Below are 286,879 nucleotides of genomic sequence, written 5' to 3' on the forward strand. Positions count from 1 at the left end.
CCGAAGGTTCCACTGCCCATGTCAGCAACCACCTCTTTGTTATGCATGTAGACCCACATGTACATAAGGCGAAGCATCACATGCGATCACAAATGCCACCTATAGATCTGCTGCTCCAAAAACATAGCTCTGAGAAAAGATTGTGTCTCAAAAGCCTCAAAGCCACATTGTCCCAAGGTACACAGAAGAAAGAAATGCCATTCAACTTCATGCCCTGTTTAAATGTTATTTTATTAAATATTTTCAGTTCAAGGTTTCATTGTAACAAAGCTATGAAGGTTCTACCAACATTCAGACCAAACAAACACTAGCTAACTTTGTTTTAATTATTTCTATATCATGCAAAAATTCTGCATCAAACGCCTTCCATTTCCTGTTTAAAATGTGATATTTATAATATATATTATATAGATGCTTATATTAGCCCCATAAGAGAACATTAAGAATGCTAAAGGTGTACAGCTATGTCTGATAATGGCCATACCAAGCTAAGGTTCTCATTATTTTAAAAGAATAAACAGAGAGCTTGTCTCCAAGACTGTGCAAAACCAAAACAACCCAACCATTTAAGTTTTCTCTGAAAGATGCAGTTACTAAATACAGAGGGCCTTTTTTAATCATTAATAATCAATAGGTAAAGAGACAAGGAAAGATCAGACCCGAAGAAGGCATGCATAACTTTTTGTATTTCTCTTTTTAAAACTGCATAATTGTAATGTCCTGTTTGCTCTCTGCGTGGCTTTTTTTTTTTTTAAATCTGAATAAAATATCAAAGCTTTTCCCCTCCGCCTGACTCACTAGCTTAGTGTCCTCCTAAAAATGTTCTGAAATTATGAGAGACAGTGTTCACCCCCTCCTGTCTCAGTCCCCACACCACACCCACACATGCAGTTGGGATGGTGGAGGAAGGAAGAAAACTATTTGTCCAGACAAACCCTGGGAAGTATGAATGGTCTTTTCCTGCTTCATGGATTAGCTGCTCTTATCATGGTGTGGGATTGACTTAAGTGTCTTCCTTTAAAGGGGAGTAGAGGGATTTCCAGAGCAAGGCAGTAACTCCACTCAGTGCTATAGCTTCCGGGTCCTTCCCATCATTCCACTGAAAAAGGATCGAGATAGAATTTAGCCCTCCTTTTCCCTTAGAATCCATTACAACGTTGCCTTCCTTTTAATATACTGACTAATCTGTCCCTCAGGAGTGTAGGGATAACAAACTGTAAAGCCCCAGGACCAAATGTAGTGATTTGTAGTTGGAGGCACTTCAGCTAAAAGCTCATCCAAATATCCCACAATAATGACCAAGTCCCTGCCCCCCTCTTGATCAGGACACAGAAATCAGGGGGCCTCTCAGTGCTAAGAGAGCCTACTAAAAAGGCCTTTTGCTTCTCTGGGCCAGGATTAATTCATGACAAGTCACAAAATAATTCAACATTCCTCTTCTAGAAAATAAAGGAAATAGACAGCATTCCCCAACAAAGGAAGGAAGATGAATTTGCCCAAAGGACAAGCATCAGAAGGTCTGTAGTAACTACCTTTCCCCTCTGTATCATGAGGCCTGAAGCCCTCTGTCTACAGTTTGCTGAGATTCTGAGCAGATTGTTTTATGAATTACATCATCACCATGAAAAAACAGAAAAGCTAGCCAAAAGAACACCAGGACACATGACACTTACAAAACAGATGGGGGGAGGGGAGGGGAGAAGCACCTGCCCTGGGTTGCTGGTTCCCTCTGCTATTTTACCAGAGAACAAACAAACAAACAAAAAATATATCAAACTGGAACCCAGTGAGCCCCTTAATTCTATGGGTGCATATATTTCAGTATCAAACACAAGCTAATGATGCATCATATAGAGGTGGATGCGTGAGTCTTCATAAAAGAACATAACACTAGTTTTCTCATCTGCTTCCTAAGGAACATGTGTTCTGCAGCACTGCGGATCCCAGCTACGCTACAAGAAAAAAAAAAAAAGCAATAAAAGAAATCCCATACACGTACCCTCTTCCTCTAAAAACCTTTGCTCTTAACGCTTCTTTTGTCAGCTGGCTGCAAACCTTCGTGTTTGGCCAGGGAGTGGCCACTTCTAAAACCAGGATCTCTCAAGAGCAAGCTCCTATTTATATTTTTATTTAAACCATTTTTTAGAGTCCCCTTTTCCAGCCTTGGTTTTACTCGACATCCCGTTTCGTTTTTAGGAAGTCTGTGGGCTCCGGCGACTGAGCAGCCAGCTTTCTGCAGCATCCGTACCATGCTGAAGACTTAAGAAGAAACTTGGGCTGAAGTCAGTCCGCTGGGCAGTGGGAAGTGGAGAAGTGTCATTCCTTCACCTTTCCCTCGCATTCTTCATTCAGGCCCCTCCAGTGTCTCCTCGCCATCTCTCACGGATTAAAGTCACAGCACAGCCTGAATGCAATGTTAGCTTCCACCTTGCCTTTGTGGAGCAGAGTTCAGCAATCCGCTGCTCAAGCTGCCGCCTCCTCCTCGCGCTCTCTCGCCTTCCCTTTTGCTTTCCCCCTCACTCGGTTTCTGAAAGATGCTCCAGTTGATGCCATTTCGTCAGCCCTGGGGGAGGGGGTGTTGGACAGTCTGTCATTTATTTATCATTATTCCGGTTTATTTTATTTTTTAATACAAACAACATGTCTCTCTTAGATTTAAAAAACACCTTCGTACAGCAGAAACAGACACGATGGATCCATGGAAAACAACAGAAAGGCGGCAGCGCCCGGAGCATCAGATGCATGCAGGGTTTCGTGCATTTGGCTGCTGCCGGTTTGTAATTTGTAATTTTTTTTAAACGTCAAAACGGACATGACCGTCGCTGTCACTCAGGCACTCCAGAGCTGCTTGCTAAGAAGATATTGCCCTCCAGCTGAGTATCTCCAAAAGCTGCTGCAACCAGGAGGTGGCAATGTCCACCCAGAAAGGAGAGAAAAGAATGGGGTGGGAGAAGGAAGGGAAATAAAGCCAAAAGTTAGCTGCACAATTTATATAGAAACTCTCCCACAGCATACCAGGCAGGGAGAAAACGCTACAAGTGATCCAAGAGAAAGGAACACCTCACCACACACAGTGCGCACCAGAGCTGGGTTTGGAAGGTGCACCCCTGCCACACACCAGGACGGGACCCTTCCTTCCCACCCACCCCCTGTACTCCAGGCTGGGAGGACGAATCTCCACTGGTACGTTGAGAAGGGACACCGCTATTGCAGTTGCTGCTTTGCTATGGGGTTGTTATAGCAGAGGGAAACTCTCCTCACACGGTGCTTTAGAGGAGGGGAAGATGAATCCCAGCACTCCAGCGACAGGGGACAGCGTGGAAGGAATTGTCTGACTGGACCAGACCAAACCTGGGGTCCAAAGCCCAGCCCCAGACGCTTCAGAGGAGGGTGTGAGACACCTCAACGTGCATGGTTATGGAATGACCTGCCCGTAGGGACAGTTGCTTCCTCACCCTGAGTTACAGGTCAGCTCCTGCCCTGGTGGAGGTTGGTTTATAACCCTGCATACTGTTTTGTTTTCTTTTTAATCTTGTCCCACGTAACTCTGGATGTTCCCCCAATCTGTATAAACCACCCGTCTCTTTCTGGGTCCTGCTAAGCTGCTGGCCTCAATGATGTCTTGTACAATGAATTCCAAAGTCTGTGTGTTGTGCTAAAAAAAGTATTTCCATTCAGCAGTTCTAAATTTGCTGCTTTTTATTCTTGTATCATGGAAAGGTAACTAGGACTATCTGATTTACCTCCTCTCTACTACTCCCCACCTTGGATACCTTTATCACGTCCTCTCTGACTCCTCTCCGCTCTATGGTAACAGTCCAGTTCTTCTCTGCCTCTCTTTACATGGAGGTTCTCATATGTCTAAATTATGCTCATCACTGGACTCTCTGTAATTCTGCTATATCCGGTCGAAAGTGGAGTGACCAGAACTGAACTCAGTATTCCAGGAGAGAGTGAACCACTGATGTATATTATGGTATTATAGTATTTTCAGTATTGTCCTCCATCCCATTCCTTCTCCATCTTAATACCTCAGTGTGTTTTGACCATTGCTCCATATGGAGCATGTTTGCAGACAGCTGTCTACAATTCCGCAGCCTTTATCCTGGGGGGTTACAGTAAATGTAAAGCCCAGCAATGGGCACAAACAGTTTATACTGGTTCATAATTTGTTTCAATATTGTTTCAGCCAGCGTGACCTATTACCAAAGGGAGGGTCCCAGGGCTATCCTTTCCAGGAGCACCTTTTCCAAATATAGCTATACCATTTGCTACCCTCCAGCCCAGCAGCTGATTTTAGTGAGAAATAACCCAGCCTCCACATTTACTCCTAAGGGAATTCTCCAAATATGGAGGCTCCAGCATGGCAGTGGGGAGCACAGGCTACTGGCTGCACAGAGGAGGGCGGTCACCCTGCAGTCCTCCCCCACACTTCTCCTCCGGGACACAGACCTCTGGGGCAGGCCCAACTCTTGCGCTGTGTCAGGGTTGGGTGCAGCCTCGCAACCGAGTCTGTGTTCAGGGAATGGGGGGAGGGCTGCAGGGTGATCTTCCACCTCTGTGTAGCCAGTGGCCTGAGCTCCCACTGCCACGGTGGAGCCTCCACATTTATTGACAAATAAAATTTGCAGAACTTTAAAATATTTGGCACAGAATTTTTAATATTCTGGTTCAGAATTCCCTCAGGAGTAGCAGGTGAAGCATTTCACCAGGGTTAGCAGCATTGCGCCAGGAACACCAGGTGTAGGCAGGCAGGCTGGCTCAGTCCAGCAGGATCCAAGTGTGGAGGGATACAGGTGTGGGGTGAGGGGTCTCTGTGTAGGACAATCTGGGTGCATGTGAGGGGGAGCATCTGGATGCACAGGGGCTTATGGGGGCGGGGGTGCTCTGGAACTGGGTCTGGATGGCTCAGTGGGGGGGTCTGGGTGCTTGGTGGGGTGGGGGTCTGGGTGCAGCTGGGTGGGAGTCCAGGTATGGAGGGTCAATGGGGTAGTCCAGGTGCATAGAGGGTGGGGCTCGTCATGGTGGGGGTTTGAGTGCGGAAGTCTCAGTGGGGGGGGGGGTGTCTCTGGATGCAGGGGGTGAGACTTGGTGGGGTCAGGGTATGGGGAGGGGGTCTAGATTCATGGGGGTTGGGTGGACAGGGGGTGGGTCTGACCTGCCCCAGCCCAAGTGTCCCCAGCCCCACCTTCCCTCCCCTTGCAATGATTTACCTCTCCATCGACTGCTCCAGGCACCTGAAACGACATGCCTGCACTGCTGGGGAGGGGGCGTGTGATCACTCTTGCAGCTTCCCTTTGCTTCTCCGTCAGAAAGTCATTTTTCCGCAGGGAAGCAAATAAATCTGCACGGGACAGGAATTCTGTGTGCGCATAGTGGCGCATAATTCCCCCAGGAGTACTCCGTCAGAATTCTTGGGTGCAACCCTCTGGGAATGGTGACCTGTTGCTCCTTAATTTATCCAGTTTGTTCCAGCACCTTCTCTTTTGACACCTCAGTCTCTGACAGCTCCTCATCTGTGTTACCAGAAAAGAGTAGGTGCAGGACAGGGCTCATGCCCTATGGTGAAAACTGATGCAAAGAAATCATTCTGCTTCTCTGCAATATCCTTATCCTCCTCATTTTCTCCCTGGTAATCCAGTGGATCCACCAATGCTCCTACAGGCTACCCACCTCTGATATACTGAAATTGTTATTACTTTTGTATATTTGCCTACTTGTTCTTCAAATTTAATCTTAGCCCTCCCAGTTCCCATCTGACGTACTGCTTGGCATAATTTATGGTCCCTTACATTGTCTTCATTACGGCTGAATTGTTCTAGAACACACTGGAGGAGAAGCTATTCTTGATTTAGGCCTGGTCTACAATAGGAAATTAGTTTGGTGTAACTGTGTTGCTCAGGGGTGTGAAAAATCCACACCTCTGAGTGATGCAGTTAAACCAACCTAACCCCCAGTGTAGACAGTGCTAAGTCGACAGGAGAATTCTCCCATCAACCTAGCTACTGCTCTCAGGGAAGTGGGGTACCTACACCAAGAGGAGAGCCCCTCCCGTCGGCATAGGTAGCTGAAGCAGTGCAGCTGTGCCACTGTAGCATTTTAAGTGTACACAAGTCCTTAGTCCTAAACAATACACCGGACTACATTCAAGACATCACTGTAGTTGAGCCACTTAGTAACAGTGACGGCAGTATAATGAAGTTCAACATCCTCTGGGAAGAAGTCACAGAGAACCTCACCCAGTGATACTCAATTTAGAAAAAGGCATTTTAAAAAAAGGGAGGAATCTAGGCAAAAAGGTTCTGACGTTAGGAAACTTAAATTCTTGGACTCAGCATGACTGCTACATAGGCACACATAAGAAAGGATGCATAAGGCATGCACACATCTCAACACAAGAGAAAGCAAGAAGATAAGTAAACCAGCAAGGCTAAATAATAAGCTTCAAGAGGTTATCTGAGCCAAACTGGTATTCTTCAGAACCAGCTGTTCCAAGAAGCAATTGTTTGACAGTGTCAACAAATTGATTAGTCAGACTTAGCTCCATTGTGATGTTTGGCCATTTTGTATGTGGCTAGTTCAAGTTGCCCAATACTACCATTTCATTAGCTTTATTTGCCTTTGATCTCTCTCTCAGTACATTCAAAATCCTTTTGCTGTTTAGAAAGCCAGTATTAACACTCTTAATATATTTGTATTCTTATGGCTTGGGATTTGTATCCCAATATATTGTAGTCTATGGTCCTCTCTACTTTGACACTGCCTCATTAAAACCCTAGGGAATTGTTAAGCTCTGGAGCAACTTCCCCAGCTACCTCTCCAACCTCATCTGTCCTTCCCTGTATTGTTTATAGCCAGGTATTAGAGTACCCCACTGACTTAGCATTGCCTCATGCTCCTGGAGCACCTGTCACCTCAAGCTCTCTTGCACTGCCAGGCAGTCTCATTCACACGTTTGCTTTTATGCTCTTCACTGCTATGCAGATGTTCATAGTTTGCATGTGGGGCTGAATACCTATTTGTATTCAACATCTCAGTCTAACTCCCTGTTACTTTCCTGCAATTTTACCTCTGGGATCTCAACCTGTTCAGCTGTAATTTCTGTCTGCTCTTTCCCTGGTTCCTTGCCTTTGTGTGACAGACACTGTTAGAAAAGATCCGTGTTTGACCTACTTGCTCTTCGGGCAACTCTCCCCATGTTCCTACCTTAAATAATCTCCCAAGACCTCATTACATTTTCTGCCTAGCAATGGGACCCTTCTGCACCCCAGAACCAGAGAGGCAGAGCCCAGCACACTACAGCCACGAACCCAACCCCGCCCCAGCCCCAGAGCCAGGCATATGCCTTCCCTCCGCAGTCCAAGGCCAGAGTGCATAACCTGACCCAAGTGCCCCAGGTTAGTGCCTGGCGGCCCTGGGAAGGCTGGCCCAGCACTAGTGTATCCCTTGGAGGCGGCTGTAGCACTCTGAAATCCTTGGTAAGGGGCTATACCTGCAGAGTGAGACTCCCATCTGCCAACAGAGCGAGATCACCACCTCCTTATGGCGCACGCTCAGGGAAAGGAACACCTGAGGTGGAGAGAGGGCTGAGAGAAATGTTTCACTATCTTAGCTCCACTCTGCCCGCAGTCAGTTAGTAAACGAGCATCCCTCAGAGCCTGGTTAATGGCCTCTCAACACTCTGGGCTTCCGATACTTCATTGCCACGTACAGCCGCCATGGCCCCGTCGTAAGTCATCTGCCCTCCCCGCTGGAGCGTACCTGTGTTCGATCCTCACTGGAGCGGAGCGGCAGGGGCCCCAGAGCAGTGATAGTGGACGTTCAGCCACTTGCCATCGCGACGGTGCCAGACGCGGGTCTCTTCAGACTGCGTGGTGCGGGGCCGGCCCTGGCCATCGATGTATTGAGTCAGGCGGATGTAGGCAATGCAGGCTGCGTCTTCGCCGATGACATGGACATGGGGGTTCAGGATGGTGGTATGGATTGGCTTGCTGTTCTTGGACAGTACTGGGGTGACACGCAAAACCATCAGCTTCAAGGCCTTGCACACTGCTATATCTACTGTCCCCGTTTCCTTCTCCTCCCACCTGCATCCTAGGTCGCAGCATCTCCTGCTCCCAACACTCCCCAGGCACAACCCAGCCACCTCTCTTCCTCCCCGAATTCAACCCCCTCATCCCTAAAGTTTCCTGACCCTTCAGCTCCCATTTGCTCTACACAGAACACGTTCCACACTCCAGGCATCAGTGTTGCCAGCGCCTCAATTACAGGGCCATTCTCATTCTCAGATGTTACCTGCAGCACAGCTGTGAACGAGGGCCTTCAAGGCTAGCCAGGACCTCCCTGGGCACCAGCAGGCCTCAGTGACAGGCACTCCAGGGCTGCCATGCAGACAACGAGAAAGAAGCGACCAGGCCCCCTTCACCTCACAAACCAAGGATCAGTGTGTGCTAAGGGGGCCCTTTCCCCATGATCAGCCACATGCAGCAGCTCAGGATAGCAGCTCACTTCCCTCGCCCCACACTGTAGTGACTCCTGGGGATGGAGGTGGGACAGGAAACCACAGGGGTGTTATTTAAAGGAAGGACAAACCCACACAAGGGCATTTGCTGGGTTTGCCTTCCCAGCCACATGGACAAGGTGTCCCCCCTCTTACCCAGTTACCAAAGGGTTCACCAAGGTTTGGGATCTGAACCAGGCGTGTGGGACCTCAACTTGGAGAAATTCTGAGAGAAGTACACTGCAAAGAGCTACGTCCTGGCATGTGTGACAGGGAGAACCCTCTCACACCAATGACTGGGCAGGGTTCTCCAGCTGAGCTGGGTTAGCATCTCTTTCCCCTTTTACACTGACTGGAAACCCAGTGTCTTGGTCCCTTTGAACCACCGGTTCCCACTCGGACAATGTACTTTGTGCCAGACTAGCCCCACTCTCAGGGTGAAGAGAAACTAGGGAAACAGAAACCTCAGTGAGGGAGGACAGAAAGTGCTGGATCTTAATAACCCTTCACAGTTCACCCACATTAAACCCTGGTGTCCATGGACAGTCTAAGAGAACTGCAGCCATTTCCCAAGATAGGGCAGAGAGGTGTGGAGGAGGGGGCTGCTGGCATTGCTGGAATCTACCCACTCACAGTTCTCAAAGTAAAACTTATGGAAGTCCATCCCCTCGACTAGATTCCCCAGTGCTTCGGGTTCAAATGAGGTCAGGCCTGGGTCACAGATCTTCCTGCAAAGAAAAAGGAATATTCTTGCCCTAGGGATTTTACCCCTTTATCAACCTCTCAGGGCTGTCGCCCTTTCTCGGACTAGCCCCAAAGTCCAGGGGCTATTTTGTGCCATATTGCTAGCTCCTTGTACTTATTCAGACACGCCACTCGCCTGGGACTGAGACCCATGTTGACTACCCAGAGCTGGTGTGTTTCCTTCTGTTCTGTGGTCCAGTCAAGCATCCAAGCATGTATCACACACAGTTTGTCTCTTAATCCTACCTCCTTCCATCCCCTAGCAATCATCCCCATCTCCCTCTGCTCCTGCATCACAGGGTTTCCAGATGTGCTCCTCGGACGGTAACCCTTTCTGCTGCCTGGAATCTGCCTTATTCCTGGTACCAAATGTTCATTTAAAGAGCCCCCTTGGCTCTAACCCCCCAGCTGCAGTTGTCAGAGTGTGAAGTATAACCCTCTCCACCCTGTTGCCTGGACGGCTCCCCACTGCGCTGGACAGCCTATGTGACTTGCTCGTGGGCAGGGACCATGCTGCCTCTCGCCCACAGGCTGGCATGTAGAAACTGAATGCCCAGTGACACTGTACTTACGTGTATGCCTCAAAGTCTCCATTGTTGATGGCTTCAATCAGCTGCTCTGTTATCTTAATGATCTCTTGTTTGCGCACTGTGGGCGAGAAGTAAAGGCAATTTAACTATGCATCTGTCTTGACTGGGAGGAAGTGAGACAATCAAGCACCTCCTACTGGACAATTTGCAGCACGCCATTGACCTGGATCTCACAGGAGGTGCTCCTTGCACTCCAGAGATGCGTGGTAATGGCAGCCATCTACGTGGTCAGTGGTATGAAAGGGAAATGGTGACCCCAGGATGCAGGGAGAAGGGGAATAAAGACATTGTCTCATACTCATTTTCTTCTCCAAACCAGGCCTGTCCCAGGAGCCTCATCATCCCGACAGCCCGGGCTGCTTCCAGGGACTGCAAGGAAGGGCCCCTGGTCACTGAACAGGCCAACACAAAGGAAAACGTAAAACCTGGTACCAGCTGTCGGAAGGGAAGCCCCCCACCCACAACATCCTCGTATAGGAGCGGCCACAACAAGATCAAGCCGGCCAAAAAAAATCCCTCAGCAATTTACCTATGACCATCACCAACACTCCCCAGATGGCGAGTGCTGCAAACATGCCATCGGGACACACGCAGGGACAGATTCCACAAGCTAGTGAGGCAGCTAAAGCAGAACAGATTGCTGGCTCTACGGGGCTGGGCATCATCCCCACACAGTAGCCCATGCTTTGCACACAGCTCCCTGTAACTGGCTTCGGGGCACTCAGCACTCAATTAGCACTGCCACTTCAGCTAGTTTTGCTCAGCTGACATTCACGTGGCTGGATCTACTGCCTGTTGCTGTCCCAGTCCTCTCTGGCCAGCACACCTATTTTCTCCGGTCATCTTGCCATCCTTACCACTGATATCAAAGCACCTAGCACTGCAGCAAATCCTGCGCAATTAATGGACTTTATTACAACTCTCAGTAGCAGTCCCTAAGGGCTCACTAGAACTAATCTTTCCCTTGGAGTTCACACACCTGAGTGTACACTGATCCCAGCGCTACATCCGTATACACTGTACACACGCATGCATCTACGCATATACCCAAGGCCTCCTACACCTGCCTCCCCCACGCACGCTCTGTAAATGAAGGTATTGTATGAACTGCTGGCACTATCTAGGATGTGCCAACGAGGTGATATCTGTAAAGCTACAAAATAAATAACCTAAGTATTGCTATTGTCACCAGCTATCTGAAGCTACCCATCCCCCCCACCGCTTCTAACACTAACTGCCCGAGTTAGGATGCAAAAGGGTAATCTCAGCTGGTGTGAGAGGTGACCACACCCACTTCTGAAATCCACCAAGGAAGTTCTACTATGCAGCTCCCCACAGATGCATTTTGGCCAGTAGCATGAGCTCGTCACGCTAACTGAACAGGTCCTGGCAGTGGGGCTAGTGTACTGTAGCGTAGTGTGTTATTTGTGCACTGATGAGCATGGGAAATGGATCAAGGGGGAGCACTGGGTTACACAGGCTATGAAATGATGCTTCATGAGCAAGTCATTTGGCGTCTCTTCCCTATGAGGACAAATGGGGTCTCCGACCCCGTACAGAGAGCACAGATACATTCAGCATCTCGAGAAGGAACCCCAGGGTCCGGGGGGGAAGAGCAGAGAAAGATTTTCTTTGGGATGAGTGAAGAAGCCTAAAGCTACAAGAGCCTTGGGCTAGCTCATCTCAGAGGGTCTCCAGCTCAACATGCACAGCAGCATTCACTCCACACAAAGCCAGTACACAACACTGTGCCTTGTCCCGGTGTTTACTGTACGCTCTGAGCTACCACGGCGACAGAGGTGGTGTGTACCCTTACCTCCGAGGGTGGGCACCCCCTGGCTTTCACACAGCAAGGCACTCCTGCCTCCCAGTCAAGATGGAAGTCAGCATGGCCTCCCCTGCTTTCTCTTCTAGGAAGGGTAATTGAGGACCAAACAACAATTGTCTCCTGAAACCCTCCCCGCCATGTATTGTCTCACACACCTTAGATGATACTGTCTGGGTGCTGCCAGTGGGAGGCTCACATGGCTGTATCTCTCCTAGTGTTGCCAGGTAGTATCTCCACAAGAGAGGAACACAACACAGTAACTAAGGCCCTGCCCACACTACAACTTTTAACCAAGTTTGTAGCCACTTCAAGGTACGGTTGGCTTTAAACATGGCTTGTGTACACACACACAGAGCATGGTTCACACGTGGCTAGTGACCATGTGTTCCACCACATGGCTGTCCTCCTGCAACCGGTTCCCCACACTGGTCTGCGGTGTACCTGAGACCCAATAATCATGCCTATGTAAGTGGTTTGGGCCAACCCTCTTTCCAGAGCACATGGCCCCACGTGCTGCTTGTGCCGCTCTGCGTGCATGTCCTTCAGGCACTGCATCCCCTGCTGAGGAAGTATGGGACATCTACCTGGAGTCTCCCAGAATGCACTCACACAAGTGCAGTTGGCAACATAGCTGCAATGGGAGAAACAATTGTGTGTGGACGTGAACTGAGACATGTTACTCAATGTGACTGTGCCTCTAGCCGGCTACAAGGGTCACCCCTGTAGCTGTAGCATGGAAGGGCAACTGGCCCCCTCAAGCAGGGACCAGGAGTACAGGGGGCATAAGGGTGAAGAAGAGGAGGGTAACTAGACGTCTAGAATTAGTTGCACTACTCCACTACTGCTAGCCAACCGCTAACTTACACGCTGCACTGTTAAGTACAAACGGAACTACAGGAGTTAGCAAAGGCTCCGACTGAGCACGCTCTAACTCCAGTGTCTGCCCTGGGCTGTCCCAGGCAAGAAGCTTCTCCTCACAAGACTGCGTGGCTGCAAAACAAACGTAAGCATTAAAATAATATTAAAAAACCCAACAACAGAATGCAAAATAAAACCAACAAAGAAGCACACCACACAGCCCCAGCCAACCATCTCCACACAGATCCCCCCCCCCCCCCCCCATCTTCCAGGCTGGTTCCTGTCACGCCATGTGGACTGCACAATGCTCAGAAGGGCATTGGCAGGGAAAACCGTTCAGAGCACAGTGGAAATCTCACTGATACCAAAGGGCTTGGCATGCCCTGAAGCAGCCCACCCTCTCAGATCAGTGACTGAGCAGCACAGGGGAGAATGGGGGGAACAAGCAGGAGATCCAAATCACCACAAATCTAAGGCAGGAGGAGCGGGAAGGTAGAATACTTCCTTGCTCAGCGGAGAGGGGGCTAGGCACTTCGCACTGCACCATGGCCAGGGCGGCTGGACACGGGAGGAAGCCATGCTGGAGGGGGCACAGCAGTTTGGAGTTAACAGATCAGCTGGCTACGGAGGACGCTCTCCCCCAGTCACTGCACCTATCAAAGCCACACATTCTTGAAGATGCTTCCAAATGGGAGGTGCAACCACTTCACCAAATGAGCTAACGGGGAGGTCTGAGTGGGGGCAGCAAAGGAGGGACAAGAGGAGAGGGCAGCTGTTCCCTCCCACCCATTACAGACAGCTTGATAGGAGGGCTCCCAATACCCCCAGGCATGACTACACTTGTGGCCTTTTCCACTACGGTCCCCTCTAGGTAGGCCGTGAGGCCACTAGGAGAATGGACCCAGACAGATTGTTCCGGGACATGCCTACAGGGAGGGGCATAGATAGCCAAGCCACCTGCTCTTACAGTGTCTCTGCTGTCAGGACGCTACAGAGCCGACAGATTCGAGGAAGACACGGGAGAACACGCGATAACGGATGGGATTTTTCAGCTCCAAACCCACTGAGGCACTGAGCGAGACACACAACGGAGACACACACGCAAAGGGAAAGCCCCTCCAGAGTCAAGGCTACACAAAGAGCTCCAGACATGGCAGAAGGCACAGGGAAGAGGTCTTCCAGCTGCCACAGCCCTACTCCCGGAGAACCCTGCAAGGTGACTCACCCTACTACTGGTACTCAGCACTACCATGGCACCTTCCATCTGAGGAGCTCAAACCTCGTCACAAACAGGAAACAATTCAGCCTCACACCACCCCGAGTGTCAGGCCAGTCTCATTCCCATTTTACAGTTGGGTAAACTGAGGCACGAAAGGCAACGTGACTTGTGCAATGTCATCCAGCAAGTGTCACTACAGAGAATGCCATGCCTTATCCACAGGGAAGCAGGGGAATGGAATTATCCAGGATGAGGGTCCACTTTACAGAGGGCTCTGGAGAAATTCAGCATGTGGGGGAGTGGAGATGGATTTATTTATATGCTGAAGTACTGAAAATGAAAATCCACCCTCTGGAAGGGAACTGGGGAAAGGAAGGTCATGGGGAGGGTAGAGGACGGGTGGGGAGGATGCTATGGAGCGCTGCACCCCTGGACTTACTGGCTGAGAAACAGAGAGAAAGCTGGGACTGCATGGACTCAGTCTGTGTTTTGCTCTCACTGTGCCTCCGTCCTTCAAGCACTGAGCTGCCATCCCCGGTGGAGAGAGGGGGAGCTAGCATGGCAGGGAATTAAAAACACAAAAAACAAACAAAACACGCAGTTCAGTAAATAAAAAAAGAGAAAGGAAGGAGAACATTAAAGAAACCACATTGCTGGGCACAGAAACCTGCAAAGAGCACCCTCCAGCACAAAGGCAAGCAGCCTGCACTACAGCATGGTCCCTCAGTAGAACGGCATGCTCCTTTCAGCCCTGCTACACTCCAACCAAAGGCTCACTGAGGCATCACTGACCACGTGCTTAGAAGCTGTCTACTGCTCCACTGGCATCAGCCTGTCCTCGTACACCTGCCTAGTCTGTCTCATTCAAACTCAGCAGCAGCAAAGTAGCTCCTCGTTCCCCAGGGGCCTGGCTGTGTAGGGAGCTGAGGACTCCAGGCTTCGCATAGCAATGGAGGAAGGATGAATTTCTTGGCTCGAGTGACAAATACGTTGTAAACAGGGAAAAATACCCGATAGAGAAAAGGGGGCCCTGCTTCTGAGCCTCTCATTGGATTTCAACTTCTGATGAGCTAACTGCTGAGGGGGAAGTGTTAAATAAGGAAGCATTTGGTGAGTGCTGGCACTCTTAGAAGTAAAGGGATAACAGTACTAGCCAGAACTAGGCACAGTGCAGACAGTAACTGTGCAAGCTTCTTCCCTGCCACCACCCCTTCACCACAGCATCTTCTGCTCTTCCAAGTCCTAAGAAGATAACGCCAATTCTGACAAATTGCCAATGCTATTGGGCTTCAATAAAGAGTGACTTCAGAATGTGGACAGTCATCTATTCGAGATTAAAGAGTCCAAATTGGTTTCTGACCCATGTCTCCAGGGATCAGAGGCTACATATTCCACTAGCCATTACTAATCTTCTGAGTCATCCAGTCCCCAACCCTCAAGTTGGCTTCATTCCATCCTCACTTTGGAAAGAAGTGAGGGCTACAGTATTAGCATGTGATGAGGTCAGGTCTCCCCTTGAAATTGGACCTGTATTAGAGAATTTGTCCAGCCAGCAGTGTGTGTCTCTGGTCCCCATGACTCCTCAGAACAGCTGCCAGTAGCTCACTGTACAGCAAGTCAGGAATCACCCCAGCTGACTCATGTGGTATCAGTGAGAACAGCCCCCTGAGCCTGGCAGGGCTAGAACTAGTGCTGTCCTGGGTGTTTGACAGAACAGACTTTGGTTGTAAGGGGGGAGAGAGTACCTGTGCCTCACTGCTTCCTACTGCCTCTCCCCCGCCCGAGAGAGACTTCAGAATTTGCTCCCAGGGAAAGCACTGTCTCCTCCACCACATTCCTCTTCAGCGGGGCAGGAATTTCCCTGACCTGCTTACACCTCCCAGTGTACTGGGCAGCTGCTGAAACACTGCACTCCAGCAGGCCAGGCAGGTCTGACTCATGTAAGCCCATCACAGGAAGGAGAAAGGATTGTACAATGTGGTCCTGGAGAGGTATACAATTTCACCCCCCTCTTTATTAACATCTCTCTCCACTAAAATGCCCCAACGCTGTGGCAGCCAGGGAATTCCATTTCCATCTGCAAAGGGAAAACAGAACAGAGAGAGCAGAGTCCCTTTGCCCTGGACCAGAAACAGTACATCCATCCAAAAGACATGGGTGTGGAAACAGAGAGCTCCTTGGAGAGGGGTGAAACAGGGAGATCTCAATCCCCTGCAAGCTGTGTCGAAACACAGAAAGGAACAGCTAGATTCCAGATCTGGAGAGGGGAAGAAAGAGAGATCCAGTCCTGTAAATGATTGGGAATGGAGAGATTCCAATGCCCGTGAGGACAGAATTCCCACCATGAGACTAACAAGACACACAACTCGGGGCATGGAGGGCACACACACCCTAAAAGCCAGGCTGGCCACTTCCTCAAAGCAGACTGAATGGTGCTGTGATAAATGAAGAGTGAGTGAGTGAGTGAGTGAGTGTGTGTGTCGTGGGTGAAGCTCCCTTTGATGGACACCCAGCCAGCCAATTAGCTATAGAATCCCTCTTGGTAGCTGTTCTCTGCTTGCTTTACCTGTAAAGGGTTAACAAGCCCACCGGTAAAAGAAAAGGAGTGCGCACCTGACCAAAAGAGCCAATTCCCATTCCCATTGGCTCTTTTGGTCAGGTGCGCACTCCTTTTCTTTTACCGGTGGGCTGTTAACCCTTTACAGGTAAAGCAAGCAGAGAACAGCTACCAAGAGGGATTTTACAGCTAACTGGCTTGGCTGGCTGGTGTCCATCAAAGGGTGCATACCCATGACCCCACTGCAATAGGCATGGCAGACAAAGGCATGGCAAACTCAAGAACCAAATCAGATGTACAGCTCTGGGGATGTTAGACCATGATGACTGAACTCTGCACCACCAGTGGCAGGTCAGACCTCCAGAGTCTCCTTCCCACAGCCCCACAATATCACCTACCTTTCAGATCCTCATCTTCAGTGGTGGTGTTACAGCTCTCTGTGGAACCCTGCATGGCACAAGAGAATGTTACTAGATGGCAAAGTCAGTAGATTGAAGACACTTCCGTTTGTCTGTGGAAGAGGATGGGGGAAGTGCAAAACAAAGGAAGGGACGGGAACGGGATTATAGAAGGAGTACTTCTAAGAGGACTGGGATGAAACGGCCAAGTATTAGTCAATATCTAGAAGCAAGATCAATTAGGCTTTGGAGTAGCCTCTCATAAGAAGTGGCACAAGCCCTCAAAGCTGGGGCCATTCAAGAAGGCAGCACCAAGCCCTGGGAGTATATACCATAGGGGACAACTCTCCTATGAGGTGAGAAAAGAGGGAATATGGGTCACCTACAACTTTACCTTAGGGTGCACTGAAAGGAACTGGTCTCCAACTCCAGGGCCCACCAGAGGCACACAGGACTCTCCCATCTTGCCCACCATGAGTATGCACCTGGTGAGGATCTTGTCCACTGGTACAGGAAAGGGACAGTGAAATCTGACTTGGGATCTATTATCCCTTCCTGCCCAACTGTTCTAGAGGCCCACAGTCACCTAACACAACCCTCCTAGTGCCAGAGCGACTGTTCACAATCATCCTGTGATGCATCAACAAAGGGGCAGTAACTAAAGTCACGGATGTTTCTCTAAGGAAAAATAATAGTGACACGCCCCTTACCTTTATGCCATCTGTGGCATTGTGGACAACAGTTGTTTGAGGCTCCTAGGAAAGGAGGAGGGAAAAAAATTAAACTCAGATTCTCAAACCTTTTCCCCTTGTTTTCACTCTCCAACAAGCACAGAACAAGTGACCAACATGGAAACAAACCACAAACAAACTCACTCCAAGCTGCCGACGTGTCTCCAAACACACACTCCCTGCACCAAGGGCTTCTTGAAAAGAGATGCTCAACTAACAGCTACATTCACAAGGAGACAAAGCCCCCAAACACCCACCAGGTCCCAACTCGCCTTTTAAGAACAGTGTTGGCACAAACAGCTTAAACCTGTGACCAGCTAGCAGCTGTGAGTATAAATCTCCACCCTCTAGAAGGCAACTGACTAAGCAATGAGCCCTCAGCAGGTTCTCTCTCAGAGAACAGATTTTTGGGGGAGGGAGGCGAGGGGGATGGTGGTGGGTGGGGCATGGGCCTTTGTCTCCCAGCTTTCCATTGAGTTTGCCAGATTTTTTTACTCTGAAAAGGGACATTGATAATTTCCATAAGAAAAAAGGGGATAAAATAAGCCAGTGTGTCCCAGAGAGGAACTGCTCAGGGAACTGGGCTGCAAAGGAAAATGCAGAATTTGCTAAAACAAACATCTCCCAAATGAGACATCTGTAACACACAAAGGCATCAGAAAGGTGCCTTCAGCACCAAAAGAGTAGCAGGTAAAGCCAATCTGGGGAAGCTTAAAATTATGACATGTCCCAGGAAAAAAACTCTGGAATGTTACAGAAAGCAGCTGCCAGGCCTCCAGGAGCACAAGTTAGCTTCTGCACTCATCCCTTTGCTCTGGAAACAACACGTGGAATCCTGCCCCATTTCACCCACTGTCATCACTCCTCCAGGTAGATTGGCAAGGGCACCATGGCTGCAACAATGCACACACACCCATCCATCTCCACTACCTACTTGACTGCTGCCTGATCTTCCAAAGGTATCCAGGTAGAACGCACTTGGGCTGGGGTGCTAAACATACCAGGCACAGCATGCCCTACAACCCCATTGCATGCTGCAGAACATGAATGGGTGATGACAGCACAGAAGGTGATTAACCTCACAGCCAATAGGGCGAGTGGGCCACAAAGGGGGTTCCTTCAAGATGTATCTGCCCACTCCACCCGCTCACGGTGGCCTGAAGTCCATGCTTCCTTTTCCTGGGTGTTAGAGAGTGGCTCCATCACTACATCGTTATCTTCTTCAAAACCAGCCTCCCCCAAGTCAGAGATGAGAATTACACAGGGATGGTGCAAGGGGTAATCCAGGCCAGCTGCAGTCCCCACATCCAACCACCACTCCACTCGGCTTCCGCAGCCCCCTACGGCTGTGACTAGACCCCACAGCAGCAGAGGAACAGACAGAACTAAGCCAAAACACAAGCTCAGACAGAGCAGAACAAGCAGCACTCAGGGAGGTAAGAGTCAAAAGTAACCCAAACAGGAAAGACAAGGAAGTAGTAGTAGTCAGGGAAGATACCATGGACGTCTGCACTGGGGGAGTTTCTTTTGCTGGGCTTACTAGACTGGTTTTGTTGTTGCTCTGTGGCTGAGACAGAAAAACAGATTGTTTTAGTTCCTCTGCTGGGTAGCAAAGTCAGCAAATCTTTACAGTATTGTCCTTGTAATTCCCCGCCATCTCCTCAGCCCCCCCACCCCACACACTCATCTTGCACCAAGAGATGAGGACAAGGGAACCCATCCCTGGTCGCTAGAGACCATCCTTCCCCCAGAGGTGACCAGGTACAAGCAGATGTACCAATACTCAAATATGCATGGATGGTTAGAGCGATGGGAAAGGAGAGCAAAAGAGGCAGCAGCCCAAAGGGGAAAGGGAGGTAGAGAGAGGTGCAAACAAGAACCTCTGGGGCAGGAGGGCTGGGAGCTGACAGTGACTCCAGGAGATGACGACCCAGGGCTGTGTACAGACAGACTACAAGTGTGATAGGTACAGGAAATGAGTGGGGAAATCTCAGATATGGCTGGTCTGGGGTTGTGCCTTTGGGAACTCAGGCATGGGATGATGCTGGCAGGGCCCCAAAGGTGGTGGTCAGGTGGGACAAGGGTCGATGGGGATGTGTGGAGCGACTTTAGGGCCAGAGCATGAAGGAAGCTTCCAGGGGTGAGCAAGTCCTGCAGGCTGCCTTGCTGGTTTGTGTCTTTCCCCAGCGAGTCTCTCATAGACAGGGCAGGTGAGTAACGCCTCTGTCCTCCTCATTCACACAGCCCAAAGGCGAGGCAGAGCTGCCAACTCCCCTCCTGCTTGCAGCACAAAGACCTTCTGTTTGGTGAGAGTGGCCCTGCTGAATCAGGAACAGGCCCGTCCCCCACACAGGAGACGGGGCTCTCGTGACTGAGACAGTTTCACCCCTTTCCCCTAAGTCTTCCCTTCTACCTGATGCCAGCAACAAGGTAAAATCAGCAGCACCGCAGGCTACAAATCAGACTCGTAGGGACTCAGACTTCAGAGCTGGCTGGCCTCTTTGCACCTCCTCCCTTCCCCCCTTTCAAAAGCAGCACAGAGAGAGGGTGACTCAGAGGACCCCAGTATCTCCACCCCCTCACCACCCAGGAACCAAAACAGAGGCTGGACAATGAAGAATTCAAATGCTAAATCATAAAAGGCCTGGCGAGAGTTTAACCACACCCACTGCAAGCAGATAACATGGGGCTGAGGTTCCTGTGTGGCAGCCCATCACTCTCCTCTCCTCTGGCTTTCCTTCCACAGCCACATGCCCTGCTGGAGCTCCATTCAGGTCCCATGGGGACAGATCATGGGGGGCCCAGCCCCCAAAGCTAGGAAAGGAGCAGCATTTTCATGCCACACACCAGACACTCCCTGCATCTTGGTCTGGCCCCACATTACTCTGCTCTCCGGCCTTCCATGTACATACACAGCTTGGGCAGGGGTGTTTCTACCCTGGTGGTGCCAGATATGGGGAGGAGCTGCCGTGTAGGTGAATACCTGACTCAGCTCTGGAACGGCTTCACCCACAGGGTTCAATGAAAAGAACCTCCGAGGGAGTCACTACAACCCCGAACCTCGCTGCAGAACAGCTAATAATCATCCTGGTCTCAGGGCCAGCTGCCTCACTCAACTCAGCCCCACAAGCGTTTTCGAAACGCATGCAGCAGACTCATTCTCCACCCGGCTGCCCACCCCGACCCCACTGCTGTCCCAACAGAACTGAAGGAAGAGGTAGTTCTGCACGGCGTATCAAGGTCCCCGATGTTCACCAGCTGACCAGATCCACAGCATCGTACTTAATTCCCGAATGGAGCCATTACGAAATCAAGGACACAGAAAACGTGACTGGTGTGCTCCACATCTCCGTACCTTGTAGGGAGTTGCCTGATCTAGTGACTTCTGCTCATTAGGCCTCCGTGGCCATTTAACCAATTGCTCTTCACTTTCACAGGCAGGCACCCAACATGTGGACTCCGTAAGCATACAAGTGAGCCACGTGCATGCACACCCCTGCCCCCTCATTGAAACCACTGGGCACCAAGTATCCTTACAGATTCATGCAGTACAGAAGAAGAGCTTGACTTTTAAAAGAGGACAGTCCACCTAGGAAAGTATCAGGCCATTGAGAAGAGCTACCGGATATGACCAGTTTTGGAAGAACCACTGAAAGTGCTCTCTGAGCTAGACAACGAGGGACAGACAGACAGACAACACAGAGGGTGCAAGAGAGAAAACAGACCAGTGACCATAGCACTAAGGACACACATGTGCCAGCCAGCTAGAAGAAAGGAAAGTCACCTGGGCTTGCCCTGTATTCACTGGTTGTTTTTCCAAGCTTCACTGCCCCAGTGACCCCTGAGACATTGTTTGGTTCTCATTTCCCATCTGCGTTGATGCAACGAGCTGAGGCTAAGGGTAGGCACTGACGTTGAGCAACAGAGAAGAGGACAGACGGACACCAAGAACTCCTACCCCTACGTTTAATACTTTGGGGATTGAGAGAAGGAGGGGCTGCAGCCCCAGGAGTCATATTTTGCCCTGGGATATTCCAAGTGGTACTTTGGGATTTACCACCTGTAAAGTTTTAATGTGACAGAGGGAGGGCAGAATTCCTAGGGAGTAACAGAAAAGCCGACTCCTCTGCTCTGGCATCACTCAACTTTGCTCCCTTTCCTGCCTTAGGAAGCTCCTGTTCTGTCTGAAAGGAGGCAAGAGCTGCAACGCAGCAGATGATGATACAGTAGATTCCTGCATGTTAGTTACCACCACATCTCTGAGACAAACATGGGCAGTAGCTACTGGGCTGCAGATCATTCCCTGAAATATGGCACTGGCTGGTTTTCTTTTTGCTCGCTTGAGATATCAGCGCATCACCATTTATCCAACATGTTCTAGAGACAGCAAACACATTCGAATGCATGAAGGGGGAATGGATACAGTGGGGAGAGTGTCACTGGGTACTTGATTCATGCTGGGAGACATAACTGAGATCTGGATAACAGGGAGTTCTGGATTACAGGGCTGACAAACCTTTTCAGTATAGAATTTTAAAGAAAATAAATTAAGGGCAGCTTTCAGCCACCAGGTGGTGCTGTGCCCGCACCTTTTATTGTGTGCGCCGTGGAGCTCCATGAGAGGCCACTGCCATATCAGGGATGACTCCTATTCCTTCCACACTGCAGGGCTACCACCACTTGCTCCTCTTTTGGCACTTCTATAGCAGAATGACAAGCCCATGTTCAGACAACACGCTTTGCTGAGACCCCCCCGGGGAGCTGATAACTTCTCCAACTGTTTCTCCTTGGATCAGCCACCAATGGCAGAATATATTAAACTGCATTTTAAGTAGCCAGTTTTCTGTACACAATAGAAGCTGGTGACTGGCCAGCTCCTGATCAATCATGTGTCCCTTTCTGTGAGGACAAGGACTTTAAAGTGCAAGATGACTTTCCCCCCACAACCCCCGCACAGACATGCTATGTAGGGTGATGAGCACAAGCTGAGCGTGCATGGCATGAGAATGGTGGACGCACGGATCACAGGCGGCTTACGGGAGGTGCTCACCATCAAATGCACACTGGAGCTCGACTTCCTTTTCTGGACACACCATTGAGAGAGGGGAAAAAGAAGGAAGAGAGGCGATGAGAAGAAAAGCACAGAAACTATTCACGCGTTAGTGCCACCAACACTCCCCTGGGGCAGGAAGGAGAAGCAGAAGAAATGCAGACTCACGGAAAGGGTGCAAAGTATAGGCAGTGTTAACAAAGAACACCCCACCACACACGGGAGGGGAAGGACCAGGGAAAAGACACCCAACATGTGCAGAGATGGGGGCGAGGAAGGAGGCACCCACATGCATAGAGCTGGAGGAGGGGAATGTTCACATGCAGAGGGGTGCCTGCAGAGGCACCCAGACTGGGGATGAGGGAGAAGCACCGCTTCCCACAGAGAAGGGGCAGGCAGAGACCCCCCCATGCATGCAGATGAGAGGGAGGGGAGCCACGCACTCAGAGGGCAGGAAAAGGAATGCACCTGGGAGGGCTCGGGGCACCACCGGGTGCAGAGAACAGGCCAGTCCCCCCTCCCAACACACTGCAGACGCTACCCGCCCCAAGCCACTCCCTTCTCCATCCTCCCCATCCAATACCCAGGACAGAGCCCCACTTCTCTGACTTCAGACCAGCATGACTTTTATGGTGTTGCACTGCTGCCCCCCAACCCTCGTCACTGCGTAAGCCGAGCTACCTCATACATGCTTCCCACCTGCCTGTCTCCTCTGATACCATCCAGTCCCGTCTCTCCTGGCTTCTGCTCTTTCACTATGGGGTGCTGCTCCTCTCCATGTTACGGGCCACCTCTGAGCATGTCCCATAATGCACAGTACCACAGTGCACCCAATTCAAAGGAGAGGAAACGGTGGCAGGGTTCAGTCGTGCAGACTAGGGGCCCTGCACCACAACACCTCCCACCTCCCCTGCTGTCTCCACATTCTAGCTTGTGGGCCCTTCCATGGATCACTAGACCCCTGCTTTGTTAGCTTATGGGCCCCCATCTGGCCTGCGCATGAATCCAACCTTAATCCATTGCTCTGCCAGTGCTCTCACACATGTACGGAGGAAGTCATACCGACACAGTCATTCAGAGAAATAGATGCTCCCCCAACACACACACACACACCCACACCATTTTCAGACACTCAGCATGGTTTGGGACCAGGTAGGCAGAATATGAACAACTGCAAACCAGAAAGCTATTTCCTGCCTCATTCTGAGCCTGTATTTGAGAGTTTGGGGCTCTTGAGTAGTTGCAGACCTGCTCACATGTGGCCCACCATGCGCCCATCTTCACAGAGGCAGCAGGGACTGGCCCTCATCCGGCCTATGTTCCAGGGCTTCTTCTCCCAGGGCATGTTAGCATCTCCACAAGCTTTTCTGAAACTTGCAGGGCCACCCAAAGGGCTGCAATTAATGATCTCATGAAGATATAACCCCCAGGGAAGAGCATTCAAAGGACCATTTTTGAATACCCACACACCACATTATGGGCTTCAGAACAGGGATGGTCCTTCGGCTAAATCAGCCAGCCAAACCCAGTCTCATTTTAGGCCAAGTCAGAGCAAAGCGATGGCCTGAGTTGGAAAGCCAGCAGCAATGACCTAAGCATCATTGTAGAACATGGTAGTGAACCCTGGGGCGACCAGAACCAAGAACACCTGCAACCGGCAGGGACACCTCTTCTTCTTTCCCCAGGGAGCTCTGTGTGTATTCTGTCATAGCTCCACTGGAGCCATGACCATTTACACAAGCCAAGGAACCACTCCTCAAACTTTAGGCTTCACCCTCTTCTACAAATCTATGGAAGTGTATGGCAGACAGAACTCAGTCTGAGCTGTACCCACATGCTACAGGGAAGCTTCTCCACAGGGGGAGTGGGGGGAATCAATCTCATTCTGAATTTTGATACATTTCCAATAAGAAGAAAAAAAAGGGGGGTGGGGAGGAGAGACAGAAGAGACGAGAAATACAGATCTTTCAGGACAGTTTATATTTGATTCCCACCTATACAACATTATCAAGAGCACTGGCACAACAGACTTAAATAACCAGCTCGTGAACATGGTTAGCAAAGAAACAGTTGTCTGTCAGATCACAGTATCAATGCAGGGTACAACCAAGTAATACAAAAAATATAAAAACAGCCACTCTCTACCTCTCTCCCCAGGAAGAGGGAATCGCAATCTCTCTGCAGATCTGAATGTTAACCCACTAATCAAAGTACAGCTTAAATTCAAATACCATTAACCGAACAGGAAGGACTCTGGAAATTTGGACACCTCATAATCCCCACCCCACATAACAGGAAAAAAATACCAGATAAACAATAAGAAGTGGATGAACAGATTTTTAACACACACAAAAAAAGTAAGGAAACTAATTGGAATCTAAGATTGTTCCACAAGACAGACCTAGGCATATCTTATGATTAGATACTACATGATTAATCAGTGCTCAAAAACAAGTATCCATGTCAAAATATACTTGAGATTGTGATGACACTTGATAATACTGTCTGGCACCCATGGAGAGAAATGCAACCCATCACAGCTATACCAAATTTCCCTAGTGCAATAAAGCATTTCAAGCAGGGCCAGAATGATATCCAAATCCAGAGCCACTCATTCTCCATTTACATGCACTTCCAGAGGGCCCCTTGCAGTAGCATGAGCATACACAAACAATAATGGTAGGTAGTGCTCTCCATAGAAGTTAACTTATCAACCATATTGCTCTTAAAACAGCCAAATAACCCCTCCAGAAATTATAAAATACTTGCAGTCTCCAATAGAGGAAAGCTTGCAGCCCATATCAAATTCTATGTTTAAATATCCCGACCCTCTAATTTAAAGGTATTGATTAGAACAACCTCCCAATGGTAATTAGCAAAGTTACTAGAGGAGGAGCACCTGTATATTAACAGATGATAAAAAGCAGGGAGAGATTCCTTGTTCGACAGCTAAAGGTGCTTTCTTCTGTTTAACGACAGGGAAAAAAAAAAAAAAAAAGTGTGTTTCCAGATGCTGGAAATATGCCTCTGAGCCAGTGATGATTGTATTTACCGTTTTCCCTGACCATGTGATTATTCCTATGAGGTAACACTACGTCCTAAGAGACTGCCATAAAGTATCCCCAAATCTCTTTTCCTAACCCCTGAGGCCACAGTCAGGATCAGGGCCCCTTTGTGCTAGGTGCTGTGCACCAGATAGTCCTTGTCCCAAAGACCTTAATATCTAAGACGACAAATAGCCAGCAGCAGGAGGACCAGGATACAACCTACAGCAAACTGGCCATGGGGATGGGAGGCGCTAAGCTTGTTAGGTAACTCCTTTCTACAAAACAGAGGGATTTATCAGCTAAACACAGCAGTGCCTTTACCAAGTCCTGGGTTGGTCAATTCCTTATCCATCTCCCAGGAGACGTGAGTATTGAGAACGATCTGAAGGAGGGGGCTATGGCCTTACTGCCCTGTGGAAAGCCAGGCTGTTCCATGAACAAGGGAATATGCGAAGAAGCAGACAGTGGCCAGCCAAGTCTAGAATCACTGGTGGACTAGAGGATGCCAGGGGCAGGCAATGGGATAAGGAACATGCTTTTTTTCCTGGACTTTCCACAGGATCTTTAGATCTTAAATTTTCCAAAAATGTAAACTGCACGGAAGGGCGGGGCGGATAGCTCAGTGGTTTGAGCATTGGCCTGCTAAACCCAGGGTTGTGAGTTCAATCCTTGAGGGGGCCATTTAGGGAACTGGGGTAAAAATCTGTCTGGGGATTGGTCCTGCTTTGAGCCGGGGGTTAGACTAGATGATCTCCTGAGGTCCCTTCCAACTCTGATATTCTATGATCCTTGTAGATTTCAAGGCTGAGTATATCATAAGAATTCCTTAGGTGGTTCTCGCTTTTTTTTTTTTTTTTTTTTTTTTAATATACACATGGTGTGCCTCCCACGTCAATTGCTGTATTGATCCTTAAACATTAGCAAAAAATTAAAGCAAAAGTCATTGAAAAGACTGAACCAGGGGTGTGCGGAGGGGGAGGGGGAAGAGGAGAGGTTGGATCTGCAGCATAAGCCCCACCATACCAAATGCTGAAACTTTTAATACTTTTTAGCTCAGTTCTCCCTTAAGCTACGTACACACAACTGCCATTGACAACAGTGGAAGATGCGCATGTGAGAGATATGAATGATGGTGTGGCGAGTTTGGGATGGGTGCAGTATGCATGAGTGGCAGAGCCATGAATAAAATTATGTAGTTCATTCTGAGCACCGCTGAAACCTCCAGTGCCCCCACTATCCCATATATGCTGTATGTGACAGAGAAACTGTTTTCAGACTGGTTGAGAGCGTTCATTAAATGTTAGTGGGACCATTTTTTGGTATCTCCCATTCGGAAAGCAAGGTGCTTGTTACCATGAAACCAAATGCAAAGAGCTCAGAGGCAAAAAAATATAAATAATACATTTTAAACTGCTAAAATACCTCAAATAGCATTTCTACGCATAAAAATGTCATGAGCGTGTAATCAGGTCTCCCAGGCCCCTCTAGGGCTAGGAATAAGTGCTGGACCACGACAAATCAACAGGACTGCCCTTGCTAAATGGGAAATGCTACTGTTTGTAACCATGGGCAGTGACATGATCAACTTTAAAACTGTGATGTATTTATGTAGACAAAGACAATCACTGATGCAGGAGAGAATCAGGACTATCCTTGGTCTGAGCCCAGTGGTTTTTTTGGGGTGGGGATTCTGTATGAGGAAGGAGAGAAGGGGAGTAGAAAGATGCATTAGTGTGGCAGGTAGATTTAAAAACAGCAGCTGTTTGGGATGTTCTAACAAGCCCTGGGGAAATGCAATGCAATGGTTGGCAGAGGGCAGGTGAGAGTTGAAGGGACATGATCCATTTATATTACATGGCGCAGTGATTTATCACACTGATATTACCCTGTAACCAGGTGGTCACTCCCTTCAATGGCCTGAGAACAGCCACCCCTGTTCTGGAGAGGTGGCCAGCAGGGAGGCGCTAGGAATCAGCTAACCCAGCTGGGCAGCAGCCAGTGACTGGGTCTGAGTCCCAGCTGGAGAATATAAATGGGGGCCCAGCTCCATGAGGGAGCCTAGGGCAGGAGAGGCCTGAAAGTACACTCTCTGTGGCCTTCTGCAAATCCCCTTCGGCTGGAGGAGGACTTTAGCTACCAGAGGGCTTTACAATCGAAGGCCTTGTCTACACTACAGAGTTTTGTCGATAAAAGTTATGCAGATTTAAAGCGCTTTAATTAAACCGCTGTTGCATGTCCACAGTAGCTCCTTGTATCGGCAGAGTGCATCCACACTAGCAGCTCTTGCATCGACACAGAGCAGTGCTCTGTGGGTAGTTATCCCATTGTGCAACTGGCTGCAGGGTGCTTTGGGAAGGGTTTGCTGTGTCTCATGGGGCAGGTACAGTGTCACTTGATGCAAGTTTCTCAGTCCCATCCTATTAGATTCCATGGGCATCCTACTAGATTGCCAGCTACTTTTCAATAGAAGTGTGGGGAAGGAAGCAGGGAGTGTGTGTGACAGGGAGACTGTGTGTGTGTGGTGCATGGGCTGGGGAGGGGAGTGTATAGGTGAGAGAGACAGTATGTGTTGGGTAGTGTGTTGGGGGAGAGTGTCTCGACATGCTGTCTATTTAAGTTGTCAGCCGCCTGAGCAACCAATCCTGAGATGGGGGAGAGGGGGACATCCACATCAGCCCCCCAGTTCTGCACAGCAGTCTCCCCCCCCCCCCCCCCCCCAGCAGCAGCAGCAGCCCACTCTGCCTACCTGCTGCTGTGTGCCCAGGAGAGAAGGATTCCACATTAATGGTTCTCTGCTTCCCTCAGAGTTCTCCCACAGCCTCGTCATTTCACATAATGTTCGATCAGTGCAAGTTCCGCTTGCTGTGCAACCTCTAATGCCATTCAAGTCCTGAATTCAGCCCCCAAACACAACCACAGCACACAAAAAGAGGCAAAGAGTGCATCGATATAGCTGAAATGTAAAAAGTTCTTTCCTCTTGTCCTCAGTTTTGCTAAAGCAGCAAAACATGGGGCACATTGCATCTTATGGCCACTGGCACTCCTATACTTGAAGCTGTGGGTAGGAGCTCTGTAACCCACCTGAAACTTTACAACCTTTATTTCAGTATGGTGAGCACCATTTGCCATATGTTTCTACTGCCCTTGTGGAATCCCGAAGGAGCCTGGTGATGGCCAATGTCACAGCTCTAAATTCTGCTGGCTGACCAATGCCCCAGGGATAAAGTGCCTGCCTTGACAGGAGTTCAAATCCTGTTCAAGTGTTTAATAATGGAGGTTGGACTGAAACATCACATTGCTTCGCTCAGCCAGATCTTGCTTTTGCTCAGTGACCTAAAACAGAGTACATTAGTTCTGTGCTAATGGCCTCACCATACATTTCACAAAGATGCATGTGGAGGTTTGTTGCTAATCCGGAGGAGTCTGGTCACTGCAAACTGAAAGCCAGGGGAGAAACAGAGATTTTCTCTCTCACTTAATAAAAGAGAGAGAAAATTATACGTCCCCAAGGAATCCAGTGGCAGAGGCTTCCCAATGGGGGGTAATGTGAGGGCAACAACATTCTGAGGAAGTGTCAGAAGCAGCCTAAAAGTGGGACATTCAGGTACCAGACTAGAAATGCCAACTTCACCAAGCAACCACGTGAAACAAAGTACTCTGCCTGTTCACACCTGTTCTAAACCTGTATCTGATGTGCCAGACTCAACAATACTCATCTGAAACTGGTCTCTTTTAGAAGAAGGGGACATGGGAGGGACACCCCAAAGCTGACAGGATATTTAGATAGTAAAGAGGACAGCGCTGAAGTTGAGCTATCACAATAGGGGACTGAACGATAAACAGTCAGTTACCAGGACCCAGGAACAGACCCTCTATGCATTCCCATCTCCAGCTCAGATCAGAAATGGGCAAAGATGGCCAATCCAGTGGCTAAAAGTACAAACCACACTAAGGAAGCTGCAGTAGGAGACAGTTTAAAGGACCACATCTGTTAGGTCACTGCCACCCGCTCCCTGGTATGGAGAGGCAGGCAGAGCAACAATGGAACCCATCTTTAGGCTGGTGGATCTGATAAAGCCAAAGTTCGGGTTGCAACCCAGTAATGGGTAGCAGCATGTCATGCTGGATCGCTCTGGTCAGCACCGCTGACCAGGATGTTAAAAGTCCCGTCAGCGATGCTGCCCAGCTAAGGGAGGCTAGTGGCTACCTTCTCCAACACCGCGCTACGCCCCGGAAGCGGCCAGAAGCAGGTCCGGCTTCTAGGCGGGGGGCCACAGGGCTCCGCATGCCGCCCCCCCCCCGGGGTGTGTGTGTGTGTGCCTGTGGGTGAGGTGTGTGCCTCCACCTAGGAGCTGGACCTGGTGCTGGACCGCTTCCGGGGCGCAGCGCGGTCAACAGTGCCAGGACAGGTGGGAAGCCTGTCTCTGCACCCCAGCTGTGCTGCTGACTGGGAGCCGCTGGAGGCAAGTCTGCACCCCAATGCCATGCCCCAATCCCCTGCCCCAGCCCTGAGCTCCCCCAAACCTGGAACCCCTTCCTGCAGCCCAAACCCCTCATCCCCGGCCCCACCCCAGAGCCTGCACCCCCAGCCTAGACCCCTGACCCTCTCCCACATCCCAACCCCCTGCCCCAGCCCAGAGCCTCCTCCCATACCCTGAACCACTCATTCCTCACCCCACCCCGCAGCCCTCACCCCTGCACCTCAACCCTCTGCCCCAGACCTGAGCCCCTCCAACACTCCAAACCCCTCAGCCCCAGCTCCACTGGGTCACGGGCATCAACAATTTTCTTCAACTGGGTCCCCAGAAAAAAAGTTTGAAAACCACTGATCTAGGAGACAGAGGAGTATGGGACAAGAAGGCACCAGCTGCTGGTCAATCAATATAGCAGCACTGAGGTGATCCAATACAAAGCCTCCACTAAGACCAGGATGAGGATGGTATGCGAAGGGAAGATAGGTTAAATCTTTCACGTCAGAAGCCTCTGAAATGGTGCAACTGCGTGGCAATCAGATGTGCCAACCCAGCTCTGAGGGCAGGACACGGATGGCAATGTAGCCTCACTCAGCCAGCCTGTTAGCCAAAGAGAAGAACCACGGCAGTAATGGACACCGCTGGAAGACAGAGAGAGAAGCCACAAAACCCCTAGTATGGAGAAGAATGTTCACACCCAGATAACGTGGGAGAGGAAGAGGTCTGCCCCTAGCCAGAGTGCCTCCAACCACAGCATCAAGGAAGAAGTGATCTGGGTTGGTCAATGGAAAGGCTTCCATGATATTTAGCATTAGACCCACACAAGTAAAATACATTACCAAGCAAAAATATTTGTTTCTCTCTTTAGCAAGTTTTAGAACTCATGGAAGTAAGGAACAAAGCACCAGCTAGAGCCAGACAACCTTTGGGAAAGGGCTGTGAAGGCTCCAACAGCTCTCTGAATGCCCCTCAATCTTGCTTTAGAGCACCCACTGTCATCTCAGTCCTGCCCCTCCTGTGCACTGCTCTGCTGTTCCCCTCAGTTCTGACCCTTCCCCTCTACTGGACTGCTAAGCTTCCTTCACAGCTAGGAGAATGCACCTTAGCTTTGTTTCTGTTGCAGAGAAAGGAGGTGTTTGGGAGGAGGAGGAGGAGGGAGTTCACATGTGGCCATTTGATTACAGTCCCCAGATATGACACAGTGGCAGAAAGGCGGCTACCCGTTTTCTGTGCATACAGAGCAGTCTGTTTAAGAGAACAGAAATGCCCCTCCTGCACATTCCAGGAGCTTCATTCTCTGCCTTCCCAACAAGCTCATTTGAACTTTAGGGGTTATAATTATTCTGTAGGGCTGATGAACCCTCCATAGTTCTCAAAGGTGAATCCAGTTTTATTCTTTTCAGGGAGAAAGGTACCCAACACCTCAGGGGAACTGCTCAGCATGTACACTCCATGAAGGAGTAAAATCTCTTCCAAATATATGTCTCCTCCCTACCACAATGCTTCCAAGTAAAAGGCTGCATGTCAAAGACTACACAGGTCCCACTTCTGCAAGGGTTTGCCCTAGAGTAATAATATTCACCCACCCTCCCCCCCAGGGAGCCAGGGTGATAGTAAAAGGTCTCTGAGGACAGCATGATTTCACGAGCCTGAAAGATTCCAATAAGACACGCAGTTGCGTGATCTGCTTCTTTTTCAGCTTTTCCTTTGAGCTGCTGGGAGACGCTGAAGCAGAGCCTGCTGTTCCTAAGTCCACAGCTTTACAGGACCAGCCCTGCCTCCTTCCTGTTTTGCCATGATGTTTTACACAGCAACCAGGGAGAGACTCCTCAGGCTAGTAACCAGCCTCCTTGCATCACTGAACAAGAAGAGCTGGTGCAGAGACATGTGTCTGGTAACAGAAGCAAGAGCATGTGTTCAGACAGGGAGATTCCCCCGTGGAGATGTTTCATCAGCATGCGCTCTAGAGCAGTGGTCTCCAAACTTTTTTGATCGCGCACTCCTATCAGTAAAAAATTTTACCGCAGGGCCGGCTTTACTATTTTTGCCACCCCAAGCAAAAAAAAAAAAAAACACCTGAACTGCCGAAGTGGTGCTGCTCCGGCGGTGCTCCTCCTGCCATGCACCCTGAAGGATCCTCTTGTGCACCCCACTTTGGAGACCACTGCTCTAGAGAAAAGACTTACTCATTTCATGGTCTTTTTGGCTGGGGGGGAAAGAAGCCTAGTCTTTCACTCAAATCTCATCAGGGAGGACACCCCCAGCCACAGCAATGTTGCATTACACCAGAGCACCTACTACAGCAACACCAAAAATAAACATATCTCCACTCCTCACCAGCCTGCTCTGGGTAATTGCGCCTTGGCTGTGGAGCCTTCCAGAGGCCAAGCCTCACCACTACCTCAGTAAGGCTCAGTCAGTAGACGAGAACAGGATAATTATTGCCTTAGCATGCATGGCATAAAACCCCCAGCAGGAGGAGAATAAAAAACAGTCACAGGGTAAAACAAGGAGAGAAACTGTTCCAGTTACAGAGCAGCATCAGAACATAACAGCAGCCATACTGGATCAGACCAATGGTCCATCTAGCCCAGTGTCCTGTCTGCTGACAGCAGCTGATGCCTGGTGCCCCAGAGGGAATGAACAGACAGGCAATTATTTAGTGATCCATCCTGTCATCCAAATCCCAGTTTCTGGTAATCAGAGGCTGAGGACACCCAGAGTATGGGGTTTTATCCCTGCCCATCCTGGCTAGCAGCCATTGATGGGTCTTTCCTCCAGGAACTTTATCTAGTTCTTTTTTGAACCGCATTTTAGTTTTGGCCTTCACAACATCCCCTGACAATGAGTTCCACAAGTTGTTTGTGCGTTGTGTGAAGTAGTACTTCCTTTTGTTTGTTTTAAACCTGCTATTTATTTCATTAGGTAGGTTCTTGTGTTATGTGAAGGAGTAAATAACACTTCCTTATTTATGCTCTCCAGATCAGTCAAGATTTTATAGACCTTTGTCATACCCCCCCTTAGTCGTCTCTTCTCCAAGCTGAAAAGTTCCAGTCTTATTAATCTCACCTCATTTGGAAGCTGTTCCATATCCTTAATAATTTTTGATGCCCTTCTCTGCACCTTTTCCAATTCTAAGGTATCTTTTTTGAGATGGGGTGACCAGAACTGCATGCAGTATTCAAGGTGTGGGTGTACCATGGATTTATATAAAACTGTTACCTACCTTCCATAACTGTTGTTCTTCGAAACGTGTTACTTGTGTCGATTCCATTCTAGGTGTGTGCGTGCCCACACACGTGCGGCTCGAGATTTTTGCCTTAGCAGTATCCATAGGGTTGGCAATGGCACCCTTTTGAGTGCTGCGCTCATGCATTGGTGTATCAGGCACCGCCGGCCCTATGCCGCCCCAGTTCCTTCTTGCCAGCAACTCCGACAGAGGGGCAGGAGGATGGGTAATGGAATGGACATGAGCAACACATCTCGAAGAACGACAGTTACACAAGGTAGGTAACCATTTTTCCTTATTCAAGTACTTGCTCATGTCGATTCCATTCTAGGTGACTCACAAGCAGTATCCCTGTGGCAGGCTCAGAGTTCACGGTCATGCGGCTTGCAACACTGCTCCGCCAAAGCCAGCATCGTCTTGGGCTTGCTGGGTGAGCGCACAATGAAACGTAAACATGTGGATAGACAACCAGGTAGCAGTCCTGCATATATCCTGAATTGGCACCTGGGCCAGGAAGGCTGCCGACGAAGCCTGAGCCCTAGTCGAGTGGGCAGTCATGGTCGCCGGTGGAGGTACCTTTGCCAGGTCATAGCAGTAACAGATGTAAGCCATGATCCAGGACAATTGTGTTGACTTACGAAATGGCTTGGCGCTGTCTATGTAGAAGGCAAGCGCCCTCCGGATGTACAGGGCATGCAATTTGCGCTCCTCTTCTGATTTATGAGGCTTCAGAAGACAGGTAAATAATATGTCTTCGCCGGTATGAAACTGTGAAACCAGCTTGGGCAGGAACACTGGATGCAGCTACAGCTGGACCTTGTCCTTGTAGAACACTGTATAGGGTGGCTTTGAAGTAAGCGTCCTGATCTCAGAGACCCTACGGGCAGACATTATTGCGACCAGGAAAGAAACTTTCTGGGAGAGGAGGAGAAGGGAGCAGGAAGCTAGAGGCTCGAAGGGAGGCTCAATGAACCACGACAGCACGAGATTCAGGTCCCAGCGAGGGACGGGATCCCTGACATGTAGGTAGAGATGCTCCAGACCTTTCAAAAACAGGACCGTCATGTCGTGAGTGAAGACCGACCTGCCCTGGAGCAGAGAGTGGAAGGCCAAAATAGCAGCCAAGTGGACTTTGATTGAAGACAGGGACAACCCTTGGAGCTTGAGGTGCAGAAGATAGTCCAGGGTCACCTGCAGTGAGGCCAACTCAGCCCAGATACCCCGGTCCGAGGCCCAGCATGTGAACCTCTTCCACTTGGCCAAGTAGGTTGCTCTAGTGGAAGGCTTTCTGCTACCCAATAAGACCTGCTGGACCCGGGCCAAGCATTCCGTTCTTCTGCATTTAGCCATGCAGTCAAGTGCAGCGCTGCCCGGTTCAGATGCAGAAGACTGCTATGGTTCTGGGACAGCAGGTTCGGCCAGAGAGGCAGCTGCAGCGGGGCGAGCACTGAAGGTCCATCAGCGTGCTGAACCAGTGCTGCAAAGGCTACACAGGAGCTATCAGGATAATCTTTGCCCTGTCCTGTTTATTCTTCATGAGGACTCTGTGGATAAGTGGCACTGGCGGGAAGGCGGACATTAGAATCCCCAACCACGGGAGCAGAAAGGCATTTGACAGGGAGTCCCTGTGCAATCCCCAGAATGAGCAGAACATGTGGCATTTCCTGTTCTGATGGGATGCGAACAGGTCCACCTGAGGAGTCCCCCACCTCTGGAAGATAATACCGACCGCCTCTGGGTGGAGCAAGTAATTGTGACGAGACGAGAAGGTCCTGCTGAGGCGATCTGCTACCACATTCTTGGCCCTAGGCAGATGCGTGGCCTCCAGATGGATGGCATGCTGCACACAGAAGCCCCAAAGGTGGAAAGCTTCTTGGTAAAGGGTCGACAACCTGGCTCCACCGTGCCTGTTGATGTAATACATCACTGCAGCATTGTCTGTCAGAACCTGCACTACCTTGCCTTTCATGTAGGGCAGGAAAGCCTGGCAGGCCAGGCGAACCGCTTTGAGCTCCCCAATTGTCCCACGACCAGCGGCCTTGCGTGCTGAACTCCCAGTGGGCTCCCCAGCCCAGGTCCAAGGCATTGGAAACCAGGGTCAGCAATGGGGATGGGGCTGTGAAGGGAACTCCCTCCAAAACCGATTCAGGGCTCAACCACCAATCCGGGGACTATTGGATGTGAACTGGTACCCTGATCACCTGATTTAGATTGTATCTGTTGGGGATGTAGACTGATGCCAACCATGCTTGCAGTGGCCTGAGATGGAGCTGGGAATGCTGGACTACGTATGTACATGCAGCCTAACAACTGCAGGCAGGTGTAAGCAGTGGTGAGTGGGTAGTTTTTCCACATGGGATATCAGGTCCGACATGGCCTGGAAACGTGCCTCTGGCTCACGTGGAGTCGAGAACCGCTCCAATGAACTCTATTCATTGCTCCGGCCTTAAGGTCCATTTCTTTTAGTTTATCGTCAACAGGCCCAGATCGCGGCAGGTGGAACGAACCAGTTCAAGGCTCCTTTGCACCTGTCTCTGAGATCTGCCTTTGATGAGCCAATCGTCGAGATATGGATAGACCTGAACCCCTCGACGCCTGAGGTAAGCGGCCACTGGTGCCAAACCTTTTGTAAACATCCTCGGGGCAGACAAGAGACCAAAGGGCAGCACTGGGAACTGGAAATGGCGCCCACCCACCACAAAACGGAGGAATCATCTGCGACCTTGGAAGATGGATATATGGAAATAAAGTGTCCTTCAGACTGAGGGCGGCGTACCAGTCTCCCAGATCCAGAGAGGGGATGATGGAGACCAGGGAGATCATGCGGAACTTCAACTTTTTGAGAGACTTGCTGAGGCGCTGCAGGTCCAGAATGGGTCTTAGACCCCTTTTCACTTTCAGGATTAGGAAATAATGGGAGTAGAACCCTTTTCCCCTTCTGTCGCAGGGGACCTCCTCCACTGCCCCCAGCTGCATGAGGTTCTCGACCTCTTGAACGAGGAGTTGCTCGTGAGAAGGGTCCGAGCAGAGGGACAGGGAAGGGGGGTAGGGGAGCAGCCGAGAATTACAGGGTGTAGCCCTGAGATACAATCTCTAGCACACAACAGTCCAAGGTGACCCACAACCAGGCCGAACGGTAGGGATGAAGACTGGGGCGTCACCTTTGAGTGCACCCTCAAAACAAACGCTTCTGGCTCTCGTGAAGCTTCGATAGGCCGGGTTGTGCACGTGAGTGGGAGGAAAGAGGACGGCGATGACTAAAACTCGTGTCTCTATTCCTTCTCCTTGCAGGCCCCTGTCGAGGCTGCCAAGGCCTTGGTGGCAGAGGTGGCTGGAACTGTTTCCTCGCCGACTGCAGCGTATGCAGACCCAGAGACTGAAGGGTGGCCTGAGTGTCCTTCAGTCCATGTAGCCTCATGTCAGTCTGCTCTGCAAAGAGTCCAGTTCCATCAAAGGGAAGTTCCTGCATCGAGGTCTGCATTTCCCGGGACAGGCCAGTGGTCTGAAGCCAGGAGCTGTGCAGCATGACCACAGCCAATATGACCACCCTAGCTGTCGAATCGGCCGTATCCCACGTCATCTGGAGGGAGCACCTTGCAGTGTCGTACCCTCCTCCACCAGGGCCCCGAATTTCTGGGCCGAGTCCTGGGGCAGCGAGTCCTTGAACTTACAGAGGAGTCCCATAAGTTGAACTGGTACCTCCCCAAGAGAGCCTGGTGGTTAGCCACCCAGAACTGAAGGCTGGCCGTTGAATAAATCCTTCTCCCAAAAAGGTCCAGCCTCTTGGCCTCTTTATTCTTGGGGGATGAACTGGTTTGCCCTCATCTGTCCTTCTCATTGGCTGCCAAGATGACCAGCAAGGTCCAGAGGAGGATGGGTATACAAATATTAGAATCCCTTGGCCGGGACAAAATACTTTTTTTCCTGCCCACTTGGAAGTGGGAGGGATGGAAGGAGGAGTTTGCTAAAGGGCTTTTGCTATTTTTAGGACCCCATCCTGTACTGGTAACACAACATGGGTGGGAGTAGAGGTCAAGAGCACATTGAACAGGGTGTTCGCCTTTTCGGCCATCTCCTCCACTTCCAAGCCCAAGTTCACAGCCACCCTACGAAACAGGGCCTGATGTTCTTTAAAATCGTCCGACGGGCTGGCACGGGAGGGGCCCGCCACAGCCTCATCTGGGGACAACGATGACAACTGGGTCACTGGGGGACGGGAAGAGGGTTTTGGGGTGGGTGCTTGCTCCTCTCCCCCAGCCTCCAAGTGCATCTTGAGCACCGAGCTCAGTGCCGCTGGTTGCTGCTCTGAGGCAGTGGCCAAGGAATGGACTGACTGAGGCATCAGCATCACAGGCATACCCCCACATGCCCCAGTAGGGCCATTGCATCAGCCACTGGCCTCGCTGCCCTGACAGCATCATGGAGGTTGACGCAGCCTCAGGTACCCAATCACGCCGATGCTGTCGTGGTGAAGGGTTGAATTCCCTTTCTGAACCAGAGGAATCAGATTCCAGTGACCACGGAGGGGACATCGAAGCTGGTCTCTCACGGCTAACCGTGGCCGCAGGAGACCGGTGCCTCGAGTAGGTGGATCGGGGACAGGGGGATTGTTACTGCAACGCAGACTGCTCCCATGGTCTAGGAGACTGGGATCTGCGCCGAGGAGACAGCCGGCGGGAGGATGATTGGTGCCCACAATACTGTGACCATGCCTTCCTCTAGATGACCCGCATTAAGAAGTTGGAGATGGTGAGTTCGGTGTCTGTGATCTAGGACATCCTGCAGAAGACAGAGACTTTGAGCATGCAGACGGAGAGCGCTGTCTCGTCTCTGGAAACCGGCATCATTCGCCTGTACTCTGGGTGGTCTTTACGGCTGGCTTGCCCTCACCAGAAGCCTTTGCTTGTGACCTGCGACACATGCGGTGCTGGTAGAGGCCCCTGCTCTTTGGGCGCTGGGAGAGCCTGGCATGGGCCGTCCCCATGTGGCTCCGTTGTGGGCTGCTGGCCCAAACTGGGTCCTTTGCCCTTCTTGCTCAGTGCTGGTCTGTCGCCCTTCTTTGACCTCCTCTTAGGCATTGGGGCCGCGGGTGTGCTGTGTACCGAGATGCTCAGGGCAGCGTCTAGCCAGGAAGGCTCAGACGCCGGACAGACAGCAGCCTCCATGAGAAAGACGTCTCACTCTTTCTGAATTCTGGGACGAAAGTTCTTACAGATGCGACACTTCTCCTTCACGTGCGATTCCTCCAAGCATTTGAGGCAGCTGCTATGGGGGTCACTAATAGGCATAGGCCTGTTGCAGTCAGAGCAGGGCTTAAAACCGGGAGACCGGAGCATGCCTACTTAACAGCTACTTACTAACTACCTACTGTAAACAAACTATTTACAAGGCCAAAGGCTCAAGCACTTGTGAGGCAAGGGAGAGGTGCTCCGACTAACCACCAGGGGCGGTAAGAAGAAACTGGGAGGGCTTAGGGTCAGCGGCGCCTAATATACCAACGTATGAGCACAGCACTCAAGAGGGCTGCACAAGTGGCCGCACACACACCTAGAATGGAATTGACATGAGCAACACATCTTGAAGAAGAAAGTGATTATTTTCTATGTTATTATCTATCCTTTTTCTAATGATTCCCAACATTCTGTTCCCCTTTTTGACAACCACTGCACATTGAGTGGATGTTTTCAGAGAACTTATCCACAACTATCTTTGAGTGGCAACAGCTAATTTAGACCCCATCATTTTATATGTACGGTTGGGATTATGTTTTCCAATGTGCATTACTTTGCATTTATCAACACTGAATTTCATCTGCCATTTTGTTGCCCGGTCACCGAGTTTTGTGAGATCCCTTTGTAACTCTTCGCAGTCTGCTTTGCACTTATCTATTTTCAGTAGTTTTGTATGGTCTGCAAACTTTGTCACCACAATGTTTACCCCTTTTTCCAGATCATTTATGAATATGTTGAATAGGACTAGTCCCAATACAGATCCCTGGGGGACACTGCTATTTACCTCTCTCCATTCTGAAAACTGACCATTTATTCCTACCCTTTGTTTCCTGTCATTTAACCAGCAGGGAAAGTCTGGGGCTTCAACTGAAAGCACAAGCCTGGATGAATAAAGTGCTCCCTTCCTGGGAGAGGAGAAGAGTTGCACTTAGTGACAGGTATGGAAGTCCTCATTCCCTGGACTTTTCTACTCATCCTTGCTCTAAACAGCTGGTTACCAGGTATAAGTCGCCATCTGGAGTCATGGCCTATGTCCTGGGGAATGGACCCTTTCTGAACTCCAGAACCAGAGGCTGCACACTATAGCCCATAGAGCTAACATTTATTTTATTCAGCAGTAATGCAAGGAACTTACAGGCCTGTCTCTTGTGTGCCAAAACAGACACACATGAATATAGGCTTGAGGCCTATACACTTTGGCACACATGAATGGCCTGAGTTTGGGGGAACTGGGAACAGAGTGTATGGGGGGTGGGGGTGGGGATTGTCCATAACACCACCAGCCAGCCACAGGAACATGAGCTAACACTGGCTTTTGGATCTGTTAGGACGGGAACATCTGCAGATGTGTGACCACAAGAGTGCCATGGCAACAAACTGACATATATGATAACAAGTTGAGATCATTAACATCCTAACCTATAGGAGAAGGGCCCCCCCAACATGAGTAATATGAGGAATACAAATAAGGAAGAGGGGAGAAACCCTGACTGAATATGCATTAGACAAAGTGGTGTCAGTGTAACATGTTATACAAATTGTATCCCAGCCTGGGGGCAGGAGGAGAGCAAGATGTAGCCCTTGGGAGGTGCCAGGATGATGGCCACTGGTGATGATGATGAGGAAGATGATGGATAACATTTCAGGTTGTTCTACAAGGGATGGTGTGAGTAAATGGATGTTCTGATGCACGTTCTGTATTATCTCTAGCTACCTTGCTGAGTTAAAGTGTTTGTGACTTTGCTAAATGTATTAATAAACTATTTCAAATACAGACAGGTTCCTAAAGTGGGAATGTTGCAGCTGTGCACTTCGGGGTTCCCAACTGACCAGTAATTCTAACAATACTGGGCCTGATCTCGGGACAAGAACCCGTCAAACCTCAGAGCGATCACTGGAAATTCTTAAGTAACCAACATAATGAATATCCGATTCATAGATCAGGCTACAAGACACATAAGGAGAGTGAACTAAGGAAACAGTGATTTCCTTCAACAGGGAGCACAGAGTCCCTGGCCTGTGAGGGTGGAGAAAGCAGAACTGCTTTGCCTTTTCGCCACTCAGATGTAACCGACACAGTGAAATGGTTACATTCTGACCCAACAGATCCCTGATGGGTGGAACTCCCCCTCCCCACAACCACTAGCCCTGTCAATGGAACGAAGGGGTGAGATGGGGAGATTTCCATGGGTGCTGCTGGCCTTCGTCATCCTCTGACAATAGCTCTGCAAAAAAGCAAAATCTTCCCACGCTCAGGAGCTGAACCGCACAGGCCAGGGCTTGGGTCAGGCGGGATCAGATCTTTGGTCCCTCCAGCCCGGTGTCCTGCCTCAGGCAACAGCTATTACCCAAAGCTTCGGGGGAAGGAAATCCTATAACACACCTTGCTAGTTGTATGTTGTGCAGGTAAGAGGTGTAGGGAGCTGCTGCGTCAGATCCCCAACAACCCATTCTTCAGAGAACAGCTCCAGTCCTGGGGCAGCCCCAGGGAGACAGCTGCCTGCTAGTAAATGGACTGAAAAAGGAGCGGGGAGGTAGAAAAGCTTGGACCTACCTTCACTCCATCCGACTTCTTGTTCAATAGGCTTTTGGTAGCTGCAGAGAAAAACATGACAAGCTGGTGAGGGTTTGGTTTTAAATCTCTCTTCCCTTCCCAATTGCAGGAGAATTAAGGGGACACCCCCTGCTAATTTCTCTTGGTAATGATGAAAGCAGCAGAGGTCAAACTGTTGTGTCGCTACCCATCACAATAACATTGAGAGAGGGGAAGGTAGCCTGCCCTTTTTATTCAACAGTCAGTGTTAAGCCAGCAACGCTCCCACCCTCCATCACCTTACTGAGATCCAGTGTCTAACAACAGTGCAGAGCTCCCGAGGTGATTTTACTTCAAGTCCTCTACTCTCCTACAGCCTCCCCTTCCTCCAAAAATGACAGCCATTACAGAGAAAAAGCTGAAGACATCTGCCAGATTCTAATATCCGGACAGAGATTTGCCCTCAAGAACAGCCATTTACATAAGGGAGACTTTATGAAGGTGGGGGAGGTGTTGATAATGCAGAGAAATCCTAATCACTACCAAGATGCAAAATTAGCCAGAGAACGTCTGGGATAACAGCAAGGAATAAAACGGGAGCGAGGACTTTGGTGGGGGAGGAGAGAAAGCAGTGCTTCCAGCGGGTAAAGAGAGAGCGTGAAAAAAAGAAGAGAAGGGAAGGCTGAATTTCTTCATTGACTGTGATGGAAGCTCTGCCATGCTTGATCTGAACAACTAGAGCTAGAACTGAGAAACCAACACAGACAGACAGACACACATATACAGGGAGGAGTGTTTGGCAGTGCACAAGAGACAGTGTCACCCCCCCCCCCCCCCCCCACACACACACCCACAGTGTGCGCATCTGGCCCCATGCACATATGCATGATCAGGGTAGGCGGGGCTTACATATGCAACAGGAAAGTGACACATTAACAATGGTTGTCAGCAATGGGCCTCCCTGCCTCCAGTCTCAGTGGATACGGAACAGTTTGGTTAACTCATGTGGATGATGCCCAGCTGTTTCCGCTCCCTTGGCAAGAAGCACATGAGGCACCTGCTGTGACAAGGAGTTGACATGCCTTTCCTAAGCAGATATTTTAAAATGTCTGGCCTCATCAGCACAAACAGGCACCAGATTGGGATGCCAACCCCAGTGAGAACATGGACAAAGAGAGAGAAAGATAGAGGAAGAGTAAGTGACAGAATGTGCAACACCAAACCTGCCTTGCTTAGAACCTCTGATGAAACACTCCATTGTCCTACCACTCCCAGAAGACATGCTGGTAAACCGGCACTCAGAGTGTTGTGCTTTTCTCAGGATTTGTCTACAATTAGACAAAAAGGCATTGCAACAAACCAGCAGCTGCAAGGCCTTGAGACTGAAATACTTGTGTAACTCCTCAACTCCACACCCATACACCTCAGCTATCCCACATGGCCGACAGACATCAGTTATACTGTTTAGACAACACTTGGGACAAAACTTTTAGCTCAGCTCAGGCTGAAATGGTATTGGAGAGAAGCAGCTGTTGTCTGCACCAAGAAAAAAACACCATAAACTTGGCAGCTGCCATGGCTGAGCTGGTCCTAACTGTACTCCATAATGCAAGCATCTCATGTCTGGAATTTGCCTTAAAGCTCCAGCTCCCAAAGACAGCACAGAGCAGGCCTGCACTACTGCTCCATTTCCTGGGGGCCCAGGAACAAGCTGCGAGTCTGCTGATTCTTCACTCTCCCCCCTTCCAGACACTCCCATTTACCTCTGCAGACAGGTAAAACATTATGAAGTTACCCAAGGGACCATGGCTTCCGCAGACAGCTTCCCCACCTGCCTACACTAGCTGGGCCTCTAGCGGAGACAGTCTTCCCACCTGCCCCAGACATTGTGGATGCCAGCCTAGCCTCTAGCAGAGAACACCTCCCACCCAGCCCAGCACCCTGCAATACCAGCCATGGCCCTGGCAGATACAGCTTCCCCTCCCACCCCTCTGCTGGTACCCACTGTGATCTCAGCATTTCAGTTACATACAATTCTCTCACAATCCAGTTACTGGTCCAGCAGTGCAGAAAGAAATTCAGTTGGTTGCTCATTTAGCTCATGCATCATCATGCTTTTGCGACCAGGGGCTGCTAACAGGGAGTTTCGCAAGGGAGTTCTCCAGGTGAAGGAGGAGCAAATACAGGACCCTTGGGGTAAGTGACTGTCTGTAGTGTGTGTTTGTTTGTGTTTGGGGGTTACTTGCTGTGTGCTGAGCTTGTGTTTGTCAGTCTGTTTGTTTGGTTGGTTGTTTGAAGGACCGTGTGCTGTGACTGGCAGTTGGAAGCTGTGAGCTTCAAAGGAAGGTCTGAAGGCTAGAAGCCTCTGGTAATTGGCTGAGCCTTAATCAGTGGGCGGGGCATTCACCCAGGCCAGGGCTTTATAAAGCAGCACACAAGCGACCAGGGAGCTTTTGCGCAGGGAGCTTTTGCGACCAGGGGCTGCTAACAGGGAGTTTCGCAAGGGAGTTTGGAAGGGGAGCAGGAAGGGAGTGCGGGTCTCTTGCCGGTTCTATCTTATATCCTTTATTCCCCTTAAAACCTATAGCCCAAACTACATTCAAAACTTCTTGCTTTAAACAATCCCTTCATTAACTAGGAGACAATGCAGGCAGAAGCCCAGCTGCAGAGTGGGGGCTATCCAGTTTATTGCACTGAGTGTAGCATGTATGATTACCTGCCCCCTGGGCGGGTGGCGTATGTGTGCATTCGGTGCAAGGAGCTCCTGGCCCTCAGAGACCACGTACGGACTCTGGAGGCAAGGGTGGCGGAACTGGAGGAGCTAAGGGAGGCAGAGAGGTATGTTGATGAGGCTTTCCGGGACACTGTAGAATTGTCCCACCTCCGGTCAGACAGCCCCTGCGCTGTTGAGGAGGATGAAAGGCCCAGGGAAGCGGAGCAGTCAACGGGAGCAGAGGGAAACCTTCCCATAGTTGGGCCCCTCCTTCCAGACGGTTCTGGGGTTGCCTCTCGCACTGAGGTTACCTCTCCAGGGGAGGGAACTCCAGTTGCTAGGAAAAGGCAGGTATTAGTATTGGGAGATTTGATCATTAGAAACGTAGATAGCTGGGTTTGTGATGACCGGGAGAACCGTATGGTGACTTGCCTGCCTGGTGCGAAGGTCGCGGATCTCTTGAGGCATCTAGACAGACTTATGTGTAGTGCTGGGGAGGAGCCAGTGGTCGTGGTACAGGTAGGTACCAATGACATAGGGAAGGGTAGGAGAGATGTCCTGGAGGCCAAATTTAGGCTGCTAGGGAAGAGACTGAAATCCAGGACCTCTATGGTGGCATTCTCAGAAATGCTCCCAGTTCCGCGCGCAGGGCCAGGTAGGCAGGCAGAGCTTCAGAGTCTCAATGCGTGGATGAGATGATGGTGTAGAGAGGAGGGGTTTACATTCATTAGGAACTGGGGAAACTTCTGGAATGGGGGGAGCCTATACAAGAAGGATGGGCTCCACCTAAACCAAAGTGGAACCAGACTGCTGGCACTAAACATTAAAAAGGTTGTAGAGCAGTTTTTAAACTAGGAGATGGGGGAAAGCCGACTGCTGCAGAGGAGCATGTGGATCGGACAGAGACTTCTCTTAGGGGAGAGTCTAATGATAGAGAATCTCCAGGTTATAGTCAGGAGCAGAGGATGGAAGAGGATAAAGTAGGGGCCAGATCAGATGATAAACATTCATATAAAAAAGAATCTGATACATCAGAAAAGGGCAGACAAATAAACAGTGACAAGTTTTTAAAGTGCTTGTACACAAATGCTAGAAGTCTAAATAATAAGATGGGTGAACTAGAGTGCCTTGTGATAAAGGAGGATATTGATATAATAGGCATCACAGAAACCTGGTGGACTGAGAGCAATCAATGGGACACAATCATTCCGGGGTACAAAATATATCGGAAGGACAGAACAGGTCGTGCGGGGGGGGGGGGGGGGGGGGAGTGGCACTATATGTGAAAGAAAATGTACAATCAAATGAAGTAAAAATCTTAAGCAAATCCGCATGTTCCATAGAATCTCTATGGATAGAAATGTCATGCTCTAATAAGAATATAACATTAGGGATTTATTATCGACCACCTGACCAGGACGGTGATAGTGATGATGAAATGCTAAGGGAAATTAGAGAGGCTATCAAAGTTAAGAACTCAATAATAGTGGGGGATTTCAATTATTCCCATTTGACTGGAAACATTTCACTTCAGGACGAAATGCAGAGATAAAATTTCTCGATACTTTAAATGACTGCTTCATGGAGCAGCTGGTACTGGAACCCACAAGGGGAGAGGCAACTCTAGATTTAGTCCTGAGTGGAGCGCAGGAGCTGGTCCAAGAGGTAACTATAGCAGGACCGCTTGGAAATAGTGACCATAAGACAATAGCATTCAACATCCCTGTGGTGGGAAGAACATCTCAACAGCCCAACACTGTGGCATTTAATTTAAAAAGGGGGAACTATGCAAAAATGAGGGGGTTAGTTAAACAGAAGTTAAAAGGTACAGTGACTAAAGTGAAATCCCTGCAAGCTGCATGGGTGCTTTTTAAAGACACCATAATAGAGGCCCAACTTCAATGTATACCCCAAATTAAGAAACACAGTAAAAGAACTAAAAAAGAGCCACCGTGGCTTAACAACCATGTAAAAGAAGCAGTGAGAGATAAAAAGACTTCCTTTAAAGAGTGGAAGTCAAATCCTAGTGAGGCAAATAGAAAGGAGCATAAACGCTGCCAAATTAAGTGCAAGAATGTAATAAGAAAAGCCAAAGAGGAGTTTGAAGAACGGCTAGCCAAAAACTCCAAAGGTAATAACAAAATGTTTTTTAAGTACATCAGAAGCAGGAAGCCTGCTAAACAACCAGTGGGGCCCCTTGATGATCGAGATACAAAAGGAGCGCTTAAAGATGATAAAGTCATTGCGGAGAAACTAAATGGATTCTTTGATTCAGTTTTCACGGCTGAGGATGTTAGGGAGATTCCCAAACCTGAGCTGGCTTTTGTAGGTGACAAATCTGAGGAACTGTCACGGATTGAAGTGTCACGAGAGGAGGTTTTGGAATTAATTGATAAACTTAACATTAACAAGTCACCGGGACCAGATGGCATTCACCCAAGAGTTCTGAAAGAACTCAAATGTGAAGTTGTGGAACTGTTAACTAAGGTTTGTAACCTGTCCTTTAAATCGGCTTCTGTACCCAATGACTGGAAGTTAGCTAATGTAACGCCAATATTTAAAAAGGGCTCTAGAGGTGATCCCGGCAATTACAGACCGGTAAGTCTAACGTCTGTACCGGGCAAATTAGTCGAAACAATAGTTAAGAATAAAATTGTCTGACACATAGAAAAACAAACTGTTGAGCAATAGTCAACATGGTTTCTGTAAAGGGAAATCGTGTCTTACTAATCTATTAGAATTCTTTGAAGGGGTCAACAAACATGTGGACAAGGGGGATCCAGTGGACATAGTGTACTTAGATTTCCAGAAAGCCTTTGACAAGGTCCCTCACCAAAGGCTCTTATGTAAATTAAGCTGCCATGGGATAAAAGGGAAGGTCCTTTCATGGATTGAGAACTGGTTAAAAGACAGGGAACAAAGGGTAGGAATTAATGGTAAATTCTCAGAATGGAGAGGGGTAACTAGTAGTGTTCCCCAAGGGTCAGTCCTCAGACCGATCCTATTCAACTTATTCATAAATGATCTGGAGAAAGGGGTAAACACTGAGGTGGCAAAGTTTGCAGATGATACTAAACTGCTAAAGATAGTTAAGTCCAAAGCAGACTGTGAAGAACTTCAAAAAGATCTCACAAAACTAAGTGATTGGGCAACAAAATGGCAAATGAAATTTAATGTGGATAAATGTAAAGTAATGCACATTGGAAAAAATAACCCCAACTATACATACAATATGATGGGGGCTAATTTAGCTACAACAAGTCAGGAAAAAGATCTTGGAGTCATCGTGGATAGTTCTCTGAAAATGTCCATGCAGTGTGCAGAGGCGGTCAAAAAAGCAAACAGGATGTTAGGAATCATTAAAAAGGGGATAGAGAATAAGACTGAGAATATATTATTGCCCTTATATAAATCGATGGTACGCCCTCATCGCGAATACTGCGTACAGATGTGGCCTCCTCATCTAAAAAAAGATATACTGGCACTAGAAAAGGTTCAGAAAAGGGCAACTAAAATGATTACGGGTTTGGAACGGGTCCCATATGAGGAGAGATTAAAGAGGCTAGGACTCTTCAGCTTGGAAAAGAGAAGACTAAGGGGGGATATGATAGAGGTATATAAAATCATGAGTGATGTGGAGAAAGTGGATAAGGAAAAGTTATTTACTTATTCCCATAATACAAGAACTAGGGGTCAGCAAATGAAATTAATAGGCAGCAGGTTTAAAACAAATAAAAGGAAGTTCTTCTTCACACAGCGCACAGTCAACTTGTGGAACTCCTTACCTGAGGAGGTTGTGAAGGCTAGGACCATAACAGCATTTAAAAGAGAACTGGATAAATTCATGGTGGTTAAGTCCATTAATGACTATTAACCAGGATGGGTAAGGAATGGTGTCCCTAGCCTGTCTGTCTGTCAGAGGGTGGAGATGGATGGCAGGAGAGAGATCACTTGATTATTGCCTGTTAGGTTCACTCCCTCTGGGGCACCTGGCATTGACCACTGTCGGTAGACAGGATACTGGGCTAGATGGACCTTTGGTCTGACCCGGTTCGGCCTTTCTTATGTTCTTATGATTTGTAAGGATACTCCGAGGATACAGGAGATGCACTCTATCACTGTGACAAAGAGGCGGCAGACATCCCAAGCAAAGGAGAGACGACATAATTTACCCACTGGTTAATCTGTACACGTTATCTGACAGAAATCACAGAGGATGTGGGTGGGATTTCTACAGCTAGCGACAGACAGACAGGACTTACTTTAATGAGAGGAGCAGACAAGCAGTTTGACAAAAGGTCTTGTGCACCCATACTTCGCTGGTTTCCAAGCATGGGACACTGACCATCCCTCCCCACCTCCTCTATGTAAGGAGATTCAAAAACCCCTTCCCTCCACAGTGCTGTTAAAAGCCCCTACTGCAAGTCCTATAATTTAACGTGTACTTCTATTCCTGGTTTAACATCTCTCCATTAATCTCTGATGAGAAGCACAGAGCACAACCTCTGTCCCCCACTCCCTCTGCCGGTCAGGCATGTCTTGTATTAGCCTCTGAGGAAAATGAAAGTCAGCCCCTTAGGCTCACAGTCGTGGCATTAAGAGTCACAAACCCCTCATGCTGAACTCATCAGCAATGAACACTGGACACTCTGGATGTGCTGAGGGGCAGCGTTTCACATGGGACCAAAATACCAACTCCAAACAATGCCATAGAATGCTTCTCTGAGCCCCATTCCTTTCACTCTTCTCTCTCAACAACAGTCCTTTGGTCTGTGTGCTCCGCAGTCGCCTCACCTCCGGGTGGCAGGCCTCAGGTCATGCCACACGTCAGTGATTGCCAGTCTCAATTTGGCCACCCAGAATTTCATGGCTTCTACCCCTACACTTAGCTCACTAGCCAGCACTGGCTCCCTCAGCCCTGCAGCAGTGCAGGGCTGAGACACTGTTATGGTCTCAAGGCATTTTTTGGGGGTGGCAGGAAGGAAGAGCACTGAATTCAGCTTTGTGAAATCTGACTGCCCAACAGTAGCCTGACAGAGAGCCTTTCCTTCTTGCTTTAAGCCAATACTGTACTGGGAACAGAGACTCTAGGGCTCTCTACTGTCCTAATTCACCCTATTTTATAGAAGAAATGGAAGCAGAGGGGAACCCAGTCCCATGTCATCCTAGGACATAGTAGCTGGTTATTTCAGAGCAACCTGCCATTGTAGGGTAACAATCAACCCGATCCATCTTAGTACAACAGGGTTCTGAAGAGCGCAGGTAAACAAAGCCCTTTAGTTTGGGCTTCCCAAAGTTTTAAATTCAGATTCTTGAGCTAAATCTGCCCAGCCCCATCTTCTGAAATAGCAGGCACTAGCCACACACACATCAATTCCCCCTCCCAACTCTCATGTGTTGGTCTCGCTGCAGGGCCCTAGACATGTCTGGCCTGCAGATCTGGTTAGTAATTCAGTAAGATCAATGTGGTGATGGTTCCAGATTAGATGAAATTTGTTCTGCATGCCAATTTCTCAGCCAGCAAGCATGGATGACGTCTCACTGGGTGCGCAGGCACTGGCATGCTGTTTTTTATTGGCAGTGAGTGGGTGTGGGCTAGGTTCAGGCACTCAGGAGATAACAGGACTCATGCCACGTACCTTGCTCAGCCAGGCCGGGAGCACTCATAGCGGCTGAAGCAGGGGCGGAGCTCTGCCTGCCAACTGATTGGTCAGAATCATTCAGTGGGAGGAGCCGTAATAAAGCAATAAAGGCCAATCAGCAACAAGAGAGAGCAAGATGCAAGTAAATTAGTGTTAAAGAAAGGTGGGGAGAAAATAATGTAAAGTTCTGAATTAAAATTTATTTATGTCCTTCAAACAAAGACAAAACCAAACTGGACTACAGAGACCAGTCTGGGGGGATTCCAAGGACCTGGGAATGACGTTTGGAAAGCCATGGATTTAGTCATAACAAAGTTTTGAGAACCAATTTGCAAGCTATGGATTTCAATGTCAGCGAAGCCAGAAGGAACAAACAGTGGGGTTCTGGTCTGATTTGTTTATTTTAAAGTCAATGGGCCTGTAGTTAAGTGTTTTGGGAGAGGCTTTGGAGAAGGCTGCAGACATCTAAATCTTGTCATGAAGTTATGTATTAACATACAACAAAACCCAACAGGAGTAAGAATAGATAAACATATCAAATAGAGGGAGAAAGGAACTTCTCAAGCTGGAGGGCATCCATGACAAATCTTTCTGTGGTAGAAGAACTAATTTCCACAAGAATAGCTAACACAACCAACCCTCTGGCCGCCTGGAATTCTCATCCCCAAATGTGTAGAGTTTGGGAATGAAAAGCTCTGGCCTCACCCAGAGTCAGGGGAGCTTAAAGGTGAAGTCAGACCCTTCAGACACAGCATATCCAGAGACAGATCCGGGACTGTAAAAGAAGGTGGTGGTGAAGATAGAGCTACACACTGGTATTTAAACATGGCACCACAGCTTGTCTAAATGAAGGAGCTTCAAAGATTTTTTTTTCAATATAGAGATTGCCTCATATCTCAAATTGCGTATCACTTGGAGCTGGGACAAATTCCTCTGATGTCAAGGGACAGTGACAAAGGAAAGACAGGCTGGAAACAAATACACTTTCATGGAGGAGCGAGACATTTGTTTCCCTCCATCCTGCCACCAGGAATATTCAGAAATTTGTTCATAAGCTCATAGGGAACAGGACCATCTCAAAGAGAGGAGACACAGTGAATGCTGGCTGTAGAAATACTTTTTTCACCTCTCAGTTTTAGCACTGATTTTCTAAAGGAGCCAGGAAGGAATCTTGGTAAGAAACTTCTAGACCCAGAAATTCTACAACAGGAGATCTCTTCTCTTTCAAAAACAAGATGTCAAATGGACAGTTCATTTAGCAGCTTTTTATAAATCAAAACCACCAAAACCCCCACAAAAACTCACCCAAAGACTGTCAGAGATGAAGCAATTCCAAATTTGACAGACTAGCACTAAAACAGGAACCAAAAGCACTATGGGGATTTGAGCACCTCTTTATCAATCCCTTCTGACCTTGCCTTGTAGTGCACTTCTGTAACACCACTGACTCCACTGCAAAGCTCCAAGAGGTTGTGCACCCTCAAGAATATTTATATACTAAGATCCATTTGTGATTGAGAAAACAATTGTCCTGGCTCATGCCTGGGGCTCCCTACATGCTTCCAAGAATACAAATAAATAATAATAATTTCTCCCTCTGGTGAACACTGGTATTTTTTCTTCCTGTATTTCAAACAGAGTAGAAGAGCTCTAGAAATTCTCTGGTTCTGTTCTTTATCTGTGTGCTAGGATCATCAATGTTAGCAGCTGCAGGGAACACAGATGTGGAAACCATATGTGTTAGTTAACTGCTGCTGCAACACTGACAGGGAGGAGACATCTGTTATTTGTCCATACTATAAAAGTTTGATTTTAAAATAAACTCCTTTGTGATGGAGTGGGGCAAAGAGGTCTTTAAAATAGAGATATTTAGAATCTAGAGGCCATTTCTCACTAGATTTTAATATACACAAATATCTGAGGCCTAAATTACTTGACAGCATCCTCCTTAAGAGGAAAATTAGTGAGGGAGAAGTGGTGGGGAGTGTTGTCTATTGTACACCTGTAACTCTTGAAGGAATAGGAGCCTCCGTGACTACAGCTGGTGGAATATGCATTTCAGGAAGTGTGATCACCTTCTGTGATCTCATAGGATGACAGCAACCTTCAAGAGATGCCCACTAACACCGATCTCACCTCAACTGGCAATGCTCAGCATAAACCAGGGGGTGTGCCACCCAAGTCTATCACAGGGCCTCTCAACACTGCTCCTGGATTCACAGGGAGAATATCCCTTCTGCCACTGGATCAGAAACCCAAGGCCTCCATATGTCGGACACAGGAATACAAAGACTGGGGCATCCCATGACTGAACTGAAATAACCTGTGTAACCATCTGCCATGATGGCGACTGAGGCACAATTACTCTAGTAATTGCCATGTAAAGTTGCAGTTATTTCAAATTTCAGAGTAACAGCCGTGTTAGTCTGTATCCGCAAAAAGAAGAACAGGAGTACTTGTGGCACCTTAGAGACTAACGAAAGCTTATGCTCTAATAAATTTGTTAGTCTCTAAGGTGCCACAAGTACTCCAGTTATTTCAAAGAATAAGTATTCTCCACTGCACTCTAATCATTCTATCTGAAAGTCTCTGACCTTTCCTCTGGAAACATCCACTGACTTGCTATTGAAACATGGCTCAGGAGTAACAGCTCCCAGCGATTTACATAGAATCATAGAATATCAGGGTTGGAAGGGACCTCAGGAGGTCATCTAGTCCAACCCCCTGCTCAAAGCAGGACCAATCTCCAGACAGATTTTTGCCCCAGATCCCTAAATGGCCCCCTCAAGGATTGAACTCACAACCCTGGGTTTAGCACGCCAATGCTCAAACCACTGAGTTATCCCTCCCCCCCTTAGCGTTTCATCTTCCTAAGGTACCAACAGGTCGCTGGATGGGGTGAGTTATCTGTGTGGGACTCTTACAGCAAGGCTGGAGTTAGAAAATACCTCTTCATAAGGGGGAACAGTCACATATTCAGGCATTAGACCAGAACATCGGAGTGCTTAGGAAAGCAGCAAGCACGTCAGGAAAAGTCAGCTAGACAGAAAGAGCTGCACTCAACAACTCCCTCCTCCCCGTAAGGGCAGGGATGGAGGGGGGCATTTATTCCTCAGCACTACTACATTCATTCTGTAGAAGAAACTAATGAAGGTGAGAGAGAACATGAAAAGCAGCCAGTCACTTCGAATGGACAGGATAAACAAGCAGAGGATCAGGGAGAGAAAAGGGGAGGGGGGAAAAGGAGGAAAAGCTGCTTATAAAAAGGAGCAAACCTCTCTGTTAATATATAAGTTAACCCTTTTATTTGGATTTCTCCCCCACCTGCACAGGCTACTGCAGTTAGCAGGGGGAAAATGTGCACCTGCATTTTGCCCATATGCTTCATATCGTCAACTTTCCAAACAACTAGTCCCAGGCACGCACAGGTCTGCAATGCAATGTGATCAAATGGCACTTTCAGAGGAATTAATCTGCTTCAGCTCCACAGGAAAGTCTCATGGGCAGGATCTGAGACTGCCTTTCCATCTCCTAGATGTACCTTGCTTCTCCCCACTTCGGGACAAAGGAGGGGAGGCAGAATTCATTGAGGCTCAAGCTTCGAGTACTCAACCCAGGGACATCCTCTTTAGCTTCTATCATCATCAACCAGGGAAAGTCTGGTTCTCTTTCGTGTGGCTGTTACTGGAGAAGGTGTATGGAGCAGACAGATAGCCCTGTGGTTTTTCCATTAGCCTCTGCCGACCCCACACAGAATCAAACATCCTTAAAGTCAGGTTAAGACAAGAAATCAGACACGGAAGACAAAAATTTAGTTTTTAAGAGCCAGGTTTGTAAAGGCATTTAGGTGCTGGTATGTTCAGTATTGCAGTGCCTACCTGATTTAGGAGCCTAAGTGCCATTTTCAAAAGCGAGCCAGGCACGTAGGAGCCTAAATTCCATTGACTAAGTGCCTAAATCCCCTCTGAAAATGATATTTGGGCTTCTAAATCGGTTAGGCATTGCAATGCTGAGCACAGCAACACCAAAACACCTTTAAAAATCTGGACCCAGGTCTGTTTCAGAAGATGTTTTCAAACATCTCACTACTGCTGCAGAAATCCACCTCCTAAAACACCTACCCCTGTGCATTTATGTGGCACGCAACATGAGAGTTGAGACTTATAAGGTTCAGATGGTCTGACTGCCCCTTGGGCTGGAGTTCTTGTCAGACGCATTGAGTGTTCCAGCATGTTCCTCATTCAGTAGATTGAGGATACTGCAAGAATACCCTTTTGTAGCATTTCAGCACCCCCCACTTCCTGTCGTAAGCAGGTTGGGAAGAGGCAGGAATGCAAAGATGCCAAACAAAAAAAGTGTTAACGGACTTTTTGTGAACCTCAGAGAAGTTTGGGGGTTGGTGTGACAGGAGGACAAAGGCCGGTGGTGGTCCTCATTTTCACATAATTTCATTTGCCCTGCCGAAGCATAATTTCACTTTTACACCAGAAAAAAATGCACAGTTGAGAAAATAATTAAATCAACAGGATCCAGAGATGGGAGTAAAAGGGAAGTTTACTCACCAGCAAGTGGAGTTTTCAGAGTATGTTACCATAGCAGATCCACATTCTAGAAGTCCTGCGCCATTCCAGAACCTTTCTAAAGCATTTTAATAGTGATGGACAAACAATTCATAGCACTGTCTAATTTTTCATTAAATTTGACCTCATTTCCTGTTTGGGAAGTATCCGCAAATAGATCACATAGCTCTCAAAATCTGTTTGTTGTTCAAAATTTCTTGTCCAATTTCCCACTTCATAATCCACCTTCAAAATTCACTTGAGCTGGTGAATTACTTCAGACATGTGGTCTCATTTCAGTTCCATGAATGGATGCTTACATAATACAGCGCAGTATGAATTTCAAATATTAATCACGTACACAATTCAAACTTTGCTTTTGCTAAATAACGGAGTTTAAAATTCAGCCTCCAAGTATTCCTATTAGAAAAGCTCAGCCACTCAAACTTTCATGGAAGGCAAACACAACATGCTTGGGGAGTATTTAATCATATTTGGATTTGGAATTTGAATATTTATTTATTACCATTTGCTCAGGTCTACAGCTTAACATTTATAGGCGCACACACTGTCTGCAATCCAGTCTCCCTGTCACAGTTATAAAGGACTCTATCCTTAGAGCTGTCCTCTGCTCACCTCACCCTCACCTAAACTATAGCTATAAAAATTTCAGATGAGAGGATGAAGGCGGGTCAACATGACTGTAGGGGCAACACGTGGAGAACTCCAGTTATTGCCAGGTTAGCTTTCTTTCTCCCTCACAAAGCTGCCTCTGCTCCTCCTCCACACAGATGAGCCAACAATAGCAATTCCCAACAACAGGGCTGAGAAGTGAGTGGTTAAAGATGGAGGATCAAGCACCACTTAAATCCCACTTATGGTCTATTTTGAGAGTTTAAGTGGTGCACAAGACTGGCGATGGCCCACTGCATGGCACTGAATTTCACCCTGAATGACAACTACTCTACAAATGAGCATCTAGTTTAGATCCAGAGCTGGCAAGTGATGTGAATTGAACTACAAGTGGCAGCCTTACAAATCTTGGTGATAGATACATTATGGAGACAAGCTGTGTAGATGGCCACTCATCTGACAAAATGTATTCCAAGTTCTCCAGTCTAGAGCTCATTTGGTTGTAGTCGGCTTGGCTACTGAGTTTCATCCATTTGGATGATTTCTGGACATATCTCACTTCCCTCAAAGGCTATAAACAAATAGAATGACTCTCAAAAGTAGTAACTCAGTTTTTGACATCTAATATATGCAGTCTAGCCACTACCCCAAACCCCCATGAGTGTGTTATGAGGCTGTAGGGGACGAGCCCAGAAGAGAGAGATGGTTTGCTTCAGATGAATGTCTGAAGCCAATTTGGGCAGAAGTTTCAGGTAAGCAACACTGACACTGGACCTTTTTTATGAAGCAGTGCTGAGTTTGGATTTCACTCACCGCCTTGGCAGAGGAGATAGCTACCAGGGAGCTAACAGTAGCTCCCAAGTGGTTCAAGGGACGCAGTCATAGGCCTAGTACCTTGAACTGACTGATAACAATGTATGGCTGAATGAGGACAAGGTCCTTTGAACAGAATAGTGAAATGATGAGATCAAGTTAACTACCTTAACTGTGGAAAGGGATCAGACCAAGATATCTCTAGTAACTGATTGAGGATTAGAGGAGCCAAGCAGTGTGAGGGGTAACACATTATTATTACTACTACACACCTAAGAAAAGAAATGTATCCATTTACAAACACATGCTTTTCTGGGGGCAGGAACATGGGACTGCGACAAGCCTGCTGCTTCACCCTTCTGAATACACCATCCTACCAGACATTAAGGGCTCAAGACCCAGGCCTCCAAGCATCGTGACTGAACTGGAGGAGAGTTTGACCTTTGGGAGTAGTAGGACTAGCCAAGGCTCGAGACATCACAGGCAGGTCAGAGCATGACACCTAGCCCTGTCCCATTTCAATCCCTCCAATGGGAAAGGGGAACAGTTGGAACTCTTCTCCTAGCAAATCCAGGACCCCTGCCTAGTCTCACATGTGAGAGGCACCTGAAGCATTGTTTTGAGAAGTGTACCATCAGGTGACCCTGCCTCCTCTAGACCAAAGACTGGAGGTTCGGAAGAAAAACAAGACCTTGTTGTGTGAAACAGAGTCAGGTCTCCTGGCTGGCAAGGAGGAGGCTGAGCATTGCCAGCCAGATCCCCCTGGCTGGATCTATCAATCCTTTGCTTATAGGAAGGGTGCCTTCTTCATCTCCAGCAGGCCAGCGAGTTTGTGCACCTTCTCCAAGACTGCAGCAATTGGAAAGTCCAAGGCCTAAGCTCAGCATCATCTCTTGTAATGCCTTATTGTTGTCATCACAGCGAGGAGACCAACTTAAACTAAATTTCATCTATTCTTCCTTCTCCTCCAATGCAGAGAGGTCACCTCTCAAATGAGCCTGCCACTGCCAAGAGATGGTCTCATGCCCCAAGAGCCATAAGGCCCAATTAGTCACACAAACCAAGACTTGGGATCCCCACTTTCACTGAAATGTTAGAGGTCTGACCTCTGACCAGGCAAATATAGTAGGGAAGTAGGAGCAAAAGCTAACCAGATACCGGACTGGGTTGTAGATCAGTAAGGCTGCACATGAAGGGGAGACCTCTGTATCAGAAGTATTAAAGTGGCCCAGGCTGGCTCTGAAAGCTCTTTAGAGGAATCTCACATTACAGCAGCCCTTGAAAGTCTGATCTTGTGGAGTCTCCCCCATCAATGAATATGGGAGGATTGGAACCAGGAGACCAGCTCTGTAGCACTTCTTTCAGGCCTCTCTCTTAGAGTATCTCCAAGTCTCTGAATCGAACAGTACAGGGGCTCAGAATAGGCCACCAGACCCAAATATTTCCTCCTCTTTTCATTCAGTGATGAAACCAAAACCTCTGGCTCCAACAACTGGCTCCTGAGATACAGACGAGTGAGCAGACCAAGCCTCCTCCAGCATGCGTCTAGGTCTGGGAATAAAGGATGCACAGCCAAGCACCACTGACTTCTCCCAGGCATTTCAGGTACCCAACATGTTGGTCTACAAGGGATATTTTCTGACCCAAAGAGAAGTGCTCCAAACCCAAACCCTTCCCCAGTCGCACCATAAGTAAATCACACAATTAGTCTTACTAAAAATTAATTCAGTACTATTATTTATTGTAAACACTAATCTAAGAATTAACAACTACGTTAACATTTAAACTAAACAAAGTTGTGTCACTGAGCGAAGGAAACCAGACCCACAACTGCTTGTACCAGTGGGAAGAGGGGAAACTGAGGACGGTTATAGGGGAAAGGGTTTTCACAACCTTAGCTGATGCAATGGCTGCATGAGAGCACACAGGCCCTCCTAACAATTAACCTGCTTTAGAATCACTCTAGGCCCACAAGGTACAGCTTTCAGCTCCTGCAGAGACATTTCTCGGGGTTATGTGTACACCTCAGCTGGGAGGTTCGATTCCCAGCACAAGTAGACAGATTCACGCTAGCACACTAAAAATAGCAGTGTGAATATTACCGCATGGGCGGGGTCGCAGGCTGACCCGAGCGCCGACCCAGGGGATCAAGAAGCCTTGGATTTTGGACAGCTAGTCTGAGCCACTGCCTATGCTGCAACATCCACACTGAGTTTTAGTGCGCGTCTGTCTCCACGCGCTGGGAATCACACCTCCCAGCTGCAGTGAAGATGGACCCTTTGCACAATTACCAAGGAGTGTGCGTAAAACTGCTGCTATAGCCAGCCTGATCTTTCTCCATGTCCTGACATGCCTACACAGGCTGAATTTATAGCGGGGCCAATAATCAATTCTCAAGCTCCTGTGGGCTGCCCCGCTACAGTTCTGGGGTTTGATGCACAGGTCTTCTATTTGAATAACACCACCAGAATGACATGAATCCCAGCTGGAAGGGAGATGCCACCTAGATTTCACGAGTGAGTGTGCATATGTCCTTTGTTGTTGGCGTAATTAGGAGTTTCCTGCATTATACCATAGATAGTATGTACCTGGTGCCCACCATTAAAGCATTTAGCAAAGGGAAGAGGGATGGAGGAGATTCCATTACGGCTGCTTTTCATTAACCATCCCTAAATTACGCTCCAAATGGAGAATTGGTGTATGGACTAATACAGCCAGGCTCAGTAAAATTTCAATTGAATTACTGCCCAGACACTACCTTTTAAAGAGGAAAACATGGCTCAGGGTGAGTGAGTGGTCTAAGCTGTGACAGGCACATGGGCTCAGAAAGGCCACCCACTTGAAGAGGTGTATCAGTTGGGGATAAACACTAATGATAGCACAACCCAGCAGCTTGGCAGTTTTAACGAACTAAATGTACCTTTCAAAACACTCGTTTGACTGAAATGTTTGGATCTGTGTTTTCAGTAAGTGCACAGAATGTTCAGCAGGCAGCCAAGCTAATGGTCACCGAGCCTCACAGCCACTTCAGAGACAGAGATGGAAACACCTAATAGCTTGCATGTTTGAGACTTTCTGGTTGGGCCAGGGATACCCAGCACCCTAATGGCCATTCTCCCCTGAAAATATCATTCTTGTCCAGTGGTGGAGCCAGGTCCCTGGCTAAGGTCTGAGGGAATCATTGTTGCAGTTATAGTCCCTGATAATTAGCGTTTCCAAAGGGAAAACTGATTGATGCCGACTAGAACATCCCAAACATGAGCCTGCAATAAAACATGAGGGGATTTTGGTAGCAGACTGGATTCCCCTCTTGTTCCAGATGCAGGCTCCTCCCCGAACTAGTCTAATGTTTCTCCCTCTTGGTCACTGGCCAGGGCAAAACTAATGGATTTTGGAATGCTAAACAGAACAAGGCCCCTCTCTTCTCTGACTCACCCCTTAAGGGTTAAAATGCATCCAGATCTATGTAGAAATAAGGGGGACGGGATAAGGGTAGGGAGAACTTACCAGAAAAGTTCCGTGAGACCAGCATTGTTGTGAGGATTGCACCCTGCGGGGGAGAAGGAGAGAGCAGGGATAAATAGCGATAAATCTCAGACAGGGGATGCAGAAATCCCAGTGGTTTGGGATTAGACAGGCTACCGAGATCCTCTCCATCTCCCAGCAGCTGCTATTGAACGGTTACGTTACTTTGGGGCTGGGAGCCAGAAGACCGATCAGCATGGTAGGTAACAGGTCTTAAGCATGGAGTGCTCATTTGGTTATTTCAGCTCTCTTTAAGTGGGGGCCAGGTGGGCATTGGGCATGGAGAGAACAGACCCTAAGGGAAATGAATTTCTGTACCTACAGAAATCTCCCAACCCGCAAAGAAACTTCTAGAGCACTTTATATTAGAGGATCTCAAAAAGCACTTGACAAACATTAATGAGCTAATCTTTAAGCACACCTTTGGCAAGGCAGGTATTTGCTCCACAGCACAGAGGGAGAAACTGAGGCACAGAGAGGGGAAGTGATGTGGGGCACACTTCAAGTCAGAGGCAGAGCTTGGAAGAGATCCCAGCTCTCCCAGCCTTGTGCTTCAGCCACTAGACCACCACCCTCCCACATTCCCCCTCCCAAAAAAGGCAAACACCTACTCACCTTCAGCTTTCTTCTGGCATTGAACTTTCTCAAGCACTCCACAGTCTCTTGTCTGTGCATCATGGAGGCCACGGTGGATCGTTGCTGGAAGACCGGAACAAGGAAAGATTGTTAAATAATTGTAAACAAATCAGCAAGTTGAGTTCTCCCTCCAGCTCTCCGCTCACACGCTACAGCCAATATGCACACGAACATGACTGAGCAGCTCAGCTCTGGGTGCCCTGCTCCTAATGGACCCTGCAGAGACCTGGCAGCAGAAACCAACTGCAAGTTGACATTAACCATCCCCCTGTGGCGAGAGGTTCTAAACAAGGTGGGTTGTTATCACAGACCCATGTCTGAGAAAGTGAGTCATTCAAGAGCAAAGTTCTCCATCATTCAGACACTAAAGAACAAAAACAGATCTGAGGCAAAAGTGCATAACCAGCAATTACGCTGGGTGGGAAGAGGGGAGGGGAAGAGGCGGATCTTGTTACTAAATCTCAAAAGGAAAATTCAAGCCAGTGAGTGAAGATCATTGTCTGGCTATCCGGATGCCTCTTGGACAAGGCTGCTCTTCGAACCTGCGAGTACAAAGACAGCCCCCAGCACCCTTGCATCAGATGCGGAATATGATGCTCAGCATACAGCTGTGGAGTCATATGGCTCAGTCAGATAGTTCTACCGCATCAGCTGACAGCCTGAGTGCAGCGTCCAGCCAGCGGGGCGCACTTGTCACCAGCACTCGGCTGGGGTCACATCAGCTGCAAGAGAAGCACTTCCCAGAAGTGTTGTTAGAGAGTCAGGGAACATTCGGAAACCGGAGGCTGATGCCAGACTGGCTCTTGCTCTAACACAGACCTACTAGTCTGCATTCGCTTTACAAGGATAGTGGGCGATGGACTATCATGCTGACCCGTACGCATTACAGCCCTGCCGTGAGCAGCTCTCTTGGTTCAAACAAATTCATTAAGACCTGGGAGAACAGCATGCACTGTGCTCAGATTCTACAAAGTTACGCAGGGAACCTCTACTGTGACCTCAAACCTAGCCACCCCTGCTCTCAAAGCTGGCTACAATCTGCACTGCTGTTGCGGGGGGTGGGAAGTCTGGGCCGTCCCCTTTGAAAGAGCTTCTTGCTGTCAATTATACTTCAGGATCCTCTTACTAGCTCTGCAGAAAATGTGAGAACCACAATGCTCCTGGTCTGGAAAGGAGAAAGCTCTCAAGGGAGAGAGCTCGTCAAAGCTGCTTCATGGCCACTAGCATTACACTTATGGCTAGTGGCAATATGGAGGAATGTTTGTAGGTGTTACGAAAACACTTCCACATTTTCCTGTGAAAAACAAAGAGCCCCTATGACAAACTGGGGCTGGGATGCAGAGCTCAGGATACCCAGGGGCCAGGCTATTCAAGCTGACGTCTCCCTAGATATGGCACATGACAATGATCTGCATTGACAATCAATGGTTATTGGATAAAACAGCCTTGAAATTAAAAGCCATTTGTTCTGCATCTCTTCAATATAGCAGTGGTTACATAATGCTATAAAATAGGTGGGCTTTTCCCATGCCAGCACCTACAAGCTCACAGTTCAAAGCATACAAACATGCTTGATTAGACAGCCCCTGATTTCTGCCCCTAGCTCTGCCCTCATGCTCTAGTAGCCTGTCATCCTAGCACATGGCTTCAGCATGCACAATGGCATGACCTCCTAACAGGTGAGGAAGGAGACACTTACACAGACCCATGGGTGTTTGAGTGCTTGATCGGCTGTGATGCGTTTAGCCGGGTTTATCGTCAACATCTGATTGATCAAGTTCTTTGCTTCAGGAGTCACTGTGTCCCACTCAGGTGACGGGAACTAGGAGGGAGAGAGGAGAAGAGATGAGATGCTGAACACAATCCTCCTTTCCCGCTGGAGGAAATCCATTCCAACACACCAAACCCTGATCAGGCTTTAACCCCTTCGGCACCACCACAGCTAGTTTGTACCTGGGGGACACAAACTTTTGGGTGACACCCACAGTGTGAAAATACTATGGGACTTGACAAATACATGCACCATTTTGATGGCTGTACAATGGATGTCCACGGGGCAGCCAAACAGTTCAAGGAACCTTTCAGGATTCAGTCAGGCCTTGGGCTTTTACTCAAATCTGTAAGTCAATTCAAAGATCTGTAGCTTCCTTCCCTTCTTGAGCATTTGGTGCAGACATGTGGAAACAGATGCACAGTCTCCTTTAACCACCCCACCCGTCCCCACACACTAAAAAGCTGTAATCATGTTTGTAATATCAGAAATTGTTGCCTGGGGAATGGGAGACACGTCAGAGGCTGGCAACATATGGTTATGGAGATGAAGGGCAGAGATCTGAAGTCCTTGAACTACTAACACTCCATGTGCAGTTCAGCACATCAGTATGGATGAGGACAGTGCCCCCAGGTCTTCTGGGGTGTTACAGATGAAAGCACTGTGAAACTACAGGCACGTCTGCACAGCAGCTGGGAGGTGTAACCCCCACATCAGGTACTCTGCTCATGCTAGCACCTAAAAATAGCAGCGTGGCCACGGTGGTATGGGTAGCAGCTCAGGCCAGCTGGCTGTGTATGTATTTAAGGGTCAGGCAGGACTGCACTCAGGTGCTTAGCCCGAGCCGCCACCTGGGTAGCCGCAGCTACAGTGCTAATTTAAAAGTGCTAGCTTGAGCGGAGCCAGCGCGTGCACGTCCGCCTGAGCTGGGATCCAAGACATACCCTAAGTGGACCATGGCTCGGCCACCTGAGCGGAACATACAGCTTCTGAACACAGACGACCCAGAGGGCAGTTAAAGGGTCATGGTCGCTTTAAGTGACCTGTGTTTAAAAACAAGATGTCCTTCCCTGTGCTGTGAACATTTTCTCCAAGTATTAGAGCTGAAAAAAGCTTAAAGAGCTCCTTGACTTTTCCCATTCACAGTTAGCTTATGCTTTGTGCTCCACTCAACACGGACCACAAAAATGCACTAGTCAGGGGCACACTTGCTGTGTGTCAGTTTCACATCCCAGGTCTCAGGCACAGTGCTGCAATGTCTGAGCTGCAAACATTGTGGGGGAGTGCTTAAAAACCCTCAGAAAACCCTGAACTTTCATTGGGAGGTTATTTCCAAACAAAAAAGATTCCTGGTCACATTTCACAAAACCCAGGTACTGAGTCTAAACCCCATGGGCTTCCTCTGAAACACAAACAACTTGTTTTCTGGAGATTGTGAATTTCAATGGCCACTTCCCATTCAGTCAAGAGGTAAAATGGAGTAGTCCAACACACACACCCCTCCCCGGGCAGGGTGGGCTACAGGAGATATTTTCTATTCCTATTAAAGTGGAAGTTGCTCCCTGCCATACATGACACAGAAGGGGGCTGCAGGAACTAGGGTTCATGACAGATAGACACTTGAAAATCTGAAGGGGGTTGAAAGTCAATGGGAGTTAGGGGGGTTGGGCTCCTAACTCCCAGTCACCTGCCAGAGGAGTTAGGTGTCTAACCTCTTAGGCGCTTTGAAAATCCCACTCTGCATTCCTGCTGCAACACATTTTAAACATAGCATTTAGCACAAGAACCAGACACACAGAAGAGAAGGAGACTACGAACAAAACGAGCAGTAAGACAGAGCAGTGTCCTCAGGCCTGGCGGCAGGGGAGGTTACTTGATTCCAGCAGAAACATGCTACCCCCACCGTTCCATCTCTGACTGCTCTGAGCTAAGTATGGGCACTGTGACTGCCCACAGAGCGAACCCCGCAGCTTCCCTGCAATGCGTATGCCAGCCACTCTTGGATCAATAGCTCCAGGTTTATTTCCCACTTCAACAGGCTCCCCTCACTCAGGAAGATTTATTCCAAGTGTCCAAACTGCTGCAGTCAGAGAACAGTCATTAATGCTTAACCTCTCTGGCTCTAACCTCCCCACCAAACCGTTACTCGGTCTGGTCAGACATCACACTGCACCCTGTGATCACCTCTCTGGCCACAGTCCCAAGAGCAGCGCCATGCTGATGCCTTCACCCTCACAACAGCCTCTGATCCCTCATGCAGTCCCAGTTTCCCCAGTCACACACCTCAGAGCCACCCCCTCCAGCAGAACACTCACTGCTGGGCAGATCAGGACAGTTTTTCCACAACTGCAGGCAAATTCCACTGTGAGGTGCAGGAGGCCATGGGCCACAGGTCAAGCTGTCTCTAGAGAGCGTTTCCCCACATTGTTCTATAAGGCATTGGTGGGATGAGATCCTTCCAGTTCATGCTCCTTGCGTTCCCCTTGGAGGGTCAGTATCTGTATCTCCTCCAGCACTTCACTGCATTAAGCCCACGAGTGTAGAGCAGCTGAGTTTGGTACTTCTTTCCTGACCCAATTATCTCCCTGTACCCACAACAATGACCCCGCCCCCGCGGACCCCAATGGTAGCTCCACACAGTATCATGCTAAGCATGCAGCAAAAAGAAAGCCCAACGAACACAAGGCAGACACTCCAAGCACCACCTGGCACAGCAGCCATGTGGCTGCCACTGGTCACCAAGTGAAACCATGCCAGATTTTGGCTGACTAGATAGATGGCACAGGCTTTCTACACCATGCAGGTACTCAGCGAGGATATGTCCTTACATCATAGGCTCCAGCTTTGATCTGCTGATAGAGCTTGTGCTGATCTTCATCCCAAAAGGGAGGATAACCCACTAGCAGTATGTACAGAATCACTCCTGGGGGGGGGGGGGGGAGAGAGAGAGAGAGAGACACACAGATATGCTGGGGTTAGGTTAATTGGCTCCGATTACTCCCATCCTCCATCTGTACATCCATTTCAGAGCTGAGGAGAACCCCCTTCCTGCCCTCTCAACATTCCTTTTCCAGCAGTGTCTGCGCTGGGTCTTTAGTACCTTGGAGGTCTGAACGTGATGATGAACAAGGAGCAGGAGCAGCCCCAGGAGCCTCCATCTCCCCTCAGCTGCTGGATTTGGTCCTGGCACACCAAGATCAGCTCTGATCCCCAGCTCCTAGGACAAAGCAGGCGCATGCTGCCCTTCTACCTCCCCATACATCACGGCTAGTGAGCCACAGCTTCCAGCTGCTTCCAGAAACCAAGCCCAGTGAGGACACTGCACAGCAAGGTTCTACAGGTGTTTTCAAGATTCTTCCATGCTGGCCTCACATGCTTTTTGCAGGGCAGGAAAGCCTAACACCCAGGCCTGCAGGAATAGGTCTCCACCACACATCAGTTCGACATCCTCCATGTCCTAGGGCTTTAAACTGATCAGTCTTCAATTATATGTACACTTATGCTTCCCTTTTAGAAAGGTGCACCCATGGAGCGAACATTATAGAGCTAAATAATGAAGCACTGGCTCGGTGAGGCAAGGATGGGTTCTGACTATTTAGCCCCAGCAGAAGGCTCTGATGGCTTGTCTGAGCACAGGACTAGGAATTAGGAGCAACTGAATTGCAATCAATGCTCCGACATCAGCTCCATCTGCAACCTTGGGCACGTCACTTAACCCCTGTGCCTTCTTTTCCCTGTCTGTGAAAGGGGGATGAGGACCATTCTAACAGGGGACTGCAAAGAATGGCTGCTGTTTGTAAACAATGCAGTGTCAGGGCAAAGTGTTATCACTGTTATGAGATCTTACCGCATGCCCATATGTCCACTGGTTTTCCATAAGGATCTTTTCTCAACACCTCAGGGGAGAGGTAGCCTGGAGTACCAGCAAACCCTGTGAGGAAAGGAACAACATGGGGCATACACAGTACCCAGCTAGAAAGATCTGCTGGCTCCTACCACAAGTTCTGAAAACTGTAACATTTAATTTTCACAAGCCCATGCTTCCCCTCTTGCCTAGACTTCCCTGAGTTACCTCTGTGGAGGCCAATGGACACAGGAAAGGGAAGGCAGAGGGATGGGTTAACAGTCCACTGGCTCAAAATGCTATAAGCAAGCAAAGAGCGAGCAGTGAATGGGATCATGTCACCCTCTAGAGCACAAGCCCTTGTGCCACATCTTAGCCCATGGATACCTGGGTGGTTTGGAGTTCGAAAACAAACCCTGGCACATGGCTTAGCCAAAGGATGTGAACAGACCCACAGCTGTTGCCATCTCTCAGGAATTTCCAAGACACTGATCACTGTGAATCTCAATGCCAATGTTCAGCCAGAAAAGATCTGGTTCCTAACTCTGTTATACCTAGAGAGAGACAAGCCCAGACCCAAACACACCTGAGGAGTCCAGATCAAGGCCTGGACTTTGCAGCTGTCCCCATTTATACAAAAAGGGGAAACAAAATCTGCAGATCCCAACACTCCTGAGCAGTGGGAAAAGTTTGTATCAGGGTCTGGACTTTGCAGCTGGGGCAGCCTCTCAGGGCCGGCTTTAGGAAGTGCGGGGCCCAATTTGAACATTTTTGGCGGGGCCCCTGCAGGGATGACTAACAAAAAAAAAAAAGCCTTTCATTTCTTCCATGTATTATTTACTTTCCATAACTATATAAATAATAAAATTATATATTATGTACATTGCGTCATATATGCTGTTTATCGGTTATTAATGAGCTCCATTTCACACGTGTGGGTCCCCGCCAACTCCCTTGGGGTGTGGTGTGCACATGTGTGGGTCCCAGCCCCCCTCATTGAAGCAGGTGTGCAGGGTTACTGCCCTGGGAACTGCAGGGCACCAGTGGACATGGGGCTGGCTGGAGGCAGGGCAGGGGCTGACTGGAGATAGGGTCTGGCTGCAGACAGGGCAAGGGGTGCGGGGCTGGCTGAAGACAGGGGTGTGTGGGGTGGGCTGGCTGGCTTCAGGAAGGACCGCAGGGGGGTACAGCATGGGTTGGCAGGGCTGGAGACAGAGGAGTGCGGGACTGGCTGGCTTCAGGCAGCGGGGTGCGGCAGGGGCTGGCTGCGGGCAGGGAGTGCAGGGCTGGCTGCAGGGCTGGTGTGGGCAGGGGGTGCAGCAGAGGCAGCTAGAGCCCCGGCCCTATAAATAGCCCCCAGAGCCCCCCACTACTCCAGGGCTCTGGGGGCTATTTAAAGGGCCCAGGGCTCCCCTGCGTCTACTGTCCCGGCCCTTTAAATAGCCGAGGGAGCCCTGGGGAAGACTTTTTAAATAGCTCCCAGAGCCCCGCAGCCCTACCCCAGGGCTCCAGCAGTGGGGCTCTGGTGGCAATTTAAAGGGCCTGGGGCTTCAGCCCCTGCTGGGAGCCCCAGGCCCTTTAAATTGAACCCTGGGGAAGCCAGGCCACACCGGTACACCGTACCGGGGCTTGGGCACAGGGCCCAATCCAGGGGAATTGGTTGAATTGGCCTAAAGCCGGCCCTGCAGCCTCTGTGACTAACTCCTACTGTACATTTGGGAAGGAAAACAAGAGAGGAGATTCATCCTTAAGGCTCATATATGGTCATATTTTCTCTCTTGCTCCCATTTTACCCAGTCCAAAGGCCCCAGAAGCAGGGGTGCTGGGCAAAGAAGGTGTGGCACTGAACTCGTCTAATAGTTAGTTGGAAGAGGTCAAGCCCAAATAAACTAGACCCTTCCTAAGCCCTGGCATGTACAAAGGAGGCTGGAAGGGGCAGCTAGAAAAGGAAAGGCTCAGATCTTCTTCTTACCAAACCAGGCCTGCTGCTCCCCCTGCACTTCTATAGCCAGTCCAAAGTCGGCCAGTTTGACAGCGGCACTCTTACACTTACTCGCCAGTAGCAAGTTCTCAGGCTGGCGAAAGGAGAGAGAAGAGAAAGGAGGGAGGGGTGGGAGAAAGAAATCCACATTAATCTCCTTTCCTCAGTGTTTCGATCTGTTTAAATTCAGGCAAGGCCCTGTGTGAAAGCAGCCATTCAGCCTAAGGCCCAGCTATCGCCAATGGCCTCAATGATGGAAGGGCTCATCTAATCTCCCTTTGCTCTCACGTGCAACGCAAGCGCCTCTCCCAGCCCAACCCACACACCCAGCGCTGACACCAGGTGGCGCTGACAGCACAGTCCCTCCAGGACATGATTCCATCATTGCAGAGAGAAAATGATGCAGCAGATACAACAATCTGCAGTGACGGGGCTCCCCACGAACATCACACAGTTCCCAAGGCAGTGGACAAGCAAATATGATAATAAGGACTGCCAAAGAGAGATCTAATGCGGGAAGGCACAGTCTAGTCAGACAGTAGCTTTATGGAGAGTGCCTCTCAGCATAGCTCACTGCAGTGCTACTGATGCTGCTAATGAAAGCTCCATTTGTTCGAGTGGTGAACCCCCGTCTACAGGAGTTTATTAAATGCTCCCACATCACCCTCTCCACAGATGAGCGACAAAACCTTCCCTGTGCCAGGGATGGGATGCTGCTGTTCTCCCACCTCCCGAAAACACCTTATACCAGAGATGGGACCCCACACCCCCACCTCTGAAGTATTAGGAAAAAGGATGTCACCCAAATAGAACCTCAGGCGTTCGAGGAATTCAGTTGTGTTCTGGAGGCTTCAGCTGGAGAAAGCAGCGAAGGGGTTAAAGTGGCTGCAAAACATTCCTCCAGGCTGAGGCATTGCCTGCCAGGGCAGTTCACAAAGGGGACCCTGCCTCTAACACACATGCCCTGAAGACACTGGGTGCAGCAGCTCAGCAGGAAATGGGAGTTCCCACTGCACTTACAGATAGGGACAGGGGTGTGCTGGAAAGGGCAGGAGCGGGAGGAGCCCAGAACCTCACCCATGTTTGTCAGGATATAAAACTACGCAGACTGGAGTCTTCAGCAGGCACCAATGAGAGGGGGGAAAGGTGGCCTCCAGCAGGACAGAAGGCTGGAAATCCAGGAACTGGATTATCACATTCCTTGGAGGTCATTTGCACAGCAGGGCATCTGTCTCCCATGGTGACTTATAACTGCAGTCCTGCTGGGTGAGGGAGGGGGTGTGGCTCAGTAACCTGCACAGTGGGGATGGGGTAGGTGAGGCATGCACACAAAGCCTATCCCTGCCTGCACTGTGCAGGTGATGGTTTAGGTGCATGGGGGAGGAGGGGCGATCTGAGGGTGGGATAAGGAGACAGAGAGGGAGGTCAGATATGCTTAGCCCTCCACTCTGCCTGTGCTGCAAGGAGGTGGTGGGGAGTTAGAAATACATGTCCCCTCACCCCTGCCTGAGAGTCAGGCCCCACTTCACACTGGAGCCAGCACATTTCCCTGGGCCGGCGGGGACAGTGCCACTGCAGCTATCACAGAGACAAGTCCAGTGGGAAATCTAGGATCTCCCTCCCACCCACAACTCACACTGCATATGTCTCAACTAGGAACGGTGGTCACGCTTAGGCTGGGCTCAGCAATTCATGCTAGCTAAATCCCTCTGAAACTCCACCTGTTCCCTGCAGTAATCTACATAGAGAGAAACCCCTTCAGTGGGACTCCAGCTGTGTGCACATGCATATCCACCTGCATGTTCTGTAGGCTAGAATCCCGCTGGCTGAAGTCAAGCTCAAGCTGTTACCATTCCCTAACCCTAGAAACAGGTTGAGTGTAGGTGGGGCTTAGCTCACGTGAGCCAGACCTAAGCATGACCATTTTTCCTAGGCAAGACATACCTGCTGTGATAGCACCTCCTGAAACCATCCTGCTTCTCCTCTCATTAGTTAATTCATGCCAATGCAAGACCCAGGGTTCTACTTTAAAAAGGGCCATGATCAACTTCACTTATCTCCCCCCTGATCTTCACTACAGCCCTGCAGAATCTGAAACCTATTCCCAAATTTCTCTACCTCCACACGTACAAATGCAGTCCTCTGGAACTAGGGTGACCAGATAGCAACTGTTAAAAAACGGGACAGGGGGTGGGGAGTAATAGGCGCCTATATAAGAAAAAGTCCCAAAAAATGGGACTGTCCCTTTAAAAATGGGACATTTGGTCACCATATCTGCAACACTCTGTAGTTGCAGGGACGCTCACAAGCCATGGGCCAGGTGTGCTGATTTGCTATTGCAGGGTTGCTCCTTAGGACTGGTTTGTAACAGAGGAGGACAAAAAGTAGAATATCAAATAGAAACACACCTGAGCTCTGCAGCTCTAGACTACCTGTGGTCTATTACGGTGGGCAGCTGATGAGGGCTGAGCCCCTAGGGGCCATGTGTTAAGCAAAGACCATGGACTAATTTATTTTTTAAAAGTAGAATGACAGAGATTGAGGAGCAGCTTCAGGGAACTGGGCTGGGCGTGAGGAGGAACACACTAACCATCTCGGGAGCCCACCTGCTGGCCAATTCTACCAGAACTCCCTGGCTTTGGGGAGCCTGTCAGACCTTTCACATCCATCCCGTTGGAGGCCTTTGGAGAAGCGAGCAGGAAAGCACTGTGCTCATACTGCAACAAACCGACTGGAGTGCAGGCCTACAGTGGAAAACGACTCTGCTATCCTGTGGCACAAAGAACCACCTGGGCTTCCATAGTCTCCCTGGCCTTGAACATTAGCATGCCCAGTGGTCACCTTTTCCACCCTTGAGGGTGCAGGCTTCACTGACACTGTATAGCTTCCAGACGTGTTTATATTGTGCCCTCTAGAAGGTATTTTTTTATATCATGCTTCTGCTGAGGCTGCTGTCTTCAGATTCCCAGGCTCATGTAACCTTCTCACCATAAAGCAGAGCAGTGCCAGAAGGGGGCGCCACCTTGTAGTAATCTAGGGTATGTCTAGTGTAATGTAGTGTAGATGCAATAAATCGATCCCCGATCGCTTTCCCGTTGACTGCTGAACTCCAGCAGTGCGAAAGGTGGAAGCAAAGTCGACAGGGGAGCCGTGGCCATCGATCCAGCGCCGCGAGGATGCGAAGTAAGTAATTTTAATTCGATCTAAGATACGTTGACTTCAGTTACGCTATTCTCGTAGCTGAAGTTGCGTATCTTAGATCGATTCCCCTCCAGTGTAGACCAGGCCTAGCAGAGCAGCTTCTGGCCATCACATTCCCATGCAAGACAGAGTATGCTGCTGGACAGACAGGCCTCCTCGTGCAAAACTTTCACTTTTTGGAGTCAGATCAACTCCCAGTACAGCAGCAGGTACTCCATGGGAAGGGAGTTGAAAGCTCTCCTGTGAGGGGGCTCTGGGGGCATAAGTGTGCTGTGGCATTGCAGAAGCCTGATTCAGCCAGTGCTTAGTGGATCAGCTATTTGATTAAACTTGTAAGTAAGGCTACATTTTAGCCATGGGTATTTTTAGTAAAAGTCATGGACAGGTCATGTGCAGTAAACAAAAATTCACTGCCCGTGAACTGACCATGACTTTACTAAATACCCCTAACTAAAACTTGGGCTGGGGCACCGTGGGTGCTCGGGAAGGGCGGGCCGGGGGCGCCTTGGGTGCTGGTCTGGGACTCCCGCTGGTGCTGCAGTGGAAGCGTGGGGAAGCACGTGGCCAGGGATCCCCATTGGTGCTGGGGGGTGTGGGGGGAGGGGGAGCAGCGATGCGCAGCCAGAGATCCTGCTGGTGCTGCATGGGGGGAGGGATGGGGGAAGGGTTAATGAGGCTGGCAGGCTCCCTATCTGGCTCCAACCGGCATGTCCCTGTAGCTCCTAGGGGAAGGAGTGGCCAAGGGGGCTCCGCATGCTGCTCCTACCACAAGCACTGGCTCTGCAGCTCCCACTGGCCACGAACCATAGCCAATGGGAGCTGCGGGTGTGGCGCCTGTGGGTACGGGCAGACATCAGCCACCGAAGCTCCTGCCCATGACACCGACTGCCATCCCCCTCCTGAGTAGTGGAGGCAGCATTACCTTCAAATCCCTGTGCACGATATCATGCTGGTGAATGTGATTCACGCTCTCCAGTATCTGGTGAATACAGTGGCTTCAAGACGAGCAGAAGGAGAAAAGGAGAGAGACAGGGTTACACACACTCTCAGCCTCTAACCTCCACTTCCCCACCCTTCCTAACCGTTGCAGGGGGAGTTCAGGGACTCTGGGTCAGGCCCAGCAGTTACCTGCCCGCAAACAGCTCCTCCAACCCCATCATGCCCACCAGCTGCTGCTGCTCCCAAACTACCACAGCTGGAATTTTGTTGCTTAGCAACAGGGTTTCAAAGACAGTTCAACAATGGGCTTAGATAGCAGGACCTCACTGCCCCCTCCTACCATCCCACTGACCCCTTTCCCTGCCCACCTTCTTCCCCTCTCCCTGGCATTAGGCACCGTGTTTGTTTTATCAGCTGAAGACATGCGCCCGCGCTTGTGTAAGCAGTAGCTCAGGGTTGGGCTAACGAGGCCAAGCCACAGAAACACGCAGCTAGGCCCGGCCCAAGCTTTCATGAAACAGCAGCCTGCTCCATCAAGCTCAGGACGAAGAATCTGGGCGCCTGCCAATTGACACGGCTTTCAGAGCAGCATTTCAAGCACTTTACATACACAATGTGCACACACTCCCCCCACGCACACACGCACCCGCTAGCCGGGCGCCTTTTAAGTACAGATCCCACTTAGGGAGTTAGAAGCTGAAAAACAGACTTGCTCTCTGCTGAGTGCACCGTGCCGCACTCCCCCAGCCCGCAGAAAACCAGTGCCATTCTCAGCACTGACGCCACAGGGAGAGGAGCAAGATGTTATTTACACTTGGCTTGTCAGGGACAATGTTACACCCACAGAGCGCGTGCACCAGACACACACACACACACACACACAGCTGACATTGCTGGAGGAGGCTAGTCAGCCGGATAGCGGTTCCCAAGCTCTCAGGCTGGAGCAGATGCAGCAGCATTTACGTAGGTGTCATACTGAGAGAGGAAGCCTCTTTGATGTGGAAAGGAGCACAGATTTAAACAGCTCCTGAGGCCAGGCAGTCAGAGCCCATCTGTGGGAAGTGGGGGTGGTCGGCCTCCCTTGACAGTTCACTCTGGAGAAGCCAGAGCTGCCGCCCCACTGGGAATAAGCAAATGTTTTTCCAAGTCTCAGGGGCCCAGGGTTTCTTTATGGATCTTACAGATTGGAAATGCGTGAAGTTGCTGCACTGTATATCGTTAACCCACCAGCCCCTCCCACTGGAATTGGCAGCACAAGCCACCAGGTCAGATTCTGTGAATATCTCCCCGCTCCCAAAACAAACAAAAAAAAACGTATAATTAGAACAGAGCCAAGCCTGAGCGAGAGACTTTCTGGCCAAAAATGGCAAAAGTGTGAGGTGTCCCAGGCGAGCCAAGCGAGGCGGATTGGCACGAACCTCGCTCTCCCAGCCTGCTCTGGAATTCAGCTCAGCTTGGCGTGCGGCTAGAAAGGGAGGGCTTTGTACTTGCTCAGCAAATGCTGGGCTCCGTGGGCACGGTTCGATCAGCCCAGCTTGAGTTGGAGGGATCGAGCACCCTCAGAGAGAGGACAAGAGGACATTGTGTAGGCACAGACAAGAAGCAGCCCCCCATTCTCTCCTCTTCCCTTAACCTAACCAGGGTCCCCCTCCTCTGCCACTAGTGGTGTTCCTCACTACTGCTCCTCATTCGCATCCCCCTCCAGGGCACGGGGTGGTTGTGTGTAGGTGGGGACAATCCAATCACCTCCCACCCCCGCTGGACTGAATGGGATGAGCCAGGGAACATCACTTGGTCTGGGACAAACATGCCTGCAACAGCCCCAGAGCTGTTAAATGCATCCCAAGGGCTCCTGGCTCCTAACATCACCCGCTCCCTCAGAGAGCACATGCCCCGCGGACTTCCTTCACCTTCAGCACACAGTGGCCTGTCGCAGCACATCCTGCAGGGGAGAGTGATGTGTAATGCTGCACTTCCAGAGCCAGGCAGCAGGAGGAGGCTCTAACTGAGCCACAGTAGGGGCAAACGAGCACCCAAACATTGCCCTAGAAATGCCTGCAAGGGCCACGCTCTGTTCTTTTATGTATGCCACAGAGCAGCTCCAGGAGTGCATCTCACACCCGAAGTGCCGCACCCTGTCACTCCAACCTAGGCACCCCAATGGTGCTCGCTCCATCGCTGCCGCACACCGGCTATTACCGTCTCTTCCCAGGCTCTCCTCAGCTCCCCCTCCAGCCAAAGGCAGGCAGGGATAGCTCGCTGGGGCAGGGCGGGGTTCCATGAAACTTCACCATAGGCCTCTGCTCCCCCCTTCCCATCTCCCCCAGACCAGAGCTGGAGATCCCATTTCAAATGCCCCCATCTCTGGAAGCAGACTAGGTATCCAGAGCGCACACCTGGACTGATGTGAAATGGGATACTGTCAACCAACAATTAAGGGATGGCCAGAGACGTCAGGAGCGAGCCCAGTCCAGACTCGTTTAGGGAAGCCCAACTCTTCAGGGGTGAAGGTGGGGGACACACAGAGGGGGGACAGGACTTAAGTCTGTTTAAAGTTGAGAATCAAAAGCTTCCCTTCCCATACTGTGCCTTGTGCTTCTAAGCACCTATCAGCAGAGGCTGTGAATGCTTTACACACACTGGGACAAGAAGCACCCCCATTTTACATATGGAGAAATTGAGGCACAAGTCAGTTGCACAGAACTGCCTGAGGCGAGCACGAGTTCCTGGTAGAGCTGAGATAAGAAGTCAGTAGTCCAGGTTTCCAGTTCTCTAATATGACTGAAAACAATTCTCTCTCTTGTGCTTTACCCTTCCAAACACACATCGCTGCTCCCCCTTCAGCAGCCAGGTCAGACAGACACCGGCAGCAGGCCCTCCAGAGACAAGCAATGTATGCAAAGGGGATGGGCCAAACGCCACACAGAGTCAGCTACACTGAATCTGTCACCGCTACAGCTGAAAGGCTGCATTAGTGATGGGATGCGGAGGAGGGGTTTCCCACATGGGGAGCATTTATTTTACAACATGGCCATGTGCAGACATGCCGTACTCTCTGACATGATCGGCATGTAACAGGGAGAGTCTGAGCACAGATTCTTACCTAGCATCAGCTTCACTGTAGTACTCTCTGGCGACAATATCTTCAAAGAGCTCTCCACCAGTGACCCTGGAGGAGACAGACCAAGGGAGGTTAGGAGACTCCCACGCGCAGTGAGGAGGCACAAGGGGTACACACTCGCTCCTGGGGTACCAGGCTGCCCTCTGCCAGCCTGCCTGAATCTTTGCCTGAGATTATCCCGAGGGAGGGCGAGCCAGGGCCAGAAACCTCAGAGCACCAGCTCCCCACTCACGTCAGAAAGGGCATCGAGAGCAGCAAGGGATTGTTACCCAAACAGCGGGGCATCCGTGCACTCACATCCACAGTGCTCTGGGTTCCACTTCCATAGCAAATAAGCATGGTGGGCACCAGCATCTTGAGCCACATAACTGTAGCCAGTACACATGCCATAAACACACCAGGTGCCCGCCCTCCCTCCCCCCCACCTATTGTATCTGTGGCATGGAAAGGAAACCTGTCCCCCTTGGAACAATCTCATCATTCCCTAAAATTAGATAGCAGACACAGGTCAGAAACTGCCATACTACATACCTCTCACCCCTACATTTGCTGCCAGGCAGTTCCTACATCCATCCCCACACACAGGACCCCTCTGTCCTACTTTCTGACCTCTCTCATACAAGCACCCCATCTATTCCCCCCTCCACACCCACATCTTGTACCCCTGTCCACCTCCTTCACATGCAGAGTTCACGCTGCAGAAGAAGCTGGGAAGGCTCAACACTACACACAGAGTCATGCAAGCTAGTACTGTACACCAGCCAATATTTCCAACGGTTTAAGGTCCAATGAGTCTTTGGCTCTAGGACACACTGATCTTCAGCTCCTTAACCCAGCATGAAACCACCTGTGATTTTGTTGCACAGTGACTATTATCCCTGGAAAGAAGACCAAAACCCTATTTTAGGAGGAGGTTCTTTGTCAGCGGATTATAGCCTTGTTGTCAAGAGCTGGGGTACAGGTCCTGGTGGGGAAAGGAGGGGGGAAAATAGAGGTTCAAGGATCTTTTATTCTGCTCTTAAATCAGCACTCCACAGCTTTGTCTCAGCCACGAAGCACCAGAGCCAAAGGGAGGAACTTACAGATCAAAGACGAGGTAGTGGAAACCTTCTTCTGAAATACTGTCATGGAGCCGCACTGCAAAAACACAAACAAGAAACAAGGGACACTTAACATTTTCCAGATCTGATCCACCCCGCTTGGAAATCCACGACCACATTTCCCCAGTCCCATCTGGCAACCCATTGCTCCCTTCAGCCCCTTCACCTTCACTCTGGAATCTAGAGCTCTCCCTCCCACAATACCTTATCCCAAATAATTTATGAGCATCCTTCACCCGCTCCCCCTCTAGCACCAGATCCAAGATACCGGTGCTATTGAGGAGAGAATAAAGCAAAGGGTTCAGGGGACACACCACGGTCCTCAAGATACGGGGTCTCTGTTTTCAAACCTTATGTTTCAGGAATCCAGTTCAGCCGGTTGCTCTTCCTGAAAAATCTGTTCAGACTATCTGCTAAAGCAAGTCTGCTTTTAAAAGTATCTCTCCTACCAACTAGCCTCAAGAGTGCTTTGCGGAGTCAAAAAGAGTTAACAAAAAAATTACTGTGGGGGAGAGCAATTTCCGGGGGGAGATTTCCACCTGCAATTGGACATGAGAAGGCAAGTTGACAAGAACAGGACAGCTGGCTCCAGATGGCAAGAACAGCAGAGGAGAAGGCTCTCAATCCACAAGCAGTGAGATCAATGGGAGCAAGTCAACGGCGGGATCTTACAAACAGCAAAGCTCGGCCAGGATTATGGCATGAGAAGGAAAGCTCCGTTCATGACGCTGTGAGACAAAGGTGGGGCCCCAGAGATGCTGCATGTGTGGGAGGGCAGGCACCGGCAGTCTCCATGCACTGGGGTCAGGAGCGGTCACGGACAGGGTACTGCAGTAGTCCAAGCAAGGAGAGAGGTGGAGGGGTGAAAATTCCAGCAGAGCTGGAGTGAAGCCAGTAGCACACAAAAGGGCAGTGCTGCAGAAGTGGCAACAAACAGGTGTTCAGGCCCAGGAGAGCGGGAAGGAGAAGGAAATTCAGGATCAATGATGATGCGAAGGATGTAGTAAAGAGATCTGGGAAGTGAGTCACAAACACATATAAAGGAGCTAGGTTTGTGGTTCACAGTGCTCTTCCTGGCCAAGGGCAGCACTTCTGCCTTTGATACATTTGGATGAAGGAAGTGGCGCATCATTTGGTCAAGACAGAAAGAACACAGACAGGGATATCTCAAAGATACACACAGTGCGGTGTCCATGCCTATGGTTAAAGGGAAGGCAAAGATGGCAAGTGACAAAGGCAGACAGGAGGATAGAAGGGAGGGCCAAGAATGGAGCTTTGCAAGCACCAGGTAGCACGGGCTGTGGAAGAGCCACCTTCAAAGACAGCCGAAGAGCAGTGTGATCAGTAAGAGCAGAGTCATGACAGGAGGGAACCAGAGATGCCCGCACAGCTAGGAAGATGGAATGGTCCCCAGCATTAAAGGTTGCACAGAGGAAAAGAAGAATGAGCCTTCCCCACCAATCCAGGTTGTTAGCTACACAAAGAAGAGCCATTTCCCTGCTACGGCCCCATGGGATCTCAGGTGGAAATCAGCCTGGAGTCTGGTCATTAGAAGATGACTTAGGAGAGGAGAACCCCTTTTCTAAGAAGCTTGCTGAGGAGACGCACTCTGGGAGACGCTGGCAGCTGGAGCCCTCAGGGCCAAGGAAGGGCTGGAAAGAAGAGACTGGACGCTGGCAGGCTGACCGGGGGTGACTTACAATGGCAGTAACGTAACAAGCAACGGTTGGGAGACAGAAGAGGGAAGGGTCCGGAAAGAGCAGGAAAGGAAAAGGGGGGACAGGAGGAAGACCATGAGGAGAAGTGGGGAATATACTGAAACTCTCCACCCCTTCAATCCCAGCCCAGTACCACTCCCCCGGCCCACGAGTGCCACTGGTGGGTATTGAGTCTGCTTCTTCCCAGCAATGCAACAGCAGAAGCACTCTTTCAAGGTCCATCTTCACTGGAAAAAAGAAAAAGAAAAAGAAAAAAAAAAAGTGTGTTCTTAACTCAGGTTAGCTAACTCCAGTTAGGACAGCAGTGAAGACAAAGAAACTTTACTTTTAGCTCAGGTTTGCAGTTCAAGTGAATACCTGCAGAAGACCCGGGGGTGAACTTGAGCTGCTAACCGGAGTTAAAAGCAAGGCCTTTGCTGCTGCTTTAGCTGGAGTTAGCTAATGCAGTGAGCTAATCCGAATGAAGAGAACCAGCCAGCCAGACACAGCCTGTCTCACTCTGTCCTGTGCATTGCCCACCAAACTGACTCGTACTTTGCAGCCTTGCCATCAGAGCCAGGCTCCTGTTTTGATATTGCCATTAACCTCCACCCTGCCTGATTACTGCTTTGACGTAAAGATTAAATGATTTACTCTCAATGCAATTCCAATTACCAGAGCCTATCAGCTTAACAACATTATCTCCCCCCCTTCCCGCCACCACTCAGCATGTAACCGGCAAATGTTTTCCCTGCCCTCCAGGTAGAGCATGGGGGGGTGTTGGTTACTTAGTTGGTTAAAAGGGTCTCTGAATCCCCTCTGCTTAGTTCACCATGACTTTCCATGCATCTTGCAATCTCCAGATGACCAACAACTCCCCCTCCTTCCAGCCAGCTGTAGCCCTCTCCTCCACATCCATGGCCTGCTAGAGAGCAGATGTTGCATACCAGCAGATGGGGTCCTGGCTCTGACCAGCTCCAAACATGTCCAAGAGAGACCAAAGCAGAGCAGTTTCTCAGCTTCAGACTTCCCTGGGTAAGGGGCAGATACACAGAAGTTGCAGGGAGAGTGGAGGTTTTTCTTGTTCCTAACCAGGTCCACGTGTCCTGTAAAGGCTGCTAGCCCCACCACCCTTGCCTAGTGCTCTCCTCCCCCACACACTGGGGAGGCCTGACATACCATCTTGGGACAACTGCGCAGAAACCCCAGGACCTTTCCCTAACTCCTGACATGGAGTGTGACAGCACTGCAGAGCAGATGGAGGGAGAAATGCATGTTTAGCTGCTGGGGGCAGGCGGAGCCAAGAAAAAATTCCAGACATGATATCATAGACAAGAGAGATGGAAAAGATGGATTAGTGCATCCAGACCAACCCCCTGCAATGCAGGATTGTTCCCTACACAGCATTCAATGGTGCTTTAATTATTCAAGCAATGAAGCTTCCATCACTCCCTTTGAGACTACCGCAAACCTGCAGCTCCCTGGCCTCCTACATCGAGCGCAGCAAGCTATCCAAGTGCCTGCTCTGCAAACGGAGCTTTGAGTTGCATTAACAAGGAACCAGGGCACCCTGGAAATTACTGGAGTCCTGCAGACTGGTCATGTGAATGCCTAGCACTTCCCTGAGGAGTCCATTCTCGCTCCTCATATCACACTAACACAGAGGGACAATTACTTTTATTGGCAGATACAGTAGCCACAAAGAGATAATTCAAACCATGTTCCTTCCCAACAGGGCTGTTTTAGCCAAAGGCTCTTTGCAAAACAAGGGAGGGTAGGTGGATGGGGGAAGCATATGATTGCCTGCATCTTGCAGCTGTAGAGAACCACCACCCTGCCAAGGCTGCGTGCTCATAGGCCGTCCCATGATTGCATCTCAGGGTATGTTTACACTGGAGCTCAGGCAGACATACCGGTGTAGCTTGGATCAAGCCAGCGTGCTAAAAACAAACGCAGACGTGGCAGTGTCAGCAGTGAGGCAGGGCAGCCACCCGCCCAAGTACATACCTAGGGTTTCAGATAGGATAGTACTCAGGGCAGCTGGTCCATCCTGCTGCTTGCACCATCACAGCTATACTTCGATTTTCCACATGCTCACTCAATCAGAGCTAGCGCATGCCTGTCTACTCGAGCTGGAAATCACATCTCCAGCTCCAGGCGAGACATGCCCCCAGCGAGGAGGTCAGAGGTACAGCTGAAGAGACACCTGAGTGGCAGTGACAAGAGGAGGTAAAGCAAGTGAATGAACCTACCACTGAACCAACGGGGGTGGGGTGGAAAAGAAAACAGGAACAAGCCACTGAGGCATTAACCTGGCTACATGACATGGTAAAGGACCTCACTCACTGGTTATAGAATACCGTTAGAAGTCTTAGCTTAAGGTTACCATATTTCAGCAAGCAAAAAAGGATGACGGGAGGAGCCCCACCCTAGCCCTGCCCCCATCCTGCCCTAGCCCCACTTTGCCCCTCCCACCCCCCTCAGAACTCCCAACCCTCCCCCCCGCTCCTTGTCCCCTGACTGCCCCCTCCTGAGACCCTCCCCCCATCCTAACTGGCCCCCTAGGACCCTACCCCCTACCTGTACCCTGATTGCTCCAACCCTTATCCACACCCCCACCTCCAGACAGACCCCTGGGACTCCCATGCCCCATCCAACCACTCCCCACCCCCTGACAGTGCCCCCCAGAACTCCTGACCCATCTAAACCCCTCTACTCCCTGTCCCCTGACTGCTCCGATCCCTCTCCCCACTCCTGCCCCCTGCCAGCCCCGTCCCCAGAACTCCCAACCCCTCCCCCGCTCCTTGTCCCCTGACTGCCCCCTCCTGGGACCTCTGCTCCTAACTGCCCTCCAGAACCCCATCCCCTACCTAAGCCTCCCTGTTCCTTGTCCCCTAACTGCCCCCTCCTAAGACCCCCCCCACCCTAACTGCCCCCCAGGACCCTACCCCCTACCTGTACCCTGACTGCCCAAAACCTTATCCACCTCCCCGAAAGCCCCCCCCCGAACTCCCGACCCCCCCCAGTCTCTTGACTGCCCCCTCCAAAACCTCCCTGCCCCTTCTCTGACCCCCTTGTTGTTCGCCTTCACCTAATGTCTCTGTGAGCTTGCTCAGGAACAGCCTGAGCCGCTCGTCCCAGCACGCTGGGCAGCAGTGGAAGAGGAGCGGGGGAGGAGCTCCAGACTGCCGGAGGCGATCTGCAAATGCAGGGACGGAGGGAGTGATTTCTGCTGCAGGGGAAGTGGAGGAGGAGCTCTCTCTGGCTGTCGGAGCCCCATGTAAGTGGTACCATCCGGCCGGCTCCCCTGTTAGCCGCGCACGCTCTGCATGGGGGGGGGGGGGGGGGGAGTCCGGACATTTACAAATTCCCCCCGGATGCTATTTTTAGCTCAAAAAGCCGGACATGTCTGGGGGAATCCGGATGAATGGTAACCCTATCTTAGCTACAATATAAATTGTACCAGCATTGTAACCAGGTCCCTGGACTGGACTGAGTTTGTAGAGCGCACAAGTCCAAGAGTACCCTCAGCAATCAAAATACCATAGGTTAGTGATGCACAAACAACCCACAACCAAATTGCAAGGATAACTTAAATGCCTGGTTACATTGCTGTCTGCAGCCATATCATCTGGTGCTGTGATCCAGCAACCTAGGCAGGGCCTGGACAGGTCACTACATGGAGGAGAGCCCTCCAAGGGACATCTAGATGCTCAGATAATTACAACCTGCTACCTGAAACCACCTCTGCAGTTTCAACTGTATACACTATTCTTCACTTCTGGTCCTGTCTATATTGTAACCTTGTGCTATGCTGTTAAACTGCTGCCAGGCACTGCTATAGTTAAGGCTGGGACTAGCTTACCGGTTTTTCAATCTGCTCTAAAATCTACATGCTTACTCTGTCTTCAATTGCTCTGTCTCATGGCAATTTGGGTCATTTCAGCAAACGGTTTCTGCAATACAACCTTCCCTAAAAAAGGCCAGGACAACCTGATGTTTCTCCCATTTTTAAACACATTCCTGGAGCTCAAACTATAGCTTTGTTCCCCCCAAACTGATATCATCTGCTCAGAATTGAGCTCAGATAGCATCTGGTGCCCATTGCCCTTTCAGAGAAGCAATATTTTTAAAAAGTTATTCAGGGAAAAGATGGATCTTGGAGAGAGAAGGTGAATGACCAGTATGCAACCTTATTAGGGTAATGTGATCATGCCACAGGCTCCTCACCCCTTTCCTAAACACTGGGAGCAAGTACGATCAAAGAAAAGCAAGTAGCTGCCATCTCAAATGTTTGCAGGATCAGAGGCGTGGTTGAGTATACAGACACAGAACTACTGTTGGGAGCCCTATTTCAAGGACTGGTGTAAGGTCGACACTGACCAAGGTGTGTGTGCGTGCAACTTCACCTACATGAATAACATAGCTGAAGTTGACATAGTTAGATCAATTTACCGTGGTGTCTTCACCACGGTGAGTTGACTGCTGCCGCTTTTGTTGCGGTGGAGTACAGGAGTCGACGGGAGAGCGCTCGGGGATCAATTTATTGCAATAAATCAACCCCGGCTGGATTGATCGCTGAACGCTGATCCGGCGGGTAGTGTAGACATACCCTCTGACAGGGTCAGGACACCGCTCACTCAAGACCACAATTTACATCAATCACAAAACACCAAAACCAAATTTCTCCTTTCTACAATAATTCATCCGATGAGCACAAACCAAAGATTCTCACGCCTAATCATTTCACACATCCCTAGCCTGTAGTTTCTGTGAAACTGGAGGCTGACAACTAGCTATGCAGCCCTTTTAAACACAAACCATCTCAGTGCTGGGACGCAGCACGCAGGTACAGTAGGTGTATCTGCCAGACTGTGTCCTCACTAAGGCACCAGCTGCGTTTAGGGTGGGCTGAGCAGGCACCAGCTGGCTATGCCTGGCCTACACTCAATCACTTCACTCAGCCTGCACAAGCCACCGCCAGATGTGACCCTGTCCCTAAGGATTCCCTCTGGAACCTACTTGCCCCTGCCTTATGGTTCACCGTCATGCACACGACCCAACAGCTACAAAGCCCCACAGCAATACGCCGTTGGGCTCCTGTTAGCACAACCCACATGACTCAGCACTGCGATGAAGGGTCCTGATGCTCTTCTCAGAGCACAGCATGAGCTCTGCCAGCCTGCTGCAACCAATCCGGGCCATGGCCAACCCTAACACAGCAAAGGGCGACTGGAGCGCATGCAGATGAGAGAGAACACAATTCCGTAGGACGCCACACGCTACCGGAAATGTCTGCTTATTATAGGACTACACAGGCTATCCCCCAGGGACTGTTGAAAGCTCCAGGGGGCAGAGTTAAGGTTGTAGGACAAGGTAGGGCTACACCGTAGCTCTCTATTTCCTGGCTTTTAAGTGCATTCAATGGTTACGAGGCTACAGGCACCGCCAGTCATCCCTAACTGCGTTAACCAAGACTGGGTAGTGATTACAACCATTCAGGCTGCTGAACCATAGATGCCTTTACCGCAGTACCCACAGCAGAGCCAAGATACTGTAATGGAGATTCCTGTCCCATGTCATGGTAATTGCAGCACAGCAACTCGTTCAAGCAGTCGTAGCGGTACAATCTCAAAAGTGCTCTGGGATCTTTTGGAATGAAAAGTGCTGTATAAATATCAGCTGCTCATTCGAATTGGCAGCAGCCTCACCTCTGGGCAGATTCCAGCCAAGCATTAGGCAGCATTTGCCTCCCTCAAGGAGTAAGCAATGTCTTGGATTTCTCCCTCCCCCAGGACTAGCGGGGGAGATGTACTGGAGTGGTGACTTTACTGAGCTTGGTGGCAAAAGAAAGACACTGCAGGCAAGCAGCCAGCAAACCGGGAGAAGAGGTGAAATAAAATGAGTTGTGAAAACCTGCCCCACTCCCTCACCCAAAGCAACGCTCTCACATTAGCCAGAAGATGCTGAAGCTACAAATACAAATACACATGGCTTGACAGACGGCAAACTGAGCACTATCATCTGCAACTACGCAACTAACAAGTGAACTGACACAGATGGCTACCACCCACGCCTCATCTCCCCACCTGCTCACCATCCTAACAGCCTGAGAGAGAAACTGTCCCACCACCTCAGTAACTGTTGGTATATCGACACTCCCAGCACAACTCCCAACATGCAACACACCTGTCCATGGTGAACCTGGGGCTGCTGAGGCAGCTTAGCTCCCACTCCAGCTGTTTCCCTAATTATATTAAACACGCAGAATTCAGCTGCAGCTGCTCAGGCTGCTTCCAAAAAGACTTTCCTTTTAATTAAAAATTTGCTATTAAAAATCATTAAAGTGTGTAATACAAATAATCCTCTGGAAGTCATCTGTTCCAGCAGCTAATGACCGGCTTCGTTAGAGCAGTAACTAACAGGAGCAGGATGGTTAGCTCCTGCTGCTGCTAAGCAGTCCCCTAGGATGATGGCATCTCCCCTCCGCCCCTCCTGGCTCTGACAGAGAGGTTAAAGGATGCTGTATACGTGACAGCTGGTTGCACACTCCCCAAGCCCCAAACATTTCACACTGACTGAATTTTTAAAGCCCCAGAGAACAGCAATGCATTCCCATCTCAACCCACAGTTCCCCTCAGACAGGACCAAGCCTCTGTAGATGCAGCCAAAGGATCTCCACTGAAAGAGCAAAATGAGGTGAGCTAGACTAGTATGAAAAACTACAAGGAAGATTCCACCATGTACTACTTGTAATTCTTATGGCCAGAGAAATGTGTAACAACTCCAGCCCTGGAAAGTGAGGGCAAGAGAATGATATCCCTGCCACGAAGGGACTCTGGCAAGAGAACGTTCTACAGAGAATAGAATCCGGTTTTCTAGGACACCCCTCTGCACCGCAATTTCCTCCCTGTTAAGTATCTGTTCCCTTTCACAGACACATTTAAAAGTAACAAGAGAAATGTACTTCATTGAATAGAAGTTATATTCATGACATTTCAGTTTTAGTTAGCCTTTATTTCCTCTTTTAGTCTTTATTTCGCAACTTCTGTCTTGACAGACTAGAGCCCAACATCTCCCACCTAAACCCCGCTTAATCCCAGGAAACCGGCCAAATGAGTCTACATTAGCTGGGACAGTAGCAAATGTTCTGGTTAAACTGCACTCATTATTTTTTATGAGAATTAGCAACAGTTCCCAATTATCCATGTACCAGCTAAGCACAGTACCTTGCAATTTTCAGAGAGCATGTGAGAGCATGAGTGTATGTATTTAGAAAAGCTGGACACACACAAGTCCATGGGGACGGATGCAATGCATCCGAGGGTGCTGAGGGAATTGGCTGATGTGATTGCAGAGTCACTCGTGGTGATCGGGTGAGGTACTGGACAATTGGAAAAAGGCTAATGTAGAGCCCATTTTTAAAAAAGGGAAGAAGAATCCAGAGAACTACAGCCTCACTTCAGTCCCTGGAAAAATCATGGAGCAGGTCCTCAAGGAATCCATTTTGAAGCTCTTGAAGGAGAGGAAGGTGATCAGGAACAGTCAACATGGATTCACCAAGGGCAAGTCATGCCTGACCAACCTGATTGCCTTCTATGATGCGATAACTGGCTCTGTGGATATGGGGAAAGCGGTGGATGTGATATACCTTGACTTTAGCAAAGCTTTTGATATGGTCTCCCACAGTATTCTTGCCAGCAAGTTAAAATAGTATGGATTGGATGAATGGACTATAAGGTGGATAGAAAGCTGGCTAGATCATCAGGCTCAACAGGTAGTGATCAACAGCTCCATGTCTAATTGGCAGCCGGTATCAAGCAGAGTGCCCCAGCGGTCTGTCCTGGGGCCGGTTTTGTTCAACATCTTCATTAATGATCTGGATAATGGGATGGATTGCACCCTCTGCAAGTTCATGGATGACACTAAGCTGGGGGAAGAGGTAGATATGCTGGAGGGTAGGGATAGGGTCCAAAGTGACCTAGACAAATTGGAGGATTGGGCCAAAAAAAAAAAAAAAAAAAAAAAAAATCTGATGAGGTTCAACAAGGACAAGTGCAGAGTCCTGCACTTAGGACGGAAGAATCCCATTAACTGCTACAGGTTGGGGACCAAATGGCTAAGCGGCAGTTCTGCAGAAAAGGACCTGGGGATTACAATGGACGAGAAGCTGGATATGAGTCAACAGCGTGCCCTTGTTGCCAAGAAGGCTAATGGCACACTGGGCTGCATTAGTAGGAGCATCGCCAGCAGATCGAGGGAAGTGATTATTCCCCTCTATTCGACACTGGTGAGGCCACATCTGGAATATTGCATCCAGTTTTGGGCCCCCCACTACAGAAAGGATGTGGACAAATTGGAGAGAGTCCAGCGGAGGACAACGAAAATGATTAGGAGGCTGGGGCAAATGACTTATAAGGAGAGGCTGAGGGAACTGGGCTTGTTTAATCTGCAGAAGAGAAGAGAGGGGGGGATTTGATAGCAGACTTCAACTACCTGAAGGGGGATTCCAAAGAGGATGGAGCTCGGCTGTTCTAAGTGATGGCAGATGACAGAACAAGGAGCAATGGTCTCAAGTTGCAGTGTGGGAGGTCTATGTTGGATATTAGGAAAAACTATTTCACTAGGAGGATGGTGAATCACTGGAATGGGTTACCCAGGGAGGTGGTAGAATCTACATCCTTAGAAGTTTTAAAGGCCCGGCTTAACAAAGCCCTGGCTGGGATGATTTAGTTGGTGTTGGTCCTGCTTTGAGCAGGGGGTTGGACTAGATGACCTCCTGAAGTCTCTTCCAACCCTAATCTTCTATGATTCTATGAACTAGCACAAAGCTGGAGTTGTGCAGCAGACACATCAACCAGCAGGGACTAAGAGAGTCACTGTGCAGCCCCCAAGATGAGGCAGTAATGGGGAAATATCGTTCCCAAGATGAAAGAACAAGACTGGCGGGGAAAGGGATGAAGGGAAGAGGAGAAAAATCAGAGAAAGAAAAAGTGAGGAGGAGAGAATCCAAGTCAGGAACACGAAGGGATGGATTGGCCAATTCTCAGCACACTCCCCGCCCCCACTGCAGTGCACACAGATAAGCATCAGCATCCCTGTGCAACTGGAGAAAGGGAAACCTGCAGCTCAGCTGGCACAAACTTAAGGGAGGGAAAAGCTCTACTGCTGAAGTGGTGTTTGGCATTTTCGGGAGGAGGGGTGGGAGGAGGAGGGAAAAATGAAGAAGGGGAGACATTGCTATTGTCACCCTAGAAGCACTCCCAGGAACCATAGCAACCCACTCAACAGCCTGAGCCTGTTCCAAGGCAGAGCCATTCAAACTGGGAGCTGGGAAAGCAGTGAACTGCGTCTCCTGCTACAAGGACGTAACACAGGCCGTCCCTCCCCCTCCCACCAACAGGTTCTCACAGGAACAAGGAACACGTCCAGCACCCCCACCTCCCCCAGGCAGAAGCAGTCACATGGCAGAGACTCATTTAAACATAGAGGGCCAAATTCTTCCATGGTGTCGCACCAAAGAAGTCAACTGAGCTCTGCTAGGGATGAATTTGGCTGAGCTGCTGGAAAGTACCCACAGCCAGCATTTTAATTATTCTCTACACACATCATCTTCTCTAACCCAATTTCTAAGGCAGCCTAGACCTCTGCAGTCCACAACATCTGAACTTGCTGCTTATGGCAAACACTGTCCAGAGTTTCTTCTTGCTAGAACGGGGGCAGTTGGAGTTATTTTGTTAAAAAAGGTGGTGGGAAAACATTCCAGAGCACATAATCAATGAGGATCTGGTTAACAAGGAATGTGCTTCTCAAGATAAGGCGGCCTGAAGCTCCGAGTCAAACCATTAGGCCTTCAAGTCTGGTCTCCTGCCTCCAGAGGTGGTCAGTGCCTAACCTTTCATAAGCAGGTGAAACTACCCTACAACATTCCCAGCTAACTGTGCAGTGCTGTATAAACAAGAAAAAATTACTTCCTGGTCCCTTCAGCAATCCTCGCATTTGATCACCATAACCTCAGCACGCAGAAACTACAAGTATTATTTACACAGCCACCAACATATGATTCCCTGGGGAATGGACTTCTAAAGTGGTACGCCAGGTGATAAAGGAATATCAAACTGAACAAGATCAGAGAAAATTAAGTTTATCCACAACTGATTTCTCTAGATCTTTCCCCAAATCTTAAAAATAGAAGTGCCCAAGACGGAGAAGAACATAGGGAGACAGCAACAAGTTGCAAAAGTTACACTTGGAAAAATAATCAGGAGCACAGATATTTGAACGGAGGGAGAAACCTAGACAGCACTAGTTCTGAAAGGAACCTAGGACAGCAGTTTGAAGGAGTTTGGAAGAGCAGAGTAAAGTAAGCCTGGGACAGTACTGAAGTGTATAGAAGTAAAGAGCCCATGTCATGCAACAGGGAGCCTATTTGGCGAGGTCACACCAGAATTATTACTTGTATTACCACCAGCTCCTTAGGCAATCAGTTCTGGAGGCCACAATTAGCAAAGAGCACAACAGAACAGAAGAAGGCAGAAAACAACAAAAGTGATCAGGGCTCACTTAGTAGCAAAGATTTTAAAAGCTACATTTGTGTAGTTTGACTAAGCACTGTCAAAGGAGGGGAGGACATGATAGAAGTCTATAAATAGTCAAGGGGTGGATACATCAGATTCTAGGAGCCCTTGATTTCTGGGGTAGCGCTTTCAAAAAATTTCCCACCGTTGTAGCTTTAAGGAGTCCTAGTGCAGGCAAGGCCATATTTAGCATCAGGCAGTTGAAACCTGCCCTGAGCAACACAAAGATTCTGGTGATCACCTGTAGCTTTGTCTGCACTCAGGACCCCAACACTACATCTCATACACTAGGGCAGGGATAGGCAACCTATGGCATGCATGCCAAAGGTGGCACGTGAGCTGATTTTCAGTGGCACCCACACTGCCCGGGTTCTGGCCACCGGTTCGGGGGGCTCTGCATTTTAGTTTAATTTTAAATAAAGCTTCTTAAATGTTTTAAAAACCTTATTTACTTTACATACAATAGTTTAGTTATATATTATAGACTTATAGAAAAAGACCTTCTAAAAACGTTAAAATGTATTACTGGCACGCGAAACCTTAAATTAGAGTGAATAAATGAAGACTCGGCACACCACTTCTGAAAGGTTGCCGACCCCTGCACTAGGACATTCTGACCTCAGAGAGCTGCACTGCAGTTAGCAAGGGTAGAAAATGGCTGAAATCCCTTCTCCCCAGAACAGAGTATAGACAGTGTCTGAATTAGCAGGGTTTGTTAGGCTATGTCTACACTACAGACCGTACTGCAGCTGCACCACTGTAAGGTCTCCTGGATAGCCACTCTATGCCGATAGGAGAGAGCGCTCCCGTCAGCAAAATTAAAGCACTCCAACGAGCGGCGGCAGCTATGTTGGCAGGAGAGGGTCTCCTGCCGACACAGCGCTGTTCGTACTGGCGCTTTTGTCGGTGAAACTTAAGTTGGTCGGGGGGTGGGGGGGGATGAGTTTTTCCACACCTCTGACCGACAAAAGTTTTGCCGATAAAAGTGCTAGTGTAGTTGTAGCCTTAGAATGAACACACCTGGACTAACTTCACATCTGGTTTGACAGCTGACTACATGTTAAAACAAGCAGGCTTTTTGTTTGTTTTTAAAAAGGTACATTTTATCTAGGCAATCTCACAATATTCAGTGATGAGAAGGGAGGAGAGCCTAAATATCCCTCCTGAAGAGACTGGCTAGAACTCCAGCGAGGGAGGCTTGGTTCTGCAACTCACAGCAGGAGACAGTATCTGGTTGTCCCTCCCATTATGTTAAAAAACTTGTCTCTGGTTTTCAAAGAAGTGAAAGGGCTTTGCGAGCCTTTGATGCAGACACAGCTCTGCAAAGCTTTCGAGATCTGTCTGAATGGCAGATCAGACAGCGAAAGAAGAAATCCAACATCCCCTGCGGAGGCAAGGCTCTCACTGATCTCCGTGGGAGTTTTCACTGGACCAGGCCTCTCCTGTGTATTTCCTTGCCCTCATTATGAGTCAGTCAGATTTGCTTTCCCTTTGAAACAAAGGATGAAGGTGGATTGGTCACCAATTAATCCCCATTCCATTTGACTGCACTTAACTGCCACTCCTGGCCAGCACAGAGCAATGGGTTATGAGAGTGAAGTGGGAATCTGAGTTTGCAAAGGAACTCCAGAATACTACAGACAAAGCATTTAGCCCCTCTGATGCATAAAGCAGTGTGGATAGACTTCAGAGAGTCTCCCTGCCCCAGCAAGACCACACCCATTGGAAACTGAAGGGCTGGGGAAGGAAATCCCAGAGGATATCACTCCTTTCTCACTGAAAGCAGCTAGGTATGAAATGGTAACAAAAAGCCAGACACATTTGGATGGCAGCCAGTTGACAGCGCTTGATATACTGCATTAGAGCAATTTGCCTTTGGAAAGCAAGACTTTCTAGAAGTTGCCTCAACATCAGTCTCTTCCCTCTAGAGGCTGACAGTGTCTCTGGACTGCAGAATAACTGGACCAAAAACTCAGCCCCTCAAAGCAGTATACTGCTGAGGTTACCTCGGCCCCAGTGTGTAGCCCCAGACACAGCAAGAAAATTGCCAATTACATAGCAGTAGTCTATAATGAGTGCTGAGATTTGGTGGTGGCATTTCCAGAGAAATGATGGGTGGCCACAGCACAAAGAAAGAGAAATATAGTAGAAATAGACACACCATCTGCATGCCCTACAATTGTTTTATACCCAAAATAACCTTTATTTTAGCCATTTTTGGAAAACAATTGACATATGCTGTGGTCATGGTTTTGCACTCTGGAATTACCATACCAGAGCTGGTCTTTTCAGACCCAACAGATCACTTGCAAAGCCAACAACGATGTGTTGCATGCCCCAAATAACCAGGAGAAGAGGGACAGCAAACATACATCCAACTTTAAAACCTTCACTCTGTAATAGCCTGCTTCAGCTCACAGCAGTATCACAGTACTTGTCAGAAGGGTGTTTCCAAACAAAAAGACTATGACTTAACCCACTTCCTTATATGCAGGCTTCAATCTGCAGAACTGTTTGGTGGTGGTGCAATGTCACCAGGATAGTGCATATTGGGGCAATGCAACAAGCAGAAACCTTTAGGCCCAGGCAGGTCCGAATGTCATGGATTTAAAGCTGGTAGTGTACTGAACGTACCCTGTCCCTAGTTATTTGGAGTCTTCAAATTAATTCTATAACTGCTAGTTGCCTTTAAAAATTAAAGTTCTTTCTAGGACAAGAAATCCTCTGCCGAAAGACTGTTGGTCACTGGCCATAAGCGTCTTCCCACATGCGTGGCAAAGCTCACTATATCAGGTAATTGATTACAAGACTGGTACACACCCAATACCAGCTGAAGTCCCTCACACATGGATCCAACTGCAGAGAGAAACTAACTAGGTTTTTGTGATCCTGGTCAGTTTCCATATGCAGCGAGTTTCCGCTTGTAGAGTGTTTCTGTCCTTGAGTGCAGCCTTACAATCTCCTGAAAGCCTGACAAGAGAAGAGATTAGGGTGACCAGATGTCCCGATTTTATAGGGACAGTCCCGATTTTTGGGTCTTTTTCTTATATAGGCTCTTATTACCCCCCAACCCTTGTCCCAATTTTTCACATTTGCTGTCTGGTCACCCTAGAAGAGATGTAGATTAATTTAAAGAAGGAGAGAGGAAAAGGAAGAAAAATTCACACCAGGAGAAAGATATTGAGACAACCTTGATGGCCATTTCTCCTAGCATGATTCTCAGTGCAAAAATACTGCAGGTCACCAAAAGTTTGGACATTAGTGACTACCAAAATGAGTCACTGCAGCTTATTACATTACTATGCAAGAGAGCCACAGACCAGCTTATTCACAGAGGCTAATCACTTAAAAAAAGTGGGGTGGGAAGACAGGATCAAGGATCAAGTTTTAAAGCCTCCTGGTGAAAGTCCTCCTGAACTCCCCAAGATATTTCCTCAGGCTGGTGGCATTCTAGAGACATGCACGGCTGGGCTCAGGCACATACTGTCCCATGCATGCTGCAAGTATTAACTGTGTGAGTGGGTGCCCTGACTCGGCTGCTTTTGTACTAAGATGGCCCTGCTGAGTTTGGTACCACTAACCTGGCTCTTTGTTGCTGAGCTTCTGCTCCATTTGTTTCCTGATGGGTTTGCCCTGACAGTATGGAAGCTCAGGGTTTACCTGTGATGCAGCTCTAAACAAAGCTTGTTCAAACTTGTCACTAGTGACATGTATCACATTTTGGATGCCTCCGTTTTCTGTCTATTTGAGGCTCTCTCTCTCTCTCTCTCTCTCTCACCTATTGCCCATGCCATACTGCCAGAGCCACAGTCAGCCGAGTTGGAGCAGCCTCTGTCAAACCTGCTGGCAGTGCATTTTGGATGAGGGGCCCTGAATAATGGAATTCACTCACCACCTCCCTCAGTCTGAAACAGCCTATACCTGTGGGCTTTCAGAACATGCTGCAAGGGCCACCTCCTTTCCTTGGCCTTTAGGGAGGGAGTGGGGACATGTGCCGTGAAGGAAAGACGCTGCACCTAGTGATGGGGGCCTTCCCCCTCCTCCTGCCTTTTGGGAAACCTGCTGCCTTTTATTTCTGTATTCTCAGAAAATGCCATGGGCACCCAGAGCTTTGGACAAGCACTTTTTTAGTGATCGTATAAATCTAAATTAAGACATAAATCTTCATGTCCCAGCAAGGGCCATTCTGTCATCTCTGTTAGCAGTCTCAGCGAAGAGGCCACGGACTGGCTGGGTCATGCAGACTGAACTACGGCCAGAGCTGCTCCATCCAGGTCAGGATGGAAGCGCCCTGGTGCAGCAGCCTGGGGGAGACTTGTGCAGCTGCTTCCCAGGCAGACCCTGTTCTGAGGCTATTGGAGTTAGTCGTTGGTGCTGTCAAACCTGGCACCATGGCTCCAATTCACTTTTTATAAATATTTGGGGCGAATGGGGGGAGGGGGGTAACACCACCACCACCGTGGATACTTGTGTGTAAGAAAACCCATGTTGTCCCCTAGGGCAGCTGTGACAAAGGTAAGTCTTCCCTATGGCTCACAGCCAGTGATGAGCTGCCAAAATCTTAACAACCGGTTCCCTATCGCGCTCTGGGTCTTCAGCTGCAGGCCCTTCAGTGCCGCCAAAGACCCAGAGCGAGTGAAGGACCCACCGCCGAAGTGCCACCGAAGACTCGGAGCGCCACCCAGTGAGTACAGGCTCCACGTGTTTTATTACATTTTTTTTTTTAAATAATCCCTGCCGGGGCCCCATCGAAACTGTTCGAATTGGGCCCCGCACTTCCTAAAGCTGGCCCTGCACATCGGGGTTGCAAAATTGTATCAGGAGCTGGGTAGGGAAGGCTGTGCCTCCCAAAACAGCCTGTCCCCCCCCCACTTCCGACCCCCACCCATGTCCTGCCCCCCTCAGAACCCACAAGGGCCGCAAGCAACCCATCAAACCCCCCGCTCCTTGTCCCCTGACCACCCCCTCCCGAGACCCCCCACCCTTACTGCCCCACAGGACCCCTCCCCACCCCCTCCCCAACTTGCCCCGCTCCCTGTCCCCTGACTCCCCCAACCCCATCCACCTCCACCCCGACAGACCCCTGGAACTCATGCCTACCCGAACCCCCGCACCGTTCCCCGTCCCCTGACCACCACCCCCCAGAACCTCTGCCCCCTCCCTGCCCCTTATCCACCACTGCCCCCCCGACCCCCTTACCCCCGCTTCCCCCCTCTTGGAGCCTCAGCGCGCCGCGTCCAGGAGCGGCCCTGGACAGCGCTGCAGGGGCATGGCTCCAGCGGGACCTGAGCTCCTGCCACTCGGAGCCCCGCCCCCTTACCACGTGGCTCTCAGCAGGAGGAGCTCAGACCCCGCTGGAGCCACGCCGCTTTAGCTCTGTCCAGGGCTGCTCCTGGACGTGGCACGCTGAGGCACCGGGGGATGGGGGAAGGCAGAAGCAGGGGGCAGCCTCCGACATTCTAGTGGGGGCCCCTGCGAGGCCTGGGGCAAATTGCCCCACTTGCCCCCCCTCTGGGCGGCCCTGCTGCGGACCGGAGTTGTTTGCCCACCCGCCCAGCCCTTTAACAGCCGGTTCTACACCGGCTTCAAATTTAACAACTGGTTCTTGCGAACCGGTGGGAACTGGTTCCAGCTCACCACTGCTCATGGCACTATGGCTCTACAGGAGCGATATTAGAGTCTGCCACCTGCTCGAAGGTGTTACTCCGCATTCTGCCCCAGAGATGCACAAGCACCTCAGATTAGTTCCGAGGTAGGCTCCAACACCTCTTTAGATCATAATAAAATACATTAATAAAAGCAATGAGTAGGGTTCAAAGTTTTTGCTCAAGGCAGTTTCTAGCAAACAATGGCAAATTTCACTGGAGCGGGACTGACGGGCAAACTTCCATGGAGCTTTAGAAGGCAAAACAATCCCGCTCCTGTATCTGCAGTTTAGTAAATAACGTGGTTTTTTGTTAGAAGTTGAGTTATTTTTTTCCCCTCCTTGTAATTCAAGTCAAAGTTGTCCCCGTGACTCCATCACTTATTTTTAGCCCGTCACTAAAGCCTTCAAAGCGGGCAATTCTCTCTCCGTCTCCTCACTTTGCTGGGAGAAAGAAAATAAACCTGCATGCAGGATAACCATGGAAACCAACCGTGTGAGAGCCACACTCAGCAGAAGACAAAACACTTTCAAGAACGGAAACAAAGCATCAGCTCTTTTGTTTCTAGAGCTAGTGACCGCTGTGGTGAGAGAGCTGACAGCTCAGCCCACTGTACTTCAGACTTGGGGATCTCACTGAATGCAGCCTTTTCAGGGGTGTACAGAGGAAGCACCAAGAGGCGGAAGTGGGGTGAATACAGCCACCCGCTCCAGGTGCAGAATGCCAAACAAAAAGGCTACAGAGCCGAATCTGGGACAGTTCTGTGCACAGCATGGAGCACCATGTGTGCACACTTAAGCCAGGAGGTTCAGGGTTCTATCTTCAGCATCACAGCAGGGACTGGGATGGCTCTGCATGCAGGGACTGCAGAAGGAAGGAATAACTGATGAGGCTTCACTGGCAAATAAGGCCAGAATTGAGCAGGTTAGCAGTGAGCACTCACCATCCATTCCCAGGAATAGTCTAGCAAGCACTAGCCATACCCTCACAGGGGTACTTACCAATATTTGGATGTTTTAAAAGTCGGCAGATTCGGGCCTCACGTTCCAGTTTCTGGTGATCTGGAAAGAGAGCGAGAAAGAGGGTGTAAGCTGGCAAACTGCAAACTAGACTCTTGCTTAGATCCGATGGGATAGAGAGACAGTGAATTGACGGGTCAGTGGAAGGCTGAGTGAGACTAGAAATGGCTGGAATGCAGCAGTCTCCCAGGAACTCACCACTGTCACGGGGCGAGGCTGCATGGGGCAAAGCATCTGCAAATAGCGAAGGCTGTGGACGACATCCCCCCCCACCCCCCGCCACGGTCATTGCTGGGTGGTTTTCCCAACTTGTCTTTAAAGCAAGTAGTGCAGGGGTGGAACGTTTTGGTCTCTTGTCTCTGCCACAGATGTGAAATACCAATTTGAGTTCAATGGCTTCTGAGACTGGCCCGCTTTTCAAGGAGGCGTGAGTGAGTAGATACCTGGAAACTCTTATGTGAAATGAATTTTGCCAGGTCTCAGTGCAAAAGGAACGATCACCTCAGCCACCTTCCAGAAGAGACAATAAGATACATTGAGTCACAGGAATGCACAGCCATCACGTGAGCCGGAGGAGCAGAGGGGGGAGCACTGCCAGTTGCGCTCAGCGCCCGTGCATGGGCTCTGTGGTGGAATGCTGATCAAGCACTCGAGAAGTGCTTGCTAAGTGCTAAGCACATTTATTGCAACAGACAGGCAATGTCAGTCCAAGCAGGGCTGTCATCTGGATTAAAAGAGAAAATATCAAGGCGAGGGGAAAAGGCTTCTCCGCCCCTAAAATTTAACACATGTGGAAGCAGGGAAGGGACCTGTAGGTGCTTTGCCCATGTTAGCCAGGGAACAGAGGGTTTTTCCAGTCACTGAGGAGCCAAGAGGAAGGAGATGTGTCATTAAATTGACTGAGTCTTGGCTCTCCCCAGCCTCATCTTCCTCTTGCCCACCTCTGCCCGGAGGGAGCAACACTCACCTGAGGGTGTGAGGGGAGAGCAAAGGCTTCACAGAGAGGGCATGAAAGAGCCAGATTTGGAAAGGAACTTTAATAGCTGCTAAACCCCAGTTCTCCCAGGGGAGCAGACCCCCAGAAACAGAGAAGTCAGCATTGTCCCTCTTCCCCGACCACCAACACAAGGGGAAGGTGGAGGAAACTGGCACTGACCCCCTCTCCCATTCCTACACTTCTTCCTTTCTGCATCTCCATCAGGCTAAGTTGAAAATGTGTGTCCTCCCTGGCCCACTCTCTGGCAAGCAAATCTTCCCCCTGGGAATAACACTGCAGCATGAGCGGCAGCGGCCTGGCTGGCTGGACTACATGGTGTGGTCAGTGGCAGGAATGAAACATGCTCTAATTGACAGGCTTCTCCCCAGGCTTCACCACCCTGCCTCTTGCCCCTGAAAGCCTCAGGTAACAACACAGGGAGAGCAAGGCAAGGCTCCACGCACAATAGCTCCCTCTTGGGTTGGGAGCAGCAGCCCAGGACCTGCAGGATTTTTGTCTTAGCTTTCCCACTGCTCCAGTGTAGCAAATATCCTGATTTTATGGGTTGAGAGATGCTCACATCCTCATCTGCTGCCGTTGGGAACTACGGGGGGGGGGGGGGGGGGGAGGAATCTTTTTCTTACCCTTCCCTCCTTCCTAGTCCTAGCAGTTATTATGTTTTCACTGCTCTGTTCCAGAATCACCCCAAAATAAGGAGCAGAAAGCAAGAATGCCTGGAGGAGCCCTGTACTGATAAAAGAGTGGCTTGGTTTCTGCCTGTAGCAGTATCCCTCACAGCAAAAGTTGTGCAAAGCAGCCGCAAGGTAACCTGCTGCTTCCAGATTGCACTGAAAACTCTGCCCTTGGAAGGCTGGGGTTAGCTATGTGAAACTGTGATGGGTGGGTGGAGTGTAGACACACTTATACCTCCACTTCAATGGGTGGGACCTCAGGAGAAGACATGAGATAACAATATTGATGCAAGGCCCTCTGAAAAGAGACTCCCAAGTTCTGTGTAACTCTACCCAGAATGCCTTGCACCAGTGCACAGTATCACAGCCTGACTGCAGCTGAAAAAGGAACTGAACGCAGAATATTTCCAGAGGTCAACAGGGCCCAAATGGCCAGAAACTGTACTAGCCTAAAACCATGGCCACAAGCAGCAAAGGGATCTGAGACAGATTGCTGCCTCCCCCGGGCATGAGATGGAGAGGCTGTGACACACCAAAGGCAGAACATTCCAGAGCTGCAGACTCTCTCCAGAGAGGCCACACTCCATTGTGCCTGCTGGGTGCCTAATGCCATTCAAACCGTAAGTGAGTAGAGCACCAGGCACCCTTTCCTATCAGCCTCATCTCAGCAGCCAGAGATTAAGATAAACTCTCTTCCCTCCCACCCAGGGCCTCCCAACTCCACATGGCAGCACCTACAGATCAGGGGGCCCTGCTGCCCACACGGATCATGCTGCCCTCGTGAACAAGCGATGCCTGTAGAGAACCTGTTGCGAAGTGTAAGGACGCAGGGAAGCCAAAGGCCAAACAGCTGAGCAAAGGAGAAGGGAGAGAGGTAGGAGCGCACCACGTGCTACTCAGCTGCTGGGCCCTGACAGCCAGCTTACAGCATCACAGCCTCAACAGATATGACATAACCACTGAAACACCAGAGGGGACATAAATCAAGTGCAATTACTCCCCTGAAACCTTACACTGTCACTGCAGGGGGCAGGAGCAGGGGACCAGGCTGGTGACTGTGACCCCACCCGCACCAGAGCTTGTGACATGGGGCCATGGCCTGACACCCCTATCTCCCAGCACACACAAGGGCTGGCCCCAGACCAGGGAAGGAGGAGAGCACTCCAGTCACAAGGTACAGCAAACTATTTCTGGTCCGAGGAAAGCGTTCCACAATGCTCTGTCTCCAGGGTAACCAAACAGGCCAACTCCAGCACAGCTCTGAGAGGGAAGGCACCTCCTGACCATGTGCAGCTGCTCCAACCCCCAACAGCAAGAGCCTTGTTCAGCCTGCCGGACAGCAAGCAAACACAGAAAGGTTGACTCACATGGGCTCTGGAGGATCACGGATCTGATGCCAGGTGGCAGCAGAGAGCCCTTCAGCTTCAGACTCGAGAAGGGCCCCACCAGACAAGAGGGTCCTTTTAAACCCCTCTTCTTTGCCACACACAGTACACTCAATCTCTGACCAGAGATCAGAGGTGAAAAAAAAAAAAAAAAAAAAATGGAGATATCCCATCTCCTAGAACTGGAAGGGACCTTGAAAGGTCATCAAGTCCAACCCCCTGCCTTCACTAGCAGGACCAAGTACTGATTTTGCCCCAGATTCCCAAGTGGCCCCCTCAAGGATTGAACTCACAACCCTGGGTTTAGCAGGCCAATGCTCAAACCACTGAGCTATCCCTCCCCCCTGCTGAAGAGGCCTGCTTGGTCCCATCTAGTCTAACACCATACCCTGTAATACAGCGTGGCTTCGTATTGCATCTTTTCCTAATGCTCCTAATTTTTATTGGCCTGTTTATTGTGGTCACAAATAAAGCAAGATTACATAAAACCAAGAAAGTAAGAAAAAAGGTAGGCACAGGGATCAGCGTCAGACACAAGGTACTAAACAAATAGTGCATTCATGAAATCTTAAGAAGCCAAGGAGAGAAGTTTGTAAGATTTGCTGATTGCTAAACTAGCTCGTAGCTTCAGCAGGAATGACGAAAGGCAGCCATGTGTTCAAATATCTGTCTTACCAACAGTTCAGAAGGCCAGTCATTTTTCCCATGGATCAAACTTCACAGATTTTCACACACCATCTGTCAAGTGAGGAAATATTCCTTCCCCCATACCCCCCAAATCTCCAGCAATTGTAACTCTGCAGCTAACAACAAATGAAGCAACCCTGACCTGGGTTGGAGAAATTCATATTCTACAGCCAGTAGGGACCATGGCAATCATCTGGTCTGACCTCCATAACTTCTGATCTGAGCTACCGCACATCTTTTAGAAAAGATCCAGTCACAATGTAAAGACTTCAAATGATGGAGAATCCACCACAGCCCTAGCTTAGTTGTTTCAAATATTAATTACCCTCACTGTTAAAAATTTTCCCTTAATATCTAGTCCGAAACTGTCTAACTTTCCAACCAATGGATCTCATGATGTCTTTCTTTGCTAAATTAAAGAGCTATCTACTCCCAAATGATTTCTAATACCTCACAAAGCTAAGGTAGAGTATCCGCTACAATATCTTTCTAAGTCGGCTGCAATGTTTTCCAGCCATAAACCAAAATCTTTTGATTTTTGGACTATTCCACAATCTATGAAGCAGAGAGCACAACTTTATACAATCACTGATGGAAAAGCCCATTCTAGATAGACTGCTTGTGGTGAAGTAGAAATTATACAAAATTTGGTGTTGAGTAATATTATGATTAACACAAAAACTTTCTTGCATGTACCTGAAAACTGAAGGACAAAAACTTACTTATATTTAATGTGCACTTTAGGACAGTGAATACTGAGATCCCTTTGCCAGGCTGCTTTTAAGCAAGTACAGTTATTGGAATTTTGTTCAACAATTAGGAAGCTGTAGATAATACTACCTCTCTTAGCATTACTATTCTGAAAGAGCAACTCCAAGCTAACAAAAAAGCCTTATGACTACTGTTACTCTGCAAAACATTGCTTAATAACCAGATAGTTAACTAACTGGTTGTTTTAAAAAATTGTTTTAAAAAGACAACATTTAAATGTTAAAATTATTAATGCAAATACAAAATCTGTATTTGCCCTTCAGTTTTCAGGTGCTATCTAGAATAGGCTTTTCCATGAGTGATTGTGGAAAGTCGTATCCTCTGCTTCATAGGAATTACACATACACGTAGTCTAGGGTTACCATACGTCCGGATTTTCCCGGACATGTCCGGCTTTTCGGGCCTCAAATCCTCGTCCGGGGGGAAATCCCAAAAAGCCGGACATGTCCGGGAAAATAGGGAGGGAGGGCCCGGCGGTGCAGGGCTGGGGGCCGGCGCGGTGCTGGGACGGGGGTGTGGGTACTTGGCCGGGGCCGGCGCGATACTCGGCCAGGGGCCGGAGCCGGCGCAGTGCTCGGCTGGAGCCGGGGCCAGGGGCACTTGGCCAGGGGCCGAGGCCGGGGCCGGCGTGGTGCTCAGCTGGGGGCGCGATGCTTGGCCGGAGCTGGGGCCGGGGGCGCGGTGCTCGGCCAGGGGCCGGGGCCGGCGCAGTGCTTGGCCGGAGCCGGAGCCGGGGGCACTTGGCCAGGGGCCGAGGCCGGGGCCGGCGTGGTGCTCAGCTGGGGGCGCGATGCTTGGCCGGAGCTGGGGCCGGGGGCACGGTGCTCGGCCGGGGCCGGGGGCACTTGGCCAGGGCTGGCGTGGTGCTCGGCCAGAGCTGGGGGCGCGGCCACTTGGCCAGGGCCGGCGCCCCAGGGCCCGAGCCAGGCGGGAGACGCCAGGGCCAGAGCCTCTTGGCCTGGGCCGGCCGGCCACTGGAGGGAGCCGCTCGGCCAGGGGGGCCGGACTGGGCTGCGCCGCACCCCGCCCCAGCCCCAGCTTACCTGCTGCCTCCCTGTTTCAGGCTTCCCGCGAACATTTGATTCGTGGGAAGCAGGGGAGGGAGAGGAGCAGGGGGCGGAGCGTTCAGGGGAGGGGGCAGAGCTGGGGCCGGGGCCCCATGGAGTGTCCTCCTTTTTAAAAATTAAAATATGGTAACCCTAACGTAGTCTTACTCAACTGAATGGGACTACTCGCAAGTGTCAAGTTAAAACAGACACTTGTTGGAAGACCAGGGTGTAAGGAATTTGGTTGTACACTACAACATATGGACCATCTGCTAGAAACGGCTAACCAGGCTGGGGAAACACACACACACACACACACACACACACACACACACACACACACCACTGTGTATGGAAGACAAAAGGAGAGAGTGAGCTGAGAAAATTCAAGATCTTAGCAATATGTTCCAAATATATTACATTCAGTTAAAAACCAAAGGGAATGAGTTAAACGAAGTTACATTAGATTTGGGAACAGATAGAACAATGTACAGCTGATTTTTTTTGCTATCAATTTTTAATAATCTTCAACCAGTGGTGTTGGGAACATGAATGGCTTTGAACTAAGCTGCTAAATAAATAAAATACAAGGAAATACTAATTTTCTCATATTTGATGGCGTATCAAATTCCTAATTTGTGATTTCTAATAAAGTTCGAAGAGCATCTCTGCAAACTTTGTGGGGAAATTAAGGACCACAATGGGGAAGTCTCATTAGTGAGATCCTGATGCAGACCATCCAGGAGAAACATCCAGTAATTTCAAGTAAATCATTTGAAATTTCCAGGAATGGAGTAAAATTAAGCTAAATAAATCTTTTCATTTAGTAGACATTAACTTCTAGAGGTAAGATCTAGACCTTCGCCTACTTGAAGGAAATAACTCAGAGAAAAGAGGCCTCTGGATTTGTGATATCAAGCCTAGAAAAGCTGGATTTTTAAAGACTTGTTTCTCTCTGTGTAGAAGCACATGAACATCAGCTGTGCATAGGAGCCTAATACCCTGGAAGAGTCATGTTTTGATTGAATGATTATTCAGTGGCAAAAAGAAACAATGTGCAGTTAAGGTTGCATGGTGGCATGTCACACGCTTGCAGAACATGGGAGCTGAGCAAACTCAAACTTCTGTAAAGCAGGAAAAGCAGAGCTGAGGTTGTGCATGTAACCTGACCCCCACCCTCTTTCAGAAATGCCCCATTAACAGACAGCTCGCTCCCCCACACCTTAACATCAGCAGAGTCCCAACAGCCCCACTTGAGCACATGGCCCCAGCCACATCCGTGACACATTCATTACACTCCCCACTCCAACCAGCCCGCTCTCCTGTGCCCAGCCCACACGTCCCAAGGAGGGAAGGTCTCCATGAAGTCTTCACTCCCAAATACACAAACGTTTCTATTGCCATTAGTTCCCCCTTCCTATAACGCAACTAACCTCCAGTGCCTGGAGTGAAGGACAGCTACATAATGCAGTGGCATAGCCTTGGGGCGCAGGGGGTTGGCAGCCACTGGCAGAGTTGCGCAGCACACAGGGACTGGCGTTTACTGGCAGAGCTGGGGGGAGGGCTCATGCCTCCCTCATCTGATCTCCCAACCGCTCCCCTCCCCTACCATCCACCCCCATTTCCCCCCTCCTCAAACCCCCCTCATCTCACTGCAGCCCCACAGCCCTCTCACCCTATTCTCCTAGTGCCCCATTCCTCTGCCCTCTAATGCACCTCATCTCCCAGGAAGCACTATGTCTAATCCTCCCACCCAAAGACTTTGATTACATTCCCTCAAAATACAATTGCCACCCACAACTCACAAATTGTAGCGTCTTCCAGCCACACCATCCAAAACTCCTTTTGGCCTAGGTAGGGGCTTGTGACTGACTTATCCATATATACGTTACTTGAAGAGTGAGTTCACAGCCCTGAAACAGGGCTTTTGGGAGGAAAGGGGGAGTTTGGGGTGGGCCTGTAACTCAGGAACCATTTGGTCATATGACCCCAAATTTGGATCACTAATGCTACCCCAGCAACCCCATGAGGCACACCGAATTTCAAAGTAGCTAGACTAACCACTCAGATTTTAGAGCACTTATAAGAGTCAAGCTTTAAAGCATATAAAGTAGTAGGAATGGAAACCCTCTAGCTGCTTTTCTGTACTGGTGCATGTGCAGTGTAAAAGTGTACATTTTCCTAAATACCGTTCTGAACTTGGATCCCCCAAAGGCTTAGTGAGTGCCATGCAATCCCGGGCGTAAAACTCAACAGATTGAGACCATTTTCACTCATAGCTCTTCAACAGTTTGATCTGGACTTTGCAAAAAGTCCCACCTAGGGACTTATTTTAAAATAGTTATTCTTTTGAGGGTTTATTCTCTGGAACCCCTGGCTCAAATGACTCCAAATTTGGGTCACTACCTACCCTTCACCCTCTTGAAGCACACCAAATTTAAAAGAAATCCAACTAAGCCTACGTAGCATGTCAATATTCGAAAAATTAGAAAGGTCAACCTTTAAACAGGTGTCATGATGCAACCTTAACTACAGTGACACTCCTGTACCACTATAATGTGCATTTCCCCAGTCCCAGTCATTTGAAATGTTCAGAAGACAGAACTATCTAGCTTCACAGTCCCCTTGTATTAGATTCAAGTAATATGTAAATATTCCAGATGAGGAAACTGAGGTACAACAGGTTTGTCCAAGGTCATAGCTAGGAACAGAGACCAGGAGTCCCACCTCCCTGCTCTAGCCACTAGCTCAAAATGCTTCCCATGAGAATTATAATTAGGAAGCTTTTTCTTGCAGGGACGTCAGTGCCTGGAGGAAAATGCTTTCAGACACATTGTGCACAGGACATCTGCAAGCCACAGCAGTCTAGAGCTGTCAACGGGGAATGTTTACGTAACACAAACAAAAAGATATGATGAAAAAGGTCATTGTGCCTAATCAGCCTGTGGGGGTGAGGGGAGGGAGGGGGGAGAGACAGACGAGAAGGAAGGGGAAAACTATCCATGTTGTGTTTCCTTCTGACTCCAAAAGGCAGACCTGAATGATTTGGAAGCCCGCCATAAACCTAAAAAGGAGCTGAGTCCCAACTGAGCTGGGGCGGAGGTTTGAGAACTTGAGAGGAGGGCGTAGGGAACATTGGAAGAGATTATTAGTTGTCAGGTGCATTACGGCAGCATGACATTCCTGCTATGCACATGCTGCACAATATCAACTCCCTCTCCCAACAGCCTCATCCGTAGCTGTGGATGCTCTGAGCGCCTCTCACTCCCAGGAGACGCAAAGAGGGTCTTCATTACAGCTTTAGGCAGCTGTAACCGCAAACACCACTTTCCAGTCAAAGTCTTTCCAACAGCCCACAAGGGGATATACTCTGACCCAGGAGATTTCAAGAGTATGTGCACATTTCTCATCCCATCCCCACCCACCTGTCCAAGAGCTCTCTCGATTGAAAGTCCTAGGAAAAGCACAAAACAAAAACCACACCAGCTTACGAGGATTCCCACCCTTGACAAACACAAGCAGAGGGCGACATTTAAAGCTAAGCCATTAAATGACTCTTTCAGACCATGAGAATAAAAATTAAGAGGACAGAAAGAATAGGAGAGATTTTGCAGAGCAATCATAAAATGCAGCCGTAAGATTGCTTGTGTAGCTGTGTTATGCCAATGGGAGAGAGCTCTCCCGTTGACATAACAAAATCAGCTCAACGAGCAGCAGTAGCTATGTCAGCAGGAGAGCATCTCCCACCATCATAGTGCTGTGCACACGAGCACTTATATCGGCAAAGCGTATGTTGCTCAGGAGTATGAAAAAAACACCCCCTGAACGACACAAGTTTTGCCAACATAAATGCTAGCGTAGACATGGCCTAAGTGTTATAATTAAACACATGTTGTGTGCCTATCCATGGAAGCAGCCAAAGTCAGCCAATCAAGGAAATCTTCCAACTCTGTTCTGTACCAATGTCTCACTCTTCCTAATACCAACTAGAGTACATAGTTGAGCTAACCAGTAATGCCGCCTGCGTATTGCCAGTCTTCCTGCACAAAACATATACATGTAATTGTGGTTGTTGTTGGAGAACAGTATCTTCATTCTAGATTACCCTTCTGAGAAAAAGAATGGGAGTAGTCCAGAAGAGGAAGCAAATTCCAGGCAATAATTTCATTTCAATTGCTGTCATTCTGCCAATCCAAGAGACAGTCAATTTGTGCCAGCTGCTAAGATAACTTCTGAGTTGCTTTAAAATGGGAATCAAATTAGCATCAAATAGATTTTGCAGCAAGGGACTAATCTCCACCTCCAAGTCTTCTATGCTTTTCTTCATCCATTTAAGTTTAGGTTTCAGAGTAACAGCCGTGTTAGTCTGTATCCGCAAAAAGAAGAACAGGAGTACTTGTGGCACCTTAGAGACTAACAAATTTATTAGAGCATAAGCTTTCGTGGACTACAGCCCACTTCATGCATCCGAAGAAGTGGGCTGTAGTCCACGAAAGCTTATGCTCTAATAAATTTGTTAGTCTCTAAGGTGCCACAAGTACTCCTGTTCTTCTTTTTTCATTTAAGTTTAAACTCCCACTCTCAGGAACCCTTAACAAACTAGCTTCATCACACTGGACTTGAAACCAGAGATTTCAACAAGTTCCCTGATTTCTTACATAATGTTGGTGATCAAAAGTATGCTCTTAGATATTATTAATAAATCAGTAGTAGCAAATTATGCTAGCTGCAGATGCCACTTCTACTGACCAAACTGAGCTTCTTGGTCTCTCATGCAGTACTCTGATGGCACTGAGCAGCAAGTTTAAATGGACTCTGGACACCATAGGATTTCCCTCCACCTCTTATCAGACCACTCCCGGTGGCGTATCAATACTGCACACTGTGTGGTTTTTTGAAGGGAAGGGGCTTCTGGCCTGGTCAAGAGCAAGGAGTGGTCATACCCCCCACTCCCACCCCCCCCCCCCCCCAAAGAGGTATTTGAAAGACAGGCAGGTGAGATTTTATTTCGCTCTGCTGCTGGCTACAACATGCACCAACAAAACCAGTATGGCACTAATGAAGTTGCTTTTGCCACTCACAAACAGCAGTTTCATGAGGAAATGCTGCAAAACCTTCCTCTCTGACAAAGCCTTTCTACCATAACACATATGACAATAACAGTCTTCTATCTACCTTCTCCCCTCCCAAAACCAGACAAAGCATACCCCTCCCACACAGTGTTTTATACCTTAAGAAGGGAAAAGGGCCAAAAAGACTCCGTGAAGTCTTTTAGGGACTGCACTTTTGCTTATCAATTATGCATGGAAAGTGCTCAGAAACTACAGGGCTGGGCAGCAGTATAAAGCCTGAGGAAAGACAAAGCCACAGCACAGAAGAGCTAGCAGGCAGTTTCCATAGTTGGGTGTGAGAGCTGTACGAACAGGAATACCACATCGCACCATGCAGACAGAGGAGCAATAGCTACTTGGCCCCCTTTACAAGATGGCCGCTGGGAGCAAAGATAGTCCACTGGCTCAGGCACTAGCTTGGGACAAATCATTTATTCCTTTTGTGCCACGGCTCCCACATGGAAAGTGGCAATCACAGCACTTCCCAAACCCACAGAGGAGTATCAAGGACAGATGATTAAAAATGGTGAGGCATTTTAGGAATGAAGGGGAGGAGGCTATGAAGCACCTAAAGATAGACTGATCAAGCAATTGATCCAAAAAGGTGTTCCCTGAGCCTTGCTATTGACACGGCTACCTCAATGCCACAAGCCGCATCCTTACCCATGTGTATATTTTTGTTTCCTCTCTCAGCAAACTTGCTAGGTGATGCACTGGAGGTTTCTTCCCCTCGGGTGGGGTAGGGAGGTGGACTGGAAACAGGAAAGAGAATTCTGCACATGGCACCCTGCTCCTCCATTTCCAGAAGGAACCTTAACACTGAACATCCTCTGCAGCTGGGAGTAGGGGGAAAGCAATGTGATTGTGTTGGAGGAGGAGGAGGAGGAAACTAACGTCTGGGGCTCTCAGACAGACGCTGAATGCTACAATAGCAACTTGCCAGGAGCCTCCGGGGCGAAGGAGGTCAAATTCCTCAATCAGTGCAGAATCGCAGCACCAAGACCGACAGCACAGTCAGGGTTAATTGTATGACTAAATTAATATTAAAAAACAACACTGGAAGGAGGCTCCAGGGAGGAGACAGATTTGCTACATGTCACCCAGTCATCGCTGATCTTTCCCTACAGGGGCCGTAGGCCAGAGAGGCATAGATGGGAGCTCAGGAGATAGTAGGGGTGACACTCCTCACAGGTACCCAAGGTGGGGAGGCACCTTGCTACCACCTGCTCTTAACATGAGGGAGCCTCATCTGTGCCTGCCCGGGGTCAGCTCCCTGACACCACTAGCAGCTACCGTCCACACAAGCACTCCCTTCCAGGCCTCACTCTCTCTTCAGGCTAGCATCAGGCACACCCCGATCTCTCCAAGTGTCCCCTGCGCTGTCCAGCCCCTACTCCACTGGACGCTCACAGAATTACCAGCCCCGCTGTTCCCCAATGAACAGTACATCGCTGCCTATTAACGCCCCTTCAAACACAGCTTTGCTCAACACACGGCACTAAGACTTGTTTATAGAGAAAGCAAGTACACGTTTATTTAACAGAGACCAGAGAGTCATGATAGCAAACAGAACGATTGGAAACAAAGGGTCACATATAAAACAAAATCATAACAGGCTTTCTGTGGCCTAAGCTCAGCGGACAAGTTATCCCCCTGTCTAAAGAAGTCTCTTGCCCAAAGCTCTTCTCAGCATTTTCAGCCGAGCCTGGCTGAGAGCCCTTTCTCAAGAAGCAACCCCACGGCTTACGTCCTGGTGAAGGATCCCATGGAGTCTTCTTTACCCCCAGACAGGACAGACCAGATGTTTGATCATCACCTGAAAACACTGTTTACTTCTTCCTGTCAATTTTCTTCTGAAGTCCCACAAGGTCTTCATTAGCATTTGACTCAGTATGCTAATAGACTTCTATTGTGAGACACAATACACAGTGGTCCCCCAGGGAGATAAGTCTGCTGGAGAAGTATGCCTCAAGGCATGCTGCCTTTAACTGACCTGCCTTTAACTACAAGGAAATTATGTTCTTAAGGCCAATAGACAGACAGACACACGACACACACACCTTCTTACATGCCATCCCCACATGCCTCTTGACACAGGTTTTCATTAGAGAGACCTCACATGTCGCTTCTGCAGACTAATGTCACTCATGCTGCCCAGAACCCGCCCCCCAAAAACTCCGCCCCCCACCTGCCTAAGGCTCTGGGACAGAGTTTGAGTGGAGGATGAGATCTGGGGTAGGTAGGGTGACCAGATGTCCTGATTTTATAGGGACAGTCACGATTTTTGGGTCTTTTTCTTATATAGGCTCCTATTACCCCCCACCCCCATCCCGATTTTTCACACTTGCTGTCTGGTCACCCTAGGGGTAGGGGATTGGGGCGCAGGCTCTGGGAGGGAGTTTGGGGGTGCGGGGGGTGTGGGGATAGGGCGCAGGCTCTGGGAGGGAGTGCAGGCTCTGGGAAGGAGTTTGGGGGCGGTGGGAAGGTATGTGGGGGAAGGGAGTGCAGGCTCTGGGAAGGAGTTTGGGGGCAGGAGGGGGTAGGTGGGGAGGGGGAGGATGTGCAGGCTCTGGGAGGGAGTTGGAGGTGTGGCGCTTACCTGGGGCTCCAAGGTGGGGCAGGCTGGGGGGGCCTCCATGCGCTTCTTCCCCCAGGCACTGCCCCCACAGCATCCCATTGGCTGCAGGGGCGCTCGGGGCAGGGGCAGCGCACGGAGGCACAGCCCCACCCCGCCCCTGGGCCGCAGGAAGGGGCCGGCAGCCACTGGAGTGAGCAGGCAAACGCCACCCAGCTCCACTGCACTGCCAGCTCCACTGCACTGCCGGGACCCCTGAGGGGGGAGTGCCCAGGGGTTGTAGGTGGGGCCCAAGGGAGAGACGCGGCCCCAAAACTGCTGGAGCCCCACGGGCCACATTGGGGAGGCTCATGGGCCGCAAGTTTAAGATCCTTGCTCTACAGAGTAACTGCTCCACTGATAACGCCCGGCTTAGTAAAAATCCCACTCCTCAACATATCCTGGGGGCACATTGCTGCTGTGCCCATCACCTCCCAGGAGAATGCCAGATTCTCCATGTGCCAGACACCTGGATCCCATTTGCAAGACCCCCCTGACCCATTGCTGTGGCATAGGACACGCTCCCCTCTTGAAGGTAGAAGGGAAGAGCTGGTCTGTAGCAACACATGCAGGCTGGATGATGAGATGCTGGGGCCACAGTGAGGAGACATGGGTAGGAGAAAGCACCCCCAGTGGACACCCCGGCATAGGGTTCCCACAGATCAATAGGTGCATGAAACACCTTCCCAGGCAGACAGGTGGGAGAAACACTGTAGCACACAGAAACAGCCCATGCGAGTGACGCCGAGGCACCAGAGCAGCCACCACCAACAGGGCAGGGCAGCCAAGAGGAGCTGCAACCCACACGTTTCAAGAGGTAAATGCCTGGCATACTGTTTGCTCACAGCTCCCGCAAGGCACTTCCGGGAGCACTAAAGCCGCTCTTCCGATGCTATGGGGAACAGGAAAGGGAAGGAGAGAGATCCCCAGAGACTGGATCATGTGTCTTCATTGTTCAATGCGTTTCCACATTCAGCGGAGGGAGATCATGGCACAAGCTAGTGAGCACCTGACTGTGCGTCAGAAGGTGAGCACGTGCCCAGTGCTCAAAGGGAAGAGGAGGGTCACCTGTGGCTGTGACTCTGGATGACTAGCACAGAGGATGAATCCCAGAGCCCAGGTGAGGAGGTTACTTCTTATCCTAAGTCTGGGGTAAAGATCTCACGTCAGAGGCCAAACATGCCTAGCATTCAGGGGAAAGGAAAAGCCTCTGGAGGCCAAAACACGCATGGGAGGGCATTGAATGACCTCAGGGGGCTGGCCCCCATAGGGCAGATGGCACAGGGAATATGTCACCATTACCTTGGGATCCACACCACATGCCCAGCATGGGGGGTGGGGGGCGCCACGGGGACCAGAGGGCGCTAACAAAACTGGGGGGTGGATCATCTGTAAAAGCCGCAAAGGGGCTTGGTCTCCACCAGCCTCACAGGAGAAAGCCAGCGCCCCTTGTGGGATAGGGGATATTCCTCTGCATTTTCCCCACCCAGCAACACCAGCCCTGCAACCTGCCCATCTCTTCTGAGTGTGTGGCCTTCATGCACGCTCACGGTCCTATTCCGTGCCTTGCTCTTCCCCACGAGCTAATTACTGTAGTTGCCATAACAACATAACAAGTCCCTCTGACTGCCTGTCTGACTTGGATTCCTATTTCGATAGCTGAAGCAACTGCTGCTCGCACAGCTCGGAGCTGCTCAGCTAGGCTGCGAATGCTCGGCTTCCAGAAACACCCAAGAAATGCCAGGCAAGCAATCTCCCCATTCGGGTGGGGCAGTCATGGGACTATGAACACTTCCCCTTCAGGCTGGCATGCTAATTACGGCCCAGATTGGCAGCACCCAAGATCCGTGTCCATCTCTGCTGTTTGGTGGCCTAAAGAAAGAGCCCCAACAACTAACCACCAAAGCCGCCACCATGGCTCACAATGGCTGGCCGCCCCCTTGACAGTCCGGGCAGGGAATTAAGGAACTTCTGCCCTCCAGAAGGAGCCCCTTGGGTGCAGGGGCCAGGCTAGGCAGCGCGGGGCGCTAGCCCCGCTGCGGCACATACTATGCCTCCTCTGGGGCCAGGCAAGGGCAATCCATCGTCCACAAGCATAGACACAAAAGACACGCATTCACCCCTCCCCAAACATGGCCAGACAAAGGGTCAATTAGCACAAAAGCACATGAAGGACAGGGAAGTCCATGTCACCGTGCCGATGCTGCTCAGAGACGGTGCAGCTTCCCCCTTTGGCTGGCAGGCTGAGGGGCTTCCACCATGTCTCTCGGGTTGGAGGGAAGGGTTACTTAGCACCAGCTGGGCACCTCTGGTCAGTAAGTCAGGAGCTGAAGGGGCTTTGCAGTCCAGAGGGTTATGTGATCGGGGGATGACAGACAAAAGGTGTACGCGTTTCTGAGTAGAAGATCCCAACCTCTACTGCTAAAAAACCTCCCCCCCTTCTCCCCCACAAGCACTGGATGGGTCAAGCAGGCCTCTCAGTGCACTGCAGAGCAGAGCCAGTACTCCCTTCAGCCAGACTTCGCATCCTGCATTCATTGATCGAGCCCCCATCCTGCTACTGCACTCTGCAGCGTCGCCCCTCCCCACCACATCCTGCAGCACAGAACCCTCCCCCATCAGCCCTACCTTGTGATGCTCCCCCCATCCATGTTCTGCACTCCTGCAGCACACTGCCCTCCCCTGCGATGCTGGGCTGCTCCTGCATGCTGCAATCCAGCAGTACAGGCCCCCTCCCCAGCCCAGAGACCCCCTTGCGCATTCAGCAGTGTCAGTGCTGAAACCCCCTCCCTGGCCCACTCTGTAATGCCACCCCTTTTCACACTGCATTTTATAAGCAAGACCATGGTGTTCAGCTGCTAGGTTGGGTACAGAGCCAAAAAAACGTTCCAGTGATTAGGGGGAGGGGAGCTGAGGTTCTTTTATTGTTTGTTTTGTGTGACCAGCTTACCAGCCACTTCAAGAACAAGAGCGGGACTTCCCCCTCCTGTCCCAGCTAACCTCTTTTCCCAGGCTCCTCCTGACAACCTTCACATCCCTCCTCTGACCCAGGCCAGACAGGACAAAATCTTCATCCCCTTTCTTTCTCCGCACTGTCCCTTCCAAGCTCCGGGACAGGGAGCAGAGTTATTCAACAAAATGGAGAAGAAGATACTAGAGATACCTGGCCCTGGGGAGACGAGGACTAAAGAGAAACACCATGACACAGAGGCAGGGCAGAGGGGAGGGAGTGATGCTGGGCTCCCATTGTGTTTGGGCATAGTCCCTCCCTCTGTTTAGCGGGAGACTCTGCTCACAAGCGGCTGGCAATAAGAGCGAGCACCTGAGACAGCAGCATGCACAGCCCCCCACAATGCTGCAGCGTAGATGAGCCCCTATCCCAGGACAGCAGACTCTCTAGGTTTAGCAATGGGCTCCCATCCCTTCCTCCGCCCAGTAAAATGGGAGCTGGTTTGGAATGAATATTGCAGAAGGTTTGATCTGGCCTCCCCCCTCTCCAGACCAAGAGGAAGACGGGGGGGGGGGGGGGGAGAGGTTATGGAAATGTGGGGCATGAGGTTTGGACTAAAGATTCCAACTTCCCACACACCACCACCACCCCTGAGCCCAACTGGGTGTCTTGGCCAAAGGCCTAAAGTGTTCCCGAAGCAGAGGACAGAACAGTTGTGGAACAGCCATGTATGCATTTCAACAAACAGCAATCCCAGTCTGTCCCTGAAGATAGAGTGGGAGGAGAAATGATGATTTGGGAAGTAAATTATGCAAAACAAGCCATGCATGCCAACTTCTAGGGCAATGCAGAGGGGTTCTCCACCAGCCAAGGAAGAGCTACCTACAGCCTGACAAAGTGGTGATTTAGGGAAATTCTGGCAACCTTTTACAAATAGCTGAAGGGTGCAAATCCCATGGATGTAGAAGAATGGTTTTGGGGTGCACAAGGAAGCATAATTAGGAGTAATAATAAATTGCACTTGTAAAGCACCTTCCATCAGAGGATCTCAAAGCAAGTTACTAACATTCATTCACTCTGACACTCTCCCGTAAGTTGATTATCCTCTAAGGGAGGAAGAACTAAGAAAATGAGGTGTTTAGGCAGGTTCTCAGGAAAGCCACACCTTCCAACCATGAGATCCATTAGTCTGTGGAACAGTTTCCCAGAGCAAAAGGGGACCTAACAGGTCTGTATCCTAGTGCTCACCATTCAGGAAGTGTGTAAAAAACCTGTACTAAACCGTGGCTGGGTGGGGTGATCTCCCCGGAAAGTCTGTGTCCTTATATCAGAGGGGTAGCCGTGTTAGTCTGAATCTGTAAAAAGCAACAGAGGGTCCTGTGGCACCTTTAAGACTAACAGAAGTATTGGGAGCATAAGCTTTCGTGGGTAAGAACCTCACTTCTTCAGATGCAAGTAATGGAAATCTCCAGAGGCAGGTATAAATCAGTATGGAGATAACGAGGTTAGTTCAATCAGGGAGGGTGAGGTGCTCTGCTAGCAGTTGAGGTGTGAACACCAAGGGAGGAGAAACGGCTTCTGTAGTTGGATAGCCATTCACAGGCTTCGTTCAATCCTGATCTGATGGTGTCAAATTTGCAGATGAACTGGAGCGCAGCAGTTTCTCTTTGGAGTCTGGTCCTGAATGGGTTGTAGATCACTGATGATGCGTTGGAGAGGTTTAAGCTGAGGACTGTTGTGCGTTGGAGCGGTTTAAGCTGAGGTCTGCACCTACAGTCCTCAGCTTAAACCTCTCCAACGCATCATCAGTGATCTACAACCCATCCTGGACAATGATCCCTTACTTTCACGGACCTTGGGAGGCAGGCCAATCATCGCCCACAGACAACCTGCGAACCTTAAGCATATTCTCACCAGCAACCACGCACCGCACCATAACAACTCTAACTCAGGAACCAACCCATGCAACAAACCTCGATGCCAACTCTGCCCACATATCTACACCAGCAACACCATCACAGGACCTAACCAGATCAGCTACAACATCATCGGCTCATTCACCTGCACATCCACCAATGTTATATATGGCAGCAATGCCCCTCTGCTATGTACATTGGCCAAACTGGACAGTCACTACGCAAGAGGATAAATGAACACAAGTCAGATATCAGGATTGGCAATATACAAAAACCTGTAGAACACTTCAACCTCCCTGGCCACACAGTAGCAGATATAAAGGTAGCCATCTTACAGCAAAAAAACTTCAGGACCAGACTCCCAAGAGAAACTGCTGAGCTCCAGTTCATCTGCAAATTTGACACCATCAGATCAGGATTGAACAAAGCCTGTGAATGGCTATCCAACTACAGAAGCAGTTTCTCCTCCCTTGGTGTTCACACCTCAACTGCTAGCAGAGCACCTCACCCTCCCTGATTGAACTAACCTCGTTATCTCCATACTGATTTATACCTGCCTCTGGAGATTTCCATTACTTGCATCTGAAGAAGTGAGGTTCTTACCCACGAAAGCTTATGCTCCCAATACTTCTGTTAGTCTTAAAGGTGCCACAGGACCCTCTGTTGGGTCCTTATAGCAAAGGAGAAGCTGCTGGCAGGTCATTCATCACAAGGCACTCAAGACTCGTCCTCCCTTGGTCAAAACTTGGTAACTAGCTTTTGCAGCAACACTCTTAATAGGCTTTTTGGGGGAAGTTAAGGGTTTCCCTATAGGGAGGAGGGAAAGGGGTTCTTCTGTTGCTTTGATTTACTGGCTAGCTAAATTAATTTGTGACCCGTTTACAATTAGCTGATGCTGCTGGCTGGCTGGCTAAACATCTCACCTGTCTAGGAGTATTTAAGGCTGCCGGGTGGTAATTACTGTATTATTGTAAGTCTAATGACCTGTTAGGGTGCGTAGAGCTTTTGGCATGGGTGTTTTTTATTGTTTAGCTCCAATAAATAGTGCATTTAAGCATTAAATTCCACAGGACTAGATCGGGAAGGAGATAATCATTTGCTGTAATCCAGCCCTCTAACGCAGAGGTTCCTGAGCTGTGGACCAAGGAGTACAGCTGACGATCTGTGAAAGTTGGCTGGCTCTTGTTCCCAGCTGTTTGTAAGGGGTCCCAGGTGTTTACCACAAAGATAATCTTGGAGGCCTATAAAGCAGCTGTATGCAAGGAGGGGCAATCATCCTACTACAGCTGTCTCAGCTATGAGCCAGTGCTACACAGGAGGAGGAAAGCAAAGCCACAACCATTAGGAACTGGAGTCACTGCATGGACAGGAGACATTGGCAACCAGCAGAAGGGAAGTGTCCTGGGAAAAAAGCAACAGGGTAACACATCCAGGGAAGCAGGGACTTATCTGCAAGGGAGCAGCAAGAAGCTGAGAGCTGAATCAGATGGTGAGTTTTTTTGTTTTGTTTTTTTTTTTTGGGGGGGGGGGGGGGGAGAATGAAACACGAACAATATTTCTGGCATCAAATAAAATAAAGTTAAAAAACAAACACTTCTTTCCCATCGTTATCACTGCACGCAAGCTACTGCTGTAGCAGACAGGGGAAGCAAGGAGACTGGGGCAAAGGTGGGTCTGTACAATCGGAATGGGGTGGGAGGTGGAGCTGTCGGACAGGCTTTGAATATGGCACATGAATACATTCATTAAAAACCTGATCAAACTGATGCTTGCTCCTTCCAGGAGGATCCCTAGTGCTCTGACAGCAAGCTGGGGTGAGAGGGGTGGGATTAACTTGCAGCCAGGGGCTCTCTGGTACTTCCAGGAGGTGGCAATATGCTTACAGGACAACAGGGGGTGACAATCCCCAGAGCAGCTAGGCTGTGTTCCTTCGGGGTAGCTTGCCAGCACTGGCGGTAAGCTCGTCAGAAAGATGACAACAGGGCACTTTAAAATCAGCAAACCATTCTCCCCCCCTTACTCCCCAATCAGCCCATCATTGATTCACTTGCAAATCACCCACAAAGAATAAGAAGAGCCCTGGGAACCAGTCTGCAACCTATTTCCCTTCCCTAATACTACTAACTCACAGGCGGGGGAGCCAGGAGGGAGCAAGAGCGCCCAGGGACTGACTACAGCCAGTTTCCCTATCGACACCACCACCATGCAGACAAAGCCACCAGGAAGGAGTGATTTGATCATGGTCCAAACACTTCGTACTACAGCCACGTTGTTAGGTTTCTACTTAATGGTCAATGCACTTCGCAGGAAAGTTGAAATAAGATTTTATCCTCCTGAGAGTACATACATCTGTGGCAAGGATACAGAAATCGATATAGGAAGAAGCAGAGATCAGAACGTGAGACAGGAGATCACGTCGGCAAGCAGGCACTAAATGAAAGTCCGCTTATGCGGGCACAGTTTACAATTCAAACTCAGTATAAAGTCCACCCAAGCAGCCCCTCGTGAAGCACCTGACCACACTGCTGGTGAGGCAGAGGGGAAGACTTCCCATCAATACACACGCTCACACTAACATTTTTTATTTTATTCAGTAACAAAAAACAAACACATTAGTCACCGATAGGGTAAGTTATAAATACAAGAAGTACGGTAGTCAGCACACAGCTAATTTAATTCCAGAGGGACCAGAGGCCTCTGTTTTCCTGGCTTCCAAGGGAGAGGAGACCTCTGTACTCAAAAGCACAATCTCTACCCATGGTACGCTCATTCCTGAGCGTGCTTAGTATCAAAGTAACATCCATACTTCTTTTGCCAGGGACTGCTTCCTGCTCTCAGACACTGACTCAGAAGCTGCAGGTGGAAAACGATCCCCCTACATCACCATCGTCCTACACTGGCTCTGGCAGCTCAGACTATTAAACATCAAAACATACAGCAAGTTCCTTACTGAGGAAAGCAGGGAAACTACTGCAGCTGCAGCCTCTCTAGCAGCTGCTGGAGCTCACATGAAAATCTATCTACAGAGGAAGGCAAGGATGGGGGGCAGGCAGCTCTGAAGCACTCCAAGCCAGGCTGCTCCTAAGACTGTTCCTAATATACTACAGCATGCTGCAGCAATAGACCCAACCACTGCAGTGACCCTACTGTAAGTCAGAACGCTTGGGACGAGGCTCGTACTGTCACATACTTTCTAAAATGGGTGCGCCTACAGATTCTCCCGCCCTCAAAAGACGACTCTCTGGCAGGAGGCAGGAATTCTAGCTCCCTGCTGCACATAATGTGCTTTCCTTTTGCTGCAAATCTCCTTGTGTCACACGGGACGGGCAAGCAGGCCACGCTGTGCAATACATAGAAGGTGCAGAGGTGACAGAGGGGCTTTGGCCTGGTCCACACTAACCCCCCACTTCGGACTAAGGTACACAAATTCAGCTACGTTAATAACATAGCTGAATTTGAAGTACCTTAGTCCGAACTTACCCCGGGTCCAGATGCGGCAGGGAGGCTCCCCCGTCGATGCCGCGTACTCCTCTCGCCGAGCTGGAGTACCGGTGTCGACGGCGAGCACTTCCGGGATCGATCCGGGATTGATTTATCGCGTCTAGACAGACGCGATAAATCGATTTCAGAACATCGATTGCCTGCCGCCGGACCCGGAGGTAAGAAACAAAGGGTAAGTCTACACTATCTGCACTTGCAGAACGGTACACGCACATGCCAGTTGGGAGGGGTGTGGGGGTGGAAGGGGCAGGGTGTGTGGCAGGGGGAGGTTTCAAGCCACCAGAGGCAAGCAAGAGTTGTCACAGGATACATATTTGGCCCCCTGGAATCGTGAACCTCATTATGCACCGTTCAAGAGCTTCGGGACTGCAAAGGTTCCTTACATTCAAATCAACTTCTCTCGAAAACTCCAGAGGGCTCTTGAAATCTCCTGGGGAAAAAAAACCCACTTAACATTCATTTCCAATAATGAATTAAAAGGTATTCCTCCCTCATGCAAACCAAACCTGATAACGTTTATTTCTCTGTCTCCCCGACTCATGGCAGAGCAACTGGCTTCAGGCAAAACAGCAAAGGGATTATGCATATGCTGCCCTGAACTTCTTAACCCTTGTTCCTGCTTCCATTTGTCACCAGCGACACAATGCCCCACAATCATGTCACCTCTATGGCAGAGGCCAGTCTCCCTCACTCGAAGGCAGAGGTAGCAGTTCCTTCTCTTGTTGCACCTGTCAAGTGGGCAGAGACTGCTCTGAGCTCCTGCTGCCCTGCCTGAACAATACGGAGCTCTATGGCTTTAAGCCCTCATCTTTGTTGGATGGAAGCAGGAGGACAGACACAGGGGACCTGGGAACTGTGGCAGACAAAGACAGCAGGAATGTTATGGAAAATGAAGGGCTCAGGTGGTGCCTGCAGTGAGGTCACAATCCTGGGCGGGGGATGCTGCAGTCTGTGGCTCTGGAAGCAAAGGAGATGTCACAAACTGAGCACCGCAGGACCCAGCAAAAGGGGAAGCTAGACTGGGGCAAGAAAGTCATGGAAGGGGGCTACCCAAACAATTTGCGTAGAAGCTGTTCTCTGCTCCTGCATGCAAGTCCCTCTCTAAGCCAGGGAGAGGCTACACAAGTCCAGCAAAACACATCAGCCAGGTTCTTGCACCAAACTCTTAACCACACTGCAGACTTAGGGGAGGTCACATCTTGCCCCATGGCCTGCTTCAGGGAGTCCAAGAGGTCCAGAGAAGCTTGAAGCAGGGAGGGTATCATACTGGGATGCAGTGGATGGGGGAGCCAGGGGCAGGGAGCCATCTGCCAAGGATGCCCTATGTCTGATGGCGTTTTCCAGTTCAGTGTTTAAGCCACAGATGCCAGTGATGGGGAGATGGTTAGCTGTCAATCACAGCTCCTGAGGGGTTGGTTCCACCTTCCTCTTCCCGTCACCGGTGTGTGCTAGAAATTGGCATGTCCACCACTTTTCCATACAGCCTCAGTTTGTTAACCTGGTCCCAAGAAGCAGCAGAAGAAATCCCCACCCGCGCCTGGAATTCCTCTCCTGCCGCACCTCAGTGCATGCCCCAAGCACTGCTCCTGGTGTGAGAAAGCTAGGTACACAGCCCCTAAGCACCTGACCTAAGGAGTTGTGTGGCATGTGAGCGCACACATACAAACTATGGAGAGTGTCTCTCTGGGCCTTCAGCAAAGTGGAGCCTCCCCATACCCACTTCAAGTCAAGAAACAATGTGGCTGCTGGGATTTAGGAGGGCCACCATGTCTAATGGCTCTGAGCCATTTCTACTCTGTAGAAAGGTGGTTTGGCACACACCTGCCACAGCTGCACTCAAATTCCTTTGGTTTAGGCAAGGAGGAGAAGTTATGGCACACTGCCACGCATTCAGGGTCTTCGGTATCTCGCAATCCCACCCTTCCCCGTCACATCAATTTCAACGCAACTCCAGACACTGCTCAGCCAAAAGACCAGGGATCATACTCTCCTGTTCGGGTTGCGTCCTGCTCAGCACCATAGGACACTCCCCACCGTTGCACAGTGAGGAGGACCATGTGGGTGTCAAGTAAGCAGCAGAAGGCCTAATTTCAGAAATTGGGCTCCACGGCAGAGCAGAAAGAGGGGCAAGGCTGGTTCTAGGTCACCTGGCCAACTGTGTGGTGGCTCATGCCAAACCCGTGAGTTAGCTCAGTCAAGTCTGACCTATGGCTATGAGAAGATTGAGGGATTTGCTAATTGAATGCAGTGGTTCTGTAAGGAAGCGGAGAGTGAAATACGACAATTTCTTTCAACGGGAAAGATGCAAAAAACGTAACCAGAATGAGGCAGACCCCCATGTTCTAAGCCCATCCCCACCATCCACGCAGTCTGTGACTCTGGGCAAAGCACACAGCTCTATGCCTCAGTGTCCCCACCCACACAATGGGGAGAATACCACCTCTCAACAAACAGGTGTTAGCAGTTTGGGAGTCTGAAGACGAAGAATTACCCAAGTGCTAAACATGATCACCTCCAAGGACACACCACTGCTCCCTCCACTCCTTCCTTCTGAGCTGACAGCAGTGCTGTCCCTATAGCACCTTTGGACAGCTGCTTTCCCACCTGCATCAACATAGAGAAGTCAAGGAATGCCCTCTGTTCTGCTTGACCAGCAAAATTTCCAGCAGTAGCAAGGATGCTTTGCCCATGATGGCTCAAGCAGTCAGCTGGGGGTTTCCCTGGTAGATTTGGGGGTGGACAACTTCCCAGGAACCAGGCTTCAGTGAACGAGACCCTCTGCAAGAGAGCACCGAAGACTGCTATTCTTCACGAAGCAGAGACCGTCACTTTAAACTGCAGAAGTAAACTGAACACTAGAAAGAGGGGAGGGCCGAACAAGCTGCAAAATAACTTCCTTTGGAGATGGCGCTCTCTCTCGGGCAGGAAATACAGACACCTGATGTCTGACATCATTCCCGCTGGGCACTATCAGTCCTGAACGGGAGGCTTGCAACCTCGCTTCAAGCCTCGCAGGAACCCAGCTCTCAGTTCCATCCCCTGTAGCACCTCCACGGAGTCCAGCTCTTGATTCGACACAAGGATTCGATACAACACAATGCTCAACTTCAAAGTCAAACCCTGTTCCCACCAAGCAGCTGCGAAGGGGAAGTCACCCTAGAAATCTACCCCTTCAACACCGAACGTCCCCTTGTGAAACCAGCTCATGCTAAATCCTCTGTGGGCAAGAGAGCACAGCGCACTCACCTGCAGCCAACTCAAGCGTCAGTGCCACGAGCAAGTGCAGTGCAGTGCAGTACGGTGCTTATAGCAGCACATTTATTGAGTACCCATCACTATGGTATCTGGTCATGAAAACTAATTGCATTCTACGCAAAAGCCTTACTCCCTTTCCCCCTCCACCTCTGGGACCTCAAAACACCATGCACGGGCACACAAATGGGACACAGCTGCAGAAACATTGCACTGTTGAATAGGGCTGATTCTACAGGGAGGTGCCATTAGAATTCAGAAATATGCAACAGGACCTTATCCAGCTTCCTTCCCACACGACTGGTTCCATCCTCAACATGCTCACAACACTGCCCAGTATCTCCTCAGCCTGTGGTTCATACCACAAGGTGAGCATTGTGGCCAGGGGCTCCCTGGAGAACAGGGTCTTACACTGCCACATAGGTCTAAGGGCACCACTGCTGGTTAGCACTATAGCCTGTGTCTTTCAGACCTTCCGTCATCCCCCTCCAATAAAACAAAACCCAACTCCAAACACACACAGCCTTTAAAACTCATCTGCCCCCACAACCAGAGGAAAGCCAGGTGGAATGCACTTCCTCTCCAAAATCCATGTGCAAAGGGCTCCATGAAATCACACCTGTGCAAAGGCTCCATGAAATCACACCTGGGCATGCAATCAGAAAGGTGTGGGGGAGGAAAGAGACAGCCAGAATCCCAGGGCCTGGAAAATGATCCTCCGCTCATGCTCAATGGCCATTTAGAGGGCGGATGCTCTAATCAGTCTTGCCCCCCATCCTCCCAGGAAAGCAGATGGTGAAGTGGGAGGGGAATGAAACACATGCCTTTTAACAGAATGCCCTATAGAATTTCACAGAGACTGATTTCCCTGCTGTAGACTTCCACAGGATGCTTTAAACCCAATAGAAAGGTGTAAGCGTCCTTCATTACATTCCATAGGTTTCTGTTCCAGCCCTGTTAAGTTATACAGGATTTCTCCAAGGGAGGAGGGAAAAGGGAGATAAAGCAAGGGGAGAGCTCAGGCTGCTCCCTGCCAAATGGGGGGGGAGGGGGAGGGAGACAGGCTGGGGAAGGATGGCTGATCTTCCTGCTGCTAACGTGGAGGTCAGAATAAGGGGGCAAATTTCCCCCCCTTGAACACTACAAAAATCACACACTTGAGGGCTCCAGCAATTTTGCTGAGAAAAGACTTGAATGACATTGTGCCAGGGGCCCAGGCCAGCCCCAGGGCCCAGGAGAGCTGCATGTCAAGATGCACAGAGAAGCAGTGGCAGCAGATGAGGGGGAAGGCCTAAAGAGATTAACGTGTTTATCTCTTCAGTTAAGTCTCTTACTGGCTAATGGCCACAGACCGATGGCAGCATCAGGACTAAAAATAAGAGCTCAGGCATTACCAGTGACTTCCTGTGCAGGCGATGACACTGGGAGGGGTCACAGAGAAACCTGCTCCCAGCTCCTGAGGCTCAGCTGTAGGCCGGTAGGAAAACCTCTCTCTGAGGCGGCAAGAGGAGGGAAACATACCAGACAGCTCTCACTGCTCCAACAGGCCAGAGCCTGTGCAGTCTCCTGCTCCACCACTGCCACTCCCTTAGGGAAATAGACCCTTCGCACCGGATCCAAATTCTGCAGCAGGGACCCAACAGCAGAAGTGAAGCTCACACAAATAGGACCTACCATATCACGTCCACAAGGCGGACCAACCAAGGCCCCAACCATGCTCAGCTCAGTCTCCACTTTCTAGAGGTAGTATGTCTGTGTAAGAGACATTCTCCTTTTGACATACCTGTACCATGGTGAATCCAGCCCAGAAGGCCTGACCCATGGAGGTCACAGGAGAATCCCTGGTAATTACAAGACACTTTATTATTCACTATAGTGATTTCCCAAACAGCAGGAACTTGAGAGGTATCTGGGGGAGGGGGAACGGTTCCTCACAGTTCATGCTACTGTTCCCCAAACCTCAAATCCCATGTACCAGAGGGAAAGTGTGGCCCTTAATGTAACAGCTGAGCACCAGCTATCTATCAACCAGCGTTGAGGCTACAGGGCTCCATCAATGGAAATAGAAGCAGCAGAGCCATGGAGTTTGTGTGCACAATAAAACACAGTTGATTTCCTAATTGAACAGAATATGTCCCACGCAGGGGCCTCCAAACCACACTGGGCTGGGTCTGGGAATGTTTTGGATAATTATTCTTCAGATGTGTTTGGGGAAATTTTGACCATTTGGCTCTCTGTACTATATGGTCTAAAACCGCAATGAGCAAATGGCAAAACTAGGATTAAAACTCAGGATCCTCTAGTTCCTGTGCCCAAATTCAGTCCTCTACACCAGGGCTGTGGCGTGAGAGCTGGAATAATGTGAGGGAGATGTGGCATGGATTCACTGCTTTAGACATGGGCTACTTAGCCAGCCACAAGATAAGTGATTCCAATACAAAAGTTACCCAGGTATATGCATAGCCGCTGATAGTACATATGAACAGTCAGACGGGGTTCACACACCCCTTAGGTTGTCTGCTGCCACGACAGGTACAGCCAAGAATACAGTATCCTCACTCCTGAGCCTACACAACGACTCCCCTTTTACATGTCCTACATTGCTAGTCTCTCATCTTATGTATAACTCACACTGATTTTCTAACTATTTCTAGCTGGTTAGGAGAATTATCAAGCCAGGATCTTAAGGAATTTATCACATCAGAATTTGGAAATGAAAAGGACTTGTTAGAGCTCCCAGTCCTTCACCCTACAAGGGCAGGTGGAGTCCCGTACCAATTAGAATGATATTCGACTGGACTCCATGACTAACAAAGATGGAAGTTTTGGGGGGGGGGGGAGGGGGGGGGGAACAATAATTGAAGGAGTGACTGATTTAGAAAATACAATATTGAGTACTGGTGGCAGAGACGAATTAATCAACCCAGCGCACAGCTCTCGTGAGTACGAGTGGGAAATGCAAATGCAGGAAAGCTGGCATTAGTCATGCAGGATTTACTGAAGGAGCAATGAAAGTGGAAACAGGTCCCACAGAAGTCTCTCCCTCCAGCTGGTCTGTTAAAAAGGGATATTTCGCAGTGGGTCTTAGAGCAAGAAATGATCACTGAGGGTTCCACAGGTAAGGACCAGGAGCCAGCACAGAGAACAGAGCCTTGCAGTGACATGCACCATCAGTCTTAAGTAGCAAGCAAGCTGCAGCACGACAGGCTAGCGATAGCTTGTGTGGCCTTCCTGGCCAGTACCAGGTAGGAAATGCTGCAGGAGTTTAGCTGGAGAGGATAAGTGCATGGATCACTGTTGCTAGGGCTGCATTTAGAGGGGGATGCAGTCTCCTAGCCCATCACAGATGCAAGGTAGTATTTTGGATCAGTTTGGATGTCCAGGAGTAGCTACAGAGAACCCTGAGGCTGCACACCACCTTAGAAGTCAGGGAATGGGGACGGATGCCCTTTGCAGATAAGCAAGGCTGGAGCTCCTATGAGTTTTTCTAGTCTTCTCTACTTCCTATCGCCACAATGTCTATTTGCCATGTCTGAGCCAGCTCCTGACCCAGGAGGCTGTTTTTATTTTAGGCCTGCTGGCTATCCTCATGATGCAAATGCACTATATTTGTGCCTTTGCACTGGATAAAACTTGCCTGAACACCACTCCACTCTAGTGATGCAACATGCTCCCAGGATGATTAAGGCACGCTAAGATGGTGGGTACAGTTTGACCCAGACCTGGGCACGAATAAACAGCCCAGCCTAGACAAGCAATTTTAATTTTGTAACTTAAATTTATTGTAGCAGATTAACCCAACTATTTGCCTGCACTCCTCCAATTTCTGAAAAAGAGGAAGTAACGGGCCCTTATTGAGTCTTTTGGTTTTATGCTATAGCATCCCATCTCTCAGAGCGGTAGCCGTGTTAGTCTGTATCAGCAAAAAGAACGAGGAGTACTTGTGGCACCTTAGAGACCAACAAATTTAAAGGTGCCACAAGTACTCCTCATCCCATTTCGGATTCCAATATGCCGACTGCCTTTTCGCCAAACCTCGTCACTTCCAGCCCATAACTGTTACGCAGCATTGCTCCGTGCTCCTTCCCAAAGGCAGCTCCTATCACTGGTGCTACATGCACGGTCTATTTAGTTTGTGAAGTGCTTTGGGATCCTACAGGAAGAAAGGTGCTAGTAAAGGTAAGATGTTAGAGAAATTCCCAATTCTAGCAATTCGCTCCCACCACCCGAATGTCATTCTGCTAGACTACAGCTCTGTGGGCACACTGTGTCGCCCCTGCATAGCTACCGGAACGGAGATTGGAGTTGCCCTGCAATAGCGGCTATCACTATTAGCAAGGATAATACACTAGGGGTATGGCTACAGTGCAATCCTGGGGCACAAGGGCAGATAGACCCAAGCTAACTTTAACTAGCTCAGGGACTGGAGCAGTGAGACCATGGCAGTGTGCGTTATACAAAGCCTGTTCAGAATGCCAGCTAATTACTCGCCTGTGCTACCAGAGCTTCACTTTTCGGTATCCAAGCTAGCTAGGAGTAAAGCTAACTCGGGTATCTCTGGACATGAGTGCAATGTAGTCATACCCTAAGAAGTCACATGGAGAATAGCAGCATCTTTTCTGTAATCTGGACAAATTCATTTCATTTCCCTTAACTTCTGGCCTTTGAGAAGTATTTACAAAAGGGGTGGGGGAGGGGGGAAGAGGAGGAAAGGTAATAGTCAGGTTTGTTGTGACACCTAGTATTCTGAAAAATCCCTGGACTTTCTTCCACCTGGAGAGGGAAGAGCGTGTAAGTGCTTCTTACTCCATATGTAAACATCCAGCCCGTCCTAGGACATCTTCCAGCTGAGGATCTCACCAGTGCTCTATAAATTACTTTAAATTAATCTCAATATTCCAGTGACAAAGAGGCCAGTTTACAGCAGGGGAAAGTGAGGCCCAGAAGCATCCATTTACTTGAGAAGCCCAATCTGATGCTCCTGGGCCCAGATTTCTGTAAGTGCTGAGCGCCCAAACAGTTCCAATGGACTAACTGGAGGTAAAGGGGCTCAACACTTCTAGAAAAAGAATCAGGTGCAAGTAGAGCACCCAAAATTAATGAAACAGTGAGATGCCCAAGGCCACAAAGAAAACCTGTGGCAGAGCCAGAAACAGGCCCACCTCCCCCCACAATTTCCAACAATCTAGTTCCCTGTTTTAAGCCTCAGAGCTTGGGGCATCTGTCTGCTGCAGACACTATGGTGGCAGCTAAGCAAAATGGCTCCAATTTACCACTCTGCAGTTTTCCCTCCCTCCCCACCACATCCCAATAAAAGACTAGACTCAAAACAGGGAATTCTTTGCTGTTTCAACACATTTACCCTTTTCATTTGAATATTAACATGGGAGCCTGCACTGACCTCGACCCCTATATTTAAGTCCTCTGACTCTTTCCAGTATAAAGGATTTGTGAAACTACGTGCTGTAACACAGAAACCTCCATTGCATGAAGCAAAGCTTTGAACTTCACCAGGGGAAGATCCCTGGGGTCAGGAAAGTGCCTTTTGCTGCTGTGGTACAATCCCATTCAGTTTTGACTGAATTAGAAACTCCTGAAACATTACTATTTCTTTTCTGTAGGTTGTGGTGTTACTACTCCACCTTGAAAGACTGTTCAGGGTTTTTGCCTTGCTAGGTTTGCACCCCTGCTGCTGGAGCAGGTGTACCAGGCCAGGCATGCAGAGGACAAATTGGGCCAAACTCATCCAGGACACAGCATCTCTCACTTTTTTGGGGTAAGGGGGAAGATGGGCCACCGGACTACAGCACAGAGCAAAAGGGTTCTCTGCCCAAATGCCCCAGGGATGCGGGATGAGAAGCGCCGGAGGAGAGAGAAAATAATGGCAAGTGGGAACCAAGAAAGCATGAATTCTAGATTCACTTCTAATGACTCGTGTTGATTTTTTACTCTTTATAGCTCTTAAATCAGGCCTCAGATGCCCCAGAGAGAGGTTACATAAACTGGGATTAGAATCCAGCTCTCTACAGCAGTCCCAAATCCCATCAATTTAGCCCCACTGCTTCTCAAAGAGCCTACCATAGCTTTGTCCTTTCCTATGCTATCTGTTACATAGAGCTACTTGTGCACAGGGTAACCCATTCTCTCAGTGTGTTACGCATCCTCCTTTAGTGGCTGGTTCGCTAAAGGGGGTGAAGGCCTGCTGCTGCCAGCCAAGCTAGTTATTCCTGTAGCTCAAGTGATAGATGTCTGGCTGAAGAGGCAGGGTTCAAACTCTACTGACACTTAATGAACAGTTGGAGGGGGGAAAAAAAGGCTTCCCTAGGACCATGTATTTGCACACGGAGTTTGTTTTTAAACCTTTTTTCTGCAATTTTAAATATATACCAAAAACAATGTTAAGTACGTTTAGGTTGGTTAAACACTTGAAATCTAGGCTATGCGAAGTTTAATGCTACCTGTGCACTCTTAATTCTATCCCTTGTTTGTATGCATTATGACAGTCTCATTCCACGGTCACACACTGGATGCCTGGGGCCTGACTGTCAGAAGTGCTGGGCACTCATAACTGCAACTAAATCTGCGAATACTCCGTGCATCTGGTCATAAGACGGTGTAGTCTAGAGAGAGGAGCACAGGGTTGGGTGTTCGGAATTGCCTATGCTAGTGACAGAATTTGGGATTTCCTAACTTCTGGCATTTCCTGATTTTAAAGTGTTTGACTTTGCAAAAGGTTTTTGTTTTGTGTTTAATGTAAATATTAAAATGCTTAAGTCAAATCCCAGGAAGATACTGCAGCATGTTTCTAATTTCAGCATAAACAAATTTTCCGACAAGACAAATTGAGGAAGCAGAATAAAAACATCCTCTTGATTTGGAAGATTCTCATGGGCTCAACTCACTAAAACCTGGTTCTGTGCATTCAGGATAGTGGCATCACTTACTGGTAAGTAAGACCCACCAAACCGTATACACAAAAGCAGTGGAGGAAGTATTAGCCACGCTTACTGTGCCACTCAACTAACAGGCCACAGAATATTTTGCTCCAAGGGCTAGTTTCTTCTCATCTGAACACTAGTGTCCTGGACAACATCACTACAGGGTGTCAAGTATCAGAGGAGTAGCCGTGTTAGTCTGAATCTGTAAAAAGCAATAGAGGGTCCTGTGGCACCTTTGAGACTAACAGAAGTACTGGGAGCATAAGCTTTCGTGGGTAAGAACCTCACTTCTTCAGATGCAAGTTGCATCTGAAGAAGTGAGGTTCTTACCCACGAAAGCTTATGCTCCCAGTACTTCTGTTAGTCTCAAAGGTGCCACAGGACCCTCTATTGCTTATCATTACAGGGGTTCATTTCCTCTTTGACTGACAGCCACTTCCTTCTCCACACAACAGGCCACTTCCGGCTCTACACTCTTGCTGTCCTTCAGCTCTATGGGGGATACATACTGTAATTCACCAGAGAGCTTTGTTCTGGTTTCAGTATAACTGAAACCACCAGCCAATCTGGCTGCACACTTCAGGCGTCCATCAGTTTCTAATTTCCACACATAAAGGAGAGACTTCAAACCACAGACGTGTTTTCTGCTCAGGCAGCTGTGCCTCTCTCAGATGGCTCCACAGTCCCTAGAGTAGGATTGTGGTGTCCTGTGTGCAAATACTTCCCCCTCTTTCCATAAAAGGCAATTGTACACGCACACAACACTGAGAAGTTACACGTTCCAAAGCCCCTGGGCCCCATATGGAAGACGCAATGGGTCCAAGAAGAGGAGAGTCTTGTTTCAAAGACTATCCATATATACAGAAATTTTCCTCGAGCATGGTCTAGAACACAGCACTGCTGTTTATTATTGGTAAATCACCATTCAATGCTAGTCAACGTACTTACAACATTTCAGTTCTTTATTTCACATTTTGGCCAAGTGTGTCAGCGTTAGAAGAGGCAATAGAGAGGTTTTTATTTTCAGCTTTAGCTTTTTAAATGTGAGCCAGGTGGTGAGGAATGACAATCCATTGTGAGGAATCTAAAGTTACACTAGTCCAAGACTTGGCTTTATTTAGTCCCTGAACCAGTGCCAAAACTGATAGATCAAGATCTGAGAAGCAGGTCAGAACTTCAGAAACAGAAGAACTGGAAAGAAACATTTGATAAATAGCAACAGAGGGTCCTGTGGCACCTTTAAGACTAACAGAAGTATTGGGCGCATAAGCTTTCGTGGGTAAGAACCTCACTTGCATCTGAAGAAGTGAGGTTCTTACCCACGAAAGCTTATGCGCCCAATACTTCTCTTAGTCTTAAAGATGCCACAGGACCCTCTGTTGCTTTTTACAGATTCAGACTAACACAGCTACCCCTCTGATATTTGATAAATATACATTTCTGCAGTGCATTCCACCTGAAGATCTGAGAGCGCTTTACAAATATGACAGTACTCCTGCCCAAGGCCATCCAGGGACTCAATCACAGAGTCAGGCATGTAACAGAACTCCTAGACCCAGCCTTTAATCTTCTCAGGAAAGTCTGGAGCAATGACACACAGTATTAGCACCTATGCATATCAAGTCCAAGATATCAGACCTTAAAACTGTGTCGGGTTGATAGCTGTCATATTTCCTCTCACACAATTTTCCATTTAAGTTTAACAATTGCTGTCCCAGGAACAGGACAAGGCAATGCTCCATGCAGCCTGAAACTTGCAGAATTGTTTTTCACAGCTATGAAGTATTTGCTCTTTAATTAGTGATTCATTAACTGCTCAAATCATGTTGGAACTGAAGGGGCAGAAAAAGTAAAATGGCAATCAGAGTGACATTTTAATGTTCCAATACCTTGGAACGTCACAGTGCTGGAAACACTTTGGCAGAGCCAATCAGTCTTTTCCAATCCCCCTGGACCTAGACCAACGACATAGAAAGTCTGCTCTGCCTACCATACAGGTTGGGCCCCGGAAACTTAAAATCCTTCCTTTCATTTCCAGGCTAGCAGAAACACTGCACTGCAGGAGACAGCAGAGAGGTCCAGGGAATGGTGGAAGAACCAGGCAACAACCAGGCTGTTTCCCGAGTAACCCTGCTGAGCTCTGGAGAGATGAATGCTAGGATGAGAGGACTTTGGCTGTGGTGTGGAGGGGAAGGGGAGAGTGCAATTCAGGGGGGATTTTATAAAGCAAACTTCAGGGGGAAAAGCCCCCCCACCACGCAATTATAAAGGCTGTAGCAAGTTAGGCAGCCAGCAGGGCTGGGATAACACTGCAGCAGGCTCTGGAATTGCCTCAGGAACTGGTTTCAAAGCCTCATTAGCCCACAGGCACAGTTTGTCAGGATTCATGTGTCCCAGGTTTCTTCCATCCCCATGCAGGGGTCTGACACTGTCTGTCTTCATTAGGAGCAAACAGCTGCCTGCTCCTCACACCAAATGGGGAGAGAGGCCGGAGCTGCCATAAAGCTTCCCATTGCTCTACCTACTGCAGTATCTTGCCACAGGCAGTGGCTAATAGCTTGTGCTTCAATGGAAAGTGAAGCGCACATAACACAACTAGCCCAACAGATGTGGTTGTGCTTGGGGCAAGAGGAAGGGACATTCCTTCCAAACCCTCACAGCTTATGCCCCCAAATGGGAAAACCAATGCACCTTTTACCTCTGAACACTCACTCTCCACCCTAGAGCCTCCCAGCATCCCCCAGGCTCCCTCTTGAACGCGGGGATTGTTCCCTTGGCCACACTCTTTACCACACTTGTTAGAACAGCTCCAACATACACAGGACCCTACACCCGGCTAGGTGGGGCAAATAGAGATTGACCCCAGATTCTAAGGAGCTTATGATCTAGAGGTACAGTGAGTGGCATACAGCACACTATCAGACAGAGGAGCAAAAGAAAGAACAAGCTCCGTCCATCCTCCTCAAAAGCTTCGTTATTAAAGGAGAAGCTATTTTAGGCCTGCAGTGTGACACAAAAGGCTGCACTGTCTAGAAAGGGCTACGGAAGTTAGGAGAAGGTATCTGGGCACAGTGCAAAGAGAAGAAGGGTGAGAAATGGAAAGGAGTACTCCTACCTCTCCAGACTCTCCCTGTGGTGTATCGTAACCCTCACACGGTACTATTATCTGCATGACTAGACTAACCTGTGCAGCCGTCTCTGCGATACCTCAATATCTATTTTTAAGAAGTATAGTACAGCACAGGTTGCCAATCCTCCTCTCCTCAGGCAGAACTATTCATCCATTGAGGAGTAACACATCCCTCCCAATGAACGTGGCACACCATGTGGGGGTGGCAACACATTAAAGCGCGAGTGTAGTCAGATGAGTAATTATGTAAAAACAGCACCTTCTTACCACTGCTCTGCGTTGCTGAGTCAGATCTGTTCACACTACTGACGAAAGCTTTTACTACGGGGAGTCCTGCAGAACCAACACCGCTACAGGAAAGGGAGCTCGAGCATATTTTGCTTCACACAGCAAGACTGTCACCCGGGTTCCAGTGGCAAAACTTTTCACTGCCGGTGAAGTGGGAACCCAGGAGAGCAGAGCTGGATTTGCAGATCACAAACGGCATTTGCAGCAGAGCAATTCGTATACAAGTCAAAAGGTGGCTTTTTCCCTGACAAGTAAGATCAGTAGGGGTCAGACAATAAATACGGAGCCCTACAATGTCATTCTTAGGGAATCACTTTTCTGACTAGATCTACAGTTTAAGGACTGCCATTTTTCATTACTGTTAATTAACAAGAGGTGCTTAAGCACATGACCATTACTGAATGCAGTTTACACTGCACAAACGCAATGCCCTCACCAAAGCAAGGGCAGGAGAAAGGTGAGACCTGACTTTACGGGAGGACAGAGGCTGATAATTGAAGAACAAGTGTTATTTGCATTTTGTGCGTGTCCACAGCACAGTTATTCAATGTAACTGAAAGGCTTTTAAAAAGGGACAGTTTAAGATCTCTGATCAGCAATTAAATAATACCTGTGTGGGCTTAAATATTACACGTATCAAAACTATTTCAGAATCACCACTTTCTTCTTTATCTGCCTTCTAAGACACATGTTCAAAAACTTCCAAGGGACTCACTTCTGATAGCTGAACACAGACCTTTGAATTCAAGGGTTGGCAGGCAAATAGGAAGAGGAGCCCATTTTCAAACAGACAGAGCCTGGATAACAAACTCTCAGCTGAAGGTCTGAGAGGAGCGCTGCAGTGGTAAGCTGTGCAAGCACTTCAGTCCTGCAGAGCGTCTGGGCCCTGGGAATCTGGCACGCTCTCTATAGTCACAGGAATTACCCCAGCTGATGCTTAAAGTCAGCACTTAAGAATCCAGGAGCTGGGCTGGCTCCCCAAATTATCCGGAGGTTTCAGGTGTCCCACAGAGACTGCAGGGTAACGGGGGCTGTGCTGTACTTTTTTTAAATAGTTGAATTTGTAATTTAAGCTTGCATATTGAACTGGCTAGTGATTCAGGGTCTTACTTTATTTGTAAAAAAGCTGTGCAGTGCACTTTTAATGCTTCAGACTGAAACTAATTAAAACTAACTGGATTCCTACTCCTATGGCTGAAAACAGGGTAGGTTGTTGATTTCAGCGCAGCTCACATTAACAAGAACATTGCTCATATTCACAGTGTAATAATTACTTTGATCCATTTATCATGTCCAGCTACTGTACAAACTTTTATCCTGGGAATATTGCTTTTCACTTCTTCCTTCACCAGGAGAGAGCACCTTCCCATGCTGGGAAGAGACTTATATGACAATAAGAACCACAATTTCTTCACATGTAGTCATACCTGGAAGTGACTATAAAAATGACACAGTGGGTTCCTATGTATGTCCCAAGTCAAACCTGCTCAGTTTCTAGCTAAAGCGATTTTTCCTAACTGTCAGCCTGCAAAATCCCCCTGGGAACGAGCAGACAAACAAGCTGGGTTCTTTTTGGCTCATACATAACCACCAAAAACAGATTCTGAGTTTGGAACTTGGCTAATAATTGATGACTGGCATTCCACTACACATGCCTGCTCATGCTGTCCTATAAGTCTTGTTGTGCAGTAAACCACCACCAAAGCTAAAACAACACAAAAACCTTGTTACTAAAAAAAAACAGGAGTACTTGTAGCACCTTAGAGACTAACAAATTTATTAGAGCATAAGCTTTCGTGGACTACAGCCCACAAAGCTTATGCTCTAATAAATTTGTTAGTCTCTAAGGTGCCACAAGTACTCCTGTTCTTTTTGCGAATACAGACTAACACGGCTGCTACTCTGAAACTTGTTACTAAAGTCAACAGACGACTCTGAAAACACAGAGCACACTGGTAAGTAATTAAGGGATCGTTACTTTGCAGTTACTTTAATTACCATAACAAAATTAATCCTTTTATAATGTGGCAATCTAAAGTTTCGAGCTTCTAGTGCATGAGAGTGCTCTTGGGATTACAAAAAAGGAGTCTCCAGGTGGAAAGATATTCCTTTCAGCCTGGAGCCCAAAAAGCAATGGTCAGTAAGCGTACTGTAACCCCACATGTGTGCATTAGCCCAATAGGGTCACATGCACTTTACAGACTGCTGGAGATGAAATAAATAAAGCTCAAAGCCAAGTGAAGACAAATGCAACTTCTCATCCACAGGTGAAAAAGTTGGCGAAGCTTTGGAAGTAAACATGAGCTCAGTGCCCGACCCAAGGGTCCACTCGGTCTACGATTCTGCCACCGACAGAGGCTAGAGCCTGATGTTTCAAGCAAAGGCAAAACCAGACAAGCCATAGTGTGTAACATACCATGGCATAGGGTAAAAAGGGGATTTCTTCCTGGCCCCGATGCTATGACCCAAAGGGAGAGGATTGAGAGCCCTTTCTACTTGCATCACTGGACATGCTAACTTTAGTTATACAGAAGCGTCTCATCCTTCTTCCTGATCCAAGGAATCTGCCTCAAGAGACTGACAGCAAGTTCTACAGGTTGGCTGTATAGAAGAGTTAATTTTTATGGGTCTCCCCAAAGGTGTCGCTCTTTATGGGACAGGCCAAAATGGAACACTGGCTTTCACAGCACGCTTAATTTCTGTCACATCTTCTCTTACTGTTCTCCCTTCCATTCAATTCCCCCTCCCTCTTATGGAAGCGCCTTCAACACCTCTACATTACTTTTTCTATTGCCTTTCCACTGCCCTCTATGGGGAGTTTTAGAACAGATAATCCCAACTGAATGCAGCATCCAAGGCACATGTAACAAAGTGCACAATGGCTTTAGAATATTTTCGTCATTGTTTTCTATCCCCATCCAAATACCACTTAGCATCTTATTCTTGGGTTTTTGACAGTGCACGCACAATGAGCAGATTCACTGAGCTCCAACAAGGCCTAGATCTTTTCCTTGAGAAATCAGAACCAATTCATAACCCACTGGTAGTTAAATTGTTGATTGTTACCTCATAACTTCTTGTCCTTTTGCTAGGTCCCTCTGCAGTTCCACAAAATTTCCAGCCATCCTAAATAACTGTGGAACCAACAAATTTCACCTACCTTTGCTACTCATCCTATCTTCCAGATCATTAACATGTTGAACAAAGCTCCCAAATACTGATCCCTGGGGCCCTTCACTACTAATCTCTTTCCATCCAAGTACTGGCCATTTCCTCCCATTTTTCATTTTCCACCCGACTAGTTTTTAAACTTACAACAGGACATCTCACGTGTGGTTACTAGATTCTCATAACAGCTACTTGGAAAGAATTTTATTAGAAATCCACATAAAGTACAGCCACAATTCTGTTAACGATCACAAAGTTGGAAAGGAATGACTTACCTTTAAAGCCATGCTAGTTTGTTAGTATCATAAAATCAAGGTGCTTTCTAGTAGTATATAGCTACTTTCCAGGATCTCAAATGCGTTTTCCATAAGGTCAATCTTTTCAACCACCCCGGGAGACAATACTTCCCTTTCTCCATTTTACAGACAGGCAACAGAGGCACACAGAAACCAAGGCATGATCTACCCTCCATTTAGGTTGACACAACTATAGTGCACAGTTAGGTCGATAGAAGCTCAGCGAGGTGAAATTCCTACAGCAACAGAAAAACCCCTTCAGTCACTGTAGGTTGCGTCTACACTATGGGGTTACGCTGGCATAGCTACAGTTCCAAAACTAGGCCACTGTAGTCCTTGTAGTGTAGACGTGGCCTAAGTGATCTGCCCAAAGACACATAGCAAGGAAGAATTAAAACCCAGTTTTCCCAACTATGCCGTCCGAAGTTTCTGTGATTGACTCAGCTACTTTTCCTGGTTCTGAGATAAAGCTATGCTTATAACGCCTCTGAGCTTTTTTTAGTATATGGATGGGGAATATGGCTGTCACACTCAAGTACAGTAGCTTGAATTAGTGACAAATAAGCTTATAGCTAGCAGTTCAGTTCCTTCAGATCTCACAGATGAATGTTTCCCTATCTGCGTGATTTATTACATTTCAGTTCCTTCAGCTAGCTGTCTCACCATTTTTTAAAAATGATTTGCATCAGACAGGGCCTTCCCTTTCGTAAAGTAGCCCCTGGGTAGGTATTTCCTTCTCAGCCTCTATAGTGATGACTGATGCGTCTATGCAGTCTCTTTTACCCTCTTCAGTAACCCTTCATATCCCACGGGTCCAGCACATCCACATGCTTTTTACTCCTCACACGTACAAGAACAGATTGTTTCGCTCAATATCTTCGAGTTATCTCTCGTCATCTGGGAGAGAGGAGTGTGGAAGAGAGTCTAAAGCTAGATGTGTGAGGTGTAAGCCATCCCAGTAATAGGGTAACAAAAGGAATTCCAAATGTTTATGTGATGAGAAGTAGCGCAGCAAGGGAATAGGAAGAGGATGGAGCGATATTCCCCTGCTCTGGCCACTAGATTACAACCCCTCTCCCCCCCGCTTACACACTCACGTATGTTCTTAACCAGATGCCATTTTCCTTACAATCTTCATTTTTCGCATCAGTTTCATATTGAGAAACTAGTCCTGGATTCTCTATCGTTCATGAGTTGCTATGAGAGCTCAGGCACGTCACTGAGAACTGCTACATGTCTCAGTTTTCCCATCTATAAAATAAGGCTGCTAACACTAGCTTACCCAACAGCAGTACTGGGAGGATAAAATGTTCGTTAAGCAGTTCTGAGCTCTTTGGATGAAAGGCACAAGCATTAAGTAGTCAGTGAGAGTGAGCTATTGACAGAACAGACACTGTTAAGAAGTGATATGGACTCATGTCTTGGTGTTCTAAAGGGGAGGGGCCGGTGCCAGAAGCAGATATCTCCTGAGGGGATGTCGGGGGCTGAGGGCCCGTGGAAATGCTGAGGGAAATCATGATTGTGAGAGAACAGATAATCCAGAAACTAAATACTGATAACTGGAACAAGGCAGTTGCCTCCCGAACTTCCCCTAATGGGCAAAGGTTGCTCTGCAATTCCCTGCCTCTGTTTTGTCCCCATCATCAGGATCCTGTAAGAAATTATTACCCCTTCTGGGTGGGGTCCCATTTATTTAATCTTGCACAGAGTCTCCAGTGGTCCTCTAAGCCAGTGGTTCTCAACCAGGGGTACATGTACCCCTTGGGGTACTCAGATCTTCCAGGGGTACTCAACTCGTCTAGATGAGTGTTTATCAACCTGGGGGTTGCAGCCCCCAGGCAGGTCATGGGATGGGTTTAGGGGGTGCCAGTGCAGGGCCGACATTAGGGGGGTAGCAAGCAGGGCAATTGCTAAGTTACATGCTTCAGCCCTGGGCGGTGGGGGTTTGGCTTCAGACAAGGCTCATATGTGAAAGACAGCCTCAAGCATCACACTGAAATGTAAGTACACTACTTATATTCCAGTCAATTTATTTTATAATTATATGGTAAAAATGAGAAAGTCAACAATTTGTCAATACTAGCGTGCTGTGTCACTGGCATGCGTCTGACGAAGTGGGTATTCACCCACGAAAGCTTATGCTCCAATACATCGGTTAGTCTTAAAGGTGCCACAAGACTCTCTGTTGCTTTTTACAGATCCAAACGAACACGGCTACCCCTCTGATACTGTGTCACTTTTGTATTTTTATGTCCGATTTTGTAAGCAAGTAGTTTTTAAGTGAGGTGAAACTTGGGGTACACAAGACAAATCAGCCTCCTGAAAGGGGACAGCAGTCTGGAAAGGTTGAAAACCACTTCTATAGGCCGCAGATCTTGGGCTTGGGTTGATCTCCTCCCTGGTGCCTTTGATTCACCCTTCACCAGTTCCACTCAGGCTTGCAACAAAGTCTGTCATGAACAGAACTCAATGGTCTCTCCCCTGAGAGTACAAAACAATCAAAGCCTTTACACTGGTTTTAAACTAGGTCCAACCCTTCCTTCCTGAGAGACCTATCTTCCCTCCTCTGATTCAATCACCAACCCCAAGGCTTTACTGGATTGGAGCTCAGCCTAGCTGGTAACAGGGTTTTCCTTCCCTGCAGGAGCCTGTCTCACTCTCTGCACTTTCCTGTGCTTTCCCATGAAGGACACCTGTCCTTCATTACATGGCATAGGCGCCGGGCACCCACGGAGAAAAATTAGTGGGTGCTGAGCACCCACCAGCAGCTCCCCATGACCCCGCCCCCCTGTTCCAGCTCACCTCCGCCTCCACTGCGAGCGCGCTGCCATGTCCTGCTTCTCCCCCCTCCCTCCCAGTACTTGCACCACGAAACACCTGTTTCATGGGGCGGGGGGGGGGGGAGGAGGAGAAACGCAGCGCACTGGGGGAAGAGGCGGGGCTGGGGCGGGGATTTGGGGAAGGGATCCAATAGGGGCAGGGAGGGGGTGGAGTTGGGGCGGGGACTTTGAGAAAGGGGTTGGACTGGGGGAGGGGCTGGGGCAGGGAAAGGATGGAGTCAGGGCGACGGGGGGCGAGCCTGCACCGGCGCCGGAGAAAGTTGGTGCCTATGTTACATGGCCTTTATTTCCCCAATATGGGGATGTGAGTGAACTTGTCACAGGTGAACTGTGACCCATCTCCCTTTAAGGAGCCAGCCACCCTGTGACAGCATCTCTCCAGAGCCAGCCTGAATCCATGACAAAACCTTGGGTAGATACTCCAGGCTCCATCAAAGTATCTTTAACAATGCGTAAGTGTTAACCTGGCTGTCTCACAGAGGAGGGGCTATGAGAGTTCTTTTCCAAAAGACACTGGCATTTTTAAATCTCAGAAAAAAGAACAGGAGTACTTGTGGCACCTTAGAGACTAACAAATTTATTTGAGAGTTACTGTTTATCTGGAGGAGATGCAGCTCTGGAGAAGGGATGGGAGTGGGATTCAGATTCAAAGGAAACAAAAGCAGAGAATCCTTGCACGTTCTAAACACATCCAAGATGCAGCAGAACATGCTTTGCTGGGTGGGATGAGCAGAGATGTGGTCAACGAAACAGGGCCAGTTCTCACTGCATCCCCTATAAAATCTCCTACAAGGAGACAGAGCCACCAGAAAAGCTCCCGCTCTTCAATATTTCAAGGGGTGGGAACTAAAAAGAAACTGGAAGGGTAAGTTAGACATGTAACCCCCTTGGGACCAATGCACAGATGAAGCACTTCTATAGCCAACTGTTAAGCATCCATTCTCTGAAAGGGAAGGAAAACCCTGCCAGAGCATGATCTGGAGGAGGAGGAGAAACTCACAGAGAGAAGTCTCAGGGGATCAGAGCAATTAAAGAAAGTCTCAAAAGATGACAATCTGGCCTAATTTCCCTGAGCAAAAATGGGATGGTTTTAAATTAAGCAGACACCCCTGTAAGTACAGATCAAATTCCTTAGGAATTCAAGTGAGTGAGAGAAGGCTCAAGCCTCAAATCACCTGTAATTTAGATGTCACTCATATCAGCCCCTGGCAAAATGCATGTTATATTGAAGGGCAAAGGACACCATAAGGGATTCTTACAGATGTTAAACCCTATGCCACATGCCAACATTTTTCAAAAGCACCTTCTTTCGTAGTCTAGACTCGACCTTAAATTTCGCTTTATTGTCACTAAATTCACCTGGCAGAGGAAGCCAATTGCCAATCTGGGACAACCCTGAATACCACGTACACCACTCTGAAGCATTGACTTTCCAACGCATGGAAACTGGATGCCCTCCACCAACCCTGAAGAATGATGGGAAGAAATGCCAAAAGAACCATGGCAAGCCTTTCATTTCCCTCTACAAGTTCAGATGCAACACAGCACACTGTAATGCATTTCCCTAGAAATGCAGGATGCTACTGGAAGTCTGGGCACAGGGGCATGCATCATGGGGTCCTAGTGGTTGTCTCCCTATTCATGGGAGGGGGGAGGCAGTGGTGGAGTAGTCCCTGCCATTCACCATTACAACAGAGAAGCAGGAATGTTCGCAATGGGCTTGAAGTCCTTTCATCCTGTGCCTCAGTGACATTTTTATCGCCATAGCCAGACGTGGGCAGAATATCCCAGGAAGCAGACCCTAAAAATAACTTCTTGCAGCCAGTTAGCCAGCCAGCAAAGGGGGAGGGGCACAGTTCATACATGGTCATAGCAATTCAGTCAGGACAAGAACAGAAAGAGGATGAAAGCCCATGATGAAGGCAAAGGGAGGAGTAAGAGTTTGCCTAATGGGGGAAAAGGAGGGAGATCGGGTGCCCTTTTACAAAACACACCCTCCTGCATTGCCAGTGCTATCGCTTAATCAATAGAGAAGGAGTGCAGGAGGGAGGTGCAAAAGCAGAGGAAGAAAACTCAGAACAAAACTTCCCAGCAGCACTTCTAACCATAGCACAGAGGGTGGGAAGGGCACAGGCAAGAGAGTGCTGCACGGGTAGAGAAAAATCAACGACTTTTTTTAAGAAACAAAAAACGGATTATTTTTATTTAAATTCAATTCACATTTATTATTAAAAATAAAACGGTTTAAAATCCAATTTGAAATCTATAACCTGTGTTCAGGCCTAAACGTATTAAAGTTATTTAAATTCAATAAAAAAATAATATTAAGTAGTAGATGTTTGCTGCCAAGTTTTAAAGTCAAATACTGAACTGGTGGAAGTCACCAGACAAGCACCTGGAGCCAGAGTTTACTGAAGTGCTGAACCAGCTTTTGATATCAGCAGCCTCTTCTGTAGGTGCCGAGAGAATACTTCCTTCGTGTCAGTTTATTCAGCTAGTTCAGTTCAATGACTAGTTCATTCAAAGTTAAATAACCAATTGGGAGTTGAAAAACAGGAAAGCTTGTTTTTCTCTTCCAATCTCTGAATAAAAACGAGGTGTGAGAATAAGATCTATTAGTTATAAATTCCTGAAGGACATTGTGACCAGGAACAAATCAGTTCAATTCGTTATCTACAGATAATGCTTCCTTTGTTTGATAAATCAGTTACGTTTCAATGCAAAACATGTTTTGATAAACATTTTCTTTTCTTATATATCCAACACTTTTAAGGTAGTTTTATTTAATAAAAAATTAAAATACTGTGCACTGTTAATTTAATTTGAATTTCCATCCAAAGAGTGACACAAATCACAAGTAAAAAAATTAATCTAGTAAATAAGAAATGCAGACACCATTTTCTAAAATAATAATGTAAAAATTAAGAAACTGAATAAATGCAAGTTAAGCTATATAAATACTTAAATAAATGTGTATAGATATAGTGCATCCTCTTGGTCAGCAAAAAGCAGCATCAAGTTTAGCAGAAAGACTATATTTTGTTGTAAATAACATGCTTTAATGTTGACCACGTAACCTTAGGAAAATAACTGAAAATTATAAATGCAAAATTTGATTAAAATCTATAATTTAAATCCAGATTTCCTCCTTACTAATTTCAATGTAATTAAAATCGGTGATGCACGTCAAGTGGACAGAGACAAAGGATGCAGATGCTTGTTCCCCAACTCTCCCCTCCCCAGGCCACAGTTCCAGGCGGGGTCCAGTCTAAAGGTAGCAACAGCCCCAACCCCTCTGTGACAGATACAGCAATATCCTTAGGAGACCTTAATGAATTAAGTCTATTTGAGGTACATTGTATTTAATGCAAAATTTATGTATTGCTGTGGGCTGGGAGGAGAGGTGATGTAAGGCCTGGATGATCACTGGACTATATTGAACAAAGTGCCAGACTAGAATGGACTTTGGGGACGTGTGTGAAGTGAATTTCCAAGGAAATATCTAGGGGAGGTGCATGCACCTCCAGTTACGCAAAAATGCAGCCTTTTGAAGCTACGCCCTGAGGAAGGGCCTTTGTCTGCTGGTTACCTGTTATGGGAGGCCAAGATCTAAGGCCGAAGCTGAATAAGGAAAGACTGAGCTATTCACAGTGGTTCTGGTTCTGAAACTAGATTGTGATGAACTGGTAACCTGGGGAAAAACCCCAACTGTGGGTTTTGAAGGACTGACACCTACCAGAGCCTGAGGCTGGAGTTGGGGTGACCTCTGGTAAGCTTGTTAGCACACGCATAGGTTCTTTTAATATGGTTTCTCTGTGATGCTTTCACCTTAAGAGTAAGCGCTTGCCTAGAAAGAGCTGGGTGGTAACTGTGGCAGTACACTGTTCACAGCCTTTGGAGAAAAAAGCAAAGTGCAGACATTGGCCTGTTTAGGCAGTCTGGCTTACTACGTCATCAGGTAGACAGGGAGCTGTACAGCCTGGAAATATCCTGATCGGGAGAGAGAGACACGCCTGTCTCCGCCCTGGAGAGAACAGCTGGAGTGCCAGAAGCCTGAGGGTGGGTCCCCTTGGTGGACACGGAGGGGGAATACAGGTGCAGTTGCTCTGAACTGACACACCCTTGACTCCAGAAACCATGGAGCACTTTCCTCCTTGAACATGCAAGGCAGCCAGCCTCCAGTTGGAAGACCAGGGAGTTCACTCTAAATGTGATACCAGCCCACGCTGATGCGCTGGGCAAAGTCTTTCACAATGACTCAGTTGCTTGTGTGTGCCAAATGGGGAAAGGAATTAAGCAGGAAACTGAATACTGAGTGCGCCTCCTCGGTACATGCCCCAGACCAGTGCCCTGTCTGTTGGGCTGAGGTCCCAAGAGCTCCCTGCAGCCACTGCATCCTGCCCACTGGATGTGCAGCCCCCACAGCTACCATGCTACAGCTGTGCCCTACCCACCCCATTCCCCAGGAGCCCTCAGCAGCACCCTGCTCGCTGGACACACAATTCCCACCCCAGAGCTCCTGCATAGCAGCAGCACCTCAATCCTGCCTGCCAGGTCCCTAGCACAGTCCCTACTTCAGCAGCACCCCACTCTCCAGCCAGACTGTGCAGCGCATGATGGAGCAGATGGAGAGATTAGAGAATCGCAGCCCAACCTGGATTTCCAAGTTTGGGATCAGAGTTCCACACTGAAGCTCCCAGGCCCTTTGTTGTAACAGGTCATCCTGTCTGAGAAGGGGGTGGGGGCGGGCAGGCAATAAAGACAGCAAGACATATCAGTTCAAAGCAAACACCTGGTTAGACTGGGGGGGGGGGGGGGGGGAGGAGAGAACGTGGCAGGATTTTCTAGTTCCATGGCTGTTGCCCATTGTGCTTTTCATGCAGCCCCTGAGCAGCTGGTGCACATAGAAACATCAAAGGAGGCTTCTATTATCTGCATCATTGTGTTCCTCCTTCCCTCCCTACTCTCTCACACAAAGCCTCTCCGAAGGAGTTTCCCTCTGCCACGACAAGGACCCAACCACAACTGCAGGCACTGGACTCACTCCCTCTTGATTTACAGAACTTCCCTGCTAACAGCTGCATTGCAGATGAACCCTCTTAAAGTGGACACACTGCAACTGAGACAGCAGGGCACAGAGCTATTCAGAAACAGATGCAGATATGTGGGCTGTCTCTCTTGAACACACAGTGACCTGTTTGTTCCAGGATTTCAACCTCTGCCTCAAGCCCACTACCACTTCACGCAGAGGGTCCTGAAGCACTTAACTAGATACAGATGCCTCCAACTAAGTGAGTTCATTTCAGGCCCCAGGAGCGCTCTCCCATCGAATGAACTCGAGCTAGGCTTGGCTGAGGGAATTACGTATCAACCACTAGCTTGAAAGAGGAGATGGTAAAAGCTACTGGCTTAGCAGGAACGCACGATCACTTAGAGGGACCCACACTCTCAGAAAACTCACGCGCCACATTTGTTCAGTCCAGAACGTGCCCCTCTGCCAAGGAAGCCCCTACCCCACTCTGGAGAGAGTCACGCTTTCCTATACATACATTTAGGGAATGAACCTCCTCCCACAAGGCTTTGCACTGGTTTAATGCCACTGAACTCTGTGCAGTCACCCCTGTTTTTCTTAAGCAAGAGAAGGAACCAAGCCCACAGCATCCAGTGTCTCTTGAGTTTCCGCCACACTGCTTCATTTCATCCCTGAGCTGGAAGAAACCCGTCTGGGCCAGATCAAAGGCCACAAGGAGCTCTTCACTAGTACCCAAATCCATTTATTTAGTTGCCAGCAGAGAGACAAATCAGCAGAGAGCTCCAAGTCACTGCAAAGCAGCAAACAGGAAGTCAGAGATGCAGGAAGAAGGCAAACTCCCATGTTCTAATCATTCAATTCTGCTTTCCCCTTAGTCCCTCTCCAAGCCATGGCCCTCCCTCTCTCCAGAGAAGTTAAAGGTGTGGATGACACTTGAATTTAGTGCCAACACAGGGCAAGAGTATTTCTGTACAGACAAGTGAACTTCCAAAGCAGAGGTATTCAGCCACATGCTCAAAGGCGACAGAGGAAGTTATGAAACAAGTCATCTGCAAGCCTAGAAACCTTTCCACGTTTATCTGGTGCTGTAGATAAGCAGCCTATTGCATGGTAAAGGCACCAGCCTAAGTTAAGCGTACCAGACAGATACAAAGTGCTAAGGAGGCAAAATGTGTCCAGAAAGCTGGGTCATCTGCTCTGCAGCAGCTCAAGATGTGACCAGTGACCAGAATCACCTATATCTTTCAGCAGTATTTGACAGTGGGTGTCAAACATGGCTGCCACGCTCCTCCACCTGATATGATGAATTCTGGGCGGATGGAGAAGAGGGTCGGCTGAGTTATCCCAGATTAACAACGCACAGAGGACCCCACACAGAGGGTGAGCCATGTGTTAGAACTAGCACTCGACTCAGCTGACACTGCCCACGGTAGCTGAAAACCTAGTTCAAACATATGTTGGGGGCAAGGAAGGCCAGTGCTCTCCAGCACTGAAAATTGTGCTAGAATTTTCAGTGCTGTAGCAGAAATGCTAAAACATGTTTGGCAAGCACTGGAGACCTATACAAGAGAAGGTTTAAACAAACTGCTTTCCCCAGGAGAACTTCCAGGGGATCCATGCTATTTGCGACATGCATCTAACAGGCATATCCCAGAAAAGCTGGCTCGGAACAACCATCCCTTCTGAAGTATGATGTGTGACTGCAGATCAGGTGCATGACATCAAGTCCCAGGCAGCAAGTGAGCCAGAAGGTTGAACACACACATCATCTCCGTGACGGGGGAGAACTTTACACCCATACCACATTCTGCAGCACAGATAAGGAGATCCCTCAATTAGAAGCTCAGCCGCCCATTGCAAACCCCTCTGGAATGTCAGGCGCATTAAAAACAGAACTGTAGTGACAGGAAATAATCCAGGCTCCTCTGCATGAGACCAGCCAGGGGAAACTCCCCTCCGTGGGCTAGTGTGTGCTCAGTCCCACCTGGGAGGGGAGGGGGAACAAGTGCTTTCTCAGATTATCTTTAAGAACATCTCTCTTCACTCCCCAGTCCATCCAGCACCTCTGACTCTACCCAGGGAACAGCTGCTCCCCTTTTTCTCAGAGAGTCCCTGGGATTGGGAGAACGCTGTCCTCCATAACAGCCACCATCTCTAAGCAATAACTCCTCCCCCTCCACCAGCATCACCTGTCAAGAACCCCCATACTGCCAACCACAGCCAGAAGAGAGTTGGAGTAAGAGGGGCAAACAACACCTCCTGCTCTGCTGGTCCAGGGCAGCCTCCACAGACAGTACATTGCTAAGGACTGCAAGCATCAGCTTCCCTGCATCTTGCAGAAAGAGAAATGGAGGTGAAGGGGTGGGAGCATGTTCCCCTGACCCCTTCCCCCATGTCCCTAGCTCTCACCAGAAGGTCTTTGAACTTTATGATTCTTGTCCTCAAGTCAGGGTACCCTAAAGAGGCTGAAAACCCCCCTCATGAGTGGGGAGACCTGTGCCACAGTTTCTATAGAAACTGTTCATGCTCGCATTTAAAAAGTGAAGTAAGTTTCTAGCTTGTATTGTGAAGAAAGCCTTTTGGGGACAAACCAGGCTTAAGCTGATGCAGCGTCACACCTTCCCCAGTCTGCAGGCAGATAGCTCAAGCTAATGCCTCAGCTGCTGCTCAGAGCTTTGCCAAGCTGGTTAGCTTTGTGTCTGCTATTCTGAACCCTGTGGACACCAGCGAAACTCAAGAATCACACCAATGTCCTAGCATGAGTACAAGGTAGGCAACTGGAGCTATTCTGGTGGGGAGGAGAAAGGACCCCCACACACACACACACCAAAGCAAAGAGGCTGAGAGGAGAAGAGTAGCAGAGACCTCTCTCTCCCCCCCCTTCTCACTGCAAACTTGCCACAGCCAAAAGGCTCTGGGAAAGGAGACACTTCTGCAGCTACAGAGCAAAGAGAACTTGAAGTCTGTCAGACCCCTACTCTCCAGGGCCAGATCTGGCAAATGGAGCTCACACGTGGAGTCCAGAGTCAGCACCTAGCTGAAGCGCGGGGCAGCTGGGGCTTCTCAAAGCAATGCTCTTTCTTGGCTTTGCTGGCAGATCCCCTTCCCTCCATTGAGTAGCTTGAATCCTATGGTTGGCAGGCATCTGGTAAATCTGTCAATCCCTGTCCCCACCTCCATCACGGCAATACCCCCAAAAGCTAATCCAACAGCTCCGCAACTACAGGTTCAATGCCATCCCTAAACCTCTTCTGGCACTTATTGTCTGAATCCCTATGCCCACACTCAACCAATGCTCACCACTGAGCCAGTCTGTCCAGCCACCATTCCCCCACTTTTGTTCAGGCAACTAGGTCCTCATTCCAACCCCCCACCCAACGGACCTGAACTCCCATTTGTACACTACAAAGATAAGTCAACCTAACATAGGCCAACTTACAGCCACCCCATTAATTACTGCACAGACACTGCATCACCTCGTTGACGCGGTTTTATTGTTGGCATAGCAGGGGAGTTGCACTGGCGGGAGGACCATTTCAGTGTGTGCACTTCCACTGTTTTGTCGACAAAAGCTGACTTTTGTCGACAAAACTGCAATGCAGACCAGGCCTTAGGCCCAAAGCATGGAACCATGCTAGCAATAACATTTTAATTGTGGGTGTTGCTCCCAAGGCTTATCAGTGCAGAAAGCGTTGTGTATTTGAAGAGCTGTGTTGCAACTCTGCTTGAAAGCACGTGGGGTGGTGAAGAGGGGCTAGCCTACAGCACAGTTTGTCTAACATGATTCTCAGAAAGAGACCAGTAGCCCTGCTGATCAGGGAAATGGAGCACAACAACCAGATTGGTGCATGGTCCTTGATAGTATGATTCCTGCCCCAGTGCAGACAAGGCCTTAAAGCACAGTGCTTGCCTGGAACAGGACTTACCCCCAGAGCAGGAACCTGGTACTGAGACATCAAAACAACAGGCTCATTACTTAGGACATTGGTAGCTCCAGCTCTCAAGAACTTAAAACACAAATGCTGAGTGAGGCTCCAGTATCGCACCTGGGCACATGAACACACACGTTCCTCAAAAGGTCAGTGTATTTACTCAACTCCCGTCTCAGAGAGAGAGAATTCTCCTCCTGACTCTACCCTGCCAGTATGAGCTAGAACAGAGTTTCAAGCATACACAGCGAGCCACAGGCATCTCTTAACTTCCTGTCCCCTGGTAACAAAACAGGCTAGATCTGGCAGACTATATCCAACATTAATCAGCTCTCCAGACAGCTCTAAATTATGCTTGCAGTTCTCTGGAGCCAGCCATGTGCCCCAACCACCAGCTTCCCCCTACTTCAGAATTACACATAACAGCAGCTCTGCAACATAATCAGATGGGGTGGGGGGAGGCATCAATTTTAAAAAGGCATACGTTAGAATAAATTGTTAAGATCAATTACTTTACTATTAAATTATCTGCCACTGATGGACACACTGAACACTCACCCAACAAGGACCTTGGTGTCCAAGTAGGAGCTAGGACTGAATCCTGAGGTAGCAGGTGCAAAAAGCCACCAGAGCACAAAACCTCAGGATTAGGGACCAGCAATTCCCTCAGGAGCGACTCAAAGCTCATGCCCTACTAGTCTTTTAATAGTCAAGACACTTATCGCTGAAGATTTTCCACTCTACCAACTTCTTTTCCTAGGAAATACTCTACTGCAATGTTCAACGAGCATATAAGCAATGATACTAGAGAGTTTGGGGAGCCATTACTGCAGTATGCGGCGGTATTTCAACATATATTTAATTTAAGAAGGGATGGAAGAGAATCTGAGGTCAACCTGTTTCACAGAACCCCATGGCCTGAAGCATTAAAAGTGTTGTGGTAATGGCTGGCAGGAACAAGAGTTGTATGACTTGCAGAGTTACACTTCCTCTCTTCTTCCATAGGTAGAAACTCCAGTGAGCAAGTGTGTTCACCCATCACAAACCTGTTCATTCTGGCTGCTTCTCTTCCCTCCTACCTTCCACAGCCAGCTGCTTTGCAAGTAGGCAGAACGAGGCAAGGAGCAGCGAATTGCTTCCTACAACATCCCACATTACCTTCCCATGCTAGTACCGTCCCTGCGCCCAAGTATCTCTCTGGCCAGCAGTTCCCCAGCCACAGGCTGCTCTGAAAACCAGCTGTTTTAGCTCACTCCTGTGTCCTCCCTTCCTTGTACAGCTTACAAATAGTCATTAAGATGTTTGGTAAGTTAACTCTCCCTCAGATTTCAAGAGGTGAGGTGTGCACACTGACAACGTTTACACAAGGAAAAACCCACAATGTGCGACAACCATGAGATGCTCAGAAAGGGGGAAGATGTCGAAGCAGACGGTGGGCAGGTGAAGGAGCTGGAGGGGGGAAATGGACAAAATTAACCTAGGTTTTATATTTGTATGTTCCCCTTTTTATAGAGCGTCTTTGACAAGTTATTGCATATGCAATAATACCCACAGCCAGTGCTTTAATCTCGCAATTTGCAGGGGTTGGGGAAATAAAATCCTGTGGGGGGAGGGGAGGAGGCTGGCACAGTCCTTCCTTGAGAACGTCTGCAATAATAACCTGCCATTTGGTAGAAGAGAAAAAAAAATTCCCTCTTCAGAAGTGTCTTTATGATCCAGGGATAAGCGTTCTGTCTGGCAGGGATGGTTTTAGCTATATCCAGAGAGGGAGATTAAATCCATCCGCAGCAGGGAAATTTCCACACTCCCCCAAATTCAACACAAGCACTACGTGCAACTTGATTTTGCACAGCATCTTTCACACAAGCAGCACAGCTAATGCTCCCTGTCCCAAGAATCCACAGTGTGCTCCAAAACCCCCACCCATACCTGCTCAGCCTGAGGAACACCAGGACATGTGTCAGACCAGGCTCGCCAACAGGGTTAGTGCTGCAGAGCCCAGGACCTCTGGGACACCAGCAGGAATTAGTCTCATCACATCTGGGCCATGCACAAACCCAGTCTTAAAAAAGGAAAGGAAAAAAACCCCAGCCCCCCTCCCAGACCTCTGCTGGGGCCACAATTCCACACCAGGAACTCCTGCTCAATCTGTGTGCCTGTCACTCTTCCCTTCCCCCTCCCCATTGTTAATGCTGGTAATTTAACACCCCGTGGGATCAGAGAGGACAGACAGACAGTGAGCTGAAATTCTGCCTGCCCTGCTCCAGCTCCTTTATAAAATATACAGCGTAAACCGAGAGGCAACCTGGGGTAACCCTGGCCATTGCACTGAAACCCACATCAGGCAACAGGCAGCTAGCTTCCGGACATTGCAAACCACAGCACAAGCAGTACCCCCCACTGCTGGCCCTCCTGCCACACTCAGAGCAATTAATGCTGTTGGTGAAAGTGAAATGCGGCCATCAGTCCCTTCCCCCATATCTTCTCCAAGGTCAGGGTCTCCTCTCTCTCACCCACACACACGCACACCCCACTTCTCCAGGTAAGTTTCCTGCAGTGATAATCATGACTCAAAACAGTGTTCTTATAAGTAAAAAGAAGAACAGGAGTACTTGTGGCACCTTAGAGACTAACAAATTTATTAGTGACACTGCAAGATGAAGAGGTGAGCACAGACCTTAGTCTCTAAGGTGCCACAAGTACTCCTGTTCTTCTTTTTACAGACCAGGGGGAAGAGGTAGAGAGAAAGGCAGCTAGCACGAGGTGCAAGGCTGCAGTTTATGACATCAGCAGATTAATACCCCCCAGTCCCTCCCGGCTTCTTATTTTCCTGCTCCACGCATGTGTATTAAAATTCAGAACAGAGGTATCCAGCCAGTGGCAATTGATACATTTAATGGAGAAAATGGGCCCTTGAAATATTTTTCAGACCCCCCCCTTCCCTATTAACCCCACCCCACCATCCCACTCCTTACATTTGAACATTATCCACACCAAACAATAAGTGAGCGGCCCAGAAACCTCTACAGTGTCACTTCCCATGTCACACACACACACACACCCCCGCAGCAAAAATCCCAAGTTCTCACTGCAGTCCATTTCTCACACACTCCCGATGCATGCAGTTCAGACAGCTAACAGAGGAGGAAGGGGCTGGGATGGGAGAAGTTAGCAGCAAGGCCCACCCTGACAGAAGAGCTGTTTTACTCCCTGCCCAGACCACCAGATTCCATCTAATACACGCTGATGTCCCAAGTGCAGCCTGACAGGCAGGGTCTAATGCAGTATCTCTGCAAGGAAACACACACAGGCACTTGTACACACCCCAGAATCTGTGCTTCAGGCTCCTGCGAGTGGTGTTGTGGGCTTTCCTCGCCTTAATGAGGAGCCTACGCACTGGGCTGCAGTGCACCACTGCTGTCTGAACCCAATTCAGCTAGACGTAGTGTAGCTACGGAGGAGCCTGGGCTTCTCTCACGATTGCCAGACTGAGGTTTAAAGTAGTCTACGCTCGACTGCAGGCCAGCACACACACACACTCACTTGGTACCTGAGCCTTTGGAGGCCAGGAAACTGCTACTGTGAAACCCCACCCACAGCCCTCATGGAACTGAGCCCCTTCTGCGACTGAGCTACAGAGGGCATGACTCAATCCATGGGTGATGAGGTTCTCGGAGCCCAGGGCAGACTGGGAGAGCAATCTCCCAGCCCTCCTACCACAAGACCGCCAAAAGGGACAACTGTCAGACTGCCTCCTTGGCACACCCAGGAGCAACAAATGAGGCAGACTACAAGCCTGGGTGCAGCAGAGAATCTCCTCCCCGAGACACAGTGAGCATCATCTCCTGTTTCCAATGGCAGGAGGGCAGGAGAGAGAGAGAGCAGGCGTGACTGCCAGGACTCTCCGGGGAGCCTTATCAGGAGTTGCAGAACTTCTGCTGCTTTGAACTCCTCAAGGGCCACATCCTGGCAATAAGCCACAAGCTAAGTTTCAGCTCCAGCACCCAATTAGGTGCCACCTCACATCTCAAAAAGGACATTTACCCTATTACAGGTCCTGATTCAGAAACAAAGATCAGGCCTAAAAGAAATGTCTTTCTTCATGCAGACGGCAGCAGGCTGCCCTTTTCGTTATGTCCTTGGGGATGTCACCTTCCAAAGATTCAGCAGCAAATACAACAGGGGCAAAGGCCAACAGCAGAAAATCCTGTCCTGCCTCCCATTACTGTGAGGGAACTGCCCCAGATACCTGCCTGCCAATCAAGAGTACAGATGGGGCCGGGGGGATGAAAGAACCACAGCAGAGTCCTGCCCACCCCTTTCCAATGCAGGACTGTTTTGTACCATTTATTCTGGAGGAGAATTGTGCAGCATACTCTGAAAAGAAGCTATTGATGGGGCTTCCATCGTTCCCCTCAGGAGACTGATTCCCTACAGAATAATCTCTAGTCTCCACCTCCCTCCAGTAGTCAGACTAAATTTTCCTTGGTTCTTTCCTCTGAAGCAATTACTGTTAGTCAGACCCATTGGCTCACCTTAAGCAATTCACTCACTCCTACTTCACAGGTATCTTCCAAACCACTCCACACATCTAAAGTCAAAATAAGGCCTAACAATTATCCCGGCAGCCTCAACAAGACACCTCCCCAGGAGTCAAGACATGGCTGTTTATCGTTACCCTTTAGTCCTTCCAGCCAGTTCTCAGGACACGTGATAGACTGTATCCAAGCCAACCTGAATTTCAGGTGGCTGAAGCACTGTATTCCCTCCCAGCATTGGCTACTGTCTAGTACTTAGAACCAGTGGTTCTCAAACTTTTGTACTGGTGATCCCTTTCACACAGCAAGCCTATGAGTGTGACCCCCCCCATACACAAAGTAAAACCACATTTTTTTATATTTAACACTATTATAAATGCTGGAGGCAAAGCAGGTTTTGGAGATGGAGGTGACAGCTCGCAATCCCCCACATCAGTGTTTCCCAAACTTGAGACGCCGCTTGTGTAGGGAAAGCCCCTGGTGGGCCGGGCCGGTTTGTTTACCTGCCACGTGCGCAGGTTCGGCCGATCGCGGCTCCCACTGGCCGTGGTTTGCTGCTCCAGGCCAATGGGAGCTGCCGGGACGTGGCAGGTACACAAACGGGCCCAGCCCGCCAGGGGCTTTCCCTATACAAGTGTCGTCCCAAGTTTGGGAAACACTGCCCCACATAATAACCTCACAACCCCCTGAGGAGTCATGACTCCGTTTGAGAACCCCTGACTTTGACTGCAAGCCATGTGAGGGAGGGACTGTTATTCTGCTATGCGTCTAAACGGTGCTTAGTACAGTGGGCCCTGCCTCCTAGACTCCATTGTAACACAAATACCAAGTAGCTTAATGAAGTCCAACTATGACGTCTAATGTGTTCACTGACTCTGCATTTAGAGCAGATTTGTCTGACAGTGTTTATTCTTTATAATGCCAGGAAGTTGGTTTAGAGTTGTGTTGAGGTCTTTACAGATTTGTCCCTTTATATTTGTCTCATTAATTTATAAAGGGATGAGTTTATTTGACCACGATTGCCAGGACTTTTTTTTTTTTTTTTTTTTAAAAGCCATCAGGACAGTATTTGCTTTCTACACCTTTAGGGTGGGAAACACTGTATGAGTGCCACGTAAGGTTATTTCTAACCCTCCAGTTCCCCTTCAGTTTGTGACTTTCAAGAGAAAGAAACAACAGTTTGAAGTTCGTTAAGCTCATTATCAGAGGCTTTAGTATTCACTTATTTCTCTCATATTACATTTAATTTTCCGTAAGCATTCCCTTTCCTGCTTTTCAGCTACACATCACGATATTCATCACTTCTGAGTCAGTCACACCCCACTGCTTTTCTTTTCTTGAGGAAAGACTCCTTTGGAAGTACCTCTTTCCACAAAGCCAGAGTGGAAGCAGGTCAGAGCTCCTTGCCCTTAGTAAGCCCTGGGATGGAGCTTGGCTGTTCTCAGTGGTGGCAGATGACAGAACAAGGAGCAATGGTCTCTAGTTTCAGTGGGGAAGGTCTAGGTTGGATATTAGGTATCAGGGGGTAGCCATGTTAGTCTGTATCTACAAAAACAATAAGGAATCTGGTGGCACCTTAAAGACTAACAGATTTATTTGGGCATTAGGATATTAGGAAACACTATTTCACTAGGAGGGTGGTGAATCACTGGAATGGGTTACCTAGGGAGGTGGTGGAATCTCCATCCTTAGAGGTTTTTAAGGCCCGACTTGACAAAGCCCTGGCTGGGATGCTTTAGTTGGTGTTGGTCCTGCTTTGAGCAGGGGGTTGGACTAGATGACCTCCTGAGGTCTCTTCCAACCCTAATCTTCTATGATTGTACTCAAGGGACGCATGCGAGCAGGTCAACCCCTGTGAAGGGAGCAGGAGTTATATTCCTAGCCAGTGGTGGGTACCTCTGGTTGAAGCAGTAGTAACTACCCTGGGAAAACAGGTTCAAATCCTCTAGAAGCAGGTTTTAAATGTTCAATTTAGCAATGCTACTCGGGGTCAGGGTGTGTGGTTCCCCTGCATGTGAGAGCTCTGAAATGCAGAAGCCAAAACCAGGGGGACCCTCCTCCAGTGCAAGAGGCAGGTCAGAAGCTTTGGGCTGACCTGTGTGGAAGGCAGGAGCTAAGCAAATGCCTAGATTCCAAGACCAGAAGGGACCATTCCCAGAGCAGATCTTTTAGAAAAACAACCAAGCTGGATTTAAAAATTGTCAGTGATGGAGAATCCACCACACCCCTTGGTAAATTGTGCCAATGGTTAATTACCCTCATTGTAAAAAATGTGTACATTATTTCCAGACTGAATTTGTGTCGCTTCAATTTCCAGCCACTGGATCATGTTATCATAGAATATCAGGATTGGAAGGGACCTCAGGAGGTCATCTAGTCCAACCCCCTGCTCAAAGCAGAACCAATCCCCAGACAGATTTTTGCCGGAGATCCCTAAGTGGCCCCTCAAGGATTGAGCTCACAACCGTGGGTTTAGCAGGCCAATGTTCAAACCACTAAGCTATCTCTGCTAGATAGAAAAGCCCATTGTCAAATATTTGTTCCCTATGTAGGTACTTATAGATTGTTATCAAATCACCTTTTAACTTTCTCTTTGTTAAACTAAATAGCTTGACCTCCTTGGGTCTGTCACTATCTCTATAAGGCAAGTTTTCCAATCCTTTAATCATGCTTGCGGCTCTTTTCTGAATACTCTCCAATTTATCAATGCCCTGGAATTGTGGGCACCAGAACTTGACACTGTATTCCAGCAGCGATCTCCCCAGTGCCAAATACAGAGATACAATAACCTCTCTGCTCCTGCTCAAGATTCCCGTTTCTGCATCGCAGGATCACATTAGCACTCAGTGGTTCTCAAACTTTTTGTATTGGTGACCCTTTTCATATAGCAAGCTTCTGTGTGCAACCCCCCTTATCAATTAAAAACAAAGTGGGGGGTAATTTAATTTAACAGGGACTCAGGCTGTCGGCCCCACTCCTGGCAGGGCTGACACCTTGCAACCCACTTTGAGAACCCCCTTTTTTGGACACAGCATCACACTGGGATTATCCACCATGACCCCCAAATCTTTTTCAGAGTCACCGCTTCCCTGGGTAGAGTGCCCCATTCTATAAGCATGGTCTGCATTCTTTGGTCCTAGATTTATACATTTGCTTTTAACCATATTAAAACGAACATTGTTTGCTTGCACCCGGGTTTCCAAGCAATCCAGATCGCTCTGTATCGGTGACCCGTCCTCTTCATTATTTACCACTCTTCTAATCTTTTGTGTTGTCTGCAAACTTCATCAGTGATGTTAGGTTTTCTTCCGCATGACTGATAAAAAATGTTAAATAGCATATGGCCAAGAACAGATCCCTGCAAGACCCCACTTGAAAAACACACCCACTCAATAAGGATTCCCAATTTACAATTACATTTAGAAACCTATCAGTTATCCAGTTTTTAATCTATTTAACGTGTACCATGTTAATTTCATATCATTAGAGTTTTTTTAATTAAAGCGTTGTGGGGACCAAGTCAAACACCTTACAGAAGTCTGAGGAGGGTGTTTGGAGTGGGGCAATGGGGGGATACCACAATATGTGCAGAAGCCAGATGCGTGTGTGCTCCCAGTGAGGCAAGAGCTAACATGGGAATGAGGAGCAGCAGGCAAGGTAAACCCAGGCTATTGGAGAATTCATCTCACAGTCCTGCTGCCATAACAGACCGCTTTTAAAAAAAAAAAAACTGCTCATCAGCTCCGTCGTTTTACAGTTGTTGATTTCATCTCCCTTATCATTGGCTAACAGCCCTAACATCTCTCTAATAATTCTACTTTGAAGAGCCTTTACAGTGTTTACCCATCTAGGTTCTTACATGGCCCCCAGCCCCACCGTATCTGAGCCCCTATTCCCACCAACCGTTTTGACTATCATTAATTCTTTGTTGCCTTGTCTTTCCCCACTTAATTTCCAACACAAGTTCCTTGTGGCCATCAGATATTTCAATAGGACCTCAAGAAGCCTGATCAGCCACTACTTCTTTCATAATTCCCCCACATTTGCTCTCTCCAAATCAGATACCTTTGGACAGCTGTGTCCTATGAACCTATTCATCAATACCTTGAATTAACAGAGCTCACAATCACTAGCACAGAAGTGTCCTACTCCACTTACGCTTTCAGTCAAGAACTCCCTACTGGTATGAAGCAGATCAAGAAGGATTTCTCCTCTAGCTGGATTCCCTACTTCCTGGCTCAAATATTTGTCCTTTAATTAATCTGGGAAGTGATGATGTTCAACGCTTTTTGTATTTGTAACTCAACAGCTGTCTGAGTACTTAAAATCCTACATGACCACATTATCTAGAGATTTTGGACTCCACGGTAACTGGTTTAGGAATTTTTTGTTCTCATTTTCCTCTAGCCCTACATAGCCATTTCTTCAAACCTTACCAGATTATTTCGCTACCACTCCGTTAATGGGGAAATTGATTCTTGTTGTTTTGTTAATTTAGAGTATTACCCCATCCCTCATACAAAGAGGATTGTACCCGATAATGCAGAGAACCATCCCGTCAGCATTATCAGGTTTCAGTTGTGTCCACTACATCATATTCTCCTTTCATTAAGCAAATACTCCCAATTACCCATTGCATTAAGCAAATGCTCCCAATTACCCAGTTTAAAGCCTGTGTAACTAGCCCTGCCAGTTTTGAACCCACAGAACTGGGACCCCTTGTGCTTCAGTGGAGATTTCACAGAGCATTGGCATCAGTCCTGTACATCAACAGCCTTCCCCTTCTAAACCATCCACAGATCCATCGGTTGGTCTCCAGCATCACTCTTGACTTTACTCACACTAGTTACTAGAAAGACAAAACATCACCTATGTTGACCTCAGTCTGCAGCATTCTTCCCAGGGTTCTAAAGTCATTCTTGATCCACTGATTCTCCCTTTGTGCCTGTCATTAGCTTTCACATGAACTACACTAGGTGAACATTCACTGCTACACTGCAGGCTATGCTTTGCTCTTGTCATCACATTTGACTCCCTGGCACTAGGAAGATAGTATACCATCCTTTTCTCTTTTTTAGGAGTCAGACAGCCTGAGCTATGTTCATCGCTACCAAAGTGCTCATCAAAACCATCTGCCACCAACTTCTGCCTCTCCAGTGTCACCCTTCCGGCTGCTGGTCAATATACTACCTGGTTCTCAGGCTCTGGCTGATCATCTAGCTCATCAGGATCATAGTATTTGTCACTTCTGTCAAAAGTGAATGGCCTAAGTGCAGTAAGTCTTCTCTTAGCCTCCTCTTCCACATTCATTCCCTCAGATCTCAGCCAGTTACATCTCTCTTTATAGTTCCTCCTGCTGCAATCCAATTCAGTTTTTTTCCCCCATCGATTTCAGCTCCTGCCCATGTCCCTCCACAGTGGAAGCCACTTCACACTTCATGCATATAGAGCCTGCCTTGTGAAATAAACCAGGGCAAATCATAAGAAAAGTTCAGCAAATAAATTCGGGACGACAGATTCTCTGTTCCTTCCTGTCCCACTATTCTGAGCTCAGCTGACGTGTACAGGTTTTGAAGAGAGACTTTGGGAGTTAGGCGGCAGCAGAGAACAACAGAAATTTAATTTGCTTCTTTCAGAAGCTATAGAGACCTCTTCCATCCAGTTCAAATATGAGCATATTAGACATAGAATTAGCTACAAGAGGAATACACCACCTATGACGACATCCTGAAACTAGAAAGATCCTTTATCCAGCAAGACTATACCCAAAAGCACAGCAGACCTCTAGCAATGCTGGCACATTGAGGACCTACTATGTCCTCAAAAAGAGAAAAGATGACAGGAAGTGCTCCCAGAAGTTGGGATCCTTGCAACACTCCTTCAGGCTACCATTTGCATCACTACTTATTACTTCATACTACAAGACAACCACCTACAAAGCCCATAAACTTGCTGCAACTAAAATTCCAATCATGTTCTCCTGTTCACAGAGAAAGGCAATGGGATGAAGGACATATCTGGATACTAACCTCGGGCTGACAGCTTTTTGGTGTTGATGATTTTTGCAGCATATTCCTGGGATGAATTTTTCTTCACACATCGGCGCACCACAGAAAAGGCTCCCCTAGAAGAAACGGGGGGGGGGGGGGGCTGTGAAAATGAAAATAATAATGCAACAGGAACGATTTCCACCCCCAACTTAGATATGTCAAGTCAGCAAATAACGCCAGAGGAAAAGTGTATACCCAAGTGCTTGGCTGAGGCCTCCTAGGGGCCTTAAGCAGGAAAGCACAAACAGTACACCATGGAGGGGAGGGGAGAAGAGAAGAGTGCAGAGACATAACATACAGGGGCTGAAGAACGAAAGAGTAGCCTAGAAGGTTGGAAACACTTCCGTAATGGTCTAGTGGCTAGAGAAGACAACTAGGAATTAGTTCTCCTAGGTTCTTGTCCCAGCTGGGCCACTGAATCACTGCAGCACTTTGGACGAGACACTAACTCTGCTACACTCATTTCTTTATCTGTGAACTAGGGATAAATACCTCTTCCCAGGGGGGCTGGCAGGCTAATAGTTGTTTGTAAGTTAACATTTTATAAATATGAATTATTATTGCTGCAACAGGCTGTAGGGAGAAGTGCACTGAGTGGCAGAACAGAAAGGGGAAGGATTCTTAGAAGAAAAGGGAGATGGCGTAAGAAAAAAAGGTGTAAGGAAAGACAGCCCAGGCCCTAAGAGGTTGTGGGGAAGAGGGAAAACCTGGAAAGTGGTCCCTACAGAAAAAATGGTGGATAGAGAGAGACAAGAGAACAGGCTTGATGGAAGAAAAACTCAGGAAGGTCAGAAGGGTGAATAAGGGGAAGTTGACAGGGAAGTATCCAAGCCTCTGAGTGGGGAACTAGGTCCCACCAGTCCCCAGAGAAGTCTGTACACTGGAACTAGAAACAAACCAGAACACTACAGCAGACCCACAGAAAACTTAACCCATCAGAGAGGGTCTGGCCCTAGGCAACTGGGCCCCTCCCTACACTCCAGAGTCCTGACCCCTCCTCAGCTTCTGCTCCCACCCCCAACCTCTCCACATAAACCAGCGAGAAACACTGCAAGCACCATTCCTTGGGCCAGGGCTGGGTGTTGAGACACAAGCTGCAGCAGCAGCCTAGGAATCCGTGTGGGGATGGGGCAAAGAGATGCAGCAGTGCCCAGAGATTGGTGCAGGGAAGGAGGGGGAAAGATGCAGCAGTATTCAGGGATGCATCAACACCCAATGATCCCATCCTGTATACTGCTGCATCACCTCCATGTCCCAAGATCGCACTGCAGGTTTAGGTGTGTGTTTGGGGGCAGGGGAGTTGGGTGCAGCAGTGTCTGATCCCAAAACTGTGGAGGAGAGATCCCCTATACAGCCGCAGAACCTAGTCCTTCTGCAGGGCTGGGGGAGTATCTCAGGAGGAAGCCAGAGCTATAGCAGGGACAACTGGAGTGAGTGTCCCGGGTTATGGCTATCACCAGGATGGTTTGGGGGAGCAGGGTGCAGCAGCCCCAAGCAGTCCAAGTGCAGAGCTAGGGAGTAAGTCCTGGGGTACACAGCCTCACATGGTGCAGGGATGGGGAAACCCTGGCCTAAAGCTACACCTGGGTTGGGATGGGATGGGAGTAACCCCGGGGGGCAGCAGCCCCCACTCCCCGTGCAGAACGGTGACGAAGGGGACGCGGGAGGTCCTAGGGTGCAGCAGACCCTCCCGGCCCCACTATAGGGGCGGCGGGGGCATGATCCCCGGGTGTAGCAGACGCCAGCTGCCGGTCCCAGGACCAGGGCAGCGGGAGGACCCGGGAGCTCAGGGCACCCAGTCCGGCACAGGAAGGTGGAGCGGGACAGCCAGGGTGCCGCAGCGGCTCCGGGGCAGGGCTGGGGAAGAGGCAGGCGGGCGGGGGCTCCCGGGCGGGCGGGAAGGGACGCAGGCAGAGGTCCCCGGGACGTAGGGCCGGGCGGGCTCCGTACTTGCCGAGCTCCTCGTAGAGCTGGTAGTCGTCGGTGAAGCGGGTGCACAGGGCGGTGGTGGCCATGCTGGGCTGGGCTCAGCGCCACTCGGGCATGGGACTGGGCGAGGCGCGGGCTGCTGCCGGCCGACCGGCGCGGGCGGATCGCGCTGTCCTCGGGGCAGCCTCCTCCGGCGGCTACTTGGCTCCCCGCGCCACCCTGCACAGTCACCGCTCGCCAGGGAGGAGAAGGAGGCTGAGCCCCGCCAGCACCGCGAGATCTTACTGGGAGACACCCCCCGCCCGCCCCCTGCCTCCGCCCGGCCCCGGGGTGGGGCCGCGCCCTGGCGCTCGGGGCAAGCGGGGCGGTGCTGGGCCCCGGGGGCGCACGCGAGCCGCCGAGCCCCGTGTAGGCTGCAGCTGGCGAGCCACCCCCTTGCCTGTCTGCGCGGGGAAAGAGGCTATAGCCTGACACCCCCCCCCCCCAGCACGGAGCAGGAGGAGACGCAGCGAAGTAAGCGGGGCGCGGGAGCCCCTCGCGTGCACCCCCGACTCACAGCCAGAGCACCCCCAGCTCAGCAAGAGTCCTATGAGTGTGGATAGGGCGGCTACTGGGGGGCGGGAGGACATAAAGGAGGGAGTGGTAGTGAGCAGGAAATTAGCCCGAAAGCACCCCGCAGGCTGGCCGGGGCCGGGTCTGACCCCTTGTTGCTCCTAGGCACAGGGGCCGGTAGAAGTGCAGCCGTTTAAACTTCCTGCATGCATCGAAAAGGGGAGGGCTGTAGCCTGAGATCCTTGCGCGGGGAACGTGCAATAGGGCGGGCTGAGAGCCCCGCGCGGATAAATAAGGCTACAGGAGATTAACCCTTGCGTGCACCAAGAGAAGGGGAACTAGTGCAGCCTGACCCCACCATACGCAGATGGGGAGGAGGAAAACTGCAGTCTCTCCCTTCCCCTCTCCATGAGCCAATGGTGTGGGGAGAGGAAGGGGGAGTTAAGAGGGAGAAAACTACTGCTGCCTAACTCCTGCATGTACATAGAGGGTGGTACCTGCAGTCTGACAGATCTCCTATGAAGTGAGGATAACCCCTGCATGCCCTGTGAGGTGGAGAATATGCACCTAAAAAGGGGAACTGCACCTTGACATTGCTAGCTGCAGGCACCAAGGAGAAGGAACTACACTCTGATAAGAGAAACTGGGAGTGCTGATGTGAACTGGAAAATACATCCTGAGCAGCTAGCCCAGTATTCATAGACACACACTGGAAAGAGGAAAAAAACATTCGCTAGAGGGTGCTTTGTCTTGTTGGTTACGAGCCTTACCCTGCACGTTCACTCACTCACTCTCACACTCACTGGTAGGTGGGGCTTGGTCCCACTAAGGTACCCACCAAAGGACCAGCCTTGCACTCTCCAGGAAAGTAAACCAGACTCCATTCTGTCTCTGCAGTTTGTGCCATTCAGGAGATGCTTTCCATAGCAACTTTATAGGCAAGTTTATTTTCACCTCTCCTGTTAAAGGATTCTCTCTCTGAGTGATTGCCAATAAAAAATTCTTTGATTTATGACAAACCAAGTCTAGTTTGGAAATTGTGTTTTGGGGCAGTGGCAGGCCTAGCTGAAGAGGGCAGATGTTCTTTGGCCTCTCCAAAGAGCCAGGAAAAGGAGCATGTTACAGACACAGGGAGACCAACTCACCCAACAGTATCGAGCATTAGTATTAAACTGATTTGAAGATTGAAAGCACTATAGAAATGCTAGGTATTATTATTGTATGTGAAAGGACCAGCAAAGAAGACCTCTTCTATCATTCAGCAAAGTAACAGGAACGGATAGCAGCAGTGAACAGTTGTCTGTCTGTCTGTCTGTATAGGGCTTATACAGCCTGTCTGAGCCTTCAAAGCTGTCAAGGCTGCTTCCGCACTTTGAACTTTAGGGTACAAATGTCAGGGCCTGCATGAAAACTTCCAAGCTTAACTACCAGCTTAGATCTGGTCTGCTGCCACCACTCCCAAATGCTAATTCCCTTCCCTGGGTAGCCTTGAGAGACTCTTCACCAATTCCCTGGTGAATACAGATCCAAACCCCTTGGATCTTAAAACAAGGAGAAATTAACCATCCCCCTCCTTTCTCCCACCAACTCCTGGTGGGTCAAGATCCAACCCCCTTGGATCTTAAAAACAAGGAAAAATCAATCAGGTTCTTAAAAAGAAGGCTTTTAATTAAAGAAAAAGGTAAAAATCATCTCTGTAAAATCAGGATGGAAAATAACTTTACAGGGTAATCAAACTTAAAGAGCCCAGAGGAATCCCCTCTAGCCTTAGGTTCAAAGTTACAGCAAACAGAGATAAACACTCTAGCAAAAAGGTACATTTACAAGTTGAGAAAACAAAGATAAAAACTAACACGCCTTGCCTGGCTGTTTACTTACAAGTTGGAAATATGAGAGACATGTTTAGAAAGATTTTGGAGAGTCTGGATTGATGTCTGGTCCCTCTCAGTCCCAAGAGCGAACAACCCCCCAAAACAAAGAGCACAAACAAAAGCCTTCCCCCCACCAAGATTTGAAAGTATCTTGTCTCCTTATTGGTCCTTTGGGTCAGATGTCAGCCAGGTTACCTGAGCTTCTTAACCCTTTACAGGTAAAAGGATTTTGGAGTCTCTGGCCAGGAGGGATTTTATAGTACTGTACACAGGAGGGCTGTTACCCTTCCTTTTATAGTTATGACACGCCCCCCAAATCACAGATAGTGTTAGACAGCCGGTTCCACACTGGCTGTGATTTCTTCCTGGAGCTCTAGGAGAAAACAGAGTTAATAAGACACATGCACCTTTAGACATACTACTGATTATATAAAAACTAACAATATGTTCCACATTCCAAGAACAATGTTTAACCAGTTGATTCTGAGAAACTTTCCCGGGAGAATGCATCAGCCACTTTGTTAGAAGCTCCTGAAATGTGTTGTATTTCAAAATCAAAATCTTGGAGAGCTAAACTTCACCAAAGAAGTTTTTTGTTATTCCCCTTGGCAGTATGAAGCCACTGTAGCGCAGCATGGTCTGTTTGTAGTTGGAAACGCCGTCCCCAAACGTATGGGCGTAGCTTTTCCAGCGCGTACACAATGGCGTAGCATTCCTTTTTGCTGATTGACCAGTGGCTTTCCCTCTCGGACAGTTTCTTGCTGAGAAACACAACATTATGGAATTATTGATTCGGTCCTTCCTGCATTAAAACTGCTCCCACGCCCCGCTCGGATGCATCTGTGGTTACTAGGAACGGGTTGTCAAAGTTTGGGGCCCTTAGCACAGGGTCAGACATGAGTGTCGCCTTAAGCTGGTTAAAGGCCTTTTGACACTCATCAGTCCACTGAACTGCATTTGGCTGTTTCTTTCTGGTTAGGTCTGTCAGCGGGGCGGCGATTTGGCTGTAGTGTGGTACAAATTGCCTATAATATTCGGCCAAGCCTAAGAAGGATTGGACCTGTTTCTTTGACTTTGGAACCGGCCACTTTTGGATAGCATCCACTTTGGCCTGTATGGGATTTATAGTTCCTTGACCCACCTGGTGCCCCAGGTAAGTCACTCTGTTTTGGCCTATTTGACACTTTTTAGCCTTAACAGTTAGACCTGCCTGCCTGATGCTCTCAAAGACTTTTCCCAGGTGCTCCAGGTGTTCTGCCCATGAATCAGAAAAAATGGCCACATCATTGAGGTAGGCAACTGCAGATTCTCCCAATCCCGCTAGGAGACCATCTACAAGTCTTTGGAAGGTGGCGGGTGCATTTCGCAGCCCGAAAGGGAGTACATTAAATTCATACACCCCTGCCTGGGTGACGAAGGCTGACCTTTCCTTGGCGGGTTTATTTAGTGGTACTTGCCAGTACCCCTTGGTTAAGTCTAAGGTAGAGATGAATTGGGCATGTCCCAATTTCTCCAATAGCTCATCTGTGCATGGCATTGGATAGTTGTCATGATGAGTTACAGCATTTAGCTTACGGTAGTCCACGCAAAAGCGTATTTCCCATTTGGTTTGGGAACTAGAACCACTGGAGATGCCCATGCACTCTTAAAGGGGCATATTATACCCATCTGTAGCATGTTTTGGATCTCCCTGTTTATAGCAGTTTGGGCATGAGGTGACTCCCAGTAGGGTGGGGTTCTAATTGGGTGAGCATTACCTGTGTCAATGGAGTGGTATGCCCGTTCGGTCTGTCCTGGGGTGGCCGAGAACATTGTCGCAAAGCTAGTGCACAGCTCCTTGATCTGCTGCCGCTGCAGACGTCCAAGGGTCGCGGAGAGGTTCACCTCTTTCACGCCACCATTACTTTTTCCTTTGTAGTAGACACCTTCAGGCCACTCCGCGTTATCTGTTTCCTGGGCTGTAAACTGGGAAACCTTTAATTCCCTGGAATAAAAGGGTTTAAGAGAATTAACATGGTATACCTTAGGCTTTATGGTGGAGGTGGGGGATGCTATTAGATAGTTAACAGCTCCTAGGTGCTCCTGGACCGTGAATGGTCCTTCCCACGACGCATTCATTTTATGGGCCTGGAGCGCCTTTAAGACCATGACTTGGTCTCCTACTTTGAAGGACCGTTCTCTGGAATGTTTATCATACCAGGCCTTTTGCTCTTTCTGAGCATCCTTTAGGTTTTCTTTAGCAAGAGCTAAAGAGTGTCGGAGGGTGCTTTGTAGGTTGCTTACAAAGTCTAGAATGTTAGTTCCTGGAGAAGGCGTAAACCCCTCCCATTGCTGCTTCACCAACTGTAATGGCCCCTTAACCTCGCGGCCATACACAAGTTCAAATGGTGAAAACCCTAAACTGGGATGTGGTACATTCCTGTAGGCAAAAAGCAACTGGAGTGTTCATTTACGAATTTACATATCATGGCCCACAAAGTTTCATTAAACCTCTCCACCAGGCCATTGGTTTGATGGTGGTAAGGGGTGGCAACCAAGTGATTCACCCCATGAGCTTCCCACAGGTTTTTCATGGTCCCTGCCAGGAAATTAGTTCCTGAATCTGTAAGGATGTCAGAGGGCCAACCTACCCTGGTGAAAATGTCTGCTAATGCCTGGCACACACTTTTAGCCCTGGTGTTGCTTAAGGGTACTGCTTCCGGCCATCGGGTAGCAAAATTCATGAAAGTCAGTATGTACTGCTTTCCTCTGGGTGTCTTCTTTGGGAAAGGACCCAGAATATCCACAGCTACTCGCTGAAATGGGACCTCAATTATGGGTAGTGGCTGGAGAGGGGCTTTGACCTGGTCTTGGGGCTTTCCCACTTGTTGGCACACCTCACAAGACCGGACATAATTAGCAACGTCCTTGCCCATTCCCTCCCAGTGGAAGGACTTCCCCAACCGGTCTTTGGTTCTGTTCACCCGAGAATGGCCACTGGGATGATCATGGGCTAAGCTCAAGAGCTTTACCCGATACTTAGTGGGAACTACCAACTGTCTTTGAAGATGCCAGTCTTCCTGGTGCCCACCAGAAAGAGTCTCCTTGTATAAAAGTCCTTGTTTTACCATAAACCGGGATCGGTTAGAAGAGCTGAGAGGCGGTGGGGTGCTCCGTGCCGCCGCCCAAGCTTTTTGAAGGCTGTCAGCTGCTTCCTGCTCGACCTGGAACTGTTCCCTTGATCCTGGAGACATCAGTTCCTTCTTGGACTGTGGACTTGGGCTTGGTCCCTCTGGAAGCGATGCAGGTGCTGGGGCTGTTTCCATTGACTGTGAACCGCTGTCCGCTGGTGCACTATGTTGTATTTCTGGCTCTGGCTGAGCCTCTTGGGTAGGGTTATCTGCTGCTTCTGCCAGTTCAGGCTCGCTGGTGCCCCCTGGCATTGGAGTTGTAGACGGGTTTACAAACGCTGTACTCAGTGCTGGCAATGGTTCTGGCGCTGGTTGTGTTGCCGGTTCTGGCTCTGGTTGTGTTGCCAGTTCCGGTTCTGGGACTGGCTTTGGCTGGGTCTCTGGGATTGGATCCACTACGGCTGTTGCAGTCGTTAGCAGGGGATCCGATTCCACCACCTTTGTCTGGGTCTCTGGTAACACAGACGGGGCCCTGGTGGACGGCTCAGGAACAGGGATGGGGGTGAAAGCTTGCTTAGCCTGGCTGCAGGTGACTATTCCCACCTTCTTGGCTAGCTTCACATGGTTGGCCAAGTCTTCCCCCAGCAGCATGGGGATGGGATAATTGTCATAGACTGCAAAAGTCCACATTCCTGACCAGCCCTTGTACTGGACATGCAACTTGGCTGTAGGCAAGGTTACAGACTGTGACATGAAGGGTTGAATTGTCACTGGAGCCTCCGGATTGAAGAGTTTGGGGTCCACTAGGGATTGGTGGATAGTCGACACTTGTGCCCCAGTGTCCCTCCAAGCGATAACCTTCTTTCCACCCACTCTCAAGGTTTCCCTTCGCTCCGAGGGTATGAGAGAGGCATATGGTTCTGGGGATCTTTGGTGTGATTGTGGTGTAATGAACTGTAATTGGTTGGGGTTCTTGGGGCAATAAGCCTTTATATGTCCCAGTTCATTACATTTAAAACATCGCCCTGCTAAGGTATCACTGGGGCGATGTTGGTTGGTGGAGACTGGTGTGGTGGGGTGAGAAGGCGTTTGGGGTTTCCCTTGGGATGTAGGTGGGGCCTTGGGTTGTCCCCGGTGGTAAGGTTTTGTTTCGGCTTGCCCCTTCTGATATTCGCTCCAACTGCTACTAGTTTTTTTCCTTTTCTGCCACCTCCACCCATTTGGCTCCAATCTCCCCCGCCTCGGTTACAGTTTTGGGCTTCCCATCTAGGATGTACCTTTCTATTTCCTCAGGAACACCCTCTAAAAACTGCTCCATTTGCATTAGGAAGGGCAACTCTTCTGTAGATTTAACATTTGCTCCTGATATCCAGGCATCCCAATTTTTCCCAATGTGGTAGGCATGTCGGGTAAATGACACATCGGGTTTCCACCTTAGGGCTCTGAACCACCGATGGGCATGCTCGGGTGTTAGCCCCATTCTGATTCTGGCCTTGTTTTTAAAAGGTTCATAACTGTTCATATGTTCCTTAGGCATTTCAGCCGTCACCTCTGCTAAGGGTCCACTGAGCTGCGGCCTCAGCTCTACCATGTACTGGTCTGTAGTGATGCTGTACCCAAGGCAGGCCCTTTCAAAATTTTCTAAGAAGGCCTCAGTATCATCGCCTGCCTTGTAGGTGGGGAATTTTCTGGGATGGGAAGTGGTACCTGGAGAGGGGTTGCTAGGATTGGCTGGTATATCCAGCCTAGCCCGTGCTAATTCCAGTTCATGCTTCATCTCTTTTTCTCTCAGCTCCATAGCTCTCTTGTGGGCTTCCTTTTTGGCTTTTTCTTCTCTTTCATGGGCCTTCTCTTCTCTTTCTCTCTGCTCCATAGCAGCTTCTTTCTCGGGTTTTTTTAATTGAAGCAGTCTCTGATGTTTTTTTTTCATTTTTTTCTGCTTCTAGTCTGACCAGTTCTAGTTTGTTAGCTACTTCTTTGGTAGTCATTTTCCTGTTTTCTTGTACTGGGCCACACCCCTCTGCAGTTGACTGAAACTGGGATGCACTCAGCTCAGGCAACAGAGACTTTCTAACTAGCTATCCCCGAGAGATAGAAAGAAAAAAAAAAAACAATTCAGCTTGTAAATTCTTTTTGCCAGCTGTTTGCTCACTAGTTGACTCCTTCTCTTAACAAAGACCCTTGTTAAAAAAACTTAACACCTCTGCCTTTAGGCAAGGAGAGATAAGATATGCATCTACCTTCAGCTCTGCTTTCTAAGCAGCAAGAGAGGAGAAAAAAAAATCTTACTGGCTTTTGGTTTAAAATTATCCCACCTCTGCCACCATGTCAAGGCTGCTTCCCCACTTTGAACTTTAGGGTACAAATGTGGGGGCCTGCATGAAAACTTCCAAGCTTAACTACCAGCTTAGATCTGGTCTGCTGCCACCACTCCCAAATGCTAATTCCCTTCCCTGGGTAGCCTTGAGAGACTCTTCACCAATTCCCTGGTGAATACAGATCCAAACCCCTTGGATCTTAAAACAAGGAGAAATTAACCATCCCCCTCCTTTCTCCCACCAACTCCTGGTGGGTCAAGATCCAACCCCCTTGGATCTTAAAAACAAGGAAAAGTCAATCAGGTTCTTAAAAAGAAGGCTTTTAATTAAAGAAAAAGGTAAAAATCATCTCTGTAAAATCAGGATGGAAAATAACTTTACAGGGTAATCAAACTTAAAGAGCCCAGAGGAATCCCCTCTAGCCTTAGGTTCAAAGTTACAGCAAACAGAGATAAACACTCTAGCAAAAAGGTATGTTTACAAGTTGAGAAAACAAAGATAAAAACGAACACACCTTGCCTGGCTGTTTACTTACAAGTTGGAAATATGAGAGACTTGTTTAGAAAGATTTTGGAGAGCCTGGATTGATGTCTGGTCTCTCTCAGACCCAAGAGCGAACAACCCCCCAAAACAAAGAGCACAAACAAAAGCCTTCCCCCCACCAAGATTTGAAAGTATCTTGTCTCCTTATTGGTCCATTGGGTCAGATGTCAGCCAGGTTACCTGAGCTTCTTAACCCTTTACAGGTAAAAGGATTTTGGAGTCTCTGGCCAGGAGGGATTTTATAGTACTGTACAAAGGAGGGCTGTTACCCTTCCCTTTATAGTTATGACAGAAGCGTAGGCCACATAAATGATAGAAATAGAGCAAGGGCAAATATGGAAAACAGGCAGCGGAAATAGGACAATACAACAATAACTTTACAAAAAAACAACACAATGGAAAGGTGAGTAGGAAACAACAGCATGCCACACCTCCTATTGTGCCCACACTAACTGTGCTGGAAACCTGCTGACAAAACAGAATCATTTAAAGACCCACAAATTATCTTACCAGCCAGTGCCCCTCATTGAGACTGCCTAGTAGCAGGCCCTTTAGTGCTGAATGGAAGCTGCTGTTATGGCCCCATTCATCCACCTCTGGTAGACCCTGTATATGATGGAAACTACTTCAAGCCAGGGGGTGCAGGAGCACCCCGAGTCCCAGCATCTATGGATACAGCAGATGCACACCTAGTAACAGGTTTCTGTGGCCCAAATTCCATCAGATACACTCAGTGCAGAAGAGGTGGGCCAGCAAGAAGCACTTGATTCCCATAGTGCAATTATGCTGAACCTAGAACTTGACGTAAGTTGGAGCAGCTCAGGGGCTGCTTTAACTTATGTCAGCTAGCTCTGGTCTCTTGTATTAATTTAGATGGGACGTAATGCCAGTTGTGAATTAGTGTAGTACAGGCACACTCGAGCCTGTCCCCGCATCAGGGCATTTGGAGGCAGTCAGCAGAGGAGACGATTATGCCACTTTGTAGCTCCTGTATATCAAGTAAATTTTAGGGTGGACACTTAGGGCCCAGTCATACCACTTTGTATTGCATGAATGGTCAGGAGGAGAGAATTTGGGCTTGTGTGTTGGTCCTGGGGTCCTGCAGGAAGAAGAAAGAGGATTTAGGAAAAAGGGGTACAAACCACCACAAATGGATACAGCAGCGGGAAGAACATACCCCAAACCATGTATTAAGCTAGCAAATCTGAGCGTGGGAGCCCAACAATGTACAAAAGAGATCCAAACAATGCAGGTGGGATCTGGGGAGAGAAGGGCAACACCACAGTTAGCAGCATGCAGGGATGGAGGGGTCCAACATTAAGGTAAGGCTGCTTGCTTTTTTCCTTACTGTGAAGGAAAGGTAGAGAGATGGGAAAGAGACAGAGATGTGGAAAGACTCCTAATTCTTAGTACCTTATGAACGTAAAGTGGGCCAGGTTGTACTGGGTCACAGATGCAGCCAAAATAAATAAACAGAGGTGGATCTGACCTGGGTTCAGAGATAGAGCAAGCAAGGAAGAGAGGGCAAGTGAGATGGGAACCTGGGGAAGGAGGATACAGACAGAAAAGGGAGAGAGGAAAGGATAGCCAAGGGAGGAAAAAGAACAAGAGGTATAGAGCAAAAAAAAAGGGGGGGGGGGAAGGGGGCGGAGAGATGGAATAAAATATAAAGAATGAAAACGTTTTTTAAAAAGCCAGAAAGCTCTCCCTTCAGGTTAGAAAATGGTGTTGTTCTAAAGAATGTCATTATTTCTATTGCCGTAGCATGTGAGGACCCCAGAGAGATATTAGCATCCCTTTGTCTTAGGCACTGTAACAACAAACACAGAAAGAAGAACAGGAGTACTTGTGGCACCTTAGAGACTAACAAATTTATTAGAGCATAAGCTTTCGTGGACTACAGACAGTCCTTGCCCCAGAGAACTGCCAATCTAGATTTTGTTGAAAATCCATTGTCAGCTCATGATCTAGCACTATATTAAGAGTCCATTTTAAACCCTGTCTCTGACCCTCGCTATCGAAAGGAAGAGTTTGGAACTGGAAGGAAAGGATGAGAGTAACAATGAGAGTGCGAAGAGAATGCTAACCTGCATCTTTCACCTCCTGGTCAGCTAAGTGCCTGCCAAACTTGCTAAGACCAACACTGGGACACATGCACCAGCAACTAGGCTGAGCTTCACTTCCCAGGCAATATCCAGAGATTAAAAACCCTATACATAGCAACCGTTCCATAAAGAAAGGGACAACCATTGACAGCGAAGGACATACTAGAAACCAGAAAACCTTCTGTAATGAGCAAGGGCAGTTTGGAGGGGAAAGAAGAGATACCAGACTCCAGGGATCAGAAGCAACTGATCTTGTCTTTAAACAAGGGAGGGGAAATGTAATTTTCTTTTAATTATAAGATAGTCACCGGGCCTGATCCAAGGCCCGCAGTGAAGTCAATGGGAACTTTTCCATAGATTTCAATGGGCTTTGGATCAAGCTCATCCAGTTAATAGGGACTCAGTGACTGAGCGCTGTGCTGATCCCACAAAACTAGGTGAGGAACAATAGCGAGAGGAGGGGTACAAAAGAGGATGTTTGCTATCCAAAAATGCTATAAGAAAAAGTGAGGCGTGGAGACAACAAAAGGAGACAGCAAATGTGGAATGGAAAGCTGAACATGTGTTCTACGCTGCCCAGGCTATGGGAGCAGATACCAGATTCCTGATTTTGAAGCTTGCATTAAGAGAGAAGTGCTGTATAAATTGAGTGACAGACTTAATTAAACCAAGTACCGAGTGGGAGACTAAATTATGGGTATAGAATTTTCAGAAGGAATCTAGGCAAAATGAAGCAGGAAGAGGGGAAGCAATATGGATAAGAGAGCATTGTGTCAACAGAAAGAAATATGAGTGTTCTGGCTGACACAGCAGAGTCTACTTGCATTGAGGTAAAGGATAACACTGCAATAAAGGGGAAGCTTGGATGGTGCCTGGACAGAATTATGTTGTAGAGACTAGAAAATATTTGTAGAGATAAAGGAGGCTTTTGAAAAGGGCTGTTCAGTGGTCATGGGGGATTTCAGCTACCAGATACTGGGCCATAACCTGTTCTCAGTTACCCCCATATAAAATCTGGAGACAATCTATTGCCTGTAGTGTAGTACTCCAGATTTACACTAGCTGGGAGGGCAGAATTTGGCCCACCAACTAGGAAAACAATAGTGGAAACTCTAAGGAGGACATGTTCATGAAGATAGTACAGGTTTGCTTCCTTATACTATACCGTCAGCCAAGTCAGGGATTAATCTGTGTTTAATAACTGGCACTGAGTTAGATACGATCAAACAAAAATATGTAAATCATCTAGGTCCTTATGTAAGGCCCACTGGAACCAATGAGAGCCTTTCCATTGATTTTAATGGGTTTTAGCTCAGGCCCCAGGTACCCCCAGACCCTAATGTTAGGTTTGGAATGTTGATGAGTATCTGTGGGAAGAGCAGGAACATAAAAGCATTGGACCTTAGGAAAGCAGAGTGCAGGGCTACAAAACAAGCGAAAGGAAATTGGCGGGAATTCAACTCACAGTGGAAAATGGGAAAGTACAATATTTAGCTGTCAGGGAAGCTGCACACAGCAATCGTTCTAGTAATATTAAACAAGCGAAAAGGGCAGTAGGTACTAATGTGCCAAGCAGGGTGGTGCCAAGCTGTGTAAGAGATGAACAGCTGACATTAACAATGATAAAGAAACTGGGAAGGCTGAAGATGGAGCGAGAGAAACAAATGGGGGAAAATTAGGGGGAGCCAAGAAAAAGAAAGAGATAAGCAACAAATTAAAAAAAAATGTAAAAACCAGTGAAAGTATTTAAAATACACGTGTTTTAGTGTATCAGTCGCTGGAGAGGGACTTGAGGTTTTATTCATGCTCTGCTACAGACTCCTGGTTTGACCATGTCAAACTTTTCTGTGCCTCTGTTTCTCCTCCTTCCTTTTGTCTGTCTATTTAGGAAGCAAATTCTTTGGGGCAGAGCCTGGTGTACAACACTCAACACGGTGGGGCCCTGCTCTTGGTAGGCTCTCTCGGCACCATTATAATAAATCCAGACAGAGGAGATACAAAATACTGAGCCATCTTACAAATGAGTGCTAAGAGCTTCTATTGAGGCATGAAAAGTAGTGAGTTTACTTCTGTCTTTGCAGGGGAAGAGTGTGGAGGGCTGTCTTAATCAGGCACAGTTCCCCAGGAATGACAGCTGAGCCACAAAACTGATTCTAAATATATAGAGGGCAGATTTTGAGAATTGACTAGTCATTTCAGATGCCAAACTTGACTTTCAGAAAATGCTGAGAACCCACCAGAAAAATCAGGTTCCTTTAAGGTGTCTCAGGCTGGATACCCAAAAAGTGAGGCAGCCAAAATCACTACTCACTTCTGACAGTCTTGACCTGGGTAAATATAAGTGACTCACAGGTGTGGGTAACACACATCCCCAAGCACAAAAGGAAGCGACCAAGGAAACAGAAGAACCTTTAAACAGATGAGTTTAAAAATTTTACATGAAAAACTCACTAGATTCTGGAGAGCTGGAAAGAGGCAATCATAGGAATAACCATATTAGAACATACCAATCAACAGTCCATCTAATTCAGTACCTTGTCTCCATTAGAGACTTATTCCAGATGATAAACGTGAAGGGGGGGAAAAAATCAAACAAACAAGAGACCCAGAAAACACACCTACATATTTGTGCAATATTGTATCATGGAGGGGTATTTCCTCCTGTCCCCTCCCCAGCTGTTAATCAGAATATGCCCTGAAGCATGAGGATTGGTAGCACTTGTAATTTTAATCCTATCTTGTATCGGTGCAGATGCCATTCTGTTTCATGTCAATGTCTAATCCTTTTTTGATTCTTACTAAAGATATTTAAGTCAATAATATCCTATAGCATGGAGTGCCGCACATTAATTATATGGTTCATACAAAATACAATAACACTATAAATGTGTTCTGTTTTAATGTCACTGAGTGCTCATTAGTTCTCATGTTATGGGAGAAGGAAAACAGGCATGTCTGATCAGCATCCCCTGTTTTATATGCCTATACCATGGTGTTACAAAGCACTGGAAGGGGCTCAAAGAAATGGGGAGGGGACTAACAGCTACTCTCGGGAATGTTTCCACCTCTGGTTGCTGTGAGTCTCCGTTTAGTTGCTGGGTTGCCCACTGGCTCATGGGTGCTGGCTCTCCCCCTGGCCCTGCTGACTGCAGGACTCTTTTTACAAGGACTGGAATACAGGGCTCTTAGTAGAAGAGAAGTTTGGTTTTTTTCTCACCTCTAAGGGCTTGAGACTTTGGATTTCTTAAGTGAAGCTTGGATTCTGGCATATGAGATGGCCATCTTCACAATGAGTTTTGGCTCCCTGTGCTGCAACAAGCCTGCTGAATTCACCCTCTGCGCAGTGCTCCTATGTGGGACTTCAGGCAGCACATATCCAGGGACCTGAGGCCAGGGGCACCATTTTGGGGGGGCAGCCCCCCCCAAGTTTCATACCTGAGATCTATTCACAGTGCACATCCTAGCCCCATATGGAGCTTTTACCTGCAACACAGCTTGAGTGTGATATGTGATGAGTTTGGAAGCTGGGAGCAGCACAGCCTTTGGGGCAGGGAGTTCATTTAAAGGCTTGTCATTAAAGTAAATTAAGGTTTGTTAGATGATCTTGAAAGCATTGTCAGGAACTCCAGTTAAAAGATAGGAAACAAAGGGTAGGAATAAATGGTGAGAATAGAGAGGGGTAAATAGTGGTGTCCCCTAGGGGTCTGTTCTGGGACAAGTTCTAGTCAACATATTGATAAATGATTTGGAAAAAGGGGTAAACAGTGAGGTGGCAAAATTACTTACGATAGTTAAGTCCACAGGAGACTGTGAAGAGTTACAAAGGGATCTCACAAAACTGGGTGACTGGGCAACACAATGACAGATGAAATTCAGTGTTGATAAATGCAAAGTAATGCACATTGGAAAACATAATCCCAACTATACATACATGATGGGATCTAAATAAGCTATTACCCGTCAAGAAAGATCTTGGAGTCATTGTGGCTAGTTCTCTGAAAACATCTGCTCAATCTGCAGTGGCAATCAAAAAAGCAAACAAAATGTTGGGAATCATTAGGAAAGGGATGGATAAGAAGACAGAAAATATCATATTGCCTCTATATAAATCCCTGGTACTCCCACATATTGAATACTGCATGCAGATGTGGTCATCCCATCTCAAAAAAGATATATTGGATTTGGTAAAGGTTCAGAAAAGGGCAACAGAAATGCTTAGGGATATGGAAGAGCTTCCATATGAGGAGAGTCAGCCTCACCTCAGTCCCTGGAAAAATCATGGAGCAGGTCCTCAAGGAATCAATTATGAAACATTTAGAGGACAGGAAAGTGATCAGGAACAGTCAGCATGGATTCACGAAGGGGAAGTCGTGCCTGACTAACCTAATTGCCTTCTATGATGAGATAACTGGCTCTGTGGATGAGGGGAAAGCAGTGGATGTCTTATTTCTTGACTTTAGCAAAGCTTTTGATACTGTTTCCCACAGTATTCTTGCCACCAAGTTAAAGAAGTATGGGCTGGATGAATGGACTGTAAGGTGGATAGAAAGCTGGCTAGATCGTCGGGCTCAACGGGTAGTGATCAATGGCTCCATGTCTAGTTGGCAGCTGGTTTCAAGTGGAGTGCCCCAAGGGTCGGTCCTGGGGCCGGTTTTGTTTAATATCTTTATTAATGATCTGGAGGATGGTGTGGACTGCACTCTCAGCAAGTTTGCAGATGACACTAAACTAGGAGGCGTGGTAGATACACTAGAGGGTAGGGATCGGATACAGAGGGACCTAGACAAATTAGAGGATTGGGCAGAAAAAAACCTGATGAGGTTCAACAAGGACAAGTGCAGAGTCCTGCACTTAGGACGGAAGAATCCCATGCACTGCTACAGACTAGGGACCGAATGGCTAGGTAGCAGTTCTGCTGAAAAGGACCTAGGGGTCACAGTGGACGAGAAGCTGGATATGAGTCAACAGTGTGCTCTTGTTGCCAAGAAGGCTAACGGCATTTTGGGCTGTATAAGTAGGGGCATTGCCAGCAGATCGAGGAACGTGATCGTTCCCCTTTATTCGACATTGGTGAGGCCTCATCTGGAATACTGTGACCAGTTTTGGTCCCCACACTACAAGAAGGATGTGGAAAAATTGGAAAGAGTCCAGCGGAGGGCAACAAAAATGATTAGGGGTCTGGAGCACATGACTTATGAGGAGAGGCTGAGAGAACTGGGATTGTTTAGTCTCCAGAAGAGAAGAATGAGGGGGGATTTGATAGCAGCCTTCAACTACCTGAAGGGGGGTTCCAAAGAGGATGGAGCTCGGCTGTTCTCAGTGGTGGCAGATGACAGAACAAGGAGCAATGGTCTCAAGTTGCAGTGGGGGAGGTCCAGGTTGGATATCAGGAAAAACTATTTCACTAGGAGGGTGGTGAAACACTGGAATGCATTACCTAGGGAGGTGGTGGAGTCTCCTTCCTTGGAGGTTTTTAAGGCCCGGCTTGACAAAGCCCTGGCTGGGATGATTTAGCTGGGAATTGGTCCTGCTTTGAGCAGGGGGTTGGACTAGATGACCTCTTGAGGTCCCTTCCAACTCTGATATTCTATGATTCTATGATTCTATGATTCTATGAGAGATTAAAAAGACTGGGACTTTTCAGCTTGGAAAAGAGATGACTAAGGGGGATATGACAGAGGTGTATAAAATCATGACTGTTGTGGAAAAAATGAAAGGAAATGTTATTTACTCCTTCTCATAATACAAGAACTAGGGGTCACTGAATGAAATTAATAGGCATCAGATTTAAAACAAACAAAAGAAAGTATTTCTTCACAGTCAACCTGTGGAACTCTTTGCCAGGGGAAGTTGTGAAGGCCAAAACTATAACAGGGTTCCAATAAGAACTAAATGACTTCATGGAGGATAGGTCCATCAGTGGTCATTAGCCAGGATGGGCAGAGATGGTGTACCTAGCATATGTTTGCCAGAAGCTGGGAGTGACCGACCGGGGATCGATCATTTGATAATCGCCTGTTCTGTTCATTCCCTCTGAAGCACCTGGCATTGGCCACTTTTGAAAGACAGGATACTGGAGTAAATGGACCATTGGTTTCACGCAGTATGGCCATTCTGATGTTCTTTAATAGAACCCCACTCTAACCCACAGAGCCCCACTCCCCTCCCAGAGCTGAGATTGAATCCAGGAGTCCTGACAGAGTTAGTAAAAAAGTAAGAATATACATTACAATTTTAAATCCAACCAGTGTCCCTTAAGTGACTTGCCACAAGATGTCAAAACATGTTAGTATTAGAGCTGAGTGGGTCTAATATTTATTTAATTTTCTTTCTTTTAGATAGGAATTAGATACAGTTGCTAAGTTATCTGCCAGAAAACTAGAGTTTACAAGTGCCTAAGTAGCCTTGGAATCATGGTTAAAGTTGCCCCCCCCCCCATCTGAAGTGGCACCCCTGCCAGAGGCATAGTCGTTTATGGGCATTTGGAGCAGATGGAAAGTCTGTTCTCGATTCCTAACACAAGCATGGCTGGCACTGGTAAAGCTGTGAGAGTCTCCCTGACAATCTCATTACATGTTTCTTATCCTGGGAGGAATCTAGCCCTTCCATGGTATGAGTCAGCCATATCTGGCTCCCACACTGGTACATGACAGAGCTACAGAAAAAGGAGCAATGGTCTCAAGTTGTAGTGGGGGAGGTCTAGGTTGGATATTAGGAAACACTATTTCACTAGGAGGGTGGTGAAGCACTGGAATGGGTTACCTAGGGAGGTGGTGGAATCTCCATCCTTAGAGGTTTTTAAGGCCTGGCTTGACAATGCCCTGGCTGGGATGATTTAGTCGGTGTTGGTCCTGCTTTGAGCAGGGGATTGGACTAGATGACCTCCTGAGGTCTCTTCCAGCCCTAATATTCTATGATACAGGAGAGGCTACATTAACTGTCAGCAGGAGTAGCCTTTGTGGCACCCTTTCTCAAGCTTTCAGCCTTGCTAAGGAAGGGACCGCTACTCTCTCCCTGCATCCTAAGCTGCAGACTCCACTGGCTACTCCCCTAACTGATTGATCCCATAGTACATTGATGCTTTTATTATATGGTAACTTTAAACAGCAGCTATATAAAACACCAAGGAGGCATAGTACAGCTGGACTACAGCAGTGCTTATCCCAAGTGGAAGTTCCTTGCTCTAGGGTGGGGATTCAAGTATTGCACTTAGAAAGATATCAAGCTTCCAGTCCTCCTTCCTCTGTCCTCTCATCCACAAACACGGTCAGTATCAATTGTTGATCAAGTCAGCAGCAGGAAACATTGCCCACCATTCACATGAATCTAAAATGAAGACAATCTCACACTTGCAAACACCAATCATGATTCATCTGATAACACTGCAGTTTGTGGGGGTGGGTGTTAAAATTACCCTCAACTGGACATAGTCTCAGATTGGTGCTGTCTCATCCCGTGGCTGGGCAAGTGTGAGGCAGATACTCCTACTATGTAGGTCAAGTGGAAAGGGTCCGTGTTTCTGGAGTGGAAGGCCCTAAAATCTGGACCTGGATCTGATCCTGAAGGGTACAGTGGTGATGAAATACTGGCATGAAATGTTCTGAACACTCATCTTAAAACGGCCATCATGATGGAACGTTCAGTGGCTATTTTGAGATTCGTGTTGTTTGTTGTACCAAGATTAAGCCAATGCATTGGCTGTTATGTCAATGATTAACAGCGTGTGCTCACTCTATCATCTGAAGAACAGATATTGATAAAAAGGGTTCCACTTAGTGCCAGATGTGGTGAGTTTTGTAATGTGGACATCTAACCATGGAGAAATAGTCTAATTTCACTTAGGCCACTGAGCAACCAACATATGGTTTGGGTCACTATGGTCTGGATTCAACCCCACATTTAAAGATATATTGCTCCATAGATCTCTCACTCAACCCATCTCTGACCCTTCCTCATATTGTCGTTCACTTATGGTACAAGCTGGTGCCAAGATCAATGCTTTCCGGGAGGTGCTCAGTGACCTCAGCTCCTGCTGGCTTAGGCAGCTGTTGAAGGCATTCTGGCTCAGACCCTTCAAGATATGCGGACGCCTATTTCAATGGAAATTAGGCACCTACATATCATTTGAGGATCTGAGCTTCTGCGCCTTGCAGGATAGGGCCCTGGAGCCCCAATCCTGCAGTGAGTTCTGGGCAGGCAGACTCATGAGTTTGTGCCGAGCCCCAGGATAGTCAGTGGAGATCCCTGGGGGCTCAGGATCTGCCCACCTAGAGCTCACTACAGGAGCAGGGCCTTAGCTTACTATCTCCTCAGGGCAGAGACTCCATCTTAATCTGTTTTATAAAATGCTATGAACAGCTTTGCAGGTATAAAACAGACATGAATAAATATTAACTGCATTCATTTCCAATTCCTCATACCCACTATGGGATTTTAAACTACAATTGAGTTATTTAAGATTTTTTTTTTTTAAATAATACATGAAAAAAGTCATAGGTTTTTACTGTCTTCCAACTCTAAACTAGCTTAATGGAATTTCATCAAGCTTGAGATGTTTCAGAGAAAAAAGGATTATTTTTGCCAAAGTTATTAACTGAAACATGGGTTTTGAACAGAAACCCCTTCCTAAACCTTAACTGGAGTGTTCAGAGGAGGCCAATATAACACACTAAATGGAATAATCCTTCAACAGCTATAAATATGGAGTCTTCTTCCTCTGGGACAGTGATTCAAACGTGGCTGAAAGGCCATGACAACCTACTGTTCATTGTGCTGTGAAATGCATTTCATAATATCAGTCCACTCCCACATCAAACACCACTGCCACAGCTAGTGGGCCTCTGCTGGCAGCTTCAACAGACAGCAAAGGACTCGGCAAAAGTGGTCCCTCCAGATCAGGGCCAAGATACAACAGGCAGTGGAGCACGTGTGGAAAATTGGCACTACCACTGCCCATGCACTATCTGCAGATGAATAAATATAGAGGCCAATAGGCCATCACTCTCCAAGGCTATCCAGCCAGCACCTTTCACCAGCCCTAAATTCTAAAGATCCATTAATGGAAGATCTTGGTTTTCGTTTCCTCTGAATCCCCATGATCCAGAACTGCATCTCCTCTGTATAAACACTGACTTGGTTTTAAAATGTCAAGGTCATGTCTAAAGGAGCTGGCATAGCCCTTCCTCTGTGAGACAGCCAGATTAACATTTATGCATTGTTAAAAAAAATAAACACGTTAACCAAAGCTGCCTGAGTGTTTATGCGAGGAGAGACACAGTGTGCATGACTCTTCAAAGAACATTGGCAGCAATTTCCTACCCTGAGTAAAATAAATTAATTAATTAACACACACATCCTGTTAAACATCAAATGAATATTTGGCTCCAGAGAACAATCTGAGAGACAGGCCCTGCGACTGTTTACAAACAGAGGCTAAGCCAACAAATGCAGCAAAAAGGTAGCTGGGATTACAGTTCTCTGTGAACTAGCCTTTCCAGTTTATCAGGGGTTCAGTTATTCACCTATGTGACAGGTACTAGTCAAGCAGACAGGGAAAGGTACATTTCGTTGACTTTAATGTGCCTAAGTAATGATAATATAGTGCTTCACAAACATTCACTGTTAATCCCCACAACACCCATGGGAGGAGGGTAGTTAGTGAGGCAGAGAGAAGTGCAGGAACCTGCCCAAGGCCACAGAGCAAGGCAGTGACAGAGGAGGGCTTAGCACTCAGTGTCCTTGCTCAGACACAAATAGCCAGAGATGGTCACCTAGTTGTCCTAACTCTAAGGCACTAAGGCTTCCGACTCTCACCAGATTTCCATCAACTGCAATTGCCATCTAGGACTGACAACTCACTGGCCTTGGGCTCCTAGCCAGGCTCCTGACGCACTTTTTTGTGGAGTGACTGCACATTTTATTTCTTCCTGAGTCTCCTTCTGGGCATATTTTGCATCTTGTTAATAAAAATAAACTGCAAAAGGAAAAAAAAACAAAAAAGATAGTTCTTGACAGGTTAAAAACATTACATCCAGGAGCTGTAATTCTGGGTTGGGATCCCCATTAAAAAGCCACCACTATGACCTCTGCAGTGACAAGGACTTCCTCCCAGTGAAGGGCAGAAAGAACGTGCACCTGACTCTGCTGGAACACAAATATTTGCTAAATCAAAATGCCTCAAAATATTTAAAGGAGCTTCTATGCCGGAGAAGAGGGTATTATTTCAATGTTAAGTGTCCCTTTGGTATGGAACAAAGGCTCTCACAAACGCTGTCTCATAGCCACAGAATAAGGTCTCACCAGACCAGGAAATTGTTTCTGGAGTATTTGCAAATCACAGAAGTGCATATGGATGAAGTGGGACCCTAGTTCCACTCACATAGATGTGAATGAGCTCTTGATATGTGCAGATATGTGTGTGTGTGTGTGTATAGCTGGGAGCAGGACAATCTATATACACAGGTGCAGTGGAGCCCTGAACTGTGCTCATCAAGAGGAAGGAAGTTTACACTTGTGCAAGGATTATGGCTCCAGAGGAAGGGTTTTTGTATTGGTATGGGCCAGCCTTTGTCCGTGTTTTGGCTCTGCAGCATGGTGGAATGGAACCTGCACTCTGCGGTTTTTGGTGGCTTCAGCACTCAGTTAGCAATCATTCCCATGAGAAGAGCCACTTTCTCACACAAGCTGCACTTGACTGGTGTAATAAAACCAGCACCACAAATATCTTCTTTAGAGATTTCACTTGCTTTTGGCAGTTACTAAAAGCTCAATCTTGCAAGGAGCTAAGTGCCCTCAGCTACCAGGAGTTGACACTACTCAACTCAGCACCTCCCAGGAGCTGTGTGCACGTGGCTGAATCTCCAAAACAAATAGTCTGTTTTGGTTGGTTCTAGCGGTGTGAGAAGGCAAAGGCTCCCTCTTCTGGGAGAGACGTGCCACTGGCTGCTCTAGCACTTCAGGAAAATTGAAATTAAACTCAGTGCCTGAAGCCAGTCAGTTTCAGCTGGTTTTTATTCTTCTTCCATTCAACTTCTGGTTCTTTTCCTGCCAGGGGCTTGCACCCAGAGTCCATTCATGCTGGGCACAGAAACCCAGTCTTGGTCCTTTGCCAAGCAAGTGATCACATAGCAGGAGTCCTCTTTCTAGCTGACATGTTAGTTTAGGTGGGCTTTTAAAAACGCATTTGTATTGATTTTTACTTAACTAATAAAATATGGCACTGAAAAGGGTATTACAGTTCACGAGTCAGAACTTGGACAGAATATACTGTGGGCATGCATGCTGCTCCTGATGGCTGCTCCATTTCTCTCACCACAAGATGGGTAAGTGGTGCTTAGATTGTATCTATAAATGCATCCCCATATTTGTGTCAAACACTCCTGGAGTTCCCCAAGCCATAGAGGTGATAGTTTCTTCAGGCTGTCTCTTAAATCTGTTATTCAGAAGGTGTTTTCCCTGGTTCCAATGAGTTATGCACCTTTTAGCAGCTTAAAGGGCTTGTATAGCTTTTTCTTTTTAATATCTATTTGTCAAGATCCAAACCAGACAGGCTACTGAACACAATTTGTGGGGCATGCACACTCTAAGCATTCATCCAATTTTACTGTTAGCTACACTACTCCATGAGATTTGGATCTTTCTGTATTCCCATTTTACATGGTAGAAAGGGCTGTTTTGCACAGGCGCTGGCATGGGGCTCATGTATTCTGTGTCTCCTCTTAGGTGCTGTGTACATTCTGTACATAAAACTTAACCATATTTGTTTGCATCTGGTCTAGATGCTGCTGCTGGTCAAACTGTAGGCAGGCAGAATTCCCAGAGAAGTCAATGGAAGTTTTGTCAGCAGTGGGTTGGCACTTGCTTGTGTTTGTTGATGCAGCTCCCCATGGCAAACATCCCCATTATTCTTCTATGACCCCTAATCCCCGACATAGGCTGAGGCCCTCCAGGTGCCTGCCCCATTTGGAGAGCAGTGGTGAACGGGGCTGCAGCCTGCAGTAGTCCCAGTGAGAGGAGAGAACGCCAGTGCGGAGGATGGCAGCAGAGGTGGAGGCATGCCAGGGGTGTGCACGAGAAATGCTGCAGCAGCGTTGACAGGGAGTTTGCAGGCATAGAAAACACTGGAGGAGATGCCAAGGTTACAGTTAAGGCAAATGAGAAGTAGGAATGGAGGAAGGAGAGAAAGTCCCTGAGCACAGGCTCAATCCTGCTCCCACAGATGACAGTAGGAGCAAGCGTAGGCCCTGAGGCTTTAAGGAGAGGTCATGAGGGAAGAGGGTTAGAACCACCGGTTGTACCAATGCAAATCAGGGTTTACAAACCGAGGGCTGGTCCTGACAGCTACTGAGCATCTCCTGCCCCCAAGTCCCCGCAAGTCCTGCAGCGGGACCAGAAGGCCTGCAGCCCCATCACAAGAACAGCTAAGCACCGTGTGAGATCTGGACCCAAATCAAATCAGCTGATATTCTGTGTCCTTAACAACGTAAGTCATCATAAAGCAGGGTTGCAATGGCTAGGCTGGTGGTGGTGGCTAAAATTGGATACTACAAGTTTGGTGTTAAAATACCTAGCACAGAGTCATCTAGTGGAGAGAAGTGATCATTACATGGAAGAGCCACTACAGAACTGAAAGTGGGTGAAAACTATTAATGAATATTAACATCAAAAGTTAACTGTCATGCAATGTGCAATGTTAAGGTTGAGCCATTTGGCTTGGCAGTCTTCCCCCAGAAACATTTTAAAGCAATATGAGCTTTTGTTCCATCTAGAAAGTACAGATTTAGACGACAAACGATTGGGACACCTCTGTAGGGACAACTTTGTCCTGCAGGGATGGACAGAGCACAGGAAACTGATACATTTGTTAATGTAATGGGTACAATGCCGTTTTTTAACCTGACACTATACTGGAATACAGGCATAGTTATAGAGTATGAGCAAATTAATAACGGGCCAAAATGATGACTGCTCTGTCTGGAAGACACCCGGGGAATGACCTCCAGCTGAGACAGTTCTAGCACAGCAAATCAGCTTGAGCCCAGGAGAGGCCCCCTTCTAGCTCATCTGGTTCCTGCATGTCCTGAGAGCCTCGAGGACAGTCTATAGGACACAAGCCATCCAATTGGGGATTTAACTGGCTCTTTTTGATCTAGTGTCCAGGCACCAATGAGGAGGCTCAGAGATCTCAGCCATGATATGCTGGCATGTTAAATGGACACCCCTGCTATATGTAAAAGGATATTAAGCAAACCTTCCCCTCCAGTCTGCAGCGGAATTAAGGCCACATCCAGTTATTTACAGTCTTTAATCCTAAAGGGCTTAATTACAGAGCTAATGGAGACAATGTACATTCCTCTTAAGGAGCAACCAATCTAAATTACTCTCACCTCACCTCCTGGAGACAGCTTTGTTTTCAGCCAAGGTGTTTGAGAGGTATATTAAATAAGCTACACTCCTCCCAGCTCATGTCTCCTCCTGCTCTGGGCATTGTGCCTCCTGTCACACTGTTCTCTATGCCTGCAACACTCTCCCTGTGATAATCTGGCAAATGCCCTCCCTCTTCTGATCCCTCCCTCTAACTCACCTCCTTCACAGAGTGTCCCAGAACCATCCCCTCTGTGGAACTGTTCCTGGATCCTGTCTTGTGCAGGCTGAGCTCCTTGGGAAGGGATTGAGACTGTGCTAATACACATTTCATAGCAATGAAATAGTAGTAGTGTTACTAATCTTTAGGTCCCCAACAGGCAAGACTCTCAAGTCAATGGAGATCTGCACAAGAAAGGACAGAGTAAAAGCTGGGTTCTCCATATTCTCCTGCATTTCCATGAGTTGAAGGTAGTCACAAAGCAAACTTTAGACTGAATACCTAAACAGTCTGAGTCTCAAGGACATTTATCAGAATGTGGACTTATCTCAAAGTACAATGGTGAAACCCCCGCTCCTGAATCATTTAAGAGTGAACTGGAAAAATCTCCCTGAATAGACTGAGGAAAATCCTTCACTGAACAAGATAACAGATAACACCTTTCCAACTCTAATTTCTATGAGCCCAGTGAAGACATTCCTAATGTCACACACACATACAAAGACCCTGCAGAGGGCAAAAGAGGAAGATAAAGTGTAATTACCCCCAGGCTCTTAATCTAATCTAACATAATCCAATGACTCTGGGCTGTGTTAGACAAGTTGGACTAGATGATCACCGTGGTGCCTCCTGACCTTGGAATCTAGGATCAATCCCACCTGGTGCCACAGGCAGAGAGTGGGAATCAGAACAGGACAAAGGTGTTGTTCTGCGCCACAGGAACACAGCCAGCACCGTGCCCATTGGCCAGACGCACTGAGTCCAGGATCGGGGTGGCAGAGTCACAGCCTGAGAGACTGCGAGGGAGAACTGGCTGTCTGGAGTGCACTGCGCTGTCACTGGAAGGCAGGTGACAGCACTTAAGTCTGGAAATGAGGGGTCCTCAGCTGGTGTGAGGTGTATATGGTATACAGAGCCGTTGCCAGTCTCGCCATCCAGGGTCATACCAAACTCAGTGCAGAAAGGGAGCAGGACCATAGGCTATATGGGGACTGGAATATCTCCAAGTTCACTGGGAGTCACCATTTGGTAGGTGCCGTGCCAGGATTAGGTAGGGTGTTTTACAGCAATGGAGCTTTTGCCCAGAAGAGTTAATATTCTAGATAAGGCCAACGTGTGAAGCGACAGTTAATGCCCGAAGAGGCAGGGACAAAGCGACAGGTACTGTCACAATGGTCACGTGAATTGTATTAGCACCTGAACTTCACATGGTATGTGTGTGTGTGATGTAGCATTTTCAAACTGGGAAGTGAGTAGATGCCTGGGGAAGCCAGGTAGAAAGAAGTATGGCAGCCAGGCAGAGGGAGGTCAGGGGAGGATGCGAGGCACCCAAGCCTCAGGTATGCAGTGGGGAACATGTAGGAGTTTGAACTTCCACAAGGTGCTAGAGGGTGGGAAGAGGAGGAGATGTTGACATGGTGGGGTGGAGTAATGTTAACAGCAAGGACTGGACATGTGCGGAACAGTGCTAATGGTGTGGCTCTGCCCCCTTTAGAGCCTATAGACAGGTCTGTAAGTCCATCACTGCCTCTGAGCTCACAGACCTGGCTCTTTAGTTCCAGTAGTAGACGTACATGGTTTTAGATAGAAACCAATGCTGTCCACAGTCGATGCCCTTGGACGGGGCTGTCTGGGGACGGAATTTGGGGTCCCTAGCTGCTCCCACAATAGGCAAAGACCTATCTGAAGTCCAGCTGGCCAGAGGCTGCAAGGGATGTGGTTATTAGTCACTGGCTTTAGCATGCTCAGATGCACCAGTGTTGCTATAGTAACCAAGATTCACCCTGTCACTGGGGGTGTAGCAACAGCTTGGCCCTTCCCACTCCTCTCGGGAAACACAGGGCGGCCTGTCCTGGCTCTGGTGGCTGCACAGATACTGAGGCTTTTGGAGCATCCAGGGCTGGCATGAGAGCAGAGATGAAGAGGAACTGGCCTGGCCCCCCTTGGGTCAGTGGCCTCCTAGGTCCCATCTGTGGAAGGGGAAGGCATCCCAGTGTCTGTGGCAGGCGATTCTTTGGTTTAGGATCTTAAACCAGCTTGATCAGCCAAGACACCCTCATCAGCCCTGACTAGCCAGAGTGGGGTGTGAAGCTGTTAAGCACTCCCCCCACTCAGACAAGGCTGAGAGCTAACAGGCTGTGGAGGGACAAGGATGTCTCTGAAGATCTCTGCTTGCTGTCAGCAGGGAGGGGTGAGGGGGACTGCTGTGACACAAGGGCCACTCCCTCCTCCCATGCCGGCAGCTCCAGAGGGGAAGTTAGCCTCAGGGTAGGGTGACCAGATGTCCTGTTTTTAAAGGGACAGTCCCATTTTTGGGGACTTTTTCTTATATAGGCGCCTATTACCTCCCATTCCCATCCCGTTTTTTCACAGTTGCTATCTGGTAACCTTACCCCAGAGGAATGCTTGCCCAGGGAACTGCTTTATTCTAGCTAGGGGTGAAGTGTCCTCATCACAGAGCAATGGGAAAGGGGCTACTTTCCCGGGAGCAGGGGCAATACCCAGCCAGCTAACCTGGCAAGGAGAACAGGTACTGAGCACCATCTGATGAGAGCCCTGCACCCAGCAGCATCTGTCCCTTCAATCCCAACCCCCAGCAGCTAAGAACCGTTCTGGGTCTGAGAGACCCGTAAACAGTGAGACCATTACACGAGTGTGGTAAGGGTTTTGGGCTCCCCCGCAACCCTCACTCACCCATTCAAAGCCACAGCAGCCAGTACAGGAGGCCGCCGGCACTCCCAAGCCACCTGGGTGGTGTGTGACGGATGCTCCACAAGAAGTGCAACAGCCCTTTGGCCCCTGGAAGGGGAGCAAGGAGAGCTTAACCACGAGATCTTGCATGATCTAAAAAATAAAAAGGAGTCATATAAAAAATGGAAACTAGGACAGATTACAAAGGATGAATATAGGCAAACAACACAGGGGCAAGATTAAAAGGCAGAGGCACAAAATGAGCTCAAACTGGCTACAGGAATAAAGGGAAACGAAGACTTTTTATCAATACATTAGAAGCAAGAGGAAGACCAAGGACAGGGTAGGTCCACTGCTCAGTGAGGAGGGAGATACAGTAACAGGAAACTTGGAAATGGCAGAGATGCTTAATGACTTCTTTGTTTCAGTCTTCACCAAGAAGTCTGAAGGAATGACTAACTAAGGGCTGGTCTACACTGGGGGCGGGGGTGGGATCGATCTAAGATACGTGTAGAAGTATCTAAGATTGAATTACCTGGGGTCCACACGGCGCGGGATCGACAGCCGCGGCTCTCCCGTCGACTGCACTACCGCCGCTCGCTCTGGTGGAGTTCCGGAGTCGATGGTGAGCGCGTTCGGGGATCGACATATCGTGTCTTAACGAGACGCGATATATCAATCCCAGATAAATCGATTGCTACCCGCCGATACAGCGGGTAGTGAAGACGTACCCTCAGTGAATGCTAATGGGAAGGGGGTAGGTTTAGAAGATAAAATAAAAAAAGAACAAGTTAAAAATCACTTAGAAAAGTTAGATGCCTGCAAGTCACCAGGGCCTGATGAAATGCATCCTAGAATACTCAAGGAGCTAATAGAGGAGGTATCTGAGCCTCTAGCTATTATCTTTGGAAAATCATGGGAGACGGGAGAGATTCCAGAAGACTGGAAAAGGGCAAATATAGTGCCCATCTATAAAAAGGGAAATAAAAATGACCCAGGAAATTACAGACCAGTTAGTTTAACTTCTGTGCCAGAGAAGATAATGGAGCAAGTAATTAAGGAAATCATCTGCAAACACTTGGAAGGTGGTAAGGTGATAGGGAATAGCCAGCATGGATTTGTAAAGAACAAATCATGTCAAACCAATCTGATAGCTTTCTTTGATAGGATAATGAGTCTTGTGGATAAGGGAGAAGCGGTGGATGTGGTATACCTAGACTTTAGTAAGGCATTTGATACGGTCTCGCATGATATTCTTATCAATAAACTAGGCAAATACAACTTAGATGGGGCTACTATAAGGTGGGTGCATAACTGGCTGGATAACCGTACTCAGAGAGTAGTTACTAATGGTTCCCAATACTGCTGGAAAGGTATAACAAGTGGGGTTCCGCAGGGGTCTGTTTTGGGACTGGCTCTGTTCAATATCTTCATCTACGATTTAGATATTGGCATAGAAAGTACGCTTATTAAGTTTGCAGATTATACCAAACTGGGAGGGATTGCAACTGCTTGGAGGATAGGGTCATAATTCAAAATGATCTAGACAAATTGGAGAAATGGTCTGAGGTAAACAGGATGAAGTTTAACAAAGACAAATGCAAAGTGCTCCACTTAGGAAGGAACAATCAGTTTCACACATACAGAATGGGAAGAGACTGTCTAGGAAGGCGTATGGCAGAAAGGGATCTAGGGGTTATAGTGGACCACAAGCTAAATATGAGTCAACAGTGTGATGCTGTTGCAAAAAAAAGCAAACATGATTCTGGGATGCATTAACAGGAGTGTTGTGAGCAAGACACGAGAAGTCATTCTTCTGCTCTTCTCTGCGCTGGTTAGGTCTCAACTGGAGTATTGTGTCCAGTTCTGGGCACCGCATTTCAAGAAAGATGTGGAGAAACTGGAGAGGGGCCAGAGAAGAGCAACAAGAATGATTAAAGGTCTTGAGAACATGACCTATGAAGGAAGGCTGAAAGAACTGAGTTTGTTTAGTTTGGAAAAGAGAAGACTGAGAAGGGACATGATAGCAGTTTTCAGGTATCTAAAAGGGTGTCATAAGGAGGAGGGAGAAAACTTGTTCACCTTAGCCTCTAAGGATAGAACAAGAAGCAATGGGCTTAAACTGCACCAAAGGAGGTTTAGGTTGGACATTAGGAAAAAGTTCCTAACTGTCAGGGTGGTTAAACACTGGAATAAACTGCCTAGGGAGGTTGTGGAATCTCCATCTCTGGAGATATTTAAAAGTAAGTTAGATAAATGTCTATCTGGGATGGTCTAGACAGTATTTGGTCCTGTCATGAGGGCAGGGGACTGGACTCGATGACCTCTCAAGGTCCCTTCCAGCCCTAGAATCTATGAATCTACGAATCTATAACAATGCTGCCTCTGTTAAGTGTTGAATTTTGCCTTTACAGATGCAACCTTGAGATCTCAGCCGTCCATGTTATCACTGGCCAAGAGGCTGCAAAGAATCAGGAAGAGGCCACGTAGAAGCAAAGAGGACATGCTGCACGAAGTCATCAACAGTACCTTAATGAAAATCAAAAAGTGCAGGAGTGGCGGGAGAGTGAAAAGAGGGTCCGCCAGCAGAATGTGGATCGCTGGCACCAAAGCACAGAGCATGGAGCGGCTGATAAGCATCATGGAGTGCCAAACGGACTCGATCCAGGCGCTCGTAGCCATGCAGGCGGAGCACTATCGCGCCACACCCCCCTGCAGCCCTTGTCCCAAAACTCTTTTCCTTGTGCCCCCATGTCACCTCCAACCCATTTTCCCCAACATCCAGGTTCTTATCGCCACCCGCTGCCACCTGTAGCTTCACCACCCAGTCCTGAAAACTACGACCCTTACCCACTGCACTCAACCCCCATCACCATGCAGTATAGCCAGCCTGAAGTGCAGCACTCATTGCACAGCACTCCAAACAGGAAGGCTGAGTATGATAACAGGACATACGCAAATCTGTGATTGTACCATTCCCTACCCCACCCCCTTGCCCTTTCTGTTTCCCAAGCAGTTGTGTTTCTTTTCAATAAATGCATTTTCTTTTCAATAAATGGATTTTTTTGCTTTGAAAACATTCTTTATTATTGCATAACATAAAAGATACCTTAGTCCATGAAAGCAACAGGCACTGCAAGTCAGTTTATCATATGTAGCAAACACAGATTACTACTCACAGATTACTACTACAGTACTTCTGTTAGTCTCAAAGGTGCCACAGGACCCTCTGTTGCTTTTTACTCACATTGGAACCACTAAACTTCACTCCCATGCAGGGCACCAAACATTACTGATGGCTTTCAGCCTCAAATTGCTCCCTCAAGGCATCCCTAATCCTTGCACCCCCGCCCTGGGCCCCTCTAATAGCCCTGCTCTCTGGCTGTTCAAATTCAGCCTCCAGGTGTTGAACCTCCGAGTTCCATGCCTGAGTGAATCTTTCACCCTTCCCTTCACAAATGTTATGGAGGGTACAGCACGCAGATATAACCATGGGGATGCTGTTATCGGCCAGGTCCAGCTTCCCATACAGAGAGCGCCAGCGGCCCTTTAAATGGCCAAAAGTACACTCCACAGTCATTCTGCACCAACTCAGTCTGTTGTTGAACCGCTCCTTGCTGCTGTCAAGGCTCCCTGTGTAGGGTTTCATGAGCCATGGCATTAAAGGGTAAGCCGGGTCTCCAACTATCACAATGGGCATTTCGACTTCCCCTACGGTGAACTTCTGGTCTGGGAAAAAAGTCCCGGCTTGCAGCTTCCCAAACAGGCCAGTGTTCCAAAAGATGCGTGCGTCGTGCACCTTTCTGGGCCAGCCAGTTAATGTCAATGAAACGCCCACGGTGATCCAGAAGCACCTGGAGAACCATAGAGAAATAGCCCTTTTGATTAACGTACTCGGAGGCTAGGTGGGCTGGTGCGAGAATTGGAATATGCGTCCCATCTATTGCCCCTCTGCAGTTAGGGAAACCCATTTGTGCAAAGCCAGCCACAAAGGGGGGGAGGGATAGCTCAGTGGTTTGAGTAGTGGCCTGCTAAACCCAGGGTTGTGAGTTCAATCCTTGAGGGGGCCAGTTAGGGATCTGAGGTAAAAATCCTTCTGGAGATTGGTCCTGCTTTGAGCAGGGGGTTGAACTAGATGACCTCCTGAGGTCCCTTCCAACCCTGATATTCTATGATTCATGTTACCCAGAGTCACGGCTCTTCTGAGTAGGATGCGATTAATGGCCTTGCAAACTTGCCTCAATACGATTGCAATGGTCGACTTCCCAACTCCAAACTGGTTAGTGACCGATTGGTAGCTGTCTGGAGTTTCCAGATTTCAATAGTTACCTGCTTCTCCACTGTCAGGGCAGCTTTCAATCTCATGTCCTTGTGCCGCAGGGTGGGGGCGAGCCCCTCACACAATCCCATGAAAGTGGCTTTTCTCATGCAAAAGTTCTGCAGCCACTGCTCGTCATCCCAGACTTGCATGACGATGTGATCCCACCACTTAGTGTTTGTTTCCTGAGCCCAAAAGTGCCGTTCCATGGTTGTGAGCATTTCCGTGAATGCCACAAGCAATCTCATATAGTATGCGTTACTTGGAGTCCTCGCTGTCACTTTGGATCTTAAGGAATAACTCGACTGCCAAACGTGATGTGCTGGCGAGACTCGTCAGCATATTCCTCAGCAGTTCGGGCTCCATTCTCAGAGACCAAAAGGAAAGACAGTACGCGCAGTACAAAAAAATTTTGAAAGATTGCACCAATTGTGGATGGAAGCAGAGGGATTACTGGGATGCGAACCGATGCATCACGGGCGTTGGGACAGGACCCAGAATGCCCTGCACTCCCTGCCCCCTTCCCACAAGCCACAGCGCCAGAATGGGAAGAGGCGCTCTGTGGGATAGCTGCCCACAATGCGCTGCTCCCAATGCCGCTGCAAGTGCCACAAATGTGGACACGCCAGTGTGCTTGCAGCTGTCAGTGTGGACAGACTGCAGCGCTTTCCCTACTGTGCTCTACGAAGGCTGGTTTAACTCTAAGCGCTCTATATTTGCAAGTGTAGCCATGCCCTAAGAGGTCCAGTCTCAGGAGGTGGTGAAGCCATGTGGCTTACCCCGGAGGAAGAGTGAAAGCCCTTGGGTGTCTGGCACACAGCAGAGGTTCCTCCTAGAGACTGTTCCAAGGGTGGGGCTGTGAATCTGTGACAGAGGGCAATAACCTGGATTAGACTGAAGCATCTCGGTCTCTTGAGGGCTGAGCTATTGTGTGCCACAGGCAGGAAATAGGTAGGACCAAAGGGCATGCATTCCCAACACCCCTGCAATGGAGCACTTCATCCCACATTGTGCCACCTGCCTGCAAGGAAGGCACTCTGGGCAGCAACATCCCCTCCACTAACTCATTGAAGCTCCATCGGCACATACACATTAGGTCTCTGGTCCCTTTAGGGGGAAGCAAGCTGCTGGAAGGGAGGAGTAGGGCAATCCCTAGGGTTACCATATCTAATAAATAAAAAAAGAGGATCCTCCATGGGCCCTGGCCCCGCCCATTTCCCACCCTAGCCCCGCCCCAACTCCGCCCTAACTCCGCCCCCTCCTCCCTCCCACTCCCAGCCAGGGGGAAAGGGCTGCCCCAGTGCTACCGGCTTCAGGGTTTGCCGGGCAGCCCCCAGACCCTGCGCCCCTGGCCAGCGCTTCCCCAGCACAGCTGGAGCCCGGGAGGGGAAGCGCCCAGCCGGGGGCGCAGGGTCTGGAGGCTGCCCGGCAAACCGTGAAGCCGGTAGCACTTCCCCTCCCGGGCTCCGGCGGCGCAGGGTCCGGAGGCACGGGGGCTGCCCGAAGCCGGTAGCGCTCGGGCAGCCCGGCTCTTAAACAGAGCCGAAGAGGAGCAGAGCCTCCAGTCGCGGCGGCTCTGCTCCTCCCAGACTCTTCGGCTCTGTTTAAGAGCCGGGCTGCCCCAGCGCTACCGGCTTCGGGCAGCCCCCGTGCCTCCGGACCCTGCGCCCCCAGCCGGGCACTTCCCCTCCCGGGCTCCGGCGGCGCAGGGTCCGGAGGCATGGGGGCTGCCCGAAGCCGGTAGTGCTCGGGCAGCCCGGCTCTTAAACAGAGCCGAAGAGTCGGGGAGGAGCAGAGCCGCCATTTTCCCGGACATGTTCGGCTTTTTGGCAATTCCCCCCGGACTGGGGTTTGACTGCCGAAAAGCCGGACATGTCCGGGAAAAAGAGGACGTATGGTAACCCTAGCAATCCCTTTTGGCTCACTCCTCTGGTAGCCTACTGCTAGATGCACACGCACACTCACTCTGCTGCCCTCACTTACCCCATGCAATCAGCTCAACGGAACCCCCCGGCCGGCTCTGAGGCAGGGCGAACTACAGGCGTCTCTGGCCACACGCCAGCAGGCTAGGGGCCTCTAAGAAATCTGCTGCCTCAGCTCCCAAGGGGCACCCACACTGCTACACCCATGAGCTGCTTAGCTGCAAGTGACTCCCTAGAACCACACACCTTTATGCACTGAAAACCACCAGGACAGGGCCAAACCCAGGTGCAGACACTTGATGGAATGAAGTGAGTCCCCTCCCCTGCGTTCCATTATTCCCCTCGTCATCCCACCCCCCCAACGCTCAACTGGTGACTGGGGAAGTTAAGCCGATTGCGCCGTCCCATCCCTTTCACTACAGCTGGCACCGGGGGAGAGAGACCCTTCACTCTGACAAACACAGGAGGCTCCTATGATTCATGCCCCCCCTCCAATTCCATTCATTTCCCTAGATCTCATCTGAGTTTGGGGACTTTGGTTCAGCTCCTCCAAGGTACTGAGGGGCCCAGCTCCCATTGGCACCAATGGTTAGCTGCCTGAATACCTTGGAGGGTCTGGGCCTTTTCTCCTTCCACAATGAGGCCTGTGCAGTGCCCCCCGCCCCGCCCTTGTATCAGCTATTGGTTGCCATCCTATCATGGAGTCCTCCCCCACCACGTTCCTTCCTCGGCCCTGCGCCTTGGCCGTATGGTGTGTCTGGGCTGACAAGCTGCCCTGCTGCAGCCTGTGCTGGAACTTGTTCTGCAGGGCATTAAATCCTGCCTGTTTCACCAGGACTAAACTCAGACACGAAATTAGGGATGGCAAAGGGCTGAAACCTGCCCTGAGCTCCAGGCAGGCAGACCCCGACACAGGATCAGGGTCTAAAACTAGTCACTTGTCAGTGAACATACTGAGCTGGCAGCCTCTATCTGTGGTAATTATAGCTAGGGGTCCTCCCTTTACGATAGTACCTGAATCCCTCACACATTAACGGATTATCCCCACAACGCCAGTGCTATTACCCCATTGTACAGAGGAGGCACTGCAGCACAGAGAGACTCAGTGACTTCTCAGGGTCAGACAAGAAGTTTGTAGTGAAGCAAGAACTGAACCCAGATCTCTGGCTAGTGTTTTACCTACTGGCCCGTCCTTTCTCTGGTCTCAGACTGATTTACCTGGCTAAGCCAAACACACGGGAGACAGATGGACAGAACCGGGGGTGAGTATTGCATTTCTGTCTCACCCACATAACCCAGCCCTTGGGGTCCTCCTCTTTCATAGATTCATAGATTCATAGATTCTAGGACTGGAAGGGACCTCGAGAGGTCATCGAGTCCAGTCCCCTGCCCGCATGGCAGGACCAAATACTGCCTAGACCATCCCTAGTAGACATTTATCTAACCTACCCTTAAATATCTCCAGAGACGGAGATTCCACAACCTCCCTAGGCAATTTGTTCCAGTGTTTAACCACCCTGACAGTTAGGAACTTTTTCCTAATGTCCAATCTAGACCTCCCTTGCTGCAGTTTAAACCCATTGTTTCTGGTTCTATCCTTAGAGGCTAAGGTGAACAAGTTCTCTCCCTCCTCCTTATGACACCCTTTTATATACCTGAAAACTGCTATCATGTCCCCTCTCAGTCTTCTCTTTTCCAAACTAAACAAACCCAATTCTTTCAGCCTTCCTTCATAGGTCATGTTCTCAAGACCTTTAATCATTCTTGTTGCTCTTCTTTGGACCCTTTCCAGTTTCTCCACATCTTTTTTAAAATGCGGCGCCCAGAACTGGACACAATACTCCAGCTGAGGCCTAACCAGAGCAGAGTAGAGCGGAAGAATGACTTCTCGTGTCTTGCTCACAACACACCTGTTAATGCATCCCAGAATCATGTTTGCTTTTTTTGCAACAGCATCACACTGTTGACTCATATTTAGCTTGTGGTCCACTATAACCCCTAGATCCCTTTCTGCCGTACTCCTTCCTAGACAGTCTTTTCCCATTCTGTATGTGTGAAATTGATTTTTCCTTCCTAAGTGGAGCACTTTGCATTTGTCTTTGTTAAACTTCATCCTGTTTAACTCAGACCATTTCTCCAATTTGTCCAGATCATTTTGAATTATGACCCTGTCCTCCAAAGTAGTTGCAATCCCTCCCAGTTTGGTATCATCCGCAAACTTAATAAGCGTACTTTCTATGCCAATATCTAAGTCGTTGATGAAGATATTGAACAGAGCCGGTCCCAAAACAGACCCCTGCGGTACCCCACTCGTTACGCCTTTCCAGCAGGATTGGGAACCATTAATAACAACTCTCTGAGTACGATTATCCAGCCAGTTATGCACCCACCTTATAGTAGCCCCATCTAATTTGTATTTGCCTAGTTTATCGATAAGAATATCATGCGAGACCGTATCAAATGCCTTACTAAAGTCTAGGTATACCACATCCACCGCTTCACCCTTATCCACAAGGCTCGTTATCCTATCAAAGAAAGCTATCAGATTGGTTTGACATGATTTGTTCTTCACAAATCCATGCTGGCTATTCCCTATCACCTTACCACCTTCCAAGTGTTGGCAGATGATTTCCTTAATTACTTGCTCCATTATCTTCCCTGGCACAGAAGTTAAACTAACTGGTCTGTAGTTACCTGGGTTGTTTTTAGTTCCCTTTTTATAGATGGGCACTATATTTGCCCTTTTCCAGTCTTCTGGAATCTCTCCCGTCTCCCATGACTTTCCAAAGATAATAGCTAGAGGCTCAGATACCTCCTCTATTAGCTCCTTGAGTATTCTAGGATGCATTTCATCAGGCCCGGGTGACTTGCAGGCATCTAACTTTTCTAAGTGATTTTTAACTTGTTCTTTTTTTATTTTATCCGCTAAACCTACCCCCTTCCCATTAGCATTCACTATGTTAGGCATTCCTTCAGACTTCTCGGTGAAGACCGAAACAAAGAAGTCATTAAGCATCTCTGCCATTTCCAAGTTTCCTGTTACTGTTTCTCCCTCTTCACTAAGCAGTGGGCCTACCCTGTCTTTGGTCTTCCTCTTGCTTCTAATGTATTGATAAAAAGTCTTCTTGTTTCCTTTTATTCCCGTAGCTAGTTTGAGCTCATTTTGTGCCTTTGCCTTTCTAATCTTGCCCCTGCATTCCTGTGTTGTTTGCCTATATTCATCCTTTGTAATCTGTCCTAGTTTCCATTTTTTATATGACTCCTTTTTATTTTTTAGATCGTGCAAGATCTCGTGGTTAAGCCAAGGTGGTCTTTTGCCACATTTTCTATCTTTCCTAACCAGCGGAATAGCTTGCTTTTGGGCCCTTAATAGTGTCCCTTTGAAAAACTGCCAACTCTCCTCAGTTGTTTTTCCCCTCAGTCTTGATTCCCATGGGACCTTACCTATCAGCTCTCTGAGCTTCCCAAAATCTGCCTTCCTGAAATCCATTGTCTCTATTTTGCTGTTCTCCCTTCTACCCTTCTTTAGAATTGCAAAGTCTATGATTTCATGATCACTTTCACCCAGGCTGCCTTCTACTTTCACATTCTCAACGAGTTCCTCCCTATTTGTTAAAATCAAGTCTAGAACAGCTTCCCCCCTAGTAGCTTTTTCAACCTTCTGAAATAAAAAGTTGTCTCCAATGCAGTCCAAGAATTTGTTGGATAGTCTGTTCCCCGCTGTGTTATTTTCCCAACATATATCCGGATAGTTGAAGTCCCCCATCACCACCAAGTCTTGGGCTTTGGATGATTTTGTTAGTTGCTTGAAAAAAGCCTCATCCACCTCTTCCACCTGGTTAGGTGGCCTGTAGTAGACGCCTAGCATGACATCTCCCTTGTTTTTTGCCCCTTTAAGCCTAACCCAGAGACTCTCAACACTTCCGTCTCCTATGTCCATCTCTACCTCTGTCCAAGTGTGTACATTTTTAATATATAAGGCAACACCTCCTCCCTTTTTCCCCTGTCTATCCTTCCTGAGCAAGCTGTACCCATCCACACCAACATTCCAATCATGTGTATTATCCCACCAAGTTTCAGTGATGCCAACAATGTCATAGTTGTATTTATTTATTAGCACTTCCAGTTCTTCCTGCTTATTCCCCATACTTCTCGCATTTGTATATAGGCATCTAAAATACTGGTTTGATCTTTCCTCCCAGTTTTTTCCTGACTCTCCTTTCTCTCTGCCAATATAGCCCACACTCCCTCTTGTTTCCGACTCATTTCCCCGGTCTCCATGTTCCCCACTTACCTGTGGGCTTTGCTCACCTGTCCCCGTCGAACCTAGTTTAAAGCCCTCCTCACTAGGTTAGCCAGTCTGTGTCCGAATAGGGTCTTCCCTCTCCTCGAAAGGTGAACGCCATCTCTGCCTAGCAGTCCTTCCTCGAATAGCATCCCGTGGTCTAGGAAGCCAAAGCCCTCCTGGTGACACCATCTTCGCAGCCAGGCATTCACCTCCATGATGCATCTGTCTCTGCCCGGGCCCCTACCTTTAACAGGAAGAATTGAAGAGAATACCACCTGTGCTCCAAACTCCTTCACCCGTGCTCCCAGAGCCCTGTAGTCACTCTTGATCCGCTCAGTGTCACACCACGCAGTATCATTTGTGCCCACATGGATGAGTAGCATGGGGTAGTAGTCAGAGGGCCGGATAATCCTCGACAATGCCTCCGTAACGTCTCGGATACGGGCCCCCGGCAGGCAGCATACCTCTCGAGATGAAATGTCAGGGCGACAGATGGGCGCCTCCGTCCCCCTCAGCAGAGAGTCTCCGACCACCACTACCCTACGTTTCCTATTCGCAGTGGTGGCAGCAGACTCTCCAGCCTTAGGGGTACGAGGCTTCTCCTCCTTTACTGTAGGGAGTGATTCCTTCTTTCCTGTATCAAGAAGAGCATAACGGTTACCTATAACCACGGCAGGAGGGTTCGGAGCAAGGGTGGAGCACTGCCTGCTGCCAGAAGTAACCAGCTGCCAGCGTCCACCCTGAGCCATCTCCTCCTCCACCAGTGGTGTATCAGCAGTCCTGTGTACTGGGACAGCTACCTCAGCTGTCTCCACATGGACACTGTCGAGGAATTGCTCGTGGATACGGATGCTCCTCAACCTAGCCACCTCCTCCTGTAGCTCTCTCACCTGCTGCCTGAGAGATTCCACCAGCAGGCACCTTTCACATTGGATGGTCCCCCCAGCCTGGATATCCGTAAGTGGAAATTGCAAGTTACAGTCTTTGCAAAACCACACCAGGATCTGGGTAGAGGCATCCATGCTTAGGCACTCTGTCTGGCTACAGGCACAGGTGGAGGAGACAGTAGCAGTGCTGGCACAGGTGTTGCGGGTCTTCCTAACCATCGTAAGCCTCCCTCTGTCAAACTCCCGTCTGCAGCCCCCTGTCAGCCCAAAAGGTTGCTGTATTGCTCCTCCTTCACCTGGAGAACTCCCTTGCGAAACTCCCTGTTAGCAGCCCCTGTTCGCTTTCTTATTGGCTTGTGGACTTTAGCCTGTTGTTATGCAGATTAGTCATTAAATGTTTGGAGGTGCCACTGTGAAGCACTGAGAATACAGAGTGAGTTTGACCCAAAGAAGGAAAGACAAACAGGACACTCAGGGAAAAGGAGGCTGTGATAAATGAAGGGGGTGTGAGTAGCACCCTTTTGTGGACACCCAGCCAGCCAGTTAGCTATAGAATCCCTCTTGGTAGTTGTTCTCTACTTGCTTTACCTGTCAAGGGTTAATAGGTCCACAGGTAAAAGGAAAGGAGTGGGCACCTAACCAAAAGAGCCAATGGGAGGGCTAGAACTGTTTAAAATTGGGAAAAAACTTTCCCTTTGTCTGTCTGTTGTTGTTCTCCGGAGAACGAGGACAGAACTGAGATTGGGCTGAGACTCTGCTGTAAAAAGCTTTTTCTCAGGTATGGAAATCATCAGATCATACCTAAAACTCCTCATTTGAAACCCCAGATATGTAAGTAGATCAGGAAATGTCTAGAAAGATGTGATTAGGTTTATCTTTGTTTATTTCTTATTGGCTTGTGGACTTTTGTTTTGCTTGTAACCTGTAAGCTGAACCTCAAGAGAGCTATCTTGATGCTTAATTTTTGTAATTTTTTTTTAAGATCTAGCAAAAAGCCTAAATTCCAGATGTATTTTCTTTCTTTTTGTTTTTACTAAAATTTACCTTTTTTAATAACAGGATTGGGTTTTTTGTGTCCTAAGAGGTTTGTGCACATGTTGTTTAATTAGCTGGTGGCAACAGCTGATTTCCTTTGTTTTCTTTCTCAGCTCTTCCCCGGAAGGGGGCGAGGAGTACCCCACAGGAAGGAATTCCCAAGTGCTCCTTCCTGGGTTAAGAATCATAGAATCATAGAGTATGAGAGTTGGAAGGGACCTCAGGAGGTCATCTAGTCCAACCCCCTGCTCAAAGCAGGACCAATCCCCAGACAGATTTTTACCCCAGTTCCCTAAATGGCCCCCTCAAGGATTGACTCACAACCCTGGGTTTAGCAGGCCAATGCTCAAACCACTGAGCTATCCCTCAAAAGGTTTTTGTTTTTTTACTTGGGTGGTGGCATCATCTACCCATCCAAAGTCCGAGAGAAGCCATGACGTTGGGAGTTTAATACCAGCCTGGAGTGGCTAGTATTAATTTTTAGAATCCTTGTGGGCCCCACCTTCTGCATTCAAAGTGCCAGAGTGGGGAATCAGCCTTGACAGAGCCCCTGATCCTCTTCTGTGCAAGTGGAAACCTGTGCTCCGAGTGTGCCTGGCTGACTACAAGGACAGCTCCTGTCTGGAGCAGAAGTCCTTTTGCTAAGTGAGGAAAGAGCACTCACAGCCATCCTGTGGGGTGAGAGGGCCCCAAGTCAAACCCTAGAGAAAGCCTGGCACCCGAGAAGAGTCTGTCTCTAAACCCTTCCTGCTGTGCTTGCTGGTGGACCTGGGGCCCAGGGAGGGAAGGGTGAAGGGTCTGGAGGTGTCAGGCAGCCAGGCCCAGCTGCTTAGGCCCCAGGCAGGAAGGGGCAGCTGGGGCCACAGGGCTGGAGGAGCGGGAGCTGCAGTGCAGAGTGAAGAGAGCTGTTCGGCTTGGGGCTGGGTTTGTACCACAGAAGGGCAGAACTTCATCTGGGGCCGGGTTTGCTGCCGACAGGAGTGGTGGGGAGGAGCCCTGCTTGTGTCTGGGGATTTCCGTTGTGAATGTTCATATTTCTACAGCTGTGACTCTCCACCTTTCCAGATTGCTGTCCCCCTTTCAGGAGGCTGATTTGCCTTGCATACCCCAAGTTTCACCTCACTTAAAAACTACTTGCTTACAAAATCAGACATAACAATACAGAAGTGTCACAGCACGCTATTGCCGACACACTGCTGACTTTCTTGTTTTACCATATAATTATAAAATAAATCAACTGGAATATAAATATTGTCCTTACATGTCAGTGTATAGTATATAGAGCAGCATAAACAAGTCATTGTCTGTATGGAATTTCAGTTTGTACTAACTTGGCTAGTGCTTTTCCTGTAGCCTGTTGTAAAACTAGGCAAATATCTAGATGAGCTGATGTACTCCCTGGAAGACCTCTGCAGACCCCCTGGCGTACGCACACTCCTGGTTGAGAACCACTGTTCTATAGGAACTGGCCTTTACAGGGTTGTTAATATTTACCATCACGCCGATTGCTATTGCAGGCACCAGAGGGCGTGCCAGGCCTGTGCTGCTCCGAGCTGCCACCATGCTCTCTGGCCAAAACATGCTGACGCACCCGCTGACTTTTGCCTGTTGCTCTTGTTAAGGAATCCTAGGCATGACTTTCAGGGGCGCTCCACCCCCGCTCCAGCTGAAGGCCCTGGGTTTTGCAGCTGCTCAGGGCTCCTGATATCCTGGCTTGTATCCAGGTGGGCACCCACCAAAGGCACTCGGAATTAGCAGGTGTAATCCGCACTCGCACAGGATGGCACTCAGTCCCATCTGGGGTGGCGGGGCCACAGGGGGGCTGATGAGCCTCTGACAGCCTTGGCTAACAGAGGTGGGTCCTTTAGCTCAGGCAGTAGAGGTCCATGCTGTTAGACCCAGAGGACCCAGCTTTGATTCTGCTGATGGTGACCAACCCTAGGGCACGTTGTAACACAGGTACTCTTGAAAATGTGTCTCTCCAAGGTGGGATCATTTCCAGGAGTGGCTGTGGCCTGTGATTTGTGGGAGGTCAGACTAGATGATCATGATGGTCCCTTCTGGCCTTAAAGTCTATGAGGTCTAAGTCTATGAGGTCTATGGGAGACTCCTGAGGGCAGAAGAGATGGTCCTAAACCCACAGGCTTTAGTGGGTGAGAGGACTGGGAACACAATCACTCACTGGCCTTTCAAGATCACATTTCCTGCATGGATTCCAGTTTCCCAGACATGCAGCACAAGGTCCAGCCCAAGGTTCAAATCCCAGCAGGTTTAACACAGTCCTTCATCCCCACACAGTTGATACACTCAGATCTCACTTGCACTAGTGCAACATCAGTGCAGTTCTTCCTGCATCACTGCTCCCAGGGCCGAGCAGTAGGGCCAGCCCCTTCATCAAACATCACGATTTAAGCCCCCCCAAATCATGAGATTATAAAAATAATAAACATTGGGTTCGTCTTATGCCTTTTGGTTTCTGAGCCTCTCGGATGCGTTCGGTTCCTTTTCTCTGCAACCAGCAAGACTAGAATCTTATTTTTTATATGAAAACCGAGATTCCCACCTAATTGCAGGATTCGACAATCTGGAACTTTAAGAGAAACACCAAATGTCACGAGACTTGCAATAACATTGCAAGAGTTGGCAACAATGGGAAGAGAATTGGAGCCCACTCCAAGGAGCTCACTGCGCAGGGATCCTGGCTGCTCTGCATCCATATGAAAGATCCCATGACACTTCCTGAAAGACTAGGCCTTTGCCCTGCTGTCATTGGTTAAGATCTTCCCTTCTGCCTGAATGTGCTTTTTGACTGCTGCTCTTCATTGAGGGAGTGGCTGCGTTCAGTGGTGTGCAACAGACTGTAGCCTGGGAAGGGGTTTGGGATTCACTGGAATGCAGTGAGTGCTATATAACTACCCTAATAAAATCCATAGTCACCCAGACAACCACTGAGCGTCACCACTTGGCCTCTCAAACTTCATGACAACAATGGGAAAAGAGCTCAGATCCTCCTGTTCCAAGAGCACTGGCCTCAAATACTTGAGCTAAAGGAGAATCTCCAGTAATTGCAAGCAGTATAGGGCATCTGACACATGGCTGAGCAGCCTGTATTCTGTCCAGCAAAAGGCAGCAGTGACACATGCACAATAACCTGTTCAGCAGAACACACTAGCATATATACAGAGTTAATATTGTGCTTTTAACTTTTAACTCCATGTGATGGAGCTTTTGTTAATATGGGAGTCTCGTGATACCGTGAATGAAAGTTTAAGGGCTACCTGCTGTCATTCACACCAGCCAGGACTGATGAGTCAGTCGGTCTTTTCTGCCAAATATTCAGTCCAGTAATCTCCAACAAACCCAGCTGGTGAGGACTTTGACTGGTGTCTGGGTCACAGGGTGAAAGGAAGACACCAAAGTTAACGTTGATTATGAAATACACTCTACAAATAGCACTGCTGGCAAAGCCAGAGCCAGTTCCCCTCCGAAATCTTGAGCAAGAGCCATAAATGACGTCTGCTGTGGAACATTCTGTCTTCGAATCCTTGACTTCCTGTTGTGCTGTACAGAGAGCCCAGGGAAGCCGTTGTTCTATGAATAATAAGCAAGATTGGCCAAGACCTGCTGTTGGGTACCGGCCTAATGTTGCCTGATGCCAGCCTGATGCAAGTTTACCACAGCTCTGGGTTTGGTCCTGCCAGGAAAGGCCTTACTGAGGTCTAACGCTCTCAGACAGGGTGTTTTCCAGCCCAGCAAGAACTGCTCTGACTGTCAGTCAGAGAGGTGTGCAGACAGGTGGGAGAGGGTCTGCTCCAAACCTCAGTGTAATCAACTGAGTTTACTTATTGCTTAAACCCCAATCGCCTTTGCGAGGGTGACTCTACTGCCATGCAGAAGGCCAGCAGAAGCTCTAAATGCCACTGACACCCTCAGAATAGAACATAAGCTTTGCGCGCTCTCTGCACAGAGGGAAATTCACCCAGGCTGCTAAATTCCATTCCTGTACAGTGATGCTCTGATGGCATTTCTTACAGCTGTGTGAAAGTGGTATCACCTGGAAAGAGTCCTCATTTAATTCCAGGCCATTTTACAGACCAGAAATTGTCATGTGTGGTGAAACTTGTGGCTATTTTCACGGTGAGAACGTTTGGAATGTTGAACTATGCGTGTCTTTCCCGTGCAAGCTGAGTTTTTTTTCTCTACAGGCTTAAGAAGTGTTGACAAGTTCACGTATTTCAAAAAATGCAGTAGGGCTCAATTCTGGGTAGAAATGGACTCATTTGCACCTCAGAGCCAACCTGGTGTTTGAGCAAAGAGCCACAACCTGGCTTGTGTTGGGTTTTTTTTTTGTGGGGTGTAATTAGGCTATTTTCAGAAGTCTGAAAAAAGAATGAATTTGTTTTTGAGGTTTTTCTGATTTCATTTACTTTCTTTGCAATCTGTTCTGGCTAGTCCATTTCCCTGTCCCTTCTGAACATCTCTGCTTGTAGGTACTATCCTTCTGCTCCCATTCTCATATTCTAGCCTTCAGGACAGTAGCATTATAGCTGCCTTGCTTTGTCTTCATTGTGTTATTATTTACTATTTGTATTGCTGTAGCATGACACAGGACTGGGACTCAGGAGACCTCAGGACTATTCCCAGCTCTGCCACCGGTCTGCTGGGTGACCTCAGGTAAACCACTTTCCCACTCTGTGCCTCAGTTTCCTCATCTGTAAAATAAGGGCGCTGATACTGACCGCCTTTGTAAAGCACTTTGAGATCTACTGAGAGCCTGGTATTATTATTGGGCTAGGTGCTGTACAAAACCAGACCAAAGGCAGTCCCTGTACCTGTTCTTAGAACCACCATGACTCAGGTATAAGGAACCAGAGAGGCCCCTCTAACCTTTGTGTATTTGTTGTGCAGTAATAGGGAAGAGAATTGGATTAATTGCTCAGTGATCTGCCACTGTGAGTGGCTCCTATCTAAAGCCCGGCCCTGTGACCTGCTGAGCAGCCCATACACTGCCTCAGCAGCACCTTGCAGAATCCTGGTAGCCTGGGAGCAGGGCTTCCACCGTGAGAGAGGGAGCCTAGGGGCTGGGAAAGGCCAATGGGTGGAATCTCAGGAGGGGCCCAGCGTCTGGTGGAAGACTCGGGGTGGCTGAGAAAAGACATCTAGTAGGGCACTTGAGGGGATCCTGAGGGGCCCCAGGGTCCTAGCGGCCTGGGGAAGAAGCTCTCCCTGCCAGCCAGAGGGAAAGTCCTGGCCAGAGCTACCTGCAGGGAGGGGCAGGAGCAAGGCCTATAGAGGGGCTGCTCAGCCTGCAGGGGGTGGGGCATAATGCAAAGCTGAGCTGGGAGGTTCTAGCTAGAAGCTGAACGGCTGGTTGACATTAATTTAGCCTGCAGAAGGGGAGAATAATTCGAAGGCAGTTTGTGGCAGTGTCTTTGGTGGAGGAAGAGGGGAAACAGGCATCAGGGTCTGACGCTAGAGGGGAGCCCCGGGACCAGTGCCTTTGTAATTGTTGGGAGGGGGGTTATTTTTGGAGGGGGTGTTGATGCTTTTATTCCACGCTGGCTCTGTGTGGTTATTTGGCTGTGTGATGCTATAATGAGGAGCCTAACGTTAGGGTCCTAAAACCATGCTTAGGCCTGGATCCTGCAAACCCATAGCCACGTTTACGTGCTTTGCTGGCTCATGGCCCGAGCGGCTGTATTGTCAGAGTTTCCATCGGTCTCCAAGGGAGCCTTTAGATACTCCACGCTTGGAAGTCTGGCCACTTCCCGGTGCCTGAGGATTGCTCTAGCCCGTTTCTGAGAATACGAGTCCCAAGCAAGGAGCAGCTCACTAGCTGGGGCAGCAAATAGAGCTCCCAATGGCAGCAGAATTTCAGTCCTCAAAAATCCAAACAGTTCAGCCAGGGCCGTCCCTAGCTATTTTGGTGCCCTACACAGCCCCCCAGGCCTCCGCGGGAGGGAGTAGGGGCGGGGGGGAGGATGGCCCTAGGCCTCCGCGGACGGGCTGTGTGTGGGTCCTGCCCCAGGCCTCCATGGGTGGGGGAGGGGCTGGCCCCAGGCCTCCATGGGGGGGAGGGGGGGTTGGCCACTTCCTGCGAGAAGCGGAGTAACCCAGCCCCAGACTACTCTGCTCCCCTGGCTCCCAGGCTTGTGGGGAGGGGGGAACCACCCCCCAGCACTCGCTGGCGGCACGGCTGGAAGCCAGGAGAGCGGAGCAGGCTGGGGCCGGGTTGCTCCACTTACCATGTGTTGAGTGCAGGCCCGACCGCTTCTGGAGTCTTCAGGGGAGTGTTGGTGAGGCGGGGAAGGGGCAGAGGCGGAGCAGGGGCGGGGGCCCTGGGGAAGAGCAGGAGCAGGGGCTGGCGCAGCACATTGCTGTGCAGGGCACCAGGAAATGTGGTGCCCCAAATTTCCTGGTGCCCTACGCAGCTGCGTACTTTGCGTATGGGTAAGGACGGCCCTGAGTCCAGCCTCAAACAGATAAACCCAGTCCCTTCGCCTAAGCAGAGGCCTGATCAACAGGCTGCCTCCTGCTGGCATTTCATCTGAGGACCAGCTGATCTGCAGGCTAGCACCTGATCCCTACCCCCACACCCATTACCTGGGAGGCAACTAATCAGTCACAGTGAGGGAGGGCTAAGCCCCCTCCCTTAGAGGGCCAGTCCGCCCTATGACAAGGCCCATCAAAGAGACGTTCCTGGTGATGATCTTAGGCTGGGGGGGACCCATTCACTTGCAGTGCCTTGCAAATAATTCCATTAACTTTAATAACCCCGTTGGGACAGCGAACTCCTCCCCTGTGAACCCGAGTACACGCTGCAGGCCGGTGCTTGCAGCCCACGAGATCATGAGATGCTCCAGCTGGGCAGTCCTCCTATCACTTGGCACAGATCCTATCGCCCATGAAGTTCATTGAACGTCTGTTTCCAAGGCAGGCTACAGTTCAGCAACTTCCTGCCCACACCCACACGCCCAGGCAGACAGAACCTCTGCTCTGTTGTCATCACCAGCTGGGTCCCAAACGCATTGGTGGTGAGAGGTTTGATCAGCAAACAGTGATCAGAGCTACAACAGCGAGTCCAGGGTTTCTAACTGTGTGGGCCTCTTGTCCCTGCCAACACAAGAGACCTCCCTCACTAGCCCAAGGGTAGATATCCTAGGGGAGTGGTCTTCCAAAGTGGGGTGCGCGCACTGTAGGGAGTGCACAAGAGGATCCTTGGGGGTGCGTGGCAGGAGGAGCGCTTTTTGTTTTTGTTTTTGCTTCGTCAGGCGGGAGTGCTAGCGGCTTTTTTTTGCTTCGGCACGGCAGGGGGTGCGTGCTCAAAAAATGTTTACTAATAGGGATGCGCGATCAAAAAAGTTTGGAGACCACTATCCTAGGGAAAGGGGGCTCAGGAGCCTGCGTCATTGTAGCTGCTGCAAGCTAGACAGCGGAGGCCCTCCTCTCCCTTCCCCCATACTCACTGCTCCCTGAAACAAGTCAGCCACCCAGCCTGGGTGAAAATGAACTCCCTGCCTCAGTCAAAGGATCCCTCAACTCATCTTCCTCTGCTCTGTCCTGCAATCTCAGCAATCTCCCTGGACACACAATAGCAGATTTAAAGGTAGCCATCCTGCAGCAAAAAATGTCAGGACCAGACTTCAAAGAGAAACTGCTGAGCTTCAGTTCATTTGCAAATTTGACACCATCAGCTCAGGATCAGGATTGAACAAAGATTGTGAATGGCTAGCCAACTACAAAAGCAGTTTCTCCTCCCTTGGTGTTCACACCTCAACTGCTAGAAGAGGGCCTCATCCTCCCTGATTGAACTAACCTCGTTATCTCCAGACTGATTCTGCATATTTATACCTGCCTCTGGAAATGCATCTGACGAAGTGGGTATTCACCCATGAAAGCTTATGCTCCAATACGTCTGTTAGTCTATAAGGTGCCACAGGACTCTTTGTCGCTAGTATTTCACACTTGGTAATGCTTCTCCCCTGCCTGGGGATGTACAGGTACAGAGCAAACACGTATGTGTTACCTTATAACATGGGATACAGATATTAAAAGTGAGAATAAGACCTGGTCTACACTGCCAAGGTTTTTTTGCCAAAAGGCAGGGGTGGATGTGTGTGTGAGAGAGAGACTCTGTGCTGTGCAGAGCCAGGGAGGGAAGTGCGGGCTGATGTCAGTGTTTCCCCCTCCCCGATGCCCCTGCCTCAGGATAGGTTGCTTTCCGCGGCTGTCTGAATTTAGGAGACAGCATGCGGACACACTCACTGTCTCCCAACACACACTGTCTGTCTCTCCCCCTCCATACACCCCCCCCCCCCTGTCAAACACACTCTCCCCCACACTTCAGTTGAAAAGCTTCTGGCAGTCTAGTAGGGTGCCCATGGAATGATGGGATTGAGAAACCTGTATCATGTGATGCTGTACCTGCCCCATGAGGCATTGCAAACCCTTTCCAAATACCCTGCAGCACAGTTGCATAATGGGATAGCTACACACAGTGCACTGCTCTTTGTGTCAATGCAAGTGCTGCTAGTGTGGCTGCACTCTGCTGACACAAGGAGCTCATGTGGACACACAACAACAGTTTAATTAAAGTGGCATAACTTTTGGCAAAAAAACTTGGCAGTGTAGACATAGCCTAATACAGGCAGCAACTTACAAGCATTCCATAAAGTCTAAATACATTTATATAACCCTGCTACCTATTTTAACAATACTAACACACAGGTGTTTGTCAGTGTTCATTCGCAGGCTGAGGGGGCTTGGGATGAGCTGGCACCTGGTCCGACCTTCTCTTGTAGTGGCCAACAACACCAGATGCTTCACAGGACTGTAAACCAGCCTCTGAAAGCTCCTGCTCAATTATGCAATGCTGGGGTGGAGAGGAAAGTAATTACTTCCTGATCCAGGAAGTGATCAGCTTTTGCCCTGAAGCACAGGGGCTGGATAACAGTTTTGGCACTACACTCTAGAAGATTATAAAGGGTGTGACGCTTCTCAGGACACTCAGGGCTGTAATCACCTTGTTGCCACCTTCCTCCACCATGAGGGAGTCTTGCCTGTGCTAGCTGGTTGTTAGCTCCCCAGCACAGCCAGCCTGTCAGCCACTCAAGTACTCTCCTCTGTCAGATGACAGATGCATCCCAACCCCCAAGTCCCTTCAAAGTGTCCTCCCTGATCATTGGATACCCATAGAAATCCCAGATCCTCTGTGCCAAAGGAAGTGTGCCCCAGTTCACGAGTTTCACCGTAGCCCGCTGCTCCTGTGTCACTCACAGCCCGTGAGTTCAGTTATAGTAAAACAAAAAGAAATGTATTTTACAAAAGAAGTGTTTCAAATAGAAACAAATGTGAATGATGGAAACAAATGGTGACACACAGACCAAAATCAGAGAACGTGAACTAAGGCCTGCACTTGTCAATAGTTACCTTTCCTTGCTAATAAAGTTCATCCTCACCCCAAAGTTCAGTCTTTTGCAGCACTTGCTAGCCTCCAGGAGCCAGTCTGTCATGAAGTACCCCCCACTGTTTTAAGGCACTGCCTCAGTGAATGGATGCAGAGCGTCTTTGCACCCTGTAATATAGTGAATCAATCTTTTGTCATTATTCACAGACAGGGCAATCCCCTCACTGTCTGTTGTTCCTTTTCACTTCCAAGTGATTTCGATGTTTACTGTTTGTCTTTGATGGTTTTCCATTGACTCTTCTGGGTTGTTGCTGTGACAAAGGGGGGATTTTCTGTAATTTTTTTTATGAATCCTAGGCTTGGCTCTGCTTCCCTCTCTAGGTTGCATTGCTACCTAGCAGGTGCAAAAGAGTTAAGCCTTCTTTTGGTACAGCACAGGAGAGAGAGAGAGAGTGTGTGTGTGTGTGCGCGCGCGCGCTTGCGCGCTCTTGCTGGGGTGGAATGAATAGGATCAGGTGACCATATTGTTCTGAGCCACTCCCTGCCTCCCACCCACATGAGCCGGCCTGAGGTCCCTCTGCCACCTGCCTGCAAGGGACCGGCCCAGCCCGAGCTGCTCGCCCAAGCCCTCCCTCCCATGCGGGGCTGGTGTTGACCCGACCCCTTCCCCCCCCCCCTGCACTTTCCACCACACTCTGCTAGGGGTTGCACCCCACTTTTTTGGCAAAACTCAGCATTTGTCCCATTTGCTCTTGCCAACAAAAGCCCAGTTTTGCCAAAAAAGTCGGGACACCTGGGACAGGGCTTAAAAAAGGGACTGTCCTGCCCAAAACGGGACATATGGTCACCCTAAGAATCATTAAAGAACTGGCTCAAACTGACCCAAATCAACAGCAAGACAAAAAGACGCCCCAACCACTGAACAATAAACACATAACAGCAGGTGGGACTTGGGAGCTGAGCTGGAGAACTAGGTGTCAGGAGCCTGGAAGACAGGCTGCCCTTTTGGAGCCTAATTTCAAACCCGCTTGGGTTCTAAGTTAACCTACCCCTGCCTCCATTTATCTAGCCCTCATGACAGCAGTAGGTAGGCCCCTTCACAGCCAGCTACTGGATTTATCTGCACAGCTCCCCTAGAAGGCAGGGACATATTGGCCCTGATTTACAAAGGGGAAACTGAGGCATAGGGTAGATTAAGTGACATGCCCAAGGTCACATAGAGAGTCTGTGGCTGAGCCAGGAATTGAACTTGGGTCTCCAGAGACTCCATCTAGTGAAGCCCGTCCTTCTACCCTGACACTTGTCCCCTCGCTCTTGGCTACCACCCAACCCGCTATGTAGTTACACTGGGATTATATAGTCATTGGCGGGCCCGAGCCTTCAGTCCTTCCTGGGCTGAGAGGGCCCATTGAAGTCAAGGGAACTAGTCACCTGACTATGGGCTGCAGGATCAGGCCTGGATGATAGCACAACATTATACATTAAAGGCATCAGCTACAGTACATTGCAGCTACAACATACATGGAAAGGAACCTCAGTGCAGTTACAGGGCAAAAGACAAGCTAAGCATATACCTGTTTGGTACTTTGCACTATGCACTTTGCTCTGTAGCAGAGCCTGAGTCCCTCCATGCGACATCCCCAATGCTGGTGTAGGAGCCTTCTCCCCTGCAGTGCCTGCCATTTGGAACCATCCTGCATCTCCCCACCTCCTACATTTAATCTGAAAGCATCCCTTTGCCTATGCCTCTGAATTTCTCTCGCCTTCTTGAGTTATTTGCATTTGATCTCTGCAATGCTAGTATTTAACTCTGTAAAGCATGGCGACATAGGGGTTGCTGGGGAAATGCTGTGCCTGACTCTGTAGATATGCACTACTAGGATATACTATGAGCAGTCCCCACACAGCTTGTTAGTATCTTCAGGATCAGGCCCTCACTTTGTATTGTTTCATATATTGTCTGTCTGTATTAATTTGGGAAGGAAACCACTCACAGGGATATAGCTAACAGTATGGCCAAGCCCAAGCGATTAAAACTCCTGAATCTGGCCCCCAGCAATCATAAGGTTGGCTTAAAACTTGTGAGTGTAACAAATAACTGATGGATTCGTTGTCTTTGCCTTGGGGAGTTTGGGTGTTTACAGGTCACGTTTTCAAGCTTTTCTCTGCAATCACAAGGGCCAGAGACTTTGTTAAAAAACCGCAAAGTCAAGATTCTCTCCTATTCACCATCAGACTCATGATAAAACCCTGAGAGTTGGAAACGCTGATCCAAAGGGGCAGAGGAAAGTCAGGTGAGTCAAAATGGCTGGTCCAGACACAGGAGGCAATGGGCAATCCCTATGCAGTGCAATGGGAGGTGGAGGAGGGAGCAGCAATATGCCTGCTAGCACAATAAAGCAGGCACAAAAATCTCCTATAACTCAGCCCATCAATGATTCAAATGCATTAAATATTTATACTTGTAATTGGAACTGGTTTGAGTCCCTCAAGGGAGAACGGGCAAAGCCCCGCTGTGAGGGAGGCGTCTCAAGGGAAAGGGTGATTTGGTTTCACTGTTCCCATCTTGTTGGCTGGGGAATCTGGTTCCACCAGGGTTGCTCCAGGGCTATGGGTGGATGGTGTAGGGACCCATGAGCACAAGCGCTCCCAGCATGCTCTGCTAAGTGCTGAAGGGATGGATGGACATGCCCTCTTTCTTCATTGCTCAGGGAGCAGGCACAATTGGGCCTCAGGGCAGAGCAGATAATGCAAAAGGTTCCCACCACAATTATTTGTATTACAGCAGTGCATGGAGACCTCAACCAAGTCCTCACTGTGCTAGGTGTGATGCTGGCAGGCCAGGTGCCAGCTCTTGCCAAGGCTGTAGGCATCAGCTGAGCACTGACAAATTCATAGCTGGAAACCAGACCAGCTCACCTGTATGCTACTATTGTTCAAGATGGTATGTGTTTAGTCTCAATAAAATACTTGTAAGTTGCTGCATGCATTACTCTTACTTGTAACATTTCTATTGCGTGCTATAAGGAGATATGAAAGTTTTGTTTTATAACTGTAAAAATGCCTGCCCTGAACCTGTGACCTCAGGCAGGAGGCATGGACTATCCCACCCACCAAGAAGGACTATCAAAATTAAATGGGCCATTGTGGAACATCATGATACAAAGATTTTGCTAATTTCCCCTGCACAGGCTATGTGCAGAAGGTCTTGTCCCATCAGTTTGAATTCTGGAAGAAGGAAATAAAGGTAGCTGGCATGAAGATTTATCAACTCTTCACTGTTTGGACTCTCTCAGGGTTGGAGCTAGGGAACAGAAGCAGAGATCCCCAGGGTCAACTTGGGTTAGCCCTAAAAGACATCCATTACTGACATTACTACAACTCTGTCACATTTGGGAACCATAGACTGTAACTCATTTGTGTATGTGTGTTACCTGCTGTAACCTGTAAATAACTCATTCCTTTTTCCTAGTTAATAAACCTGTAGTTAAGTATCAGGGGGTAGCCGTGTTAGTCTGTATCTACAAAAACAACAAGGAGTCTGGTGGCACCTTAAAGACTAACAGATTTATTTGGGCATAAGCTTTCGTGAGTAAAAACCTCACTTCTTCGGATGCATCCGAAGAAGTGAGGTTTTTACTCACGAAAGCTTATGCCCAAATAAATCTGTTAGTCTTTAAGGTGCCACCAGAAACCTGTAGTTAGTTTATTACAGGATTGGCTACAAGCGGTTGTCTTTGTTGAGAGATCTGAGGTACAAGTTGACCTGGGGTGAGTGACTGGACTTTTGGTACTGGGAACAAACTTGCATCTTTTGTGATCTTTGGTGCATAGCAACCAACTACTGTATCAATCAGTCCATCTTGTGTGGGTGGCAATATAGACTGGAGTGCCCAAGTGGATGGACTGACTCAGGGGAACTGTTACAGTGCTTCAGGTGTTCACATTTGTTACAGGGTTGGTGAAATCTAAATATAGAACATACCACAAGCTCAGAGTATCTGCCCTGCTTTTTTGACAGTCTGTTCTATCCAGAGGTTGGCACATGAGTCATGAACAGCTCCTGGCAGCATGACACTAGGTGCTGAACATACACGTTGAGAGAGGCAGTCCCTGCCCTAACAAGCTGATAAGCCAACTAGGCAAAAGCGTGGGAGAAGGGAAGCATTATCCTCACGTTACAGCACGGGGACTGAGGCACAGATTCAGTGACTTGCCTGAAGTCATGCAGTCAGTCTGTGGCAGAGCCAGGAATTGAGCAGATCTCTGAGATGCAGGCTGGCACCTCAGCCACAAACCCACCTCTTATCTTCACAGGAATCCCCCCCACCTGCACACAGATTAGCCTCCCCCATTCCGATCCAGCAGGAGGGAAAGAAGAATCTCATAAATATATAAAATAAGATAGGCTCAGTAGGCATGAATGGGCAGAGGTGACTTACATAGAGCACTCCACAGGAGGGCTGATCAAATCTTTATTCCACACCACACCAAACAGCTTGATTACTTGGTGTCTGGAGCTGCTCAGTGGCTTGGAGTTTTAGAATGAACGAGGAGAGATGGTGTGGCTATGCACTCCCCATGGCATGGTGCAGATTGGCAGTGGCTCTGCCTCAGTTTCCCTTCAGTGATTTGCCCAGCCTCCAATGTGTTCTAGGTTGAGGTGACAGCCTTCTGCTCAGTCATGTAACAATTCCTCCTCTCCCAGGCTTTATCCTCCAGAGATTCTCCCTCCACCTAACCCCAGGCTGAGCAAAGTACTAAGAAAACAAATGCTTCTGCCCAGGCTGGGTTCCTACAGGCCTGGGTCTGTCACTGGCAGCCACACAAGCATCTGCCAGACCTACCTTTCTGCAGGGAGGCTCTTCTAGGCAGCAGCCTCTCCCACTTCTCAGCCCAGCCATGCCCCAACTGAGCTGGGCTCTCCCTTTTTAGCTCCTTCCTCTAACCCTGATACCTGCTTCATGTGTCACAGGATGGGGCTGATTGGCCCTGCCCCAGGAACCCTTTCTTGACTGGTGTGGGCTCTGTACACCCCCTCACAGATTACCCCTTCACATAACACAAGAACCAGGGGTCAGCCAATGAGATTAATAGGCAGCAGGTTTAAAAGAAATATAAGGAAGTACTTCTTCCCACAATGCACAGTCAACCTGTGGAACTCGTTGCCTGTGGATGTTATGAAGGCCCAAAGTATAACTGGGTTCAAAAAGGAACTAGATAAGTTCCTGGAGGCTAGGTCTGTCAATGGCTATTAGCCAGGATGGTCAAAGACACAGCCCCATTCTCTGGGTGTCCCTAAACCTCTGACTGCCAGGAGCGGATGACAATAGTTGCCTGTTCACTCCCTCTGAAGCATCTGACACTGGCCGCCGTCAGAAGACAGGACACTGGGCTAGATGGCCATGGGTCTGACCCAGTTTGGCTGTTCTGATGTTCAAAGGGAGCTTAGAGGGGGCAGCTGTCAGCAGAGATCATTAATAATTCTCCACTGGAAGGTTATTAGTCCATCTTTGCTGATGTCCCAGTTCTGTTTTGCTCTAGTTCAGCACGTTGGCAGTGGGGGATTACTGTATGGGCCAATGGGGCCTGTGCCCAGGGGCCCCAGTCAATTTGGGGGCCCCCCCAGAAGCACTGGCACTTTGTCCCATTCCCTGCTCCTCCTGCCCCCCATCCCGGCCCACCAGGATGAAGGAGCCTGTGGTAGGGTGAGAATCTTCCCTCCGCCCACTGCCCAGAGCTAGCCGACTCACTTGCCCGAGCCCCACACAGAAGTTGCCTGAGGGACTTTCCCTCTCCTGCCCCTTGCACAGGGCTGGCCCAAGCCCCTCTCCCCCCCCCCAGTCCCACCACTCACACACCCCCAAGCTCCTTTTTGGCAAAACTGGGCATTTGTCCTGTTTGCTCTTGCCAACTGATCATCAGTTTTTCCAAAAAAGTCAGGACATCTAGGGCCAAAATGGGACGTATTGCCAGCCTAGGCCAAGGGTCCCCGAACTTTTTCAGTCACCTCCCTCCCCCTTACCCAGTCTACACCCCACTGGGGCCTGGGGCCAGGAGCAGGAGCTGCAGTCAGGACCGAGGCCAGAGCTGCAGCTGGGAGTGGAGCCACAGCTAAGGGTGGGGTGGGACCCCACCATTCCTCCCCAAACATTCCTGCATGCTCTCTTAGGGGGGCATGCCCCAGAGTTTGGGAACCACTGTCCTAGGCTGTGATAAGGGCTGCCCAAGGAGCCTGGGCAGCTGTGGGGAGCCCTGACCTACGCACCTGCCTAGGGCAGGGGCTAGTGTGCCTGAGAGCAGCCCCTGCCCCATGTCCCTTCCCCCAAAGTGTACTGCCCATGGCAGATGGAGGGTTCAGGGCTCCTGGCCAGTCCAGGGCCTGGGGGAGCGGGGGGAGAATAGAAAGAGAAGGAGCAGGGGGCAGGACCCTTCAGCACAGGGGGTTGTGGGCCCAGGGCCCCAATAAATCTTAGTCCACGTCTGCATATTAGCACCCTCATAAGGAAGCTACCCATCCATTTTGCCCAATTCAGGTGTTTGACTAGGGGACCCCCATCTGTGATTTTGAGGGGTGGGTAATATTTGGGGGCTTGTGAGAATTGACTCCTCCCAGACCCCACTATGGGAAATCTGGCCCATCATGCATATGTAGGAGCCACATCTGGTGGTCAACAGTGGCTGTGAGAATGACAGCAGAGATCCCTTCTAGGGAAGCCAGACAGTGCTTGCTAACCATGGTCCAGCCCTGCTACAGCTTCTGAGACAACTGCTCAGTGATGGGGGGGAAGTGGCTTTCTGCCCCATTTAATAGAGTTTCTGTCCAGCTGCACGAGAAGAGGGGACTCTATTACAGAAGGAAAATTCCTCCCCTGCCGTGCAGCATGAAGTTACTGAAGTCCTGTGCCACGCTCAGCTGTGCCCAGAGCCAAGCTGCTGGCATTTCGTGTTTTGCTGAGGTACTGTGTATTACGTGTATATCCATCAGCTGCTGCAATGTTTTGGTAAGAGGCCCGGGGGGGAATTTAAACTGAAGTAACCCCTGGTAGAAGGGATGGCTATCATCCCACATCCAGGGGTGTAATTGCCCAGCGCTGTAGGAGGAAGAAAGCCCAAGAGATAAGCCCTTGTATCAGAGGCCTGAGGTAAAGTAGTGGGCAAGCTTTGCAGATATAAAGCAAAGTTAGCAAAGTCAGGCTGTGAACAAATGTCAGGCTCTGCCTGCTTGCAAGTTCACAGAATCTGGCAAGAACAGGGCTGATAGCACTTCTTAGGAATGTGTATTTCTGCACTAGGCACAGAGTACTCCTACAAACACATTCCAGAAGAGTGGTACCAGAACATCCCAATATCAAGGATGGTACAAAAACATTCCCCAAGGATAACAGAAACACACTGACCCCTTCTAAAAGATAAGGTCAGGATGACAGTATGATACTTAGTCCTGGCATGAGTGCAGGGGACTGGACTACATGACCTCTTGAGGTCCCTTCCAGTCCTATGATTCTATGAATAGAAATGTTTTAATCAAGCCAACATGTACAAGGAGATGGCTGATAGTTAATTACTGCCCCCTGATGTGGCTAATTAGGTCAGAGGCAGTACGTAACTCGTTTGTATCCATGTATAAAGATGTATCTCAGAGTGTCTTGGTCCGACCGAGGGGGGGAATGGAAAGTCCTGCCATTCACTGAGCTGCGTCCATTGTCACAAGCATACGTCTTAGTAACCTCGTAGAGTCTGCCAGGTGCTATTACTGTGCTTCATCGACAATAAGCCTGGCTGGGTGCCTTCGTACCTTAATGGATCTTGTGGTCATTGGGTGGTTTGCTTGAGGTCTGCTGAGCCAAATGTCTGCACGGAGCTGGGGCAGCGCACATGGAGAACACACACACGCAGCCGAACATCTAACAACACTGGTGACCCACGACCGCTGATCAGGTAAGTAAGTGAGCTGTCCTCTGTAGGAATTGTGATCTAACATGATGAAAACCATGAGCTAGGGAATCCCCTATCCTCTCCCTGCAAATCCCCACAGAGTTTGATGAAATTTGGACCTGTTGGGTTGCCAGCAAGGGGGGCCCATATGAATTTAAAAAAGAAAGTGGGGGGAATATGGACAGCAATGGCAGAAACTGAAACTTTGAAAAACAATAACAAGAGTACATAATGTAGAATCTTGCAATTAATGGCCATAGCAGTAAGAGGTCTTAAACAACATGCCACAATACTGGCCAGGCAAGTAAAAAAAAAAAAACCCAGGGAAGTAGAAGCAGCATCCCAGGCTGTCGAGCACTAGAAAGCCCAAGCACTTTTAGCAGGGCACATGATATGCTGGAACAGATAAGGCAGGAGAATAAAAAATTGGAAACAGCTGTGGAAAAACTGCAAAAGAAAGAGGTGTCGTCCCATTACCCAATACCAGACTTCAAGTGGTTTTATAGTGTTTGAAGGATGGGGACAAAAATGGAAACAGGTGGCCCTAGCCAAATTAAAAGATGGAACATGGAATAATTGGAATGGATGCTGCACTGGGGCCACGTGGAATGACCCATGTCTGCCACCATCCAATGGCCCATGGGCAGGGGCTATCGTACTGCAACCAGCACCTTATAAGAAGAACCAGGTTCAGAAAAACAAACAAACAAAAAAAAGCCTTCACCAAAACCTAAATCAATTCCTGTTAAAATGGGAACACTGGGTAAAGAGGGGGAGCCCAGCATTGGAAATTGAGCACAGCACCTCACCAATACCTCGATTCACCCTGAATGTCACTCCACAAATAACTCAAAGCGGATAGGAACTATTAAAAACAAAACTAAACTCAAAAATTAGAAAACAACTTGAAAGGGCCATGGCCCCATAGTGATCGTGAAAAAAGGGAAAATATTGTGCCTCAGTACGGTCACTACACACACCTCACCCACTTGCTATAGTACGCAATAGGTCTTTCCCCAGCATCAGTATCCTGAATGATCATACTAACAATACAGAAATTTTTAACACTAGGATACAACACAAAGGGGAACTCATTGTTGGGGGCAGCCAAAGTAGGCACTGCCATTAACCCCCTTTTCAAGCTTTCCCTATGTACTAGCTGCTGCTTCTGTTCAGGTTCATTGCAGTCTTTTAAGCACCTCATACAAGGTCACTGCTTTTTCTCCATATCCCACCATAAATTCTTGGCAAAAGTTAGCGAGCCCCCCAAAAGACTAAGGATTCAGTATCCACTGGTATTGGAAGGATCTGATGGATCTGAAATTAAACACAGAATCCTTTGACAGCAGATAGAAAAACTGGCAGTAGAATTTAGCAAGGTCAGGATGGTCAAAATAAAAGTGCATAAAGGGAAAGGCCCATTACAAATGGGAAATGAACAGGCAGATAAATTTGCCAAAGCAGCAGCACTTACTGGAACATTATGGGAATTTATGGAATTATGGGAATTTAATAACCAGGCACAAGTAAAACTAGAAAAAACATTTGATAAAAATAACCAGGAAGGACTGCAAGTATTACAGAACATGCAGGCAAAAAATGTCCCTCAAAATGGAAGGCTGTGCCTCTGATAAAGGAAGGGAATTTAATTCTGGCAAAGCCAGAATGAGCACCACTCAAAGCAGCTCAAATCACCACATTTAAAAAGACAGGTTCCCTTTCTCCCGAACTCCTATAGGAGGAAATATCTGCAGGAACAGCAGCCTCTGATGGCTCCAACCCGCCCAGCCCTTTGTAGTCAGGTAGTTGAATTTTGAAGTAAACTTTTATTATGAACAGATACCAGTTCAGATCAGCACAACCAGCCGCCTGATTCCAAATTAGTAGAAATTATTTCAAAAAGTTTTTCAGTAGACAAAACATGGAGATCTTAGAATGCAGAAACCAACCCCGGGAAAGTTGTATCCCACTCACATTTCAATAGCAACAGAGCTTAGACAATGCACAGATTCAACCTTCCAATCCTTCACTACTTATCCAACACTTGCACGTCCCGTCTCCAGGATACCAGAGGGGCTGAGAACACTGTTTGCAATCCAGTCATTTACCACCACCGCCGCCACTACTAACATGTATATTGGGCTTTCCACACCCTGATCTCACTTTACAAGTATTAATTATGCCTCACAACACCCCTGTGAGGTAGGGTGCTATCCCTATTTTACAGAGAGGGAAACTGAGGCATGGAGCAGTTAACTGACTTGCCCTAGATCTCTCAGTAAGTCAGTGGCAAAGCTGGGAATAGAGCTCAGGAGGCCTGCTGCTCTAGCCACTAGACATGCTCGTGCTTTGTCTACGTCCACCTCTCACTCTGACTCACTTTAGCTAAACTCACAGAGAACACACTTAGGATACAAACATGCCACCAAAGAAAGAAATACAAAGCAAACAAGGTTCTATTTAAAATGATGCATCTGTCCCTTAATCTAACAAATTCTAACTCAATACATTCAAAATCACCTGCACCCACAATTTGATAGTGGTAAATAAATAATTAATAATCAAATTTCCATAATTCATCATAGAAAGAAAAACATCCTGCAAATAGCTGTCAATACTCCTATGTGTATTAAAGAAAGACTTAAGGCACCCAGAGATGTATGCCAATTTACTGACAAAGTGACTGGGCAAACACCGGCGCTGTTTTGTTACTTCCACTCCGCTTCCCCACTGTGTCAGCATTTTTGGATGTGATCAATACTCTTGGGATCTAGAGGCAACGTACAGATTAACCCCTTGCTTTTCTCCTGAGAGGATGGTGGATGCCGTAGCATGTTGTGTCATGTATCTGAACAGTAGGTTGCATCACACAACATGTCCGGATGATGAGGTGAGGGAAGAACTATTGGGGGAGGCCAAATTCACCCAGGGTGTAGACTCCAGTCAGTGGGGTTTGGACCAGGGATGGACCTGGCCCAGGATTATGACATGCAGGTTTCTTTGTATCCGGTTGGATAAAACTATCCACAGCCACCCTATGAGCAATTATAAATCTCAGCGGTGGGGAATCCCACCCAGCCATCCACCTCCCGGGTATAGAGCCCAGGAATTAAAAGCTTCCCGACTGGCTTATCTGCTGGTGGCCTGCTCCTGAGCCCGTTCATCTCGCTAGCTCAGTTAGAGGGCAGGCTGCGCTGCAAAGCTGGACAGTTCTGGTCACAGCAATGTACAGGAACAAGGCCAGGGACGACTTCTTGGCTGACAGCAAGAGCTTTGCGACCGCAGCAAGACATCAGCAGTGCTGTGCTCACCTTGGCCAAAGTGGGAAGGCTGGACCCTGCCCTTGAGGATACGCAGCACAGCTGGGAAGGGGGAAGGAGCATCTCAGCATCATTCCTCCACCCCAGTCCAGCCTTTCCCAGCTCTGCCCCAGGATCCAGCAGCCTGGGCACCTCGCTAGCTTTCACCCAGCACCACAGCACTATCTGGCGAGTGGCTGATGGGAATGCCACGCCTGTCCGCGGCATCTGTAAGTGCTATGGGGTGAAACGCACAAGGGTTTTAACCCTTCCCCCCAATGTCTTGAGGCCTCAGACAGCGCAGTCAGCCTGGCATTAGCCTCCGCTGTCAGTGCTGCCAAGGAGTGAAACAGGCCCCTTCCGTGCCCAGGCCGCGGTGCTGTGCAGCGGACCTCCCTCGCCAGAGCAAAGGCTCTGTCTCCAGGGGACGAATTACACATGGCCCAGCAGCCAGCACCCTGCTCTAGCACCGTGTGTCTGGGGGAGTTACGGGAACGGCCGCCATCAGCAATGGCTGCACCAGCACTTCCCACTGCAGTGTGTGCAACAGGCAGTCACTGGCCCCAGGACATCTCTGATTTGCTTTGGAAGGGGCTGGGAGCGGATCACGGGCCACATGACATGCTTTCCTGCCCCTGGCACAGTGGGGCAATTCAGTCCCATCTCCATCCTGGATCTGCCCAGTAGCCGTGGCTCCACCTCCTGGCTTCAGAAGGGCTGTGCTGGGAAGAGGTCACACACAGCACTGGGCTGGGACCCTGTAACTTTCTCATGCTTTAACCCTCTCAGTGTCCCTGCTTTGGTGTCGGTTTCTATCAGGTACTTGTTAATTGGCTGCAGGAAGCCCATCTGCACAGACACGAGGCTCCCCTGTGTCTCTGACATAGCATCATCCCCGCTTTCTAGCTGGTCACGCACAGGATCAATTCACTTGGATGTGGCCATATCAGTTGCCACTTTGTCTGCCCTGAATCAGCAGCCCTGGGAGGGCAGGAGAGCCAGAGGCAGGAAAGGGGGATTTCTAGGGAAAGAGTCCCTGACTTTGGCTCAACTCTTCAGCCAGCGGCAGGATCTGCCCTGGACAGGCTTTCAACCAGCTCCCTGCCAAGGAGAGAATGAAGCATGGAGGGGTTAGAGGGAAAGAGAGAGATCTTGCCAGAGAGAGACAAAAGAACAAAAAGAAGAAAGAGAGGAGAGGGAGGGCTGAGCGTTAGAGAGACAAAAGGGAGAGAACTTGACAAAAGAAGAACAAAAAGAAGAAAGAGAGAAGAGAGGGATGGAGCTGCTGAGCATTAGAGAGACAAAGTTATAGGTCTTAAATACATCATTTAAAATACATTGTGCAGGAGGGGGTTAAAATCATCATCATCTGAAGCAACCTGGTAGCATTATTCAATGGTTAGTAAATAGAACATAAAACCCTGTGCCCAGCTCGCTTGGGGGGAAATAAAACATGGGGGAAAAAATGGGCCCTCAGCCATTGTGGCTCCCATCGCCAGTCCGAATTTTCCGAGCCAGGATGGTCTCCTTGGAGACCTTCTTGCGGTCGCTGGCCAGCCCCAGGAGGCACATGAGATCAATGAAGGCTGTGGTGAAGTTGTAGTGCCAGCCGAACTCGCTGGTGGAGTAATCGTAGGGGAAGGTGTGGTGGTAATTGTGGAAGCCTTCGCCTGGAACGGAAGAGCAGGGACAAGACACTGTAAATGTATCTGAAGCTGGGTTTGAAACCATCACGCTCTAGAAGCCCCTTCCCCAGGCTCGGGCACCATGTCCCCAGAATGGGCCATCTGTGCCGAATGCAGACTGTGCTCCCCTTGGGGCAGGGACAGCCCCGTGATCCTCCTCCCCTTGCAGCCCATTGACTTTGCTGGGAGCTGGCCCACGCCCTGTGCTTAGCCCGGGCTCCGTGTGCCGAGGCTGTGTCTACACGGAGGGTTTCTAGAAAGTCTCCCAATGTTGGTCTATCCCTGGCACAGCTCCATCAGTGGAAGCGCCAGCGTGGGGTGAGCCTGAGCACTGCTACCACTGGGCCATCGACCCTACTCTGAGCAGGGTGTGACAAGGCAGTGGCGGAAGCGCTGGCTACGTGCGCACTCCCCCATCGACAGGCTGGTGACAATGCACCGGTGAGAGGCCAAGGTGGGGAGAATGTCAGAAAATACCAGCCCTGTCAATGGGACCTGCCTACAAACGGCCAGTCACAAAGGGACAGCACTCGGAGCCAGGCACGCAGCACCCTGACTGGGCGGGGAAAGGCGGGGGGGGGGGGGGAGTAGGGGCTGAGCAGCCCCTGGTGGCTGGCTGTCCTGCTGCTCTCCCCTCTTTCAACACCAGCTCAGACTCCTCAGCCCCAATTGCCCATGTGTAACATCACCCACCAGCCCCGTCTCCTCTGCACCGAGTCCAACACCAGAGGAGGACCAGGATGGTGCTAAGGGCATGTGAGGAGGCCAGGGCAGGCTGGAGGGGAGAACAAGTGAGGGCTGGTTAATCTCAGCACAGGTCCGGCCAGACCTCGGTTGGCTGTTTATCTGACCCTCTCTTGAAGCTGTCAAATTGGGTGAGAAAACTCAGGATATTTCTGGCATTTCTGCTTGTGCCTGGGCCTCCCCTTATTAAAGCCCTTAAAATGGGCCCCCTCAGAGAGCCTAGTGAGGCTTGTGGGGGTTTCGGATTCCTCCTCCATCTCCCAGAGAGAAGCCATCTAGCTTTGGCTGAGCTCCTGGTGAGATCTGAAGTGAGTCCTGGCCCTTCTTGGAGGCTCCATCCATCCATCTTCCATCCCCAGAGTCTGAGAAGCTCAGATCCAGATGGGAACTGTGCAGCTCCAACTCTCGCTAGTGAAAGTCTGGAGCCAGATCCCCAACTCATGTAAATCAGTGGAGTGCTGCCGAAGTCCACAGAGCTATGATACACACGAGCTGAGAATCTGGCGCAGGAAAGCAGTACAAAGCTAATGGTGATTCTGGGCTCATTTTCCCCAGGTCCTCAGCACCTCTGAAAATCAGGACTTGGCTGTCTCAATTCAGAAACCACTGGGCACTTCTGGCTGCGTGTGTCCAGCTATTTCAGAAGCATCATTTCCCAGAGGTGAAAAGAGAGAGCGGGGGGCAATTGTCATCATAACAAACAGGCGGTGAGACCTTCAAGCAGGGCAAATAAATCTCATTTGAGATAAAGAGGTGCTATATGCAGGACACTGGAGAAGATAACCCCACTGCCATATGTACCCACTGACTACAGCATGAGACACTCCAGTGAATGCGCAGGTCTGCAGGTGCGTGGGCGAAATCACCCAGATGGAGTCTATGCGCTTCTGGCCTTCCTGTATGTGAGTGCAGGAACATTGGGGTTCCTAGGGTCAGATCCTGATGTAAATCAGGATAGCTGTATGGACTTCAAAGCAATGCAGATTTACACCAGCTGAGGATCTGGTCCATTTTATGTAATTATGCACCTAAAATTTCCCCTGTCCCACAGTTTTATAAATGGATGTTATTCCTCTTCACTTCTCTCCCAGACTCTCCTGCACCGTTGCTATGCCCTACTGAACAGCTGCTGTGTTCCTCCCCAGACACAGCTGCATTTCAGTGGCGGGTGCAGTGATCTCTGCCTGTCTCATTCACAGTCAGTTTGTGGAGTGGTTTGGAATTAAAAGACACCACCAACGTACCTAAGGCTCCAAATGTGACCAAGCGGTTCTCCCGGGGGTTGATGTTTCGATCATAGGGCCGGTTGCCAAACATATGTGCAGCACTGTTCACAAGCCAGGTGGCGTTGAGCACCAGCACGTAGCGCAGGATGGCGGGAAGGAAGAAGCTGTTGCGAAGAGATTCCCCCCAGAAGCACCAGGGCACTAGGGTTGGGAACAGGAAGCACATGGCCACCACAGAAAGCTTGTAAAACCTGCCAGGAAACAGAATGGGGAGAGAGTTAATGGGCGGGTGCATCCCATGGAGGAGCATTGAGGGGCATGGGCAGTTCAGGTCATCTACCAGCGCTGAGTCTCCGGGGCAGGGGAAAAGATGCTAATTTTAAACTATACAAAGAAAACAGCACAGAACCAGCCCACCTCTGCCCCGGTTTGACCCCTGGAGAAAAAGGAAAACAAGGGCATTGACAGTGTGGGCACAGAAGAATAAAGGGGATAGGCTGGGCACACAATGAGAGCCACACACCCGCTGGCAGGGGTAAGAAGGACCCAGCAGATGAGCTGGGAATGAAGTACAGGTGCTTTGAAGCAGAGCTGCCAGGCTTCCTAGGGCTCCATCTATCATTATTGCTGCCAGGTCACATTTGTACGAGGGGTGTGGGGAGGTGTGCGACAGCTGCCATCTTGGCTGATGCACCTGGGATTAAACCAGGGACCTCCAGATCTCAGGGCATGCGCTGCTGCAGCTCAAGCTCTGGCTCCTTACCTGTGGGCTGCAGCAGACTCCTCTCTTCCGTCTGTCAGGGAACCTGTCACTCACACTGGGGGAGGCCTGGCGCTCGGCTGCCCTGGGGAACTGGGCCGTGTGTGCGCGGTGCGGGAGGGGATAGAAGGAGGGAAACCCAATCCCAGCAAGTGAAAGATTGCACAGGGGGAGACTCGTGCAGGGTGTGTGTGTGCGCATGCTCCCCTGCTAAGGCCGCGGCAGCAGGACATGTTTTACACAAGAGGTTGGCACTGGGCCCTCTGTGCCTTTTCTGACCTCACTTCCTCCTCTCCCATTTTAAAAAAAAGGAAAACATACAATATAGCCCACTGCTGTGCTGGATGGAACTTGTTCCTCATGGATTTCTGCCCAGGTTTGCAAACAATGGCCCCGATGCTCCAAACACACCTGAAGTGTCCCATTGACTTCATTTGGGGCTGGTCACCTGCAGAAAGGATCCGGGGTGACTCACAAGAGGGTTAGTTTTGCTCTGGAGCAAGGGTAGTCAATTATTTTTTGTCAAGGTCCAAATGTCTTGGTCAAGGTCTAGTCAGGTCCAGACTCCAGAGAAAATACAAAAATAACGATAAGTAAATAAAAGATTTTGAGGTCCATTCAAACATGTCTGGCGGTCTGGATTTGGCCCGTGGTTCGCCTACTTACTACCCCTGTGAGAGATTCCTGTAGCCGGATGCCATGCCTCAGAGCCCCTTTGGTGCCCCAGTGATGCATTGGTCAACACCTACCCTTCACCTTGTGCCACAATCACCCTATTTTCTTCCCCTACCTCGGCCGCACCTGGCTCACCTCCTCTGGAACATCACCACTTTGTCGGCCTTCAGATCAGCCATGTCCAGCTTCCGGCCCTTCTCAATGACATCGGGGTGTTTGCGCACCAGCAGCCAGCCAACATGGGAGAAGAAGAAGCCCCGCGTGGCATTATGAGGGTCCGCATCAGTCTCGGAGAACTTGTGGTGGACGCGGTGATCTCGGGCCCACTCGTAGATGTCATTCTGGAATGAACATGGCTGGATGACTCACCAGATCAGCAAGGATAAGAGCTAGGCCACATTTCTCAACTAAAATTTGTTTTTGTTTTAACAGTATTTGGCCAAGTTTAAAAAAAAAAAAAATTTTCACCAAAACATCTCAATTTTCCTTAGAACCTTCCACTTTTATTGAATTTTTTTTTTTAAATTGATCATTTTTAGGATTTGGTTTGCCCCTCCTCAGGTGCATTGCTAACTGATTGGAGAGACAATTGGGTGAAGTCATATTTATTGGACCAACTTCTGCTTGTGAAAGACACCCAGAGCTCTTCAGACATTCAGCTTTGCGTAGCTTGAAAGCTTCTCTCTCACCAGCAGAAGTTGGTCCAGTAAAAGATATTACTTCACCAACCTTGTCTCTCTGATATCCTGGGACTAACATGGCTACACCACCACTGCAAATTACTCCTATTCGTCAGCTTAGCACCAGGGTGGGATTTATTTTTTTAAAGTCAAACAGTTTCAAAAAAGCATTTTTTCCTTTTGAAATGGAAAAATTTCAGTTTTAAAAATGTTCAAAAACAAAAAAAGAATCTTTTGGTTTAAACATAATCTCTAGAGAAAGGTTTATAAATAAAGATTGGTCCATTTCAAAACCAGCTTTGAAAATGGTGAAATGTTCAGAATAAACATTTTTAATGAAATTATGACAAGCACTACTAGTGAAAACGGTTCCCATGTACATTGCCTCTCTCACACAGGAATCCCAAAGCACTTTTGAAAAGCTGGTTAAATCTCATCCCATCCTACAGCAGGGAAACGGAGGCATTATCCAGGCACATTTATGGCACCTGTCACTGCAGAGTCCGAGCACCAACTTAATCTCAATAATATGGGGGATTTCTCCTGACCATCACTCTGCAGGCAGGCAAGTAACGTTATCATCCGTTTTACAGATGGGAAGAGTGAGGCCCATAGAGACTTGCCAAGGTCACACAGGGAATCTGTGGCAGAGACAAAAATTGAACCCAGGTCTCCTGCATCCCCGTCTAGCGCCTTAACCACAAGACCATCCTTCTTGCAGTGAGAGGAAGTGATTTACCTGCAGGACACACAACATGTTAGTGGTAAAGAAGGATACAGGTGCCAGGCCTCAGTTCCAACCACTGGGGTATCCGGACTCCTTTACAGCCCACCACTGGGAGGTGCCAAGTATCCTCAGCATCTCCTGAAGTCAGCATACAGAGGGCGGCATGCAGAGTTGCATGGGTGCATGCCCAATACCCCTCCCCCATCCCAGCAGCACTGAGTCACCCCCTCCCGTGGAAGATGTAGACTCAAGCACAGCTGAGGAGATGCAGCTCTCAGAGGGAAATGTTTCTATAGGAGACATGGTAGAATAATGGAACGTGACTGTCCCCTGCTTCTCTGTTGCATGTGTGGCTGCAGCTGGGGTCTCACTGCTTCGCTCCAAGGCTGAGAACCTGGGAAGAGGCAAAAGGGGTTCCTACCTGAAAAGCCATGGAGTTGGCTATGGCCAGAAAGATCCTGAGGGGCAAGCTGGCTTTGTAGGACCGATGGCTCCAGATGCGATGCGCTCCTGCTGTTATCCCCAGAGCACTCAGCAGGAAACACAGGAACCCTGGACGCAAGAAGAGGGGGTGTCACAACTGCACCTCAGATAGAGGTCAGAATTCACCCCTTGGACACTAGGCCTCGTGCCCTTACCTTTTCTGGGATGGAATCCTGGGATTCCCCCACCCTCAGACCAGGCTCTGGGCTACAGTACTCTGTGGATTAACCATGCTTACCCAGCAGGTCCGACCGGGCAGACCTGCGATTCTTTCCTTCGGGAGCTGTGTCCAGTGGTGAACACAGTGACCAGACAGCCTTCTTAAACCAAAGTGTTGTTTAGCCTTTGTATGATTTAATGGTAGCAGCAGGAACAAAGCACAACATGAGAGAAAAAGGACTTAAAGCAACAAGAAGTTGATGCACGTCTTCATGGCTTCTGATCCCTAAGCACATTCTAAAGTCACGGGGACACAGATCATAAAACCATTCCAACCTACGTCTCTCATACAGCTCTTCTAAGGCAGCAAGGCCCCCAACCTTTGCCCACTTGCAGAGGTTCCCCCAGCTAGCTGCCACCTCCATATATGTCATCCCCTTTTTCCTTCTAAAATATTTTCCCATAAGTAGGGCCCTATCAAATTCACAGCCTATTTTGGTCAATTTCATGGTCATATGATTTTAAAAATAATACATTTCATGATTTCAGAAATGTAAATTTGAAATTTCACAGTGTTGTAATTGTAGGGGTCCTGACCCAAAGAGGAGTTGGGGGGGGGGGGGTATGTGTGTCATAAGGTTATTGGGGGGGGTGATACTGCTAGCCTTACTTCTGCACTGCTGCTGGCGATGGCGCTGCCTGCAGAGATGGGCAGCTGGAGAGCAGCAGCTGCTGGCTGGGAGCCCAGTTCTGAAGGCAGAGCCGCTACCAGCAGCAGCGCAAAAGTAAGAGTAGAATGGTATGGCATTGCCACCCTTATGTCTGTGCTGCTGCTGGCAGGGCACTGCCTTCAAAACTTGGCACCTGGCTAGCAGTTCCCGCTCTTCAGCCACCCAGCTCTGAAGGCAGTGCAGAAATAAGAGTGGCAATACCATGACCCCCCCCTAAAATAACCTTGCAAATCCCCCTCCAAAACAACCCTCTCTTGGATCAGGATCCCCAGTTTGAGAAACACTGGTGTCCCACCATGAAATCTGTATAGTAGAGTAAAAGCACACAAAAGACCAGATTTCACAGTCTCTAACACATTTTTTATGGCTGTGAATTTGGTAGGGCCCTACCCATAAGCCTGGGAGCCAGCTGAAATGTAAGGAGGAAGGCGCCTATAATTTGACCATGATCCCCAGAGACTGCAGCATCCCTTTTGCTGGAGGCCTCTATGGCAATCTTCAGGGGGGCCTAGATTCAAATCACAAGAGACAGGCATTGATATCCCCACCCCCTTAAACCAGGGAAGCATTTCAGCAGCTATGCCCCCTGCAGAGCTGGCATTCCTGATACTAGCCCCACTTACTGGATCCCTCGGTCCCTGGCTCCTCACTTGTGCAAGATCCAGTTCGTGCTCTCTCTGTGGTTCTCGTTCCGCCTGCTCATGCTGGTGCTGCTTCTCCTGCTCTGCTCTGGCCTGATACCAGTCAGCAAGCTGCTTGGCCTCCAAGGGCAGCTTTTCTCTCTCAAGCTGCAGCTTCTCCTCCTCCAGCTGCACCTCCTCCACCCCCGCCGCTGTTGATTTGAGAGTTGGGCCATTCTGGGCTGCAAGAGAACAGGAACCTTCGTCTAGGTCCTGGGCTGGTGCTGGTGCCCCATTCTGCCTACAGTCATCATCATACAGCAAAGACACCAGCTCTGACCTTTCTACCTCTTTTGAGTTTAGCTTCCTCTCTTTGCGCAACTTGATTAACTGATCTGTCCCGAGCCGTTCGGAACTCATGCTTCCCTTCTGCCCTTCCCTACTCTCTTCCCAACCCGAACACAAGCCCCTTTTTCTCTTGCTTTTTCCTTCTACAATACTTGTTTTTACTGCTGTTGTCACTTATTGGAAATTCACCACTGTCACAATCATCCCACCAGGCTTCCCCCAATAAGTCACATTTACCGGGCTGGCTGCACGCTCTGACCTCTTCCTGGCCTGAGAGCACCACCTCAGGCCTTCACCTTTCCTGGGGTGGAATCATACAATTCCCCCTTTCTTAGACTGGGCCTGGGGTTACAGCACCCTGTCCATCGGCCGTGCAACAGATCCGACTTGGTTCTGCACCAGTAGTTCTGTCCTTCGGGAGCTTGTGACCAGTGGAAAAGAGAGGAAGAATACTAAGAGGCCAATATGGCTGCATCGGGAGCTCTTCAGTGACCTGAAAAATCAAAATAGAATCCTACAAAAAGTAGAAACACTGACAAATTGCTCAGGAGGGGCACAAAAGGACAGCACTGGCACGTTGGGACAAAAATCTGAAAGGCTAAGACACTACTACAGCTAGCAAGGGACATAAAAAGGCAATAAGAGGTTTCTACAAACAAGAGAAAGAGGAAGGAAAGTGTAGGTCCACTATTAGTGTGGACGGACAGTTAAAATGGACAGCACCAGGAAGGCCAAGGTGTTTAATACCTGTTCTGCCTCAGTATTCAGTAAAAAGGTTAACTGTGACCAGATGCTTAACACAATTAATAATAATGAAGAAAAAGGAACACAAGCCAGAATAGGGAAAGAACAGGTTAAAGAATATTTGGATAAGCTAGATGTAGTCATGTTGGCAGGGCCTGATGAAATTCATCCTAGGGCACTTAAGGAACTAGTTGAACCAATCTCAGAGCCATTAAGAACTCCTGGAAGATGGGTGAGGTCCCAGAGGAACAGAGAAGGGCACAGAGAGTACCTAACTATAAAAAAGGGAACAAAGAGGACCCAGGGAATTATAGACCAGTCAGCCTAACTTGGATATCTGGAAAGATAATGGAATAAATTATTCAACATGCAAGCACCCACAGGATAACAGGGTGATAAGTAATAACCAACATGGATTTTTCAAGAACAAATCATGCCAAACCAACCTAATTTCCTTCTTTGACAGGGTTGTTGGCCTAAGGGATGGGGGAAGCAATAGATGTGATATCTTTATTTTAGTAAGGCTTCTGACACAGTCATGACATTTTCATAAGCAAACTACAGAAACGTGGTCTAGATGAACATACTGCATGGTGGGTGCATAACTGATTCAAAAACTGTACTCTAAGAGCAGCTATCAATGATTTACTGTCAAACTAGCAGTCACATCTAATGGGGTCCAACAGGGGTTAGTCCTGGGTCTGGTACCATTCAATATTTTCATTAGTGACTTGGATAATGGAGTGGAGAGTCTGTTTATAAAATCTGCAGATGACCCAAAGCTTGGAGGAGTTGCAGCACTTTGGAGGACAGAATTAGAATTCAAAATGGCTTTGATAAATTGGTCTGAAATCAACAAGATGAAATTCAATAAAGACAAGTGCAAAGTATTACACTTAGGATGGAAAAATCAACTACAACATGGGGAATAACTGGCATGGTGGTCATACTGTTGATACGGATCTGGGGCTTATTGTGCGTCACAAATTGAATATAAATCAACAACGCGATGCTGTTACGAAAAAGGTAAATGTCTTTCTGGGGCGTGTTAACAGGAGTGTGGTATGTAGGACCCAGGAGGTAATTGTCTCGCTCCACCTGGCTCTGGTGAGGCCTCAGCTGAAGTATTGTGACCAGTTTTTGGTGCCACACTTTAGAAAAGATGTGGACAAACTGCAGAGTCCAGAGAAGAGCAACAAAAATAATAAAAAAGTTTTAGAAAAAGTGATCTATAAGGAAAGGTTAAAAAACTGGGCACGTTTAGTCTTAAAAAAAAAAAACCAAAGACTCAAGGGGACCTGATAATAGTCTTCCAATATGTTAAAGACTTGTATAAAAGAGGATGGGGATCAATTTTCTCCATGTCCACTAAAGGCAGGACAAGAAGTAATGGGCTTAATCTGCAGCAAGGGAGATTTAGGTTAGATGTTAGGAAAAACTGTAAAGATAGTTAAATACTGGAATAAATTATCAATGGAGATCATGGAATCCTAATCATGCAGGTTTTTAAGAGCAGGCTTGACAAACACTTGTCAGGGCTGGTCTAGGTTTACTCGCTCCTGCCTCAGCGGAGTACGGTGGGGTGGGGGTGGGGGGGTAGGCTGTACTAGATGACATCTCAGGATTCCTTCCAGCCCTACATTTTAATGATTCTATAATCAAATCCACAGTGATGGTTACAATTACACACAAATGGAATTCATACTTAACACAGACATATTCCCTAATCTGTCACAGCCTCTGCTTACCCCATACCAAGGTGACAGGCTTTGCTGCAGGTATCAGCCACAAACCGTACAAGGCCCCTAAATGCAGCAGGCTCATGAGGATGATGTTCCTCCAGACGTATCTCCTGGCAGGCTTGGGGCCCTCCTTCTCACAGTAGCTCTCGTCAAAGATATCGTCTGTCATGCCCCGGTCTCCTCCCAAGTCCTCTTGGTTGGACAAGGCCTTCTCAATGCCTGCTCCCCCATTCCTCGTCGCTCTGGTGGTAGCAGTGGTGGTGAAGGAGGGGAGATCCTTGGAGAGCTAGAGTTGGGAGGGGACATTAAAAACAAACATTGTGATGGTTACAATCCGGTTCCCACCACAAGGATCAAGAGGGGCTGGCTCTGGGCTGCTGATCCACCATCACACCCATCTCCTAGGACAGAGGGGCATTAGGAGCAGGTCTCCCCCAGCCAGGGCTGGCTGTCTCACTCAGACAGTGCCTCTCCATCAGAGCCCCTCTCCCCCCCATCATATCCTGAGAGGGGGTGTGGGGAGAGAAGGTCATTAAAGCAGCCTCTGAATGGTAGCAGGACTCAGTCTCAGGTTCTCCAGCCAGGCCCAGCAGCACCCATCCAATGACATGTTGTTCTCCTGCGGTGCAATCAATCCCTCACCCCGGGGTCAGTAAGAAGCCTAGATACCACTTCATCCCTAGGCACCACTCAGAATCTGTTGTGCCCTGCACAGGGGTGGATCTCAGCCCTGGGGCTTTGGGGGGCATGGAGAGTGGGAGCGAAGGTGTTTAAAGACACACACTAGCAGAGATCCCCTTGAGGGTGCAGGGAATTGCTCTCATTTGGCTTGGTCAATGAGTGTTTTACATTGATCACTCAAAGGTCCCTAAGAACTTGGGCTGGGCTCATTTCTTTCAGCCACCGATAAATTACATCATGCAAACCAGCAACAGGGGGAATGAGATTCATAATTTGTTCCTGGGGCTGCTCCCAATACCAATTCTTTGCCTTTCTACAGCCCCTTCCAATGGAGAATCTCACAGCAGTTCAGACATTACTGGGTTAAGCCTCACAACCCCTTTGTGGTGTCTTTTCACCTCTCTCTGCCTTACTTTTCTTGTCTGTTGAGCGGGTAGAGTGATACTGGCTGACATCAGTAAACCAACTTGGTTTAGAGGGAAAGTAAAGGCAACTATAAAACCATATTTTATATATATATATATATACACACACACACACACACACACACACACAGAGTAACTCCTCGCTTAATATTGTAGTTATGTTCCTGAAAATTGCTACTTTAAGCGAAAAGATGTTAAGCGAATCCAATTTCCCCATACGAATTAATGTAAATGAGGGGGTTAGGTTATAAACAAAGAGTTTAATATTGTACACAGCAATGATGACTGTGAAGCTTGTTTGAAGTGGTAAAGTCAGAGGGTGGGATATTTCCCAGGGAATGCCTTACTGCTAAATGATGAACTAGCACTCGGTTGAGCCCTCAAGGGTTAACACATTGTTATTAGTGTAGCCTCACACTCTAAAAGGCAGCATGAATGGAGGGAAGAGACAGCATGGCAGAGAGAGACAGAGACACAGTGTGTGTGTGTGTGTGTGTGTGTGTGTGTGTGTGTGTGTGTGTGTGTGTGTGTGTGTGTGTGTGTGTGTGTGTGTGTGTGTGTGTGTGTGTGTGTGTGTGAGAGAGAGAGAGAGAGAGAGAGAGAGAGAGAGAGAGAGAGAGAGAGAGAGAGAGAGAGAGAGATGCACATTACCCCTTTAAGTATGCAGACCCCACTCTATAGACACTGCCTCTAAGTAGATCAGCAAGTTGAGACAGCAGCTGCTGCCAGCAAGCTCCCTCCGTCCTGAGGCCTGTCCTATCCCTGCCCTTGCTCTGTAGAGGTGGGGTACAGGACCAGGGGAAGGGGGACACTCTTCCCCCACCCTCTGCACAGCAAGCAGGAGGCTCCCGGGACGAGGTCCAAGTCAGAGGGCAGAAGCAGCACTCGGAAGTGGGGGGAGGGACAGCTGAACTGCCCGGCAATTGATAGCCTGCTGGGCGGCCACAACTTAGGGGAGCTGATGGGGGGGCTGCCGGTCCACCCTGGTTTCAAGCCCCCACCAGTTAGCTACAACGGACTGCTCTTCCTGCAAGCAGTGGACAAAGCAGGCAGCTGCAAAACAACATAAGGGAGCATCGCACAACTTTAAACGAGCATGTTCTCTAACTGATCAGTGACGTAACAACGTTAATCGGGACAATGTTAAGTGAGGAGTTAGTGTGTGTGTGTATATAGTGGAAGTTGGTACTAAAGAGTATAACTCAGAAATTAGGAATTGTAGAAAATTGATAAGGGAAACAAAAGGACACAAGGAGACATCTATGGCTAACAGAGTGAGGACAATAAGAAGGAGTTTTTAAAATATAGTGGGAACAAAAAGAATCCTGAAAATAGTATTGGTCCATTACTAGATGGAAATGGTAGAATTATCAATAATCATGGCAAAAAGGCAGAAGTCTTCAATAAATATTTCTGTTCTGTATTTGAGGAAAAAACAGATGATATAGTCTCATCATATGGTGATAACATTCTTTCCATTCCTCTAGTATTCCTGGAAGATGTTAAAAGGCAGGTACTAAAGTTACACATTTTTAAATCAGCAAGCCCAGATGACTTGCATCCAAGAATTTTATGAACAGCTAGCTGAAGAACTCGCTGAACCATTATTATTGATTTTTAATAAGTCTTGGAACACTGGTGAAGTTCCAGAAGACTGGAAGAAAGCTAATGTGCCAATTTAAAAAAAATGTAAACAGGATGACCCAGGTGATTTGAGGTCTGTCAGCCTGACATCAATCCTGGGCAAGATAATGGAGCAGCTGATACGGAACTTGACTAATAAAGAATTAAAGGAGGGTAATGTAATTAATGCAAAACAACATGGGTTTATGGAAAACAGTGTCAATGATACTAACTTGATATCTTTTTTGATGAGATTACAAGTTTGGTTAATAAAGTTAACAGTTTGATGTAATATACTTAAACTTCTGTAAGGCGTTTGATTTGGTACGGCACAACATTTTGATTAAAAAACAATATAAAATTAACATGGCACATATTAAATGGATTAAAAACTGGCTAACTGATGATTCCCCATTTACAGCTACATTTTGAGATCTATCACTGAGCCTGCCTGTTTTCAGTGGAGTCCCGCAGGGATCAGTTCTTGACCCTATGATAAAAATGTTAAATAGCAATCACCTGGAAGAAAACAAAATCATCACCGATAAAGTCTGCAGATGACACAAAAATTGGGGGAGTGGTAAATAACAAAGAGAAAAGGTCACTGACTCAGAGTGATCTGGGTCACTTGGTAAACGGGGCGTAAGCAAACAATATGCATTTTAATATGGCTAAATGTTTACATCTGGGAACAAAGAATAGAGGCCATAATTACAGGATGGGAGACTCTATCCTGGGAAGTAACGACTCTGAAAAAGGATTTTGGGGCATGGTGGAGAGTCAGCTGAACATGAGCTCCCAGTGGGACGCTGTGAGCAAAAGAGCTAATGTAATCCTGGGATGCATAAACAGGGGAATCTTGAGTAGGAGCAGAAACGTTATTTTACCTTTGTATTTGGCCCTGGTGGCACTACTGCTGGAATCCCATGTCCAGTTCTGGTGCCAACAATTCAAAAAGGATGTTGATAAATTGGAGAGGTTCAGAGGAGAGCCACGAAAATGAGTAAAAGATTAAAAAAATATTCCTTATAGTGATAGACTCAAGAAGCTCAATCTATTTAGTTTACCTACATGGGGAATAAATATTTGATAATGGGCTCTTCAGTCTAAAGAAAGGAAGAACATGACCCCATGGCTGGAAATTGAAGCTAGACAAATTCAGATTGGAAATAAGGCGTAACTATTTAACAGTGAGGGTAATTAACCATTAAAACAATTTACCAATGGTTGTGGTGGATTCTCCATCACTGACAATTTTTAAATCAAGATTGGCTGTTTTTCCAAAAGCTTTGCTCTAGGAACTATTTTGGGGAAATTCTCTGGCCTGTGTTATACATGAGGTCAGACTAGATGATCACAGTCACAAACTCATAGAATCACAGGACTGGAAGGGACCTTGAGAGATCATCTAGTCCAGCCCCCTGCACGCATGGCAGAACTAAGTATTATCTAGACCATCCCTGACAGGTGTCTGTCTATCCTGCTCTTAAAAATCGCCAATGATGGAGATTCCACAACCTCCCTAGGCAATTTGTTCCAGTGCTTAATCACCCTGACAGTTAAGAAGTTTTTCCTAATGTCCAACCTAAACCTTCTGGACTTGGAATCTTTGAATAAGTGCTTTGAGATCTCTGGGTGAGGAGTGCGGAGGATAAGGATAGTGTTGGGTGCTCCCACTTAGAACTTGGAGTTCACACTTCTTGGCTGCTGGTCAGTATCATTATCCTCCACATTCAGAGAAGAGAAATCGAGGCACAGAGAGGCAAAGCAATTTGCCAGAGGTCACATAGTGAGTCAGTGGCACAGTTAAAAATAGACCTTAGGAATCCTGGCTCCCAGTTCCCCTGATACAACCATGACACAACATTCATTCTTCACATGCTCTACCCCTCTGTACTAGCAGAAATGCCAGATCACACTAGCATGATGAAAGGATCACGCACAAGTGACCTCACTAGGCAGGATCTTTTCATTAAATCTGGAGTAACTTCTCCTCCTCTCAGCCAGGCGTGATCACTGCCAACGTGAGTTGTGGGTGCTCAACACTCCTGAGAATCAGCCCCAATGGGCCTCCGCTGCCCTTCACCAAGCGCAATCATTTCTACCCATGCAAACTGGGTGTAAGGCCACTACCCAATTACAATGGCAGGTTCCAGCCCAATATCTTTGGAGATACCAAGGACGTCTGAGTGCTGTAGCTGTGAAGGCTATTTTGTATCTTTGGTGGCAGGGCAATAGAAGCTGGCCCCACTGTGATGCAACTTCTTGACGGAGGCATTAAAATCAGACCATGCAACTTACATGACCACCAACTCCTCCCTTTCCTGGGGCAGAATCCAGAGGCTCAGGAATACCTTCCTGCAGTGACTGTAGCAGCTGAGAGCCTCACTCGGACATACCCTACATGCCTTGCCTACTCCCACAGCCATTTGGAATTAAACACATTCCCCTGCACAAGGAAGAGCCTGGCCAAAAAATATCCTGTCGCTTTAAGCGAGGGGCTCTGTCTCTTCCCCTCCATCCCTCTTCTAGTTGCACAGGGAACCTTCATCCTGGTATTTCCTAACTTTTGCATGCTTGAATTTACACACAACTACTACATTAAAAGAACAGCATTAAGGTTGCAAGTTCACAGGTTTTTAAAAACAGCAAACTGAAAAAAATAATAATCAGAATTTCCATCATACCAAGCCAGTTCCAATTCCCCCCTCCCAGATCCCTGTCTGATCGGTCTCCCCCAGCTAGGGCTCCAGTCACCCCATACCCATGTTCCTGTCCCCTCGGTCTCACAGTCTCCTTCCCTGGGCTCCATGTCCAATCTCAGTGCACCCCTTCCCCTCCCCACATCAGCTCCTTGGTTAGTCCCAGTTCGCCTTGTGCACCCTGGCTCCTTATCAGGTCTGTCTCCCTCCCTCGTTCTCCTAACCCCGCTGGCTCCCAGTTCCAGCCTCCTTGCCCAGCCAGCCCCGGTCTCCCCCAGTCCCTCCTCTGATCTCAGTCTGCCCCCTCCCCTCCCTGGCCGGCTGGCCCCCTGGCTCCCAGTCTCAGTCTTTTTGCTGAAACAGTCCCAATATCCTCTGCTTCCAGCTCCTGACTCCTAGCCCAGCCAGTTCCAGCCCGGGACCCATCCTCTTGTGCGCTCTGCTTTGGAATCAGGCAGCTGCCTCCTCCACACTGCCTGGGGCTGGGTCCAGCAGAAGGGTCCCCGAGAGCACAGGAGAGCCAGGGTCTCTGCTCCCGGCCCCAGCCCAGAACAGCCGAGCCGGAAACTGCAATAGCAAAAGCCCGACTCTGTCCCCGCCCCGCCTGGAGCATGCCCAGTGCAGGCATCTCCTGGAAATAGAGCTGCGTAGTCTCTCCCCAGTATGTGCTAACTGGTTTTTTTTTCCAGCGGCTCCTTCTAACCGGGTCAGATGGGGGGGGGGGGATTTTCAGGGAGCTGGAGGAAAGGCCCGTCCCCGACACAGAGGCGCCCCAATTCCAATCGCTGCTCCCGGCCGGGGGGCTAGGGCACCTGGCTCAGAACGGGAGCTGTTACCTAAGCAAACAGCCTGGCTTGCCCATGGCTCGGTCTCACAAACAGCTGGGCCATTTGGGCGGAAATTTTCCCGAAAAGTTCAGCCCGAGCCAGCCCCCTGGCACGGGAGATTTAAACCCGAGTAGTCACCGCCTGGCAAAGTTCAAAGCAATTGAAAATAGGGTGTGAGCAGCACCCGCAGTGCCAGGCGGCGCTACTAGCCCATCATGCCCCCTTCACACACACCTCGGTTACTGAGGTGGCCTGCCCGGGGCTGCGGAGAGACGCCACAGCCGAGCTTACCTTCTCCTCCCGAAGCAAACGCGCAGCCATCCGAAGAGAAACCTGTCTGGGTTTGCTCGCAGCGCGCTCTGATCGCCTCTGCAGGAGCCGCGCTGATAGATGCGTTCTGCGGATCAGGCGCTGCGCTGCACCGCCTCCGGGGCTGACACGGGGGGCGTGATCCGGGCCCCTCCCAGGGAGATGAACAGGGCTGTGTCTCCCTGCCTTGGCTTGGCTTGGCTGGCTCCGGCTCCCCAGCCTGAGAATTTTCAGCTCTCTGTGCCCTGGGCTTGCAGCCACCCCCGCAGCGTGTATTAGGGCTGTTGTTTTCCTACGACATTAACAGCTCAGGGTCCAGCCCTGCAGCTTGCTCCTAAGGAGGCGGCTGGAGAATTGCTCGTGATGCCTTCGCACCTGCAGAGTCGCTCTTCGCCTTCGGCTGGGGGAGGGGGTCTTCAGCTGCCCGCCCACCTCCCGGATCTCAATAGGTGGAATAGCTCACTCCTGACAATTACCATGGTCTTGTCTAAAAATGTGATGTAATTAATGTCTAAGTAAAGGGTGTTCACCAGATAATTGTGTAGGGAATTGCAAAGGGTCACCCCTGTGTCAGTACTATGGCTAATGCTATGTTGTCTACCTTTCAGGACCCAACTTGATGCTCACTTAAGTTAATGGGGTTCTTTCCATTGACTTGAATGGTCATTGGATCAGGTCCATAATGCAGCATTCCTTCTCTTTCTGTACATATTAGCTGAAAAAGAAGAACTCTGCCATTGAATTGTCTAGGTTTTCGGGTCTATGAATCATTCAGAAGGTGATATGTTTTAGGAATGTTGTTTCAGCACTGATAGCTTATGATGAGGTATCAAGGTTACATTAGTAAAAGTATATGACCTCTCCAAAAGAAAGCTGTCAGTACAAATATTTTAATTGACTTCAGTGAGCATTGAAGAGATTTACAATGAAATTTTGAGTCTGGTTTGTTTTCCGAAGTCAAGAAACAACACTGCAGATCATAGGCCAAATCCTCAGCTGATATAAACTGATGTGGCTCCATTGACTTCAACTGAGCTATGTTGATTACACCAGTTCAGAATCTGGTCCCATAATAATCTTTATTTTAAACAAACCAGATTAGTCTACTGCAGAGGTTCTCAAACTGTGGTCCACAGACCACCAGTGGTCCGCAAGCTCCATTCAGGTGGTCCACAGATAGTTCCCCCTAAGGTGCGCGCCTGGGCGGCCACACACAAGAAAATGAAGGGCCACCCTCCTAATTAGTGGAGCCACGCAGATGTGGCTCCACTAATTAGGTGTCTGGACCCTGGAGAAGACGCACATGTAAGGTGAAGTGGTGGCCTTGGGGGGAATAGGAGGTAGGTGGGAGGGGGCAGTGGGGTGAGAAGAGGGGGTGCGGGGAATTAGGGATGTGCAGGGCTGCAGCGGCCAGAGAAAGAGGTGACTTTCCCCAGTTCCAGGAACGGCCCTCCTTCCCAGCCTCAGCTCTCTGGCTGTTGTGGTGGGGAAGAGATGCCCCCCCCCACCCCCCCGCATCCTTCCCAGCCCCAGCTCAGGGGCTGCTGCGGCAGGGGAGAGAGGGCACATCCATGGCATTAGAAAGGTAAGACTACTGATATTAGTTGTGTGCTTTTACTTTTTTATATAGCGCTTTTATCCAAAGTTTTACAATAGTTAGCTAATGGTACAAACAACATTTGGAAAGATCATTAACTGGTCTGCTGAGACTCCCAGCAATTTTCAAGTGGTCCGTGGAAAAAAATAGTTTGAGAACCACTGGTCTGCTGTATATAAGAGGGATTTTCAGAACAGTATGTAAGAGCAGGATCATGATAATTATTGTGAGGCTGCAGGTGATTGAGCAAACTGTAAATCAGTACCACAGCCCTATTGATTTAGTCATAGCTGAGGTGAATTTGGGGTCAGGAGTTCCATATGAGTTTGTGATAAATGGTTGAGCAATAAGATATTAAATCTGGAATTAATTAATTAAATATTTGCTTAAACATGGACAAAATTAGCGTAACATGGACAAAAGTTGAAATTCTTTCTCTTATTCACATGAAATTATAAAAAGTGCAGAGGCATCCTTCTGGCTGGAGGACATGCGGTGCCACTTAAGCCCCTCTGTGCCACTGATTCTTGGCTTGTCCTAGGTTCAGTTGCGCAGGTCTGGCTGCAGCTTCCATCTCAGCCATGTCACCAACACAGGCTGGGGGGGCTCTCCCTACCTGGTGTGATCTCCTGGTGTTATGCGGTGGAAACAGCAGTCACTGAAATGTGATAACATTCCTGCTAACCCTTCCAGGGTGCTGGGGCTCACAGTTCCAGATTTTCAAACGTGCTCAGCACCCAGCAGCTACCTCTCTTCTGAGGGGGGCTCTCCCTTCCTGGAGGGAGGGGGGGGGATATTGGGTGTAGAATCGGAAAACTTGGGGGGAGGGGACTTCTACTGAAAAATGTCAACTTTTTGTCAACCCCTGCCCCCTCCCCCCCCCCCCACAAAACTTTTGAAATTTTTTGGCTGAAAATTTCATTTTTTTTTTTCAAAGAAATCTCATACTTGTCCTCAGAAAGCAGATACTTTTTTGCTCCTCTGGGTTTACATTGAAAGGTGACCAGCAAAAGGGGAAAGAATTGGACCTGTGTCCTTTTTCCTTTCATTGTGATGGGGGACAAGACCTGAGAGAAGAGTGTGATGGTTTTTTTTAATGAAAATTTCTGATCTCCTCTAGCCTGGAACACTCTGTGGTGCATGGAGAACTAGTGAAATTGTGACATCCCAGGAGGCAAGAGAGCGAAAGCTGAGCTGGGGGGAGGGGAAGAGACTTTTAATCAGGGTCTTTAAAACTCTTTGTTAATTTTTTGTTAACAACTTTGATGGCTAATGAACACTGGGAAGAAAAGAAGTCTTTGTTAAAGATTCAACAGCCTCACCCCTTATGAGGTGTCAGCGCTCACAACAAACATCTAAAAACTCTCATAAGTCCTTGTGGAAAAGCAAGGAGATCTGACTTGACCTTTGTGGTATTTTTAAGGTAAAAATAAGAAGGAAATGCCTTCTGTTCTATCCTATCTATCTATGCTATGCCCAGCTATTTCCACGGCATTTTCATGCCCTTTGTATCTCTGACCCTTGCTACCTACAGGCAGTTTAGAGTTTATTGGCTATCTGCTTTTTAGGGATTGATTTCTTTGCACAGTTATGCACTGTATATAGCCTATTCCTAGTGCCTTGTTACATAGGTGGGGAAACTGAGGCACGGAGAGGTGAAGTGATTTGCCCGAGGCTGCACAGTGAGTCAGTGGCAGAACTGGCCTCAGAGCCCAGAAGTTCCTGGCTTCCTGTCTGTTTCATGCACTACTCAATACTTTCACTCAATAAACTGTCCCTTCCACGAGCAATAGATACCTATCCACACACCAGGAATGTATCTCCATGGACATAGATGCACAGCCACTAGTATGGCCAACTCACCCATTCACACATCATGAGCCAGGTCCCACAAAAGCATGAGCTTATTAAACACAATACAATGCTGGGGGCTTTTCATGGGCTTTCTGGGTTTTGAGTCTTTGGAGTGGACTCGGGTCCCATTTTCCAGATTTTATCTGCAGCCACGAGGGTTAGAAACTGACTTTTTAAGGAGAGCTGAGATTCTCCAGGATCTGGGGGCTTTAAGAGAAACACCAAATATCATGAGACTTCCTATCAAATCGCAGGAGTTGGCAAAACAGCTCCTGCCACTCTCTCCAATACCACATGTGTGCTTCCCCACTAGACAGAACAAACAGCTGCCCTATTAACACCCTGGGTCCCATAGATCCATTGGGCTCCCATGCGCCAACTTCTCTCTGGCAACGTGGCTGCACTGGAGTTGTGTTACTAGGGCTTCCCCAGTGGACACTGTCCCCAGGGACCACCCTTAATGGAAGCTCCCCGAGCAGAAGCTGCCTGTGAGGGGCTTTGCAGGGCTAGTGTGGGGGCAGGAGCTGGTTCCTGTCTCCCCCAGTCTGCCCACTCCTCTGCAGGATCCCAAGGCCGCAGACTGGCTTGGGATGCAGCCCAAGGCTCTACAGTTCTCTGGCAGAGGGCTGCCAGGTTTGCAGCTAGATAAGGGATGACTTAGAGCGGATGAAATCATCAGTCCCACATTGCAGGGCCCTGGGGGAGTAGCTCTGACCCAGGTGCCAGGCTGTCCCTAGCCAATGTGCCCGATGTGGCTAAAGTTCCCACGATCCACCCTGTTATCTTATCAGCACTTATAATGTGCAGCACTAACAGACGGGTTATCAGAAAGTACCGTATTTTCCGGCGTATAAGACGACTGGGCGTATAAGACGACCCCCAACTTTTCCAGATAAAATATAGAGTTTGGGATATACTCGCCGTATAAGACTACCCCTCTTCCAACGCACACCAAAAAAAAAATTAAAAAAATATCAGATTTGATTTCAATATGGTAATTTTAATTCAAATGCTTATGACATGCAGGTACTTAGCAGGAAAACTGTCACTTATAAACATAAGGCTGTTTGTCATCAAACATGTAAACATAAAACAGTGCAAGTGGATTAAACTTTTCCTAATTCACTCTAAAGCTGAAAGGAAGGATAAGACAATAAACCCATGGGAGCTGCCATGCTGTTTGTTTTCTAAGCTGTCAACCAAACTGGAACTGATGATGATAGGAGGAAGATAACAAACAAGAGAGAGAGAGCAAGTGCCGGGCAAGTCCCTGGCGAGTTAGCAAAGCCCATCATAACTGCAAGCTACGGTATTTTTACAGGTTTTGCTGGCGTGACAGTTTCCCTTTAAAAGCCTTCAAAATCCTCCTGTTCGTCATCTGATATCATAAGTACATCAATGACATCTTGTGATACATTTGTAAGGCAGTCATCGTATGGATCGAATTCCGTATCAGATGGTGTGGTCTCAGCTTCGGCTTCCTCTTCATCTTGCCACAAGTAGTCGTCCTCCATACCATCTAATGAATTTGATATGCCACACTTCTTGAAAGACTTGATTACTGTTTCTGCATCAATATCATTCCAGGCTTTTATGACAAACTTGCACAAAACATCCAACTGTGGAGCACGCATGTTTCCTCCTTTTGTGAATGACTTCGCCGCTAACCATCCATTCATTCCACTGTTCTTGAATGCGATCTTTAAATGGCTTGTTTAGGCACACATCCAGTGGCTGTACCAACGATGTCAATCCTGCAGGAATAACTGCCGCATCTGTGTTTAGTCTTGCAAGCATTTGCTTGGGGCTGGGAGTTAAATGAGCCCTGAACATATCCCACACCAGTAGACTACATTTTTGAATAAGTCCACCTGGTCGCCTGCTCCATACATTATCAAGCCATAGCTTTACCCCTTCTTCATCCAGCCAGCCTTTTTCATTCACATGTACAAAACAACCAACAGGGAACTTGAATTTCGGCATTGTTTTTCTTTTAAAAATAATCATTGGTCTCAGTTTGGCGCCATCAGCTGTGCATCCTAGTACCACTGTAAAACTGGACTTCTCATGTCCTGTTGTTTTAATTAAAATGGTTTTTTCACCTTTTTGGTGGACAGTTTTATTTCCAACCATATCAAAATTCATTGGAGTTTCATCCATATTTCCAATACTACTTAACGCATAGCCATGTTTAGTGCGCTGTTGTATTACGTATTGATGGAAACTATTTACTTTGCTATCAAGATCTGCAGGTAATTTTGGGGCAATTTTCATCTTTTGCCTCAGTACCATATTATGCCTTCCCATGAATCTAGTACACCAGGATACAGTGGCCTTAAATCTGTTGCTGTGATCTGGGTTAGATTTGGCCCACTGAAGTGCAAACAAATGTATTTTATTTCATGTCACTACATAGCCGTTTTGGCGATGCTCATTCACCATGTCTGCTACATGTTTTTCGAGTTCTGGCCAATGTGGAGTGCCTCTTCTTAATGCACACTTACCCCTTGGCATACTCTTTAATGCTTTTTCATTTGCTTTCCAGTCCCGAACCATCTTTTCTGTTACTCCATATTGTCTTGCAGTAGCGCAGTTATTATGTTCCATGGCAAAGTTTACAACTTTAAGTTTGAAACTGGCTTCATATTTCTTTCTTCTTGCTGGTGGAGCCATGATGGGGTTTTGACTGTTGGACATTTGTATACTGTACTGTATGTACTGGTGCTATACTGTATGAACAGGTACAGATACTGGTGCTGTACTGTATGTGGTACCCAGTATACAACAACCAGCCAATCACGGCAAGCGATGTACCTTACCGGCGATTGGCTGGTTGTTGTATACAAAGCCTGCTTGGATTGGTCAGCTCTCCCTGCCTGCCCAGCCCTCCCTGTCTCCAAGACTATCAGAGCGGTAGCGCAAACACGCCTCTTTCACCCGTCTGGCCCGCCCTTGTATCCTATTACCTCCTTCGCTGCCTCTCAGATCTCGCACATGTGCGCCTGCGCTGCTTCACTGCAGTCCTCAGGAGCGAGATCTGAGAGGCAGAGAAGGAGGTACAGTAATAGGATACAAGGGCGGGCCAGACGGGTGAAAGAGGTGTGTTTTTCTGGGCACAGCGCCGCTCTATCTTTTTTCCATACCCCGGGCGTCCCGGATGCCTGCAGCTTGCTCCGCCCTTCACTTACACCTTCCCGGTGAGGCGCCCCCTCACCTCGTCATCGGGCGGGGATGCGGCCGCGGCTGCTTTTGAGCTCCCTCCACCATATGCAGCGACCGCAGATTCTCCAGTCCGGCTCGGAAGTTTCAGCACCCGCCCTATAAGACGACACCCGGCGTATAAGACGACCCCCGACTTTTGAGAAGATTTTCCTGGGTTAAAAAGTAGTCTTATACGCCAGAAAATACAGTACCTTTATCTCTCTGTTTTCCCCTGGCTCATTCCAGTCCCCGCTGCCTGACTCCCTTCCAAGCCTCCCGCCCCCACTGGCCCCGCTCCCAGCCCCGTTCTGGGAGCAGAAATAACCCAGCCATCGTGGACAAGCACAGCTCTACAATGGGTGGCATTGTTGACACTGCATTTCTGCTCTCATTAAGGATGACCTCACAACCCACCCTTGGCTGCTTCGCCCAGCTCCGCAGAGCAGCGAGGCTGTCTTTTGACTTGGGCACATGAATCCAAGGAGGAACAGTGCGCTCATTGTAGAGCCTGGCTCTGTCCCTCTGTCCGGTGTCTTTCTACCCCAGCACGCACATCAGGATGCTGCCAAGGGCCCAGCGTGCTGGGCAACCACCAGCAGCCGCCTTCGGCCTTCGCTGGGAACCAGCATTGCATTGACTGCTCCAGGCAGGGTCCTGGAGCTCTGGGAAGATGCTCACAGGGTGGAGAGCGACCCCCCCAGCCGGGGGCCAGGCAGGGCAGGGCAGGGAGCAGCCCAACACACGCCAAACTATCTCTTACAGCGGCATCTGCCCCTGTTGTCTGGCTGAGCAGCACATCCCTCCATGTGGGCCCATAGATTTCAAGGGGGCTAAACACAACCCCAGGAAGGGGTAGGCAGAAGGGGGCTCCAAGCGACTAGGAGCACAGGAGCTGCCCGGGTGGATCGGAGCCGGGGGTCCAGCTCATCCAGTATCCTGCCACCACAAGTGGCCAGTGCCAGCTGCTCTAGAGGAAGGGGCAAGACTCCCTGTAGAGCCCGATTATGGGGCAATCTGCTCCCAGGGACGGCGCCTGAGCACATTTCCACCAGCCTCGTCCCAGCCCCCAGTTCTCTCTCCACTCTGAGATTGGAGCTGCCTTTCCCCTGACAGCCCGATGATGGTGCGCAGGGCTGCGGGGGAGCATTGGCTGAAGCCCCTTGGGATGGATTGGGTCTCACAGGGGGTCAACTTGCAAAGACGCTTTTGGCCACTGTTGCATTTGCACCTGCAGCACCAGCACGTCCTCCCCACAGTGAGTCACAGTCCCCAGGACATCCAGATTGCCTGCTAACTGCCAGGGCGGTGCCCATGAAACTGCCTCCTGCACCAGTTGGGCACAGGAGAGGGGAGCATGAAATTAATCTGACAGGTCTATTTCACAGGTTATGCTCTTATGCAATTGTACTTGGATTCTCTCTTCCGCTCTGGTAAAGTAACACCCTATACCCGTCCCAGCTGGAGTCGGGGGGGTGGGAGGGGGAGAGGCGGAAGTGAGGGATCTGCCATGGTGGGGAAGAGAGAAAGAGGCTGGTAGAGAAGAAGAGAGAGGGGCCTTCCCCAGCCCTAGAGATGCTCCACTGAGTGCTCCCTGAAACAGCGGCCCTAGCTGACACCAAGCCACACAATCTGCTATGCCATCCCAACCCAAGGCTGCAGGGCCGACATCGGAGAATTGAGGTGTTTCTAACTCCAGCCTGACCAGATATGTTCTAGTGGGTTCCTACTCAGTGTCAGGCATCCACACCTCCCTCCAGCGCCCTTGAGAGGAGCTCCCTGGAAGAACAAGTCCCAGCACATCATGGGTGGCAAGTGGGAAGGGAAGAAGTGAGCTCAGAGGGAATAACACAGCTTACAAAGTATAATTTATCCAGAGTCACCTCTTGGAGCTGTTCCAGAGGGGTTTACAAATTCTGCTGGACTGAGTGTGTAGGCAGTTAGATCTTGGAGAAATGCTGGGTTCATTGTAGTTCTTTAGGGAAGCCATTCTGCAGACCCTACTAAGTTTTTTCAGCCCCTGAGAGTCTCTGTGCAGATCATTACTTAGCTAGAGAGCTGTTGGCTATGGGATCTCCCTGTAACCCAACACAATCCCATGGTGTCAGCAGCATCCTGCATCATGTTTTATAGCTCTCCACCCATTCCCTCATGAATCATCCCCAGTACCTGGAAGTGAGCTCAGGATTATCCTCCCCATTTGGTACGGTGTTCAAATGAGGTAGAAAGCAGCAAAGTGACTTGCCCAGGGCTGTAGGGAAAATCAGTATTAGAGCCACCATTACACTGTAGGGGTTCCTGGCTATCAGGCCTGTGCTTAGGTACCTGCACCACACCTCAGGTGCAGGCCTTTAAAGGGATACTTGAAGTGATTGAGAAAGAGTCAGTGTCCCAGGAATTGGTAATAGGAGGACAGATTAGAGTAAACTTGCACATGGGTAGCACCTTTCAGCCAGCATGCCCCAGCACTTCACAAACTGTACCCCACAGATTTGCACAGGGAAGCCACACCCCGACTTTGCAGCAGTGCTACTGATTCTGGATGCTCACCCCTGCTGGATTTTCAGCAGTGACCATGTTGATGTCAGCAGGAGCTCAGCCCTTTCTGAAATCAGCAAGGGTAGGGTAGCAGAGGGACAGACGGGGAGGGCACTAGCAGGGATGCTTACAGAGGAGCAGGAACACAGCTAGATATTCAGCAAAAACAAAGAGGCCTTGTGGCATCTTAGAGCCTAAAATTTATTTGGGCATAAGCTTTTGTGGGCTAAAACCCACTTCATCAGATGCATGGAGTGAAAAATACAGTAAGCAGCATATATGTATTACAGCACATGATCAGATGGAAGTTGCCTTACCAAGTGTGTGTGGGGGGTGTCAGTGCTAATGAGGCCAATTCAATCAAGGTGGATGTCACCCATTCCCAATAGTTGACAAGAAGGTATGAGAATCAATAGAGGGAAAATTACTTTTTGTAATGACCCATCCACTTCCAGTCTTTATTCTGGCCTAATTTGATGGTGTCCAGTTTGCAAATTAATTCCAATTCTGCAGTTTCTCATTGAAGTCTGTTTTTGAAGCTAGCTCTTCAGTTATTCCCCTCTTTCTGTGTAACCCAGCCTCTGTTTAGCAATCCCCATAGCTGGGGGCACACAAGATAAACAGAGCATGCAGATAGAGGAATGCCCCTGCTAGGAACTCATGTGGGCATCCCTTGAGGACAGCTGTCCCTTGGCTGCTGAAGGACTGCTGTAGCGCAGAGCTGTCCCTGTACTTCTGCCAGGGGTGGCCTTGGCCCTATGCTTTGTGTATGTGCCTCTGCCCTTCACTGCAGGGCTGATCCTACTTTCACCCCACCCACAGAGCTGCTGTGAATAGCTTCCTCTAGCAGCTCTCAACTGTAGAGCTAGACAAAGCTCCCCCCTCTCCAAAAAAACAAAACAAAACCAAAACCCACAAACAAACGCACGCACGCATGTCTAGGTTGACTGAAATATCTTGCAAGTTCAAGCTGAATTTCTTGAGTAGGGGTGGCCATAAAAAAAGCAATTCCAAGTAGTACAAGGGTTGGGTTACAGCATTTTAAAATGACAGTTTCACTTTGAATTGACTACGCTCTCCTCCCCCCCGAAAAAAAAAAAAAGGTAAGAAGCCTCAACAGCTAAATAAAGGGATTCCATTTCCAGTCAAACAAAACACTGTTGAACGTGAAACAGAATTTTACTTTTTTGTTTTGCTGAAAAATTCTCATTTTGGGTCAGCCCACCCTGTCGCCCTGCCCCACTTCTTCCGTTCAAACACTGAACCAAAATACCCCAAACCTAATTTGCACAGCTCTGCCTTGAAGTGTGCAACAAGTTTCATGGGTGCTGCTAAAGGAGAAGCTCTGCTACCTAGTCTTGAGTGCCACCTGCTGGCACTTTAAGTATATAGACGCATACAGCACAGGTAGCAGGACCCCTATAAAGGGGATTTTGAAAACACTAGCCCTGGGCTATCAAAACAATGACAGAATTAGGGAGGGGAGTTATTTTGCTCCCAGTGAATGAGGAGCTGCATCCCCCTAATTCCCCAAAGTGAGAGCTAAAAAAGGGGTGGTGAAATGAAGCCACAGGATTGCCTGAGATCTACTTAAAGATTTCCCCAAGTCCTTCAGCCAGTCAGGACAAGTGCCAGAGAGAGATTTTGCTGATCAGCAGAACACCCAAGCTTCCTGGAAGACAAATATCCCTTTCATGGTGTAAGGAGGAGGAAAATAATAAAGAAAGAGACAAAGCAAATCCCTCAAAATAATCACTGGATGCAATCTCCACCAGCACCACCCCGCCTCTCCATTCCCCCGCCCTCCAAAGGCAACTGGGAAGGACTTGTATTGCACACCTTGATCGCCTCCTGCCTTAGAGACTTCATTTGCAACAGGTGTTCTGTAAATGGGGGGTGGGTGGGAAGAGAGAAAGAACGCATGTGCCCTGTGGGGTTGTCCTGCCCACCTGCTCTAGAAGCCCATGGTGGGAAGCTGCTGCGTGTGGACCTTTTCCCACCTCCCTGCAGCCCTCCTCTGCTCAAGGTGCTGGGAAAGGAGATCAAAGCTTGGCTCAAGGGCTGAATTTCAAGAGATGTCAGTGAGGTAGCTGCTGCTACCTACAAAGCCCTGGCCCAAAACCACAACACCTGAGAGTGATTTAGCACTGGGTTCCCCCATGAACACGTGCTGGGCTACAGGAGAGAGGTGGCTCCTTTCTGTCTATGCCTCCGTCCTGACATGGGCCTCTGTTCACACTGGGCTCTACTCCCTAGAGCACACAGTTGGCTATCCAGGGCCATCCAAGACCCCGCTGCTATATTGTTATATTTAAGGGGGATTCTGATTTAGAGGCCTTTGGTCATAATCCCACAGATAGTAGCATTGCCCCTTGACTCGCCTGCCAAGCACATATACCAAGTGTCTGAGTTTGCAGTGCCCTTCACACAGAGCAGGATTACTATTGAGACACTACATCAGTAGGCTCAAACTAACCGGTCTCACTCTAAACCTAGCTCATGTTCCCTAGTGGGGGTGAACGATCCACTGCTTCATGACAATAGTAAGAGCTGATAAAGGATCAGAAAGTGATGTCACAATGAACGCTTGGCTGTCGCAAGCCAGATATCCCAGTGGTAACTTTTCTGCCACTTCCTGCTTAAACCCTCCAAATGCCCGCTCTCATGGTCTGAATTTTGCCCTTCTCCTCCACGGGAGATTTCTGTCCTCCCTGAGCTTCCCTCAGGGCACCTGTGTTATGGTTTGACAGGTGTACTGCCCCCATCAGACTCCCCACCTGAATGTCCCCTCATGGGGGGGGAAGAGAAGGAGGAAAGAAGGGGAAGAAAAGGGGGGGAAAAAAGGAGAGGTTTTTTCCTCCACCCCTCATGTCTCTTCACTGTGCCACGCTCAACTGAGTTTCCTTTCCCCACTCATTCTGCCAAGCCTGTTCCCTTGGCTGTGGTTTTGCCACACAGAAGCTGGGGAGCGTGGGAGTCTCATTCATCCAGTCACACACATTGCTAATTAGATGAGCCATTTGGCTAGTTTGCAAATACTTTAAGGGATGAACTAGCTCATCTTACCCACCGGTGAGTGGCCCAGCAGTGTTTGTTCCAGCCCACTCTGCAAAGTGTAGTGATGAGATCTCAGCTCCTGCAGTTGAAGGATAGCTGCTTGGCATTGTAAACTGGAGTAGGCTTTTCAAGAGTCTTGTGACATAGGAGCACAAGTGCTCACATCATTTTGAAAATGCAAGTTCATGATGCAGCAGGCAGATGAGATGGGTCCCATTAGAGACAGTGGCTCACAGCCCAAGCGGGCATTAGCCCACCCAGCTACATTTGGCACAGTGCCACTGCAGTCACTTACACCAGCTGATACCTGGCTTACTGCACCCACTCCTGCTTTTCCATAACAATTCCCCAGGTCAGCAGGCACGAGGCACAGGAAACTTCCCCTTGTTAAGAGCTCACTCTTTTCCAGAGTACTTTGACAGGACGTGTTATTTTCTAGGAAGAAATGGAAAAAAACACCACACAAAAAAGCAACTCCGCTACTGCCAAGCAGCTCTGTGGCTCCCTCCCCCAAGATTGTCTGGCCACCCTGTAACTGGATCCCTCTGCCGGTTCTCTGTTGGCACTGCTACCCAGGCCCTATGTGTGGGCTGCATAAGTAGCTCGCATTCTGAAATAAGCAGGGAGAAGCCCCCATGGAGCCCACCTTTCATTACTCCTTCACTGGGGCTGATTAACCAACCAGAGTTAATCAATTTGTTCCAAAACCTCCTCTAATGATACCTCAACCTGGGACAGTTCCTCAGATTTGTCACCTAAAAAGGATGGCTCAGGTTTAGGAATCTCCCTCACATCCTCAGCCATGAAAACCATGCAAAGAATTAATTTAGTTTCTCTGCAATGGCCTTATCATCCTTGAGTGCTCCTTTAGTATCTCGATTGTCTAGTGGCCCTACTGATTGTGTACCAGGCTTCCTGCTTCTGATGTAGGACTAAATGGTCTGCTTTCAGAATGGAGTCATTGTGGATAAGTCTCTAAAAACATCCACTCAATGTGCAGCGGCAGTCAAAAAAGCCAACAATGTTGGGAATCATTAAGAAAGGGCTAGATAAGGAAAATATAATTGCCTCTGTATAAATCTATGGTACACTCACATCTTGGTACACTCATTAATGATCTGGATGATGGGATGGATTGCACCCTCAGCAAGTTCACAGGTGACACTAAGCTGGGGGGGGAAGAGGTAGATATGCTGGAGGGTAGGGATAGGGTCCAGAGTGACCTAGACAAATTGGAGGTCTGGGCCAGAAGAAATCTGATGAGGTTCAACAAGGACAAGTGCAGAGTCCTGCGCTTAGGATGGAGGAATCCCATGCACTGCTACAGGCTGGGGATGGACTGCCTAAGCATTAGTTCTGCAGAAAAGGACCTGGGGATTATAGTGGAGGAGACACTGGATATGAGACAGTGTGCCCTTGTTGCTGCTAACAGCATATTGGGCTGCATTAGTAGGAGCATTGCCAGCAGATCAAGGGAAGTGATTATTCCCTGTTCTTTGGCACTAGTGAGGCTCTATCTGGAGTATTGTGTCCAGTTTTGGCACCCCCTCCCCCAGGACAGATGTGGGCAAATTGGAGAGAGTCCAGCAGAGGGCAACAAAAATAATCAGGGGGCTGGGGCATATGACTTACGAGAAGAGGCTGAGGGAACTGGGCTTAGTCTGCAGAAGAGAAAAGAGTGAGGGGGGGATTTGATAGCAGCTGTCAATTACCTAAGGGGGGGCGGGGTGTCCTAAAGAGGCTGGAGCTCAGCTGGTACCACTGAGAACAGATGACAGAACAAGGAATAATGGTCTCAAGTTGCATTGGGGGAGGTTTAGGTTGGATATTAGAAAAAACAACTATTTCACGGGGATGGTGGTGGTGGAGAAGCACTGGAATGGGTTACCTAGGGAGGTGGTGGAATCTATCCTTAGAGGTTTTTAAGGTGTGGCTTGACAAAGCCCTGGCTGGGATGATTTAATTGGGGTTGGACTAGTTGACCTCCTGAGGTCTATTCCAACCCTAATCTTCTGTGAATAATGTGCATAGATGTGGTTGCCCTATCTCAAAAAAAGATTAGAATTGGAAAAGGTGCAGAGAAGGGCAACAAAAATGATTAGGGGTATGGAACAGCTGCCACGGGAGGAGAGAATAATAAGACTGGGCTTTTACAGCTTGGAAAAAAGACAATTAAGGCTGGAGAGGGTGAGAATATGCTGAGGTCTATAAAATCATGACTGCTGTGGAGAAAGTGAATAAGAAAATGTTATTTACTACTTCTAACACAAGAACTAGTGGTTACCAAATGAAGTTAAGAGGCAGCAAGTTTAAAAAAAAAACCAAACCACCCAAAAAGAAGTATTTCTTCACACAATGCAGTGTCAACCTGTGGAACTCTTTGCCAGGGGATGTTGTGAAGGCCAAGACTAACATGGTTCAAAAACCAAACAAACAACCCATGAACTAGATAAGTTCATGGAGGCTAGGTCCATCAGTGGCTAATAACCAGGATGGACAGCAATGGTCCCTAGCCTGTTTGCTAGAAGGTGGGAATGAGGGACAGGGGATGGATGACTGATTACCTGTTCTGTTCATTCCCTCTGGGGTACCTGGCATTGGCCCCTGTTGGAAGACAGGATACTGGGCTAGATGAACCTTTGGTCTGACCCAGTATGGCTGTTCTTTTGCTGCATTGGGGTAGTGCATAACAAAAAACACCCCCCACACGACATAGGCAGCAGTACTTTTCCTATTATTAAAATCAGTCATCTGAGCAGTTAGAGGGCTTTTCCCCTCCTCAGCAGTCTTGAGTCTATTGGTGCTCAGCTGCTGTTTGGCTTTGAGACTTCCAGCTCACATCTGCTGTGTGCTCAGAGGGGGCAGCTGAAGAGAAGCACCTAACACTGACTAGCAAGACAGCTAGTGAGGAAAGCTGTCCTGCTCCCAGCTAGCACCCACTACAGACACAGGTGGTAGATGGACAGGATGGCAACTCTGCCCAGGGGACAGATGGACTCTGCATTCTAGTACCATCTCTCTGCTTGTACCAAGTGGTTTCCCCAGACTCCCCTAGGGCCAGGCCACACAGCCCCAGCCCAGGAAGCCCAGAGAAAGCATGCTTGCAATAGTGTTTATTGTATCATACTGATCTCACAGGCTGCATTTCTCCATCTCCCGCACATGACTGCCATGAGCATCACACACAGTGCCCCCCATCAGCATCACCCCAGCTAAGGCCAAGATCCAGGCTGATCCAGTGCTCCTTGGTGACCCTGTGGAAAGAGAGAGCTCAGTCTGGAGCAGGTAAGTCCCTTTAGAGTCCTGATCAGACTCCCATCCTGCTCCACTATTTGTCCAACCACCATTTCCTCTTCCAACTTTCCCCAGTCACAGGCTCAGCCTATTATACAGTAGTTACCAGCACTATGCTGTACCTAGACCAGTTCTCTCTCATAAATCCAGAGTCCTTCCCAGCTTGAGAAGGGAGAGTGGGTTATTGTCCTAGCCCCTTGCCAACAGGACATGTTCACTGCAGATTGGATGGGTTAGTGCAGCCAGTGGTTCCTCCAGTAGGAGAAGAGTCAGTAGCAGCTCTGCATGCCCTGCAGTCCTGTCTCTCTAGGCCATGCTGTCATGGGCCCCAGCCTTCTCTGGTGGCAATGTGATACCAGTGTGCTCAGAACACAGGGTTGGGCGTTTCCCCACAGGCTTCTAATTGGGATGCCTCTAGAGCAGTTATTCAGGCTAGGAGAGTCAAAGGCATGCATGCCCAATGATGGGTTTAGAGGCTGCCTTCCCTCCAAGTCCATTTGGCCACAGCAGGAGGCGGATCAGCAATTAAATATTACTACTAGCCCACACCATAGGGCTGTAAACTCAAGTAAGCCAGCCAGGTTGGAGATGATGTCAAGGAAACAGGAGTGAATTCCCTGGTCATCCTTACAACTGGCCATGGGCAGGTCAATGACTGAACTAGCCTCACTGGCTTGGTGCCCTACCATTGTAGGGCCACCCCAGGGTGGCTTTGACTGGAAGGTCTCTTGGAACCAATGGTCCCTGCCATAGGGTGCTCCCCCACAGTGAAGAAGTTGGTTTCAGGCAGCAGATTAGGCTTGAAGGCTTTTACAAAGAAGGATACTAGGCCGGACTCACCAAGTTCTGGAAACACTTCCCTCTTCAGCCTAGCCTGGAGGAGAAGCACAGGCCCCTGGCTAGTGACGTGGGAAAGCCCATCTTGAAGGTGCTGCTCAGAGCTCCTCCTGCCCCCTACGACAGACAACAGCTGTTTAGCTGCAGAGTAGACAAGTCTGGAAGTCCTGTTAACCAAGGAGCATCCATGCTTCCATCACCCCAGGTCTGAGGAAAGCCAGTCAGTGGGGCATCTGCTGCAGCAGAGCATCAGCCCAGCTCCCTTCAGCATCTAGTACCACTTCAGGGCAAATCCAGAGAAAGAGCTGCATTGTCAGCCACTCCCACTGGAGGGGGAAGGAGAAGTGAGCCCCTATTCCAAATGGAGTGGAGAACTCTGCATTGGTTTGTTCAGAGAGGTGACCATGCTGTGCAAGCAGCAGGGTGAGTTGGAAACTACTCCCCTTTGATGAGCAGGAAGCCCAGCTGTCATCTGGCCTGCTCCCTCTTCACCACAGCCCAAGCAAGAGGATGGGAAGATACTCACGGGCTACAGCAGGGCAGGAGAGGGTGCAGAGCTCTGGAACAGATAAGCACAGGGGTCACTGCAGGTCAACATGAGATGCAGGTAGAGAAGTATAGTGCATCGTATGGGGCCAACACCCACAGGCTGTTCAGGAGGGCCTGGACTCCCAGCTCAGGGGGCAGTGTTCCCGCAGTGCTAGATCTAGCCCTGCTCCTGCATTGTGGGCTGTCTTTCCAAACATTGAGGACAGATACAGCTCACTTCTGGCTGAGCGAGAGGTTAGTGTAAATCTAAACACATCACTGATCAGTCACAGCCTTGTCTCATGTCTCCACTGCCAAGCTAGAATCTCATGTCCCCAACCCTCCCATCCCACACAGTATTTAGCTCCCCTCCAACTGAGGCCCAAAATCCTGCCCCCAAGAGATCTGCATGAACCCCCCCACAGAGCTCTCCTACCTGTGGCAATGCGCAGATCCAGCACCAGGGGGCCAGGCTGGGACACAGCAGGGGGTGGAGGCAGGGTGAAGACCTGGACACTCAGGGGGAGGAAGTTCCCACTGATGGAGTAGCTGCAGCGGACGTGTAACCTAGCAGACAGCCAACAAGCCTGAGTGGGGCATGGCCAGACATGCACTGCAGAGACTCAATTGAGGGGTAGAAGTGGAAGTCAGTCAACCTGTGAATTCCAGCTGCCCAGAAGCCCAAGACCATAAGTAAAGAGGGACACCCCAGTATTGCCCTTCTATTGACTTGCTGTGTTTTTAATCCTCTCCCTTAGACGCCATGAGCAGATAGAACCCAGGGTTCTGGGGAGAGTCACTGTGCAGTGCCTAGTACCTGCCATGCAACAGTTTTCTGGAGGAACAGCTGGCCCTGAACCACTCCCATGTCATTGCCAGGAGCTGAGCAGGGCTCACATGACAGAGGCAGCTCTGGAGATGCAGGGCAGAAGGGGGCGGAGGTACCAGCCCCAGGAGTTACCTGAAAGTGCTGTCCCGGGTGATGGAGCCCAGACTCCAGGCTCTCACATCCCTGGATGCCACCAGCTCATTCTCATACACACCCTGGTTTCCAGCCATCTGCAAGGAAAGAGCAGTCACTGACCCTCAGCTTTGATTCTTGCAGGGCCAGGCGTCAGCTGAGGGGAAGCCAGAGATTTGCCCCAGAGAAGCCACTGTTTGTCCAGCAGGGTTTGTCGCTGCATCAACCTCAGAAAGGGACCTGCCAGTGCACCTTGTTCTTACCTAAACCCCCCCTTCTATTCCAGCAGAGTGACCCCATCCTGGTCTCCCCCAGTTCAATTCTTACCTGGAAATTGGTGCCACAGGCAGAAAGTGGGAACCGGAACAGGACAAAGGCGTTGTTCTGCCCCACAGGGACACAGCCAGCACCGCGCCCACTGGCCAGATGAACCGAGTCCAGGATCAGGGGAGGCAGAGTCACAGCCCGAGAGACTGCAAAGGAGAACTGGCCATCTGGAGTGCACTACGCGGTCACTGGAAGGGAGCCAGGGACAGGTCAGAGTCACCCTACCACCTGGGCGAGTCAGTCTCAGGACACTGGAGCGGAAGCCAGCAGCTGGTCCTGGAGCTGGATAAGAACCCACCGTATTCTACTGCACCCCTCCAGGGCACCCCGAAGGGCACAGGCTGGCACTGCAAGGGACCCTGGCAGCATACAGCTCATGGTGGAGCTGCAATGGCCATGAAGTAGAGGGATTGCAACTACTTTGGAGGACAGGGTCATAATTCAAAATGATCTGGACAAATTGGAGAAATGGTCTGAGTTAAACAGGATGAAGTTTAACAAAGACAAATGCAAAGTGCTCCACTTAGGAAGGAAAAATCAATTTCACAACTACAGAATGGGAAAAGACTGTCTAGGAAGGAGTACGGCAGAAAGGGATCTAGGGGTTATAGTGGACCACAAGCTAAATATGAGTCAGTGTGATGCTGTTGCAAAAAAAGCAAACATGATTCTGGGATGCATTAACAGGTGTGTTGTGAGCAAGACACGAGAAGTCATTCTTCCGCTCTACTCTGCTCTGGTTAGGCCTCAGCTGGAGTATTGTGTCCAGTTCTGGGCGCCGCATTTTAAAAAAGATGTGGAGAAACTGGAAAGGGTCCAAAGAAGAGCAACAAGAATGATTAAAGGTCTTGAGAACATGACCTATGAAGGAAGGCTGAAAGAATTGGGTTTGTTTAGTTTGGAAAAGAGAAGACTGAGAGGGGACATGATAGCAGTTTTCAGGTATATAAAAGGGTGTCATAAGGAGGAGGGAGAGAACTTGTTCACCTTAGCCTCTAAGGATAGAACCAGAAACAATGGGTTTAAACTGCAGCAAGGGAGGTCTAGATTGGACATTAGGAAAAAGTTCCTAACTGTCAGGGTGGTTAAACACTGGAACAAATTGCCTAGGGAGGTTGTGGAATCTCCGTCTCTGGAGATATTTAAGAGTAGGTTAGATAAATGTCTATTAGGGATGGTCTAGGCAGTATTTGGTCCTGCCATGCGGGCAGGGGACTGGACTCGATGACCTCTCGAGGTCCCTTCCAGTCCTAGAATCTATGAATCTATGAAGCATGTGCAGTGGATTCTAGGCCATTGGACTGGGTCTGTTATTGACATGGCTGAAGCACTCAGCCCTCAGTCTGAGCTGGATGGAAAGTGTTGCACATGGCCTGGATATCACACTAACTAGCCCCGCACCTAGCGGTCTGCAGGACTGGGTACATGGAAACCCCACTCAGTTTTGATGCCAGGTATCTCAGACACTGCCCCCCCCCACACGTGGGACCATTATAGTCAGCTCTGGACAATTCATGTGCACAGAAACTCACCTGTATTGCCATAATAACAAGGCTTCACCCTATCACTGGGGTTGTAGCAACAGCCTTGTTCTTCACAGTCTCCCTGGGCAATGGGTGGGGAGGCACAGGGCAGCCTGTCCTGGCTCTGGATAGCAGCACAGACACCGGGGCTTGGAGCATCCAGGGCTGGGGTGAAACAGGTGGGAAGCCGTATGGAGCTCAGAGCAAGAGGAAGGAACAGAGACTAGGTGGGGCAAGGGGCTGGGCTACAGAACATGCTCCCTCCTGGCCAGGCTGGAGCCTTTGAGGCTCCTTCAGGACCCCAGGGGTCCTGCAGGACAGACATCCTGCTTCCAGCTCACAAACACTCTGCTGAGGGGCTTCAGTCTGAACCATCCAGCATCAGGGGGGACCCAGTCTGTGCACTCCCAGCCCTGAGACTCACCATTTACTCCAGGCCTGTTTGAGTAATGGGGTAGTGAAGAAGACATGGCCTCTAGGAGAGCCTCCAGCACCTGTCACCATTCCCCCAGGCCCAGCCTGGAGCCCTTAAGGGCTAATGCAATACAAAGACCATGAATGCCAGGTTCTCCTATGTGAGGAGAGCAGCCAAGCAGGAGAGTGTGCTCTCTGCCACAGGTATTGTCTTGCTCTGCCTGCAAAGAAGGGCAGTCACTGGCCCCACAGTGGCCACCTGACACAAAGGGAGGAGAAGAGGGAGACAGGCCTTCCCCATGGAGGCAGACCGAGGCCTCCCTTTGTCTAACTGGAGGAGAGCAGCCATCTCTAAGAGATCATTCACAGCCACCAGTTGGGGCATTCAGCATAAGACACTAGGCCCTCACCTGGCAGGCTCCTGGGGCACCTGAGCACCTTTTCCTCACCAGCAGCCATCCCCTCAATGCCAACCACCATCAGGTAACCACCATCCTGGAGAGAGAGAGAGCGACCCACAGAAGTCAGGGCTGGCAGAGCAGCAAACCCAGAACCGAAGCAGGTGCCAGAAGGTCACTCACCCATTCAGAGACATAACAGCCAGCATAGGAGGCACCAACTGTCCTGGAGCCATCTGCAGCCCAGGAGACCCAGACCCCACAGCTGGAGTCATTCTGCAGAACTTGCAGCCTCCCAGCAGTATCTAGGGAGGAACAAGGAGATCAGCAGCCAGTGCAGAGGAAGAGGACACAAGAGCTATCTAAGAAGCTACTGCCCCCCTGTACAGAGGGGTCAGGCTCTTGGCTGGCAGGGGGCTGCCCAGGCCAGGCACACTGCCTAGGCTCCTAAGCTCCAGCAGTACTGCTGGGAGCATAAACTCCAGCTCAGGTCAGCTATTGCTCAGGCTCCCTAGGACTCAGCCAGCTACTGGGCAGGGCTTGGACAAGTTGAGAGATCCCTGGGACAGAATCAGTCCCTTCCCCAGAGCTATACCCTGGGCTCTCTCCAGACACCCAGGGAGGGGTACACAGGTCTGGCCTCACTTACCCCAAGCAGTCAGTGCCAGTGAACCTGCCCCAGGCTGGCCAGGAGGCAGCATGAACTGCAGGCTTCTCTGGCCACAGACCAGCCCCCTAGGCTGCCAGAGCAAAGGGGCAGTACAGCAACCAGAAGCACACCACTCCCACAGAACACTGCCCCCACCACACCCCAGCCATACTACTCTCCTGCCAGTGACCCATAAGGCACTTGCCCCCGCCTGCCCCCTTTGTACCCTGCAGGCAGCTGGGATTGGCCAGAGCCCAGGTGGCCATTCCTGCAGAGCCAGGGGAGAAGAGCCCAGCTCCTCCCCTGAGATCTGGCCACACCTTGCCCCAGCAAGAAGCAGTCTTGGGGGATAGGATAGAGCTGCCTGGCCCGCCTCAGGAGGAAGCAGAAGATGTGTCTGTGTTCATGGCCTGTTGCTGATGGGAGGTCAGTTTGTTCCTTCCCATTGGAACACAGGGAGGATTCAGACCTTCCTCCCTCTCCAAATGCTGGTGCTGGGCCTCGCCCTGCTGAGGGGTCAGCCTGGCCCTTTGCTAAGGGTCCCCGTTTGCATGATGGGGGCATCTGCCACCAGCCAGCTCTGGACTCACTCTCCAGGGCTGCCATGGCACCAGGCTCCCCCTGGAGCAGGGAGGCTCCTTGGGGCCAGCCCTAGCTGTCCCCTGCTCAGTTCACACCCTGGGCTGGCAGGAGCTGGAGTACGGTCAGGTTCATGCATCAGTCCCTGCAGAGGGAGCTGTGAGAGGGGGAGGGCCTGAGTCCCCATTACTATAGTTACCAAAGCAGAAGGTTATCTTCTCTGCTGTAAATGAGGTGCAGGCCAGTGGAGAGTCAGGCCCAGATAATCCAGTTCTAGTAGGAAGCTAGGTTTGGTTCCTCTTTGCACCGTTGCCTCCCAGCCCAGCAGGGAGCCAGGACTACCCGAGTCTATTGAATCCAAATGTAGGGCCTGGACCTGCTAGGACAGCTTGGGCCGAGGGAGGGGTGCATGGGATGTGCCTAGAACTCCTAGTCCAAATGTTTAAAAAAATCATTACATGGGACCATATTGCCTTGATCTTGAATCATCAGCAGGGTGTGGCCCTTTAGCGCTACAGCATAGTCCACTACTACTTGAGCTAACAGAGTAACTGGAAGCAGCAGTTGGCTGTTATCTCAGACCTTTAGGTGGATCTGGGTGCACGGGCATGTACCTTAACTACGTTTTTCCTGGTTATTGGATTTTTGAGTTTTACTGAACTCATTGTTCTGGAAGGGCATGAGATACCTCCAGGCAACCTTAAATCTATGCTAATAAAGCTTTTTTGTCAGTGAGTTTCCTTATTTTTATGTTTGTTGAAGGAGTTAGTGGTTGTTTAGGCAGTTGTAGTTCTCCCTTAGGGTTGCAGTAGATACACTATTATGGTTAAGTAATACCAAAAGGTAATACCAAAAGAGACCTAGTTTTTATGTAGTGTTTGAATCAGTAGATCCTTTGCAACGTTATCAGCAATTTTATTACCCGGTGGTTACAGTAACTTGAAGTGTGTAAGAATAGACTGGTGTGCCTCCTTCCTTCTCCGGCCCTTACCCACCATTCCCCGCACCAACACCCCCTTGCCAACATTTCCAGTTCCCCTCCCCTTCCCAGCCCATTAAGCTGCTATTTAGCACTACAGAAGCCATTAACACATGAGGAAGTTGCTCCTTGCTGGCTCATGCCCTCTGCTCCTGTTTGCACATATCACAGGCAGTGGCTTACTAGAGGCCCACATGCTACCTTGGTAATGTAACACAAGCTGCACACTGAGCTGGGCCCCTCCCCCCACTACCTACCACAGCTGGGCCCCCTCCCCCTGCTTCAGCCAGGTTTTCCCAGCCATGTCCCAGGTCCATGCAGTCTGCCTCTCCTCCACACACTCTGGCCAGCCCCCTCACCCCCTGGGTGACATGCACCGTAGCTATTAATTTCCTGGATTTCAGTTGTTTTGTTCTGTGTTACCTTCAGCCGCACCATTCCACCCTACCCCTCTGCCAGAGCCTGGTGCACATGGAGGGTAAGGAGAGGGCCAGGGTCTCCCAAATCCCAGGATACACAGGGAGCAGAGAGGGGGGCTCAAATCCCTACAGAGGGCCAGAGCTCTCCCAGAACACACATGGAAGGGAAGAATTCAGGACTGACAGGTTCCCCTCTTCTCCTAAATCCCCAACTTCCTCTGACACCCTCCCCATGTCATCCCTCACATTGTCTAACCCTTCCGGTCTTTCCCACTCCCCCTAGATCCCAGCCCCTCCCCATTACCAGAGCCCCAACCCCTCTTCCCTTCCCTGCCATCTATTCCCACTGATCCCAAACCCATCTCCCCCTATTCCCCCCACTCCCTAATCCCCCCTTCCCAGCAAGAGTCCCACATCTATTTTCTTTTTCAAAAATACATTGATTACATTCTCCCAAAATAAAAACCACCCCTGACGGACAAATTTTAGCAACATGCCTTCAGAGCTTTTCCAGATTTCCACCCTAGCTGGGATGCAAACTGACACTTGCCTGGTGTGGGGCCGGGAGTAGGATGAAAAGCTACTGCTTATCCCCCTGGGCAGTCCAGCTGTAGTGAAACAGTGCCAGATACTAACCCTAATGGATCCTCTGTCCATACCTGCTCTGTCCATACCATGATCATTAGGTGCACACCTAAAATGAGAGCTGAACTCTGGTGAATACATTCTGCATTTTGTTCCTATCACATTTCAGGGTACAATCCAGACTAGCGAGGGGCTCTGTCACCCCTTCCCTGCAACTGGGGGTGCCTCACTATGCTTTGCTGTTGTAGCTCCTAACTTGGGTCACTCACAATCAGCCTGCCAGCATGCAGGTCACACCCTGTATGTCTGTATATAGCTACGGCCCTGGTCTAGCAGCTCTGACCCCCAGCAACCTGTCAGCAACACTCCAGTCATACTCTGGCTTCCACCAGCCTTGGTTACTACCTGCAGTGTGACCCCCCCCCCCACTCACAGTCCAGGATTTCCCCCAAAACATGTGTTTTATGCTATCGAGCCCTCTCCTGGGCAGTTCAGATAGTAGTTGTCTGTTGCCCTTGTGACTGGCCAGTGTACAACAGTTTGCTACTTTAATTGGAGTTGCCAAACAGTTCAGTTTAAACACAGAGCTGGATTAGTTTTGATTAAAGAGTGCAGTCCCACCTGGCCTTCTGGGGATGTCATCAGGCTGCTAGGCTGAGCTGCCCATGCTGCCAAGGCCACTAGCTGGAGCAGAGCAAGCACATGGATGTCTCCCCACGCTGGGAATCACAGAGCAGCTGGGAGGTGCAGACAGATCCTGTGTGAGTGCAATGCCCTCACATCAGTGAGGAGAGGATGTGGCCCTGTCATTGTTCCCACTGGGCAGTGGGGCTCTTTAGGTAAAGGTGCCAGTGTGTAGCAATGGTTCCTCTAAAGAGCTTGGCAGTTAAGGCAGGTCACTAATGCCATTGCTGCCAACTCCATTTCAGGGAATCTCCTTTGCTGAAGGAGATTGTCTCCGTTCTCTGCCCCTAAGCTCTTCCTTGGCTTTGTTCCTCCTCCCTGCTGGCTGAATGGAGTGGTGGCTGTGCTCAGCCCCAGGCCAGCACGTGCTCTAAGGGTGGATGAATGGAGGCAGAATGTTGGTCATGTTCACCGAGGCAGTGGCCAGTCCCTGGTGCTTCAGCCAGTATATCTCCTGTTGGCCACCTGCTGGTTTCAGGCACTAGGGAGAGCTAGATTCCGTGTCATTCTGACATCACTGCTCAATGGCCTCCCCGAGGACAGATGCCAACAAGTGTGATCTGACATGAGCTGTGGGGTCTCAGCCAAGTCATGTGATGGTCAGTGGCCATGTCACAAAACCTGCCCCCACCCCAGGTGTGCCTTATTAGTGGACGTGGCAGAAGGGGGAAGGGCAGACTGGGCATGAACTGGAACTGCTGGCATCCACTCTCTCAGACGCCCTCCAGCTCCATAGGGAGGCCATTGGTGATGGGGATGCTGCTGCCAGCCCATAGCATCCTTGCTGTATAGACAGAGGATTTCAGCCCCAGGTTGTGCCAACTCAGCAATTTCCCACAGCAGCAATTGCACTGGAAGGAAATGCAAACAAGGGCTCAAGGAGGTGCCGATTCCAACACCCCGCTCTCCCCTTGCTCTGTACTTTCTCCGAGCTCATGGGACCGTGGAGACTGGCAGCACAGAGCGGAACTGGAATATACCCCACATCCTCAGTGGAACTGGACTCCGACTGTCAGTCCTGTCTGGGGTTCAGCAGCCCCATCCCAGGGTGCAGGGTGTGGGGAGGGGACAGAGAGAGCCCCCTGGGAATATGCAGGAAAATCCATTTGGGCTCAGGGAAATGAATACAGTGAAACCACCCGTGTCCTCTGAATCACAGCTTGAGGCATGGAGGAAGAGCCCTCCCAGGTGTCCGGATGCTCCTGAGCACAAGACAGCAGAGGGACTGGTAATGAGCCTGAAGAGTGTCAGCTGAGAGTGTGGCCCTGGGAGATCAGGGGAGGGACTGAGTGATTGGCACCCACCTCAAACCAGAGCTTCCAGCTGGGTTTGGGCCAATCCCATCTCTATGCTGACTATAAAGGGGTCTCTGCTGGACAGGAGCTTTAGGGTTCTCCAGCAGAGAAGCAGAATTTGGGCGTTGGCCTCAGGGCATGATTGTGCTGCTGTCTGATTGTAGGGGTTCAGAGGGTTATTGGCAGGACCCTAGTTGGCTGGTATGTGGCCAGAGAAGCCTGCAGGTCACCCTGCTGCTGAGCTGAGGGGAGGAGTCTCCTTGCACTGACTGCCTTGCCTGGCTGTCCATAGCAGGAAGGGCTGAAGGAGATAGACTGACTCAGTTATGCTGCTTTTGAGCCCTTGTCTGTATATTTCAGTGATAGCAGGAGAGCCAGTCTGGTCAGTGGTGTGGCTGTAAGGGCTGGGATATTCACAGGAGGGTGAAAGGCCTTCACTGGGCAGGGAGAGGTCCACCTAAACTAGTGGTTCTCAAATTTTTGTACTGGTGACCCCATTCACACAGTAAGCCTCTGAGGGTGACCTCCCCCATAAATTAAACACAGTTTTTTTTATATATTTAACACCATTAGAAATGCTGGAGGTAAAGCAGGATTTGGGGTGGAGGCTGACAGCTCATGACACCCCCCCCCACACATTTAATTATTATTATTATTTATTTATTATAAATGGAGATATCCCATCTCCTAGAACTGGAAGAGACCTTGAAGGTCATCAAGTCCAGCCCCCTGCCTTCACTAGCAGGACCAAGACAACTTGAGACTCCCTGAGGGGGTCTCAACCCCCAGTTTGAGAACCCCTGAGCTAAATGCTAGTGCTGCCTCTGTCTCCTTTAGCAGGTCAGGCAGTGGCTGGCTGGAGGAGGCCCAGGAGAGGCTCCAGACCCTAACTTCTCTAGCACTGGACATGAGCCTCCTCCAGCCTTTCCTTTGCTCTCTCACCAGATGCTCAGGGGAAGCTGCATCCTCTACAGAATGACTCTGCCTATGAGACCTGGGTCTCCCATGCCCCTGGTGGCTCTGTGAGAGTCAATGCCTCCTACACTGACTGCTATATCATGGAGTGAGTGAGTGTGATGGGACTGGCATGGCTTGTCTCCCATTGGTCTCCTGGAACTGTCAGTGAATCCCAGGCTGGTCGCCAGGATGGCATTGGCTGCTGCTTCCCGCCCTTGGGCAAAAGGCCTGGGGAGCAGTGCCTGAACCAAAGGATCGTGACTAGGTTGTGGCGCTAATGCTTGGTATCAAAACCAGACAGACCTGTGTCCTAATTGCCACTCACCCAACAATGGGTCCTGTGTGATGCAGTGCTCTGCATTGACCCTCCTGATCTCTGAGTGGCTCACACTGCCCCTCACATGACGTTAGTGCCTCTTACGGTGCTTCCCCATCTGGTGAGTGGCTTTCCAATAGTGAGGAAAACCCCCTTTTTCTTATGGGGGAGGGTAGAAGGTAGAAAACTGTCTTCACAATGTACTCTCATTGAAATGCACCAGTTTCCACTGCCTCTCCTGTAATAGACAGGATGCTCTACAATGTACAGAGATCTTCACTAAGGCTGCTTGTATTTGAGGGCTGATCTACACTAGGTTTATTCCCTGCTAATGCAACCCCACTGCCAACTGGTGCAGCTCCAACAGGGGGTGCTCTAGTGTAGGCGGTGCTAGTGGCCAATGGTGTGTCTGCTCTGAGCAGTGGGATCCTCTCACGGGCTTCAATGAGAGGGTGGCTACGGTGCTGGTGAAGGTGGTACCATCTGCGGAGCTGCAATGCAGAGCATGGCTTGAGTGACTTGCTCTCTCTTCCTGGGCTCCCCCACCCACAAAGGGGAGTGGAGTTTTCTTCCCAATTTAGAAGAAGGTGAGAGTTCACAAGTCATAGTCTGTCAAATGTGCCCACCTCCGGGGTGTCTGTAACTAAGTCTGGTAGCACTAGGGACTCCATGCAGCCTCTCCAGAGTTCAGCTACTAAGAGCCTGAAAAGCTCTCTGGTGTGCAAGAGCAGAGCTGGACTCTGTTTCGACTGCAGTGAAGAAATTGGTTCTTTTTCAGTCACTTCTCCTGTCTAACTCTACAAATAGCATAATGGGGACAGCTGCTGGGGCATCCTTGGTAGCCGTGGATAATGCTGAGAGCAGTAACCTCTCCTTATGCTGTTCTAACAGGCCTGAATGCACTGGCTCTTCCTCAGAACAGCAATTACATGATGGTGGTCGGGAGTGAGGGGATGGATGTCGCAGCGCAGAAGACTCTGCGGGAGGAGAAGGTGCTCAGGTGCCCTGACAGGTAAAAGTCAAATGCTAGCAGTAACTCCAGACAGACCCTTAGTGCACTGAACAGGGATCTGATGTTCTCCTCCTTTCTCCATCTACTCTCTGGTCTGGGTCTCTGCCCTTCCATTGGGTGACTGGAGACTTGGCCAAGTTGATCGATTTGTGGCTTCTGCAGCCACCACCCACACCAGCTGAGACTCTGACTGAGGAAATGCTTTCCTCTTCAACTTGGGCTGGGCCTGAGGAGTGCCCAGAAAACCATCAGGCCAATTGGGAAGAGATGTGCAAACCTACAGCTAGGGAGGGACGCCACTTGTGTGTTTCTATAGCATGTAGTGTCCCTGGGCTAAAGTCTGTAGACTATTTCTTTAAATACATAGACTGGGGTTGGAGTTGAGCAGGGATGTCGGGAGCAGAAGTTGGTGCTACAGGCACCTTACCCTTTCTCAGAGGGGCCGGCAGAATCAGACGGAGGTCTCAGCCTCATTCTCTCTCTGGATGCTCCAAGCCCCAATCTCCGCAGTGCTGTCCAGAGCCTAGTCAGGCTGGTCTGTGCCTCTCCACCCATCAATCAAGGAGACTGCGAAGGGCTAGGCTGCTGCTACAACCCCAGTGACAGGATGAATCCCAATTACTATGGCAACACAGGTGAGCTGGTGTGCAACCCCTAATACAGACGGTGGCTGTGAAGAGCTTGCTGGCACTTGGGTGCTCAGAGTGCTGCATGGGACTTCCCACTTCACTTGTAAGAGCTGGGTGACTGCAAAACCAACTTCACACTCCACCCTGCCTGAAATGGCAAGGGCTGGCTGCCACTCAATGCAGAGGCCATGACCCTCTCCCAGCTACATGGAGAACTGCCGTGATGGCCTAACTGGGAATCTGCCCCTCTCCTGAGTCCCCAGGGTTGGGAGAATGAGTTATCCTGGCTCCTTAGCCTCTGGTCTGGGTTCCTAATGTAACAGGGTTCCTATCTGGGGAGCCTGATCCAGCTAGGGGCTCAGCCTGGCTCTCCCAGTGACCTTGCTGGAAATAAGGGGACTCTAGATGAGGTGCAGAGACTGGAAGGTATCCCTCTCCGGTCAGGGGTTCTCATACCTGGGCAGTGGAGAGGGAGTACTGTCCCATTCAGACGGGCACTAGAACTTGAGTCTCTTCTCCAGTGTCCTGAGGCTGGCTAGCCCAGATGACAGGTCAGGGTCACCGTCCCCTTTGCTCCCTTACAGTGACTGCGCAGTGCACTCCAGATGGCCAGTTTGCCATTGCAGTCTCTCGGGCTGTGACTCTGCCACCCCTGATCCTGGACTTGGTGCGTCTGGCCAATGGCTGTGGGGCAGAACAATGCCTTTGTCCTGTTCCGGTTCCCACACTCTCCCTGTGGCACCACTTTCCAGGGAAGTGGCAAATGCTACTTAGTGGTCTGGGTTCCAGGATGGGAGCCAAGGTGCCTGCTTGTCAGTGCCCAGCTGCTCTGTGGGATGAATACTTAACAGGCTTTTGGACCTGAGTCAAAACTGACCCTTATTGGTTTGGTCAATCTGCCGGTATCTGACTTCTCCTCGCAGATGGCTGGAGACCAGAGTGTGTATGAGAACGAGCTGGTGGCAGACAGGGATGTGAGAATCTAGAGTCGGGACTCTGTCACCTGGGACAGCACCTTCAGATAACCAGGTGGAGGTCCGGATCCTGCAGAGAACTGACCCGGTTCTGGTCCTGCACCACTGCTGGGCCACCCCCAGCACCAACCCCCAGCAGCAGTCGCAGTGGCCGATCCTGGTGGACAGGTAAGTGACTGGGGGTCCAGGTGAGGGTCTTGATTTGGGCCTGGGGCATGCAGGGCACCTTCTCACAGCTGCTCCCCCCAATTCCCAGGTGCCTGTATGCAGGAGACCACTATTGCACCCAGCTGGTGCCTGTGGGAGCGGCCTTTGGGGCTTCAGTTCCCCTCTCACCACCAACGTTTCATGGTCAAAAATTTCACTTCATGGAGTCTGCCTCCCAGTAGGTGCTCACAGGGCCAGTATGGCTTCTGAAAAATGCAGGGTCCTTCCACCTATCCCCTCCAGCCCCTGGGCTAGGGAGGGACACTGGCTCTAAAAAGCCAAGCTTGACTGCCAGCAACTAGAGGAAGAACCAATCTCTCAAGTGTAGCAGTGGATATCTGGGTGTACCAAGGGTCGGTCCTGGGGCTGGTTTTGTTCAATATCTTCATTAATGATCTGGAGGATGGCATGGACTGCACTCTCAGCAAGTTTGCAGATGACACTAAACTGGGAGGAGTGTTAGATACGCTGGAGGGTAGGGATAGGATACAGAGGGACCTAGACAAATTAGAGGATTGGGCCAAAAGAAACCTGATGAGGTTCAACAAGGACAAGTGCAGAGTCCTGCACTTAGGACAAAAGAATCCCATTCACTGTTACAGACTAGGGACCGAGTGGCTAGGCAGCAGTTTTGCAGAAAAGGACGTAGGGGTTACAGTGGACGAGAAGCTGGATATGAGTCAACAGTGTGCCCTTGTTGCCAAGAAGGGCTGTATAAGTAGGGGCATTGCCAGCAGATCGAGGGACGTGATCATTCCCCTCTATTCAACATTGGTGAGGCCTCACCTGGAGTACTGTGTCCAGTTTTGAGCCCCACACTACAAGAAGGATGTGGAAAAATTGGAAAGAGTCCAGCGGAGGGCAACAAAAATGATTAGGGGGCTGGAGCACATGAGATATGAGGAGAGGCTGAGGGAACTGGGATTGTTTAGTCTGCAGAAAAGAAGAATGAGGGGGGATTTGATAGCGGCTTTCAACTACCTGAAAGAGGGTTCCAAAGAGGATGGATCTAGACTGTTCTCAGTAGTACCAGATGACAGAACAAGGAGTAATGGTCTCAAGTTGCAGTGGGGGAGGTTTAGGTTGGATACTAGGAAAAACTTTTTCACTAGGAGGGTGGTGAAGCACTGGAATGGGTTACCTAGGGAGGTGGTGGAATCTCCTTCCTTAGAGGTTTTTAAGGTCAGGCTTGACAAAGTCTTGGCTGAGATGATTTAGTTGGGATTAGGTCCTGCTTTGAGCAGGGGGTTGGACTAGATGACGACCTGAGGTCCCTTCCAACCCTGATATTCTATGATCCCAGAAATCAGTAGGATGGGCTCTAACTTTGAAATAGCCCTGCACATCCAGCGTTGTGCCTGTCTCCGTTCTAAGACCTCAGGCACACAGCATGCCATGGGAGTTCCATGATGCAGCATCCCTCTTGGACAGAGGGGAGACTGCAGTGTATCATGGTGTACAGGGAGATTTTGGCAAACCAGTAAAGTGCCTGAACCACTATTGAGTGTTGCTAACAGTAGTCAAGTTAGCAGGCCATACTGAGCCATTCTTGCTTATTGCTAAAATTAGCCAAGTCAGCAGGTCGTAAATTGGTCATGCAGCGACCTCGGCGTAACCAAGACAGGAGGGGAGAGGGTTTTGGGTGCCACAGACAGGGCAGCTTAACCATGCATCCTTCCTGCTGAGAATGTTCAAATTGCTGATCTATGTATTTTAGAAAAACAGGAAGTCTGTTTATATGTGCCCCCGGGAATGTTTGTCAGGGACCCAAGGCATGAACATTCTGGAAAAAAACCCATATCTGGTAAATTGATGAACATAAGGAAATCTCTTGCTTGATCTTTAAAAACTGCTTGCTTAGCAAGTTTTCTTTAAGGGATATGTCATTATGTTACTAATGTATAAATAAGGGGGGGAAAGTTAGAGGTAACCGGACCACTCAGAAGGGGCTCTTCAGGGACGCTCCCTCTGGACACATCTTGGGGTCCCCACTGGCAGACGGAAGCCTGGCCAACAGAAGCCTGTTACGGTGCCACTCAAAAGCCACGCTCAGCTTCGGTAATTATCAATGGTTGGGGGTGTTTTACTAACCTGTTGCGGATGTGTGTAAATGCTTGAGACTAAGTAAAGTTTAGCTTTAAGTGAAAGCAGTCTTGTGTTGTCCTGTTTGTGCCAGCCATCTATCGGCCGGATGTCCGTGTCTCCCTTGATTTATTTCCTGACAACACCTCGCACAGAGTAAAAGTTACCAAGAGCTTTGGGTTGAAAGAACCCCGGGTCACAATGGGAAATGCCGGAGAGCTCAGCCCACAGGAGGAAGGTGTTTGAGCTATGACTCCCATGAGGCAATGCAGCACCACAGGAAAATACACCTTCTGTTTGAATCTAAGGAATCTCCTGATAAACTTTTCCAGCACAAATCTCCAATTTTGCAGGAATTGCCCTTCTTGTCCCCAGTGCTGCTCTGGGCCAGCTCTGACACTCCCAGCCTAACCTGCTGTTTCAGCCCAGCCCCAGTATTGCTTGTGCCCAGGCTCTCCCTCCCTCTGAATGGGTTTAGGTCTCATTTATCTGCAGGGTGAGTTTCCTCTAGTTCTGCCATGTGGCCAAGTCCTGCTTGGGTGAGACACCAATTCTGTGCTGCCTCCTTGCCTACAAGGGAGGGGGGACCCTGCAATGCACTGACCTTGCTGCTCTGACCCCCAAGGCACTAAGCATAGTTGTAATAGGGCTCCCCCAACTCCTGAGTGCACACATTGGTGCCTACACCATAGGGGCTCCTGGCACATGGATACAAAGGCAGCCTCCAACCATGCTACACTTGCCCCAAGGTGATTGCTTCTGAACTTCGAGAGCTCCAGGCCCTAACCCATGCCCTCTCCTCTAGGTGTACCTGCACTGCAGCACTTCCATGTGCTGGCCCTCCAGTCAGGAGCCCTGCACCATCTCCTGCCCTGCTGGAGCCCATGAGTATCCTGGCCCCTCTGCCTCCCCTTCTCTCTGTGGGATGGGATAAGAGGGCCTGGCAGGAATCCGCTGTATCTCTGGAACCGGGTCTGAGAAACCTGGGAGTGGGCTCCTCCTCTTCTCCCTCCTGCCATGAGGCTGTGGCTTCTGGGCACAGACTTCCTCTAATACTGGGGGTAACATTGTTCTTACAGTGAGCAGCTCCATCTCCCAGAGCCTCTCTGAGAAGTCCGAATTCAGCCTCATCCCAGGGGAAAAGGATGTGTTCTCCTCAATCCCTGAACAATGGGGAGTGCTCTGGCTATGGATGGTGGGGAGTGCTGGGCAAAGTGGGTCTCCTGAAGTAGGGACCTGGTGGTGTGAGTGTACAGGTTTCTTGTCTGTGCCTTGCAATTAAACTCTTGCTGGCGTTAAGAGGGCAGGAGGAGCTCCGAGCAGCACCCTCAGGCTGGGCTCTCCCCCATCACCAGCCAGGGGGCTGTGATACTCCTCCAGGACTGGATGAGGAGAAGCTGCTGTGGATGGATGTGGTGAGTATCTGAGCCCTGGTGTAACTGTGGTCTGAAGCTGACCTTCTCCCTGAGCCTGGCATGAGCTGCTCAGTGGTAGAAATTCACTTCAAGGGAACTGTACATGCTGCTGGGCAACCGAACAAGGGCACTAAGCCAGGGCAACAACTTGTGTACCAGATGACTCTGCATTTCAGGTTGCGTTCTGGGTGTTGTGGTCACATCTGAAATAGCATCTGCTGCCTCATCTACAGCTGCCACATTCTCCAGCCCCTGGGCAGGGTGGGAGTCTGCCCTGAGCAGGAAGGGCTGGCAGTGGGAGGGATAGGATTCCTGTTCCTCCTACCCCTCCCTGGGCTGTGCAGGCTTGGTATATGGCTAATAACTGCTGTCTCTGTCCTGCAGGCTTGTCTCTGAGCACTGGAGCACCCTGAACTGCACCTTGGGCCAGTGCTGCAGTTGGGGGGTGGGGGGAAGGCCTGTCCATGTCACTCCTGGTAACTGCATGGTGGAGATGGAGAAATGCAGCTTGTGAAACCAGAATCTTGAATTAAAACCATTCCAGATATACTGTGTCTCTGGCTCTTCTGTGCCCAGCTCTGCAGTCTCCCTCATGAGAAGGGGAGAACAAACCTGAGATGGGTGTAGGTGGAGCAACGGGGCAAAAACCCTGCTAGACACATTGTTTATGGAAGCTTTCCATCCACTCCCCATGCCTCTGCGAAGGCTCCTGGTTCCCTTGGCATAGTCTGCCCTGTCTCTTCACCTCGATTGCTCCTGCCTCAGTGATAGCACCAGAGAAAGGGCTTGCCACTCCTGCCTGTTGCCTCAATGGAGGTGGGCCCAACCCTGCCTACTCCTTGTCTGACCAGCTGTGCAGGAATGGACAATTGTGACCTCCCAGCCAGAAAACAGCTGCTTTGCTTATCTGGCAGCAGTACCAAGGAGCTTAACTTGTCTTGAGTCTTACAGCATATGGAGCATCAGTGCTGTACCTCATCTCAGTGTGATCACTAGTCTTCTTGCTAGGCAGGCTTGAATGGGGCTAGTTAGCCTAGTCAACCAGTATCTCTGTATAGTACAAATGCCACCATCCTGGTAAGCTCAGGACTCCCTCCATACTTCCCCTGTGCTTGGCCAGTTCAGCCAGTGGAGGATACTAAAGCAAAATACAGGCAGGAACCGTATAAAACCAACTGCTAGTTGAGGAAACTTAACTAATCCCAGTGCTCCTCTCTTGTGTTTGCTACTGGATCCTGGCTGACCAGCAGGATGGCAGTGGCTGGTGAGAGAATGAATAGCTGCCTTTGGGAAGTGACATACTCCCGAGTGAGGAGAGGACTATAGAATTGATAAGGGGGACAGAAATCCCAAAGAGCAATGGGAATCTTGTGTTTGTACAAAGGTCAATAACACCTTCTGTACCAGTCTTGGGGAAGATCCTGTCTGAGCTACAGCTGCCCAAGAAAAGCAGGCGAGATGTGCAGAATTAGTCAGCAGAGCTGCTGCAGCTCTGCTGTGATCTCCACTACCCACTTTCTTGAGTCCAGGATAGAATGTCTGTTCATACAGAGACCTGCCCCAGCATAACCCATAGCTGGTGTTAGGGTATTTTGGGATGAGGGAGAACTATGCTCAAGTCCCTGCTCTGCTGGAGTCAGAGCCTTGACCCTGGATCTCCTCCATCTCTACTGAGTGCCTCAACCACTCGACTGGTGCAATGTGTCAGTGCTTTTTCTTTATTAAAAACTTTAGGAAGATTGGTTTTGCCTTAATGCAGCCTAGGTCCACTGGAATAGTGGTATGTGTGTGTAGCTGAGATAGTTTAAAACAGCCAAGCCAGTTGTGACCAGCTCTGCCTTCAGTGAAGGCTGTCCTGATGTTTTCCTTTCTAAGGCTCTGTTTTCAGTTGCTCTGAGCCATTTGGGCTGCATTTTCCAGCTCAGGTGTCCACCTCAGGCTGAATTTTTTTTATAAGAAAGTTTCACCTAAAATGGAGCAGCTGTTTGCAAGAATGAATTTTTTTTTGGGGGGGGGGGGGAGAAGGGGGAGAAGAGGTTTTGCCCCATTAGCTGCTTCATTGAGAAGTTCTAGAACCCTCCTGGTGGGGAGCTGGGAGCTGAAACATCCCAGAGTGGCTTTGATATTTGGGCTGTACCTCTTGCTGGCCCTGTGAAGCTCCTCCCACATGGAGCCAAGTCCCAAGCCTTTGAAAAAATCAGTTTGCTCAGGCTCAGTGGAGGTTTGTTTGGAGCCAAATTCTCCAGTTTCCATCTCCAATGAGCAGTGCTTTCCCTTAAATTTTTCCTGCTGGTCAAGAGGGGACATTGTGGTGTTGAGCACCAGAACTGAGAGCAAGGCACGTGTCTCTCCTGTGATCTCAATGCCCCCTGCTTGTGCCAGGCTGCACTGAGGAGGAGTAATGGGCCTGACCCACACACAGAGAATAGGGGGAAAATGGAAAGGGACAAGATAGGCACAGAGCTGGGAGGTCAGGAGCCATGGTGGGAGTGGGATAGGAGGAGGGGCAGGAGCTAGTGTGGGTGACTACAGGGCCCCAAATGATATGATAATCTAAATAACAGCAGTTGAGGGGTTAGAGACAAGGAGGGAGCCCAATGGCAGAAGGGAAAACGATTACTAGAATAACTCCCTAACAGAGCCTGGAAGGGAACCCAGGAGTCCTGCGCCACACCAGTCCTCTGCTGTCAGCAAATAGCTCTGAATCCTGCTGGCAAAGTGTGCATCTGATCCCCCTCCTCCGTTTTGGCCATGTAGGGTATATCTATGCAGCAGCCAGTGGCATCCCATGGCACTGAGTCTCCAAGCCCAGGTTGACAGATTTGGGCTCACACTACCACAGCAAAAACAGCTGTGTAGAGAGCACTTTTAAGCAGGGGCTTGGCTGGAGCTCATGCCCTGAAACATACCCCACTCCCTAGGCTTCAGAGCCCAAGCCACAACATCTACCCAGCTACGTTTAGTGCAGTAGTCCAAGTCTGTTGAGATGGGCTCGCAGGCTTGCTGCTGTGGCCTGTGCAGACTACGGCCCACCAGCCTATTTAATCTGGCCCTTGAGCTCCCGCTGGGGAGTGGGGTCTGGGTTTTGCCCTGCTCCTGTGCTCCACCCGGGGAGCAGGGTGGGGGCGGGTGCTCTGTGCATGCATGCCGCCTCTCTGCACAGCTCCTGGAAGCAGCAGCATGTCCCCCCTTCAGCTCCTACGTGTAGGGGCAGCCAGGGGGCTCTGCACACTGCCATCGTCCCAAGCACTGCCCCCACAGCTCCCATTGGCTGGGAACTGCGGCCAATGGGAGCGGCAGGAGCAGCACTTGTGGACGGGGCAGCACACACAGCCGCCTGGCCGTGGCTCTGCGTTAGAGCCGGAGGGGAGACATGCCGCCCGGAGCCTGCACCCTGAGCCCCTCCTGTGCCCCAACCCCCTGCCCCATCCCTGATCCCCCTGCCACAATCCGAACCCCTTGGTCCCAGCCCAGAGCACCCTTCTGCATCCCAAACCCCTCATCCCCAGCCCCACCCCAGAGCCTGCACTCCCAGCCGGAGCCCTCACCCCCCTGCCCCAGCACGGAGCCCCCTCCTGCACCCTGAACTCCTCATTTCTGGCTCCACCCCAGAGCCCTCGGCCCCACCCCAATTTCGTGAGCATTCATGGCCCACCATACAATTTCCATACCCAGATGTGGCCCTCGGGCCAAAAAGTTTGCCGGCCCCTGCCATAGAGGCTAACAGCCTAGTCTTATTGGAAATCCGGGAGGTGGGAGGGACCACTAGACCCAGGGACCAAATGAACGCAGGGGACAACAAATGAGAAAAACAGGGACTCAGGTGAAGGTCATAAGTTCAAAACCAGGGTACCGGATGGGGACACTGAGCAGAGAACCCCAGACAGCGCCCACTGCTCCTCGAAGGCATCAAGGGAGTCGAAGGCATAAAGGAAGCCTCTAGCTCAATGGTAGAGGGCTGTGATGTAGCTCAAAAGTTCCCCCCTCCTGATTAATGAAGTTGGGATCCATGGGATGAAAATTGTTTTCCATTTGTATTTTGAAACTGTCAGGAAACCACAAGCTTTAAGCACATCCCATGTCCCATACACACCTCCCTTGGCCCAAACTCCCATAGCAGGTCCAGGCCCCGCATTTGTTGAAAGGAAATAGAGATGAGTTTGAGGTCCCCAAGACTCCAAAGACTCAGATAATCTTGGGTCCCTGCTGGGCTGGGAAGTGACGGCACAAAGAGGAACCAAACCTAGCTTCCCACTAGAGCTGGATTCTCTGGGCCTGACTCTCCACTGGCCTGCACCTCATTTACAGCAGAGGGGGTAAAACTCTTCCCTTCTGCTTTGGTAACTATGGCAATGGGGACTCAGGCCCTCCCCCTCTCACAGCTCCCTCTGCAGGGGCCTGATGCAGGGAACCTGGCCTATGAGCTGAGCAGTGGCCAGCTGGGACTGGCCCCGAGGAGCCTCCCTGCTCCAGGGGGAGTCTGGTGAGTCCAGAGCTGGCCTGGTGGCAGATGCCCTGGCAACAGCAGAAGCCCCCATCATGCAGCAGGGGGGCCTTGGTGAGGGGCTGGGCTGACCCCTCAGCAGGGCGAGGCCCAGCACCAGCATTTGGAGAGGGAGGAAGGTCTGAACCCTCCCTGGGTTCCAATGGGAAAGAATAAACTGACCTTCCATCAGCAACGGGCCATGAACACAGACCCATCTGCTTCCTCATGAGAAGGGCCAGGCAGCTGTAGCCCACCCCCAAAGCTTGCTGGGGCAGGGTGTGTCCAGACCTCAGGGGAGGGGCTGGGCTCTTTCCCCCTGGCTCTGCAGGAATGGCCACCTGGGCTCTGGCCAATCCCAGCTGCCTGCAAGGTACAAAGTGGGCAGGCTGGGGGCAGGTGCCTTATGGGTAGGGTGACCAGATGTCCCGATTTTATAGGGACAGTCCCGATTTTTGGGTCTTTTTCTTATATAGGCTCCTATTACCCCCCCACCCCCTGTCCCGATTTTTCACACTTGCTGTCTGGTCACCCTACTTATGGGTCACTGGTAGGAGCATGGCTGGAGTGTGGTGGGGGCTCCCTGGGGGAGTGGTGTGCTTCTGGCTGCTGTACTGCCCCTTTGCTCTGGGAGCCCTGGGGGTTCCTAGGGGGCTGGTCTGTAGCCAGAGAAGCCTGCAGTTCATGCTGCCTCCTGGCCAGGCTGGGGTGGGGTCCCTGGCACTGACTGCTTGGGGTAAGTGAGGCCAGACCTGTGTGCCCCTCCCTGGATGCCTGGGGGGAGTCCAGGGAGAGGAGAAGGGACTGATTATCTCCCAGGGATCCCTCAACCTGTCCAAGCCCTGCCCAGCAGCTGGCTGAGTCCTGGGCAGCAATGGCTAACCTGAGCTGGAGTTCATGCTCCCAGCAGTGCTGCTGGGGCTTGGGAGCCTGGGCAGCCCCCTGCCAGTCAAGAGCTTGACCCCTCTGTGCAGGGGGGCAGTAGCTCCTTGGATGGCTCTTGTGCCCTTTTCCTCTGCACTGGCTGCTGATCTTGTTGCTCCCTAGATACGGCTGGGAGGCTGCATGCTCTGCAGAAAGACTCCAGCTGTGGGGTCTGGGTCTCCTGGGTTGCAGATGGCTCCAGGATAGTTGGTGCCTCCTATGCTGGCTGTTCTGTCTTGGAATGGGTGAGTGACCTTCTGGCACCTGCCTTGGGTTCTGTTTGCCGCTCTGCCAGCCCTGATATCTGTGGGTCTCTCTCCCCAGGATGGTGGTTACCTGATGGTGGTTGGCATTGAGGGGATGGCTGCTGGTGGGCAAAGGGCCCTGCGTGAGGAGAAAGTGCTCAGGTGTCCCAGGAGCCTGCCAGGTGAGGGCCTAATGTCTTATGCTGCATGCCACCACTGGTGGCTGTGAATGATCTCATAGAGATGGCTGCTCTCCTCCAGCTGGAAAAAGGGAGGCCTCTGTCTGCCTCCATGGGGAAGGCCTGTGTCTTCCCCCTTCTCCACACTGGGGTCAAGTGGCCATTGTAGGGCCAGTGACCTAAGGGCTAATGCAATAAAGGGCCTGGGTATGGTGACTGGTGCTGGAGGCTCTCCTAGAGGCCATGTCTCCACTACCCCTTTACCCAAACTGGTCCTGGATTAAATTGTGAGTCTTGGGGCTGAGAATGCACAGACTGGGTCCCCCCTGTGGTGCTGGATGGTTGACTGAAGCCCCTCTGCAAAGTGTTTATGAGCTGGAAGCAGGATGTCTGTCCTGCAGAACCCCTGGGGTCCTGAAGGAGCCTCAAAGGCTCCAGCCTAGCCAGGAGGGAGCATGTTCTGTAGCCCAGTCTCCTGCCCCACCTAGTCTGTTCCTTCCTCTTGCTCTGAATTCCGTACTGCTTCCCACCTGTTTCACCCCAGCCCTGGATGCTCCAAGCCCCGGTGTCTGTGCTGCTATCCAGAGCCAGGACAGCCTGCCCTGTGCCTCCCCACCCATTGACCAGGGAGACTGTGAAGAACAAGGCTGTTGCTACAACCCCAGTGATAGGATGAAGCCTTGTTACTATGGCAATACAGGTGAGTTTCTGTGCACATGAATTGTCCAGAGCTGATTAATGGCCCTGCGTGTGGGGGGCAGCGTCTGAGATACCTGGCATCAAAACTGAGTGGGGTTTCCGTGTACCCAGTCCTGTAGACAGCTGGGTGCTGGGCTGGTTAGTGTGATATAACAAGGCCACGTGCAACACTTTCCATCCAGCTCAGACTGAGGGCTGAGTGCTTCAGCCATGTCAATAACAGACCCAGCCCAATGGCCTGGAATCCACGCACATGACTCATGACCATTGCAGCTCCACCATGAGCTGTATGCTGCCAGGGTCCCTTGCAGTGCCAGCCTGTGCCCTTCGGGGTGCCCTGGAGGGGTGCAGTAGAATACGGTGGGTTCTTATCCAACTCCAGGACCAGCTGCTGGCTTCCGCTCCAGTGTCCTGAGACTGACTCGCCCAGGTGGTAGGGTGACTCTGACCTGTCCCTGGCTCCCTTCCAGTGACAGCGCAGTGCACTCCAGATGGCCAGTTCTCCCTTGCGGTCTCTCGGGCTGTGACTCTGCCTCCCCTGATCCTGGACTCGGTTCGTCTGGCCAGTGGGCGCGGTGCTGGCTGTGTCCCTGTGGGGCAGAACAACGCCTTTGTCCTGTTCTGGTTCCCACTTTCTGCCTGTGGCACCAATTTCCAGGTAAGAGTTGAGCTGGGGGAGGCCAGGATGGGGCCCTTCAGCTGGAATAGAAGGGGGTTCAGATCAGAAGAAGGTGCACTGGCAGGTCCCTTTCTGAGGTTGATGCAGCAACAAACCCTGCTGAACAAACAGTGGCTCCTCTGGGGCAAATCTCTGGCTTCCCCTCAGCTGAAGCCTGGCCCTGCAAGAGTCAAAGCCAGTAGTCAGTGACCGCTGTATTCAGCGCGGAGTACTGCAGAGCACTGTGCACCAGTTTGGAGTAGATCGTCACACACCAAATTGGTGGATATGCAGTTACATGCCACCCTGCGTATCCGCTCTGGCACTCTGTCCAACTCCAGCCTGATGGCTTCCAGTTCTGAGCAATATTGCTCCTCCTTATATCCGATGAGAGGCTACCACTGGTAAGTTACTGGAGAAAGTGCATCCCAACTAAGCCTGCTGCTGCACAATGACCTTTTAAACCACCAGCTGCATGTTTGCCCTCACATTGCCCATTATGGTCTCATCTGCCACGCCAGGATGTTAGGGCAGAAACACTCTGGCGAGAGGAATGGATATCTGTTATAATCCCCAACCAGTCCCTTGTTGCTGACTGCACAATCTGCCCACCTGGTTTTGACCTGCCCCGTCACCAATGGTCTCTGTTGAACAGGTTCTGGACCAGGCAAGGTCTCTGCGCAGCCAACCAGTATTGCTGGGGTCTTTGTGACAGCCCTTTGTGCAGCTGTGGCGCAACACAGACTATGACGCATGTTGTCGATGAATGCCTGCTGACTAGGCTCAGCAGTGGGCTAGAATAACTGCATCACACTGCTGAAGATGCCATTGCTTGGTTAGACGACTATGCACACGCTAAATAAAACAAGTGACTGCTCTCTCCTTGCAGATGGCTGGAGCCCAGGGTGTGTATGAGAATGAACTGGTGGAGTCTGACATGCCAAAGCATGTAGGAGCTTGTAGGAGTCTGACATGCCAAAGCATCTGTCCCTGTGCTGGGTCACCTGTCCCAGCCCAGGTTCTGTAGTCACTTACTCTGCTCCCTGTTGGAGGTCTCCCATCCCCAGGAGAGGGGATAGGAAAGGGAACCAGGCCCACCCTCTGCTCTAGCTTCCAGCCCAGGAACCCTGGGGTCAAGCAGCTAACACGGTCTCCTTACAAGACCTTCCACTTCCTACCTTTGCCTGCCCACAGGTGCCTTTCCCAGGACTTCACCATTCACTCCTCTTTGGAAATCTGATTCCTTGTGAGGCTTCTTGCTGGGGAGCCTCCTCTTGGCAGTTCTAGGGCTCCCCTGGCACCTGCCTGGAACCCCAGCTGCTCTGTCTCCATGGGGCCAATCTCAAAGTAGAACTCCCTGTGGCAGCTCTCCTCAGTCATTCCCTATTGCCCTGCAGTCCCTCATCTATAGGAACCACCCATGGGGTTCTCCCCAGATGGGACTAATCCTTAATTGCCTCTCCTCCAGGTGCCCCTAATGGGGCAATTCAGCTGCCCTGAACCCTGTCTCTCCCCCTGGGGGGTTCATACCCCCACCCCCTCTGGTGCCCTTCCCCTCAATCCCTTCTCTGCAGTGCATGCCTGGCCTTGATCATCTCTCATCTTCTTGGCACTCACACCACCAGGTTACATGTCCGCTGCAGCTACTCCATCAGTGGGAACTTCCTCCCCTTGAGTATCCAGTCTTCACCCTGCCCCCGCCCCTTGCTGTGTCCCAGCCTGGCCCCCTGATGCTGGAGCTACGCATTGCTACAGGTAGGAGAGCTCCTTGGCAAGTGCTGTGTGGGAGCAGGGGCTCATTCTTACCTCCTTGGTGCAAGAATCTGATCTCTGGCTTAGCTGCCTCTCCAGCCCAGATGAGGCCTTAGGACCCTGTGGAGTGGATCTAGGGAGGATGCGGGAGATAAGGCTGTGACTTGACTATCCTTTACACTTTAATTTTAGGATGCAATTAATTTCTCTCTCAGCCAGAAGTGAGCTGTATCTGTCCTTGGTGTATGGAAAGGCAGCCCTGCTCCTGCATTGTGGGCTAGATCTAGCACAGTGGGAACACTGCCCCCTGAGCTGGGAGTCCGGGCCCCCCTGAACAGCCTGTGGGTGTCAGCCCTGTATGATGCACTAAGCTTCTCTACATGCATCTGATGCTGATCTGCAGTGACCCCTCTGTGCCCATCTCTGTTCCAGAGCAGAATTATGGCTCCTACTATACAGACTGAGATTATCCTGTGGTGAAGGTTCTGCAGGACCCCATCTACATGGAGGTCCGGATCCTTCAGAGAACTGACCCAGATCTAGTTCTGGTCCTGCACCACTGCTGGGCCACTCCCAGTGCCAACCCCCAGCAGCAGCCACAGTGGCCTATCCTGGTGGATGGGTGAGTGACTGGGGGTCCAGGGTGAGGGGTCTCTATTTGGGCCTGGGGAGTGCAGGGCAACTTCTCACAGCTGCTGTCCTCTCCCCCCCCCACCCCCAGGTGCCCGTATGCAGGAGACAACTACCGCACCCAGCTGGTGCCTGTGGGAGCCGCCTCGGGGCTGCAGTTCCCATCTCACCACCAGCGCTTCATTGTTAGCACCTTCACCTTCGTGGAGTCTGCCTCCCAGCGGGCACTCACAGGGCCGGTATGGCTTCTCTTCAATGCTCGTGTCAGCCGCTGTAGCTCTGCTCCATTGGAACAGCAGCCCAGCCTCTTGTGTGCTGCTCAGAGTGGACGTGAGACCTTGCCTACAGGGTCCTCAGACAAGCAGAAGGGGGCTTTGACCATTCATGCTGAAGCAAACCAACACCTCCGATGAATCATAACCAGCTAATGGCCAACTGGGGTTCTGTCCCTCATGACTAGGGAGAGGCTGTGGTGTTGCAGTGCAGACTGGGACACTTCCTTCCTAGAGTCTGGGAAGAAGCGGCTCAAAAATGGAGCCTCTGCCGCTCTTTTTGTAAATGGCAGGGCGGCAGGCCATGTGGAAAAGCCTTTAAAACTAACCTTTATCCCTGATTGGGTGTAGAAATATACTTGCCCTACAGCCTTGTCTTGAGGCTGGTTGCCCAGTGGGATCACAGGACTTGGAGTTGGAAACTATGGGACTGGTCACCTAAACCCACTTTCTAAGTTCCTCACTGGGACCTGGGGCAGTCACTTATCCCCATGCTAAAGACTGACCTGCCTCAGGTCTCTTGAGGTGTCACAAATGTGAAATATTTACTGACTGAGGAAAAAAGCTATGCTAGAGCATGCTTCCCGCAGTGGGTGGGGAAGCAATGTCAGATGCTGCTCATTCTAGAGCTGTGATTCTCAACCTATTTATCATTGAGCTGCATCCGATACTACCTGTATGGCCCTGAGGATGTCACGTGGGCTGCAGCTCTGTGCTGACTGGGCCGCAGGTTGAGAACTATCTTTCTAGAGCTTTAAACTAGTATGTGGAGGAAAATGTCCCCAGCACTTGAGATGCTAGCAGATGCTTTATGGTAGTGGGAGTCTTGACCAAACTGCCTTGACTGTTCAGTATCAAATAGACTGAACCAACTTAAGGACTGATTTGTAAAGTAGATTTGGGTGCTGTCGTCTTACTACTTGAAGTACACGGTGCTATCCCCACCTCTTAGCTCACACTGAGACCTTTGACTACTGTTTTGCTCTGTAGATGTGACATATCAGGGAGAAACTCTCCTGCAATCTCTCTCCTAACAACCAGCTCTGTGTTTGCCAATATCTGCCTTTCAGGGAGCTCTTCCAAGTGCATTAGCTGCTCCCATTCCCATTGGGAGTACACTATATTTCTAACCCTTTGGCTCTTTTTCCTGCCCTCCTCTCCAGAGTGGATGGCTCTGGCAGTCTAAACCCAATCCAGACTTGTCTGTGACTTGACACTGAATCTCCTTCCCTTAGTGTGGGATAGCAGAGGGCCAGACTGCTGGGCTCCCTCCCAGGGGGTGTTCACCTACTGGCTGTGTTCCCAGAAGCCTTGGGGAGTAAAGTGCTGGGGTACAACAGCAGCCCCTAGTCTGTTTAGAGAACCCGCTGCAGCACTGCTCCTATAGCGAACTGCAAGAGCCTGATTCTTAACACCTGTCTTTCCTCTAGGTGTACCTGCACTGCAGTGCCTCTCTGTATGCTTGCCCTCCAGGCTGGAGTCCTGCACCATCTCCTGCTCTGCTGGAGCCAGTAAGTGTACCAGTTCTGCTCTCTAGAGTGTGGGGATAAGGGCTGCTGCCAGGACTCCTGTACTCAATAGTGGCTCTATAACAACCACTGGGGGCTGGTGATGCCTGGCTGAAAAGCAAGGCTGATCCTTCAGGAGGCAAGTGGCCATTGGCCTGTACACAAGGCACTTCCACTAGGCAGGAGTTGCACAGACCTGCCAAAACTCTATTTTGGGGTCAGTTGTGATTTGGGCCTGGCATGACTTTAGGACTCTTAAGGTTGATGACACTTCACCTTTTCAAAGGGCAGTGATCGTGGCTAGCACCCCCTGAGGGTGCAGCAGATGAGACTTCTATGCAGTGCGAACGTGTCACTTCTGTTTGCTAGGCACTACATTCTTGAGATCAGTGCAGCTGCCTCTTCAACTTGTCCAAACTTTGATCTTTATTGGAGAAATGGGGAGTAGGGCTGTGCATTGCAATCTTTGCTGCAGGGGATGCTAACTTGTACTGTCTGGCAGTCTCCTCTGGGATGATGGGGAAACAGGTCAGTCTGGGGCAATGCCATTTTGCATTTAAAACATGTTCCTCATGTATCTCTCAGGGGGTAGAAGGAGCTCTGAGCATCATCCAGAGACTGGCCTTTCCCCCGTCACCAGCAGGGGGCCTGTATTTCTTCTCCAGGATGGTGTAGAAAGGAATGATGCTGTGCAGAGCTTTCATGAGTACCACAGACCTGACCACTCCTAGAACTTAAGTCTCTCTACAAGCATGCTTGGGTGCAGCCATAAATAACCCAGCCAGAGCTGCATCAGTTATAGGGATGTGACATCACCTTCTCATCAGATGAGCACCAAGATGTACTATTCCCTGCCTGGCACTGATGTCCTTGCACTGGCCAACCTGCCAGTTTTAAGCATCCGAGTCTAGAACCTCCATCCCTAGGTGTCTGAACTTGGGCCAATACCAGGGTGGAGGATTGATCTTTACCCTCATCACCTTGGGAGGAGTTGGTGAAAACTCTCAGGTGGCTCTGTTGGCTCCTATAACACTTGAAAAGTCAACTGCAACCCCAATTCAGATTATGGTAGCATCAGGAGGGCCCCAAAGTAAAAACTGCAATTGCTGCTCCTTTTGGCCCCTAACATGGCAATGAGGGGTTCATACTAAAGAAATATCTAGCTCTCATGCTCCCTCTGTTTAGATGTAGGTTATTTAATTAAAAAAAATCGGGGATAGACCATAGACAGAACTATAAATAGCAATTTGTTGCATATTACTTTATAAAAACACTTAGTCGGGAATAACACAGGCTCCAGTCTCTAAATATTTCCCTTTTAATGCCAAACTAGATTATCCCCGTCCCTTCTTAAATTGGACACTGGGATCTGATCTAGTATACTCTCCTGACTTAACAGCCTAAGGTACCACAAATACTCCTTGTTAACAAATTTATTTGGGCATAAGCTTTTGTGGGCTAAAACCCACTTTATCAGACACATGGAGTGGAAAATACAGTAGGGAGATGTACTGTGTGTGTGTATTTTTATTTATTTATATAGTATGAAAAGATGGGAGATGCCTTAGCAAGTTGGGTGTCGGTTCTAATGAGACAATTCAATTAAAGTGGGATATTATCAACAGAAGGAAAAATCACTTTTGTAATGGTAATCAGTGCTTCTAAAGCAGAAGTCAACAGGCTTCAGCATCCTACTGTTTGCCTCAATACATTAGACTTGAGAAGATGAAAGGCCCATGACCATTGGGAGGGAGGCCAAATTTTCCAGAGATGTTCCAGCTAACAAACCATTGGGAGAACTATCCCCTTTCAGATGTAAGCACAGGCTAAAGGCTCTGGGCTTCCAACCAAGGGAATCTGCAAGAGTGAGGCATCAAATGACATTAATGTCCACCAGCTTAATATTTGGTGTGAAACAACTCTCCTCTACACCTAAAATCATGATGCACATATAGCTCCTTCCTCAATATGGGTAGGGCCTAATTTGAAGCAACAAAGGGGCTTCAGTTCTCCCATGCCCCTGCTTGCCTGTGTAGTTATACTCTTCATCTCTCTAACAGGACTGCCCGTGACTGCTGGAGCACCCGGGGTGCTAGCTGTTGCTGGTGTAGCACTTGCAGGAACCCTGCTCATGAAACTTGTCTCTGCAATGTAGTGAGTACAAAGAAATGCAGCCTGAAATTACATTGCAATAAACACTTCAGACGTATCTGCCATCTTTGGGTCTCTCTGGTCAGCTGGGAGGCAGCTGCTGCTGGGATGGGGCAGGCAAGGTCTTGTACTCGACTGAATTGAGATCCCAACATGTAGCCTTTGACAAGGTGAGTTTCTCTCCTTCCTGGTGCCTGAAATTTCCCTCTCAGTGCACATTAGAATGGCCTCCATTGAGGTGCATGACCAAGACCACTACTAGCACCCAACTACACAAAGTGGTGGAACACCTGCTGCCTTGTCAGCATTCTGAACAGATTACCTTGTCAGGCTTCACCTGGCTATAGCCTCCTGCCTTGATTGTTAATGTACTTAGCATACAAGCAGGGGCATCTGTACTGCCTTGTGTGTGGGCATAGGCTCCCTTCGCTTTGGGCTTTAAAGACACAACTTTCTGCCCCAGAAACTCTTCAACTGACAGGATCGGTCTCCACTAAAAAATGAAACTTTCAATTCTCCCCTCCTGCTACAAGGAACACTGCTTCAGTTAGTGCCCTCAGGTTGCTATTGCATGGCTCCCTGAAGCAGTCTTTCAGGGCAACCTGACGGGCCTTGTGGGAGCCCTGGGGAATTGTGAAGAGTCAGTCAAGTAGCAGTAACCTTTCCCAGTCCTTCCTCTCAGCACAGAGGCCAGTGTTAACCTTCAGCTTTCTCCTGGCAGGGTGAAAGGCAGGCAGGGTGGTATGTGTCTAGCAGTGGTGGTGGTGGTAGTAGTACAATTACTACACCACAGAGCATGAAGCTCAAGAGGTGGAGTGCTACGCTCATTTGGACTACCAACAGCCTAGTGGGACTAAGGTCACCCCATGCCCTAAGATGAGTAACAGTTCCTGCAGAATGATGAATACTTCCCTCTGGGGACAGCTTGCTATGACCTTTCAGCCCCAGGCCATCAGCCAAATGAATTCTCCTCCCTGCCTCAAAGGAGTGGCATACTACTTGCAAACACTTCCTGAGCCATTAATGACCACTTAGCCAGTATTCTTGTTGAAAGTCTATCTTACAGCTGCTGAGCTGTAAGAGCTCAGCTGGGCTAGGGCCAAAGGTGGCACCCTCTTTATGGAGTTCTCAAGAACTGTAAGAGAAGATGAAGAAATAGATCACTGAAGATAATCAGGCTAAGACTAAAATTGGATTACTTAGGTTGCAGTTTCAGTAGTCCAGACTCTGTGGGTATAAGCCACAAAGCTCCCCTGGAGTTGTAAGGACATCAGAGGAGTCAGGCTCTACCACTTCACAGGAGTTAGTAGGATACAGCAGATCTTAAAGCAGTGAGGGCAAAACAGGAATCTAGGGCAAGGGAAACTGAGTTTATCCTCTGATAGGAAAACTGCAGGAGTATTTAAGAAGAAATCTCTTTAAAAATAAGAGCATCTACATCCTGCTATTATAGAAAACTGTCAAAGTGCATATTGGTGTGTTCTCTGGGCCTATGTGCTGACAGAAAGGCAATGAGAGCTTTTCCCTGCTTAAACACAAGATGGCTTCCTTCTTCCATATGGGGGGACAATACTATAATAATGACAGTGTAAAATGTATGCAGCTTAAAGGGAAAAGACTCCCTAAAACTGTCAAGCCATGGGGAATTGGCAAAATAGCTGGGTGTGTGGTTTTTTTTTTTTTTTTTTAAACCAACTCTTTCCTTTGAAAGACACTTACTCTTCAGCTCTACTTGTATTTTGCTGAGGGAGTAGGCCAGAACAAAGGGTGTGTGCAGAAGCCAACCATTCCCTTATCTCAAACTGAATTTTTTCATGGAACAAGGACTTGCCCAAAACCAGATGTGTGTAAGAATGGCCATACTGGGTCAGACCAAAGGGTCTAACCCAGTATCCTGTCTTCCAACAGTGGCCAATGCCAGGTGCCTCAGAGGGAATGAACAGGACAGGTAGTTATCAAGTGATCCATCCCCTGTCTCCTATTTCCAACTTCTGGCAAACCAAGGCTAGGGATACCATCCCTACCTATCCTGGCTAATAGCCACTGATGAACCTATCCTTCACTAACTTATCTAGGTTTGTTTTTTTTATTGTTGTTGAACCCTGTTAGTTTTGAGAGGTAGCAGTGTTAGTCTGTATCTACAAAAATCAAGGAAACTACTCTGCATTGGTGTTCTTCCTGAAAACACCATCCTAGCCACCATGGATGTAGAAGCACTTTACACCAATATTCCACATGAGGATGGACTACAAGCTGTCAGGAACAGTATCCCTGATGAGGCCACAGCATGCCTGGTGGCTGAGCTTTGTGACTTTGTCCTCACCCACAACTATTTCACATTTGGGGACAATATATACCTTCAAGTCAGTGGCACTGCTATGGGTACCCGCATGGCCCCACAGTATGCCAACATTTTTATGGCTGACTTAGAACAACACTTCCTCAACTCTCATCCCCTAGTGTCCCTCCTCTACTTGCACTACATTGATGACATCATCATATGGACCCACGGAAAGGAGGCCCTTGAAGAATTCCACCTGGCCTTCAACAATTTCCACCCCACCATCAACCTCAGCCTGGACCAGTCCACACAAGAGATCCACTTCCTGGACACTATAGTGCAAATAAGTGGTGGTCACATAAACACCACCCTATACCAGAAACCTACTAAAAGAAGAACAGGAGTACTTGTGGCACCTTAGAGACTAACAAATTTATTAGAGCATAAGCTTTCGTGGACTACAGCCCACTTCTTCGGATGCATATAGAATGGAACATATAATGAGGAGATATATATATGTATGTGTGTATATATATCTCCTCATTATATGTTCCATTCTATATGCATCCGAAGAAGTGGGCTGTAGTCCACGAAAGCTTATGCTCTAATAAATTTGTTAGTCTCTAAGGTGCCACAAGTACTCCTGTTCTTCTTTTTGCGGATACAGACTAACACGGCTGTTACTCTGAAACTTGTCAGAAACCTACTGACTGCTATACGTACCTACATGCCTCCAGCTTCCATCCAAGACACATCACACGATCCATTGTCTACAGCCAAGCCCTAAGATACAACCAAATTTGCTCCAACCCCTCAGACAGAGACAAACACCTACAAGATCTTTATCAAGCATTCGTAAAACTACACTACCCACCTGGGGAAGTGAGGAAACAGATTGACAGAGCAAGACGGGTACCCAGAAATCACCTACTACAGGATAGGTCCAACAAGGACAATAACAGAACACCACTGGCCATCACATACAGCCCCCAGCTAAAACCTCTCCAATGCATTATCCACAATCTACAACCTATCCTGGAAAATGATCCCTCACTCTCACAGACCTTGGGAGGCATGCCAGTCCTCGCTTACAGACAACCCCCCAACCTGAAGCAAATACTCACCAGCAACTACACACCACACCACAGAAACACCAACCCAGGAACCAATCCCTGTAGCAAACCTCGTTGCCTACTCTGTCCCCATATCTACTCTGGCGACACCATCAGAGGACCCAACCACATAAGCCACACCATCAAGGGCTCATTCACCTGCACATCCAATAATGTTATGCCATCATGTGCCAGCAATGCCCCCCTGCCATGTACATTGGCCAAACCGAACACTCCCTCCGCAAAAGAATAAATGGACACAAACCATTCCTGATGTCTGATAACATACATAAGCCAGTAAGTGAACACTTCAAGCTCCGTGGTCATTCTATTACAGATTTAAAAGTCACTATCATTGAACAAAAAAACTTCAGAAACAGACTTCAAAGAGAAACAGCAGAACTAAAACTCATTTGCAAATTTAACACCATTAATCTGGGTTTGAATAGGGACTAGGAGTGGCTGGCTCATTACAGAAGCAGCTTTTCCTCTCCTGGAATTGACACCTCCTCACCTATTATTGGGAGTGGACTACATCCACCCTGATTGAATTGGCCCTGTCAACACTGGGTCTCCACTTGCGAAGTAACTCCCTGCTCTCCATGTATCAGTATATAATGCCTGCATCTGTAACTTTCACTCTATGCATCTGAAGAAGTGAGGTTTTTACCCACGAAAGCTTATGCCCAAATAAATTTGTTAGCCTTTAAGGTGCCACCAGACTCCTTGTTGTTCCTGTTAGTTTTGACCTTCACAACATCCTCTGGCAAGGAATTCTACAGGTTGACTCTCTGTTTGGGGGGTGGGGGAGGAAACAAAACAGAACCTTTTTTGTTTTAAACCTGTTGCCTATTTCATTTGACCGCTAGCTCATGTGTTATGAGAAGGAGTAAATAGCACTTCCTTATGGACTTTCTCCACACTAGTCATGACTTTATAGAGCTTGATCATATCCCCCCACTTAGTCATCCCTTTTCCAAGCTGAAAAGCCCCAGTCTTATTAATCTCTCCTCACAGGGCAGCTGTTCCAGACCCCTAATTATTTGTTGCCCTTTTCTGTACCTTTTCCAACTCCAATATCTTTTTTTTGAGATGGGGGTGACCACATCTGTATGCAGTATTCAAGATGTGGACATAACAGGGATTTATGTAGAGGCAATATATTTTGTCTTATCTATCATTTCTTAGTGATTCCCAACATTGTTTGCTTTTTTTGACTGCTGCTGCACATTGAGTGGATGTTTTCAGAGAACTATCCACAATGACTCCAAGATCTCTTTTGAGGGGTCACAGCTAATTTAGATCCCATCATTTTATATGTATAGTTAGGATTGTTTTCCAACATGCATTACTTTGCATTTATCAACAAGAATTTCATCTGCCATTTTTGTTGCCCATTCACCCAGTTTTGAGATCCTTTTGTAGCTCTTTAGTCTGCCTGGGACTTAACTATCTTGAGTAGTTTTGTATCATCTGCAA

General features: G+C 49.2%; 2 protein-coding genes and 3 pseudogenes across 27 annotated transcripts; 2 read left to right on the forward strand and 3 right to left on the reverse strand.

Annotated features, from left to right (window-relative positions):
- Nucleotides 1-212: 212 nt before the first annotated feature.
- Nucleotides 213-157,627, reverse strand: CAMK2G (calcium/calmodulin dependent protein kinase II gamma). 26 transcript variants are annotated; one of them, XM_054035504.1, is made up of 24 exons: nt 157,464-157,627; nt 155,493-155,587; nt 94,386-94,445; nt 75,448-75,502; nt 74,348-74,413; nt 71,228-71,300; nt 67,096-67,198; nt 65,127-65,210; nt 64,108-64,202; nt 61,208-61,330; nt 59,488-59,571; nt 58,855-58,897; nt 49,340-49,402; nt 41,009-41,049; nt 22,476-22,508; nt 18,924-18,992; nt 17,405-17,449; nt 16,695-16,743; nt 14,179-14,292; nt 12,527-12,652; nt 9,817-9,892; nt 9,134-9,228; nt 7,762-8,007; nt 213-2,563 (listed from the first exon to the last, which is right to left on the reverse strand). In XM_054035504.1, exons 1-23 carry the CDS (start codon nt 157,526-157,528, stop codon nt 7,775-7,777), a joined length of 1,890 nt encoding a protein of 629 aa, XP_053891479.1. In that variant the 5' UTR covers nt 157,529-157,627; the 3' UTR covers nt 213-2,563; nt 7,762-7,774. The 26 variants fall into 26 exon arrangements, with proteins under 26 accessions (XP_053891479.1, XP_053891478.1, XP_053891477.1 ...); XM_054035503.1 differs by having other exon boundaries at nt 213-2,890; XM_054035502.1 differs by having other exon boundaries at nt 213-2,893.
- Nucleotides 157,628-215,814: 58,187 nt separating this feature from the next.
- On the reverse strand, nt 215,815-235,400 carry LOC128840405 (acyl-CoA desaturase-like). The gene is made up of 6 exons (XM_054034321.1): nt 235,181-235,400; nt 228,638-228,917; nt 224,226-224,356; nt 222,533-222,738; nt 220,981-221,213; nt 215,815-218,977 (listed from the first exon to the last, which is right to left on the reverse strand). The coding sequence occupies exons 1-6, from the start codon at nt 235,208-235,210 to the stop codon at nt 218,781-218,783; spliced, it is 1,077 nt and encodes a 358-aa protein (XP_053890296.1). The 5' UTR covers nt 235,211-235,400; the 3' UTR covers nt 215,815-218,780.
- Nucleotides 235,401-250,555: 15,155 nt separating this feature from the next.
- LOC128840345 (zona pellucida sperm-binding protein 4-like) lies at nt 250,556-255,806 on the reverse strand (annotated as a pseudogene).
- Nucleotides 255,807-258,402: 2,596 nt separating this feature from the next.
- Nucleotides 258,403-268,919, forward strand: LOC128840349 (zona pellucida sperm-binding protein 4-like; annotated as a pseudogene).
- A 5,318-nt stretch (nt 268,920-274,237) lies between these two features.
- On the forward strand, nt 274,238-284,707 carry LOC128840470 (zona pellucida sperm-binding protein 4-like; annotated as a pseudogene).
- The last annotated feature ends 2,172 nt before the right edge of the window (nt 284,708-286,879 follow it).

Source organism: Malaclemys terrapin, chromosome 7 (assembly GCF_027887155.1).
Source record: "Malaclemys terrapin pileata isolate rMalTer1 chromosome 7, rMalTer1.hap1, whole genome shotgun sequence".
NCBI lineage: Eukaryota > Metazoa > Chordata > Testudines > Emydidae > Malaclemys > Malaclemys terrapin.

Coding starts and splice junctions, on each gene's coding strand:
- CAMK2G (XM_054035504.1), bottom strand. CDS start 157,528: ATGGCCACCACCGCCCTGTGCACCCGCTTCACCGACGACTACCAGCTC. Junction 75,503..94,385: donor TTTAAAACATCCAAATATTG/GTAAGTACCCCT, acceptor GTGTTTTTGCAG/TGCGGCTCCATGACAGTATT. Junction 67,199..71,227: donor TCGTGCACAGGGATTTGAAG/GTAATGCTGCCT, acceptor TCCTTTCGCCAG/CCTGAGAACTTGCTACTGGC.
- LOC128840405 (XM_054034321.1), bottom strand. CDS start 235,210: ATGGCTGCGCGTTTGCTTCGGGAGGAGAAG. Junction 228,918..235,180: donor GTTTGCTTCGGGAGGAGAAG/GTAAGCTCGGCT, acceptor TCCCAACTCTAG/CTCTCCAAGGATCTCCCCTC. Junction 221,214..222,532: donor GTGGTGATGTTCCAGAGGAG/GTGAGCCAGGTG, acceptor GTTTCCTGGCAG/GTTTTACAAGCTTTCTGTGG.